This window comes from Malaclemys terrapin, chromosome 6, assembly GCF_027887155.1.
Source record: "Malaclemys terrapin pileata isolate rMalTer1 chromosome 6, rMalTer1.hap1, whole genome shotgun sequence".
In the NCBI taxonomy this organism is placed as follows: Eukaryota; Metazoa; Chordata; order Testudines; family Emydidae; genus Malaclemys; species Malaclemys terrapin.
In genome coordinates this window covers 64,115,026-64,403,383 of record NC_071510.1, presented here as the reverse complement: position 1 = coordinate 64,403,383, position 288,358 = coordinate 64,115,026, and the positions used below count along the sequence as shown (strand labels likewise).

The 288,358-nt window shown below is 42.3% G+C and overlaps 1 protein-coding gene, 1 long non-coding RNA gene and 2 other non-coding genes across 9 annotated transcripts; 3 read left to right on the top strand and 1 right to left on the bottom strand.

Moving 5' to 3' along the window:
• Positions 1 to 35,061: 35,061 nt before the first annotated feature.
• LOC128839281 (uncharacterized) lies at positions 35,062 to 38,713 on the top strand. The gene is made up of 4 exons (XR_008445395.1): positions 35,062 to 35,152; positions 36,426 to 36,510; positions 37,267 to 37,331; positions 38,406 to 38,713. It is a non-coding gene; the product is annotated as an uncharacterized LOC128839281 (long non-coding RNA).
• Positions 36,665 to 36,796, top strand: LOC128839910 (small nucleolar RNA SNORA13). Its single transcript, XR_008445563.1, has one exon. It is a non-coding gene; the product is annotated as a small nucleolar RNA SNORA13 (small nucleolar RNA).
• On the top strand, positions 38,001 to 38,133 carry LOC128839911 (small nucleolar RNA SNORA13). The gene has a single exon (XR_008445564.1). It is a non-coding gene; the product is annotated as a small nucleolar RNA SNORA13 (small nucleolar RNA).
• Positions 38,714 to 46,950: 8,237 nt separating the features above from the next.
• On the bottom strand, positions 46,951 to 258,419 carry EPB41L4A (erythrocyte membrane protein band 4.1 like 4A). Of its 6 annotated transcripts, none has more exons than XM_054031883.1 (24): positions 257,977 to 258,411; positions 256,933 to 257,340; positions 173,310 to 173,414; positions 160,578 to 160,629; positions 158,955 to 159,033; positions 153,164 to 153,261; positions 150,400 to 150,520; positions 139,906 to 139,993; positions 135,116 to 135,204; positions 134,587 to 134,650; positions 121,221 to 121,312; positions 118,495 to 118,572; positions 114,367 to 114,488; positions 96,726 to 96,816; positions 93,244 to 93,327; positions 89,404 to 89,517; positions 86,739 to 86,786; positions 83,561 to 83,638; positions 71,197 to 71,316; positions 63,861 to 63,908; positions 63,023 to 63,091; positions 62,030 to 62,140; positions 56,327 to 56,408; positions 46,951 to 52,998 (listed from the first exon to the last, which is right to left on the bottom strand). In XM_054031883.1, the coding sequence occupies exons 2-24, from the start codon at positions 257,029 to 257,031 to the stop codon at positions 52,870 to 52,872; spliced, it is 2,061 nt and encodes a 686-aa protein (XP_053887858.1). In that variant the 5' UTR covers positions 257,032 to 257,340; positions 257,977 to 258,411; the 3' UTR covers positions 46,951 to 52,869. The 6 variants fall into 6 exon arrangements, with proteins under 6 accessions (XP_053887858.1, XP_053887859.1, XP_053887860.1 ...); XM_054031884.1 differs by lacking the exon at positions 257,977 to 258,411 and adding an exon at positions 257,664 to 257,740; XM_054031885.1 differs by lacking the exons at positions 256,933 to 257,340; positions 257,977 to 258,411 and adding an exon at positions 253,246 to 253,304.
• Positions 258,420 to 288,358: the final 29,939 nt, after the last annotated feature.

The window sequence follows — 288,358 nt, the reverse complement described above, 5'->3', positions numbered from 1 at the left end:
CCTCTACCTACAACTTCGTACATCATTAACATCAAGTAACTTCTTGAGGAAAGCTGGAAACTTTCCCTAAAAGAAAGAGAAGGGAAAAATCCCCCATCTTTTATAACCCCCCTAGGAGAGCCAATAAAATCAAAGGAGCTTTTTAGAAACAGTAGAAATATTTAGTTCCCTTAATTAATCTAAAATTTTCATTGCTATATCTAATTTATAGAAGAGCTATAGCAAATAAATTACCTTCTTTAAAAATAATTATATTCCTCTATATCAGAAAAGTCCTTGGCTCCCCAATCTGTCATGCCTTTCTCCTCCCACAACTGATTAACTATGTTTAGAGCTCATTTTAATGTCTCCCCATCTCCACAGAAGAGAAACAGCATTTCTGTAAAATAAGTGCAGTTAAAGCCACATATTAAACAACCATCAAAAAGGCAAGTGTTATAGATACAGCTTCAAACTGAGTAACTATTGTGCATGGCACATACAGTATAGCAGTCTTATATCTTCCCCTTTAAAATCCATTGTATAATTCATGATAGGCTGTTTGGTATTTTATTCTTCCAGGTTATTTTACCATTTGCCCATTCCAAGGGAGAAGCATAGTAGAAAAATAGAATTGGGATTCATTTTACTGTTTTTTGTGAACACCAATAAGGACATAAGGAAGTTCTATTTTTAGAGCGAGCTAGCTAGCTAATAAAGAAGCTTAATTGTTTATAGCTAATGTTCCAAGATTCAAATGTTACGGTAATTGCAGTACATGGTCTGAAGTGCAAGAGACAGATGCTCTAAACAACAGGACAAGAAATATTACTGGCTAGATTTATGCCAGTGTATTTTATGCTTTACTTTAAAATCTGTTTATAAAAAAAAAAAAATTATTTGAAGCATGCAAATTATGCACATTGAGCTCTGTAACTTTGCATCCCCATTGCAATTACCAGTCTCCTCTGTACCCTATCTATGACTTTCTACACCAACCTGTTGTGTCTTGTTCTAATCGAACTTGAGATATGGACTGTTTATTATACACTGTTTGTAAAGAGCCTAGCCCAATGGGTTCCCAATTCTAGTTGGGTCTCCTGGCTGCTGTCACAATGCAAATATTACACCTATTACAGAAGGAAGAGGACTTCAGACCTTTGAAAGAACCATTCACACAATTTTCATTCTCGCAATTGATGAGGCAGGAGATTTTTCCAAAGCACCTAAGTGAGTTAGGAGCACAAGTCCCATTGAAAATCAATGGAACCTTTACCAATGGGACCTGTGCTCCTAACTCACTTAGGTGGCTTAGAAAATCCCACCTGCAAATTATAAAACTTGTCATGTCTCCTCATCTTGTTCACATTTCTTTAGGCACATAAGGCTCAATCCTGCAATAGTTGTTCATGAATAGTCCTTACTCATGTAAATAACCATGTTGAAATCAAACCATGCAGGATTACTTAAGTTTTTCAAGAGCAGATCTATTATAATGTAGCACAGTGACCCTGCATGGGCAGGAATGTGGAGTGAATCTGGAACCTCTGGATCTAAAACCATGAACCTCTATTGTCTGAGCTGAAAGAGCCAGGGCTACTACCTCAATGTCCGTTTCAGACTCAAGTCAACCTTCTTTGTAATCCAGCCAGGAGAGGGGAACAGAGTCACACTATGCAAGAATAGGTAACACTTACCTAATAGTGAATGACTAGCAATAAGCCAAGGCAAGCCACAGGCTCTTCATGTTTGAAATGCTTTGATGACAACACTATGATCACTAACCTGTACCATTTAAAAACTTTTACTTTTCAAAGTAGCTTCTACAAGATGAAGACTTGTGAGGGAGGGAGGGGTTGTTTGTTTTGTTTTTCTAATTTCTAAATTAGCTTGCTTACAAAAGAAAAGTTAGATGTTGGGAAGCAGTTTGAAAAGTGACAAGCATCAAGCAAATGGTTTCTTTAGTACTGTTCAGATTATTGCACATTTTAGGGTGAGGGTTAATTTTCCTTCATCAAAATGAGTGGATTATCAGTCCTCTGAATGAATTAGAAATTACAACCTTGAATAATATAATTTCTTTAATTTATTTTAAAGAAATATCTTCCTAGGTTTAATGTACTTTTCTATTAAGCAAAAGAGTTTTTTTGTCAGAAATAAGAAAAGAGGAATAGGATTTGCTTACTTTGCTAAGACACATACTTATTTATGAATAATCTAAAATGTTATCAGGCATCAGGATGAGATTGTTTTCATGCAATGGTTTTTCAAAGTCTACCTAGGCACAAGCTGTGTTTTTTAAAAGTTTACCGTAATGTGAGGCCTTAACTAATAATCTGCCAAGCCATGCATCTCAAGGGATTAGTGAGAATCAATAAGTAATTACCTATATACTTCAGAACCCAACTCCAAAAAGAGATGAGGAGGGTTCTTAGAGATGCATGCAGGGATGAGAAAGGAACAACTATAAGATGGAGGACAACCATAAGATGGGGCATTTTGCCTGGCCCCAGGTATGTTTGCCTTATCACCCATTTAGCATCTTCATCTACAAATAAATTCAAAACCTTGTATGGCTAGGTCCACTAGAAACTCTAATAAATTTGTTAGTCTCTAAGGTGCCACTAGTACTCCTGTTCTTTTTGCGGATACAGACTAACACAGCTGCTACTCTGAAACTAGAAACTTTCTGTTTCTAGGTCTACTAGAATCTCAGTTGGGGATATGATTTTCATATTGTCTTTAAACCACCAAAATGCCCTAGTATAGACACAATTGTACTGGCAAAAATGCTTTTGCCAGTAAAGCTTATTTTGTTTGGGGAACAAATTCTTTTGTCAGTGTAAACTGCATCTCCACTATGAGGGACTGTCAGGATAATTAGACCAGTATAGGTACTGTGGCAAACCCTTTCTAATGTAGACTAGCCCTATGTTGGAGGTGTTTTACTTTCTATGCAGCTTTGGTATTATACCTAATAAAATAAATAGGATTAACCCAACTTGCTTAACAGGTTTTAAAATCCTGACAGCATTTGCAGGGTAGTCAAACTGCTGGTGGTCACAGGCAATTTAACCACTATGACCTCTAACTCTCCTTTGAGTCCATTGTGTCTACAATAATGCTTCCACAGTTGCTAATACCTTGGGAGCAACACAGATGGGAAATGGAGGCATAGCTCAGTAGTTTGAGCATTTGCCTGCTAAGCCCAGGGTTGTAAATTCAATCCTTCAGGGGGCCATTTTGGGATTGGCCCTGCTTTGAGCAGCAGGTTGGACTAGGATTTGAACTCCTGAGGTCCCTTCCAACCCTGATATTCTATGATTTGTGTAAAAGTAAAGTGTAGACACTGCCTAGGTATGACACACCCAGAGCAGCAGATCTGAAAAAAAAATCCAGGAAGCAGAACTAGGGGGGGAGGGACACCACACGGCCATATAAAAAATGGAACATGGGGAACTAATCTATTGCACAGCTCAAGGAATGGACACAAGCATTTCCCTCCAAAAAAATCAAAACACACAAAAGAATTATCTGGTTACAAATAATTCAAACCTTAGAAGCATTCATGCAGCCTAGGTTAGAAGTGTAAACACATGGGAAAATTCCATTTCTAGAGCTGGCAATCCAATACATTTGATGATCACTAACAATTATCAAACAACAACAATAACAATAATAATAATAAGCAAGAGGCTAAGGATAGCATGTAGAGGGGGAAAATCTCACTTAAGGGAAAATATTACAGTACAAAACCAAGCTGACTGAATTTTCCACCATTTGATTAATCTTCTAAAAACATCTGTGTGTACTTCAGAGCTGCAGCTTTTATAAAAATAAACCCTTAGAACAACTTTCTGCAACCCACTCTTGACAACTGACCAACAAAAAAAAACTTCTACTTGCTTAGTACTTAGAGTTGCTTGTACATCCTAAATAAGCAATTTAAAAAATTATGTTTATCATTTATTAGAACAGTTCTCACTAATCCACCCTTGACAGAAGTTTACTTCACTAAGTACAGTTCTTATTTTTCAGTATGAATTCTTTACTAACCAACAGCACTGGATAAATATCTAAAAAAATTAGTTAAGATTTGCTCAAATAACAAATTGAATTCACTTTGGCTGTGTTCATGTTTCTTTTGTATTTGCATTGCATAAACATTTCAGCAGTTGAGTTTATTGGCAGGAATGCTTGCAGAGACAGCACATTTTAAAGAAATATAGGGACTATTTCTGGAAAGTGAATTTTGAACCCCAATTCAAATATTCCCCACAAAAAACTAATTGTGAGAGAGAGAGACTCATCCAACTGGGGACCAGACATATATCACATAACCTCTGTGTCCAATCAGAACTAAGCAACATTTCAAATACTGAATACTTGCAAAGAAGTACTCACAAACATGCTACAGACCACGACATAGTCAGAGACATTATTTGGTAATGTGTTTCAAATAACCAATACATGTGAGAAAATCATACAATATTCACAATTAATTAATAGAAAGTGGCTATATACATCAAATAAACTATTTGAGACAAATTCACTCAGCTCCACTAATGAGTTTGTTTCCATGACAACCTTCTTTGCTCATAGACATGAGATAGTGCTATTGTACCAAGAAATCAAAGATTCAAAATATATTATAAATTGTATCTAAATTTATAAAGTGGAAACCCCAGTAAAGGAATATAAAAGGCATAATAAAGTGCAAGCCTTGCATATAATCAAGTGCACACTAAAGAAGACAATGCAACCATCATGACAATTTTTCCCTGTAAATTTTTACTGCAAGCTTTGCTGCCAGATTTTTAAAGGGTAACATTGTTAGGTCAGTATAGGACCATCATTTCTAATCAGCCTTATATTTACAAAATCTAAAATCATAAGAAATGTTCCTAATTTTTTTAAATTCCAATTTAAACAGGTTTTAGTTTGGATTTAAATATTCCTACAGTATCTAGTGAGTCCAATCTTGAGAGGCGCAAAGCTCCCAAAACTCCCATCTCCTTTGATGGCTTAGTGTTTGCAATCAACAAGAACCAGAGAGTACAACGGAATAGTCTATTCCCATTGTCTGAGCTGAATGAAAGGTGAAAAGCAAACAACATTAATGGAGAAAAGTACATTAGACTCTTTAAAGTTCAGCAATGTCATTAATTTAAAATAATACCGGCAAGGAAGACTGTTCTAATCATATTAGTTTTATATCCTTAATGCTGGTAAGCATTTATACATAAACAAAATACAGACTTTTGACAATGAAAGAATTAAAAAGAGGGATGAAGTAAGCTCAGCACAAGTCAAAGTATGAGCATTCTAGCAGGTGTATAATAGATTCTACAGATGCAGGTAAACGGATTGGGTTTCTTCTGAAGATCAATCTTTATCCTCTAGCTCAGGGGTTTTCAACCTTTTTTGCATTTGTGGACTCCTAAAAAAACTCAAATGGAGGTACGGATCCCTTTGGAAATCTTAAACATAGTCTGTGGACCCCCAGGGGTCCGTGGACCAGAGGTTGAAAACAACTGTTCTATGGTAACGACAACAGTGGGATTTCTCATTCTGTTGAGATGCCACCAACACATTATATTAAAAAACATTTGTTCCACCTTTATTTGTAAGTAATATTGGTCTTCCTAACTAAAAGCCAGTGTGTAGAGTGCTGCCTAGGTCCTCCGTGTCTGAGCAGTGCATCTGTTCCCTGCCTCCCAATGCTAATCAATGTTTACTCACAGAAGATTATCACCAACCGCCACCTCAGTGTGTTCCATAGAAATGCTCTTTTTAAGTGGCTCAGAGGGTTTAGCTGGAGCATTGGTTTTGATCAATGCCATTTCATTTACTAGCCAAGGACACACACTTAGCAGCACTTTCAACCAGTCTGATTTTTTTCTTCTTTCTAGATGAGTGTAATGTTAAGGCAATAGAATGAAACACAATAAAGAAAAAAAGAGTTTTATATTTATAATCACACCACACTAGTGTGCATTCTCCCTCTCATCAGATAGATCTGAAATACATGAGAATGTCATATGGTATGAAGGTTTTCTTGGGATACATTTTAGATTACTGATTTACTCAAAAGTGTAAAAGCCACGAGAGAGGTGCAGGACATCACAATTAAATACTGATACAACCTTTATAATAATTGTTGTGTCTAATGATCTTTACACAGCAAAACAAATAAAGCAACCACAGGAATATACTAAATATACACAAACAAGCAAAGCTCAAATATATCTATACTACTACCATACTGCTGCACTGACTGGTTTCTGATGGCTTCTAGAACATAGAACAGTGAGCACTGCTAGAAGGCTAAAAACTATTTAGGAGGATATAACTAATTCCTATACACTATGTCATGATGGATATGTCTCAAATGTTATATAAAAGCTATTTTATTAATGTTTAGAGCTTTAAAACATTTTATTGAGACTATGCTTTTCCCCCCTCTGTTCATATCATGTGCCTTAAATACCATGAGTCAAAATGGGTTATGAGGAAGGAATAAAAACATCTATGTGACCTAAATTAGCTTTTCAAGACATAAAGATTTAGTTTTAAAGTCTGTTTTCTCAGGCCCTTCCAAGACTGGAAGCAAGTGCTGGATTGAATCTAAATTTTGGGGAGAAACTCCCACATTTTGAAATGGATGGAGGAAATATTTGGCATGTGTATTTTATTTTATTTTATTTTTAAACATTGGCTGTTTGAAGTGGCTTGAAGGTTTGGAATGTTAGAATAAATTCAAGGAGTGATAAATTACTGGGCAATGGGCAGGTGACACCGTCCAAGTTGCAGGAACAATAGCAGGACCACATAGTTGTGGTGTACTGAAAATTATTGCAATTGTAGGCTGTCACTTTAAAATCCCAGAGGTTTTCCTGGTCCTGCTTGCAGGCTAGAGGGCTCTGTAGGAAAGCTCACAATCTGGGTCTAGCAGCAGTCTACAGCAAGCCAGCCTAGAACAAGTTGGAGTGAGTTGTCTCTCTCTTTGTTTTAGGAAGCAGCCTGCTTTGTGTTTCTCTGTTTTGCAGTTCTTGTGTGTTTATCATTCTGAATTCTAAGAAATAAAGTAGTGTTACACTGCAACCTTCCACCAAGAAAATTTTGTGTTTGTATCTAACTTCTCTGTGTGCGTGCTGTGAACATAAATGTATTTATTAATGTTATCACATAAATATCCCCTGCACATACGCTTATGCTAAGTCTATACTGCACACCTCTTGTGACGGTACATAGGGTATGTGTAGGTACATGCTTCAATGAAAAGCAGGCTGTGACCACTCTGCGGCATGTAGCTACTCGTGTCATGAAAGGCTCTGGCAGCAGGGGAGGCAGCAGGGAAAGACTTGGCAATAGAGAGCTTTCGGAGCCATTCCCCGCTGAAGTGAAAGGCTCCGGCAGCAGGGAAGCAGTGGGACTCTACACTGCTAAAAATAACAGTGTATATGGGGTGGGCACTGTTTGGGCAAATGGAGAGCCATGCAAGGTACATATCCACAGCATTCATGCATGTCTTCAGTTGCCAAAGCAGCACCTCCCTGTCTACCCTGCTATTTATAACCATGCTAGGGGGCATGTACTGTATGTTCCTTACATGCCACCAAAAGGAGGGTGCAGCATAGATGTACCTATGTACTTACAGGCACATGCAGACACACAGCCTGGGTGAGTCCACCTATTGAGGTTTTATGTGGAATGTAGTTACTATTGCAGCACCATGCAAAACATGTAAGGCCCTACACAAATAATGGCTATCACAATGTGTTTAGTTATTTCTCAGCCCACTGGCTGATTTGAAAAAAAATGAAAGTAAATATTCAGAATCAAGATCCACGTGGGTCATATTTTGGATCTAAACTCTTATTATTGACTTTTTAATCAAATATTTGAAATAAGCTTCTGGTAATTTTTTTCAAATGAAGGCCATATTTTGGTTTATTAGGTTATCTGCATAACAAAGCACACAAATGATCAGTCTGCAGGAGAATGTTGTAAATGATCAGTCAGCTCCATTTACCGATAATAGTTTGACATGTCTCAGACCATAGCAATGAATCAGTGAATATCATTATCAACCCAACACATAATAAATGCCTTGATTATACAATCAGTCCAAAGAATATTTGCATCAACAAATTGTACCTGTTTTCTTCCTACTTTCTGTGTGTGTGAATGCATGGTTGGTATTAATTAAACTCTACGTAGAAGTAAATGTTTGCATTTATAACAAGGCTGAAACAAAGTACAACTCTGATTAATGAATTAAGGGCCTGGTGTAATCTTATTGCCTTTTAATATTGTGTATAAAATCTATACAAATTACCAAGCAGAAAGATTTACTTTAGAAAACATCTCATGGAGCAAATCCTGCTCCCTCTTAGATGGGCCAGCAAAGTCTATAACAACAAAGCTACTATGTTTCACTGTGCAGGCCACCAACACGTTGTGTAGGGAACCTCTGCATCCCTTACTTACAGGAGAGTGGGGCTCCACAGCTCTTGTATCTGCAGCAGCTCTTGGACAGTACAGAAAGAGGGAACATAACTATATGGATTCCTCTGAGGTAATTTTGCTGGTTCTCTACAGCCTGGGGAGATAAAGACAATTCTGCTCTCTGTAAAGATCATCTGTGCAAAGCCTTAGGTGCTATGCCCCTACAGCTTACAGTAAAAATGTGAGTTGCTGGTGTTCTGCACTTCTCAGGATCAGGCCCTAGCTGAGGGGAAAATAGGTGCTTGAGTCTGCAGGACTGAAGTCAATGAGAGCTTTATCACAGACTTCAGTGAGCACAAAATCCAGGCCCTAAGTGGAGAGAACTCCACTGATGGGAAATTGAGGTTAGACATTAGGAAAAACTTTATAATTATGAGGATAGTTAAGCTCTGGTATAGGCTTCCAAGGGAGGTTGTAGCATCCCCATCATTGGGGGGAGGGTTAAGAATGGGTTAGACAAACACCTGTCAGAGATGGTCTAGCCTCAGCACAGAGTGCTGAGCTAAGTGTCCTCTCGAGGTCCCTTCCAGCCCTACATGTCTATGATTCTGTGATGTCCTGTTTGAATCTGCTAGAAAAACAGAACTGCCTGAGTAAAGCTGCCTGAGTATGGCCAACAAGCCTTGGCATCCTGATTGCTTGGAATTCTGCTAGATTTATCAAAACGATGTTATCTTCAAATGGAAGAGTGACAAAAGAATAATCTGAATCCAGACAGACTTTTCATTTTATTTTATTTTATTTTGCTAAGGTCTAGACAAAAAGAGTCTTACTTTTAAAAGTGACCTGTTTCACTGTTTATTTTTAAAATATATTCAAGCCCTTTTGACATTTTGAGCAGAAGCAAATAAACAAAAATTGGGTGAAACCGCAGGGATTCCTCAATAGTTTTTGTAGCTTTATGGATAAATATAGTTTACACGATTAACTGCATTTCCAAAGTGATTTCCTGTGGTTCCCCATGCTTAGAATTGACTCTTTGGAGCCCCATATGTTGCACACCCAGAGTGGACCTTGTTGACCAACATGAGAGTCTCTAGTGCTCCCTAGAGAGTTGTCACCTTTTTCAGTTTGCTTCTCAGGACGAGCTTGCTTTTGTAAAGCTGTGTCATAATTTAGGCCTTGGCTACACTTGCAGATGTACAGTGCTGTGAGTTAAACCTGACTTTGTGCAGCTGAGTAGGGAAAGCGCTGCAGTCTGTCCACACTGACAGCTGCCCAGCGCACTGTCGTGGTCACATTTGAGGCAATTGCAACGCTATTGGGAGCGGTGCATTATGGGCAGCTATCCCACAGAGCACCTTTTCCCATTCTGGTGCCGTGGGTTATGAGAAGGGGGCGTGGGATTCTGGGTCCTGTCCCAATGCCCCGTGATGCATCGCTTCGCATCCCAGAAATCCCTTTGTTTCCGTCCACCTTTGGCGCCATCTTTCAACAGTTTCTGTGCAGCGCGATCCGTCTGTGGGAAATGGAGTCCGAACTGCTGAGGCGTATGCTGACGAGTCTCGCCAGCACATCACGTTTGGCTGTCGAACTATTCCTTAAGATCCAAAGTAACAGTGAGGGTGAGGAGTCCGACGATGCTATTGAGCCACGTAATGCGTACGACACGAAATTGCTTGTGGCATTTACGGACATGCTCAGCACCGTGGAACGCTGCTTTTGGGCTCGGGAAACAAGCACCGAGTGGTGGGATCACATCGTCATGGAAGTCTGGGATGACGAGCAGTGGCTGCAGAACTTTCGGATGAGAAAAGCCATTTTCATGGGACTGTGTGAGGAGCTTGCCCCCTCCCTGCCCACAAGGACACGAGATTGAGAGCTGCCCTGCCAGTGGAGAAGCGGGTGGCTATTGCAGTCTGGAAGCTGGCAACTCCAGACAGCTACCGGTCGGTCGCAAACCAGTTTGGAGTGGGAAAGTCGACCGTTGGAATCGCGTTGATGAAAGTTTGCAAGGACATTAATCGCATCCTACTCAGAAGAACCGTGACTCTGGGTAACGTGCAGGAAATAGTGGATGGCTTTGCACAGTGGAAGATCATGGTAGGGGAAGTTGAAATGCCCATTGTGATCCTTGGAGATCCCGCTTACCCATTAATGCTGTGGCTCATGAAACCCTACACAGGGAGCCTTGACAGCAGCAAGGAATGGTTCAACTACAGGCTAAGCCGGTGCCGAATGACTGTGGAGTGTGCCTTTGGCCGTTTAAAGGCCCGCTGGCACTCTCTGTATGGGAAGCTGGACTTGGCCGAAAACAGCATCCCCGCGGTTATAGCCGCGTGCTGTGCCCTCCATAATATTTGTGAACGGAAGGGTGAAAGCTTCACTCAGGCATGGACCTCTGAGGTTCAACACCTGGAGGCTGAATTTGCACAGCCAGAGAGCAGGGCTATTACAGGGGCCCAGCGCGGGGCTGCAAGAATTAGGGATGCCTTGAGGGAGCAATTTGAGGCTGAAAACCAGCAGTGATATCTGGTGCCCTGTATAGGAGTGAAGTGCAGTAGTTCCAATCTTTAGGAATCAGTGTTTGCTAAGCAGACAAGCAGACTTGCAGTGCCTGTTTATGACCTGGGCTAAGGAGTCTTTTACTTTATGCAATAATAAAGAATGTTTTCAAAGCCAAAAATCCATTTATTGAAAAGAAACAAGGGGGTGGAGTGGGAAACAGTACAATCACAGATTCGGGTATGTCCTGTCTGGTGTGCTGTGCAGTGAGTGCTGCACTTCAGGACAGCTATACTGCATGGTGATGGGGGTTGAGTGCAGAGGGTAAGGGTTGTGGTTTTCAGGGCTGAGTGGTGAAGATACTGGTGTTGGAGGCAGCGGGTAGCGTGAAGAACACAGAAGTTGGGGAAAGTGGGCTGGAGGTGACAGTGGGGCACAACGGAAAGAGTTTGGGGACAAGGGCTGTGGGGGAGCGGTGGCATTTGCGGTACTGCTCCTCTTTTTGCATGGCTACCAGCTCCTGGATAGCGTCTGCTTGGCCTCCAGGATGCTTATGAGCTTATCAGTGCTTTGCTGCCGGTGCGTGGTGCTTTGCCGCTGGTGCGCTGCATTTTCCTGGAGGATCCTGCTTTCTCTCTCCCTCCAGTTCTGTGCTTTCTCATTCTCTTTAATAGATTGCCACATCACTTCTTGCAGCACATCTTCTTTGCTTTTTCGCGGTCTCTTCTTGAGTCTTTGCAGTCTCTGAGCAGGCGATAAGAGGGACGGCTGAGGTCTCAAGGTTGATGCAGCTGTATAGGCAAAATGCAACATTTAACAGAGGCAGCATTGTTTATACCAGACAGAGTAATGATTCCCCCCACACTTAAGGAGTAGAAAACACACAGGCTCTACACAATAGCATAATTTTCCCGTCCGAAACAGAGCACACATATCCCACGGGAGCCTCAAAATGGTGAGTAAGGAGGACTGATTGTTTCAGGGCTGCACTGTCCTCTGGGTTTCTGTGCCTTGGGGAGAGCCAACAGCTTCAGGGGGCACCTACACTGAACACTGTTCCAACATTTTCCACAGGAGTTTGTCCTGGACAATATCTTGCTGCTGAGGGTGACCTGGGAAGCAAGGGAGGGTCTTCTACTGCAATGCGGCTTCTGCCCTGGTCCATATGCAGCTTGCCTGTGTGCAGCAATGGTCCCCCCGCCCCTCACGGCACAGTGGCGCGGACACGTTAGCCTGGCTGGGACAAGGACCACGGTGTCTCTCCCGATAAACCTGCGCAAGCGCATTACCCACGTTCTGGATGAGACATTCGAGGAGATTACCGAGGCCGATTACCCCGATGTGATAAACCACATCAATGCACTATTCCGCATCTAGGCATGCGTGCCTAACCCTCCTCTCCCAAAAAGCCCGCACTGAAAAAATTCCTTCCCGAAAAAAAAAAAAAAAAAAAACCCGCTTACCGGGAGCTTGCTTTTCTGTTTGTCCTCCACCAAGTACCAGCCACTGCGACTGGCTACCTTCCTCCTGGCTTGAGAAGAGCTCCTGGCTGCATGGCTCCAGGGATTCTGGGGTGTCTCTATCCGGCCCACCACCATCACTCCCGTTTTCCTTCTCCTCCTCCCCCCCCGGCTCTGAAGTGTCCATGGTGGTGCTCGGAGTGGAGGTGGAGTTAACCCCAAGTATCGCATCCAGCTCTTTGTAGAATCGGCAGGTCGCAGGGGGAGCACCCGAGCGGCCGTTTGCATCGCGGGCTTTGCGGTAGGCACTCAGCAGCTCCTTCACTTTAATCCTGCACTGCAGGGCGTCCCAGTCATGGCCCCTCTCTATCATGTCCTTTGATACCTTCCCGAAAGTATCGTAATTCCTACGGCTGGAGCACAGCTGGAACTGTACAGCTTCCTCCCCCCAAACACTGATGAGGTCCAGCAACCCGCCATTGCTCCATGTTGGGGCTTGCTTGACACGAGGAAGCATGGTCACCTGGAAAGATTCGCTGATAGCACTCCACACCACACCAGGCTGAGCAAATAGAAAGGGGATTTTTAAAATTCCCAGGGAATGTAAAGGGTGGGTCACATGGTTGGTTACCTGAGGCCAGGGCAGTAGAGTTTGAACTGATGACCAGAGTGGCTAGAACAGGCATTGTGGGATACTGCCGAATAATTCTGGAGGCCATTCACAGCGCATTAGGCGGCCACACTGGCGCCGCAGCGGCAGCGCAATACTCACTATTCCTCTTGGAGAGGTGGAGTACATGCAGCGCTGCAACCACGGAGATACAGCACGGCAAATGCCTTGTCAGTGTGGACACTGAGTGAGTTACAGCGCTGGGGGAGCCTTTACAGTGCTGTAACTCGCAAGTGTAGCCAAGGCCTCAGTGACATTGCATAAAAATGCCACGCAAAGATACTGTGTGGTTGTCATGAAAAAACACCATATCATGATGTAACACCAAACATTTTCTAAGATGATCTTGCAAAATTAGAAGCAAGTAGCAATCCAGCTGCCGTCTCACTGTTACTTTGTCATTTGTTGGCTTCATTTCCTAGTTCATTTTACGGGGAGGATAAAAATGTGGCCAGTTTCTCATTTTATCTGACCCTCTTTCCACATCCCTAATCTCCTCTCCCTTTGCTAATCTCACAGCACTGGAGTTAATCTGACCTTCATTTCTAATACATGCATCCTGTTGTGCCAAGGACTAATATGAGTCACCAAAGCTTTTAGAAATGTAACTGGCCAGTCATCTGCTCTTTGAGTTGAATGAATCCAGCCTTCTACTATACCATACCACAGTGCTCGGAGAACACTTTGAATCTCTCTCCTTTTAAACAAAAGTGTTGATCTTTTTATTGTCCAGGTTAGCAGTACTGACATAAGCTCGTAACAGTGTATCTCAATTGAATTCAGTGGAGATATTTCAGATTTACAGCAGTGTAGTTGAGATCTGAACATGGTTCCATAACTTGAAATATAATGCTTTCTCCAACATAACACTCTGACAGAGGACAGAATTACAGCTTTTTCATTAAATTCCTCTAAATTATAACTCCCAGCCATGCCCTTAATAACATAACAGTATCTTTCCATAAGGTGTACAGATACTGATTGGTTCTCAAAAGGAAAAAACAATTACAAAATTGGTCATGTTTCAGCCCAGTCTGATAAATTCCTATTTGCTTTTGCAGTGATTTTGTCACTATGTAATCTAGAAAGTAGCATGGATAAGTTTGTATATCCATCATGGAGAATGAGGGTATAACGGGAAAAGGCTGGTCTGGCTTTTACAGATTGCACTGCACACCTCACTCAGTTCTTCTTGTTTCTGTTTCATCAACACTAATGTGGTTCATATTTTGCATTTACATCCAGCACCATATGTGCTTTGTCTGCACTCACTCCTCATGAAATCAAACACCCAGGAGTTCCAAATAAGCCAGTGTGAATGGGACTGGGGTTCTCAACCTTTCCAGACTACTGTATCCCTTTCAGGAGTCTGATTTGGCTTGCTTACCCCAAGTTTCACCTCACTTAAAAAATTACTTGGTTACAAAATCAGTAGTGCCCTACCAAATTCAAGGTCCATTTTAGTCAATTTTATGGTCATAGGAGTTTAAAAATTGTAAATTTCATGATTTCAGCTATTTAAATCTGAAATTTCACGGTGTTGTAATTGTAGGGTTCCTGACCCAAAAAGGAGTTGTTTGTGTGTGTGGGGGGGGAGGGTGTTGCAAGGTTATTGTAGGGGAGTTGCAGCATGGCTACCCTTATTTCTGTGCTGCTGCTGGCAGTGGCACTGCCTTCAGAGCTGGGCAGCTGGAGAGTGGTGGTTGCTGGCCAGGAGCCCAGCTCTGAAGGCAAAGCTGCTGCCAGCAGAATTGCAGAAGTAAGGGTGGCATGGCATGGTATTGCTACACTTACTTCTGCGCTGCTGCCTGCAGAGGTGGGCCCTTAGTCAGCAGCCACCACTCTCGGGCCACCCAGCTCTGAAGGCAGCAGCGCAGAAGTAAGGGTGACATGGTATGGTATTGCCAACCTTCTGTGCTGCTGCTGGCGGGGTGCTGCCTTCAGAGCTGAGTACCCAGCCAACAGCCACTGCTATCCAGCTGCCCAGCTCTAAAGACAGCGCAGAAGTAAGGGTGGGCAATACCACAACCCCCCTAAAATAGCCTTGTGACTCCCCTGCAACTCCCTTTTGGTCAGGACCCCCAATTTGAGAAACACTGGTCTCCCCCATGAAATCTGTATAGTATAGGGTAAAAGTACACAAAAGACCAGATTTCACAGGGGGAGACCAGATTTAACAGTCCGTGACGCGTTTTTCATGGCCATGAATTTGGTAGGGCCCTAAAAATCAGACATAAAAACACACAAGTGTCACAGCACACTATTATTGAAACACTATTTACTTTCTCATTTTTACCATATAATTATAAAATCGATTGGACTATAAATATTGTATTTACATTTCAGTGTATAGTAAGTATATAAAGTAGTATAAACAAGTCATTGTATGAAATTTTAGTGTGTACCGACTTCGCTGGTGCTTTTTACGTAGCCTGGTGTAAAACTAGGCAAATATCTAGATGAGTTGATGTATCCCCTGGAAGACCTCTGTGTACATGTACCCCTGGTTGAGAACCATTGGATTAGTTTTGTATCTGTGTTGAAATATTATCCGTGATGTGCTAGTTTGGGCTTGCCTAGGGGCAGCCTCTTATGCTGCATTCCAGATCCTGCCCAGGAAAGGCATCTGACACTTGTTAAAAGACCCCATTGACAACTACCAAGGCTGAAACCTGGGGGTGTTGACTGACTCTCAATTACCCATGTATCTTATTTCATTGTAATTTTTAGTTTTTTAAAAGCTATGTGTCTTTATATAACTTTAAAACTCAGCATCAGTGAGGTGTTCTTACTTTTCCACAAAAACAACAAGGAGTCCAGTGGCACCTTAAAGACTAACAGATTTATTTGGGAATAAGCTTTCATGGGTAAAAAACCCACTTCTTCACATCTGAACTCCTTGTTGTTTTTGTGGAGACAGACTAACACAGCTATCCCGATACTTTACTTTTCCAGCAATAGAAGATCTCTTCTGCCTAAACGACTTCAATTTTGCTTTTTTGAGCAGTACACATAATAATGAAAAGTTTAAATGGGCATGTGTTTGAGTGTACTTTTTAATATACATATTTGATTGTATTGCTAGTCATTTACCTTCGATATGCCACTCAGGTCCCTGTTCTGCTAATGCTCTTGCAAAGCTGTACATGTTTAAATTTAATCATGTAGTTAGATCCATTGAAGTCAGTTACTTCAATAGGGCTCCACAAGGGTGGAGAGGTCCACTGATACAGAGCCTGTTGCAGGATCAGCCCTCTAGACTGTAAATTCTTTGGGCCAGGGACTTTCTAAAAATGTGTTCAACATCTGGCACAACAGGGTCCCATTCTTAACTGGGGACTCTAGTCATTACTGAAAAAAAATCAATATTAAATCAGCAACAATGCTTTGAAACTGGCTATGGTATTTCACACTGTTATACTTTAAAAACAAACAATCATATTTAATAGATGCTTTAGTTTTGACGATCTGGGGTGTTTCTTGGCTTGCATCCTGCAACAAATGATAAAAGGAGAGATGGTATCTCCAAAGAATATAAAAGCATTTATTCAGGAGTAACTTAGAAAGACTTTGGGAAATAGCCAAATATTTCCTCTGGCATTCTGGACATTCTCCAACACAAGTGCTGGAGAACACAACACAAGTGTATAATAACTATATTTCCTGCATATATGCTCACTTTCACATTCCCCTCACAGACAAATAAGCTTAATTTACACAATTATTTAAATAGTCCTAAATAAAGATTTTAAAGAGTTTTATCTTGAGGTAATTTCTCTTTTGAAAATATTTATTTTCTTTTTGTCTAAGCTTGAACATAAAAATAAATAAAACCACCATTTACAATATGACCCTACTGTTTTGCTTGAAAACCATTCCTGCATCTAATGTCCCTATGAAACTTTTTGGGGAGGTGGAGGGAGATGAATGGTTCAACCCCTCACTTGAGCAAAGTGTACTGTAGTTTCCTTTCACAGTGCTTCTAATTGGTGAAACTGCTCTGTGTGGCACAAAGCATATCTGGTAAAGAGACAAATCCAACAAAAATAGTCTGAAATTTCAAACGTCTGTAATATTCACTATGTTTAAGGAAAACACAGTGTTAGAAACAAAACCCACTGAAATTAGAGCTCTCTACCCAGCTGTATCTTCATCAGGTTTTTAACCTTTGCAAACAATGTAGAAAACACCTCATAATTCATCAGTACAGAAAACTGCCATCTACTAATGGGTAGGTAGGTGGCAAGTTGTAATCGCTCCTCCACGCTGGCTAAAAATTAGGCCTATGCTACGATTGTTATTATCCCATCTCCCCCACCATGGCCTGCTTGTTTGTCTCATTCATCTGTTGTATCTTGTGTTCTTTTAGACTGTTAAGCTCTTTGGGCAGGGACTATCATTTACTATATATTTGTACAGTGCCTAGCACAACGGGTCCTTGATTTGGTAGTGCTTTTATGCACTATCAACTATAAATGGTAAATGGTAAATAATAAAAAGGAAACAATGAATGTTGAATTAATGGGTTCTTCGTCCTTTCCACCTATTCAGTTGAAATTCAGTCATTATGCACTATTTCCTTTTATATATTTCCCCCCACATCAGGGCCTTTTCTTGGACACCAACGTGGAGATTTTATGCGCTGTTACTTCCCCTCCTCTGTGAAGAGCCAATCGTGATTCCTCAGACCCCCAAAATCCCGCACTTTACATTTAGTTCAGAAACATTTTGGTGGCTTGTTTTTTTAAGGTAATCCAAGCTCAAGGAATGATGACATACTGCATCCCTCATAACCATATGCCAAGGAAGCTCCAGATGGACAGCTATTGTGAGAGTGCTTCCTGGGAATTAGATCCTCAGCACGTTTGATGCCTGTGTTGAGTTATTCTCTTGGCTACTTACATTCCTGCCTATCTGCTGCAGTGGCAAAGTGCCTACTTGTGAGTTGATATGTCAGTTTCAATAAGGCATAGATACCACTGGAAAAAATCCCAAGCTTACATAACACTTCAAGTACTCTTTTCTGGAAGGAATCCCTCAACTCTCATAGCAATGTCATATAGCTCTTTTGCACATAATATCAAGTCACACTTGTGCCAGACTTCTGGAGTACAGGAAAAGAAGGCAGTGGGTTAATGGCTGCCAAGATGACAGATTGCATAACGGTGGGAAACTGGAAGTACATTATAATATGTTTGGATGCCCCATGTTGTTGTATTAAAGGAGTACAACTGACATGCACAGTGCATAAAGGTAGAGAGGTATTGATCTTAGGCCCCCCCTCAGTGCAGTCCATTAAGGGAAAGTTGCAATGTAAAGTAGGATCTTCCAGTCACAACAACCACAAAGAAAAATATCACCAAAAGTACTTCAAATGTTGTGTGGTTCTTTATTTATATGAAAATAGCTGTAACAGGAAAACAAATTCAGATTACAATACTGTATATATTTTCTTTTTCTAAATGGCAGCCCCAAAACCTCAAACTGGGATTTGAAAGTCAAGCTGAGTTCTTTCCTGCTTGCACGTGGTCACCAGTAATAAAGGTTCTGCCAACCAGATTCTGCCTTAATGATATCTGTGCAACCCACTGTTGCCAGTGGACTTGCAGTGGTGTAAATAATTAAAAATTAGTGAGCAATTTGGCTGACATACAAGAAAAAAGTTCAAATTACTCCTTGTAGATCAGTTGGCTCGAGAGCTAACTGGAGAAAAAAGTAAAAAACTGATTTTTCACCCAAAAGTAAGCAGTTAGGATTATAAATACACACCTGGAGCAGATCTGTTGAGTAGAAGTACCATTATTACATAGTAACTTCAGAGAGCCACTGGCTTTCCCCTCAGTCACCTCCACCAAACAGTCACTAGGTCTGCTGGTGATTCACCTTTTCATGTGAGTCGGTCCTCTGGCTGGATCACATATAGTCCCACCTCTTCCAGAGTAAACCAGACAGCCAACAAACAGTAATCCACTGACATCACATTGGGGCTTCAGCCTGACTGCGCCTTACCAGTCCTTGCCCCTTGTGTCAGAGGGATTTCTGCACCGTCTTCCTCAGTGGGCCAGTAAGGGAACCCAGCCCCTCCCTCCCCTCTAGGTGTCAGTCCAGGGGCCCTTCAGTAAGTAGCCATAGCTTGCCTATGCAGACCTCTTGCTGGTTCCCTGAACCATTTCCTGGGGACCTCCCCTCTCTGGGGACTTTCCCACAGCCTCTTCCTGGGCTCACAGTGTATCAGCATCTCTTGCTAGGCCTCTTCCACAGGCTCACTGCAGAGCTTCTTAGCACTGTCTGCCATGCAGCTGGAGAACCCTGGACCATCTCCCTTCCCCAGCTTTCCTTCACAACCTCATTGTGCTCCTCCCTGCTGAAGGCCTGGCCTACCGTCCTTCCTTCTGGAAGCAAGGTGCTGTGTACCAGCCATCCCACCCAGCTCCCTGGATCCAGCCAGCCTTCTCTCCCTGGCTGAGAGCAAGAGATCTACTCTCCTGCCCCCATCACCAGGGCTGGTGCTACCATTAAGGCAAACTAGGCAGTTGCCTAGGGCGCCAAGATTTGGGGGCGCCAAAAAGTGGTGCCCCCAGCTCACCTCTGCTCCGCCTCCTCCCCGAGCATGCCGCCCCCACTCTAATTCTCCTCCCCTCTCCGGCTTTGAGAGCCAAACAGCTGATTGGCACTGCAAGCCTGGGAGGCGGGAGAAGTGGAGCGGCCACTGCACTGGGAGAGGGAGTCTGAGCCACGGAGGGGGGGGGCGGCGCCTCAGGGCGGGGAGCTGCCGCAGGGCTGGGAGAGGGGGGGCGCAAGGTGGTAGTTTCGCCTAGGGTGTGAAACTTCCTTGCACCGGCCCTGCCCATCACTCTCCAACTGAGTTGGGTTCAGCTCTTTTAGTGCCTCCCTCCAGGCTTGACAGCTACTGCAGGTGTAGTGGGGCAGGGCTGATCGTGCCTACTGGGTCTCATTAATCCCCTCTTGCCCTATGTGGGGTTTGTACACCCCATTGCAGAGTAGAGCCACATTTTAAAGTTGGATTTAAATTTAAGTAAGAGGAAAATGGCATCTTGACATACCAGTCATGTCTGGTGACTATCCAAAGGCACAGACTTTCAAAGTTATTGCAAGATATAATCTAGTTTATAATTGTTTTAAAAATTGTTAGAATGTCTACCTACTACTAAATTAGCACAAGTTTGAAAGACTGTCTGCCTCATACATTCAAATGATGAATTTGAGTCTTAACATACCACAGACTGGACCCTTTGCTGGGAAGTATTAGTGAAGTGGCAGACCCTGATTGTGAATGCTTTACGGGCATAGTAAAATAGTGATGTCTATTTTGGAAACTGTTTTGAAAATTCATGTAAGGAGGCTCTGGTCCTGCTAGTGCAGACTTTTGTGTCCACTTAGAGTCCTGTGGAAGTCAGTGGGATTGTGCAAGGACCTGTGATAGTGGGTCCAACTGCAGAATCAGGGCCCTAGTATGCATGTTCCTAGTGATCTCCCATGGATTTGATACCCTGGATGATTAGGACTAATTGAAATACTCACTGTTTCATAGTTACCTGCTATATTGGTATCGACAGAATCCAGTAATTTTTCCAGTTTATCTATATATGTCAAGAATAGTGTGTATATTTATATTGGAATACAAAGATGAATTCAGTAGTGTATAATTCATAACTGCTCTCTGTGAATGGGACAAAGATTAATACAGACGTTTTTCTTATTGCAGGCTGGAAGGAACTTCTTGTCTATAATTTCTTAATTAAGCTGGATGTGCAATCAGAGTGAAAGAGAAACTCTGATTATCTCTTAGACTAAGACAGGCCAAGGCATTTTCCAGTGGCAATATAATGGTGGTGCTTAATGAGCAGACTTACTATGAAATAATTCAATATAGCATTTTACCACAGCTTCATATCATGATTTTGGCTCTTGCAAGATCCCATGATGGATATTTACTTATCTGAACCATCCACCTTTATTGTTTCAAAAATCTCAAGGGGGGTTTTTACGTATGGTGCAGTACACCCTACTTTAGAGCAGTGTTGTACAATGATCCATGGCATCTAAACACCCAAAAGATCAATGATCAAAAAAGATTATCATGGAGGGGAGGTGGATGAGGAAAAACAGTTGCGATAAGACAAAAATAGACACAAGTCAAACTTTACTGAACTGCAAATAAAGTTAACCTTTTCCTTATTTGTCCATCTTCACTTCCTTTAACAATGCCTGGTCCTCCCTACTGGGACTTGAATTGGAAATGCCAAAACACCATGGAAAAGGAAAGCTGCAAGACTTCCAGCCCAATTTTGCCAATTTAAGAGACAGACATTATTGAGTTCTTCTCCATATACAAGCTTTAAATGTCTGCCCATCACTAGTTATTTTTTAAACAGTTAACTAATGCCATATTCCCCCCCCTTTCCCTCACCACCCACAGATAAATCAAATTACAATATAATATTATTTAGATGTAATACAGTAGCTTTCATAATTGTAACCCTTCTGCCAGGTGCAGCCAGCAGCAACAAGGGCCGGGTTCCGTATCTAGGGGTTCCTTCTCAACAATACAACACAACCGGCTCAAGCCCCCACCCAGTGACCTGGGACAATTACACACCACCCTCTGGGTGCCTCTAAGACACAATACTTCCCCTCTCACAAGCAGAGTCTGAGTGCAGCAAAAAATTTTAATAAAAGGAGGGAATTAACTCAGCATTAATTTGGGAAAACACCGCAGCTAGAGCTCATAAACACAAACCATGAGCAAAAGACCCACCCCACAAGTAAGTTGGGCAGTGTCCTTTCACCCTCATGGTCTTCAGTCCAGCAACCCAAAAGTCCCTTTAATATGCCCCTCCCTTCTCTGTACCCCACTCACAGTTGCTGCCCTTGGCCTGTGCAGCCCCAGAGTTCAGAGTTTCATCCGCAGAGTTCACCTCCCACCCTGGCTAGTGGGGAGGGGTAAGGAGGCACCTTACACGCTGCACTGCTCCGGCACTCACTCATCACCCCAACGGCCGATTGCCACGCTCTGAGGGGCTCTGCTGTGGTCCTCTCTGCCAGCTGCCCTGCTAGCCACTTGCCATGCCTCTCCACCAGCCACCTTGCTGGTTGCACCTCTCCGCCAGCTGCCCTGCTAGCTGCTTGCCACACCTCTCTGCCAGCTGCCCATTCACCAATATGTCTTCAGTCCTCTTTCCCCCCCATACACACACTTAACACAGCTCTCAGTGATCTCAGGTGTTAGTGGGGGAGCCTCACTGCTGGTGCACACTGAGCAGTCTCTTGCAATAGAGACACTGTCCCAAAGTAGATCTAATACTTCAACCCAGTTATCAGTGATTTCAGCTCTTCATCTTATAACAAGACTCTCAATTGAGTCTAAATTAACTCTTATTATACTATGAAGCAAGGAAGAATCAAAGGGTGTCTACAACCCTTAAACATAACACTCCCACACTTCTCCCTACCCTCTCAACTCCTTGGACTTTGCAACCCATGTCCCCCGCCTAGAGAGTGCTGTTCAGTTGAGGGTGAATCCCTACATCAGGGTATGCCAGGTACAGTTCTGCTGCCCTCAGTTCACACAAGGATAGCAACCCTTTATTACTCTGCCCCAATAACAAGGAGACTGGGGATCCAACACCAGCCACAAGTGATCATTTGGGCAAGCAGTCCCATCATGCTGAGCACCTAGGCAGGGTGGGTGTGTCCATGCAAACGAGATCAGCTTCTGAAGTCTTTTTTCACAGCTCACCACTAATGTCAGGGGAGAGCTCATCCAGACTCTGCTTACATAATTATAACAGCCCAAACACACTTTACAAGAAGTTATAAAATCCTGATAGTACAGTGAATGCATAGGAAAATAGGACAACCTTTCAAAGCTGTACTAAACCAACAGATGGAATGCTGATGAGTGCATAAATTGCTCTTCAAGTTGAGTAGGGTCTACTTTTTGACCCAAGAAAGCAAAAAGCAATAATTACTGAGCATATGTCAATTGTCTCCAAGACCCAGTGCAATCTGAGCATCCAGATGCCTTTTCCTGATTACATAGGCAAGAAGAAAACTGCTAAACCCCTTCCCTCTGTGGAAGAAAGGGAAGAATCCCCCGGACTCTATTCCCCCCTCTTCTGGCTTTCATTTGAAAGGGGAAGAATATTAGTGTCAGCTTCCAGCCTTTCCAGGGGACTAAGAGAACAGAACCTCTCCCTGAAGAAAAGTGAAGAACTGTGGGCCACCTCCCTTTAATCCTCCCAACCACCACAAGGCAGGAGGGAGAGCAATTCCTAGTCCAAGTGAAGCAAAAAGAACTCAGTAGGAATCAAGTTAGGACTGATGACCAAACTCCAAATCTGCATAGGTGCCAGATTAGAGTTATCACACGTCCAGGTTTTGCCAGAGAAAGCCTCTTTTTTGAGTGTCTGTCTGGGGGTGATTTTAAAAATAACAGGAAATGTCCTAAGTTTTTGCAGAGCAGACAAGCTGCAGCTCAGAAAGAGCCCTCCCCCAATTGGTCCACTTCTTGGTTGGTCCCTCTCCTGCATCTGCAGTTGATTGGTCCATTCCCCTGCAAGCCACAGCTGCTAGATTGCACCCACCCAGGCACTGGGTTCTCAGCCCTGGGGACGGGATCCCGCAGGGAGGTGCTCTATGATGTCTGTAGCCATGTCTTGGGCTTGTGCCAGCCACTGACAGGGAGCGACACTGCCCCTCACCTCCAATGAGTATCCCCACTGCAGGTACCCCTGCCTGCACCCCCAACTGTACCCCCCTCTCCATCTCTCCCCAGGTTCCCTGTCCCCTCCGGCAGTGTCCTCTTTCTGGGAACCTGAAATATGGTAACCCTATGATGGGCCAAATACCATTCGTAACTGGTAGGGATTGAAAGTAGTTGCCATCTCTTGGTATGTAAAATGAGTTTGGACTTTGATTAATCAGTTTTTAATGGCCCAGTATCCATTTTGAAAAGCCATTACAACAATTGGCATCCTTAACTGGCAATTGTAGCAGAGAGCCCAAGCAACTGAGTAAGCAGGAGATGTGAAATATTGTCATCTCTAGAAGAAGTCTCTATAAAGGGCAAGGCACATTAACAGACTGGAGTTGGGAAACCTGTATTCTTTCTCCCTCTCTGCATTACCCACTCTACAGGCAAAAAGATTATTTCAATCTTAGGGGTCTCTAGTCAGACACTACTTATAAGATTTGCTAAAAATCAACTAGTAATGTTCATCATATACTGTACCAGATCAAGACTGAGAAAGCAAACCAGTAGCAGAGCAAGGCAGAGCTGGGCGGGCCACGAGACATTTTGTTTACATTGACCGTCCGCAGGCATGCCCCCCCCCGCAGCTCCCAGTGACCGCGGTTTGCCATTTCCAGCCAATGGGAGCTTCAGGAAGCGGGGACCAGCCCAGCCGTGTGGTCTGCTGCAGCTCCCTTTGGCTGGGAACAGCAGGCTGCGGCCACTGGGAGCTGCGGGGGGCCATGCCTGTGGATGGTCAATGTAAACAAAATGTCTCATGGCCCGCCAGTGGATTATGCTGATGGGCCACGTGCTGAAGGTTGCTGACCCCTGGCCTACAAGCTAGGCCAGAATAAGCTGACCTATGACCTGGCTAGACCAGTCAGGAATAAGTCTCATTTTCATGAACATTAGAACTCAGTATCTCAAATCATTTCAAGATACAAAAAAGTACTGTTTCATCCATGCCAGCCTTTGTCTGAGTTTGTGTGTAACAACAAACAATGCTTATTGTGTGTGTGTAAACTGGTGTTATGAAAAATGGCACTTCTGCTGTACTTATGTTAATGTAGATGGGCGCTAGAGCAACATTATCCAGACAGAAATATTATATTTTTATATATACGTAATAAAGAGCCATACCATGGACAAAAGTATTGCTCTTGCATAAACCAGCACTCCATATATTATACACACACACTCTCTCTCTCTCTCTCTCAAAACTTAAAATTAGCCACACATTCTAGTTAACAAAAGCTGGGGCAACTTCAGCTGGTTCCCCCACAGAGCAGTTGAACATCAGGAATTCAATCTTAAGCAGAATTGCAGACATTCCAAGCCAGTGACTAACATGCTGTTCATATGCACCAACTTCAATTTTCTAGTTACTTGAGAGCAGCAGGAGATATATGTTAATGGAGAGATTTGTGCACTGAGTAATTCCCACATTGATTTTCTACTGTAATTCTTATCAATATGCTATACAGTGTTACTCAGTATGTTATTTATATTAATAAATACAAGTCTGCCAGGGCCAAAGTATTCAAACGTGGGTTCCTGAAGTTTGTCACTGAAAGCCATTGTCCTACACCAGAATAAATGTGATCTGAGTGTTGCTCATACTCTCTCAAAATCTGGCCACATTTATTAGCATTACTAACAATAGATTCAGTTGCCAAACTTCAGGCACTCATTCTGGCCAACGTGCTTTATTGACAAGACAACAAAGTCCCTGCCCCAAAGATATTAAAAATGAAAGAGCAAATTAGTGGTTCCAAATCTGCAGGAGAAAAAGACTGTTCACGATTCTTTTCTTTGCAAGCTCAACCAGTGACCTAGTCAGTGCAACCAGTGCACAAGTCCACTACCTTGTCTGCAATGAGAGAAAAGGTGGAAGAGTGATAAAACAGGGGGGAAAAAAATCTTAAACCTGAGTAAACAGGCTGAAAATACAGTCCACCAGTTGCAGGCTTGAGCTATGAAGTAGCTGAGGAAAATTCTGAAAGGAGAATCATAGTGCACCGACAGCAGGTAAGCTCTTGACATCAAACAATGACACATTTAACAGTATTTCTCCATGTACAATTCCACTGCTAATTTGCTCTTATAACACAAAGTTATTTAGGTTAGTCAGGAACAGAGAGAACTGTGAGAAACTCAAAGAAACCTAAACAAGATAAGTTTCAGAGTAACAGCCGTGTTAGTCTGTATCCGCAAAAAGAAGAACAGGAGTACTTGTGGCACCTAAACAAGATAGGTGAATGTGCAGTGAAATTCAATATCAATCAATGCAAAGTAATACTCATTAGAGGGAAACATTTAAATTATTCATATACTTTACAGGGTTCTTAATTAACTGTATCACTTCTGAAAAGGGACCTAGGCATCACCTAGACAGTTCAAAGAAGAGCTCTTCCCAATGTACAGTTGTGGTCAAAAAAGCAAATGTGTTAAGATGCATAATGGGGAGACGATGATGAATAATACAGAGAATGTTAGAATGCCTTTATATGAATCAGTGGGGCAGCCACTTCTGGAATATTGTGTGCAGTACTGGGTACCGCATCTCAAAAAGGATATTTCAGAACTAAAAGGGGTTCAGACAAGGGCAATGAGAATGATCTAGGACATGGGAAAATTCACATGCAAGAGAAAGATTGAAAAGATTGGGATAGTTCATCTTAGAAAGGAGAGGGAACATAATAAAAGTGTATACAATAATGAATGGTCTAGACTAGAAGCTAGATCAGGATCGTCTGTTCTCCCTGTCTCATAACACAAGAGCAAGGGACCTCCACTTAAATTAAAAGTTGGGAAATTCAAAACCCATAAAAGGCAATACTTGTTCATACAACATGTGATTAAGCTGTGGAACACAGTAACACAGGAAGTTGTTGAGGCCAAGAACTTACCAATACTCAAAAAAGAGGTTTAACATTTATAAGGATAGCAACACTATTCAGCTTTATTATAGCTGATGCTAATAAGTTTTGGCAGGAATATTAAACTTCATACTTCAGGGTTTAAGTCAACCTCTATCTATTACAGACCAGGATGAAAGCTAATGGGGCGGGGGGGAGGGCGGTGAGGGGAGATTATACCACTTTTGCCTACTGTTGGGTTTGTACATCTCCCTCTGAAACACCTGGTGTTGTCCACTGTTAGAAACAGGATTCTGGACTAGATGGATGTGGGTCTGATCTAGTACTGTATGGTGATTCCTATCCTATGTTCCTAAGAACCATTAATAATTTGGCAGCGTGGACCTTTCCCTATTCCTTGGAATTGGTGGCCTTATACTGACATCTGGTGGGGTTTTAACAAAAATTGAAACAAACTTTGAAATATAGTGGACTAGCAATAATAACCCATTCATTTGGTGCCTGATCTCTTTTCAGAGAAGTCACTACAGGAAGTCTTCACCTTGAAAGAGTTCCAAACCACTCACGACAGCAAAGCTAACAGCAATACTGCACCAATGACTCATTAAGCTTCATTTTCAAAGCAAGTTACAAACATTTCTGTTACTATTCACATTACTCCTGTGAGATATTATCTATCAGTCTGTGTTAAAGTTTCCTATACCACCATCACCATAATACCTAAACACATATGCCCATTTTGCACAAGGAAATGAAAGCAAAGAAGTTACATGGCTGATCCTGCAAGCTGTGTGTGCAAGGAACACCCAGGAGCTGACACAAAGGACCTTGCCTAAAGAAAGAATCTATGCCAAAATCTGGATTAGCACTTTAGCATTCCTGGCTCCCTATTATTACCATTAGGTCTCTCTCTTTTTTTGCTTTAATACATATTCTGGTGCTCAGTGTTACCTGCGGTAGTTAAATTGGCTTGCGATTTATGTCAGTGTTAGAATTCATGGATCCCGCAACTCAGAAGTAGTAAGAAAAACACCCATAAGTAATGGAACAAAACAGGACATTTATTATAAATTAGAAGAGTTTTAACTGATTATAGTTTTACAAAACAATGATTGGAGGGCTTGCTCTTCCTCCTAAATCGGCACTGAGGGGAGTGAAGAATATAAGCTGCTTTTATAGCATTGATAGTCAAGAGGAAGGGTAAAGGCAGAGATGAGGCCACATCATTTCCCTTGGCCACTTGGGTAAATCTATGAGAAAGTAATACAATTTGAAACTATTTTATCTCTCTGGAGAGAACAAACCTGCTGGCAGGGAGATTCATATACTTTGATAATGTAAGTAAAGTAAGAGGGGAAGGGAGCACCATGGACCACTAGGCAGTTCTTTCTAGAACTGACATCTGCATCTGTGGATTCTATAAAGGCTTAAATAGGATTAAGTAGTGTGAAAGGTTTGTTGTGTGTTAGCTAGTAAGAAACTCTCTAGAGATTATCAAAGAGACTTCACTACTAGAGAAAGGACTTTTCCAATGTGCCTATACAGATTCCAAGAATTACAAAAATAAAAACCAGCAGCAGGGGAGAAAAATACCAACATGGAGGAAAAAAGCCAAATTGATCCTCTTCCTCTATTAAGAAACTTTCCCAACTCTCAAGAGAACCTAGATAGCTCTGTTCAAAAATCCTGTCTCTCCTGAATCCTCCCCAGTTGAGAACTAACATTAAAAGCAAACAGCAGCTCAGAAGAACACTTTTTATAGACCAAAGGTATAGTTATACTATCACTAGACCTTAAAGGTACAAACAAGTCCTTTTTAATTAAACAAACAAAACTTTTCTACCCCCATCAGAGGTGTTAGTCTAATTAAAAAGAACCATTTCCCCCTTAAGCAATGGGCACTTTATCAAAAGGCAAAAGATAGAACATGTATTTCCTCCACTCAGCTGAATATATGATCTTATTTAAGAAGGTGCTGTGCCCAAGCATCCACTGTGTGGTCATCTGTATTATCTTCTTTTCCCCAAGGGGCTCAGATTTTCAAAGAGTTCAGGGCCATATTGTCAAGTGTTCAGCTACTACATCTGAAGTCAGATTTTCAATACAGCTCAACTCCTGTGTAGGTATCTAAATAAGGGCCAGATTTTCAAAAGTGCTCAGTGCCTCAACTCCCAGTGTGATGCTTACGGACAGATTTTGAAGAGAACTCAGCACTGAATGTGGTGAAGTCTTAAGGAAATCTAGCCACTTATTTTGGTGCCTAACTAGAAGCTGACCTCTTTAGAAAAAATCTGAAAATTCTCTATCTTACCTCTTGTTCTGCCAAGTAATAACGTTATTTACTCATATTGTTTTATTAGTGAAAAGAAGCAATGTCATTACTCAAGTTTTGTGTGTGTTTATGAGACCCTCCTTCCCTCTCCCCTGAGCTTATGTGTTCCTCTGTCATATCAGATCTAACCTAGGCCTCAAACCTGCAAACTGTTCTGCATTGCCTGACCCAATGCCCACATGGCACCCCATTGACTTTAATCAGGTCCACAGAGTGCCATAGATCCTTGGTACAAGGACCATGTTGTCACTCTCTCCGCACAGCACCATGCATACAAATGATGCTATACAGAAATGTTATATAACAACAATAATTGGATACTCGGGGATTCTATGCAATGGGTCATTGCTTGGACTGGGCATCTGCAAAGTGTATAAGCTCCACAGGAGAGAGACTTCAGAGTAGATTAATTCTGCTGCAGAAAGTCATTCTACAACTAAAGTGATTATACATCCTGGTTTAACTGGGACAGTCCTGGTTTTTCATATGCTGTCCTGTTGTCCCAGTAATGTGTAGGTTTTTTATTTAACCAGTCAAAATGTTTGGGGTTTTTTTTGTTTTTGTTTTTTAATAACTACAAAAGGTATGCTCAAAATGTATTGCTATCCTGAGTGGAAGTTGTTCAGTGTTTACCAGTAACTAATAGTCCAGTGCAGCTTCACTGCAAGGCTAGCTTGAATTAGCTACACTAAGGCCCAGCCTACACTGGCAAGTTTCTGTGCAATAAAGCAGCTTTCTGCACTGTAACTCCTGAGGTGTACACACTGCCAAGCCACTTATCACGCAGAAACTGCACAGTTGTAGTGCTGTAAAAACACCACCCCAATGAGAGGCTGTAACAAGGTTGGGACTCACCACCACAGCGCCTCCTACTGGTTACTTTGGGAATTAGCTCAGTCCAGTGGAGCGTTCCCTCTCGGTGGTATCCCGCCCGTTATCTTTCCCTCAGTTGGCTTCTGAGCCCACGTCGCTCACCAACTGGCGGTGTCCTCTTCAGGACCACTGTCCTCTGGCAGTGCCCCTTAGTCCTGCCACACCCCCTTCTGGGGGTGTGTGTGTCAATCAGTAGTCTCTATGTCCAGCCACCATGGTCAACCACACACCCCAAAGTCTAATCCCTCCTGTGAGGGATCTGGCGTGGTCTATAATGGCCGCTCCCTATGGCCAATGGCTGTGTGTACTGCAGGGTGAGAAGGAGGGGACCTAGGCCCACCCTCTACTCTGGGTCCCGACCCAGGGACCCTCTGGCGGCAGCCTCGCTGTCCTCCTTCTCTCCCCTCTGTCTACCTACTTCCCTGGGCCACTTCCCCTTTGCCCCTTGCACGGGCTAGGCCCTTCCCCTCAGAGCCTGCAGCCTGGCAGACACCAGGCTAGAGTTACCTTCTGCTCCCCCAGGCCTGCCCAACACTGCACTGTCCCAGGTGCTAGTCTCCCACCCCAGAGATAGACCTTCTCCTGTCAAAAGCCTGGGACAGACTGACTCTCTGCTCCTTGTGCAGCCTTTTTATAGGGCTGAGCCTGGCCCTGATTGGCTGCCTCCAATCTGGGCCCTGATTAGCTCCCAATAAGCCCTTCCCCCATTGGCTGTGCGTCTGCGCAGGCCCACTGGCCTGACGCAGCCCATAGTCTCAGGGAGTGGGGCAGCCGCACCACTACAGAGGTGTACAGCTTTCTGCGCCGGGGCCACAGTGTTGCAGTGCTAGTGTAGACACCATGGTCAATTACAGCGCTGCGACTGGCCTCCAGGAGGTGTTCCACAATACTTGTTCTTGTCTCTCTGGTCATTGGTTTGAACTCTTCTGCCCTACCCTCAAGTGACCAACTGTCATCCCCACCCCGTAAATTCCTTGGGAATTTTGAAGGTCCCCTTCCTGTTTGCTCAGTGATGCGTGCAGTGGTCTCAGCACATCTTTCCAGGTGGCCATGCCTGCTTCACATATCAGGCGATCCCCCGCTTGGAGCAATGCTGAGCTGCTGGACCTCATCAGCATTTGGGGAGAGGAGGTTGTGCAGTCCCAGCTGTGCTCCAGCTGTCAGAATTATACCACCTATGGACAGATTTCACAATGCATGACAGAAAGGGGCCATGACCGGGACACATTGCAGTGCAGGATCAAAGTGAAAGAGCTGTGGAACACCTACCACAAGGCACTGGCGGCAAACCGCTGCTTTCGTGCTACACCCACAAGCTGCTGGTTCTACAAAGAGCTGGATGCGATACTCGGCAGCAACCTCACCTCCACTGCGAAGACCACTGTGGATACTTCAGTGGCTTGTGTGCCAGTTGAGAGTGGACTGAGCCAGGAGTGGACGAGGATGTGGAGGGAGAGGGGGACCCAGAGGCAGAGGATGACTCGGAGGTCAGAGATGCATGCAGCCGGGAGCTCTTTTCTACCCCAGAGGAGGCTAGCCAGTCACAGCTGTTAGATGTTGGCGAAGCACAAACAGGAGAGGAGGCCCTGGGTAAGTGGATTTGATTTTGGGAATCGCTGAAGCGAGTTGTTGGGGGAAGGAGGGTTGCAGAAAGCAGGCTTGTCTCCCACCGCACACCTAGTCTGAGCAGTGGAACAGGCTGTTATTTCACTCCCTCACTTCACGGGAATCTCCGTCAGAGATCTCCAGGAAACTCTCATGGAAATACTGGCAATCTGTTGCCGCAGGTTCCTTGGCAGAGCTGCTTTGTTTCTTACCCCATTAACGGTTACTTTCCTGCACCACTGTGCCCCATGGGGAGTTGGGGAGGGACCATTGCTGCACACAGGCTAGCCACACGGGGCCAGGGTGGAAGCCACAGTCTTGGAGAAGACCCTCCCTTGAGTCCCTGCTCACCCTCAGCAGCAAGATATCTTCCATAATGATCACAGCCTGTGGAAAGTGTGGGGACAGGAATGATTATCAGCCCCCCCCCTGCAGTGCTGGCTCTCCCCAAGAGCCACGTGCCCAGTATACAGCAGTGTCCGGGAAGAGTGATTTATCCTGCTCCTGCAGCTACTCACCATTTTGGGGGGTCTTGTGGCTCATGTGTGCTTGCCTGGGTTCAGTACTGAGTGTGAGTACTGACTGTATTTTTAAATCACTGAATCAGTGTTCTCTGTGTTGCAAACAATACTGCTTCTGTAAAATGTTGTATTTAAAGTTCACAGAGATGACTTTGGGAGCCCAGCCTCCCTCTTTGTTATCGGCAGCTGAACAGCTGAGCAGAATTAGAAAACGGCCAAGAAGAACTAAGGAGGACTTTGTGTGTGATGTTATGAAGCACTCGGCCACCGAGAAACAGGAATTGAAGGAGTGGCGGGACAGCAAGAAGAAGGAGTGAAAGGAGAATGTGGCATGCCAGAATGAAGCCACGGAGTGGCTCTTAAAGGTTATGGAGCGCCAAGCAGACACGCTCCAGGCAATACTAGCTCTTCAAACCAAGCGGCTCCACCCCCGCCCACCCCTGCAACTGCTGTCGCAAAACTCTTTCCCATGCTTCCCCCAGACAACACCAACATACTCTTATTAACCTCCTGGCTCCAGTCTATTCCCGCGGCATTCCACTCCTCCCCCTCACAGTCCAGTATGGTGGACTCCCACTACACACTGCACTCAACACCCATCCCTCTGTAGTTTGGCGCTGCTGAAGCACAGTACCAGCTGCATTGTACTCCAAAGGAGAAGGTTGGATATGAACCCTGGACATAATCTCCTCCTAGCATTACAAGCTCTGCACTCCTGAGCATAGCAACAAATATTAGTGGATTTCAGCTTCAAACTGCGGCCTCAAGGCATCCCTGATCCTTATGGCCCCATGCTGTACCCTCTAATAGCCTTGGTCTCTGGCTGTTCAAACTCAGCCTCCAGGCGCTGAGCCGCTGTGGTCCAGCCCTAAGTGAAGCTTTCACCCTTCCCGTCACAAATATTATGGAGCGTACAGCACGCGGCTATAAGCATAGGAATATTATCATCGGCCAGGTCCAGCTCCCAATAAAGGCAGCGCCAGTGGGCTTTTAAATGGCCAAAAGCACACTCAATAGTCATTCTGCACTTGCTTAGCCTGTTGTTGAACCACTCCTTGCTGCTGTCAAGTTGCCCTGTGTATGGCTTCATAAGCCACAGCATTAAGAGGTAGGTGGGGTCTCCCAGGATCACAATGGGCATTTCAACTTCCCCTATGGTGATCTTCTGGTCTGGGAAGAAAGACCCTGCTTGCAGCTTCCTGAACAGGCCAGTGTTCCAAAAGATGTGTGCATCGTGCACCTTTCCGGACCAGCCTGCGTTAATGTCTGTGAAACACCCACGGTGATCCACAAGCGCCTGGAGAACCATTGAGAAATATCCCTTGTGATTAATGTACTTGGTGGCTAGGTGGCCTGGTGCCAGAATTGGAATATGCATGCCATCTATCGCCCCTCCGCAGCTAGGGAAACCCATTTGTGCAAAGCCATCCACAATGTCACACATGGTGCCCAGAGTCATGGTCTTTCAGAGCAGGATGTGATTAATGCTCTGCAGACTTCCGTCAACATGAGTCCAATGGTCGACTTTCCCATTCCGAACTGGTTAGCAACCGATCGGTAGCAGTCTGAAGAAGCCAGTTTCCACAGTGCAATTGCCATGTGCTTCTCAAACGACGTGGCAGCTCTCATTCTTGTGTTCTTGCGCCGCAGGGCTGGGGCGAGCTCATCACACAGTCCCATGAATGTGGCTTTCCTCATCCAGAAGTTCTGCATCCACTGCTCGTCAGCCCAGATGTGCATCACGATGTGATCCCACCACTCAGTGCTTGTTTCCCGAGCCCAAAAGTGGCGTTCCACTGTAGTCAGCACCTCCGTGAATTCCACAAGCAATCTCATGTTGTAGCTCCTACGCATGGTGAGATCAATGTCACACTCCTCTTGCCTTTGTAGTTTAAGGAATAACTCCACTGCCACTTGTGATGTGTTGGTCAGAGCAAGCAGCATACTGGTCAACAGTTCGGGATCGATTCCTGCAGCCCAAAGAGGCAGGGTGCACAGTACACAAACTGTTGAAAGATGGTGCCAAATGCATCTGGAAGCACAGTGATTGCTGGGATGCGAAGCAGTGCATCACGGGGCATTGGGACAGGACCCAGGATGCCCCGCGACACGCTCCGCCTTCCCACAAGTCTTAGCGGCAGAAGAGAAAGAGGTGCTCTGTGGGATAGCTGCCCAGAGTGCAATGCTCCGAATACTGTTGCAAGGGTGAACATGCTATTGCGCGGGAAGCTGACAGTGTGAACACACAACAGCGGTTTCCCTTCAGCGCTCTCTGAGCGGTGCTTTAACTCCCTGCGCTGTAACTCTGCCAGTGTAGACATGCCCTAAGGCAGCGCTTTACTGTGGCTGTGTAGTCGTGGCCCCAGCACTGGAGAGAGCTCTCCCAGCGCTGTAAAAAACCCACCCCCATGAGGGATGCAGCTGCCAGCACTGGTGCACTGTCTACACTGCCACTTTACAGCGCTAAAACTTGCAGCGCTCAGGGGGGTGTTTTTTCACACCCGAGGGAGAAAGTTGCAGCGCTGTAAAATGGCAGTTTAGACAACGCCTAAGATTAACTCCTCTCAAGTTAGTCTAGTTTGAGTGGGAGCCCTCACACTGCAAAACAACACCTGAGCTTTACAGTGTGCTTGGTTTAATAGCACTGATTGAGCGTTTGTATTAGCAGCACATTGGTCTATACCTAAAACGTAGGTCCACCTGGCTACATTGCTCAGGCTGTGACAAATGTCCTGCCTGTAAGACATAGTTAGGTGGCCCTAACCCCCACTGTAGATCCAGCAGCGAGGTCAAGGGAAGAATTCTTTCTTCGACCTACCTCCTGCCCGGCCTTTGCAGGGGGTGGAGTAATGGATTTACAAACCAGCCCCCTCCTTCCCGGTGGAGTTGGTACACTCTCCTCCCCTGTCTGTGTGAGGCGCTGGTACAGTCGGCCCCTCTCCGGCGTTGGTACACGCCGCTCCTCCCTGCAGAGTGGTTTGTCCGGCTTGGGGCATGCTGGGAGCGGGGGGTGGAGTCTCTCTCTCTCTCTCTCTCTCTCAGGCGGGAAGGGACTGGACATGGCGGGTGGTTGCTGCTCGGCCACGGGGCCGGTCGGTTTGGGAGCAGCAGCGGCCTCGTGGTGAGCCGGCCCGGCCAGAGCCGCGGGGCAGGGGCGCGTGGTTCGAGAGCACAGGCGGGGTAGCCGGCTCCGTACTGGGGAGCGGGGCGAGGAGGTGGTTCACTCTCCAGTGCTGCGGCTGGGCCTGGCGGCGCCTAGCTCCGTGCACGAGCCCCCGCGCTCTGTGCGTCCAGCGCGCGCCCGGCCAGGCTTCGCGTCCCGTGGCAGTGGCTGGCCTGGCGCGAGGCCGGCGGGGTCCGCCCATGAGGAAAAGGGAGCGGCCCGGGGCCTCGCGCCTCTCGCAGCCCGGCCGCGCTGTGACCGCTCGGCCCGTCAGGCGGCCGCCCCCTCCCCCCGCAGGCCCAAGCGTGTCCGGGGCCGGACCCCCTGGTTGTCGCCTGGGGGGGGCGGCCTGTTGGCTGGAAGCAGCGTGACCGGCGGGCTGGTGCCGCTGACCCTGCCTCGGGCGGGGCGGGGGGAGCCGCTGCCGTTCGTGTGACTCGGGCGCGGGTCCCAGCGGCAATCCTCGGGCACGTCCGCGTGGAGTTGCCAAGAGCGAGTGAGGATTTTGGTACGTGCTGTCGGCCCAATGGCGGCTCAGCTCCGCGTCCTTTCCCGGGCTTTGGAGTGGTGCACGTGCATGTTTGTAACTAACGCAGGCGATGCCAAGAAAGCCCCAAACCAAAAGGTATTTGGGCTGTGCGTGCTCGTGGTGCATGGGGAACAGCGCCGAGTAGACTGACAATCACACGTGCTCGACCCAGGGTTTGGGTACTTCTTAAAAATGGGACTGACTGGCCATAGCATGGTGATGCTTGGGGCAACATTTCACACACACCCCACTTCTGTGAAAGCCCTGAAAGCTATTGGGCATGTTTTTTGAGTGAGGGAACAATGATACCATTGCTCATCTTCATCTATTCTTGGGTGTCCTGGGAGATCTGTCAAATTTTGTAGAAGACTGGGTTTTCTGCATGCACAACTCACATTCCCTAATGTGCTCAGGTTTTGGACTGGGTTTTTTACTACACAATGCACCCTTAAAATCAGCATGGCCAGCCATGAGCAGATCACACAATTTGGAGGAGGGAGGAATCCTTCCGTTTTGTAGAGCAATCTCCAAAAGGCTAGCATGAAATGTGGCTGGGTCTTCTACATAATCACTGGCTGCCAGAAGAGCCCCATGAAGCCAGTGGCATTGAGAACAAAATTTACTTGTATGCAAAATTAGTTTGACTTTAAATTGATCTGTTTAGATATTTGTTATATTTTCTTTTTTCCTCCTGTTTTTCAGATGTAGGCAGACAATGCCCATTGATGCGCTTTGCCAAGTTGACAAATACCGCTTTACAAGAAGTTGGTATGACAGTTCCTGAATGGTATGATTATTTTTAATGGAATACCTGACATTTGTATATAATTCAAAAATTTACTTATAAATAGGTCTCTTTTGGAGGTGACCATTTGTTTATATGCTGTTAAGCTAGGTTTTGCACTGAGAAATGAAATGATCACTTTACAAATATAAATATTTGCCTTTGTGTTACCCATTCACTATCTCGCACAGTGAATGTGGTGTCAAAAAAGGCATACAAGAACTCTTGCTGAAACAGTTTTGGGAGATGGTTATGTACTTTTTCCCTCCACAATTCTGCAAGGACAGAATCTCTGTAGAAAAGTTGATGTTTGGGTGGTATGCATGAGCAGTCTTTAAGGTCAGAAGAGATGGTTATGATCATTTAGTAGTATGACCTCCTGCACATTGTAGGCCACACAACCTCACCCACCCCCACTATATCTTTCCTTCAGCGTTGTTTTTCTTGACCATTATAATAGACATTGAATTAATCTCTTGGAGCTAGCCAGAATTTTGATAAATTTTGGTGAAATTTAGTTTGCTAATTGCTACTTACTAGTACCTTCAAGGGAAGTTCCTTCCTGTCCAAATATAATTATAGAGCCACAAAATTGATTTTAATTGCAAGACACTTGCTGGCTTGATTTGGTGCTGTACCTAGAAGTGTTTCAGCAGTGTGCAGGGTTGCTCTTAAAACAAAAAATTCTAAGAAAATGGTGATGGGTGGGGTTGGAGCAATACATGTTCATTGTACTAACTTGTATTTGTTTCTGTTCAGTGGAGAAAATTAGTCTGAATGAATAGAAGACTACAGTTTCTGTACATATGGCTTTGTATACTATGGTAAGATAGAAATGTGTTTTTCTTTTGAATTCAGAGTCTACATTGGTTAAAGTGAAAGGTTCCCTTTGTATATGGACAGAACCTTTAGGTCTTATTCTATAAACGTTGATTATTTACTTGCAGTTTGTCATGTTTATTTAAAGTTTGGTGAGAGCTCTTACAAAAGAAATATCAGATTTAGAGTTTTGTAGAGTAACGCTTAATTGGCTACTTTGCTTGTAAGGTCATGCAGAATGCTCCAGTGTCCAAGGTGGGAAAGGATGATCTAACTAATAGAATTTTCACTTGACCAGAGCTCAAAGAGCCTCTTCCAAAACTAAAATTAGTTGCAGAATATTGGTGCAAAACGTCATAAGCTAATCAAACCTCAGGCAGTTGTCTGACCTATTGCCCCAAAGCTAAATTGCAGCAGTCAGAAGTGAATCATAATCGCTTTTTCTAGTTTCCACTGGAAGTGAAATTTTTAGTTCTCTTGTTCTTAATATTTACAAGCATGATAATCTTGCATTAAACCATTTAAATAACACTACAAATAACACGCACAATTTTTTTAAAAAGTACTTCTCTTCCTATAACTTGCAGTATAACATTTTGATATTTTTTGGCTAAGACTGCAGTTTAACTGGCAAACTTTACCATTAAACATTTTTTAAGAATATGTAGCATTCTTGTCTGTGTTGCCCATTCATTTTTGTTATTAATGTTTGTGGTGTCAAGAAAGGCATAAAAAAAAGTTCTTCCACAGCATTCTTTGATGTTGGCAATTAATCTCTCCCATGATTCTGCTGTATAAGGGACAGTTTTGTGACTCAGCTTCTATCATAACTAAATTTAGAATAGTGCTTGTAGTTAAAATAAGAGCAAGGAACTTGGTTTAGGAATTAACCTCTGAAGATGTTCCTATACATGTAGATACTTAGAAAAAATAGCTTCACAAAGTCAGGTTTTGTTTCAGTTTTGAAACAGTTAAGTCTCTGCAAAGACATTTTCAACCACTCTAGAGGATCTTGCAGATTGCTAAAGAATAATTCATAAACATATCTCATCTGATATTCAATATTTTTTTTTTTCCAGTAAAGATTTCTACAGCTCAAGTTTGGCAGCATTTCTTCCACCAGAAGAATGTTCTGGAAGAAATATACAGGTAGATGAGTTTTTAAAAGATGGAATTTGGAAATCTGTAAATCATGGTAACATATTACTAGTATGTTCACAAGAAGACTCAAATCGCTTTTAACTATATGTGGGTAATGGTCTTGGGTACTAAAAAATAAAGACTATATTTATTTTTAATTGCTGCATTTGCTGAATTTTTCTAAGTACCACCTTCTCAGTTAACTAAAATCAGTTGTTATACTGTGGTAATAAAATATTAATCCTGATTTACCAGTACATCTGTATTTGTTTGGGGTGAATGTTAGTCCATTAATATTGAACCAGAATAACTAATAAATGGTGATCGTTATTGCCAAGAGTATATGGGAAACTTTTTAACACTTGAAGTGACTGGAAGTACCTTGATTTTGATAGTGTAAGGAAATATAAATTGTTTATTCAGCTGTTCCTTTTGAAAATCTTCACTTTCCAAGTTGAATTGCCTATAAAGCTTAATTGCACTTATACACATTCAAGCTTTACTTCAATGTAAAGATCAGTGTGTCTTTCAGCATCAGTCATAGGCTGTAAACTATACCTTCATCTATAAAAAGTAGAATCAAATACACAAGGCAGAAGTTAGTGTAGAAATGATATCCAAATATGCCATTTCCTTAACTTTGATCAACAAGGGAACTCTGCACAGAGGCTTAGGCCTTGTCTATGCTACACAGTTTTGTCAACAGAACAGTGACGGTGTACACACTGAAATGCTTCTCCTGCTGATATAACTCCCCTGTTATGCCAACATAATAAAACTACCTTGATGAGCATCATAGAGCTTTTTGCAACGTAGTTAGAACAACTCAGCCTCAGTGGAGATGCCCTAATTGGCCTCCAGGAGGTGTCCCACAATACCCATGACCGCTCTGGTCAGCAGTTTGAACTCTGCAGTCCTGAAGGTACACAGGTATGTACCCTCCCCAAACTCCCCCTCTGCATTCCTCTTGTGTTCCTGGTCCCTCTCAGTACTCCGTGCACTCCACGCCTAGGGACTGGCTTCTCAACGAAAGCTGGAGTTACACCCAGCTGTGAGAGCTCTAACCGTGAGACTGACCGAAAGTTTGAGTTTTATCTGGTTATTAAACTCCAGTCTATTCGTGACATACATACATACATCCTCAGTGCTAACATTGAAACACAGTGGCTATAGGTAGGATTTGCTTAGTACAGTTAATACTCAGGAAGCAAGCACTACAGCAGAAATTCAAGCTGGCATGCAAACATTGCCTGGCTGACTGCATCATATAAAGACACATTACTGGGACTCTGTCAAAATGCTCCTTCAAAGCCTCCTTGACTCAAGTAGCCTCTCACTGTGCCCCTCTAATTGCCCTTCTACCTAGCTGCTCAAACTCAGCTGATTAGCCTCAGCGGTCCACCCCAGGGAAACTTTTCCCCCCTTTGATTTGCAAATATTATGCAGAGTACAGCAGGCCTCAATGACCATTGGAGTCATTTAGGTCTAACCTAACAGGATAGCGCCATTGTTCTTTTAATTGGCCGAAGGCACATTCAGTGGTCATTTGGCACCTGTTGAAACACTTCTTGCTGCAAGGCTTCATGAGCCATAGGAGCAAGGGGAAGGCAGGGTCTCTAAGGATTACTTTGGGCATTTCTGCATCCCCCATTGGAATCTTCAGGTTTGGAAAGAAAGTCCCAGCATGCAGCTTTCTATACAGTCCAGTGTGTTCCTAAAGATGCGTGCATCATGCACCTTTCCTGACCACCCAAAGAGCCCCCATAATCCACTAGCACCTGCAAGACCATGGAGAAGAAGCCCTTTCGGTTGATGTACTCTGCCTCCATGAGGAGTGTGCCAGCTTCCATGAGGGACAGGCACCACATCGCAACCCAGCTCTCCGTCACCAAGGAGAAAGACACATTTTCACATCTCCATATTCCTGGGCAACAGACAGTGTACCTGCCCCACCACAAACCAGAACTATCAGTTCGCAGTATTGCTTTTTGACCTGTCAGTGGCCCCCTTGAGAAAACGAAGAGTACTAGTGTATCCCTGCCTCAACAACTGGCTGGTCAGAGGTCGGTTCAGTACTCAGGTGGAAGAGCATATTCAATTAATACTGTCAACCTTTTTGATGCTAGGCCTGTTGAACACACAAGTTGAACTTTGCCCTATTCAAAGAATAGAATTCATAGGTGCAGTCCTCTATTCAGTCCAGGCCAAAGCCTTCTTACCAGAAGCCAGACACTCTGCTCAATCATAGCCTCAGAAAACATTCCACCACCACTGTGAGAACCTGCGTGAAGCTCCCGGGGCATGTGGCATTGTGTACATGTGAGGCTGTGACTCAGACCACTTCAGGCCTGGCTTGTGACAGTGTACCGACCAGGCTGGGACTGCTTGGACAGAGTGGTCACACTTCTCTCTTCAGTGATCGACTGTCCTATGGTGGTTGGACCCAGGCGTGGTAAGTGTGGGCGTTCCATTCAGGAGACCACAACCATCAATGTCTCTAGTCACTGATGCTTCCACACTGGGATAGGGAGCTCAGCTGGGGACTCTCGAGTCTCAAGGCCCCTGGTCCCAGGAGGAGCTCTTGCTACATATCAATGTGAGAGAACTCAGAGCGGTCTGCCCTGCATGGCAAATGTTCCAGCCCCACCTCTAAGACAAGTGTGTGTTGATGTTTACAGACAACATGACTGATGTACTATATCAGTGGTTCTCAAAATTTGGGTCATGACCCCATTTTAATGGGGTCACCAGGGCCAGCATTAGACTAGCTGGAACCCATGCCTGAAACTGAAGCCTGAGCTCCACCCCCAGCTGGGGCAATGGAGCTGTGGCTGCTGTCCCCCCTCCCTGCAGCTGGGGTGGCAGGGCTTGGCCTGCTGCCCCCTTACCCTGGGTATCTCCTGTCCCCCTCCCCCCCCCCCCCCCGGGTCATGTAGTAACTTTGTCAGAAGAGAGGTCGTGCTGCAATGAAGTTTGAGAACCCCTGTTCTATATCAAGAGCATGCTCCTTTCACTTATGCCAGGAAGCCTGTGGAAGTTCTGCATAACCTACTCAATCCACCTCAAGGCTTCCTACTTTCCAGGGGCCCAGAACGGGTTAGCGCCTTATCTCAGCAGGTCCTTCACCAAACATGAATGGTCCATTCACCCGGATGTTGTGAGGGACATTTTGCAGAGGTGGGGAACTCCCCAGATAGACTTGTTTGCAACAGAACACAACAGGAAGTGTCTACAGTTCTGCTCCTTTCAGAATCCCAGTCTGGCCTTGCTCGCAGATGTGTTCCATCTGCCCTAGAAGGACCATCTTTTCTGTGCATTCCCACCCATTCTGCTCATAGACAAGGTCCTGCTGAGGGTCAAGGGGGGTAGGGAGTGAGCATGATCCTGATAGCACTAGCCTGGCTGTACCAACATTGGTTTTCCAACTGAGAGCTCCAGGAGGGTGGTGGACCAATCACCCTATCACTGCTTCCAGACTAGATCTCCCAGGAACACGGCTGTCTCCTTCATCCGAACCTTGAGTCCTTCCATCTGATGCCCTAGAAGCTGCATGGCTGAACCCTTCAGAATTAGTGTGCTCAAGCCCGGTTCAGGAGGTTCTGTTTGGGAGCAGAAAGCCATCCACCAGGGTGACATACCTGGTAAAATGGAGAAGGTTTTCAATCTGGGTAGGGCAGAAGGGGATCTTACCCACTCGAACATCCATAGCGTGTATTCTGGACTATTTGTTACATCTAAAAGAGCAAGAGCTGTGGGTGTCTTGGATCAGGGTGCACCTGGCAGCTAGTTCTGTGTTCCATCCGGGCGTGAGCAGTAAGTCCTTCTTTGCTAACGCGCATTGTAGCCGTTTTCTGAAAGGACTGGACAGGCTCTACCTGCAGGTGAGACAGTCTATCTCGCCTTGGGCCGTTAACTTGGTTTTCTCAAGACTCACAGGGATACCGTTTGAACCCTTGGTGACATGCTCTTTGCTTTGCTTGTCGTGGAAAGTGGCCTTCCTTGTAGCCATTACCTCAGCGAGGAGGGTCTCAGAAATCAGGGCCCTTACTTCAGAATCACCCTACACCGTCTTCTTCAAGAACAAGGAGCAGCTGCACCCCCACCCAGCTTTCCTCCCAAAGGTGGTGTCGGAGTTCCACAACCATCTATGACATTTTTCTTCCCATCTTGTTCCTAAAGCCATGTGCCAATAGCCAGGAGCAGAGGCTCCACTCATTAGATGTCAGGCAGGCGCTGGCCTTCTACATAGATGGGACCAGATCGTTTAGGAAGATTTCTCAGCTCTTCACGGCAGACAGGATAAAGGGCCTCCCAGTCTTGGCCCAAAGAATTTCTTCATGGATTACTTGTATTCACACGTGCTATGACCTGGCAAGTCCCTGCTCTGGCACTGATGGCACATTTCACGAGGGCCTTCTGCGGCATTCTTGGCAAAGGTTTCCGTCAAGGATATCTGTAGAGCAGTGACATGGTCTTTAGTGCACACGTTCACACCCCCCTACACCATCACATAGCAGGCTAGAGATGATGCTGGTTTTGGCAGAGCAGTGCTACACTCCATTTGTCATTGAACGCTGAACCACCTCCTACATCTGCTTGAGAGTCGCCTACACAGGAATGGAAATCAGCAAGCACTCGAAGAAGAAAAAACCGTTAGTAACCTTTCTGTAACTGTTGTTCTTTGAGATGTGTTGCTCATGTCCATTCCAAAACCTGCCTTCCTACCCCTTTGTCGGAGTTACCGGCAAGAAGGAACTGAGGGGGTGGTGGGTCGGTGGGCTCCTATATAAAGCGCCATGAGGGCATGACTCCAGGGGGCGCCAGAGACAACCTGATGGATACCACTGAGGGAAAAACTTTCTGGCGACGGTGCACGCGGCGCACATATACCTACCTAGGAATGGACATGAGCAACATATCTCGAAGAACAACAATTACGGAAAGGTTAGTAACCATTTTTTCTGGTGTCCTTGTGCCGCAGTGCTGACATCAGCTCTTCACACAGTTCCAGGCAGGTGGATTTGCACATCCAAAAGTTCTGCAGCCACTGCTCGTCATCCCATACATGCATCACGATGTGATCCCACCACTCAGTGCTCATTTCCAGAGCCCAGGACCTATGGTCCACCATGGCTTTTTCGAATAGGGGCCACTAACAGAGTTTTGAGAGGGAGTTCTCCAGGTGAAGGTGGAGCAAATGGGGTAAGTGGCTGTTTGTAGTGTGCGTTTGTGCGTGGGGGTAACGTGCTGTGTGCTGAGCTTGTGTTTGTGTGTTTGTTTGTTTGGACTGTGTGCTGTGGCCAGCAGTTGGAAGCTGTGAACTTGTAAGCAAGGTTTGAAATTTAGAAGCCTCCGTTCATTAGCTTGAGCCTTAGTCAGGGGGCGGGGCTATCAGGAAGGCCAGGGCTTTATAAAGCAGTGAGGAAGCAACCAGGGAGCTTTGTGAATGGGCCGCTAAGAGGGAGTTTGGAAGGGGGTGAAGTACACTTGCCATTCTTTAAAACCTTTAAACTAAACTAGAATCAAAACTTCTTGATTTAAACAAAACCTGTCTCATTAATGTAGGTAGCTGTGGGAGAGAATGCAGGCAGAAGCCCAGCAGCAGAGTGGGGGCTATCTTGTTTACTGTGCTCAGTGCAGCATGTATGATTGCCTGCCCTGTGGGCGGGTGGTGTATGTGTGCATTCCGTGCAAGGAGCGTACGGGCTTTGGAGGCCAGGGTGGTGGAATTGGAGGCGCTAAGGGAGGCAGAGAGGTATGTTGATGAGGCTATCCAGGACACTGTAGATTTGTACCACCCCTGCGCTGTTAAGGAGGATGAAAAGCTCAGGGAAGGAGATCAGCCAACGGGAGCAGAGGGAAACCGTCCCATAGTTGGGACCCTCCTTCCAGATTATGTTTGAGTATCCTCTCATACTGAGGTTACCTCTCCGGGGGAGAGAACTCCAGTCATTAGGAAAAGGCAGGTGTTAGTAATGGGAGATTCGATCATTAGAAACATAGCTGGGTTTGTGATGACCAGGAGAACGTATGGTGACTTGCCTGCCTAGTGTGAAGGTTGCGGATCTCTTGAGGCATTTACATAGACTTATGTATAGTGCTGTGGAGGACCGGTGGTTGTGGTACATGTAGGTACTAATGACATAGGGAAGGGTAGGAGAGACGTCCTGGAGGCCAAATTTAGGCTGCTAGGAAAGAGACCGAAATCCAGGACCTCTATGGTGGCATTCTCAGAAATGCTTCCAGTTCCACGCGCAAGGCCAGGTAGGCAGGCAGAGCTTCAGAGTTTCAATGCATGGATGAAACGATGGTGTAGAGAGGAGGGGTTTAGATTTATTAGGAACTGGGGAAACTTTTGGGATGGGGGAGCCTATACAGGAAGGAGGGACTCCACCTAAACCAAAGTGGATCCAGACTGCTGGCACTTAACATTAAAAAGGTTGCAAAGCAGTTTTTAAACTAAGAGTTAGGGGAAAGCTGCTGCAGAGGAGCACGTGGATCGGACAGAGACGTCTCTTAGAGGAGAGTCTATTCTCTAGGTTTTAGTCAGGAGGAGAGGCTGAAAGAGGATAAAGTATGGGCCAGATCAGACGAGAAACATTCACATAAAAAAAGAATCTGACACATCAGAAAAGGGCGGATAAATAAACAGTGACAAATTTTTAAAGTGCTTGTACACAAATGCTAGAAGTCTAAATAATAAGTTGGGTGAACTAGAGTGCCTCGTGTTAAAGGAGGATATTGATATAATAGGCATCACAGAAACCTGATGGAGTGAGGACAATCAATGGGACACGATCATTCTGGGGTACAAAATATATCAGAAAGATAGAACAGGTCGTGCGAACAGGAGGGTAGGGAGGGAGTGGCACTATATGTGAAAGAAAATGTAGAATCAAATGAAGTAATCTTAAATGAATCCACATGTTCCATAGAATCTCTATGGATAGTAATTCCATGCTCTAATAAGAATATAACAGTAGGGATCTATTATCGACCACCTGGCCAAGACTGTGGTAGTGATGATGAAATGCTAAGGGAGATTAGAGAGGCTATCAAAATAAAGAACTCAATAATAGTGGCGGATTTCAATTATCCCCATATTGAGTGGGTACATGTCACCTCAGGACAAAATGCAGAGACAAAATTTCTCGATACTTTAAATGACTGCTTTTTGGAGCAGCTGGTACAGGAACCCTCAAGGGGAGAGGCAATTCTCGATTTAGTCCTGAGTGGAGCGCAGGATCTGGTCCAAGAGGTAACCGCTCGGAAATAGTGACCATAATAATATACATTTAACATTCCTGTGGTGGGAAAAACACCTCAACAGCCCAACGCTGTGGCATTTAATTTTAGAAAGGGAAACTATGCAAAAATGAGGTTAGTTAAACAGAAATTAAAAGGTACAGTGATTAGAGTGAAATCCCTGCAAGCTGCATGGACACTTTTCAAAGACACCATAATAGAGGCCCAACTTAAATGTATAACCCAACTTAAAAAACAGTAAAAGAACTAAAAAAGAGCCACTGTGGCTTAACAACCATGTAAAAGAAGCAGTGAGAGATAAAAAGTCACTGCTATAAGGGAAATAAAAAAATATGTTTTTGTATTTAGCTATACTTAAAATCATCATTCAGATTGTTACATTGTGAGGACTCAGGTATAAAACCCATTTAGCGAAGTCACTAATTGCTTGTATTGGTGATAATTTCCCTAGTGCCTCTTCACTGTTCTTTAAATTGTGGGAAATCTCTTCCTTTCAATTCTCTAGGGGAAGGCAATTGCCTAATCTGTTCTAAGTGGGTACTTATACGTCCCCACAATAGTGGGTAGGGTTACTACGCAAGAAATAAGGGAGGAAAAAGGAGAACATGCCTGTTGTGTTCAATTACAGCTGGTCTTACGGGGCATCAGTTTTGTGGTCTGCCTTATCGGGAGTTGTTTGAAGTTATTTTACACTGGTTTAATTTTCTGATCCTGCCCCATGATGTCCCAAACTCTTGTGTGATTCTCTAGTGATGACTCGAGCTTCTCTGATAATCCTGAATGTTTAAGTATAGAGGGGAAAGCCTGTGTTTTTCATTAAGGTCAAGCACACAATGAACAGGCAAGTAATTTACATTGAGCAGAATATAGATTGAATTTCTGAAATAGCTTGACTACCAGTCCTGACCAGCCCAAGCATTCTTAGCATAGCTATTGCATGGATTATAGTATTGTTTGGCAGGTTATGTATATGTAGAGTTGAAAAGTGTCACTATTGTACATTAATCTGAGGAGAAGGATACCATACAGTAATCTATCAGATTGCATTATATTTCTTCATATTCTCACAAGAACTGAAGCACATGGAAATGTTTGTGTGGAAGGGAGGTGATTTCCTTTCACTGTATGAGCTATCCAGGAAACAGATGTAGGAAGGAATTAGGGGCCAGAGACTTAAGGAGATGTGTGTCCTTGATTTATAAAAGAAAGCCAGGCAGCTTGATTTATGAAAAATCACATATATTTTAGACCATTCTTTTTGCATTGGGAAGATAGTTTGATGCTTGTCAGTGTTTAAGCAATGGAAACTTCATTCTAAGAGTGTAAGAACACTTATTGGCACCACTTTCAGCTATCGCGGAATACATTTTCTCTGGTGAAGTTATATCCCCAAGTTGATTTTTAGTTGGCATTACACAGATGTTACCATCAAATTAGTCATTGATTTTCTTCTCATGTCGTGCAAATAATATACACAATGTGCAAACACAAAATTTACACTAAAATTTAACAGTTTTACTTGATTTTAAATAACCTGGACATAAGTTTTGACACTGCCACCTTATCAACTCAATTTAAAATAAAGCACACGCTGTTTCATGGATAATTTTTAACTTTGTGTACATACAGTATATACTTCAGCCAGATCTAAGATCTTGCATGTATTTTAAAACAGCCATCTTTATAATTAGCTTTATAGTAAAAGTTATCCTGAAATCATGAGGGAGTTAAAATTCATTCCATCTTGATTTGCATCTGAGTTCAACTGTACAGAGATGGTTGGCTTGTTTGGATATTGAACAAAAAAAATGATGTAATGTTTTTGGGGCCAAGAGCCCAACAATACAAAGATTAGCCTAAATAAGAGTTGCAGATTAAGAATCTGAATAAAAGCTACATGGATATACAGAGGGGCACACTAACAGTAGTTCTCAGTGACAACGCTAGCTACTGAGTTAGACCAACATAGGAAATGCAGCAGAAGTCTACTTAGGGTGAAGAGCACTATTTAGTGGTCAGAACATATGACTTGTTATGTGGCATACTCTGAAGAAGCAAGGTCAGTGTTAAAGTGATGGATGAACATGAGCAATAGATGGTGTATAGGTGGTACAATACCTAGCCCTTATATAGCGCTTTTCATCTGTAGATCTCAAAGCACTTTACATGGGAGGAACATTGTCCTCATCTTACAGATGGGGAAATTGAGGCACAGAGTTGAAGTGATTTGCTCAAGGTCACCCAATAGGCCAATGGCCGAGCCAGGAGTAGAACCCAGGTCTTGAATCCCAGCCAAGTACTCCATTAACTAGGTCTACATATAGAATACATAGGCTTGGAAAGATTAGATTTTTTTATAGAGAAATGTCAATAAATGTCAATTTCTCACACACATACACTCACACTCTCTCTCTCTCTCTCACACACTCTCTCTCTCTGACAAAAAATATGTCCATCAATAATAATCAAAATGTACAGCTAGGCAAAGCAAGAAAAATGCTTCTGAGAACTTATTAGAGTTTGATTTTAGGGTATTTACTTTGTATATTTTGACATGTGAAACTGACAGTTTGTTTCAATGGTTTATAAAATAGCTTTAACTTTTTGAATCTCAATGTCTGCTGTCATTAAATATCCTCACCATCCCCATAATTTTCCATAACTGTGAAAATTTAAAATACAAATAGGGAAAATGCATAAAATAATCAATATTACCTGTTAAAGTTATAAAAAAATAAAATCAAATTCTGCCAAGCTTAAATATACAGCAGCAACACAGTAAGTGGTTCTGGTGATTAGCACCTTTGAAAGGTCCTGTTTGTTAAAGGATGTTATTTAACTAAATGGGCATTTTCTTCAAATGATCTGATGTAAAGCAACTTAAATCCAAGTGACCACAGTTACTCATTAGTATGGAGAATTTTCACTTTGTGTTATATAATAAGAGGATACAGTGCTACTACTATGGTCTCTGTTTGCTTCTGGCAGTCAGAACAAGTGTTTGATTTTTCAGTTTATATGTTTGAATAAATGAATTATTTTCAGTTTAACCATTATTTGTATATAATTCTTATTCTTTTTTCCCCGATATGTAGACAAAATTGCACTGTGTCTAATCATGCTAACTCTAGGAAAAAGTAGTATTTGTCATTAAGAACTGAACCTTCTAATTGGAAATAAGATCAGTAGTTTAAATCCAGGACCTCTACCTTAGCTTTCTCTCTTATTCTATTCACTAAGCTGTTTCAATGTGGAATTAGTTTTTCAATGTGTGAATGAGAATAGAGGTTTGAGAATAGGAGGTTAAGTATATTAGTCCTTGAGGAATGGATGGTTTCCTCTTTAGCCAAAGGGGAAAAGACTGCCAGCACATAAAGTTAGCTAGGTTTTAAAGGATTATTTAAAATAAGCTATGACTAAGATGGCAGCTAATGAGAAGTAAACAAGGTACACATTAAAACCTGCTAGGTACATTAGAAGTACAGTTGAAACAATCTTTAGTCAAAGATGAGGTACATAATAATATGCACACCTTATAAATGAGAATACAGCTACTAAGAAGCATAAATGAAAAAATGGTGAAGCCAGAAAGCCTAGCATTTCTGACACATCGTGGAATAAATGAAATACCACAATTTCTTGCTGTGAGTACTTAGAAACTATACAAAACCCATAAACTACACTAGGCAGGAAAGACAGCTTAGGTCAAATGTGTGGGAATAGCTTTGTACATACAGAATGCCATAGACTGTGAAGAGTGCCAGGATGTGAAATCTGTGCAGATACAAAATTCAGGTCATAAAAGTACAAGTACTGTATAGTAATAGGGATGTTTTACTAGATTATATCTCAGTAAAGAAGCCAGAATGTTGAGAAACATCAGGGAAGTAACAAAATACTAGTAATAATGGACAATGAATAAACATCACTGCAAACACATTGTGGAGAATTGCTCCTCAGAACAGCTTATTCTTGAACAAATGAGGCGGGGTGTATCTTGATTTACAGTACATTCCTGAATCAATTCCTGTGTGTTACTCAGGATTAAGTATGGTTAGTCATAAAATAATTTTGATATCCTTGGGAGCATTCCAAGAGGTGGTACTATGACACAAAACTTCAGTAAGGGGGATTTTTTTTGTAATGTAGCTCTTTAAATTCATCAGAAAAGTAGTATGCTGACAGTGGTATTGGGTCCTGTAGGCCATTAGAGTGTAAAAGAGAACAATGATTGTCTCCATCTGTATTGTCAAAGAAGCAGATTGCAACAGTGAGAGATCAGGTTAAACAGCCCTTAAAAACAGTTTGACCAAACACCATAAACAAAACTGAGCCACATTTAAAAATGTTTTAGCCCAATTCTGAGAGTGCCAGTCTAAATGAGGTTCAAAGAGCAGAAGGAAACTGCAGGGAAACTAAATAGTGCTTTTATATTAGTCTTCACCACAAAGGAAGAGAGAATATTTAGAGCCCTGGGAAATTATTATTTTTATAACTTTGCAGGGTTTGGGGGGAATTTCATTTTACTGTGGGAGGCCTGGAAAGGGGGGGGGGGGGGTTGTAGAGAGAGCCTGCCCTGCATGCAGCTGGCGGCTCCTTTCCTGCTGGAGTGGGCCCAACTCTCTGCTCTGGGCACTGTGCCATGGCACCTAGGGTCACATCACCACTTAGGTTTGGCTGGGCTGCCCCTCTGATGGTGCGGGGGAGAGGGCAGCCACTGAGCCAAATGGCAGAGAGTCAAACCGCAGGTCACAATGCCCGGAGTGGGAGGGCTGGGTCCAGTCCCACAGGACAGTTACCACCGCTGCAGGATTTTCCATTTTTATTTTACAGGCTGTTTTTTTGTTGTTTTTTTTTTTTTTTTTTTTTTTTTCCGCACTTGCAAAAAAATACTGGGCACTGGTAATATTTATCCCAGGATTACTGCACACGGATAGTGAAGGTGAAGCAATGTCAAAAATAGAAATACTGGGGAAAAATTAGTAGCAGATTTGACTGAAATTCTATGGAGGTAGGGATTTAGTTCCTACCACAGAGTGAGTCTGATTCTCATTAGGATGACCACAATACAAACAATACTGTACTAGATGGCATTCATCATTCTAAAGGAACTAAGAATGAAGAATCTACAAATATTAAATCTGGTCAGAAAAGAGAATCTTCTCCTCCCTTCCCCCCTGGCCCCTGAAAGTTTCCACTTTGGGCCAAAATATTTTGCTGAAAGACGATAACATTTCTAATTCAAACTGATGCCACAATGCATTGCAGCAGGAATTGTAGTTTAGGTGTCTTGTACTCCCATTGTCCTCTGGGGCAGGCTTTCTGGCTGGACTATATTTCCCATGATGCATCACTCACTCTCCTCTTGGTGAATGGAGAGGACATACTATGGGAGTCTGTGTACCTCGAAAGCTTGTCTCTTTCACCCACAGAAGTTAGTCCAGTAAAAGATATTACCTCATCCACCTTGTCTCTTGACAAATTAGTCTTTCCCAAGCCTTCTGATGAAGTCCCTCTCAAGAGGTGCTTGAGGAAACTTGGTAAGTGCAGGATAAGAGGTAAATGCCTGTTATAGATTAAAAACTGATTTAAACAATAGCATAGAAAAGTAGGGCTAAAAGAGCCATTTATCAGTATGGAAGAGTAGACTCTGAGCAAACAGTAGTAGAACAAGTAGTGTACAGTGTGGTTAGTCAACTTCTGCCAGACTGTTGTTAGTGGGGTAGCAAATATATACTCAGTACAAAATTACTTACAGGCCTGGGAAGGATTTTGCTTGACTCCATACCAGTCTAGCTGACACAGGAAGCTGGTTAGCACAATAGTAGATGAAATTCAGTGTTGACAAATGCAAGGTAAAGCACATTCAAAGAAGCAATGATGGGTTCTAAATTAGACATAACCTCTCAGCAGAAGATCCAGGCATCAGTGCGAACAGCTCATTGAAGATAATATACTTAACATGTAACAGCAGTCAAAAAAGCAAGTAAGATGTTACACTGTTTTACAAAGTGAATATAGAGTAAAAGATGCCACTAGATAATTCAACGATACTGTCTTCACTTTGCATATTGCATTCAGTTTTGGTCATCTTATCTCAGAAATGAGTGAGCAGAAGAAACGGTCCAGAGAAGGACACTACAAATTATTAGAATTATTGGGGGATTTCATATGAGAAGAGCTTAAAAAGACTAGATCAATGAAGCCTGCACCAAAGAACCAACTGTTAGCCAACCCATCTTAGGAGCCATTTTGAAGCGTTTCCAAGGTTTATAGTACAATTTTGTCCAGCCAGCATTTATAGTCTGTGTGTACTAGTTAGTCTTATTACACTGGCCCCTTGGCCATTCAAGACATTTTTCACTGTAGTTTTCAATGGACAAAATTAAGAGATGTGGTAGGGGTATATAAAATAATCAGTAGTACAGAGAAGGCTAATCAAGTACTGTCACAATACAATAAGATATTTAAAATTAAAAGGCAACACATTTAAAATTGGTGAAAGGAAATCCATTTTTACATGACACTCAATGCCATAAGATACGATTGTGGCAATTATCTAAACATGGATTCAACATTTGTATGAACAAGAACAGTGTTTGCAGTTGCATTAGGCTAAAATAAACATAAGAGCTATTATGCTTCAGAGTATAAGCTGATCATCATATGGAGTCAGGAAGACATTTCCTCACTATTATATAGTATTGCACAATTGGCCAAGTGTATTATGAGGGTTTTACCGCTTCCTCCAAAGCATCCGGTCTTGGCCTCTTGGAAACAGCCAACTGAATGAATTAGACCAAGGTCTGATCTGTCATGACAATTCCTCTGATCCTCTTTGGAAAATACAGTATCTGGCAATTGTTGAATTGTAGTAACACTTTCCCTTCCAACTGTCTAACCAGTCAACTTCTTTGCAATCACGTAAGCAACTGTAACCAGTGATGAAAACAGTGATTGCCCTTCAGAGCAAGCAGGTTGGAGTTTTAAATTTAAGAAAATTACCACCACTCCAGTTTACATTTTTCTTCTTTTCTTATGCCAAAGAAACATTTTCCAGCTAAAGAGTATCTGAACTGTTGTGTAATTCCCAATTTCAAAGGAACAGAATCCATACACCATCCTCAGTTATGGCAATCAAGTCTCTATCTTGAGGCGTGATGCATGTACAGTTTTTATTGTCTTTGCACTGTGTTTTCCATCCAGGCTGTTAGTGGATATCTGAGATTTTTCTTCTATCAGGCTATCTTTGGACCCATTTCGCCTCTGAAGAGAACAAAGACAAATTAAAAATACACCGTTGAAAATATAATAAAGTTAAAATATTACTTCCTTCATCTCTTCCTTTGCTACAAGCTTAGCCTCAATCCTGCACTGGGATCTGCTACTCTAGAGCCGCTCAGAGTCCTGTTGGAGTCAATGGAACTCCTTAAGAGCAGAGGGACCAAGCGCTGGATCCTTATGCAGGACTGGGGCTTAAATATTAAAAACAGAACTAGTTGAATTATTTATAGTGTTCCTTTCAAAAATGCTATGATGTTTCTTTATACAGTGACTCCAGGAAAACAGAGCGAACTGTTACAATAGTGGCAATAATCAGATATAAATGATCCATCAACATTTAGCAGAATGGGATTGGTATTTGCTTACTTTGCAGGTGAAATGTAGGCTAAGGATGTGACAACTCTGATTCACTTACCTATACCAACATTGTGGGAGAATATTTGCATTTGATCACATACCAAAACTACTTTCCTTTTCTCTCCATTGGCCCAGGCCAGGATACTTCTACAACCCCTCCCTGTTACAGACACCCATTACATGCTTGTTCCTGCCAGCCTGACCTCTTCCCTTGCCCCTATCTGTTGTTCCTTGCCATTATTTGGATTCATATTCTATAGTCAGCAAATACCAAGACTAAATTATTTGGTATTTGGCCAATTATTAAAAACATGCATTCGTTGGGCATTAATGGCCTGACAGTGCTTGTTTAGCTGATGTGGGATACCCCAATGCTGCTAACTCCTTCTAGGACAACAGATTCAAACCAATCAGAATGTAAACAAGACAACATACTGAATTCCTGAGTATGCAAAAAATAAATCTGTGAAATTCTCATTATTCCTTAAGGACTCAATCATGCAAGGTTAATATTTACCCTGTGAAGAATTCATACTTATTGCTGAACTGTTCTTAATTCTTATTAAGAAAAAAAATCAACCTTTTAAACATTGTTTAGCCAGACTGAGATGTAAAAAAAAAACCACAAACCCCACTATGATGCTAGCAGGCCAGGTGCCAGCTCATGCCAAGGTCCCCATGCCTCAACTGAACAGACACATAGCTGGAATCTGTTTGGCAATTAGTGTTTGGATCTGTGAATACTTGTAAATTGCTGCATGCATTAATCTGACTTGTAATACCTGTATTCCATATTATAATATTGGAGTGGATGTAGTGTGAGCCTCTGTGATCATATGAATTGCCATACAGGAGAGAGACATTAATTAGTGTGAAGAACTGCTCTTCTCATTTAGCATGACTTTCAGAATCTTGGGGAAAGTCTGAGTATTGCATTTCAACATGCTCTGACTTAGCTTCCTAATAATTTCATTTCCATAACTGACTCCATCCATTTGATTGTGAAGATAATTTATTTTTCTTGCTAAAAATGTCTAAGTTCTAAAAAGTGAAAAGTCAAAAACACTGTTACTGTTCACTGAACATGCTGGGCCAGAGATGCCTTCCTCACCTCTAGCAACAGTAACAAAAGCACCATAAGACACACAAAACTGAAACAAAGTTCAGTAAGAAATGATTTGCCAGGGAAGCAAAAGGCTTAGTAATCCACTAAATAATCAAGCTGACTACACCTGCATGAGTGCACCCCATTTTCCAATATATGCTATCAGAGTAGCAGAGCTTTCCCTTGATTCCTAGAAATCCTGTAGCATTGCTGAAAAAAACTCCCAACAAACTGACGTTGGTACAGACAGTGACTGTTAGTGGCAATCACAGAGGAAGTGGCTCCTACTTTTCTAAGGACTCGTATGTAGGTAGAAACCCACCTAATATTTTTCCCTTGCCACATTAATAAATTATGTACTTTAGTATTCCTTTAACATTAGATTTTCATAAATAAAAATCTAGATGCTTTTTTGGACATCAGCTGCCACTTCTGAAAGGGAACACTGGGATAACATGACACAAAAGAACCTTCCACTTCTTCAGCAAGATCTCAGATCTCAGAATGCTTTACAAAAAAAATCATGAAATAAACCTGAACACATCCAGTAAAGAAGGTAATTAGCCCCATTTTAGATGGGGAAACTGAGGCTGAAAGTCATGCTCCATGTCACATAACAAGCCTTTGGCAGAGAAAAGAAACCACAACTGGTTTTCCTCTGGTATTTTAACCATTAGGCCACACTTCCTCTCATAGTGATCACACTGTTCAGAGTAACACTGATACAACCAACACCTTCAAAGCAAACTGTACTTTGCAGTGAGACACTTAGTGAAATGACTTTTAGAAGTACCAGCATTTTGAAATTGAAATCAAGAAGAAAAACAACTCTGATCTGGTAGGATAGACTGTGCCTCAGTCTCACCTGTTACCATATAAACAGTGTCATCTTTGGGATCCTGAGGGTGCCCTCATCACAGAACTGGGTTGGGGCACATTGGCAGGGAAGCTTTAGTACTTTTGCATGCAGCTTGGGAGAGGACCACAATCATCACTGCCCCAAGTCTGCCAATTCACTTTCACATGAGAGAAAACAGAAAGAAAGAAAAACCCACAAGTTCTTCCTGTGGTAGATAAGAGTTACAAACCTGGGACAGCTGCAAGGCACTGTGGAGTGGAGAGAAAATGTTAGTTCAAAAGTTGATTATCTCAGTGGGTGCCTGGGCACATTTGCTTATTTATAGGAATTGCCCTAGTTGATCTACCTTGTATTGAGGGAGGAACAGGCTCCAGAAAGAGGAAATGTCTTCCAAATAACAGAAAGCAGGTAACTGCAGTATGGTACATTATGAAATTCAATGTATCTACGTTATAAAAATGAAGTTTATCTTTAAGCAGTTACTTCTACATAATGTAAAGCTTCCTGCCAAGTCTGTTTGCTCTACTACAATTGGAAAGCAAAAGATCAAATGTTAGATGTATTTTCCCAATTAAATATTACTCAGATAATTCCACCAGGAGAACACTCTAAGCTCATAGACTTTAAGGTCAGAAGGGACCATCATGATCATCTAGTCTGACCTCCTACATATTGCAGGTCACAGAACCTCACCCACCCACTCCTGTAATAAACCCAATACCTCTGGCTGAGTTACTGAAGTCCTCAAATCGTGGTTTAAAGACTTCAATTTACAGAGAATTCACCATTTACACTAGTTTAAACCTGCAAGTGATCTATGCCCTGTGCTGCAGAGGAAGGCAAAAAACAAACAAACCCCAGGGTCTCTGCCAATCTGCCCTGGGGAAAAATTCCTTCCCAACCCCAAATATGGCCATCGGTTAGACCCTGAGCATGCGAGCAAGACCCACCAGCCAGACATTTGGTAAAGAAGCTGCACAATTACCAACCTGTTGTGAAGCTGGAATGCTGGGACCCTGAGCATCTGAGGAACGAGTCACAGGCAATGGAGGCACAAGGTCCGTTTTTGCACTGGGAAAAAAAAAATTGAGATTATACTAGTTTGATGATTATTGTGAAAGAAAAAAGAATGCACTGAACAAGCTTGCAGTTTTAAAATCCACTTGCATTTTCCCCCATAGGGTAATAACAAAGCTGGTCCTTATGATAACACTTTCATTTTAAGACAATAAACAATTACAGATCCAAAGGAGAAAACATGTTGCTTTTTCTCCTGTATTTTTTAAACATTAAGGGCAAATTCTGAGGTCTGCTAAAGGGCCATAGAAAGTCTCATTACCAGGGGAACTGGCATGGTGCTGCACTACATGCAGGTCCTCACCAGAGAAAGGCCACACAAGCAGACTCCCTTTGTGCACTTCTGGCCTGCGCTCTGTAGTGGCTCTCTGCATGACTGGGAGGTGGGGGGAAGTGTACAGCTAGTAGATCTGTGGCTACACAGATGTGCTTTCTGAGACCCCTGATGAAGCAGGAGCATTACTGAGGCCTTGCACAGGGGATAGGATTTGGCTTACAGTGCTTTGTCTTTTTGGAGATAGCTACCCATATTAGTGCAGAATGTCACAGGAACACCAGATCTGCCAGCACCAAAAGGGTAAATATATTGTCCCATGATTTTTTTCTGACTTGAGAAATGAACGCATTTTTTTCTGTGTGGGCCTATTCATTTACAGTGACATAAAGATAGAAACAAAGTCCATTTAGGTGACCACAAAACTTCAGCCTGGGATTGGAGTGTGATGGAGTTTAGTTAATAAAGTCTCCACTACTATAAAATAGGTAAGAAATCTGCCTACTGAAGTAACACAAAGGAACAAGTATAACAAACCAAACTGTTGTTTGCGGTGTTGTTGATCCCAGGATATGTGAGAGACCAGGTGGGTGAGGTAATATCTTTATTGGACCAACTCCTGCTGGTGGGAAAAACAAGCTTTTGAGCCTCATAGAGCTGACCTGAAAAAGAGCTCATTGTATCTCAAAATCTTGTCTCTTCCACCAACAGTTGGTCCAATAAAAGGTATTACCTCACCCAGCTTGTCTAACTAGATTGCATTCCCTTGAAATGCAATTGGAAAAATCTTGCTTTTTAAGTCTCCAAGTGAAAATGTTTTGGGGAGGCGGGGAACAGGAGAAGAAGAGGGAGGGAATTGCAGAACAGTCCTCTTACAGGCAGAATCGCTCCCAACAGATGTGGGTGAGCAGGGAAGCTCTGCACAACTTCTAGTATTAGCATGTGCCTATAAGGCACAATTGAGCTGCAAACTAGGAAATGGCCCTTAACACAGACCAGGTGGTCATCCTAAATTATTAACCTTTCTGCTCCAAGTGCTGAGGCATTTCTGCATGCCCACCCCCTGTCTTTTATTTAATTTCTAGGTGACATGTAAAACACAGTCTATTTCAGTAACCTAGCACTGAAATATGATATAGGGGCCCTTTATAGGTGATGTTTACCAGTTTCAGACAATGCTATTTTATTTCCCTGAATCTTCCTGTTCTTGAGATCCTAGCCACAGCGTAAGGGCCCCTCTGGAGTGTCCTGAGGAAGAAGCTCCCAAGCTGCTTGCTGCCATGCAGTAGTGCTGGGTGTCTGACAGTTAATTTCCAGCCAGAAGCATGTGGTTTAGAAATGCAGATGAACTACAGGTGAGAAAGTCCAAAAATGTCCCCATGTACACTCACTAGGTGTCCCTCTGTTCAAAGGACAGCTGTGATTTAAGCCTGTTGTCCCTTGCCATCAAGAATGACAAAATCCTTTAAAAAATCCTTTATATCACGCACATCTTTGAGGGTCCAATCCAGCAAAATTAGCCTCTAAAACTGCTGGCCCATGAAATCTCTTCTCCCATAGAGACTGTTCCCCATTCAGGAAGGGAAGGTTTCCCATTCTAATGCACATAGAATGTCTAATTAGTTCTCAATGGTGGTCTCCCTCACAGGGGAGGAGTCTGCTCCTCTGCCCAGCCCAATCAGCAATTAGCCCCTTGAGAATGACACTGGGCACCAAACATGAATGTGGGCTCTTTTCTAGACATCTAGACAGGAGTTTGTGGGGTAGTATTAGTACCGAGTGGAGGCCCAAATTACTGGCTTCTCCTGGCTATTAGCTCTACTGAGGTCCATCAAGTCAAATATGCATTCCTCTCAAACGATAACACTGGTCTACAATTTTTGAGAAGTTGTCTGCTTCAGAGATAAAGTGTGCTATTTATTATGTATTTTGATGTGCTGAATTCAAATATGACAATTAAAACAACTGATTGGCTACTGTTTCTAAGATATTTAAGTTTCTACATTTTATGTCTATGTATATTGTGTAGATAGAGTTTTAATCATAAATTTTAAACCTAGGTCTTTTCATGTGCTTATGGTTGCTTTACATGATAATATTTCACCTGTCCTGTTTATGTAACACTTTAAAAATCAGCAAAAGGGTTATATAGATAAAATTTATTATGAAACAAAAGGCAAAAAACTATTATGTACATAGTTTAGTCCTATTCAGTGTCTATTCGGCACTTCTTGGCTTGTCTCTTGTATTCATTAAATGGAGCATCTCTTGTCACTGTCCAGCAATAGTCTGCAAGCACTGATGGGCTCCATTTGCCCTGATAGCGTTTCTCCATTGTTGCAATGTCCTGGTGAAATCGCTCGCCGTGCTCGTCGCTCACTGCTCCGCAGTTCGGTGGAAAAAAATCTAAATGAGAGTGCAAAAAATATATTTTTAGTGACATGTTGCAACCAAGGCTTTTGTATGCCTTGAGGAGGTTTTCCACCAACAACCCGTAGTTGTCTGCCTTGTTGTTTCCGAGAAAATGTATTGCCACTAACTGGAAGGCTTTCCATGCCGTCTTTTCCTTGCCACGCAGTGCATGGTCAGATGCATCATCTCGAAGAAGTTCATGAATCTGAGGACCAACAAAGACACCTTCCTTTATCTTAGCTTCACTTAACCTTGGAAATTTTCCACGGAGGTACTTGAAAGCTGCTTGTGTTTTGTCAATGGTCTTGACAAAGTTCTTCATCAGATTCAGCTTGATGTGTAAGGGTGGTAACAAAATCTTCCTTGATTCAACAAGTGGTGGATGCTGAACACTTTTCCTCCCAGGCTCCAATGACTGTCAGAGTGGCCAGTCTTTCTTGATGTAGTGGGAATCTCTTGCACGACTATCCCATTTGCAGAGAAAACAGCAGTACTTCGTGTATCCAGTCTGCTGACCAAGCAAGAGAGCAACAACCTTCAAATCGCCACAAAGCTGCCACTGATGTTGGTCATAGTTTATGCACCTCAAAAGTTGTTTCATGTTGTCATAGGTTTCCTCATATGGACTGCATGACCAACTGGAATTGATGGCAAAACATTGCCATTATGCAGTAAAACAGCTTTAAGACTCGTCTTCGATGAATCAATGAACAATCTCCATTCATCTGGATCGTGAACGATGTTGAGGGCTGCCATCACACCATCGATGTTGTTGCAGGCTACAAGATCACCTTCCATGAAGAAGAATGGGACAAGATCCTTTTGACAGTCACGGAACATGGAAACCCTAACATCACCTGCCAGGAGATTCCTCTGCTGTAGTCTGGAGCCCAACAGCTCTGCCTTACTCTTGGGTAGTTCCAAATCCCTGACAAGGTCATTCAGTTCACCTTGTGTTATGAGGTGTGGTTCAGAGGAGGAGGATGGGAGAAAATGTGGGTCCTGTGACATTGATGGTTCAGGACCAGAAGTTTCATCCTCTTCCTCTTCCTCGTCTGACTCAAGTGAGAATGATTCTGGTGCATCAGGAACTGGCAGTCCTTCTCCGTAGGGTACTGGGCCTATAGCTGATGGAATGTTTGGATAATGCACAGTCCACTTTTTCTTCTTTGACACACCTTTCCCAACTGGAGACACCATGCAGAAGTAACAATTGCTGGTATGATCTGTTGGCTCTCTCCAAATCATTGGCACTGCAAAAGGCATAGATTTCCTTTTCCTGTTCAACCACTGGCGAAGATTTGTTGCACAAGTGTGCAGCATATGTGTGGGGCCCACCTCTTGTCCTGATCTCCAATTTTGCAGCCAAAATAAAGGTGATAGGCTTTCTTAACCATAGTGGTTATACTGCGCTTTTGTGATGCAAAAGTCACTTCACCACAAACATAGTAGAAGTTACCTGCACTGTTCACACAAGTACGAGGCATCTCTGCTCACTTTGGCTAAACAGAAATGTGTCCCTTTGCAAAATCAAACACTGACAAATAAGAGAGCACGACACTATGATTTCTAGAGCTGATATAGGGCAATTTGTTCAGCAGAGAGAGGTAAGCTTCGTTATGATTGCATCATCCATGACTTCTAGGAATAACATGATGGAATTCATATCATGTATGATGCACTAACAGCTTCAGATTGCATCATTCATTGTTTTGCCTAAAAAGCAAGTACTGTCCAAACCCAGTCATATAGATTTATTCATAGAGCCAGTCAAAGATGTATTTTAGTCATTTCTGGTTTAAATTGAGATCCCTTCCCTTTATAACTCACTTATCCTCCGCCATTCCCAAGTCAAGGGTCGTATATACTGACCCAATAGCATATCTTGAAAACTAGAGCCAATCAACAATTTTAAGCATCATTTTCGTTCTCAAGTATCAGAGGGGTAGCCGTGTTAGTCTGAATCTGTAAAAAGCAACAGAGGGTCCTGTGGCACCTTTAAGACTAACAGAAGTATTGGGAGCATAAGCTTTCATGGGTAAGAACCTCACTTCTTCAGATGCAAGGCAGAAGCTTCGTTATGCAATCATAACGAAGCTTACCTCCCTTGCATCTGAAGAAATGAGGTTCTTACCCACGAAAGCTTATGCTCCCAATACTTCTGTTAGTCTTAAAGGTGCCACAGGACCCTCTGTTGCTATTTTCGTTCTCAGTGACCCAGAATTAGTAAAGTTTGACTACATTTATTTCAGAAGCATTTTGGCTGTAGAGCAGTGTAATCAGAGGCGGGAGTCATCTCATCCCCCCCAATGGTTAGAGAGTAGGAGACAGCTGCTCTTCTTTGCTCACTTCTAGATACTTTGGGCTGGGAGCATGGCTGGTGTAGAGCCCTTGCACCAGCAAAACACTGTGAATGGGACATTCTCAGGGAGCTGTTTCTGCCCCTTTAAGGCCTTAATGCATCAAGCCCTTTATTTTTTTTTCTCACTTCATAAGTGGTCTCTAGTCAATCTTTGTCAGTCTCTTTCTAGCCACCCACAGATGAGTAGGTGTCTACTGGAACTCTCAAGATCTGCACTGCAGCAAATGGAGAAACTGACTCTATTAAGGCTGTACGTCATTGAAAGCTAATTCACATAAACTCTCCTCTTCTCCCTCATGCATCTTCACAACCGCTGCTGAGGAGCTCAGTGTGTTCATTTTGGTTTCTGCAGCAGATTGCCCTTCCTTCTGAACAGGTCATCATCAAGCAAAGCAAGCATCCAAGGTCAAGAGGCTATAAATGTTTTGTGCTTCACTGAACTCCTTAGCTCTTACAGGATTGCCTGAGCACTATGTCAACACAACAGTCACATATATGCTACTACTAATTTATCTGTGAGCTCAGGGGAGCATCTGCGTCATAGTAAAACCATCACATTCCACATACTTCACTTCAGACAGAACAGATCTCTCGCCATCAGAACACTGGGACCGCCGGTACTGCCGGTAGCTTCGGGGGGAATGTGAATGTCTAATGCGGATTGGGTCACCTTGAGTCCTAAATGAGAAACAAAATTCATAGTAGCAAATTAATACATCTGAGACTTTGCGCTGGAAAAGGAAATTTAATTTTGAATTGTAAAATCCTCCCTTTTCCTATTAAGAATAACATATGGCTTCCTGTGCTCACTGAATTCAAAGGACTGGCCCTTTCGTTATGGGTTTGTACTTCAAACTTTACATTTAAAGTTGCACAGTTCATTCTAAATGATACTGTCATGTGTGTATGTTGGAGAATTAAATTGTTGAATAAAAAAATGGAAATAAAAAAAAAAAATCCATTCTGTGGAATTTTACCATCAATGTGTTTTTTGCTCAAGGGTGAAGCAGAAGCACATTGTAAAGCAAATTGGGATTTCACTCCTGTCAGAAGCAGTTCACCACACCACTATACAGCCTCCCAGATGGCCAGTTGTCAGAGTGAAATGGAGGTCTGCTCTGAAGGGACCTCTGATGCATTGGCAGCTGCCCGTGATAAGCAGGGGAAGAGAGGTCACATAGGTCAAGCAGCAACTTTAAAGAATCAGAACAGAAAGGTAAATTTAAAAAAAAATGGAAAAGTTTCAAAAATAAATTGCGAGTGTAATGTGAAGAACAAATGCTGACAGATGGCAGAGTAGGAGAGGATGTTGATTTTGTTAGCATTTAGGTAAAGGGAAAGTACCTGGTTTAAAAATGATTCAAGTGTCTCTACCCTCCCTATTTGACCTACTCCATTCTGGATCAACATTTTCTAAGGAGTTCAAAAGATCAGAGATTATCGGGAGGCCATTCTAGTCTCAGACAAGCTATTCCACAGTGAGAGCCTCTGATGAAAGGGATATTAGGCTATTAAGCATACATACAGAAAAAATCCATATTTCATAATGAATAAACTCACTCTATTTTGGTGTACGGAATCTCTTTCAGCTGCTCCTCAGACAGCCCAGATGGATCCACAAGTTCCTTCCTGGAAAGGATTATACAAGGAAGATGAAATTCTGGAAGCTACCAAATCCATAACAAACAATTTATTCGACCACAAAGATTTTCTGGAACCAGCTGTGTTCAGCATTAAAGCTTTCTAGATGTCAACATAGGAAACCTATTTAGAAGTGTGCCTAAAATCTTGATCACTTCCCCTGTGTGTTGTACCCTATTTCCCTATCTGTTCTAGTCTTTTTAGACTCTATGATCTGTGGCACAGGCACCATATCTTCATACATGCCCACAACTAGTAGAAGAGGGGCCCTGATCCTAACTGGTGCTGTAGTGAAAAATAAATAATAAAAATAAGAACATTTTGGAGTCTAGAAAAGAACACACCTTCAATGTACTAGACAATAGATAGACATCACAGATGGACAGAAAGGAAAAAAATATAAAGTTTTCTAAAAGGCAGTGGGCTTGATTCTTCTCTGCCCTGAGCAGAGTGGATATAGCACATTACCAAATCAGAATGGTAGTGTTTTATATCCACACTGCATGACATAACTGACTAAACAAGGTGCAGAGCAGTAGTGCATCTGGCCCAATGGCTGTCCTTCCTAAATAGAGGCACCCTATACTGTACCTCCAAGTGTCACTAGTTCCAGCCATGTCCTGTATTACTACTGTGTATTACATCCAAATGCTGAACATTCCTAAAGGCTAATTTCATTCTAGCAAAATGTTTTACCCACATGTTGGTTTTATAATTTATATAAAGGAACTAAAAGTTTCAAAGTAACAATACTTACTGAATATGTTTCCATAACTCTTCCTTTGCTTGTACATCTGGGCTTCTCCTATAAACACCAACACACACACAAAAGAGAGTCAGATCTATGAAAATGTCATATTACCTGATGTGTTGCAGCACAGTGATGACCTTTAATGGCACAAATCAAGGACAGAAATCATGCCAAGTGTAATCTTAATATGGAGATACACCTATCTCAAAGAACTGGAAGGGACCTTGAAAGGTCATCAAGTCCAGTCCCCTGCCTTCACTAGCAGGACCAATTTTTGCCCCAGATCCCTAAATGGCTCCCTTAAGGATTGAACTCATAACCCTTGGTTTAGTAGGCCAATGCTCAAACCACTGAGCTATCCTTCCCTCTAACACTGACTTGAATGTTAAAAATTGTTATCTGCGGGAAAGAATTAAAATTCACTGAAACTGAAAAGTCATTTCTTGAATGAAAGGCTCTGAGTTGAATCACAATTTCTTTTCCTCTTGCCTTCAGCAAAAGTATGTCTAAAACATTCCAAGCAAAAGAGTTCTTCATTACAAGTTGAAGCAAGCTAGAGCCACCTCTGCCTCACCCTATCCCACATGAACTTGGCACAGCTGAGGACTGAGGCCTCTCAGGGTGTCTACACTGCAGCTGGGAACAAGCCTCCCAGTCGTTTAGTAGTCAGACTAGTGCGAGTGCGGCTCACACTAGTGCTCTATGCTGTAAAGGGCTGTCCATAAATTACACAATGCATTAGGTGGTGGGTGGGTTCTAAATTTTGCATGTTTGATTCTGTGTAACAGAGTATTACAAGGGAGTAGGTGGGTCTTGAAAATCACCAAATAATGCGTTACAGGACAACCCACATGGATGTTACGCCACCGTTGACACCGACTCAGGCTAGCCACTTGAACTTGGACTGAAGGGGCAGGGCTGGTCTGGAGCTTGAGTGGCTAGCCTGAGCCTCCACCAGTGCCACAATGTCCACATAGTTATGTTTAGACTGTCAGCATGAGCCCCACTAGCATGAGTCTGTCTACATGGGCTGGAAGGCCTGCTGCCAGATGCAGTATAGACATACCCTATATTTTGGAGTTAAATTCACCCACTTACAGAGAGTCTACACAAACCCTCTTGCCATTTAAGGACAGTGTAGAGGCAGGAAGGAGAAGATAGCGTGATCATGCAGGGGGATATGACATATCCAGTCCTAGTAGTTTATGTGGATCCAACGATGAGACCCCTTGTGCAGTTTTGGTCACTATATCATCCTATAAACTGGAACAAACAGCCAGGGAGGAGATGCACTTTCATTAGAGGAAAAAAGAACAATGAGGATAAAAGTGGATCCCACTTTTGGGTGATGTTTAATTAGGAAGGAAGAGCCAGCATTAACTCCAGTTGTACTTTATTTATCTTGACCATTTAACCATGCCTTTTCTAATGTTTATAATAGTAAATAAATAAGTAGTAACTATTACTGTAGTTGAACCACAAGTTATAGGCTGGATGCTGGAATTACTGAGTGAATTGATATGGCCTGCACTATATAGGGGGTCTCTTTTGGCCTGAAATCTCTGAATAATAGTAAGAATAATTAATTATGTTACATTTACATAGTGCTTTTCTTTCCCAAAGGTCCCATATTTATACAACTAACCTGTTTTCTCACATTTCTAGACATTAACGTTCAATTTTTAAAAGCACTCAGCCCTGGCCTAACTCTGCTCCCTCTGAAATCATTGGGTTTCATTGACTTCAATAGGAGCACAATTAGGCTTTTTTGAAACTCTCTCACTGTGTACTAGCGGATGGCCAGAATATTCTGAAATGAAAGGATACAGAGATCTGAAAGAAGAGTGGGGAGAGGTGGGTATGGCAGAGTTTTGCATTTGTGTTAAATGTAAAGAAGCCTCTGCTGAATTGGTATTAGATGCCTTAATGGCAGAGCCTAATCAAGATAGTTTAAAGCTCCCCAGCACTACAGACTGCCTTTTCTTTCATGGAAAAATTAAAGATGTTTTTGTTTCACCTTTCACATCTTTTACTTATTTGTAGGTCTCAGCCTAGGGGAATAACATTTAGTAACATTTGTTTTGACTTAATATTAAATGTTTTATAGATGATCTAGAAATAAGAACTGTTAACTTTTGAGATTTTACTGGTGTTCAGGTGTTGAAAGATACTATAGTGACTGGCACGACAAACCTGAGAGATCAGAGAGGTGGAAATTACCTTTTGCATTTATGGTTCTCTAATGGCATTCAAAGTAAATCTTTTTACAATATTTTTAGGTTTTGTCATGAAATCTGATGGTGGGGTTTTTTGTGTATGTCAATCTATTTCTTCTTCTCTACCCTCCCACTTCTCCTCCTCTCTCTCTTCTGCCTTCACCTCTTTTTCCTCCTCTTCCTCCTTTCATACCATGGTGCTTTCACCTCCCTGAGGTAGCAGCTAGATATAGGAGTGGGGTTTTTAATGTCATATTTCACCCCTTAATTCTGAACTGATTTTCTCCTTTCATTCAATCCCAGACTCACAAAGCAGCAGCTGTGAACTCTGCACTCACCCTGGGGCTCTTCTGAGTCTGAATAATCAGCCACTAGGGATTGTGAAAGCTCAATGCAAGATGCACCCCAGCTCCTCAAGGGAGGCTAGTACATTGCTTTTATAATGCTCATAAGTGCTAGCTAGCCTGAGGTAGGAGAGCACCCAGATCCCTCCTGAACCCAGTGATCCCACAAGACAATGCTCTGTGCAATCCACCAAACCACTGACCTAGACCACATTTTTACTTTTTTATGCAAATAAAACTATTCACTACTTGGCCCTGGATGTCCTACTATCACCTATCATTGCCAGCAACCTGTTTTGCATTGAGAAATCCTGACTTCTGGTGTAAAATCTTAAGACCAGGCAAGATAAGAAGCTACTTTGACTTCATCATTCTCTAAAAGCCACATATCCTGAACCTGTAAACAATCCACTGCATATTTCTGAGCTTTCATCCTTAATGCGTATCATCATTCAACATCAAGGGACAAGGGGCTTTCCCATTAAATCAAAGGCATCCTTGATCATTAATACCAAACAACGGTATCTCTCTCCCCGCACCCCGTGCCCCTCATTTTATAATCCACAGTTCAGAGAAGAGTTCAGCTACTGTGTTATGCATAATGTATATTCAGACTGTCCTGTTATAAATCTGAACTGAGTTCTGAACAGACAGTACCTTCTGGACCGTTCCTAAGCTAATCAGATTCTCTAATGCTCAAGGAATCTAATGGGAATTTCCATTAAATGCTGTCTCCAAGGTTTTTTTTAAATTTTATTTAAATTTTATTTTTTGTTTGTTTTTTACAAGCTCAAACAGCCCTAGATGCTAATAAGGTCTACATTAATTTTATGCCCGCATCTGTATTCTTATTAACAATTCATTTTGAATTCATGATTTGTAAATAGGCAGCATTTAGTGGATTTAAATAGCCATGGAATTTAAATGGCCAGTCTTCTCAATTAAAAAATCCCCTTTGGCTACACAGATGTTTTACTTGAACTCTTGAAAATAAGCCTGGCAGAACTAGAATTTGGAGCTTTTTACATTTGCTGTTACCATAAAAAGAAACAAGGGTCAAATACTTGTCAAATATTTTTCCAAGAAAAACATGTAGCAAAAAAACTAACACTGAATGTTATTCTTTATCAAAGAAATTAAGGGTGATGAGTCCACATTAAACCAGACACAATTAAAGCTGATTTGTCCCTCTACCTCCAGCTACTAAAGTGAACCAACTTTGTAGTTAAATTCAATGCAGTGCAGATAGTAATTAACACAAAGTCCATGTCTATACTATTAAAATGACAGAGTTCAAAGCATTGTTAAATGTGTGAACTGGAATGAATCGTGTTATGACTGGACTAAAACAAACAAACAAACAAACAAACAACCCCATACTTTGCACTAGGGACCTGATTTTTCTCTGTTTTACATAGGTCAAGCCATGTTATCACACAACTGAGCCACAACCAAGTTTAATAAATGCTGTTACACCCTACTGTAGCTTGAGTCTATCTGTCTTGTTTAATTTTGCATGTAGCGTAGATACACATTCCAGGATATTAAAGAGATAAGGTGGGTGAGGTTGGTAATATCTTTTACTGAACCAACTTCTGTTGGTGAGAGAGACAAGCTGTGTCTCTCACCAACAGAAGCTGGTCCAGTAAAAGGTATTATCTCAGCTACCTTGTCTCTCATGTTTAATTTTGCCATTTAAATAGTTAAAAAGCTTTAATTTGATCATTTTTGTAAGAAACATCTTTAAAGAGCCAATGTTTTCTTTTTCCAGACTATTTTTGTCCATGTCAAATGTTTTTATTGTTAATTTGTTTGGTTCTATTTTGCTTAGAAAGATAAACAGATGATGCAAATATATTAATCCCTATCACAATGAAGAGGAAAAAAAAAACCACATAATACCCTAAGATTTGTCTCCTCACCATCTAGGATCTTGTCTTGTTCTGTAAAGCACTGTGTACATTTATATTGCTATATCAATAATATTTAATGAAAATATAACCTATCAAAGCCTTTTACACCACTGATCTAATTCAGTGTTTCATCATTGCATGAGTTAAACTAGCCACGAGAGGGAGCCTCTGGTGTCTCATTAATGTAATAGAAATTTATCTGGCAAAGAAAAAGTTAGTTACAAATTTTATAAAAGGGCTAGAAATTTGGAGTGCACTTCCTGGTTTAAAACATGCTCTCTATATAGGAGGTAACAAAAAGTAATGGAAATCACACTTTATGTTTTACAGCTTCAACACAAATGAGTTATTATATTGACACTTTTTAGCTATGTATTTTCCTATAATAAGTCTACCTATTAACATTTGATTTTTAAGTGATGGTGAAATAAAACAGATCTGTACAAAGCCTGTAAAACTCTTATTAACATTTGGAATTTTAATGGCACTACCCATTTCTCATAAAGGAAGAAAAACTGTGACATATGGAGTTAGAGATAAAAATGAGTTCTGATGATATTGGTAACCATGAGAACTGAACTCAGGTGGCTTGTAATATCAGAACTGTGAAATGTCAACACAGATATATAGCTTTATATCGTAGTTTGGTTTTGTTCTTTATATTCAATAGATAAGGGTAAAATAGTTGCACATTTGTATGTTGTATGTATTCATCAAATTTCAATGTATTTCCTCTGCACCCCGATGAATAAATCCTTCCAGTCACAAGTTATTCAAGTAATTTTGCACATTTAAAAAAAAATCTTTTAAAGTGTGGTACAACCCTCTTAAAAGAAAGTCTTTTTTTCTCCACAGAGCTTCACTTTAAGGGAAAGCTCTCTAGAATTAGAACTGCAATCTACACAAGGTGATGCATTGAAACAATTCAGGACCTACCCTCAACTTACCTATAAGCAAAGTTTCATTATATCTTTTCACTGGGGGTCAAGATCACCCCTCCTTACACAAAGCATGAGTAATACTCTTTGTGTGGGGAGCTAAACAGAGACAAGAAGCAGCTGTTCCATTCTGTGGGCAAAGTAGATGTTACTGCCCCTTTGCCGTCCATGCCCAGGGGTCTGGTACCACTGGATGTGGCTAAGTATTATTTCTTGGTCCTGCTGTACCAGCATATTTTAAACCAACCTAAAACCCCACTGGTATACAAGAATGCAGAGACCCCCAACATAACCCCACTACCAGGCGTAAGCATGTAGATGATCCTCTACATCTGGATTTGTTGGATGCTATATGTGGGTTCAACTGTATTTATTCCCCCCACCCAACCAAGTTTTTAAAGTATTGGAGCTCTTGGTAGAAAAGTCTGACTCCACCATTTTTATTAGTTTACATTTTGAAATCAATAGTTAATTTTGTGTTAACTATTTCCCAGCCTCTTGGGTGCCAGAGCTTGGACTGCGTCTACTGGTGACATGGAGATGCAATGTCCCAGCGAAGGCCTGGATCTGTATTAGAAACATTTCGTTATTTTTATGGCATAAATCTATAAATCGTTATGAGGGGAAATAAATTCAGCAATTTGATGTTTCACACAGTTCCAATAGTTCTGGCTTAACATGGAAGGTAACTAAACCTTGTATTATGAGACTGTAGCTGTGCAAGTGTTAGAGCACATGACCTTGCTCGCATATTAAGCCACAAGCATCCTGGGATGGACAATTCATCCATTTTAGCCAGGCAACTAGGTTATGGTAGTAGTCACGCTACACTCTTGAGTACTGTCCCGGGCCTCCCAGCTGGTCTCCGGGCACTCTTCAACATGCTTTCCAACCCTTCTGCTCTGCCATGGATCCTCTGGCACTTTCCTTTAGATACCTGGGAGCCCCACCCTGCCTTTGACTTTCTCTAGTCCCAAGTTATGCTGGACATTAATGCTACCAAGAATAATATTCCTGGAATCTCTCTAAACTCTGACTATGCACAGAGTAAAAAATAATCAATACAATGTTTTCATTAGTTCACAAGAAAATTAATTTTAGGAACTGGCAACTTCACTGTTCAGTGGATGGCTGAAGATATGCACGGCATTGCCTAGCAACACCACTGTATCACGGAAATCTTGACAGCAGGTTATAATAAATCCCTGACTGCTGCTTACAAATGGTAATTTGAAGTGAAGCTGTTAGTGGCTGGTCTAATCTGGAACAGTATTTCATAATTTTTTTTTTTGTGTGGCTAAATTAAATTGTGTGAGAATTTCACAAAGAGCAACCCTCACATACTATAGTAAAATAAAATCACTTGTAGATCTTCACTTGCTGTACAAAGGTGGGGAACGTTATTATGCCCATTATAGAATTAGGGCCACAAAAAGGTCTAGTGACTTGCTCAAGCTCACATATTGAGTCAGTGGCAGAGTTTCTAATAGAACTCACATCTTCTTACTTCCAGCCTCATGCTCAAACCACTACACCAATGGAGGGGGACTACAAAGTGGACTATTCCTAGAAATCATGCTAATGCGAGATTAAACCAAGTAAACTTCAATAAAGTTACAGAGAGTCCTGTGGCACCTTTAAGATTAACAGATGTATTGGAGCATAAGCTTTCGTGGGTGAATATCCACTGTATTCACCCACGAAAGCTTATGCTCCAATACTTCTGTTAGTCTTAAAGGTGCCACAGGACTCTCTGTTGCTTTTTACAGATCCAGACTAACACAGCTACCCCTCTGATACTTCAGTAAAGTTGCCATTCCTGAACAGCGTACAAAGAAGTAATAATAATTAGGTCAGAATTATTTTTCCTGGTGCAAAATACATTACAGTGGTCTTTGATTTCATGTCAAAGTGTGGAAATGCTCACTTACGATCGAGATCTGTGCCTGGATCGCCTGTAGTTGGGATCAGCCTGGTTTTTCTCTTTTTGTTGCCTCAGTACTGCTTCCCACTGAGGAGCTGAATCCACCATGTCATTCTCCTGCCGTAACCTGCATAAAGAGCAACACACCTAGAGTAAACATCTGGAGGATCAATGCTTTGGCATTGGGTGTGTTTTGCAGTATTTTCTGAGGGAATCCTGGTGTTATTCAAACTGCTATCTGGGTGGGGCAAGCCAGGGCACTGATCACCCCAATAATCAGCAGGGGCACTGAACTCCTTTGGCCCTGGGGCTGCGGTGGGGGCATAAAATGTGCTCCTCCAAAAGCCGACAAATTTTTATTCCTGCACACACCCCTACTGCTATCTTAAAAAGAGCTGATCAGCAAGCTTGGTTACAACCACATTTACATAAGATTTATAACTTTCCTTTTCCTTTACTTTTTTCCTAAAACCATTACAAAAACAAGAGCTTGTATCAAAGAAAACAAAATTTATTTAGAAATTTAAAAAAAAAATTCAGTTTGTACAAGAGGAAAATCAATCCAAACCAGTAAAACATGGCCTCCAACTTGAATTAGACCACCTTCCTAAACTAAGCCGAAAGCACTCCATAGAGTTGTATGCTGATTTTATTTTGCTTTTCAAATCCACAGACTTTTAGTATAAGTCTGGTATTGCAGTTCACGTTTCTGCAATTGTTTCTAAATACTCGGGGCCAACTTGCTCCCTTCTGTGGCAAAACCACTAACGGGCCTAAGGAGTAGAAAGAGTCCACATGGATCTCCTTGCAGAGTACCTGCTCAAAAACAGTGTGCAGGATCAAACCGTAAAGGCTGAAACTCCCTCAGGATCTGGGTAGATTCCAGGGAAGCGGAGGAGTCCAGGACTATTTTCACCAGCTCCATGAAGCTCATTACAGCTATGGCTGCAGACCTGGCAGTACGGCTCTGTCATAACTATAAAGGGAAGGGTAATAGCTGTCCTGTGTACAGTACTATAAAACCCCTCCTGGCCAGAGACTCCAAAATCCTTTTCCCTGTAAAGGGTTAAGAAGCTCAGGTAACCTGGCTGGCATCTGACCTAAAGGACCAATAAGGGGACAAGATACTTTCAAATCTGGGGGGGGGGAAGGCTGTTGTTTGTGTTCTTTGTTTGGGAAGTGTGTTCGTTCTCGGGACTGAGAGGGACCAGACATCAATCCAGGTTCTCCACATCTTTCTAAACAAGTCTCTCCTATTTCAAACTTGTAAGTAAATAGCCAGGCAAGGCGTGTTAGTTTTTCTTTGTTTTTCTCAACTTGTAAATGTACCTTTTACTAGAGTGTTTATCTTTGTTTGCTGTACTTTGAACCTGAGACTAGAGGGGAGTCCTCTGAGCTCTTTAAGTTTGATTACCCTGTAAGGTTAATTTCCATACTGATTTTACAGAGATGATTTTTACCTTTTTCTTTAATTAAAAGCCTTCTTTTTAAGAACCTGATTGATTTTTCCTTGTTTTAAGATCCAAGGGGTTTGGATCTTGATTCACCAGGAGTTGGTGGGAGGAAGGAGGGGGGATGGTTAATTTCTCCCTGTTGTAGATCCCAGGGGGGTTGGAACTGATTCACCAGGAGTTGGTGGGAGGAAGGAGGGGAATGGTTAATTTCCCCTTGTTTTAAGATCCAAGGGGTTTGGATCTGTTTTCACCAGGGATTTGGTGAAGGTTTTTTCAAGGTTTCCCAGGAATGGAATCCATTGAAATGGTGGCAGCAGAACCAGAGCTAAGCTGGTAGTTAAGCTTAGAAGTTTTCATGCAGGCCCCTACATTTGTACCCTAAAGTTCAAAGTGGGGATCCAGCCTTGACAGGCTCTAATGAAGCCAGGCGACCAGGGCCTCCCTTGCCCACAGCTGTGTTAAGACCTCTCCAACCTACCCATTTCACCCCAAACCTGCCAAGTCCCTGCTGCATCCCCCCTGCAAGGCACTTGGATTCACATGGGACACATTATATGGGATCCAAAAGTGTGAGGGACACTGCCATGGATGCTGCTCAGTCTCCCTTGCATGCAGGAGGCAGATCTATGCACAGAGGGTTACCTACATGTATGAATCCAAGGGACAAAAATGAAAAGAGTCTAGTAAATGTCCTGAGGGTTTCCTAGAGAATGACACTGTGAAGTCAAGTGCCTGTTGTTTGTAAGAACAATGCGTAAGAGGTTCAGAGTGCCTAGTTACTACAGCAACTGATGCTTTAGAGATAGATGGAATGGATTGCTGTAAGTGAGGAGGTAAAAAATAGTCTAGGTACTCGGAAGTATCCAATCTAGAACACGTTCTGAGAAGATATTCTATTTGGAAATTTAAATATCTGTTGTTTAAAATGAACAGTAATAATTCTTTCAAATTGATTTCACTGATCTCTAATGTCTAACCCTTATTCTAATAATGCCCAAAATAGATCAGTGTAAAATGAGATATAATCTAATGTAATAAATGAGAAATGTATCAATGGGAAAGTGCTTAAAGGCAGAAACCCATATACAGTGCACTAGCATAGCTAGTGTTTATCCTTTTTGATAGGGTTTAAAAGCAAATCCCCTGTATCCTTCTATATCCCTAAAAATGTCCAAATTCTCTATGAAGAGGTTCCAGTGCCAATTCAACGCACTTATTTTCAAATGCGATATGTTTTTTAAAAAATGACAGATCCGTTAATCAGTCCATGATTCACAGCTAGTGCAGACTGAAATGAATGTCAGCAATGAATTATACGCTCTGCATCTCTAATAATAAACTGATCGTATTTCACGGTGATCGTAGACTCATAGAATATCAGAGTTGGAAGGGACCTCAGGAGATCATCTAGTCCAACCCCCTGCTCAAAGCAGGACCAATTCCCAACTAAATCATCCCAGCCAGGGCTTTGTCAAGCCTGACCTTAAAAACTTCTAAGGAAAGAGATTCCACCACCTCCCTGGTAACCCATTCCAGTGCTTCACCACCCTCCTAGTGAAAAAGTTTTTCCTAATATCCAACCTAAATCTCCCCCACTGCAACTTGAGACCATTACTCCTTGTTCTGTCCTCAGGTACCACTGAGAACAGTATAGATCCATCCTCTCTGGAACCCCCTTTCAGGTAGTTGAAAGCAGCTATCAAATGCCCCCTCATTCTTCTCTTATGAAGACTAAACAATCCCAGTTCCCTCAGCCTCTCCTCATAAGTCATGTGCTCCAGGCCCCTAATCATTTTGTTGCCCTCCGCTGGACTCTTTCCAATTTTTCCACATCCTTCTTGTAGTGTGGGGTCCAAAACTGGACACAGTACTCCAGATGAGGCCTCACCAATGTCGAATAGAGGGGAATGATCACGTCCCTCGATCTGCTGGCCATGCCCCTACTTATACAGCCCAAAATGCCGTTAGCCTTCTTGGCAACAAGGGAACACTGTTGACTCATATCCAGCTTCTTGTCCACTGTAACCCCTAGGTCCTTTTCTGCAGAACTGCTTCCTAGCCATTCGGTCCCTAGTCTGTAACGGTGCATGGGATTCTTCCGTCCTAAGTGCAGGACTCTGCACTTGTCCTTGCTGAACCTCATCAGGTTTCTTTTGGCCCAATCCTCTAATTTGTCTAGGTCCCTCTGTATCCTATCCCTACCCTCCAGCATATTTACCACTCCTCCCAGCTTAGTGTCATCTGCAAACTTGCTGAGAGTGCAGTCCATGCCATCCTCCAGATCATTAATGAAGATATTGAACAAAACCGGCCCCAGGACGGACCCTTGGGGCACTCTGCTTGATACCAGCTGCCAACTAGACATGGAGCCGTTGATCACTACCTGTTGAGCCCGACGATCTAGCCAGCTTTCTATCCACCTTATAGTCCATTCATCCAGCCCATACTTCTTTAACTTGGTGGCAAGAATACTGTGGGAGACTGTATCAAAAGCTTTGCTAAAGTCAAGGAATAACACATCCACTGCTTTCCCCTCATCCACAGAGTCAGTTATCGCCTCATAGAAGACAATTAGGTTACTCAGGCATGACTTGCCCTTGGTGAATCCATGCTGACTGTTCCTGATCACTTTCCTCTCCTCTTAAGTGCTTCAGAATTGATTCCTTGAGGACCTGCTCCATGATTTTTCCAGGGACTGAGGTGAGGCTGACTGGCCTGTAGTTCCCCGGGATCCTCCTTCTTCCCTTTTTTAAAGATGGGCACTACATTAGCCTTTTTCCAGTCATCCGGGACCTCCCCCGATCGCCATGAGTTTTCTCCAGCCAAGACAATCAACATGTTAAGGCAAGGTCATTCAGGCTTAGCCAAAAGTTAGCCAGTCTTGGAGGTGGATATGTTTATTGGGGGTGATCAGATGCAAAGATGGAACAGGCAAATAGGATATGAAACGGTTTAGTGACAGCACTGAATATAATCCTGCAGGAATTAAGAGACAGACCATGTGAAATACCACTCGGAGGGTGTCTGATATGACTACAAACCAGGCATATTAAAGAAACCTGAAAATAGGACTGGGAAGGAAAACTCGAGAAAAAAGATGCCAGAAAGATATTTCTCTGACAGCCTGGCTGATCAAGAGGGTCAGAAAGGAGATATCACTCCCTTGGAAATATAAGGTATTTTATTCTTGTTGTTGTTGCCAGTAACAAGCTTTATCTAGATGAATTTTTAATTATATCAGGTTAGCGATGTTACATAAACTGTTTCTGTTTCTGTCATCTGATTTTTTTCTATATATGTTTAATGACTCTTGGGCTGGATCCTCAGCTAGTGCAAATCAGCAAAGCTCTGTTGCATGGCACAAAGCAGCCAGAACACACGGGCGCATCAAGTCTTCATCTCTAAATAAGTCACTTTAAACCTGTAATCTGCAGTAGCAAGATTAACATAAATTTATGTATAGAAATGTAATATAGGAACTCACATATCAACAGGTAATTCATTGTGATTTTCATCCAAAAATCAGTCAGTTTGTGGAAAGGGCAGCCATCATACATAGTGTAAATAGTGTCATATGCCTTGATATAGTACAGTCGTTTAAACCTGTGCAAAATGCTACTAAATCAGAATGGCAGTATTTGACACCAATTTTGCTCATTTGTGACTACAAATGTGCCAGGCAATGGAGAACCAGGCTCAGTATCTATTAATAGATGGCATCCAGACTGTTGAGGAGGCATGTGACCTCTGCTGGAGGTAGAATTTCATAAATATTTAGTTGTTTGGCATAAAAAATTAAAAACCAGCTGCAATACACTACAGATTACAGCAGAGCATGATGTATGCACCCACTGGCTACAATGTGAGTGAGATTGTACACCTTGGTGATAGTGTTTAAAATTACACTCCTGCACTGACCATCCACTTTGTCAATAGGCTTCTGATTAATGATCTTTCATAAAATAAACAAGTCCTTTCTTCTGCAGCCAACTCTACTACTGGAAATCCTTGGGGCTAATAGGGAATGAAATTACAACTACAGCAGAAAAGTGCCTTTCTACAGCTGAAAGTCTGACAGTGCTAAAGATAAAGAATGACAAAATAAAAAAGAGAAAAGATTTCGCAGACTGGGTACAGGTTGAAACCATGACTGGTTTCTGAGCTAGCAAAGATTCAAACAACACAGTTCTGCTTTTGCTTAAACAAATACAATGTGATGAACAAGAATAGTTTTCAAAGCTGTTTTCAGCGCTGGTATGACAGTGGTGTGATACAACCATTGTTCTAAGTGTGTCCATGCCAGGATCAGAACTGTGCAAGTAAACATGTCCATATTTCTGATTGTAGCATCCTGAAACAACTTCAATAATTATGAAAAATTCCCAGGGAATCTTCATCCAGTGATTTCCAAGATTTAAATCCAGAATACACGTATAAAATTTGATCAACTTTGGACATTCCCTCCAGCTATGGAAGAAAGTACTTCTCCCCTTGCTCTCTCTCCAGCATGCACTGGTTTCACACTTTTAATTCTTCTTGATTTGAAAATGGATGAGGTACTATAGAATAGCGCCTCACAGTGAGGTGCTGCTCTTTGGCTGAAATATAGAGAAGGAGATAGTAATTCTTTTCCAAATTTGGGACCACTGCTAAAATGAGATATTGCCTTGAAGCTTCCCCCCTTTTTGTCATATAGCAACATTTATCTTTCACATCAGTTTTTGTGAGCTCTGTGTAAAAATTGGAAATTAAACCTGAACCTGAGAATCCAGATATTTCACTTTCTACTCCTTGTAAAAAAATCTCTGGAAACTCTTCATATATTAGATATTAAAAGCATTATGACATAAATGTTAGATACAGGAAAGGAAAGACTTGAACTAGAATTTCTAACAACTTCCTGCTATTGAAATCAAACTTGCAGTTTCCCATCTGGCTCTGTATTTGTCAGTCTTCAGATGCTCTAATTTTTTTATCACATCTCCTCCCCCTGAAAATATATGTCTGTTTTGGGCATTCGTTTGAGAACACAGATGCAAAAAACTCATTTACTTTTTCAGCACCTCTCCATTTTTTTCAGCTTTCTCTGTCCATAAATTACCCTTACGAGCTCTTAGAGGTGGCATTGTCTCCAACAATGATTTCTTGCTTCACATTTACTTGAAAGATGTCTTATTACTCTTCACCTCTTCTGCAATTTCTTCATTCTCCATCTTTGCTTTTTATAATTTTTACATGTTCTTGCCCTCAGTTGGCATTCTGCCAGCCTTCCTCTACTCTGGAGGCTTTCTTCCTTCTATGCTTCTTTGTTAACCTTTAATATTTTTTGCATGTCCTACTTAATATATATTGGCCTTCTAAAAATTCTAATATATGTATTTCTGGATGGTAAGAAAATCCTTGGGCATGCATTCATTTATCTCTGAATACTTTATATTTCTGCTGTCTCCTTTCCTACTATTGCTCTATCACAATTTCACCCAACAATAACCATCATGTTTACTTATCTGTTTAATTTGCAGCAAATATAGTATTGAAAAATTGCAATATATAAAGTACCAAAGCAGCTAACAAAACAAGCAATATCAGCAAACTAAAAACACCAGTCTCTGCAGGATTCGGATTAGATGTGGTTATGAAGCTGTGCCAATCTGGGGAATGTGTCTATGTAAAGTTTATGAATTCTGAATTCTGGTTGATACTGGAGACTCTCTGTGTATCTGTATCAGACTGTCAGCTCCATTTTGAATGTGGAGCTTATTTGCCTTCTCTGCGGTCTTTTGCCTCGATATTGAGCTAAAACCCACAGGAGAAATTCTTCCACCTGGCACAGGGCTAGCAATGGTCATTAAACTGTAATGATCATCCATTCAAATGGAGCACTCGTGGACAAAGAGATAGCTACTGCCCAGGGTAAACCAGTTTTTCAAGTCTGAACTCCAGGGCAGAAGTAACTAGGCAACGGATCACCTGGTGAGAAATCTCTGATGAGGCCAAACCGGGAGTCACCTGACAAAAGTAGCTGGAGGTTAGAAAGAGAGGTTTCAGAATAGCAGCCGTGTTAGTCTGTATCCGCAAAAAGAACAGGAGTACTTGTGGTACCTTAGTCTCTAAGATGCCACAAGTACTCCTGTTCTTTTTTAGAAAGAGAGGGTCTCTCATTGGCCATTTCAGAGAAAGAGAATGGAAGGGCACTGTCTGCATGGGTCAGAGAGAGACAGACAGACAGAATCCAGGATTAGGAAAGGAAGCAATGTGCAGGAAGGGTATCCCAGATACCCCAGAGGACTCTGACCAAGGCCCAAAGAATGCTCCAGAGTAGTGAGGAAACTGAAGCAGGGAAATGCATACAGGTATTTTTATTTTTTTGTCTAAATCTTTTTGTATATTTCTTGTGCTAGCTAAAATAAAGAGTGACTGGTTTGGGGAAAACCTTACGACGTCTGTGTACTTCACTATCACATGTACCTGAAGAGGAGAACTCTAAAGAGACTGGAGCTCCAAGATAAGATGTGTTCAAGCTATCAGGGGGGTAAACACTGGTCCTGGGGACCTAAGGCAGCTGCGTCAGCAGCTGTGAAGCAGTAACAGAAAGTCTGTGCCTAGGAAACGTGCCAGAGACACCAAGGAAAAAGCCAGTGCTGCAGCCTACCCAGACTAAGGGTAGCTTAAGAGTACAGGTCCCACTGTGGTGGGACACAAACACAGCAGCGGGGTGAGTGTTCAGCCAGGGAAGCTCTACCAGGTTGTATGTGACAGGCAGGGCTGGCTCCAGGCACCAGCTTCTCAAGCAGGTGCTTGGGGCGCTCCTGAGAGGGGCGGCACGTCCAGGTATTCGGCGGCAATTTGGCGGACGGTCCCTCACTCCGCCGAATTGCCGCCGCAGATCGCGATCGCAGCTTTTGTGTGTGTGTGTGTGTTTTGGCTGCTTGGGGCGGCCAAAACCCTGGAGCCGGCCCTGTTGACAGGCTGTTGCTCACTTTAACTATGTGGAGGATCACCACGGTAACACCATATGTTGAGAAAATACACAAAAAAGGCACAAGGAACAAATTCCAACTCCCATGAGACACAACTCCCATTTTTGGCTAAAATCTTTTGGTTTTCAGAGAAAACATTTTGACAAAAAATGGAAATTTCCACCAAAAGCAGACACTTTTAATGAAACAATTAATTAAGCCCCAAGTCCAATTTTCCGTCAAAAAACAGTGCTGATGGAAAATTTTTGATCAGTCTACCAATTACTTAGTTCCATTATAGCTTCACTCATTCTTCATTCCTTTCGCTTTTTTTCCCTTGTGGAAGGAATTGATCTGGCCCCCTATCACTAATACTGTAAATCCACTTGAAGTAAATAGCTTCCAGACAGAAAAATTGGGCATTATCTATAAAGAAACTGCACATGGTGATGAAATGGAAAACAACAGGACTGCATTCATTCACATGTTGGCTTTCAGGTTTTTTTCCCATGACAAGTGACTAGAGGTGATATGGCAGCAAGCTATATTTATGCAGATGATATATGCTCTTAGGTGAACATCTTAAGAATATGAAGGCTCATCTGACTGCTGAAGTTCCATTTCAAACATATTTGAGAATGTATCTGCTTAATACTTTTTGTGCTATTCTCTAGAGATGTGATCAGATTTCTATGAATATAACCAACTAGAAGGCAATGGTACTATACATAATACCTCATAACTTAAATAAATTTTCTTTTGACCACAGCATGAAAATACAGGGAATGTATCTTTTATTATTTAAATATATTCAGAACAGTTTTTGCTGTAATTTACTTACGTAATTTTCCCTCGCAATAAAATAAACACAGGCTGTATTTGTTGTTCACTTAATCCTAACCTTCACCATTTTCACTGTTTTTACAACGCCTCACATTTACTCTTGATTTTTCTTTGCCTGACAATGCTAGATTTGCTTTCACCTGATACTAGTGAATATTCTGTTCATTTGTCAAGACCAAAAAGAGTACAATTTAGTGCTCATTTCTGCAATGTGCTTGATCCACAGCACTGGAAAATGAACTCATATTTATCAACAAAACTGATACAGCCTGGGCCGTGGCAGCACAAATTTCCCCATGTCATCCTGCTGCTTTAACACTGATCAGGCTGGATTACCTCTGCTAGTAAGACGATACAGTAAAAAGATTCAGTGTCCATGTCCATTCCATAGTTTTGAATACCTGCTGAAACAGCTTACAAAGGTAGCAATTGACTGAGGCCAGTGTTTTCCCTCTACCTGGCCACAGGGAACAAAACTAAGACCAACAGTACATTTCATATATGTTACCAAGTAGCTGTCAGATTGGTAATGACTTTTGATCTGGGCTGGAATTAAATTGGTGACCTAGAGGTAAAAGACTCTATATCATTAACATTCTTATATGCCATCCAGTCCTGAAATCATAAAATATTACAAAAATACATGTGAGCTATGAAATATTTAGCTCTTTAATCTGAACAGAAGAAGGGCTAGATGAAAGAGCAGATTCTTTTTATTCTTAAGAAAATCATAAACAATAAACAACATCCACACTTTCTTGCAGTTCATTCCTTATATTGCAAGAGTCTCTTACTAAGTGAACTCTAACTTTAAAGATGTTCTAAGAATTTCACAGCACAGACAAAAGACATATCCCCGTAAACTGAAGACGGTTTACAACCCTTCTGCATACACATAAGCAGATAGTAAGTTCATGGGCTGAAAATGCTGCCAAGACCATCCCACAAAGGTGTTGAGCCAATCAAAAGGTGACAGCAGCTATTTGGATGCAGTGAAGCTCCTCACCTTCTGTGAGACTATGGAAAGAGAAGAGTATAAATCTGTCTGAACTTAGATACCAGCTCAGCACACTCATCTCTGCCTGGTCAACCCCTCTGGTCCAAGCAAACAAACAGCTGCAAGACGACAAAGAACAAAGAAGCCACAACACAGCAACCAAAAGTAGTAATCTTCCAGCCCAGCACTCCTTCTGCAAGATGATGACATCACCAATACTTCAGCATCATTGGTGAGACAATCTTTGCAAAATCATTGCCAAGGCCAAAGGACTAGATATAAACTGTTCTTGTAATAACAGTAATGCGATACTGAAATACTACGGTAATTTAAGGCATTAACATCTTCTCCATTAAACACTGGATCATTCATACTGTGTACTCCTAGAGAGAAGACATAAGCTAACCAAACAAAGAGAACCAGTGGGTTTTACTTTGAATTAAAGGTTCTTAATATTCATGAATATGCTTTTCAAGAACATTTCTGCAAATGAATCAGAGAGTTTATAAGAAATATAGTTATTTCAACTGAATAACTCTTGAATGACTTCTTAAGAATCTGAGTTAAATATTTTCTTCATTTTCATAGGTCTTAGTTAATAATACTAACAATCTAGCCCTTACACAGCACTTTTCAATAGTAGATCTCAAAGCACTTTACCAAGCAGGTCACTATCATTAGCCCTATTGTACAGATGAGGAAACTGAGAGGGGACAAAGAGGGGAAGTGACTTGACCAAAGTCACCCAGCAGGCTCGTGGTAGAGCTGGGAACAGAAACCAGGTCTCCTGAGTCTATAGCTAGTGCTCTATCCACTAGACTACACTTCCCCTAGTTAAGCTCACTTACCTCTGCCCATTTATAAACTGTTTATGTTATCCATGATAAACCAAACCAGATTCACCAAACCTGAAACAAAATTCCTTTGTTCATGTATAAACTGTGTTATTTATCTATGGTACACTAAAACAGGACTGGTCTTATCTTACCTAGAGAAGAGTGTCCCCAGCAGGGTGGACCCACTCTCCAATGTATAATATCTCTGTTAAGAGCTCTCCACAGAGCCATACAGAAGAGATTGTGTCTGAAGTAACCATTGCTTACTGCTAGTTTGTGTTCTGGTTTATTTTGTCTTTCTTTTCCTTTCTTTAATAATAAAAGAGTCATAGTTAATAACAGTGATTATTTTGCTTGTCTTCAATCATGGTATCCCCTCAGGTATGGCAAGCAACCCATATAATTAAAATAGTGGAGTTACATCCTTGAAATGGCATTAAGAGAAGCAGATATTAAAATTCAGCTACCATTTCTTGTTTCTCTAGGCTGTATTTTAAAAAAAAAAATGGATAAAAATATTTGACGCCCAACACCTTAAAACATCCCTTTCTACTCCGGACACACCAGCCACAACCAAGTAATCAGTGTTCAATAAGTAAGGAATTTGATTTGACTGGAGCCAACAAATATTCGGGTTCAAGATAGTGATGGGAAAGTTGAACTAAGTTTTCTTTTAGAAGAGATTGCAGTAAGAAGAAATGGAAATGGGGTCATTCAGATCTAAGAACATGATTCCATTCCCTTCCGCAGAGACACTGCTGACAATGTGCTAGAGTAATGACATCCTCTTGACACACTCTTTTCTTTTACAAATAGACTTTGTACTTTGAATGGTAGAGTGGGTTTTTTCCCTTCAATTTTAGTCACATTTTGAGATGCTGACAATTCACAAGTATACGTGAATGTCATACACTGCACTGCCAGACATTTCAGGCATCAATAGTCATTAGAACAGTTCATTTTTTGATCACATGATACATTAAAATCTGTTGTAAACTTCTTCATGTAATTGATTGTATGGTGCATTAATAATGAATTCTTCCAAATGATCAGTATGGGGACTAGAATTGATTGCATAAACATATGTATATGTGCTTCTCTAATTAAATTACCGGTACTTGTATGCAAATTTGAGCTTTAAATTGCCACATTGTGTCTCAGTGAGATTGTATAAAACTAGAGCAAGTTAATATAGTCTATAGAAAGATCAGCAGAGAAGCAGAACTGTTACAGAAATATTAACAATCTATTTGTGTTTTGCACTGCAGTAATTAAAGTTTACCTGTTTCTCTTCTTCCGATGCTCCCGGTTAGAATTTTCAGACTCACTACCACTGCTGGTATTACAACGAGATCGTGACCTGGGGAGTGGAACAGTAAATTAGGAACTAAGAACAAGAATTATCAATATTAACAAGTTCACTCTCAATATTAACTATGCAACATTTTGCAATTAATACTTTATAAAATAAAGAGCTGTGTTCATTTGTTTCCTAGAATGTCCATAATACTGTAAAGTTCTGTACAAGTCTATGAACAATATCCAGCAAGAAGGAAGTAGGAAATAGCAGAGATGCAGAGAGAATGTAAAACTTTGTCTACACTTGAAAGTGATTTCAGAGTATGTTTTTGTGTGTTAATGATCAGAAACAACTGTTTTGAAAGCAGATGTCCACATTGCTGTGTTTTCTGGGCTTTAGCTACTTCCCTTTTGGACCACTGACGCCACACAGTACTGCATTTCTTCAAATTAAGTGCACAGCCTTCAGGATGGGCATCCCACTGTGTAGTCACAGAATCATAGAAATGTAGGGCTGGAGGGGACCTCAAGAGGTCATCTAGTCCAGCCTCCTGTGCTGAGGCAGGACCAAGTAAACCTAGACCATCCCTGATAGGTGTGTGTCTAACCTGATGGGGATTCCACAACCTCCCTTGGTAACCACTTCCAGCGCTTAATTACCTTTACAGTTAGAAGGCTATCTATCCTACATTTCCCTTACTGCAGATTAAGCTTATTTACTTCTTGTCCTACAATCAGTGGACATGGAAAATTCATCACTTCACTCTTTATAGCAGCCCTTAACATATTTGAAGAGTGTTGTCAGGTCCCCCTCCCACCACCCGTCTTCTTTTCTCAAGACTAAACCTGCCCAGTTTTTTTAATCTTTCCTCATAGGTCAGGTTTTCTAAACCTTCTATCATTTTTCTTGCTCTCCCGTGGACTCTCTCCAATTTGTCCACATCTTTCCGAAAGTGTGGTGCCCAGAACTGGACACACTACTCCAGCCGAGGCCTCACCACTGATAAGTAGAGTGGGACAATTACCTCCCATATCTTACATACAACACTCCTTTTAATACATCCCAGAATGATATTAGCCTTTTTTCACAACTGCATCACATTTTTGATTCATATTGAATTGATGATCTGCTATCATTTTTAGCAGTGCTACCACCTAGTCAGTTATTCCCCATTTTGTAGCTGTGCATTTCATTTTTCCTCCATAAGACTCCCTACTTTGCACTAGTCTTTATTGAATTTCATATTGTTGATTTCAGACAAACTCTCTGATTTGTCAAGATCCTTTTGAATTCTAATCCTGTCCTCCAAAGTGCTTGAAACCCCTCCCAGTTTGGTGTCATCAGCAAATTTTATAAGCATATTCTCTACTCCATTACCCAAATCACTAATGAAACTATTGAATGTTCTCCTGCTAGGCTCTAGGCATTCTGAGCTTACTCTCGCTGCATGTTGTGGGACACCTACCAGAACCCCACTACAATTCTGGGACTTGGGGTCAAACCAAAGATTTCCAATGAGTCCTCTCTTTTCAGCCCATCATTCCCCTGGCTTTTTGAGAGTTGCATGATTTTCAAACTGGTATGAAGCAGCATGGACGAAACACTGCTGAGCGTTGTGATTCTGACAGTCAGTATAGAAACAGACTGATCCACATGTATTGGCAGTTTGGCAGCAAGATGGTTTTGCTTGAGACAGACAGGTGTCACGATGATGCAGGCAATATGAGTACATGAGAAGGAAACCGAACAGTCACTTTTGCATGAACTTTTCTTGGAGCGGCTTCTCTCTGTGAGCCACTGCTTCTGGACTCTGTCAATTAGCACCTTCCTCGCTTATCAAGCCTTTCACTGGCCACTTGGATAGGAGAAAGGAGCTGTTTAACTATACCCTGAACTTGCTGCATTTTGTACAACCTCTGAGACAGCAAGCAAGAGAGCCCTCACCACAGGGTGGAAAGAAGAGGTGGAGAGATTTTCTGGATCTTATGAACAGCCAGAGAAATGACCTTTATTGAATGATGCAACTGGTCAAGGACACAGGGTCAAAGATGTGTTGTGCTCCTATTTTGATGCTAGGCTATTATACATTTATGTAAGGATTTCATGCTGCTTTGAAAATTTTCAACCAATTTCATGACATTTTTAAGAATAAAAGTATGGCCAGACTGGGTCAGACCAATGGTCCATCTAGCCCAGTATCCTGTCTTTCAACAGTGGCCAGTGCCAGATGCTTCAGAAGGAATGAACAGAATGGCAATTATCAAGTGATCCCTCTCATCCAGTCCCTCTCATCCAGTCCCAGCATCTGGCAGTCAGAAGTTTAGGGACACCCTGAGCATGGGGTTGCATCCCTGACCATTTTGACTAATAGCCATTGGTGTGTGAATTTACCATGAGCTGGATTGCACAGGGGTGCATCTGGCTCGCATCAGCATTTAAACAGTGAGGTGACAGCCATTCTAGATGACCCCAGAACAGTAGAGGGCACACAGGTAAACAGACAGGCTGACCCAGGTGTGCAGCAAAGTAATGTGGGACTGCAGTGGGAGGTGAAACAGTAGAATTGAAATGGGGATGTGTTCACACCTAACTTCTTGTGAGAAAACTCATCCTGAATGTTGGTAAACTCGCTTCCAACGTGAGTTAATTACAGTCGGTTGAGACACCAGATAATTCTAAACAAAAACGTGTGTGTGGAGGCAATTCAATTTATCCTGAAACCCTCAAGTTGATCCAAAATAACTTTCAAGTGTAGACAAGCCCTTAGTAAACTTTAACCAGGCAGTATAGTACGGTAGGGTAACTTCCAGCGAGTTTTGCCGTGATGAGTCTACAAGCAGTAACTGAGGTCATATTATGAAGCTTTTCAGCAGACAAAGGATACTTATACAATTTTACATGGGTGGGATTCAACACATTTTTAAATGATCCAGTGAAAAAAAATAATACAAAGCTCTAAATGTAGCAATTTAGACAGATGGATAAGTAAAAAATAGACAATTTTGTGCTATTGTAGGTTATTAAAGTATTGTAATTAAAGAACATTGTGTATGCTACCATTTTGTAGTTTGTATTAGAATGTAAATCATCCCTACTGAGACACAAATACAAAAGTCTCCAATATTCTCTTTCTAACCTCTCCTTGTCAAATAATATTTACCTTCTCCTTTGCTTTAGATCTGAATCTTCACCGCTGTTCTGGGCTTTTCTATGACAAAGATAATTAAGGAAGCTTTGAATGAAACATCTATAGGCCACTTGAAGTCTAATATTAATATGCACTCACCTTCTACAACAAAGCCTTCAGATAGAAAATAGTTGATGCTTGTGAAGTGCTTGAAGGATCAAAGTATTCTTATACCATTTTAAAAACTACCATATGCACACGGAACACTGTCAGTTATTTGTGAGATCTGAAATTCATTTTCTAAAGAGTACTGAAGGATTTTAAAAAACTTAGAATGAATTAAGTGGAGTTTGCAAATAAACAGAAGGAAAAAACAGTCTGATCAGGTTGTGATTCTACTGAGTTTAACAGTGTGTTCTTTAAAAGTGGCCCGAAAAAGATTTTTCATTGATCTTGTGCCCACTTTTGCTTCTGTATGATGTATAAAGAAGGGATTAAGGGCTGATATTTTTTTCTCTCTTTGTTTTTTTACATTAGAAATATGAGGAATGTCAAGTTTGGTTCTCTCTGGTTTATTTGGAGGACCGCCTAGGGGAACCAGGAATGTATATTCTGAGTTCTCGCACCTTAACTAATGAGGAGATATGGTGTTCAATCTTCAACAAGGAGGTTTCTTTTCCAAAAGTCACTGAAGTTAATCAGGACAACTGGGGCCAGATCCTCATGTGAATCAGTGAAGTTGATGGAGCTAAGCTGATCTACATCTGCTGAGGATCTAGTCTGAAGGTTATAAGCAACTAATAGAAGATCCTTTCCCCTCCCAATTATTGTGATGTCAGTTTTACTAGTTCTCCTGTCTTCAGAGAATCTTTCAAAGCAGACAAGTCCTGAATTTTTAAGTATTTAGACAATAACAAAAACTTTTAGGTCTTCTTTACACATTAGTATAAAGCAAAATATTGACACACTTTTTCTTTTTTTCCCCTTGAACTTTACAGGTCATCTTTAACTATGCACAGATGGATTGCTACAGTTCCCTATCAAGTCAATGACAAAGCTCTCGCATTGACTTCAGTGGGACCAGGGTAGAGCTCTACAAGTTAGCCAGTAGAGTGCATTCAGTGTAGTAAAGTCTGACTTTTTTCTACTAAGGCTAGTAAACAGCACACAAACACCACAATTATTCTGTTATAAGGCAGATGAAAAAACAAAGAGCACTAATGAAATTCAAGACTCAGCAGGATATAATTGGGTTAGCACCTGTCAGTGTTCACAAGCTCAGGTATGAGATAAGACTTTGAAAAACATTTCTATAATGCTGTAGCCCAAGAGAAAATGTGTTATTGGCATGACCACCTATCAATATTGTAGATATTGCAGATGCCTGTCTCAGGTATACATGCTACACATCTCGAAAAGATCTCTTATTGCATGGCACACAAGTGTTCTACTTTTCATGACATACGGTGTTATACATTGCATATCTAAATTTCTTTTTTTTAACTGACCCCAGTGAGCATTCTGATGGCTAAAATTGAACTGAATCAGAATAATGGTCTCAGGAAAATAAAATACATTCCAAGTAAGACTTACAAGCGCCAGATACCCAGCAGGTGGAAATCAACATAATTCAGTGATTTCAATAGAGCTATGCTAGTTTATACCAGCTGAGGATCTAGGCCACAGGGTCTAGTATGAGGCTATCAAGCAGATTTAATGGGTGAGATCCTCACCACTGCTCACCCATTCATGCAGAATAAAAGGGCTGCAGCAGCATAAATGGCCCTAAAAACCCCATAATCCAGCTGGGAGAGGATTCCCTCACCTGCAGGGCTGGTCTCCAAGGACTCCCTTGCAAGCCCTGATGTCAGAGGCATGCTGAGGACAGTGCTCAGGGTGTCCGGGGCAGGACTGCAACACACAGCACTCTGGAGATTCCAGGAAGTGCTGTGGCTGACATAACTAAGATGACCCTGAGACCTATCGAAAGTATGCTGGGGATCTCCCCAGCACTCGGCGCAGCCCAGGACTGCACCTGCAAAGGGAGGTTGAATTACATTAGCCCCAGTTCTTCCTGGATTGCAAGTTCGGGGCCTTGTCTGTGACTGGCGCAGCACAGAATCTCACCCCATATTGTTTTATTGTATTTGTCTAAGCTACTCAAATGTCTGCATAGTTAAAGGAACATACCAAATAGTTCACAGCTGTTTTTGCAGACATACTGTCCAGTGTTCTGAGAGTCACCAAAGGCCATATTGAGGAGCGTTTCCTTAATGGCTTCACCAGTTTAGCCTTTTTGTTGAAAACAATAGTGCAATACTGATATTCTTTATAAAATCACATTGTCAAACAAGCGGCCTTCCCTCTCTGCTCCACATAGCGGGCAGAAGCAACTGGGACGAGCACATAGGGGCAGATCAACCACAGCAGGCAAAGGGGCTAACTCAAGGCCTTCCAGCCTCCCACCTCTCTCATTGGACTCAGAAGGATTTGCCTGGGTCTCAGGGGCCACACTTTCCTCCTTCCACATAGGGAGCAGTAATTCTGGAATTTTTGTTCACTCATTGATTATTGGTGCAACTTCTCTTCTGTGACACAGCTCTGGATTAAGGAGCCTTTATTGAGCCCAAAGCAAGGAGAATCACCAAAAAAGACTTCTGTTGTAAGCAGAAGCTAATATAACTCTCTACATTCTTACCTTCTTCTAACTTGTTGCCCAGATTCATTTTCACTGCCACCTGATGGGTTCCGTCGTCGAGAGTAAGGAAACTTTGGTGATTTATTGCGGTCACTGGGAGAATTATACAGTCCACTAGAGTTAAACAGCAAGAGTAAACAATTGAGCTCAAAAATATCAGAAGATTTAGATACCCCAGCCTCATTGTACAGAAATACTGCGCAGGCACATACTTAAGATTTTTAAAAACAGCTGTAATGGCCATATTAAGAAGGAGTACATTTCTCTATACTGAATGGAGTGTAGATAACAAGATTTGATCAAGCTGAGGTTGAGGATGTTACTGTTTTTCAAAAATAAATATATTACACTGAATCTTGAAAACAAGGGACAATTACACAGAACCCTTCGGAGAGTGATAATGGGACATTACAGAGCACTGCCACTGATTCAGTAGTTCTGAGCAGCCACAAAGAAGAACAGACCCATCCATTATTTCTGGTATAGGGAGATTTTTGTAATAAAGAACTGTTGTAGCTGACAGCTAAACTTTCAAATACACATTTTATTTATAATGCTAGTGAAAACAGGAGACTAATCCATACTATAATTTACATACGTAGGGACCTTAGCCCCCTCTCCCAATGTCCACATAACTTAAATTAACATAAAACACCCAATTAATGCAAATGGGAGTTACACGCCATAGATGCTCTAAAGAATAGCCCTTGTTTTGAAACTAAAAAGGGTTCCAAAGACTTTGTGCACTGAAATAAAAATGTCAGCAATCGCATCTATGAATATTAAAAACAAATATTCTATGGAACCAAACAACATGAACCTCACAAGATATTTTCTTCATTGCAGTTAACCAAAGCTCTCACTCAGATTTTAGCTCTCCACACTACCATCCACACAGAAAAACCTTTTATCTGTGTCTAGAGATGCTTTGGACATAGCTTGCTTTGAACATAGAGGTATAGGTCAGAGCTCAGCTCTACTTCAACTTGGGCTGGAACATGCTTACTTTGCAGTGTGGTTGCAGACCGTACCCAGGTTACAGAACTCAAGTGCTGAGAGTCCTCCAATGCCTTTCCACAATTCCTCCAGGGTTGTATTTTCCTGCCCTTCTACCTACTCCCTTACTCTACGCCCACCAGAAGTCACCGCACAGTTTATATACACCAGACTGGCATTTATGCCCCACATTCCATGAGACCTGCTCCATTTCTGCACAGCACTCAGACAGCACTAGAACACAGAGGCCATCCAGGAAATCCTCAACCCAGTGTGTTGCTGGCTGGTCAGAGGCTCACACTAATGGTCTGTTGGACCTCTGGTGTGTGGTCAGTAAGGTCCACAGTTTGTCCCCAAAATCAACATATCTGTGAGAACATCTCCAAGAGACCGGCAGAGGTGGGGATTCATCAAATGGGAATACAGCGAGGAAAAGTATCAAAAACTTGAAGAGTGCACACTGCAAGGCAAGAGACTCCAACAGCAAGTCTGGCATCTCACCAACAACCCACCCCAACAACGAGGAATACCGTCAACTTGCTTCTGGACTGATATAGCCTCTTCATCTGCGTGTCCTGGCACTGAAGGGTCAGCACAAGCGCCTCACACAGCTCCACACAGATAGCCTTCCTCATATGTAGGGAAGACCCAATGCTGGTCATCCCAGGTCTGCATGATGATGTAGTCCCACAATTTAGTGCTTGTGGTCTTGCTCCAGAACCATCAGTCATGATAGGGGGGATTCACAGCAACTAAATCTTGAATCAGCTGTACCTACAGCATCATATCTGCATGCAGCCTGCCTGATCTCAGCAAGACACACTTTGCCTTCTCACGGTGACAAGCCACTGCCAAAATGCTCTCCACCACATTTCATGCCCTGCACTGGCCAGCTGTTCCTGAAATAAGAGTTGCATTAATGCCAACAGCTGGAACAGGTCATGGTCCTGAGCTGGACCCATGCCTTGCTACTTGTTGGAATGGAGCAATGTGACGCATACCAAGATGGAAGTGCTTCAGTTTACTGACTTGGTGGGCTAAGACTACTTTCGCAGAGGGGCCTAGGAAGGACAGACAAGTTCTCCCATAATATACTGGGAAATTATTCATATAGCTGCACAACACTAAGAACCATGGAATATGCCCCCAGAAATCCTAGTGCCTAACCTGGGTTAGTGCAGCACCAATGTGGACACAGCTACATAGGTACGACTTGAGCTTGGCTTTGCAGCATGGATGCTCACACTTGGGCTTGGCTAACTCGGGTTCCCAGACCAGGTAAACTGCACTGAAGATGTACCCACAGAGACCACTTCCCCTATCACTGAAATGCAGCTATTTCTGGGTGAAGTACAATAATGTTTCAACTGTGCATCATAACTTTACACAACGTTTTAGTGCTGGAAGTAAAAAAGAATCCAATACCCAACTGATAATGCAGGGGAAACGTAGAATTAATTACCCACATTGGGAATTTGATCAGTGACAGTTAAAGTTCCCACGCTTGTGAAAAGTGCCAAGTGATATTTAATGAAAACATATGCTCAACTCTTCAGTTTAACACCTAGGCTGAAAGGCTGCATCCCGGCAGCCCAGTGCTCATAACCCTATGATGGCGCACACCAATTCAGTTCTAATTCAGGGGTGACAACATCTGAACTGTTGAATTATCAAAACCACTTTGCAGGCCCCCTGAGTTTTCCTTGGAGGTCTCCCATCCAAGCAATGACCCCGTCTGATATTCTGACTGGGTCACAGCACAGGTTAATTAATTTACAATATGGTAATTCCCCACAAATACTCTTTGTATGAAAATATTTAAGGAAAAGGTCATGTATATGACAGCATATGTATACTCTGGCCACAATGTCAGGTAGAAGGCAAAACAAGTGCTTCCAAAACCCCAGTGAGTGTATATTTCATTATGACAGAGTGGTTTATTGCTCTTACAGTAAGTAGCTCCACAATCTTTTTGGATGAGATATGTTAAACTAAGGTCCTAACTTGGTCCATTGAAGATCACTTGGTATTTTTCACAAGAAAAATGATGGTAATACTATGTATTCTGCCCAAAATCCAGTTTGGGTGTTACATTCTGCCTTCCTAAATGCCCTCTGGGGTTTCAGTTATATTCTTCTTCTTCACTCCCTGCCATAAATGGTTGTTCTAGAGCATTACTCTGCTCAGTTGTACTTCATCCCAGAGATGACTGCATTTCAATGGTGGAAATTCTTTACTAAAGACCATGAAAACTGGCATATGCAGCCAAGTGCTTTGGGATAGATGGAGCTATATAATTTCAAGATCATCATTTGGCTGCTAAAATATCAAACTTGCATCTTCCCAAAGGGATCATTTTAACACAAAAGCAGCAACATCGCAGTTGGCTAACATTTCCTCTCTCAAAGGTCACAAAATCATTTTTAATGTCAATTTACCATGAATGTAATAATATACTAAATGTTTCAGCTGGATTAAGCATAATGCTTATTTCTTCTGCAAAAGTGTAATTTGCTACCAGGATATTACTTTTGTACTCTGATTTACCTTACTGAAAAATAAATACATGCGCTTTGCACTTCTAGCAACAGAATACTTATCAATTGTTTCATTCTTTCCCTGAAAGGGCACTGATCAGAACAAGCCATGATGGCATCCAGAATGTACAAATGGAATCCAGGAACTTATGCAGAAATACCAGGTAACATGCTACACATACAGGTCTGGCTCCTGGAATACATGATATATGTTCACTCTGACATTGCACTCATGAATATATTACATCAACCACTCTTACACCATCAACCAAACAAAATCTTTGCCATTGCATGATGTTTACCTTACCTCTGGGGGCCATTTTCCTCCCATGGTGCACTTATTTTACTTCTTTGGGTTTCTGGACTATTTTCACTTTTTGCCTTTTTAAAGCTAAGGGAAAATACATATAAAAATAAAAACCATGACAATGATAATTTAAAAACACTTTTTTTTGCCCATGACCTCATTAATGCTCATTCTAGGGACATGCAGGTCTGAGGGTTTGTCTACACTTACCAGGGGATGGATGCACGACGATTGATGCATCGGTGGTTGATTTAGCAGGTCTAGTGAAGACCCGCTAAATCGACCGCAGATCACTCTCCCGTCAACTCCTGTACTCCACCTGAACGAGAAGCACACGGGGAGTCAATGGGAGAATGTCTCCCGTTGACATAGCATAGTGTAGACCCCACGGTAAGTAGATCTAAAGTATATCGACTTCAGCTACGTTATTCACGTAGCTGAAGTTGCATAACTTAGATCAATCTCCCCCCATAGTGTAGACAAAACCTGACAAAACCCACTTCTCAGGCATAAAGCCGTTGGCCCTCCATCCTAAAGAATTCCTCACAGAAACATCAGCTATGGAAGTTGGAAAGAGCACCAGCGAATTAGCTCTGAAATATTATTTCTGACTAACTCTGGAAAAAAATGTTCCAAGGCAGCCAGGGATAGGACAGTGGACTCACAAGTAGTTAGTATTGAGCATGTGACTGAACTCCTACACTACATGGAGGAGAAGCCATCAGTATGTTCTAAAACAGTGGCTCTCAAACTTTCCAGACTACTGTACCCCTTTCAGAAGTCTAATTTGTCTTGCTTACCCCAAGTTTCACCTCAGTTAAAAACTACTTGCTTACAAAATCAGATATAAAAATACAAAAGTGTCACAGCACATCACTGAAAAATTGCTTATTTTCTCATTTTTACTATATAATTATAAAATAAATCAATTGGAATATAAATACTGTATTTATATTTCAATATATAATATATAGAGCAGTATAAACAAGTCATTGTCTGTATGAAATTGAAGTTTGTACGGACTTTGCTAGTGCATTTTATGTAGCCTGTTGTAAAACTAGACAAATATCTAGATGAGTTGATGTACCCTGTGGAAGACCTCTGTGTACCTCAGGGGTACGTGTCCTCCTGGTTGAGAACCACTGTTCTAAAACATCTGAATCTCTGCAAGATCATCTGTAATATCTCTTCTTTCTTTCAGTTTCTTCTTTTTCCATTGCTGGTTTGTACATCTCTTACTCCAGCCAAGGAAAAATGTCCAAGGCTCCCTGGACAGGCTTTCCAAGAACTGGTTTCTGGTTGGAGAATGCTCTCTCTCTCTACATTGGCTGATCATGCCTTCCCCACAGTGTACCACTGGATAATCACGCTAGCTGTCACTGAGCTCCTCATAACTGGCACAGCATCATAATAATAATTAATGGAGATATCCCATCTCCTAGAACTGGAAGGGACCTTGAAAGGTCATTGAGTCCAGCCCCCTGCCTTCACTAGCAGGACCAAGTACTGATTTTGCCCCAGATCCCCAAGTGGCCCCCTTGAGGACTGAACTCACAACCCTGGGTTTAGCAGGCCAATGCTCAAACCACTGAGCTATCCCTCCCCCCCCAACACTTCCAAAGTACAAACCATCAACAGAGACTTCTAGAGAGGTTTAGAGGGACACAAGCCAGCATTCTTCACTGTAAGGGTAAAGTTTGTCACCTCCCTGACAGACTCAGCTTTATTAAGGAAACTTGGATACTTAATTTGTCAATCTACTTTTAACCTCAGCCTTCTGTTACTCCAGGTCGTTGAGTTAATCTTTTTATTCTCATATAGTGTAAAAATTGCAAAGCTACCAGCAAGGCAGCAAAAAAAGACAGAAATTAAATGAGGTCACTTCAGAAGGTGAATCGTATTTTTCTTAATATTGCACCCATTTGGCTGTCAATTCAGATGTATGCAGAGAATCTATTCCCAACCCCAACTCACTTCAGTTGGTACAAATGAACCTGATAAATAGGCTCTGTCCTGTATTGGGGGAACCTCCCCCGGCCTTTTTTTGCCTAGTATTACAATTACACAATGAGGTGATAATTAGAATGATGACACAATTTTAAATGCATGTCCAACACAGCTTTAAAAAAAAAGAAAGAGGAATAATCCCAGGTGCTGAATTAACAGTATTAGAATTCTAAACCATTTCTCATTCAGAGCAGACATACATTTTACAGCTAGAGTGCTAGAGCATGGCAGCTCTTCAGATACTGGCATTATCTTCAGGAATGCAGTTGCAAAAGGGATTGAGCTCATTCAGTACCTTTGAAAAGGTTAGCATTGGAATTTCATGAGAGATTACTGTTTTTTTCCTGGTTTATCTTGAATTTATATCATTTATGCAGTGAATGAGATGCTAAGCTATGAAGACTCAGCTCAGAGGAGTTGATAAAAGATGCCTTGTAAGCATTCTTAGGGTGTACTACTAGAATGAAGTGGGATGGAGTAACAAACTGTAAATGCCTCACAGAGGAAGTATGCTGTCTGGTCCCCATGATTGGTAGAGGTGGAAAATATTTCTCAAATGCTGATACAGATACAAAGAAAAATCAATTTTGTTATTTAACTCTCATGCTAGAGAAACTTCTCTCTTAATATCTTCTCTAAAAGTGGAACAAGTCTCTATACAGACAAGTGCCTACAATACACAAGATATGCAGTCTGCAAGGAATAGCAGATATACTCTGAAGTTGTTTTAACCAGTTCTTTTAATTTAAAATGATTAACAGTTTAAAAACATACATATTTCAATTTTGTCATGTTCAGGTGTTCAGGTTCAGGTTTTCTTTCCCATCTGTTAACTGGAGAAGTAGATTTCAGTTTTGAAAATGAAAGAGAATGGACCATTATATTCAATGGAGTGTTGCTGATTTACACCAGCTCATGATCTGGCCCAAAAGATTCTTAAACTTTGGTCAATGTTATGCCTGACCTTACCAGTGTCTGCAGCACAGTAGAGTGGGTGGTGGTTGCAAGGACTAACAGCAGTGCCAGATTTCCCAAAGTGGGCAGCTTGAGTGGGATGGGGCCACGCCCACCTTTTCCCTGCCTCACACCGGAAAGAAGAATTGTCCCTGAACAAAGGTGGACAGTAGGAACACATGCTGCGCCCTTTCAAAGGATTTCTCAGACTCCATTCTTCCTCTGCATTCTTGGATGCATTGATCCTGCCAGGCAGTGTCCTTCATGCCATAATATGGTGGAGGTTTTGTTTAAATCAAGACTGGATGTCTTTCTAAACAATACACTCTAGTGCAGCCAGAAGATAAGGCATTGATACAAGAGTTACTGGGTGAAATTCTATGGCATGTGTTAGGCAGAAGGTCCTTCCTGGCCTTAAAAATGTACTAATATTTAATATACTTCTTTTTCTATCTGACATTTTATGGGAGCTCTTCATCAGTAAGCGAAGATTAAACCTTTTTTGGTCTCACTACACTTACCTTTTTACTGGGGAAGGTGCAATAATTTTAGTGGTTCCTTCTTTTTCCCCATTTTCCATATTTGATGTAACCTGATTTATGCTTTTGGATCCTGGGGGAAAAAACAAAACCCCAAACCAATTTTTAGTGGCTCTCCTACATATTTTGGCTACTTTGCAGAACTTTACACAATTCTATTGAATGTACTGCAGTATTGTGTGAAATACAAAAATATACAATTGCTATCTTATTGGTTCCCAGACTGTGGTCCATGAAGCATGTGCTAGCAGTCCCAGGGGAGAAACTGGTCAAAAGATACTAGCTCCTTTATCTTGTTTCCAGCTGCACTGCATTAAAAGAAGGCTAAAAATATATTAAATACTTTCTTAATATTACCTTTCCACATAAGCAATTGCTGCAGTTCCCATAGGGATATTGTGCAGCTGCAAACAGGAGATGGTTTGCCCAACTATGAATAGGAAGGGAGGTGTCTGGGAGACCATATCTTTATTAAGATGTAGTCCATAATACAAAATAAATGGTAATCCATGATGTAATAACTGTGAAAAAAAGCCACTGAAATAATAATACAGCACAATGGATGGATCTTTTTAAAGGAAAATCTCTCAAATTGATAACTTAACATTGTTTGATGCTTGGATAATTTACCTGTATAACATTCATTATTTCTATAGAACTTTGCTAATTTACACTTCTGACCGGAGAACAGCTATAAATTAATGAACTTGTAAATGGACAAACACAATAAACAATCAAAATAATGCTCATGAAACTTTGTCTTTTGTTCATTTATTTTGTCAGTTGTAGTTTAGTTTTAGTGGAGTGTGGATTAGCTAGATTTTTACCGTATTAGTTATTTATTGGTGCTGACAATGCATTCAACATGTAAACTGACACAATCCCTGCCCCCAGGAATTTAGGGCCCAATGTTGATCTGTGGGAGAGTAAGCGATTTAGGGGACTGGGCACTCTGAGTTGCACTCACAGAGTTTGTTTGCTATTTTTCTGTTTGAGGAAGCACAGGCTGTTGGTCCCAAACCCTCCCCCCTGCCCCAATCCCCAATCTTGCGGATCACAGGCAGGGGTAGCTCCAGGCACCAGCGCAGCAAGCGCATGCCTGGGGCAGGAAGCCGCGGGGGGTGGCCTGCTGGTTGCTGTGAGGGCGGCAGGCAGGCGGCTTTCGGCGGCATGCCTGCGGGAGGGCCGCTGGTCCCGCGGCTTCGGTGGCAATTCGGCAGTAGGGACGCTGATGGCGCGGTACCGGTGGAACTCCCGCAGGCATGCCACCGAATCTGCATGACTGCCATGCTTGGGGTGGCAAAAAACATAGAGCTGCCCAGATCACAGAGACATGGGGATCAGCCAGAGACGTGGGGCATATGTATAGAAGACACTTGGCAACAGTTTATTCCCAATAATCTGCCAGGTGCCCTCCCTATTTTGGTTTCATCCACCCCAAATCTGTAGGGTTGGAATCTTCTGTGGAATCTATGTAGAAGCTTCCACAGAATGGGAGGAAAATGCAGCACTCCCTCCTTCCATGCCCCCGCTTCCAGGATCCAAGGAAATAGGTTCATGCATTTATGCTTTGAGAAGCACAGAGACCTTAAACTCAGATTTATTCACACATAACACACTAGGCAAAGACAGTTAAGCTCAAAGTAGTATAAAAATGTTATACTGTATATAAATTTCCACATTTCAAAATCATTAAAGGAAAAACTATTTAACCTAGTACATCCTGCAGGTTTGTTAACACCATCAAGATTTGTTTGTTTTGGTCACACTGCCTTTTTGGCTTCCACATTGTACAATATATATTCACGGTTCTGATGTCTTGTTTCTTCTGTGGAACTACCAAGGAAAAAATTATTTTGAATATTGATTAAATATCTAACAGAGTGAAGTATACGGGTGCCAGTAAAATTATTCCAAGACTTTTTAAAAAATGGATAGCATTTAGATATTGTAATATTACAATGCAAGATATTTGCAACTAGTTAAGAAATTCCTGGACCTCTGGTACACCCTGTAAGATTCATCTTTTTTACCTGAGCCATGGTATTAGCATTGTACTAAAAATAATCTGGGTGAGACTTCTGTCTCTGTCCTCTGTACACAGGCTTTATAAAATAACATTCCCTTCAACTCACACTCTCTCTTTCCATCTCAATGACAGTTTTAGTCACCTCCTACAAAGCTTATCTTCAAAACTGTTCTCAACTCCTGAGATAGAGTATCCAAACCACTTTGTAAATCAGTTCCGGGTAGGGCTCTTGTATTGTACATCGAAGATAATGCAAGATTTCAATTTAAAATTCTTCACACCGCTATAGATTGATTGACATCTATAAAACTACTCATAAGGAAACACTAGGTTTTGTGTTTGGAAGGAACAGCTTTTATAATGTCATGGTATGAAATAATAGCTTTTTCAGGGTTATAATAACTAGAAGTAATGTTTAAAATTTAGTGAGGGCTCATTTGTGCCTTTTAAGCACACCCCACATTAAGGGTCAATGTAGAGAAAAGCCACCACAGAGGTAGCAGTGAAAGGAATTCTGCCTCCCAGAGCTCCTGGATGTGGAAAGGCTAAGCATCCAACCCTTTCTGGGCTGCAGTTTACTATTTTCCATGTGACTTTGCTGCCTGGTGAATACGGGAGATGGAGCCAAGGCCGTTTCTCCTCCCCAGGTCCTCTGTCTCCCCCAGGGAAGTAAAGAGAGAGCAGTCCTTGCATTTCTCTGAGGGCAAAGACTGTGATTATGCCTGCCCTTTACTCTGGTCACACAAGCATAAGGATTAGGCAGACTCATGCCCTAAATAGTGAAATATGGAACAGGTACAATTTACATTTGAAGCCATTTGTAAACACAAAATTTAAGACAGTATTTAGGGATTTTAAGTATGCTCCATTTTATAATCAATTAAAGAGAGAACCGAAACTATAATCTACCTGAAGCAGTGCACATTCATCCATACAGCTAAGTTTCTATTTTCTAGTACAGGTTAATAGCTATGATGCTACAACACCACTTGGATTGTGAAAGAATGGGGGAAGAGAATGGGAGAATAAAGGAGTTAGAAAAACAGAAGACTCTTCCTGATTGAGTCTGAATACAAAAACCACAGAAAAAAACCAAACCCAACCTTATTAAAAGAATAAAGAATACTGCAAACATTCCCTCTTTGGAAGGTGCAGCAAGAGATCAAAATGTTTAAGGTCAAAATAAAAAAGGTGACACATAATAAGAATGGTGAAAGGCAATTTCCCCTCTTTTTTCAGCATATGAGGAGGGAGCAGGTTGGGGCAGTAAGTTATAGGGAGTTAGTGGTGTTTGGCTTGATTAGTTTTGTGGGTAGATGTTATTAGCCTGCCCATGCCACTAGAAGTATGTGAGATAAAAAGGTCACCATTCAAAGCTAGCACACTGTAGTTAATGCTTTTTCTGAGTCCAGGGAAATAACTGCAGTAGCTCAGATACTACTATGTGGTAAATAGAGATATTTACCTGTAACTGGAAGTTTTTCAAGATGTGTGGTCCCTATCAATATTCCATGTGTGGGCATGCATGTGTACCATGCACCTGAGACCGGAAAATCTTGCAAGTAGTGTCTGTGTTAGTCTAGGCCTCCACCCTGGATCTCCTTGTGCTTAGCAACTAGGGTGAAGGGGGGGTGAGGACCGACTACCTCTCCAATTCTTTTTCTACCATTAATCAGTCATGACTTGAAACAGAGGGGAAGGAGGAAGGGTAGTGGAAAACAGATAGAGACCACACATCTTAAAGAACTTCCAGTTAAAGGAAAGTAACCTCCATTTCTTCTTTGAGTGCTGGTCCCTATGTGTATTTCACACCTGAGTGTCTGGCAAGCAGTACTCATATAGGAGGGGGGTGTGAGGATGCAGGTTGTATAGATGTCTGTAAAACTGCAATTCCAAAGGCTGCATCAGCAGAAGGGGCTTGGACCAAAGCATAATGCATCTTAAAAGCGTGCATGGAACTCCAGGTTGCCCCCTTACATATGTCCAACGTAGGCATGTCTCGAAGAAATGCTACTCAGGTTGCCTGTGCTCTAGTGAAATGGGCCCTCGTCCTGTCCAGGGGAGTGAAATGCATCAACTGATAGTAAAGGAGGCTACAGCCAGAAATCCACTTATAGAGTCTCTGAGCAGATATTGTTGGTCTCTGTGCTCACTCCACTATAGCAACAAATAGTCTAGATGATTTTGTAAATGGTTTCGTTCTTTGCAGGTAGATTGCCAATGCTCGTCTGACATTGGGAGAGTGAAGTCTCCTCTTCTTCCTGGAGGTATGAGGTTTTGGGAAGAACACCATTAAGTGGATCAATTAGTTTATGTGGGAATTTGCAAATTACCTTTGGGATGAATTTCAGGTGGAGACAAAGGATACGTTCTCTTTATGAAATGTAGCCTATAGAGTTTAGCCATGACGGCCTCCAGCTCATCCACTCTCCTGACCGACCTAATGTCAACTAGGAAGGTGACCTTCATAGACAGGTGGGACATAAAGCACACGTCCAATGGTTCAAAAGGTGGCCCAGTAAGTGTTGAAAGTAGGAGATTGAGGTCCCACTGTGGTGCCGGCTTCACTACTTCCTAGTCAGACCCTTCAGAATCTAGTTGTTACTGAGTGAGTAAAAATAAAATAGTCACCTACTGGAGGATGGAATGGACTGATTGCGCTAGATGAACCCGCAATAAGCTAATAGACAGACCCAATGTCTTGAGAGTGAGGAGATAGTCTAAAACAGCAGGAATACCTGCAACCCCCGATGATAACTGCTCCTGGTGCACCCAAGTAGAGAAATCCACCTGGCTAGATAACATTTTCTGGTAGAATCTTTCCTGCTGTAATTAAAAATAGATCGAACAGCCTCCAAACAGGAATGCTCTAGGTCTGATGCCCATCCAAATACCAAGCCATGAGGTGAAGAGATTCTGGGCTGGGATGTCTAATCCTGCCATTCTCCTGAGTTAGCAGGTCCAGGAAGGACTGAATGCTGATGGGTTGACAGATTGACATTTGTAGGAGGACTGCAAATTTGAACTGTCTGGGCCAAAAGGGTGAGATGAGAATGACTTGTGCTTTGTTGTGACAAATCTTCCATAGATCCTGGGGTATTAGTGGGATGGGAAGGCATACCTAAAGTGGCCTGTCCAGGACAGTGGGAGGGCATTGCCCCTTGAGTCCTGACCTTGTGCTTCTCTGGAACAATATGTTGAACTTCTTGTTCATAAAATCATAGAAAGGTACGGCCGGATAGGACCCCTTGAGGTCAGCTAATCCAGCCCCCTGCACTGAGGCAGGACCAAGTACACCTGAGAACTGATTGTCTAACCACTTCTTAAAAACCTCCAATGATGAGAATTCCACACTCTCCCTTGGTAACCGATTCCAGTGCTACTAAACTATCCTTATACTTAGAAAGTTTTTCCTAATATCTAACCTAAATCTCCCTTGCTGCACATTAAGCCCAGTACTGCTTGTCCTACCTTCAGTGGACGTGGAGAACAATTGATCACCATCCTCTTTATGACAGACCTTAACATATTTGAAGACTATTATCAGGTAGCCCCCAGTCTTCTTTTCTCAAGACTAAACACGCTCAGATTTTTTTAACGTTTCCTCATAGGTCAGGTTTTCTAGACCTTTTATCATTTTTGTTGCTCTCTTGTGGACTCTCTCCAGTGTATTCACATCTGTGAGTGAGCCAGACTTGTTGAATATGGAGATACAGCCTGGTGAACAACATTGTCGGGGCCAGGCCTTGGACAGCCTGTGTGCATCAGTCAGTTACCAAGTTATGGTCAGGAGACGAATAGTTGGGTCAGGGTCAGGCACCAAGTTGCAGGTGGGAGGCAAGTCGCAGAGTTGGGGTTGAGCTGGGAATTCAGGGTCAGGAACCAGGGGACTGACTGCAGGAAAGTAACAGAGTTGGGAATGAACCAGGGTCAGAAGCTGGAGTCAAGGATTCACAGTGAGGCAAGTTCAGGAACAGAAGCAAGTAGTTGGTCTGCATCATTGTTGAGACAGCTCCCCATGATGTCTTCCTGGTAGCTATACCAACTTGAGGCAATCAGTGGGCTACAGGGGACTGCCACTCAGGCCCCAGTGGGCGGTACTTCCTGAAGTGTCTAGCTTCACAGGGTCCTCCAGCAGAAACATAGGCTGAGCTTCCAATCACAATGTGGAAGTGTTCATGGCCCAGAACCCCCATGGTCCCAGATTCTAGTCCTGCAGGTTCTTACAGGCATTACCTAAATACAGGAGGCCATGTGGCCTAGCAAAGAAAGACAGACACAGACTGTCATTCAGGGTTTGAGAGTGACTCGGTTTATCAGACTGCTCCTGGTATGGAATTTGTCTACAGGGAGGAAGGCCCTTGCTGAGATCAAGTCTAGGTTTGCCCTATAAAGTCTATGAGATGCATGGGAGTCAGAGTAGACTTTTCCATGTTTATGCAGATTCCCAAGCATGCCATAAAGGACAAGGTTGCTGACTGAACTTCCAGATAGGATCTGCCTGTTAGAAGCCAGGTGTTTACATACGGGAAGATGGTGTAGCTGTTTCATCTCATCTCATCTCAGTGTGTTGCCACCACTGAGAAGGCCTTGGCGAAGATTCATAGATTCATAGATTATAGGACTGGAAGGGACCTCGAGAGGTCATCGAGTCCAGTCCCCTGCCCGCATGGCAGGACCAAATACTGTCTAGACCATCCCTGATAGACATTTATCTAACCTACTCTTAAATATCTCCAGAGATGGAGATTCCACAACCTCCCTAGGCAATTTGTTCCAGTGTTTAACCACCCTGACAGTTAGGAACTTTTTCCTAATGTCCAACCTAGACCTCCCTTGCTGCAGTTTAAACCCATTGTTTCTGGTTCTATCCTTAGAGGCTAAGGTGAACAAGTTCTCTCCCTCCTCCTTATGACACCCTTTTAGATACCTGAAAACTGCTATCATGTCCCCTCTCAGTCTTCTCTTTTCCAAACTAAACAAACCCAGTTCTTTCAGCCTTCCTTCATAGGTCATGTTCTCAAGACCTTTAATCATTCTTGTTGCTCTTCTTTGGACCCTTTCCAATTTCTCCACATCTTTTTTAAAATGCGGTGCCCAGAACTGGACACAATACTCCAGCTGAGGCCTAACCAGAGCAGAGTAGAGTGGAAGAATGACTTCTCGTGTCTTGCTCACAACACACCTGTTAATGCATCCCAGAATCATGTTTGCTTTTTTTGCAACAGCATCACACTGTTGACTCATATTTAGCTTGTGGTCCACTATAACCCCTAGATCCCTTTCTGCCGTACTCCTTCCTAGACAGTCTTTTCCCATTCTGTATGTGTGAAATTGATTTTTCCTTCCTAAGTGGAGCACTTTGCATTTGTCTTTGTTAAACTTCATCCTGTTTACCTCAGCCCATTTCTCCAATTTGTCCAGATCATTTTGAATTATGACCCTGTCCTCCAAAGTAGTTGCAATCCCTCCCAGTTTGGTATCATCCGCAAACTTAATAAGCGTACTTTCTATGCCAATATCTAAGTCGTTGATGAAGATATTGAACAGAGCCGGTCCCAAAACAGACCCCTGCGGAACCCCACTCGTTACGCCTTTCCAGCAGGATTGGGAACCATTAATAACAACTCTCTGAGTACGGTTATCCAGCCAGTTATGCACCCACCTTACAGTAGCCCCATCTAATTTGTATTTGCCTAGTTTATCGATAAGAATATCATGCGAGACCGTATCAAATGCCTTACTAAAGTCTAGGTATACCACATCCACCGCTTCACCCTTATCCACAAGGCTCGTTATCCTATCAAAGAAAGCTATCAGATCCTTGATACTGTTGCCAGACCGAACAGGAGCACCCTGAACTAGTAGTGTTCCTGTCCTATCAGAAACCTTCTGTGGGATGGGTGAAAGTCCACATGAAAATAAGCATCTTTCATGACAAGAGCTACAAACCATGTGTCTTTTTCCAAGGAGGGAATTACTGATGCCAATGTAACTATGCAAAATTTTAATTTGTGAATGAAATATTCAGCTGAGATAGGTCAAGAATGGGCCTCCATCCACCCTTTTTCTTAGGTACTATCAACAGCTGGAGTAGAACCTGTTTCCTTGATGCTGAGGTGGCACTTGTTCTATAGCGCCTCGCTCGAGGAGTGTCCAGCTCCTATTGGAGAAGCTCCTCATGAGTGTGGTGCTAAAGAGGGGCCAGGAAGGAGGTTTTGGAAGAGCTGGAGAAAAAATCTCGATGGTGTAACCAAAACGGATGATACCCATTTGTCTGTTGTTATAGCCCTCCAGTTACAGGCAAAGTATGCTAGGCACCACCTAGAAATGGGTGGGGATGGTATTATTGTTACGTCACAACCTTTGAGTGTCCTGTCAAAAGTAACCATTGACTGGTGGATGAAGTCGGGTGGCTGCTGTTGAGGTGGATGGGGCTGCATACTTTGCCCTTTGCATCCTTTGATGCTTCTGTGACAGTTCATATGATCACTGGTGGTAGAAATTATGATATGGTTCTGGATACAGAATGGACTCTTGAAAAATTGTTCTAACACTAATCCTACTGATATGATTTATCTGCCATTATTGGTGCTTAGATACTAAGGTAACAGGTATCTTGGAAACACCTTAGAGATATAGAATCCTTTCATATCTGAATAGCTGCAGTTTTTCCTCACCTTTTGACCAGTAAAATCTGAACTTTTTTTTTGCATTATCTTTCTGACAGGGTAGGTGTACGTGGTTTGATTTGCTTTTACAATAATTCTTATTATGTCAACTTCTGCTATGGAATATAAATAGATTATTCAGTTTTAAGAACCCTAAATTTAAATAACGAGGAGTCTTGCAGAATTGTTAACTCATGTCTGTTTTTTTTTATTAAACTCAGTCCCTTGACATTATCCGAATATAGTGTTTGTATTTAAACCCACTAATGAGGAGAGAGCATAGTGATACCAAAAGGAAAAAAACACTTTCTTGGAAGTTCATGCACTGTGCTGTATGTTATTAACCAGAAATATTGAAACTCGATGGATTTTTATATGTGTATGTTTTAGAAATACCCAAGGTAATTAGAACATAGTCTAGACAACGGGTTGACAAGTTTAATTTTTAAATTGGAACTATCTGTTAAATAAAAACATTAAATATTGTCCTAAACCAATAGTCTCCTGAGTTTACTTTTTCTCTCAACCACATATATATATATATATATATATATATATATATATATATATATATATATATATATAATGTAAAAATAGCCAAATCAACATTTTATCAAAATTTGTACTAAAACAAAAAAGCGAAGTTAGGAAAGAATTTCAGATCTTTTTGAATGTCATTTTACAAAAGGTAAAAACGTTACAGTTTATAGAAGTGTCAATTATAAAATGACCACATTTTCAAAATCAAGAACTAGGACCTTTCTGTGGCAACATTTTTTAGGTTTACAAACTAATCATACAAAACACTTTTTAATGACTTCTGGTACTGCTACTTACTCAACAATAGGATATTCCAGTAGCTAACTTTTCTAAATACAACGCTGAGTAAATTTTGTTAACATTCACTTTGAGCAAAAGAACAGCTTTAATAGTTTTCATCCTCATTAAACTTTTCTCTTTACTCCAACATTGTTCATCACACTGAACACTCAGTCTTGAACAAACATTTTGTAGTTATTAAAAAAACATTTTGACTGATTAAATGAAAAAAACACTTCAGTCATCACAAAAGAAGTTCCCAGGAAACTGGGACATCATATCAAAAAGAGGACTGTCCCAATTTTACCAGGACTGCAACTATAATCAGAGAATTTCCATGGCACAAAATAAGAGTCTGGTAAAACTAGTTCTGCCATTGTAAGACGGAGATATTCTGAATGATTCTGAGTCCCATATCAGTATTACGCCAGCATAACTCCATTGGAGTTTCTCTTCATTTTCACAGGGGTAGGTGAAAAGATAATGAGGCCTTTTCTGCTAAGTACTTATCTGAATTGGGGAAGTGTCTGAAATATGGATCTGGATACAGTGACTACTCAGAGATCATGATCAAAATGTGATTTCCTAAATCACCTATCATCTCAGAATCTCACTCTACATACTACTGAGTACATCCTATGGTAAGAGAACTCAAGTGAAACAAAGTGGCTCCGTCATCTATACCCACTGTTGTCAAATCTCATGATTTCATCATGAGTGTCATGTTATTTGGTATTTTTCTTAAACCCACAGCTTCTGGAGACATGTTCTTCCATGAGAATCTCAGTATTCCTTTAAAAAAATAGTTCTCCCCATACCTGCAGAGAAAAGCTTGAAAATCTGACCTGAGTGTATCCTACAGGCTCAAAAATCAGAAGGCTAATATAAAAAACTCAACACCTATTATATTTGTAAAAAATCTTTATTTTTAAGACAATGTCATGATTTGTTGGAGCCTGACTAATGATTTTGAATGTTTGGGGTTGACAATACTGCATACAAGAAATGAGATGTGCCCTGCAGTATCCCATGATAATATATAGTCCTCTCAGGTGAGGGACTTTGCCTGCATAGGTGTTTGCACAATGCCCTGATCCTGACAAGACAAGGTATGGTACAGCAACATAAATATTAATGGCCTGATCTTCCAGACCGCACCTAACCTAGGCTGCTCCTAAATCAGAATGGTAGCATTTTACACCCACTACTTTGCACAAGTGTAAACATCTGTGCAAGGCACTAGTGAATCAGGTCCTAAAGAAATAATAATAATAATTTACTGGAAACTATGCATTTTCATTATTGAGTAAACCAGAATCTTTGGGTAGCAGTAGATGGGGTCATATAAACATTGTCCCAGGAAGAATACTCCTAAGGAACTCTTATAATTGAACACTTAACAAAAAGGATAAATAACCTTTTCATCAGACAAATGCATCTAGTCTCCAGCATTTTGAACGCTGCACAAAATGCTATTCTGATCACAATAGAATGCTACAGAACAATGAGGGATCCTGAACACTGCTCCACTGGTGGCGTTTATGATTTATAACCAGAGCAAATTTTAACTGTAACCCTTTCCCAACTAAATTAAACCAGAAAGTGAATAAGAGAACAGCACAGTCAGCTATTCATACCGCAGACTTCAGCCTATGAAAGAAACTCTCCAAACCTAACACCAAATTAGAAAATTAACCTTGCCTGTTTGGTGCTAGCAGCCTGGAGTGCCAATTAAGTTTGTATGAGTGTTTAGCGAGGAGAAAACCAGATTTGCAGATTCTAAGGATAAAGAAAAAAAATGTGTTTTTTCTCTCTTTTTTAAATTGAAGTACAGTGATTAATGTTTATATTACACTCTTTGGAATTTTACTAAAGTGTTATGGCTCCAAATTCCAAAGTAGAAAAAAATCTAATAGACAATCTATGTAGTAAATGAACAAACACTGGTTAGTGGTAAACATTAACTACTGTGGTCAAACATGGGCCATTTATTTCTCTAAAAATCCATGACTTAAAGTTTTATAGAAAAAAATATTATATAGAAAATCAACACAAGGCCTTGATTCTGCACTCATTTATACTGGTGAAAATCACAGTAACTCCAGTGGAGACAATGAAGATACATTGGTTTCATCTCAGTGTAATGGGAGATCTAAATAAGGTTTTATCCTTAGCTCATACGTCATAGATTACAAGTATCTAGCATATGTTTAGAGCACCCAAATCTCCTAATGTGTCTTGGCTACTAGCTTTTTATGTGTTGCAGTAAACCAGATAATGAAAAAGCCTCCTGTTATTCACTTTAATGGAACAGATACACATCAAATACATAGAGATTAAAGCTTCCTTGACTGATTTTTCTCTAATACCTGAATGGCTGACATATGTAACATTTTAAGTAAGGGATAATAAGAGGGATGCTTTTGTACAACGTTAATCTTGTTCCTGGGAAGATAATCTGCCAGGCCAAAATCAAACTGTCTATCCCATCAAGAGAACCAGATCATTTCTAATGAATATTTTTAGAAATAAATCTAAAGTTCCCCTCTCTTCACTATGTACACCCCCTCCCCCAGATTTCCATTTTAAGCCCCAAATATATTTAACAAGCACACACAAAAATTAAATGTTTCCATCATTATCCTCTCAGCATCTGCTCCCACTCTTAATACGGGGTTCAGTCACTGGCTGCCATGCTAATGAGTTTAGGCCCATGTGATAATGGGCCAATGTAACAAGGAAGTACTATGAGCTTCTCAGTGTTACATAGGATAGCTAACCCTATCATTACAGTGGTGAGAACAACGGGAGATGGACAATATGTGATAAATTCAATGTTTTTCTATAATCAGCCGTGACAATCAGCACGGGGCCACTAAAGGAACTGGGGGTGGCTGGTGGCAGAAAACATTATTTTTATGAGCTAAGGGAGGGAGTAGGGATTTTAAGGGCTACACTGTGTGATTTACACACAGTCCCAATTTGGAAGGAATGTGGAGCAGACCCCTCCCAAGGGGAACTCCAGAATAGATTGTGGCTCAGGAAACACAGTCCCATCCAGAACTCCCAGGTGTATGGGGGAGTATGCATAGTGCACCATCCCTAGGCCTGGCTCTCCATCCTCGCTCCCCTTAATACTCCCCCAGCACAGGAGCTCTGACTGTGCCTATCCCTTGTACAGGGGGACACAAGCACCAGGCAAAAATCTAGCCCTAAATTCAGCTAATTGAGCTGGCTGCAGAAAGGAAAGGGTTTGGTTTTTTTTAATTAATTTAAATAGATTTTTGTAGTGTTAAAAAGCAGGTGATCTATTGAGCCAGGAGGGAGAAAGAGGGAAATTACAGGAGGTATCTTCTTGTACTGAGTAAGAACTATGTGCAAGAAATGACTTGGAGATCTTTTTGGGAAATATCATTCTGTTTTCTTTGATTTAAAAAAATAAAGCAAAAGTTAAACCATCCCCAGCAGGCTGCTAACATAAACGGTGCTTGGCACAAAACGCTTTAAGGAATGTATAATTCATATGAGGAGACAGGCAAAATCAAGTCAAATAAATCAGTGTAAAATGCTGAGCAATGCATGTTTAATTCTATTACGCCACACCAGAAAATATAATACTATGAATGGTTAGTTATGACAACAACTGGTACAATTCTAACTATCCTAAAAAATTGTATTTATTTTAATAAGCTATGTCATATTACTCTCCCTGATACTTTAAGCATGGGAAGCTTTAAATAGCTCATAACACTACTTCATCCTACCAAGCTCATCTCCTAAATCAGAATTATTCTGTAGGATTTAAAGTCTGCTATGAGCTCATATTTTTATCAAATGATGCATAATATGAATCAAGTGAGGCAGAATTGATTTACTGGGTTAACTGGACTCAACACGATTACATTCAAGAAAGAGTCTATGTGAAAAGTGTAGGTTTTATACCAATGAGATGTAGTAGAGCCTGTCATACTCCAGCATGAAGAGAGAAACATTAACCAGCCCTCAACCTCTGAAAATCTTTTTAAACATAGAAAGCAGGCTAACCTTATTTATCAATGTATATGCCCATATGCAAAATGAGGTTTCAAACAGATACTCATTTATATGCAAGAATGTTACAAGTGTCAGGACAGCCTGTCAGAGGAACATGCATGTCTTTCTTTTGTAATGCTTCTTGCTCTCCATGGAGAACATTCTGGCTCTCTCCCCTTTCCCAAGAGGTTAAGTGACATATGCAACACTTATTCGTTTTTGTGGATAGTCATTTAGAAGTAAGGCATACCCATCAACAGAAAGTGGCTGCACTTCTGGGACTCATTTGGTGACAAATGGCTTACTTAGGGTTACCATATTTTAAGTGTCCAAAAAGAGGATACTCCATGGGCCCCGCCCCTGCCCCAACTCCACCCCTTCCCAGACCTGCCCCAACTCCGCCCCCTCCCCTGGACGCTTTGCCCCCCCTCGCCTCCCCCTCCCCTGCTTCCCGCGAACATTTGATTCGCGGGACGCCTGAAGCAGCAGGCAAGCTGGGGCGGGGGGGCGCGGCCCAGTTTGGCCCCCCCGGCCGAGCGGCTCCCTTTGGCGGCTGGCCGGACGGCCGGCCCAGGCCAAGAGGCTCTGGCCCCGGCGTCTCCCGCCCAGCTTGTCTCGGGCCCTAGCCAAGCTCCGCCGGCCCCCAAACCCGGCCCCGCACCGCCGGCTCCAGCCCCCGGCCCCGGGCCAAGCACCGCTGCCTCCGGGCCGAGCACCACCGGCCCCCGGCTCCGCACCGCCCAGCCCAGCCCACAGCCGAGCACGGCCCCGCCCCCCCGGCCCCGCACCGCCAGCCCCCGGCCCCCGGCTCTGCATTGCTGGCCCCGGCCCCCGGCTCCGCACCACCAGCCGAGCACCGCCGGCCCCCGGCCGAGCACCGCCGGTCCCTCCCTCCCTATTTTCCCGGACATGTCCGGCTTTTGGGGGGATTTCCCCCCGGACAGGGATTTGAGGCCCAAAAAGCCGGATAGGTCCGGGAAAATCCAGACGTATGGTAACCCTAGACCGTTTACTGAGTACACAAGTTAAATTAAAAATAAAATAATCTACACTTCGGTGCATGGGAAAGAGGCTATAGACATATGCATGTATAAGTGGACATGGGGAAAAAGCTTTTTTTATTTAAATTTGTGAGCTACAAAATTTTGTAAGTCAGCAAAAGAACACAGATATGCACTGCTTGTGGAATTTTGCACATCACTACAGGCAAACAAAAACAGACTAGGTTTCAGTTTCCTCACAACCATAGAAAAATGACAGCAACTATCAATGAGCACCTAAATCTGCCGTTGAAACAATAAAGAGTAGTAAAGAATACAAGACACTCAAGTGCTCATACTAAACAGATACTGGAGATTTATGTTACAGCTGACAGGATCACTCACTGAGTAGCCATGCACTTTTCTGCAAAATGAGAGGAGAGAGATAAGGCAGGAAATGAAATCCATTTCAGACTATCAACAGAAATACTGAATAGTGCAACTGAATGGATGTCTATGCCAAATGTTGTATGCAGTGTTATGTAGCCATGTTGGTCCCAGAATATGAGAGAGACAAGATGGGTGAGGTAATATATTTTATTGGAGAAGGTGGGTGAGGTAATATTTATATTGGTCCACCTTGTCTTTCAAAGTTCATCAGCGTCCTAATGCCATTTTCAAAAAGCAAAAATCTGGCTATGTCTATACCATGAGCTAGAGATGCGATTGTCCTGGTCGTGTACACATACTCATGCTAGCTCTCATCAAGCTAGCATGAGTATAAATAGCCATGTACCCACGGTAGCACTCAGAACGGTAAAGTAGTTCCATCCCTTCCTGAGGGCTGCAACTAACAGGCACAGAGGGGGAAGTACTAACTTTTGCTTAAACATCAAACAGGTGAGACCTGTAACCAGCACAAAACATTCCTGGATCCAGGTAACTGCCTTTTGCATTCCATTCCAGGAGGCTGTAAGCTCCTTCATTAGAAGGAAATGATATTGAGAAAAGCCTATGAAGAAAATCTTTCAGGGTTTCCAGTGCAGTTTTCCCCTCTAACTCTTGTTTAATACAGGAGGGGAACATCTGTCCCATGATATGAATAGCTATATAAACAGATTAGGAAATAAATACATAACAATAATGATTATCATTTATATGGCACTACATTGGTAGGATTTTCAAAAGCTCTCCATGTTGGCCTGATTCTGTTCCCAAATCTACCACAGACTTCAATGGGAGCAAAGTAAAACCTATGCTGAGTGCTTTTAAAAATCCCACTCTATATATTTTAAGCATTTAGACATTAACTAATTAATACTCACAACCCCCTCATGCGAGGCAGGTACAATAGTAACCATTATTATCTCAATTCTGACAGTTGGGGCACTTGAGGCAGAGAGATTGATTGATTGATTTGCCCAAGACCACAGAGCCTGGTGGCAGAGCTAGGACTTGACCCCAGTTTCCTAGCTCCCAATCCATGCTCTAACCACTAGATAACTATTTAGGTAGTTAGTAAGATGTAAAAAGTATTCTCATAAAACATTACCATTCTATAAATGCAAACGATACAGGAATAAATTAAGATAATGACTCACTGGCATTTATTCCACGATCAAACTGTTGGATTTCAGAGTTGTTGGGATTCTGGCTTTTTGTTTGTTTTGGGGTTTGAGTTTTTTGTTTTGTTTTTTGTTCTCTTCAATATTTTTTCTTATTTTAGTGTTTCCTATTTTTTTCTATAAAAATCTTGTCAAATGTGAATGTACAAATATCAGAAAATGTAATGGAGAAAAGATGAAAATATTAAAGACAACATTAAGATTAAAAAGTAAAAAAATCTAAAATTTTACAACATTAGTATCAGTATAAGCTAGGTTTAAAAAACTGGGGCTCTTGAATGCCTCTAATATTTCAATTACCTTGTGATGAGAGGAAAACTTGGCTAAATTTTCAAGTATTATGGACTAAATCCTCAATCCTGCAAACACTTGTGCACATGTTTAATTTTATGCACATGGATAATCCTATTTAAATCAATGGAACTACTCATGCATGGAAAGTTAAGTACATGCATAAGTCCTCGTATGGATTGAGGCTTAAAATCTTAAAACCTATTGTTTCTATTACTAAAATTCAGGAACTATTTTTTATGTTGGGGCCCATTCCTATAGTCACCGCTTAGTCTTAAATGTCCCCACCTAGCTGCCAGATCTTCTAGCACCCCCCTGACATTTTGATAATGTAGTTATGAGTTTTCAACACACATAGCTAAAGCACACTGAAAATCCAAAGGAGGGTGGAAACTTAAATTCAATCTAACATCAAAATAAACGCCACAAGTTATGTTGGACTGGTTGGACTGTACTGGAGAGAAACAGTGAAGGGAAGAATCCTTGGGTGAAGCAGTGATGCATAATTCTGGGATCCCAGAGGCATTATGTAGGTCCAATGTTCTGCTTAGGACACAAGACCTTGTTCACGAAGTCTTTGGGCTTATCTACTTGGCCCCACATTTCGGACTACGGGGATATGAACTGCAGCGTACACTAGCATGCTGCACTGTAACTCCCCCATGTGGACACTACAAGCACAAACTAAAAGTTTGGGCTAATAAAGTCCTCTTTAAACAGGCCTTAAGTTAATGAGAACTAGGTATCTTTTCGTTTCCACCTGCAGCATCCACACAGGGGAGTTACAGTACAGCATACTAGGGTGAGCTGCAATTCATGCCCACATAGTCCGAACTGCAGAGTGCTATAAATATCGCAAAGAAAAGAAATTCTTTTTGATTACATGTTTTCAGGCTACTCTACTATACTGGTTATTTGAGTCTACAAAAACATACTTCTATCACTAATCCACACTCCTTTATCACTTTTATTCATAAAGTTGGAATTCTTAGCTCCAGTTAACGTGAGTATGTTTATGTCAGTCTAAAACAAAAATAGAAAACACATTTTAAAGAGAAACTTCAGGATACTGCAGTAATTTCAGCTTGATTTCCTGAAAACAGAGTGACTCATCTTTGGCCAAAGAAAAGGCTTCTCCTTAGACAAAATAAACAGAAGTGTTCAAATAGGGCTTACCAGTCTGTTGCATTTGTGTCTTTCTTTTTGGATAAGTCTTACTACGACTTCTTTCAACATTTTGGTCAGGCCGAGGAAGCTGGACAGAAGGTTCTCTGCTCATCTGCAAAGCTGTCCTGCCACTTGAAAATGCAACAAAATCAATATGATGGATAAATGGAAAATTGAGAAGTGAACCTTAAAGCAATTTAACATTTTTATTTAGAGAAATTATGCTGGGTTGGGACAGCACAGTGAATTAGTTATCAACCTGTTACCCATGGAACCTTGATTCAAGTTCTAATATTCCTGCTCACACAGCAGGTTGTGAAGTATTAACTACAATGCTATTCATTGTGATTTTGTTTCAAATCAAATCTTGGCACAACTGCCAACAGATCATGCCAATCTCTTCTGCTTTTGGTATTTTTCCAACTGAGTGTAAGGAAACAGTTCCAGAATCCACACAAAATGCTACTTTATTGAAAATTAAGACAGTAGCCAACACAGCTTGGCCTTTTTTGTGGCCTCACGATAACCTTTGAGCATGCAATTTTCTTAAGTAATTTGATTGCTGTAATTTTATTTCCTGAATTAATTTTTACAGTCATTTGTCTTACTAAAATATACCTTTAGCATTGCTCTGTTTGAGGCGACAAATGGCTGCCCTAATATTTCACATAATCAGAACGGGAAGGATAAAGTGACACCAAACTTGGTGCAGTGCCAGCCTGCAACAAGCCATTAACACAAAAAAATGATAGGACCTGATTTTCATTTATGCTAAGGCCCCTTTTCATTGCAAAAGGGACCTAACGGTGTGAGAAATTATATTTACACCCATTTTAAAGCTCTGTCACCCATGACTACACAGTGTAAAGCTGCCTTAGCGTAAATGTGAATTAGGCCATAGGTTGTAAATATATGCACTTGTTCCTGAAAAGCATATTGTGTTGTGTACCCAGTGCAGCTCTCAATTTTTCTTTTAGATATTAGGAAAAAAACAAAAATAATTAATTACAACCTAAGCATTCCTGTGTTTACAATAATTGAGAAAGATATTAAACATTTTCAGATTTAAACTGACAAAAAATTAAAATCTATAGTAGAGACAAGATTCATAACACACAATGAACAAATAAGGTAAATCTCCGTATCACAAAAAACTGTGGCTCCAATGTGGACCTATGTTATTGAACTGTTTTCAATAAAATTAAGTTACGCTTCCCCTTTCCCTGTAAAAAAACAAAACAAAACAAAAGCAGATGATAAGACTAAAAATTTATTCTATAATTTCTGGATTTAACCTTAAAGTGATATTAACCATTAATGACAAATGCAGGTTTAAACAAAACATCTGTGAATGAACAAATAAGATCTATTAATCAGATAGCACTACGAATTTTATTTGTTTTCTGCTGTCATACAATAAGATCAATTAAATACTAACATTATTTTACTAATAACACTAATACTATCTAACAGTATTTCAGTTTCAACAAAAATAAAATGCAGAGACTTAATTTTTTTTTATAGATCTCTCTTACATTTATTTTAAATTAAGGTTTTTGGAAATATCATTTCTAGCAATAATTCCCAGTTGCCACATCTGCAGTGCAATGATTTAAAAACACTCAGGCGCATTTCTAATGAGTGAAGAGCAATTATACTGTGTGTTAAACATTGTAATTAGTATTTGAGTTATGTGAACATCCATTTGGATGAACACTTTTTTTTTTTATTTCTTTAAACATCAGAAAATATATTTAAGGGGAAAAAACCATCAGAGTGGATCAAAGTATTACTGGTTTTAAGTTTCAAATTATTTTATTCTGCAGGCTAGCCAGAAAACATTAACAAATGTTATAGCTCTGCAACCATGTTAACCTTTGTAACCCTCCAACAGGAGCCTTCATTAATCCCCTTTGGGCAGCACCTAATCTAAACAACTAATCTGATAATGGGGAGTTGCTTACAAACTATCAGACTCCAAACAAACAAATATCCCAGAGGCTAACAAGAAAAGGTTATGACCCCTTCTCCTCAGGCATGGAATTATAGCTTCTGTTTTGAGCTTATATTATATATGCAGAAGTGCAGTTTTATTGTTGCCCCTCAATGATACAACCCACCCCCACCAACAAAAATCAAATAATAAAAAAGTGGGGTAGTGGGAATCAGATCTACAGTGTAAGCAAACAGCTGATGCTTTAAGCACATGAAGATGCTGTTAATTACAATTACCAGTATGCATTTAATGAAGCAACAGTTACTTAATCTCAAATACCAACCAATTAAATAATGTTCACTATCATACTGGTAACCAATATGCTTCAACTGTGCAGTAGCTGAACTTTAATGGGATAGTCCCAATCTTTTTTTAAATTCCAAATTATTAAAACACTAACCCATGTCTGGGGAAAACCCTTGTAAATCAACACAGCACAAGTAAGAATTCCTTTTTCCCTTCTGGTGATAAGAGAAGATTTTATCTGGAATGTTTAAAAAACATTTTTGCAGTCGACGACGACCCATTCCAAGAGGTGAATTCATTATCATCACCAGGCACCTTGGTAGGAGACTAGAGCACCAGGGGCAGAGATACTTAAGTGTGGCCAATTGCAACAAAAAAATGTTAAATCTCAGGCCATGGGTGTGATGGAGGCAAAGTTTCTTCTCCTACAGCAAAGCATCTGTCACATCACAATCAGCAGAACTGTTCCAGGCGGTGGACAGCCTGGGTCCTCTCTACTCCGGCACAGAATCAAGTATTTCTCATTGTGAGGAGCTTTCACTCCAGATTCATACATAAGATCACTCCAATAAGGAGTAGATTGGAAGCCCCTGTGGAGCCAGATCCTTCTCTACTAAGATTTTGGCCCTCATTTGTTAACTGAGGTTCTGGAGGTGCTTAAGACTTGAGGTTATAGGACTTATGATTTTAGGTTTGTGTTCCTGGGAGGCAGTGATAAGGAGACTGTACCGCATATTGTGACATTCAAACTTGGCCATGGTTTTTCATGAGTATGGTATAGTATAGTACTTAAGATTTGTATTGCACTTTCTGTTCAAATGTTTCTAAGCACCTCACAAAGATGAAAAAGTGTTTTTATCTCCCTTTGACAAATGGGGAAACTGACACTGAGGGTATGGCTACACTATAGGGACTATACTGGCATAGCTCCTTTGCCATAGCTATGCTGACAAAACCCCACACAGCATAGGTACAATCTACATTGATAGAAGGGGTTTTTACGCCAGTGTAGGAACAATAGCTCCCCAAACAATGGTAGCAAGGCTGACGGAAGCATTCTTCCATTGACCTCGCTGCATCTACACTGGGAGTTTGGTCAGCATAGCTACTTTGGTCAGTGGTGTGGATTTTTCACACTCTTGACTGATGTCACCAGGCCTGAGAAAAGTAAGTGGCCTGATTTCCAGAGGTGGTGAATACGTGCAGCTCACACAGAAGTTAATTGGAGCTGCAAGTGTTCGGCACTTCTGAAAATCCCACCATAGCTGATTTATTGAAAGTCACACAGCATATGTGGCAAAACTGGGTCTAAAGCACAGGTCCTCTGGCTCCAAATCTTGTGCCCCAACTATTAGACAAGGAAACCTTAAATTCACCAGGTGGGTTTGAGCTATCCCTAGCTTAAACAAAAAGCACCAGATCCTTAGCCCCACCATGGCTCATTTGTACTGCTCTGGCACCGCTAGGGGCTGTAAAGCTAGTTTAACTGGCCTCCTGAGGAATGTCCATAGTTGGTGGATTTCCCTATTGCTCTGTGCCATCCCTACTGCTAGATCTCTGCATAAGGATCGTGGCCAGGGTTCTTCTGTGCTCTGGTGGTCCACACTTGTTAAAACAGCCCCTTCAGGCCATGGACTGGGTGTAATTTAGAACATTCCTGAGGCTCCTCTATGTTGTGCTATGGGCTGAACCCCAGGGATCAGGGAGCCACAAAGGCAACCTTGGCCCCTGCCTCATTGCCTCCTTCCCAGTTCCTGCTTTGAGCACAGCTAAGTCAGACCAGAAAATCTGGCCCTACATCTCACATTGTTTAACCTGTGAAATGGAATGTTATTAACAGTTTTTCTAAGGGGAAATGATCTGAATGTAAAGATTTTAAGGTGAAATAGATTTACCTGTACCGATGTTTATAGCCTACAGATCCAAACTTGCTGAATTTTCTTGACAGAGAGTTTGACTCATTTTCTGGCATTCTACATTATTTTAAGAATAAAATGACACAGTAAAATTACATACACTCAAATATATAGTAAATAAACTACCGTAATTAATGTACATTTAAAATGGTTTTAGGATGATGCAATGCTATTATAAAAAAAAGTAATCTCCTCCGCTTGTAACAGAAGTTGTGGGCACAAATTTGCAGGTCCAAAAAGGGGAAACATGGCTCTTCTATAAGCTCCTCCTTATCCCCATGTCATGGCAGGCTCTCCCTGGGTGCTCCATGGGGCTCAGAGTTCCATGAATCCATGCAGGTGAGGCTAGATCTAGATGGACAGGTTCTTTCTGTGCCATCACACCCTTACCCAAACCCCACAGAATATCCCTGTGCAGAGTCCTGGGACCCAACAGCTGAGCCAGCATTCTGGTCATTTAAATACCAATTAATTCCCCCCAGGGTGAACCTAATTAATGGATTTGAACGGGCTGGGGGAGGACTAACAAGCAAATTGGTCTATTAACACAGACTGTATAAGAAGGCACAGGAGAGGGAGGCAGGCTAGCAGAGCCTGGAAAGGTCTCTGGGTAGCGAGATCTCTTCCCTCTCCTTGGCAAAGAACTGAGGAGAAACACACTATAAATAATTATTGTGTATGGATCAATAAGGTGGTGGGAAGAGCTAATGTAACTAAACTGCGCTTAGGTGTTTAACAACTGAAAGTCTCAGAGTCTGTGTAGACAGAACAGAAGACAGGAACAGGATGTTGCCCTGTCACAATCCCCATAAAAGTTAATGCTGACTGAGGGCATATCTACACTACACCAATGGGGAGCAGGAAGCCGATAGCCCAGGGGGTGTAGCCGGGCTCCCAGCAGGGAGATCTATGCCCAGAGTCCAGTTGGCTGCTGTGCTCCTGCCGGGGAATGGGGAGCCAAGAGCCTCGAAGGGGGGGCAGCTGGGTTCCCGACGGGGAGATCCGCACACAGAGTCCAGTCAGCTGCCATGCTTCTGATGGGGACCCAAGAGTTCGGGGCAAGCCAGGCTCCCAGCAAGGAGATCTGCACCCTGTGTCCAGTCAGCTGCCCTGTTCCCAGCAGGGAGCCGAGAAGCCGGTGTGACTGCCCCGTTCCTGGCGAAGAGCCCAGGCAGCAGCCCAGATCGGAGCAGGGAGCTGGGAGCCTGGGCAGCAGCCTGGCTGGGAGCCGGGAGCTGGAACACAGGGGGCAGCAGGGCTCCCTGTGAGGAGTGGGGAGCCCAGGCGGCAGCCTGAGCGGGAACCTGGGTGGCAGCCTGGCTTACAGCGGAGACCGGGCAGCAGCCTGGCTGGGGAGCTGGCTTTCTTGTTAATTTCATGGCTCCAGCAGAGCCCCCTGGAACATTCCTCTGCACCCCCCTAGGGTCCTGCCCCACAGTTTGGGGAACACAGGGCTACAGACAGGAACGCTGTGTTGCCCAAACTACACTGACATAAGCCCTATGCCTCTCGTGGAGATGAAGTTCTGATGTCGGCGTAGGATGGCACTTATATCGGCGGGAGCAAGGCTGTAGGGTATACACTGACATAGTTAGGTTTACGTGAGCTGCCTTAGGTCGATCTAATGCTGCAAGGCCTGAGGCACTGTTAACTTGTGCAAGTTCCTCCTTTGTAACGTGGATTACCCTTGAGTCATGCACTGGGATCAGCAGCTGATGGAGGAAGAGGGCCGGCAGCACAGCTCCCATATTAGCTGAGGAACAGGAGGCAGTACAAAGCTACAGGGTCTTGAATAGCCTTTGCCTCCTGTTACTCCCCCAAGTGCCATAGTTTTGGAGGTCCAAAGACCTTGCCACTTCTTTGGTGGTGGGAAAAACCCTGCAAACTTCTATCCCATGAAAGAATGGTGAATACATTCTGAGAGTGTGAAGTCATGGAGCTTCCTCATCTTTACACTGGGAGAACACATCTAAGTGAGCATTGTGCTCATTGTTGAGGGCATGTCAGTGTTGCAATATTATGAGGGCAGGACTTTCACAGGGGTTTGTAACACAACTGAACAAATTTGCTTCCAACTGAAACTTGCTTTGCACAGGGACATGCCCATATAATTTAAAGATGCATGCATAGAACTCAGGATTTGCTGTACGCTGTCATGCAGTACAACAGTGCAGCTTGTCCCTTTGAGGGCCCGGACACCTGGGGCCAACCTGCAATTTATCAGACACAAATGGGGAAGTGGCCAGGGAGCAGGGGTTCAGGTGTGCCTTACAGAGGGGCTGAGAGAGGTCAGTTGAGTGAGAACTACAGGAGGGAGGTGGGCTTCTGCAGTAGGCCCCGAAGCAGGGGGGATTGAAAGGAAGGGGGTTTCCCCTTTCCAGCACTGTGAGAGTCAAAGGGAAAAGCCTCTGGGAGCTACAGCCCAAGGTGAGCAGAGGAAATGCTTTTTGTGTTTGATGTTTTTGCCTACATTCTATAGTAGAAGAATAAAACTATGCCCGGAAAGAGACTTGGGCAGGGCATGTCTCACAGAGGAGCCCAGAATCAGGAGGGCATAAGAGTGGCTTAAGGCCACCGTAACCCCTCATCCCCTGTGCTGTGAGTCTGTGCTATGCTTCTGAGAGGTGCAGCAAGAATCTTAGCCAGCAAGTTTATCTTCTGTTGTCATAACATAGTAAAACCTTAATACCTTTATCTCCACTCACCTGAAGAACATATGGTGCTCTACACAGCATTTCCAAAGATGTTTGCATGTGGTTTTGTTACGTGCTTCAAAAAAGAAGGATGTTTCATTGCACTGAAATAAAAAGAGACAACATTACTATGAAAGATTCTTCCTATGGACTGGATTTTCACTTGCCGAACTACACGTTTGGGGCCTGATTCTCCTCTCCCTTGTGCCAGTATAAATCAGGAGAAACTTCACTGAGGTCAACAATGACATACTGGTGTATGTGAGAGAGAAGCAGGCCCTAGAAATGTATAAAACTTAATTTAAAATAGAATCAGAGAAACTACTTTGTTTGTCACTTCTGGTTTGATGTATTATATTACTAACAAGTATTTTACTAGCAAAAGCCCATATTTTTTCATATATTCTATTAGTGATGTTTTCTCAAACCACACCTTAAAAGGCCAATCAGAAGCACACATTTCACCCCAAAATAATTTTTCATTTTATTACATTAAAATTTGTGTGAGATTACAACACTCAATTTATCTGAAACTTCAGACAGTAAAAGTAAGTAACATTTATAACTTAATACTTATAAACAACCAGGTCCTGGGCAAATGACATTAGTAAAACTGTGTGCAAGTCAGTGACTAGGATCTTGTAAAGGCTTTATTTACTAATGCACAGAGGAAAGGACAACAGGGAGCAGAGAAAAAACATAAATGAAGGTAAGAATAAGGCAGGTGGGGCAGACTAAATCAAAGCAAAAGGACACCAAAAAAGGGGAAAAATTAAACCTGGAAATCAAGAAGACAATTGGAAGAAGTGACACAAAGAAAGAGAGAACAGGAAAAAAATTAACTAATTATAGAATGCAATGTTTTCAAATATGTGGGAAAGGGAGCAGAAGACTGAAAATCTTGGAAGATAGCAACTGTTGGGAAGGCTTCTACAGGCAGAAAGATGAAAAATGAATGCTCAAAACTTAAAAACTAGCTAGAGATAGATGGAAATCAGTCAGATGGGAGATTGCTATCAGCTTCTACTATCACTGCCATACATGGTATAAAGAAGACTGATGATGATGATAATGATGTAGGAGAAGGAGGAGAAGAGAAATTTACAAATCATAAAATACCTCAAATGAAGTGGTGTCAACAGGAAAAGGATGATCAGGTCTGTATTTTTTGATTTTCTTTGCTTACTGAAACATCATTCCTGCGATATATGTTACAATAGGTGGAAGTGTGACCATGCACCTAGTATATATTTTTTAATATTTTGTTTTACAGGAAATCACAAATCTGTGCAGTCTGTGTGTGTTACTGCTAATACCAACCTTCACTACGCATACAATGGAAACTCCATTGTCTAATAAAGTGATTCTAAACTGAGCTATCAATTTCCTTTCTCATAGATTACATTCAAAACCCAGCCTATGAAATAAATTGGTATGTACAGTAGTATGTTCAGCAAATGAAAACTGTGCATATCCGGCACAAAAGGAATTTCAACATTAAGTGGCTAGCTAGCTAGAAGATAGGATTTGGGAAGAAAGGATTCCCCCTTTTTGTAATGCCATCTACCTAGGCCAAGATTTTCAAAATATGCACACCTAAAGCCAAGATCCTAAGCAGCGCTCTATTTGTGCCAGGGCTTGCACGGGCCAAACCCTGGCACCACTAGGCTTGGCAGTTCATAACCCCGGCTCCTCTGGGCTTGCTGCCTGAGTTATGAAAATAAAAGAATTGCTTGAGCCCTGGAACCTAATTGCTTGAGCACCAGGACTTCCTTCATTACAAATTAAGCACTGGTTTCAGAATAGCACTGATTAATTAAGTATCAGGGGGTAGCCGTGTTAGTCTGTATCAACAAAAACAACAAGGAGTCGGGTGGCACCTTAAAGACTAACAGATTTATTTGGGCATAAGCTTCATTAAGCACTGATCCTAAGAACTAAGTCTATATTTAAGCATCTTTGTAAATCAGGCCAAAGTGCCTAAACTCAATTGTTGTATGCAGTGTTGTTACAGCTGTGTTGGTCCCAGGATATTAGAGAGACAAGGTGGGTGATGTAATATCTTTTATTGGACCAACTTCTGTTGGTGAGACAAGCTTTCACACTTACACAGAGCTCTTCTTCAGGTCCTGAAGAAGATCCTTAAGAAGAGCTCTATGTAAACTCAAAAGCTTGTCTCACCAACACACAAGCTGGTCCAATAAAAGATATTACCTCACCCGCCTTGTCTCTCTAAACTCAGAATTAGAAACCTACCTTTAGACACTCATGTTTGAAGATTTTATCTATTGACATTAAAATAAATCTTCCAGGATTATACTAATCTTTTTCAACAAATTATAAAATTCAAGACTCAACATGAATAACCTTAAACTTTATCTGTCATCCAGTTAACTTATTAAGCGCCTAGTTCTGTCACTGTTACACTGAGTTTATAGTACCTTACTACCTGAGTAGTCCCACTGATTTCTGTGGGATTATTCATGTAGTAAATTATCGCTCAGTATGAGTGAGACTCAGGTCCTAAAAGAGTTTCCTCAATAATCTGATAACATATAACAAGTGTTTATAAATGGAATTTTACCATTTTTAGTAGCTGGTTTATAAAATGGATGCCTGCACATACAGCATGATGTGTGGGCACGCATGTAGAGTCCATTCAGGTTTCTCACATTTTCATTTAAACCGCAGCTACGATTTGCAAACAAACCTGCAAATCATGAACTAATCTAGTGCATTCCCCAGAATCCAAAAATCTCACTGCTAACAAATAAATAGATTACATCCCTTATTAAAGGCTGTCGGGCAGTTCATGAAAGTTACAAATTACTTGCTTGAAAGCCTTTCTTCAAACATGAAACAAGCAATAAACAATAATAATAATGGGGGGGTTGCACCGACGATTGGAATAAATAACTAATGTTTCATTCTCTGACAATGACAAAAACATAAGGGATATACCTGAGCCACTTCATTCTTTTAGAGATTTAATGTATATTTTTCCACTACAGAAGATTACACTGATGGCTGGGATATTTAGGTGAAGTTACCAAGGACTGAATATGCCCCCAGATAAGCTGCAGCCTTCACCCAGAGGGACCTTTTTTCCTAAAGACATTACAGCAAAAAGAGGGGCCTGCAATAGGAATCATCACCATTGCAAGTACTGGAAACTGGGAGATGAAACTCTTTCATCTAAAGAGACTGATGTGCTGCAGAGTATAGATGATACTTATATTTGCTTTGCAACAATATATTCCTGCAATTAATAAAAAACATGATCTCAGATATTACTGGTGTCTGGGGGGTAATGAATTCCAAATCTGCCATGCTGGACATACAACAGGAGAATCATACAACATGTGAATCTCTGGCAATCAGGAGCAAAATTCCACCTATTGCAAAATCCAATTCACTCTTATTGTGTGTGACAAATCCAGAGCTAGGATTTTTAATGAAGTGTCAAGTTTTTTTTAAAAAGTGAAACAAGAGAAGCAGATTTTAGGATGTTATGACTGTGTCTACATTAAAATTTATAGACCAGAGTCTCACCTGGTGTAAATGATAGACTGGTCAGACCCTATGGGACTGCGGCAGTCAACATAACATACAGTAACCCTTAGGCTACACTAATTTATGACAGGGACTATTTTGGCCCCCAGCCAGACCACCAGGTTCATAGAAGCAGAAAAGTGATTTACAGTAACTTCTCCTTCTCCCCACTCTTGTCAGATTAATTGAGTGTAAACCCAGTGCAGGTGAAGATCTGGCCGCATATACATTGCCACTCTGCTTCAGTAAGATGAACGATAGCAGAATATACATATTTGGAAGCAGTTGCTTAGAGCGAAACATTATTCTTTGCAAAGTTAGACACATACCTGGAGATTATCATTTGTTTCCTCCAACAGAAAATGTTCTTAAGGGTTTTTTTTTTAATGTATTTACCTAATACATACCAATCCTAGCTTATGCAATCAAGACTGTATTACGGGTTACACAAGGTCACCTCAACTCTACAGTCAAGAAGATAATTATCTTAAAGTACATCATACAACTCAAGTATCAAAATAATAATAAACCTGTGCTATTACTGCATAACCACTTCAAGATTTAAAGTACCTTAGCCTCATAAAGTAACAATACACAAACTTTACTAAACAATAACTCACAAAAGGCTAAAAAATAAACCTGAAAATTAAGCAACCACTTCAGGTTTGCCAAGGAATTTTATTCACTGCACTTTAAACAGAAGGCTGTTTAGTAATGATTCACCTATTGACCACTACACAACTCTTACTGCTACAAGTAGCAGATGGTTGAGTGGGTAAGTGCGGGGGGGGACCAAGTACAAAACTCTCTAGTTAGTGGATCAAATTCTCTGCACTTGCTTACACTCATACCACCCCATTGATTTCAATTTGTGTAAACTGACCCACTGTTTGTAATTTTTAAGTAACATGAACAAATTGCAGGTTTCAGAGTAGCAGCCGTGTTAGTCTGTATCCGCAAAAAGAACAGGAGTACTTGTGGCACCTTAGAGACTAACAAATTTATTAGAGCATAAGCTTTCATGGACTACAGCCCACTTCTTCGGATGCATATAGAATGGAACATATATTGAGGAGATATATATACACACATACAGAGAGCATGAACAGGTGGGAGTTGTCTTACCAACTCTGAGAGGCCAATTAAGTAAGAGAAAAAAAACTTTTGAAGTGATAATCAAGCTAGCCCAGTACAGACAGGTTGATAAGAAGTGTGAGAATACTTACAAGGGGAGATAGATTCTATGTTTGTAATGGCTCAGCCATTCCCAGTCCTTATTCAATCCTTTGTTGATTGTGTCTAGTTTGCGTATCAATTCCAGCTCAGCAGTCTCTCGTTGGAGTCCGTTTTTGAAGTTTTTCTGTTGTAATATAGCCACCCGCAGGTATGTCACTGAATGACCAGACAGGTTAAAGTGTTCTCCCACTGGTTTTTGAGTATTATGATTCCTGATGTCAGATTTGTGTCCATTAATTCTTTTGCGTAGAGACTGTCCGGTTTGGCCAATGTACATGGCAGAGGGGCATTGCTGGCACATGATGGCATATATCACATTGGCAGATGTGCAGGTGAACGAGCCCCTGATGGTATGGCTGATGTGATTAGGTCCTATGATGATGTCACTTGAATAGATATGTGGACAGAGTTGGCATCGGGGTTTGTTACAAGGATAGGTTCCTGGGTTAGTGGTTTTGTTCAGTGATGTGTGGTTGCTGGTGAGTATTTGCTTTAGGTTGGGAGGTTGTCTGTAAGCGAGGACAGGTCTGTCTCCCAAGATCTGTGAGAATAAAGGATCATCTTTCAGGATAGGTTGTAGATCTCTGATGATGCGCTGGAGAGGTTTTAGTTGGGGGCTGAAGGTGACAGCTAGTGGTGTTCTGTTATTTGTAGCTGGGAGTGCTGGTAGCGTAGGGTCTGAGGAGAGAGTCTACATAACCAGACAAGCCTGATGTTAGGGTGCCAATGCCTGAGATGATGGGGCGTCCAGGATATCCAGGTTTATGGATCTTGGGTAGCAAATAGAATTTCCATCCCACCATCAACCTCAGCCTAGATCAATCCACACAAGCGGTCCATTTCCTGGACACTACTGTGCTAATAAGTGATGGTCACATAAATACCACCCTATACCGGAAACCTACTGACCGCATTTGCTCCAATCCCTCAGATAGAGACAAGCACCTACAAGATCTCTATCAAGCATTCTTAAAACTACAATACCCACCTGCTGAAGTGAAAAAACAGATTGACAGAGCCAGACGAGTACCCAGAAGTCACCTCCTACAAGACAGGCCCAACAAAGAAAATAACAGAACACCACTAGCTGTCACCTTCAGCCCCCAACTAAAACCTCTCCAGCGCATCATCAGAGATCTACAACCTATCCTGAAAGATGATCCCTCACTCTCACAGATCTTGGGAGACAGACCTGTCCTCGCTTACAGACAACCCCCAACCTAAAGCAAATACTCACCAGCAACCACACATCACTGAACAAAACCACTAACCCAGGAACCTATCCTTGTAACAAACCCCGATGCCAACTCTGTCCACATATCTATTCAAGTGACATCATCATAGGACCTAATCAAGTACTCCTGTTCTTTTTATGAACAAATTGCTCTATTTTTCTGGATGGGATTTTAAGTTAAATTTGCAACTAGCGTGAGAGGGACAGATCTTCTGCCCTGGTTCTGTCTCTTTTATGCCACAGATGAGGCAGAAAAGAGATGAAGAGCTGCACAACCAGCTCCATGACTCTCCCTCGTGCATCTCTCCCCACCCCAGCACACACAGTGTGGCAGGGCAGGAAGGGGTATGGCTGAACCAGCTTATTAATATATTGATTTAGATTTCTAACAGTAATGAAAAAGGCCTCTATCCAGAGCTGTAGGCATTCCTGACAAAAGTCACACAAATAAAAATAAAACCTTGCACTCAGGACAACCTGGCCAAAGGAATGGCCCCTAGGGTGCCATTAGAGCTGCTGTAGCTCTTTTCTTGACTTGTCTTGATACTGCTCTAACTTCCACAATTGACTAGTTTTGTCTCTGAAGTCCTTGGATTCAGTACTGAGCATAGCCTAGCTGGACTTGTGTATCCAGCCCAGAGAGACTTCTTGAAAGGCCCAGTCTGGCATGTGTGAGCCAAACACTAGTTAAAATGTCCCTTCCCAACTCATTCCTGAGTTTTTCCACTGATCACAACTTATTACAGGCATTTGAACTATGAGTTCTTCAAACACATCTGGCAAATCAGACCTTAATCCCTCAAGCAAACAACCTTTAATTCAATTCAGGATCTACATGAGGTTACTTCCAGGTACAGAAGGTATAGATTTCAAGAAAAGCTGGTCAGAAAACTTTGATAGGGCTATTTTCCTTTGGAAAATGCAACTCCATCAAAATCTCGACACTTCACAAAATTATGCTGATTTTGCCAAAATTTCATATCGGAGAAAACTGAAAAAACCCTGGTTTCTGACGATGTCAAAACATCCTGTTTTAACATTGTCAGTATGAAACATTTTGATTTTTCATTTTGAAATGACTTTGTTTTGTTTGTTTTAAATTTTGGGTTATATTATAATGCAACAAAAAATTAAAATCAAAACAAATGTTTCAATTTTCTCAAAACAAAACATTTTGATTGATCTGAAGCAATGTTTGTTTGTTTTTTCAGAATTTTCCTTTGTGGAGAATTTAGATATTTTCAGGTTTCATTCTGATTAAAAACTAATCAAAATTTAAAAATCCCTTGCAAAATGGAATTTCCATCCTCTGCACAGCTCTAGTTTCAAGAAGGGAAATAGTGAAAGAAGTATAGTAAGATATTCTGCATGTATAAATACTTTTAATGTGCACTATTCATAGAACCTGTCAAAGACCTGATACAGTCAAGATTTAAGGGCATCTTCTCCTGTACGTGGGTTTAATTCACTCTCACATACACAAGACACTCCCACATACAATGCCCAAATAAAAGGGCTTGGAAGAGAGAACAATGCTGGGGTATGTGTGTACAGAATAAACATCCCAACCTGTGACCAGAGCAGATACATATCCTCTTTGCAGTTGCTATACCAGAGCCTGTGATTCCTGCACATTGGTCTAAAAACATTCCTTGCCACGCCCACTGGATACATGTAACCACAGTCTTTTTCCATTCCTTTGCCCATTCCTTCAGCCCCTTTCTGTAGTGGCCTATGCATCGCTAGTCTGGAACCCAGTTCTGTCATATTCAGGAGGTGCATTGTCCTCTGTGCACCCATTGAAGTGTTACCCATTCACATGTAGTGTAATCACAATGATTCTTCTGCACTGGGGGACTTTCTGTGGTCACCTATGTTCCTGGGTGAATTTCAACAAAAGTGTGCACAGCTGACGTTCACTGTAGTGAGGATTGCACACGTCAACAATCAGACCCCATAGTTTTTCCAAGGGGAGCTCAACCAAAATATACTTGTTTATCATGAGAAGTTGTCTTAACTTTATTTGTCTTACCCAGAGACTGTTCCTTTGCAATCTATAAATGGGAAAAGTTCACTCCTTCAGGCTGCTATTTAAAGCTTTCATGGAATGCTTAACACATGCTCTTACTTCTGAATTCAGAGCACCGTTCAAGTTGAGGGACAAAGTTATATTGATCCAGTGACTAATGTCAATGCAAGAAAATTTCTGCCAGCTGATCCAAATAATTGGTCTCTTATACAATGTCAAGTATCAGAAGGGTAGCCATGTTAGTCTGGATCTGTAAAAAGCAACAAAGAGTCCTGTGGCACCTTACAGACTAACAAATGTATTGGAGCATAAGCTTTCGTGGGTGAATATGAAAATACATTTGTTAATCTATAAGGTGCCACAGGACTCTTTGTTGCCTCTTATACAATGGTAAGCCAGGGACAGCAAAATACTATTTTTGCCATTTTTAAAAAGCATGAGAAAAAATAATGTAGACAGTGTAATGGAGAAAAAAATTAAATGATACAGGATATAAATTAGGTGTACATTAAATCCAATTACCATATAGTAATATTAGTACACAGCAGAAATGGGTTTACAGAAATAGAGTAAACAAGTCATAATTATACAAGTTGTTTTCAGGGAAGAGAACTGCTGAAGCATTACAGATCTCAGTACAAGAAACAGAGAAGGTGAAGCTCTTAATTTCATTATAAATGCAGCAACAGTAAATATTTTGTGCTTGTTGAATCACTGAGTTTATGAAAAGCCAAATGATGTAAACAACAGGCTCACTAGCATCAATGATAAATAATTTTCCCTGACACAAAAACTCCATATTGTAATCTTTAACCAGCCTGAGGACAGTGCTCTGTATATTTAGGCTGAAATGCGTAAATCCATCTAGGGATTTGGATGTCCATTTCCATTAATTTTAATGGGAATTGGGCATCCAAATCCTTTAGACAGCTCTGAAAATCTGAACCTTAATTTTCATTTGCCTTAAGGGGAAACTGAAAACAAGCAAGCTTTCCATTAAGTAACTGTTAAGGTGCAGCACCACTGCACAAACACAAAGTACTAAAAGTAACTAAGAGAATATTCACCCTACATTGGTATATCTGTGAGAAGTGGGTTCGATTGCTTTTAATTCACATCTGCCAATAGTTGAAAATATAAATTAAAGCCTAAAATTATAACAATGTTTACAGACTTTCCACTGTGATATTAAAACTATGTTCTACATAAAGCATTTAATATATTCTAGTACCGTTTGTTGTTATTATTAATTATTAATTATTATTATTATAGGGCATTAATTCATTTACTTCATTATGGACCATATCATTAAACAGTAATTGGGACAAAATAGAACATGGTTTTACAAAAGGTAGATTGTGCCAGACCAACCTGATCATCTTTTTGAGAAGATAACTGATTTTTTAGACAAAGGAAATGCAGTAGCTCTAATCTACCTGGATTTCAGTAGGGTATTTGATACAATTTAACATAGGAAATTATTAGTTAAATGGGAGAAGATGGGGATTAATATGAGAATTGAAAAGTGAATAAGGAACTGGTTAAAGGGAGACTACAAGGAGTCATACTGAAAGGTGAACTGTCAGGCTGGAGGAGTTCCTCAGGGATCAGTCTTGGGAACCAATCTTATTTAACATTTTCATTCATGACCTTGGCACAAGAAGTGGGAACATGCTAATAAAATTTGCAGATGACAAAGTTGGGAGTTATTGCCAATACAGAGGAGGACAGGAATATCATACAAGAAGATCAGGAGGACTTTGAAAACTGGAGGAATAGAAATGGGATGAAATTTAATAGTGCAAAGTGCAAGGTCATGCACTTAGCAGACTAACAACAAGAATTTTTGCTATGAACTGAGGACGTATCAGTTGGAAGCAAAAGAGGAGGAGAAAGACCTGGGTGTATTGTTTGATCACAGGATGACTATGAGATGCCAAAATGATTTGGCCATGAAAAAAGGCTAAAGCAATCCTAGGATCCATCAAGCAAGGTATTTCCAGTAGAGATAAGGAAGTGTTATTGCATTCATACAAGGCACTGGTGAGACCTCATCTGGAATAGTGTGTGCAATTCTGGCCTCCCACATTTAAAAAGATGAATTCAAACTGGAAGAGGTGCAGAGAAGGATGATCAGAGGAATGGAAAACCTACTTATGAGAGGAGACTCAAGCTGGTTTGTTTAACCTAACAAAACAAAGGCTGAGGGGAGATATGATTGCTCTCTAGTAATACATCAAAGGGATAAACACCAGGGAGGGAGAGGGGTTATTTAAGTTAAGTGCCAATGATGACACAAACAAATGGATATAAACTAGCCATCAACAAGTTTAGGCTTGAAATAAGATGAAGGTTTCTAACCATCAGAGGAGTGAAGTTCTGGAACAGCCTTCCAAGGGGAACAGCGGGGGCAAAAATACTAACTGGCTTCAAGACTGAGCTTGATACATTTATGGAGGGAATGGCATGATGAGAGTGCCTACAATGCCACGTGGCCCATCTGCAACTGCTACTAGCAAAAATCCCCAACTGCCAGAGATGGAGCACTACATGGGGACGGCTCTGAGTTACTCCAGAGAATTCTTGCCCAGGTGTCTGGCTCGTGGGGCTTCCAATATGCTCAGGGTTCAACTAATCGCCATATTTGGGATGAGGAAGGAATTTTCCCCCACGTCAGACTGGCAGAAACCCTGTTTTTTTTCACCTTCCTCTGCAGCATGGGGCATGGGTCACCTGCTGGTTTAAACTAGTGTAAATGGGGGATTCTCTGTAACTTGAAGTCTTTAATCATGATTTGGGTACTTCAGTAACTGCACAGAGGTTAGGGGTCTATTACAGTAGAGGGTGGGTGACATTCTGTGGGCTGTAGTGTGCAGGAGGTCGGACTAGATGATCACGATGGTCCCTTCTGGCCTTAAAGTCTATGAGAATCCCCCAGGCTGTACAGTCCTACCTAAGAGACAGGAAATTCTGATTTGTAGAATTTCATCATCATTCTGTCGAGAGGAGCTAGGGGAGCTCCATTTTAATTAACATCCAGCTCTCAAAAAAAAAAAAACACTCACAAAATCTAGAGACAAAGCATCAACACCAATTACTTTTAACTCTGTATTTATTTAAAAATTCTGGCTACAATTTACATTTTTTTATTTATTTTTAATAACAAAATTAACACAGTATTTGTGAAAGCTGCAAAACTGGGGGCCCCAAGACTGAACTTCTCTGTTCACAAAATAGATTAAGAGTACAACAGCTTTAAAAAAAAAAAATCCAAGGCAGCCATTGAGCAAGCAAGATATTTAAGCCCATGCCCAATAAAGCATGTGAGAAGCCCCATGAGGTATGCATTCATGATTACAAGTGCTGATAATCACAGTGTTGGGCCTCAATGTATCGTCTGAGAAGTAAACAGACAAAATACTGAACCTAAATAAATCAGGAATATTGTCTATGGTCATTTAGATGTTTAAAGTTAAGCATGTGTTTGTTGTTGAATTGGGGTCTCGGTTCACAAGGGCATGATCCAAAGCCCTTGAAGTCAATGGAGGTCTTTCCATTGCTCAGGTCCTACAATGCACCATTTGCGATGGTGTCGTTTGTACTATCAACATTCTCAGCCCATTCGTTCACTTCAGCAATAATTCATGACTGATAAATTAGAGCCTTATCCTGCAAACCCTTATTAATGTGATGAACCCTCATTTATGTAAGTAGCCACAATGAACTGAACTGATACTCAAGTGAGTAAGAACTAATTGTATGAGTAAGGGGTTTCAGGATTCGACGTTAATGTAGAACTCACCATTATTTCACACACTTCAGCATTTGGCTGTAAAATTTCATCATTTCTTAGACTGAATAAGAGCGTAATAATAGCCAATTATCACCATTCCTTTTTCGCATTTGTGTTTTAGGCACATCACTTCAATTTGTGTTTCAAGGATGCAGTATGAACATCTGCAGACACCACCATGCACATACCCATACATTCTCTAGTCCAAAAAGGAAAAGCAGCTGTCAAGAGAGTACTAACCCAGAGTTCATATGGTTTGTTTGCTTGAACGTTTTAGAAAGGCGGATTGAAATTACAGTATCTATAATGCTAATGCTAATTGTTAATATCTTTCTGGTAATTGAGGTGCCTGGCAATGAATGCAATATTCCAGGTTTGGTCACACTATATCTGTAAGGAGAAGGAATAGTCCCTTCCTCCTCCAGGGTAGGATGTCTCCCAGAATGTAGCACAATGCAGAAATGGTATTTTTTGCACCCATATCATTTTGCAAATTCTTGTCTCAGTTTCCCTGTGAAATGACATGGTGCTGGCATTTATTCCAGGATATAAAGGGAATAAAATCAATTTGGGAATATCCTATAGCATCATGATGTTGGAATTTAGGAGCAGGCAAGCCACACTGGCCACCTATACTTATCTGTGTGTGTAGCTGCATAAATCAGCATTATGATGAAATAGAATCAGAAAGATAAGACAACTGACACAATTATTTATTTCATCGACAATCTCCTTTGTAGTAACAAAAAAAACATATGTATCAAAAACAAGAAGGTTTGGACATTCTGGCATCTCCCTATACTGTCAGAATAGAGTATTGCAATAACACTTCAAAGAAGCATTAGTTGCAGTGCAGATTTTAATGATCTTTCACACCCTTGTTCTTGCTGTTCTCTTAAACAGTTTTTTAAAAATACCTGTCAGGGCTTGAAACTGCTGAATACCATCAGGGAGATGGCCTATTATGAGCACAATGTAAAACTTTCAACAAGTTTATGAGTCAACCACACCGTAAACCTAGGTCTCCTTTCTCAAGCTTCCAGATTTCTCATTCAGTTTGTTAAACATCTGAAGTAATTCCAGGCATTTCACACAAATACTTACTACGTACATGTGCCATCAGACAGTAACTACAGCATTACCTATATGTAATTTACTTTAAAGTAGAACTCAGACTTGTTTGTACATGAATAGACATTCTGCAATATTCTAAAACATGGGCCTTACTGGTGGCATAGAAGAACAAACCTTGATAATATACTATAAAGTCCCATTCTGCTCTGCTTCAGTAGGGCTTTCCTGCCTTCCCTGCAAAGTGAAGAATAGGCCGGGGGGAAAGAGAGAAAACTTAACCCTACCTACAATACCCATCAAGAAAGATTACATTTGGGAATAAATTTAAATATAAGAGGCGTTTTAGTGGTGGTGATTAAAAGCAAAACTGGCAATAATAGTTTCATTTCACTGAACACACCAAACTGTTAACTTGATTAGTTTTACTATTTCTTCTTTCAGACTTGAAATAAAAACTTACATCTTTTCCCAGCACTCTAAGTTCAAACTGCATTTCCTTGAAGTGAACCTTTGTAATTCTAGGCCTAAATGTTGAAAAAAAGATAAAGAGACATGTTATGGTATTTAATTCCAAAGAAAGACACAAAGAAGAAACAAAAAAATTGAAAGGAGAGTTTCAGTAAGCCATTCATATATGATCATTTTTACCAGTGCTCCACATATATTACTCACAAGAAAAAAAGTTTCAGAGTGGTAGCTGTGTTAGTCTGTATCAGCAAAAAAACCGAGGAGTCTTTGTGGCACCTTAGAGACTAACAAATTTATTTAAACACTTTAATGGGAGCAGGGAAAGCTAAACCCATCTCTTGCAAAATTAGAAACAGAACACAGACAATTTAATCTAGACAGAAAGATCAGTGATTCCAACAAGTACATCAGTTTAGTTCTTGTAAAACTAACCAGTCATATCATACGTATATTCAGTATTTTTTATTTTTCCTTATACCCACATTATTTTAATACAGTCTGCAATATTATGTTGTACATACCAGAAATACTTCCCTACTTGTTTTTTATTCTTGTAAACAACAACTCCTACAGGTGTTAATCCTAAAAAATATTCAGACTTGTTTTCACCCTGGAAAATAGAACATATGTCATTTTATTACTTACAACCACAATTTTATTTTTATAGATATCATCTAAGAAGCAGTGTGGCCTGATGAATAGAGCACTGGCGTGGGACTCAGGAGAAATGGGTTCTATTACTGGTTCTGCAGCTAGGTAACTTTGGGCAAGTCACTTTAACCTCTCTTTGCCTCAGTTTCCTCATCTGTAAAATGGGGAGAATGATACTGTGACCTCCTTTGTAAAGCTCTTTGAAATCTGCTGATGAAAACCTCTTTATAAGTGGATATTGTGATCATCATCATCTTAGTAAGCTAGCCACCCAATCCTACAAAATTCTTTCTTCCTTGAGTAACTTTACTCATGGGAGTAATCCTATAATTTTCAGTGGGATTGCTCTCATAAATAAGGATTACTTACATGAATCAGTTAAGAGTGAGAAACAATTCATCAACTAAAATGCCATATTTCTCTTCTTTAAAAATCTAAAGAAAGTAAATACAATATACTTCTGAATGCTAGAATAGATTCATTCTACCATACCCACCAAGACACATGAACCATCAGTCTGCTCAACTAACTTCTGGTCCCTGCAGAACTGAAAAATGTAATGATCATATTGGGAAATCATGGAGGGGTCAAAAACTGTAATCAAAAGGAGTCGCAGAAAATGACACAACCAGTCATCTCTCTGATCTAACCAGCATCCATGTACCACATTAAATAACAGCCATTTTTAAATACTACTAGTTAACCCCACCATGTGGCAAAGTACAAAGAAGGGACTTCCAGCAGAAGAGAGGTCTCTTGAGATATTCTACAGGCTGTTCTTCTGAACCCTCACTTTCTTGGTACTTTCCTTCAGACAAATGTCCAACTAATTTTTGAACGAGCACCATGCCAACCCACCCTTAAAAAAATATTTCCTATCTTAAAATTGTATTTCTGCAAGAGGCTCCACCAATCTGAAATTAATTTGCTGCTCCTTCATCTCCCAAAGACTGATATGCTGACTTAGATTTCTGCCACCTGACATATCCCTGTGTGCAGCCCAGCCACAAAGGCCAAAGTTTTTCACAAATGAACATGAACTTCCCACCATGTCATGGACAAATGAACACACACTTTCAGGAAGATCTGGGCCATGAGGGTCTCCATTTTTCCTTTGGAAAAGAAAGGATTTCATGAGGGCAGATATGAGGCACAAAACCCAGAGAATAAATCCTCTATCAAGACATGACACCCAACAAATGCCGTAACTCTTGAATTAAGGTGTATAATGGTAGTCTGACCTGCTTCCCCGTAACATGATTGAAGAAACCTTCTCCTTATTGAAATACTGTTGCCCTCATGATGCTGGAGAGGGTTCCTAAATAAACCAACTGCAGTGAGGGATTCAGAGCACTTTTCTCACAATGGATAACAAAGCCCATGATAAGGAGGGACCCAGTTCCTTCCCCATATGAAATACTTCTTGAGTTGTTGGGGTCTATATAGCCAATCAACTTGGTACAGGATAACATGAAAATTCTGATGGCAAATTGCAGCTGCCTCAACAATTTATGGTAAATATTCAAAATCACACAGAATGAAATCCTGAAGGGAAGAGATGAGAACTGACAAGGAATAGTCTGTAAGCCAAGCGAAGGTATTTGTGGTGAGACTCTGTGACTGGAATAAGGAGGAAAGCATCCTTTATTAACACTATATAGCCTCCTGGCTCTGCCTGGGCTGTTACTTAGTATTTCAGTTTCAAAGCATTTGTAGGCCATGAAGAATTTGAGTCTTTTGAGGTTTAAAACCCCTTGATATTTTGGGCAGGCCACCAAAGAGAAAGAAAACTCTTTGAAACCTTTGTAGGTTACATTGAGTCACTACTTAGAATCTCATAAACAATGAATTTTCATCATAATTTTCTTGGATCCATCAGTATTGGGCAAGAGTTAAAATGACTGCTGAGAGTGACTCAGTAAAGTTCTATGTGGCATTCAGCTGCGATCATGGATAGAAGCCAGTCGTATGTTCTCTCAGTTTTCAACAACATGTTAACCTTGTGTTCCCTGTGAGTTACAGGGCTCACCTACGTTTCTAGCATCAGAAAGATTCCTTTGTTTCTTCAGGGAATTCCTTTATGTTGCGCTCTGCTTTTGGGAGCATTTGCTAAGGAAAATGTGGTGGAATTTTAACTTGAATCTAAATTTTGCTGCAGAATGATCAAAACTTACTCAATCCCTAGTGACTCCTGCCCCATCCCCAGTTAGCAGTGACTGCAGGTAGCTGTCCTCTTTCCTTCTCACTACCAATGAAATGTCTTTGAAGCTACTGAGCTTGAGGAACAGGGATGGAAACAGGCCTGATGGACTGTTCTGGATGATGTGGATTAACTAGAATTGCTCCCCTTCCCCTCCCTTGTCCACCAGCAGCAGAGAAATTCAGCCAGGACCCACTAGTGGCTCCAATGTTGGCTAAGTTTCCTACTTGTTCCCTTATAGGAGAATATCACGGCAGGTCTCCACTACCACAATGTGAAGGGGACTGGCAACAGGAGACTAAGAACATCCTGCCTCAGTCTGGGAAAGCCCTGTCCCACTACCCAGGCACTTTTGCCCTAACGTTTTGTCTTTATAAATGGTCACTATTATCTTGGTATATTCTAATATACTAAAGGTACTATAAAGACTGGAGATCTTAGAGCATGAGGCTGCTCACAGGGACAGGAAATGCACCAAAAATCCAAGAGAGAAGATTAGTCTATTTACCTGTTTGGGAGAATATGGTGCAGCCTCATTAGTCCAGACCAGCAAAGCCTGGACTATAAAGATGTCAGTCACGAGATCAAATGACTGTAGAAAGTGCGTTTAATTAAGTAAAAATTCTTAATTGAGAACATCCAAATTAATGACCTCCCTCAATTTCTGTATCTACGGTTAACATATGTGCCATTCTCAGTGCTCTTCAGTGAGTTGACTAACTTCCAAAACTATTCATAGAGAGTGTAGGTGCCTTGGGGAAGGAAACATGTTACTGTACATGTCTGAATAGTACTTAGTACAATGGAGTTTTGATCCTGAATGAGGGATTTTGCACTACTGTAATACGGATATTAAATAATAGTAATAATCAATGGCTAGATGAAGAAGGAGCAGTGAACAGATTGCAGAGATACATTACAATGCATTCTCCCTGCCCAGTTATGGATCTCTGTGTACAGCCCAAACAAGACTGGGACAAAACAAACTTTCCAGGCTAGACAAATTTTATATGACTAACTTGGCAGTGGGTAAAAACCTGTTCCATGAAGTCTCCCAGCTTCCTATAAGAGAAGGGGAACATGATACTGCATATGCATGAAGTCCAAAAATAGTAGCACAATCCATGATTTAGTAACAGAGAAATACTTCATCCAGTGGGCTATGCAATTTTCATCAAATTACATAGTTAATCTGTAGGGGCTTTTTTTGATTTTTCTTTTAACAACTTCTCAAAGTACTGAAATTTAAATTAGCTAAATTTAAATTAACAAAATGTTTCCATTAAAGTTCACAATTCAACTTATTTTTGTAGTTTGAGATATTCTTTTGTTTTAAAAAATGCCATACACACAATTATTGAAACAAAATAATTTTTAATTGCTAAGTTGACTGAGCACTGTAGTCTTCAAGTGAGAGCTTGAATACTGTTTTGTAATACAAATTGAGGAATCTTCAATCTGGCATAAAAAAAATGTGAAATGCTGCATGATATTGCAGTGAGATTTTTTTAAACATGCCCTGACTCTTTAGTAACCTTCACAATGAACAGGGCCGGCTCCAGGCCCCAGCCGAGCAAGCTGGTGCTTGGGGCGGCAGATTGAATGAGGCGGCATTCCGCCCAATCCTAGGGCAGCACAGCTGCTTTTTTTTTTGTTCTGCTCTGGCCGCCCTGTAGGGGGCGGCAGCACGGAGGACGGGAGCGGCCTGCAGCAAGCCGGCAGGGCAGTCCTTGTCCTTCCCTCCGCGCCGACCGGAGCGGAGCCCTCCCGACAGGCGGCAGGAGGCGGCGTAGCAGGAGGGGCTACGTAGCAGTGCCCTGCTGTAGCCCTGGCCGCCCCCCTTGTTTCTCTCTCCCACCCGCTCCCTCTCCCTCCCCCCCGCTAGCCAGTCCCCCTGCACCCGCGCTCCAGCCGCGCCGCAGGTTTTTTTTTGTTTTTTTTTGCGCTTGGGGCGGCCAAAATGCCAGAGCCAGCCCTGACAATGAATATTAAAGCAAACCTCTGAAGTCCCATGTACTCTTGCCCCAAATCAGCTATTCGTTACCTATTATTTGCAATGACTCTGAAGCCCTTTCAGCACTCACTCGTTTATTGTATTATTTTCATATTTCCTGTTCTGAACATGACAATTATAACCTCTTTTATCTTGTTCTGACACTTATATTAAAGCTCTTACATTTGTTATCCATATTGTTTGTTCAGCACAGTTAATTGTCTTTCAGAGGGAAACAGAATCACATTCTTTCATCCAAAACCCATTAGGCTTCCTTAGGTATAAACGGAGTTGATCCATGTTCCACAAAAGTACTTTTTCCTTTGGATTTCTTAAACTCAGGTTTTAAAAAAAAGATACCACTTGGTTACTAAGTATCATAATTACAGCTTTCTATTTAAGTTGAAAAGACTTTGTGTAATGCCATCAAATTTAAAATATTTAGCTTCAATTAAAACAGTACTTACATAGACAGGATGGAGATCTACTCCATACATTTCCAGTGATTTGGCCACTCCTAAGTAATTCAGCTCTGCCTCAGCAGGAACCTGACCCCTGTAAACAGTACAATGAATAAGAACGCTGCCTCTCAATTCAATGCTACAACAGTTGTTAAAATAAATCATATTAACAAAGCTTGTTGAATAGGTGTGCAATGCTTCCTTGGTATTTAATCAGACCTTCATTCGCTGCATGGCACTGTGCTCCTACTTGCTCCAGATAAAATGGGTTCCAGCATTCACTGTGTCTGCTACATGCTGTTACCTTATATATTAAATTGATGTTAACTACAGTGGCAAAACCTTTCCTTGTCTACCTGTTGCTAACACCCAAAAATACTCCTGCTGCTGTCCCCAGAATACTTCACAGCATTCATCTTCAGGTCTAAAAGGCAAAAAGGTCTTATTTTAAATAACTGCATCATTACTATAAATCAGCAAGAGAAAGAGAGACCATTTAGGAGATGATTTCCTCATAGCAGTGCTAAAGTTGTCAGAAATCGTGAGGAAGGCATCAAGAATGTCATGAGTTCAGATTTGATATTCCCTTCTCAATAAAGATTTGCCTAAAGAAAGGCAAGCCCTCTGGAAATCTTTACCTTCTACTACAAAATCTCAGTTTCAAGTCTGCTGCAGAATAGTATCACAAATCATCTGTAGCAAACCAGCTCTCCTTCTCCATGCAAGTATCACTGCAACAACCAGCAACTTTCACTAGTTATATACCGTAGAGAAATAATGGAAAAAAACAGAATCCTAGGTATGTATTTGACACTAGTGAGGAGGGATTTATTACTTTGCATAAAAATATGAGTAAATCCAAAGCCTTTAACAATGTACACACAACCTCAGTGTTTAATTTTACTCTTCCCTTAATAACTGCCACAGATGCAACATACTCAATAAGGCTCTCCATTGTAAGGCTGAAATAATACTTCTGCAATCTCATTCCCAACTGGGATTTACCATACTTTTGTTAATTCCTCAGTAGCATTGATAGAATCATAGAATATCAGGGTTGGAAGGGACCTCAGGAGGTCATCTAGTCCAACCCCCTGCTCAAAGCAGGACCAATTCCCAACTAAATCATCCCAGCCAGGGCTTTGTCAAGCCTGACCTTAGAAACCTCTAAGGAAGGAGATTCCACCACCTCCCTAGGTAACTCATTCCAGTGCTTCACCACCCTCCTAGTGAAAAAGTTTTTCCTAATATCCAACCTAAACCTCTCCCACTGCAACTTGAGACCATTACTCCTTGTTCTGTCATCGGGTACCACTGAGAACAGTCTAGATCCATCCTCTTTGGAACCCCCTTGCAGGTAGTTGAAAGCAGCTATCAAATGCCCCCTCATTCTTCTCTTCTGCAGACTAAACAATCCCAGTTCCCTCAGCCTTTCCTCATAGGTCATGTGTTCCAGCCCCCTAATAATTTTTGTTGCCCTCTGCTGGACTCTTTCCAATTTTTCCACATCCTTCTTGTAGTGTGGGGCCCAAAACTGGACACAGTACTCCAGATGAGACCTCACCAATGTCGAACAGAGGGGAATGATCACATCCCTCGATCTGCTGGCCACACCCCTACTTATACAGCCCAAAATGCCGTTAGTCTTCATGGCAACAAGGGCACACTGTCGACTCATATCCAGCTTCTTGTCCACTGTAACCCCTTTTCTGCAGAACTGCTGCCTAGCCATTCGGTCCTTAGTCTGTAGCAGTGCATGGGATTCTTCCGTCCTAAGAATCTGCACTTGTCCTTGTTGAACCTCATCAGGTTTCTTTTGGCCCAATCCTCTAATTTGTCTAGGTCCCTCTGTATCCTATCCCTACCCTCCAGCATATCTACTACTCCTCCCAGTTTAGTGTCATCTGCAAACTTGCTGAGAGTGCAGTCCACACCATCCTGCAGATCATTAATGAAGATATTGAACAAAACCGGCCCCAGGACCGACCCTTGGGGCACTCCGCTTGATACCAGCTGCCAACTAGACATGGAGCCATATAAACGTTATTGAGACTGTAACTTATGAATATACCAGCATCAGTTCAAAAGGATTCATCAATGTGTATTCCAAAGAACTTCACATCTTATGCTTTAGCCTGCAGATGTTGCCTTGGTGAAATGTTTCACTACTAGGTTTAATATCATCCATCTCCAAGATGTGATATGGGTCCCAGGATCTTGTCATAAGATTTCAAAAATCCTGTAATACATGCCGTCTCTCTTTTTCTTATCTCCCCATTCCTTTCTTTTGGCTAAGAGTGGAGATCTAATCAGCTGGTGTCTTCCCAGGCTGGGACTCCCTGCTTTTGCTTTTATGTGTGACAGGAAAGAGATGTGTGCAGTGTAGAGGCAAAAATAGTAGTGAAATGCCAGCCTCCAGCATGAATACAGAAACCTCCTATGGATATATAAATGACTCCATCCTCTCTGTGGATGGAGCAGTAGAGATGATGATTGTAGACTTCTACCTCCTTATCAAAACGTAGGAGTTGAAGCAAGCTGAGGGTGAGCTTCGCCCTCATTTCCAAGGGTTCCTGGGTAAGAAGAGGATCCAAAGCCCACTACAGAGAAACCTCGCAAGGACAAGATTTCTTTCTTGGTGGATTTTTGGTTCACTTCTATATTTACGAATATGCAACAGGGTCATATGTATTTCCCAATTCTGTGGAACCACCTCTTATACATCCCATACTGCAAAATTTTGCTCCAGAATTTGATTTTTCATTTAAAAAAATTATGTTTCTAGCCCTCATAATTTTGAAACAAAACGTTCACTGAAGCACTGTTTTCTTCAGAGTCTGCAGACAATCTGAAACAACAGCACTAAAAGGTGCAAATTGCGCCACTCATCTCAATGAGTTAACTCTCAAATCTATCAATGACAATTTAAATGTCAACACTGCTATTTCATTTCTGATTTTGTTTGCAGAAACATCATGCTAAATAACATGCTTCTACCACAATTCCAAACTGCCTCTCAACCTGTCAAATGCCCCAACTGTCCATTCAGTAACCATATATTTGGAAAAATCTCTAAAGAGGAAAGGCACTGCTCTGTGAAGATGTAAGCTGGGGCTAGTAAAGAATGTGAACAGAGTCTTTCCCAGCATACTCTGAGGACATAGGAAACAAGGTGAGGGGAGAGCTAGCTGTAGAAACTCTTCACTGAAAACATTCTCAAACATTCAATATTTCATCATATCTTCCAAGTTAGAAAAAATGAAGGGATCCAGGTACCAAGAAGTAGCTCCATAATTCAACTCAGAGTTTTAAACTTTCTCTCAGTATACACCATTTTTCAAACTTCACAATGTTACTTAGAATCACAGAAATGTAGGGCTGGTAGGGATCTTGAGAAGCCATCAAGTCCAGCCCTCTGAACTGAGGTAGGGTCAAGTAAATCTAAGCCATCCCTGATATGGTTTTTGTATGACTTGTTCTTAAGAACTTCCAATGATGGCGATTCCACTCCCTTGGAAGCCTGTTCCAGAGCTTAACTGCCCCTATAGTTAGAAAGCTTTTTTCCTAATATTTAACCTAAATCTCCCTTGCTGCAGATTAAGCCCATTACTACTTGTCTTACCTCCAGTGGACATGGAGAACAATTGATCACAGTCCACTTTATAACACACCTTAACATATTTGAAGACTGTTACCAGGTCCCCACTCAGTCTTCTTTTCTCCAGACTAAACATGCCCAGTTTTTAAAATCTTTCCTCATAGGTCAGGTTCTCTAAATCTTTTATCATTTTTCTTGCTCTACTCTGGACTTTCTCCAGTTTGTCCATATCTTTCCTAAAATGTGGCACCCAGAATTGGAAACAATACTCCAGATGATTGGGACAATTACCTCCCATGTCTTACATACAAAACTCCTGTTAATACACCCCACAATGATATAAGACTCATATTCAAGTAGTGATCCACTATAAACCTAGATCCTTTTTCAGCTGTAGCCTATCACTTAGCAAGTTGTGTAATTATGCATTTAGTTTTTCCTTCTCACATGAATACTTTGCACTTATCTTTATTGAATTTCATCTTGTTGAATTCAGACCAGTTCTCAAATTTGTCAAAATCATTTTGAATGCTAATCCTGTCCTCCAAAGTGTTTGCAACCCCTCCCAGCACAGTGTCATCCAGAAGTTTTATAAGCATACTCTCCACTCTATTGTACAAGTCATTAATGAAAATATTAAACAGTCCCTGAACCAGGACTGACCCCTGTGGGACCCCGTAAACACGCCTTCCCAGTTTGACAGTGACCCATTTTGACAGTGATAACTACTCATTGAGTACAGTCTTTCAACCAGTTATAGTAATGACCTTATAGTAATTTCATCTAGACCACTAGTCTAGGCTAGTTTGCTTATGAGAATGCCACGTGGGACTGTGTCAAAAGCCTTACTAAAATCAAGATATGTAACTACCCTAACCACTAGGCCAGGAACCCAGTCAAAAAAGAAAATTTGACAGTTACCAGGATCTGGTGCCCCCTTGCTAGTTTATGTATGCCACTGCAGTGGTATTGTCAGAGAGGAACTGAATGTGTTGGGCTTAGATGAGGGGCAGGAATGCACAGCAGGCTAAGCGGACTGCTCGAAGCTCCAGGATGTTGATGCGCTGCGTCCATGTTCTTTGCGTGGCGTGTCCATGGAGGTGGGCACTCCAACCGGCTAGAGAGGTGTCCGTGGTGATGGTGGCTGTGGGGGGCAGAAGTGGTGAAGGGAATGCCTAGCAACACTTTGGCAGGGTTGGTTCACCACAGTAGGGAGGTCCAGACCAGATGTGGGACAATCAGGAGGACATCCAGGTGGGTCTGCAGACTTAGAGGAGCCACAGTTGTAGACAGCGCATGTGTAGGCAGGCAGGGGGCATCACACGGATACAGGCCACCATGTGACCAAGGAGGCAGAGACAGTGATGCCCTATGGGGTGTGGATTGCAGCGTAGGGCTACCATGGGAGCCATCAGGGTGGTAAAATGGTCCACCGGGAGGAAGGCCCAAGCTGTCAGGAAATCCAGGTGTATCCTGATTAAATGGATTATCTGCGCTGGAACAAGCAAGGACTTCTCCTAGTTGATACAGATGCCAAGAGTGGCATGGAGCAAGTGGAGAGCACAGATGGTCATCGTCGTTTTGGTGAGGGTTGGCACCACTAGTAGTCAGTTGTCTAAGTAAGGGAACGCAGAGTACCCCTGTTGTCACATTTGGGTTGCAATGACCGCAAAGACCCTTGCGGCCATCAAGAAGCTAAAAGGAAGAACTCTGAAATGGTAGTGGTTGTCACCCAGGCCGAAAGGAAGAAACTTGCAATGGGCCATATGGATGTCAATGTGGAAATATACATCTTTCATGTCGAGGGGTGTGAACCACATCCCCAGGGGAAAGGAAGGGATGTTTGATGGAAATATCATCATACGGAACTTGGTTTTCCTGATTAAGGTGTTGAGTAGTCAGAGATCGAGTACAGGGCAGAGACCTCCCTTTTTTGAGATGAAAAAGTACAGGGAGTAGAAGCACTTGCCAACAAAGAGGTCAGGCACTACCTCAGGAGATTGTCTGCCTCACGTAGGAGGCTGTGATGAGAGAGACTCTCAGGAGGTGCTGGGGGGGGCGGTGGGAGGGGAAGGTAAGAAACTTGATAGAGTAACCATGTTGTACAATCTCTAGTACCCAACGTTCCATGGTGATCTCCATCCAGTTGTGGGCAAATAGGTCAAGATGACCCCAAAGGTGGTGCTGGGGGGCCGGAGGTAGCAATGTGGGGAGCTTGTAGCTCTCGATATGCATGTCAAAACTGGGCCTTTGTTTGATGTTGTAGTACAGCTGAGGAGGCGGCAGTAGCTGATGGTCACGGATGCTGTGATCTTGGGAAGCCATCATGCAGGCTCTTGATACTGGCCATAAGCGGGCTGGTAGGGTGCAAGGAGTGTGGTCAGAAAGATGGCTTCTGTTGCTTTCAACAGAGCACTGGAGTGTAAATCCCGAGAGACTGGAATGTCACTCTTAAGTCTTTCAGGGAGTGGAGGGACTCATCCGTCTTCACCAAGAACAACTTGTCCTCATTGAAGGCGAGGTCCTCAATCGTGGTCTGGACCTCCCTGGGGAAGCTGTAGGATTGTAGCCTGGAGTCTCATCGTACGACGATGCCCGTGGCAAGAGAGTGGGAGGATGTATCTGCTGCATGCACCACAGCTTGGAGGCTAACCTTGACTGACAGGCGGCCTTCCTCCATTAGAATCTGGAATGGATGTTGCTTGTCCTGTGGCAAATCCTCCAGGAACTCTGCCAGCTTGGCATAGTTACTAAAGTCATACTTGGCAAGCAGATCTTTGATATGCAGAACTGCAGGGCCGCAGAGGAGTAAACCTTGTGGCCCAAGAGGTCAAGGCACTTTGCTGACCTATCTGGGGGGGAGAGGAGGGGGAGGTATGGGAGTGCTGCCTCACCCATTCAGTCGCCGCGTGTACCACCAGCAAAGCGGGGTGGGAAAAAAGAAAGTCATCCCCCTTGGATAGGATAAAATAGCTGCATTCCACCCTCTTAGGCATGGGGGCACAGGAAGCTGGTATGTGCCAGATTGCTCGGGCAGGTTTATGGGCAGTGCAATATGAGATGGTCCCCTGGTCTGGAGGATGTCCACCAGCTGGTGGTGTTGCTCCAGAACTTCCTCCAAAGGTATGCCCAAGCCCAGGGCTACCCTCTGCAGCAGCTCCTGGTATTGCCCATCATCATCAGGAGGTAAGAGGACTGGGGGAATCAATGCATTGGTGGGAGAGGAGGCGGCAGCTGGCAGTCCTGGCGGAAGCAGTGGGATCAGCTCCCATTCCATGTCTGCCTCTGGGTCTAAGCTGAATGGTTCCAGCACAGGCACTCGGATGGAAGAATCTGAGGCCTGTGATGACAGGTACAGAGGGTGGTATGGGTCCCAGGGTGGCCAGTGTGCCCAAGGTGTTGGGTCCTGGGGGACTACGGACCCTAAAGATATGTGTATCAAGGTGGCAGTGCCAAAGCGCACCCTGCCTGGTGCAGTGATCATGCCCAGGAGTCTGAGCTGCGCCTGGACACTGGGGAGAATGCGGTTCCTCTGCTATCTGTCGCAGTCTGAAGAGATCTCAGATAGAGGCGGAGTCGTCAGTGTGAGCGGTCCTACAATTGCCAGGTGTGGACTCTAGCCCAGGATGACTGGTGCATCCATCGGGGGACTATAGTGCCGAGAGCAGCGGCAAGAGTGGATATGGCAGGTCTAAGTGCACCATTGGGAGCAGTGGTTCGACAGGGGCCATGTGCAGTTAGGAGCGTGGGGACTCTGGTCACACCAGGGGTGCATGCTGCGGAGGGCTGTCCCTTGGTACAGCCGGTACAGTGGCTAGTGATGCCGATACTTCTTTCTTCCTTTTGGCTTTTACCCTCTGCATGGGTAAGCTTAGGAGGTGGCATGATTGGATTTGCACATGACTTCTTGTGCAACCTGGCACAGCTTGGGGAGGAAATGCTGTGCTTCACTGCAGTCCATGACAGGGACTTGCTGTGAGGGCAATGCGAGCACTTATGACCCTCTCGCTTGGCATTGTCCTGTGCCGGTGGTGCTGTTGGATCAGGGCGGGAGTGGTTGGTGTGGCACTCATCACTGGTGAAGGGCGAGGCACCATCGGTTCCTCCAGTCCCAATTGGACTCCACATATGGCCAGAGAGCCTCCTGCTTGAGGAACTTCTGGAGTTGCAGGAGATGAGCCTCACAGGTCTGTAGACAGATTTCACAGCCGCAATGAGATGCACCTTCTCAAGCAGTCCAAGCAGTGGAAGTACTCGTTGCTCACTGAGACTGAGTGAGAGCATGACACTCAGTCCTTGAACCCAGGGATGCAGGGCATAGTTCCCTGACAAGTACCCTTGTAGGCAAACTACGAGTGTGGAGAGAGGATTCTGACCCTGACCATGTGGCAATAAGAGGAAGGAGCATCACCCTCCAGGACCTCTTATAACCTAGGCTGGACCACAAAGCAATGTGTGACGCACATGCAGGTCATTGGACACTTGGACTGAAAATGTCTGGCTCCAGCGCATGGCACACATGCGTACCCGCGTTTGGAATACACATAGGGACCATCACTCAATGAAGAACTTGTTTTTACTAAGCACTGTTCTCTCCATGAACACGTACATTCCCTCTCTGATAACCACCTTCTTGTCTTTAGCACTGTCACCCTGCCCCCGACCTCATCCCCCTGCTTCCTAATCTTTCCATGATTTCCAATACATCTACATCTATGACTTCTTTTCCACCCTTCAGCCCCCCGTTATCTCTCCTCCATTGATTCCTTCCATTCCACTCTCTCCTCCAATCTTGACTCCTTTGCCCTTCTCTCCCATCGGAATGTCTAACCTTTCCCACTCTTACCCCTGGCTTACCTCCAAAATCTGTTTCCTCTGCTCTTGTTCCTGTGCTGCTGAATGTCTTTAATGGAAGTCCCACAGCAATCATACTGATTGTGTATGGTTGCTGTGGGACTTCCATTAAAGACATTCAGCTTTGCAAATTCACTAATTGCAAATTCACTCTTTTTCTTTTTTTTCTACCACTTTCTTAACCAAACAGCTCTATTTCTCCCTCACTGAATTCCACATCCACAAAAACAGCCAACATTTTGCCACCTTTGAGTCCCTCCTTAGACCTGTCTCTCCATCTCCACATAAAAGCTTGTAATTTCTTTTTTAAAAAATCTATATGATCGAGCATGATCTCTCCTCTAATCCACCTTCAGATCCCTCCTTTAGTCTCACCCTTTGCCTTGATGCTACAAACCCATGCAGGCTAATATTGGCTAGGCAGGTGCAAGCTAATACTACAACTACGGATTGGCTTATTAAACCTACACATTGTGCAAAATATATGTAAAAACATTCTCTTATTAACATAACTGTCCTCCATCACCACTCATTTACCCCCATTTGTTTTACACACCCCTGTGTGTTTTGTCTTTAGAACTAAGTTATCTAAAGGCAAGGGTTGTCTTTTATTTTACACACAGCCTAGCACAATGGGTCTAGCACAATGACTGGGAATTCTAGGCACTACTGCAATACAAACAGGGAGGAAATAATGTCCTCAGTTAAGCACTGACCAGGGACTCAGAAGACTTGGAATCAATTCCTGGTTCCGACACAGCTTTCCTGTGTGACACTGGGCAAGTCACTTTCTCTGTGCTTTGGTTTCCCATCTTTAAAATGGGAATAATGGTACTTCTCTGCTGCACTGAGAAGTTATAAGAAGACTGTACTAGTAATATATTAGTGATTATGAGACACTCAGACAATAAGGTGATGAGGGCTACATACATAGATAGAAATAAATAATAATAGCTACCTTCCCCTAAAAGGGGAAGGTTCAAGTCAAGGTGCTGACTGGCAAGCACCCCAATGTCAAGGGATGAATGTTCAGGGAGGGGCATGCCTCTATATATTTGAGGGAAGTTAACATCTCCTCTCATTAAGCAAGACATTGATAATGCCAATCTGCAGAAACTACTAGCTGCAAGGCCCTACCTAGCATTTATCAAAACATATATTTTTAATGTAGCAAAAGCATCAGGGTATCTACACCTACATACAAGAATGTTAGTCTTTTCATATAACCCTTTAATACCTCAAACAAAATTAAGAAGAAGGGGATATAGTGCAACAGTCATAAAAGCAACTTGCTGATCAGTTCTTACTGGGGAGATAAGCGTTGTTTCATGTTCTGTGTATTAGGTAATAACATGAGAGGACAGCATGCTTATAAATATAAAAGAGAACTCTTTATTAAGAGAACTATTTAGCATTCAACTCTTGTGTACACAGACTAACTTCCTGTGCCTTCTCCAAACTCTTCCCTACTGCAAACCTTCCTTTATGTTCCATGAAGATTGCTATATGCGAAGCTCCATTACAGCAGTTAACAATTTAGCAAGGAAAAGGGGGCCCACAGTATTAAGTGCTGTATGTACACATATCGAGAGAAGATGAGGAACTGAGGCACAGAGAGATTAAGTGACTAGCCCAAAATTACACAAGAAGTCTACGGTAAAGCTGAGAACTAAATCCAAATTTCTTGGATCCCAGTCCAGTGCCTTAACCATAGATACTACTTTCATTCCCCTCCACTGCAAAATTCAGAGTGGATAATCTGGACATTTATATGTATTTTTAGAAATGTTTTAACTAAAGGCACCTAAAGTACCATATCTATTCTAGTTATATTTCTAAACAGTTCTTAATATAGCCACTCCCCCTGTATTATCTCTATTTTAGATTTCTGATGAGCATAAAAGGATGTTTCATGTCACTAGCAGATTCTGCAGACCTTCATTCTGTCATAATAAAGATATGTGACAATATATCAGTTCCTTCTTTCTTTCTACTTAGCACACGTAGCACATGATTTCCCAGGCATAGTAACAAAACTGAATTCTTACATCAGAGTTTTGTGTATCCGTTCTATTGCATCTTCCAGTTCTTCCTTCTGGTCTGGAACAAATCGGTATTCTGACACATAACCTGCAGTGTGCTTATATGGGTCATAGTCTCCCAGCTCAGCTATGGGGCACAAGAAAAAAAATTGTCACAAGTTTCAAACATTTTCCCATTACCCAAAAGATGTATTGTCTAACCAATCTGCATGTGCCACTGCACCTCTTCCCAAGTAACTCTATGAGCTCATCACTCAATAGGTAAAAGAAAACTATGTTTTTTTACTGGAGTGGAAAAATGCATGGCAATGTTTTGCCTTTATATTAGTTTATTAACAAAGCAGGGTAGACCAATTCATGCAAGACTGGAGGAGCAATTTCATTAATAACATGATTTTTAGAGAAATGGAAGGTTCAAGGGCTAGGAAATATGGTATGAAGTTTGTCACCTTTGCAGAACTGGAGTTAATTTAGTATAGGTCAGAAATAATTGCTACAATACGCTACTTTGTGGCGCATGTGAAATGAATTGATGTGCTGAGTCAAGTTCTTAGAAGATTTGTGCCCATATAATAAATACGAACATTCAAATGGGCATTGACTGGTATCCTGGTTGGAAGTCCTAGCAGAGAAGTCAAGGACTAAATTAGAATGGAGATGTAACTATCCTGTCAAGCTTAGAGGTAGTCCTTTGAGAAAAAAGCTGAAGTACCTATAGGTAAACGAAAGACTTCAGTCTCCAGTTAATTTCAGTACATTTCTTGAACACTAAATTCACTTTGAAAATCAAAATAATGTATTTAAAAGAAATATGGGGACTTTGTTTTAAAATTTAATCAATGATTATGCATTTTAAAATAATTGTTTTGGGAGTGCCCTGGAATTTGCATATACAAGCAGAAGTGACAAACTATTTGTCTAATGAGCCACAATCATATTTTATATCCTTGCAAACAGCTGTATATTAAATGTATATCTTAATCAGGGCTCAATTCTACAATTCTAATTTACATTGGGTAACATTTATCTGAGTAACCCCACTGAAGTTAATGGGATAATTTGTGTAAGTGCTACTTAACATGAATAAGGCAGTACCAAACTTTGGGCTTCATTGTGCACTTTAATAGTGCACAATAGAGTAGGTGTATCTCCGTGTGCTGTAAGGCTTGCCGAATGTATAGTGCATACTGCACTCTATGTTGTTGCCAAGCCTATGGATGGGATTCCTGTGCTAGTGCTTCTGTCTTATAAATTCAATGTTTCACACAAACATATGCATTACGTGAGGGTCTCTATTTGCATATTTTTTGTCAAATTCAGCCCTGATGTAAGAGGGCATAACTTCTTATGAAGTCAATGGAAGATATGCCTGTTTCTGCCAGGGCTGAATTTAGCCCTTCGTAACTATTGTGTACCTGTTCTAGCTCTCCTATCCAAAATGAACTTTCCTAGCTATTTCCTTGTGGCATTTAAAAGAAAGAAATATTGGTCACTGAGATTAATATCCTACAAACAATCTTTGACTAGAGCTGCAGATTCCCACAGTTTAGCCACTATGCCTATGACCGGGAAATAGAGTATATACTTGTTCCTATTTCTCATAATCTGTTTGAGGCTGATGCAGACACTGCAAAACAATATACCTGACCAATATATATTGCAATATTTCACAGTCAAGGCACAACTGTCATTGAAGTGAAAGGCCTATCACAAACAGCCTTCTGGGCTGGGTCATATCACCTTCCATAGTTGGGGAAATGTCAGTGAAAAAAAACCTCAGAATGTGACATGCTTTAACTTTCCTAAGAGTCATGTCATATGCCATGAAAGTCTCTAATCTCCTTTTCCATTCAATAAGTTATTTCATTCTGTTGTGATCTCTCAAACATGTTGTTCTAAAACTGAAATTAAAGAAAGAATATTTTCGGCTTGTATTAGGTAGCTGCTACTGAATCATATTTGGATTAATGATAAACTGGATAATCTTCACTTAGTACCTGCCACAGATGAAAACTGTAAATTATGAGTTTTCTACGCATAGTTCCCAAGAAAATATCATAAATCCACGATATCCCTGACTGCCAAATTTTGCATTTGGATATCTGATTTTAGCCCAAAGATGAGCAAAATCTTACTTCTTACTAACTTTCCATTAATGTGAAGTAGTTCATGTTTGCTCTATCAAATCCATGGGATATACTAGCACTCATGAAATCTGCTTCTCAAGTGCATGCTAATAAGTGAACTGTACAATTAAAACTCCATGCTTCAAGTCAAAACACATCCCTCCCCTTTATTATCTTCAAGTATTAGTATTGACATAATGTGGTTTTTGCAGGACTGCATCATTTTGGATGATCAACAGATTTGTCTGGAGGCTGCTGCCGGCCCTTCAGATCTATACATTGTTTGATGAAATAGAAAATATGATATAAATAATATTGGGCTATAAACATGCCCTGACTTGTAATGTTATCAAGCACTGATAGAAAGTTCTCTCTGTGGACAGTCTCGGTAACTCAACCATCAATAACTGTCAGATATTTCAGAAAAGAGTCCATAATATCTTCATTTAAAATTCATGTAACTGGTTCTATAGAATCTGTACCGAAATGTCACCTATTTATAATTCTCCTGTTAGTCTCTGTAATTTAATTTTTTTTAAACTAACATATAAAGACTTAGATTAAAGTCTCCATTTGGTGGCAATATTTGGAATAAATCATAACATTAACAAAACAAAAGTGATCAGTTGGTCAGAAGAACTCACACTGAATTGCATATGCTCCCAGCTGAGCTGCAATGTTGATGGGACAGGGCATGCGACCTTGCAAAACATCTTGCTTCACCTGCAAAAAAAATTGATACCTAAAACAAAGAGAGAAAATGAAGTTGTTAGTTCAATATTAAGGATTCTGGTGTACTCAGTAACATTTTACTGCCTTCAGGTTTATTGTGGGGGGGGGGGAAAGGGTCTGTAGCTCATCTTAAAGTGACATGGTCAACTCAAAAATCACGTTTGCATCTTCTGCAACAATTTTTTTACTATTAATGTTCAAGTAACATCACGATTATCATCACTGAAAGACTGGAGGAGGAAAAAGTTCTCTAGTTTTCCAATTTGTTTCCTTTGTGCATTTGACAGCACATTGTGATAGTCAATTTCCCTAGAAAGAGACGGTTCCCCTCGTTTGTGTGGGATTTTCAGACAGCAGCAGGAAAGAGAAAACATTTTTTAAAATCAAACACGAAAATATAATTGTAAACCCACACAGGGACAAATTTTGCCCTGGCTAGTGGAGCAGAACAAGGGAGACACAGGACATAAGGCACTTGCTTACTCGCTTGTGTGGGCTTGTAACAGGGTCTCCAAACCCCATACTGAACACAGACAGAGGCGGGAGGAAAGTCTCTCCCATTTACAAGCAAGCAGCTTGATCACAACCCCAGGCAGCTGCCAGTCATGGAGGCAGGCATCCACAGCTGCAACCAATAACGGAAACAGAGCCTGCAGTAAAGAAAGGAGTGTAGAGAAGGAAAGGGAGGCACTAAGGCCTTGGATAGCAAGGTGGTAAGAGCTTTGCACTAGGCTGCCTCCAAGAAAACAGCCAGGAGACTGAAAGAGATGGGAAGCCCAAAAAATGAGGGTCTGACAGGCTTAACTGAAGGTGAGGATTGAAGAATTTACCTGACTGAGAGCAGACATAGGAGGGTCAGTCAGGAGAAGCTGAGGCCCCTCAAGAAACCACCCCAAAAGGCATTGATGTACCACAGCCAGCAAGTGTGGGAGGAAAAATAGACACCACAGGCAGGGCCGGCTCTGGCTTTTTTGCCGCCCTAGGCAAAAAAGCCACCCGCCGCCCGCTACCCCCCAGCGCAGCCGCGGGCTTGCAATCCCCGACCGGCCGGAGCGCCGGGAGCAGGGCGGAGAACCCGGCCGGGGCTCTCTGCTCTCCCCGGTGGCCAGAGCGCCGGGAACAGGGCGGAGAGCCCGGCCGGGGCTCTCTGCTCTCCCCGGCGGCCAGAGCACCGGGGAGGAGGGCGGAGAGCCCCCGGTGGCCAGAGCGCCGGGAGGAAGGCGGAGAGCCCCCGGGGGCTGGAGTGCCGGGGGGAGGGCGGCGAGCCCGCTGCGGCTCCGCTCTCCCCAGCGGCCGGAGAGCTGCGGGGAGGGCGGCGAGCCCAGTCGCGGCCCTGCTCTCGGGCTGGAGCACCCCGCTGCGCCGCCCCCCTCCAGGCGCCGCCCCAAGCACATGCTTGGTGAGCTGGTGCCTGGAGCTGGCCCTGACCACAGGGCCACTATATTCCATTCCTCCACTTGCAGGTGGGCAGGAAGAGGTGGGGCCATGGCTCTGCCTCCCAGCCAATTGGGCTACATAACTTTGTTAGTGCAGAGTACTTCCCCCTCAGAACTGGAGGAAACCAGAAGAGTAGATTGTGACTCTCAATCTGCTTCCAAATCTGCCCCGGGGCAGCACAATGCACTTCCCCTTACCCAGGGCTCATGGTAAAGCCACAACTGAGCCCAAACTTAGCAAGAGGAGTCAGGGGAAGGGGTAGTAACTGAAGTGACTTCTAAGAATATTTTTAAACTGACATTTTAAGCTGACTGTGTCCCTTTAAGCTCTGATATTGCCACATATTCACAAAATGTATTGCATACAACTTCCTTAATCACAACTGCACACATCAAAAACGTATATGGTAAACAGCTCACACAGGCTGGTATAAATTAAATGAAAGTATTTGATACCCCCTCTTTAGCACATGAACACTGAATTCCTGATAAAACAATATGAACAAGAGAGGATCAGAGTAATAGTAGGTAAGAAAACAAGTTATCTAGTTCAGTTTTTCAGATACTCTAGTACATTTAAAGGAAATATTTTTAAATGCTGTTTATACCAAATGGATATATGTCATACCGTATCACATCATACTGAAAGAATATCAGTGATTTCTTACAAAAACAGTTTTTAAAAGATCTTTTTGTTATACAGGCACAAATTGGTCATACTTACATACTGAACTTCCCTTATTCAGGAACTCATTTATTTTACAGAGCCAAATAACTGCATTATACATTATTATTATTAAGTTTATTTTGTATTTATTATTGCATTATCATTATTACTCTTGTAAATACTTGGTACTTTCTATGTGTTCATAGTAAATTATTGAAATATGTTTGTCTTTTGGCAATCCAGACTGCAAATTATGTGGTAAATAATCTTTGCATTACTTTGTCAAGCTCAAATAAAAATTGTCAGTGTTCAAGGATCTTTCACTGCTATTTAATCTGGGATCCTTCCAGCCCAAATAAGCTTCTTTTGCTGATGGTCTCCACAGACATCATGGGCATTCCAGGATATACAGCTGTGCCATTTGCACCCTATTTCTTATTGGAGAGGAAAAATGCACAGTTATCTAAGCCTCTCTTCTTCCCAGGGCCAAATGCCTTATACAGTGAGAAGGATTCACCACAATGGTATCAGGAAACACAGAGTGCACACTCCTTAGAATTCTAACTCACAGGTAGACTCTTCTTTGAATGAATTATGGTGACAGAGAAGAAATTAAGGGTGTTGTGGAACTCACAATATCTCTCTTGGCTGACAGATTAGAAACGAAGTTCACTTCCAATATATATCTCCTCCCCTCAGCATTTCCATCAGTTGTACAAGACTGAGTATGGCCTTACTATGTGTAGCCTGCTGCACAGCCATTTTCTACAGCTCGCCTGGATATGGATATTTTCCACCAGTTCTTTGGGATTTCCCTAGTAATTACAGAAGTGCAGGGATGCACAGTTTCCTCTGAGTTGTGAACAGTGTCATTTTAACCACCTCACATTTTATTCATACATATCTATTCTCACAGTTAGCATAATCTAAAGTAAGACAAAAACAACTTAACCTGCTTTTAAAAAAATTCTAATTACTCCCCATTTTAGGTACATGTTGGCTCCATTGATTTGCCTCCATCCTTCACTTTAAAATGTTAACTACTTGGCTCTATATACAGTACAAAATACATACAATTTAACACTGCACGTTATTGCCAGAAGCATATGACACCGTTTAATGCAGGGACAGTATTTACAAAGGTGATAGACTGTGGGAATAGATCTGACAACATATGGGACAAATCTTCAGAGAAAAGTTATTTAAAACTAGAAATCATATTCTGCATGAAAGGGAACTTAGAACTAAATATTCTAAAGTAGGTGGGTAATAAATACCAATTCTTTTGCTAAGATGTAATGCTAATGTGGATGGGAAAATAATGCATTTTGAATAATTATTTAGATAATAAACTAATACAAAATGGGCATAAACATTCAAATCAAAGGCTGTCAAATCAGTGTATATACATCTAAACCACCATTTCAGGCACAAAAATGCTGATTTGAGAACAAAATGCAAAACTGGAGGCTTTATCTTAAGTGTCCTTATGTGTGTATTTTCACTGTGGATTTGAGGAAGAAATAGCTTTTAAAAAAACAAAACAAAACAAAACCCCACAATTTGCAGTCAGAAGCATCAGTTCTGCCTCCTGTGAGGTGATGATGCTCCTAACTCCTATTGAAGTCAGTGAACGATGGCGATACTTAGCTTCTTTTAGGATCAGGCCTCTAGTCCAAACTTGTACCTCAAGTGCTCACCATATGCTCTGCCAAATTGCATAGATAATGGTGTCTAAACATTGCTTGGGCAAACACACCCAGGAGATATTGATAACCAGTCAGCATTTATTTTTGCCTACAGAACACATCAATTTCTGGTGTAAAGAGATAGATTTTTACTATTCAAAAATAGAAATCACATAATGTGACAGAAGTATTAACATCAAATACTGTAAGCTCCATACAACTTTACATAAAAAAAGAAAAGTCAGTGACCCATATTCCACAAATAAATATAGATAACAGTGGCAAAACACTGGAATCACATAGCTAAGTTTGAAAATTATCACAATAAAAAAAAGAAAATTGCTTTAATCCGTTCTATGTAGAAGGCGGTGATTCTAGCATAAGTATTCTTTCTGAAAACGTGTCTATTTCCTACAGGGTTTATAGTAAGAGCCCAAAGAGATAAAGGCTCAAATAGTTTGATGGCATTTGATCATGCAGATTCTTAGATATGTATTATTGAAGATTGCAATTATAAGATTAGTACTTTCCTATGCCCCCTCCCCACCTACTTTTAAAAAGCCCAAATTTTGTGTGAGCAAACATATTGCACACACAAACGCAGACTCACTAAAAACGCACTGTGCATGCCAAAATGCTTTTGGCATAGATTTATGCACCTAATAAGCAGTGCAAATCATTAACTGACCTTGTTATAAGCAAAATTAATGCATTTTTTTTAAATTTAGCTCTTAACTGCCATTTCACAGATATGAATCCAACCTGCCTCCAGAGTAGTAATCACAGCAGGTTCTGTTGCCGGAGTTCTCTTCCCAGGGCCATCTTTTTTCCCCTGTGAGCAGGGTTGAAAGTGGTTCTGGAAAAGTACAGGAAAACTATATCAAACTTTCGGGGCAGATGGGGCATTACACTGCAACTAATGCGTGCTTTTTCACTGTACAGAGTCATAGTAGTATTAGTTTTTCCTAGTTCAATATAAATCTTGTCAAACTGGGAGGTTTTGTCACTATGAGGAAAAACTAATGCCAATATGGTAAAAAACGTTCTTATCATAGTAGTACAGGAAAAATATTTTTGCTTATTTTTCACCATTAACCACCTTGAGTTAGGAAATGAAAATTTATGTGTGTATTGTAATAAAGTTTGGCTTGTCATGTTTCACTTGAGCATAAATGTGGACAGCAAGAGAGGAACATTTCCACGTATTTATTACTGCCAATCAGCACGCTACATCAATATGTCACTTGAATATAAAATTTCTTTGTGAATCTGAAATGAACTGCCAGATATCTTTTATACATAAAACACAATAGATAAGCTTGTGTGTGTGTGTGTGTGTGTGTGTTTATGCAAGTGTACTTCTATATTATTAGGGGGCGAACTGTTATTTAAATGAATCATAAACGTTATTTTGCTTTTCCACATCTTTTGCATATTTTTCAAAAGACCAAGAGAAACACTTCTTTAAAAAATAGTTCTGGAATTTAAACCATGGACAATTAAAAGGAAAGCAGGTATTCCCTACAGCCGTATTTGGATACACAAACTGGGAGGAGGTAATCTAAAACCTCTCTCTAGAAGCATATCCATCACAGGACATGTATAAATCCAAATGTGACAATACATGCTTAAAAAAGAAAAATTCCCAACAATCCATACAAAACCCTGACACCTGCCCATGTATCATATAGCACAGGTTCAATCTGATCTTCCAAACAGGTTTTTACTGAACAATGCAAGCTTCGTCTCAGTTTTCTTACAGACACAGGTGTAAAAGCAAAAACAAACAAAAAAGACAGCAGCAGTGTGCACCTGCATATATGTGATTACAATCTTAATTTTATTAATTATGATTTCAGATCAGCACATCATATGCATATCACCAATATTGAAACTATATGCAATACTATACCTGGTTATTTCTTCCTTAAGTTTGCATGGATCTTCTGCATAGAATTTAACACCAAAATATAGAGTATATGGTGGCCCAGCTACAGGAAAGAGAGAACAATTAACTTTTGTAGTGCATATTTATAAAATAAAATCTTTCATTATAGAAGAGCTACTAAGCTGTCTATCTATCCAAGAGGTTTACAGAGCCCGCCGCCGCTCCCCCCCCCCATCACCACAGAGTGAAGTTCCTAATGGACTCCTCATGGAGTCCCTTTTCCCTATACAGAGTATACAAACTTTGTTGGAACAGGATGTTTTTGGTTTTTTTGGTTCTTGTTTCTTATATTTATTTGTGAATACAACACTATGTCCAATGTGAAACATTCCCCATGATAATTAATAACTGAAAGTATAATTATGCGTTATTTACCTAGTAAAATATTTTGAATTTTGTAATTTACTTTTTTTAAAGTTTTAGCTCTCGAATAAAATCCAGTAACTCAATCCTACAATTCCTGTTATGATCATATTTATTCCCATGCATACTTCCACCAACTTCAGCCAATGTGCCATTGATCCAAGTGACTGCAGTAGGACTATGTGTGACATTAAAGATACACATGGTAGTAACAACCTGCAGAGTCGTGCTTAATCCTGCAAATACCTGCCACCAGGAATTGAATTTACTACCATGTATATAGTCCCACAGACCTCACAGGGCCCATGAAATATAAGTGTATTTACATTTTTGTACAAAACAAATTGAAAAGCAGCTTCTTCTGCCAAACCCAGAGTTCAGATGCCTGTTCTTTTTTCCCTATGGCAGCTACAAGACTTTCCTGTCTCGCAGATGACAATTTAAAACTCTGCAGGGAATTCTGTGCTAGGTAGTTATGATGGTATTATCTGTTGCAAGCAAATCCAATGCAGACCAAGGTAGATAAACAAAATTGCTGCTCCAATATTTTGTTTTAAAATATGCATGTAATTGTAATTTGAAATCCTGCACATACAATGCCAGATTTCCAAAAGTAGCCAGCATCCATAACTCAGTGGGAGATGCTTGGTGCCAAGCACTTTTAAAAATCTGGCTGTATTATTTGTGATTTTACTATATTAATTAGCAATATTTTTACAAAATGTTTCCAATTTTCTATTAAAGTAATATTATTAACCTTATTAAATAATATTTTAAATTATGGGATATTTGTCTTTGATATCTAAAGAGTGACACCAATACATAATTCATTAAAAAAACTGAGCAAATTTTTGAATATGGACCTAAGAGGCAATATTTTTTCCACTTGTAGAAGAAAAAAAAGTCATTCATGTTACTTAGCAAGGCAGAGAAATCAAAAGCAGTACAATTCTAAATTATACAAGTAAGAACTATACCATATATCAGTGCTTCTATTATTCTAACCAAAGGTTAATCACAGAAACATCCTTAAGTAAGAGAAAGGAATTACACTCAATCAATGTATGTAATTTTGATATGGCTATTAACTGCAAAATTGATACAGCTCAGGAAACTATGAATCTGTCATGCCTCAAAAATCAAGGCCCACTACTCCGCACATATGGTGTCCTCTGTCTCTTCATCTTCAAGTAACTGTTTATGAGGTTCAAGTGAAATACATACTGTTTATCAATTCCTTATGTTCTGCAAGGGTCTTTGCAGGATCCAGCCAGTACTGTGAGAATAGATATGGAAATTAGTCATTTACCATGGCAAGCTATTAAAGATTAACTTCAAATTATACATTTATATATTACTATTTTCCCCCAAATTCAGTACAAGCGAATTACAAACAATTATGTTAACTATTAGGCACAATGAATTTAGGGCCTAATCCAAAGGAAATTGACTTTTTCTTCTATATTGGTAAAACACAGAAGCCTGAGTAATTTGTTGGTGGTGGTTATATGTATTACTATAAAAATCTGAAGTATTGCAGTCTGCAATCTGTAAATGAGAAAAACATTGTCTTGACAAGTGTGTTCCTACACATCTTCCACGAGGAAGGAGTCATAGTAGAGGAACGACACGGTCACTTTCACATTCAGCAATAGCTGTTGAATACTGCCTCACACTCAGATTTACAAGAGACACTACATCCGTTCAATCAGCTGTATTTTATTACAGATGCTAACTAGGAATCTCAGCTAAAGCTGGCAGTCCTGAGCTTGACTCCTAGAGCCCACAGGGCTTGTCTACCCGGTGCTTTAGTCCACACCAGCTGGGATGGAAACTCTAATGAACACCAGCGTGTCGCACTTACTGGCCCATGTGCATGTTCATGTAGTACTGTTTGAAATAGGATTACAGTAACAAACACTAGGGAACTTTTAGTGCATGCCAGCAGCATCCACGTGGGCCAGTTATTGCACAAAACACTGGTGTGCATTCAAATTTACACCCCAGCTGGTGCAGACTACAGAACCATGTAAACAAGCCCATATCAACCCTATTCAATTAAAACTGATAGCTTCAGAAGAATACAGATAACACATCTGACACTATGACAAAACTTCCGAAACAAAATAAGAAATCTTGCAGTGGCTATTCCTCAATAACCCTCCAAAAATAGAAACCTTCTTAAATTTACAGTGAGAGGGAAGAAAAACAAACAAATCACTTGATAAATTTGTTCAAACATCCTATTGGAGCTCTTGTCAACTTGCATTATAAAGAAGCACCAATCCTACTTAGCAGGACCACTTATAAAATAACAAATAGACTGCAAGTCAATCAGACACAAAAACTAAGCAATAAAGACTGTACAAAATGGAATACAATCCACATTCTGACTTCAGAACTCTTCTCCTACTGAGATTAGTACTCTGCACCATAACACAAAACACATATTGCCCAACTGGTTTGTTCATCATGGATAGCTCTATGCTATGATACAAGAGACAATTGAAACTACAGTTTCAGAAGAATTCAAAATCCAGTCACAGAACAACTATATGACTTCTCTCATTTCAGCAAGCTCTATATTCCTCTATAATCTGAGTCTGGATTCCAGATTAGATAGGGGCATAGGACTAGAAATTACTTCCTCGGCCATTGTGTCCAGTCCCCTGCTATCACAGGCAATCCCATCATATACCGTATTTTCCGGCGTATAAAACAACCTTGTAACCCAGGAAAATCTTCTCAAAAATCGGGGGTCGTCTTATACGCCGGGTGCTGAAACTTCTGAGCTGAATCTGCGGTCACCACATATGTCTCCCGGGCTGCTGCGGCTGCCTCCGCTCCCTCCCGCCCTGACAGGAGCGTGGGAACCAGCTGTGGCTGCCGCGGAGTGCCCGGGCGGGGGGACCCCTACGGGGGAAGGGAGCCACAATCTGCACAGGAGCAGGCCAGGGGCGGATCGGGGCGAACAGCGGGGGGCGGGAGGGCATCTTGCCCCAAGGGGTGACGGCTCCCAGACAGAGCGAGCGAGCGAGCCGGGGCCCCTCGCAGCGGCACTTACTTGATGTCCTCCCAAACCTCCGGGCCGTAATTCCGGATCACCAGCAGCTCCAGGGCGTGATTGATGAATCCGTACTGGGGACAAGGGGCGAAGGGGTGGGGGGAGCTCAAAAACGGCCGCGGCCGCATGAAAGCAGCAAGGGCGGAGCAAGCAAGAGACAGAGCGGTGCTGTGCCCAGAAAAACACGCCTCTTTCACCCGTCTGGCCCGCCCTTGTATCCTATTACCTCCTTCTCTGACTCTCAGATCTCGCTCCTGGCGCGCATGTGCGAGATCTGAGAGGCAGAGAAGGAGGTAATAGGATACAAGGGCGGGCCAGACGGGTGAAAGAGGCGTGTTTGCACTACCGCTCTGATAGTCTTGGAGACAGGGAGGGCTGGGCAGGCAGGGAGAGCTGACCAATCCAAGCAGGCTTTGTATACAACAACCAGCCAATCGCCGGTAAGGTACATCGCTTGCCGTGATTGGCTGGTTGTTGTATACTGGGTACCACATACAGTACAGCACCAGTATCTGTACCTGTTCAAACAGTACAGCACCAGTATCTGTACCTGTTCATACAGTATAGCACCAGTACATACAGTACAGTATACAAATGTCCAACAGTCAAAACCTTATCATGGCTCCACCAGCAAGAAGAAAGAAATATGAAGCCAGTTTCAAACTTAAAGTTGTAAACTTTGCCATGGAACATAATAATTGCGCTGCTGCAAGACAATATGGAGTAACAGAAAAGATGGTTCGGGACTGGAAAGCAAATGAAAAAGCATTAAAGAGTATGCCAAGGGGTAAGTGTGCATTAAGAAGAGGCACCCCACATTGGCCAGAACTCGAAAAACATGTAGCAGACATGGTGAATGAGCATCGCCAAAATGGTTATGTAGTGACACGAAATAAAATACATTTGTTTGCACTTCAGTGGGCCAAATCTAACCCAGATCACAGCAACAGATTTAAGGCCACTGTATCCTGGTGTACTAGATTCATGGAAAGGCATAATATGGTACTGAGGCAAAAGACGAAAATTGCCCAAAAATTACCTGCAGATCTTGATAGCAAAGTAAATAGTTTCCATCGATACATAATAAAACAGCGCACTAAACATGGCTATGCGTTAAGTAGTATTGGAAATATGGATGAAACTCCAATGAATTTTGATATGGTTGGAAATAAAACTGTCCATCAAAAAGGTGAAAAAACAATTTTAATTAAAACAACAGGACATGAGAAGTCCAGTTTTACAGTGGTACTAGGATGCACAGCTGATGGCAGCAAACTGAGACCAATGATTATTTTTAAAAGAAAAACAATGCCGAAACTCAAGTTCCCTGTTGGTTGTTTTGTACATGTGAATGAAAAAGGCTGGATGGATGAAGAAGGGGTAAAGCTATGGCTTGATAATGTATGGAGCAGGCGACCAGGTGGACTTATTCAAAAATGTAGTCTACTGGTGTGGGATATGTTCAGGGCTCATTTAACTCCCAGCACCAAGCAAAGGCTTGCAAGACTAAACACAGATGTGGCAGTTATTCCTGCAGGATTGACATCGTTGGTACAGCCACTGGATGTGTGCCTAAACAAGCCATTTAAAGATCGCATTCGAGAACAGTGGAGTGAATGGATGGTTAGTGGCGAAAAGTCATTCACAAAAGGAGGAAACATGCGTGCTCCACAGTTGGATGTTTTGTGCAAGTTTGTCATAAAAGCCTGGAATGATATTGATGCAGAAACAGTAATCAAGTCTTTCAAGAAGTGTGGCATATCAAATTCATTAGATGGTATGGAGGACGACTACTTGTGGCAAGATGAAGAGGAAGCCGAAGCTGAGACCACACCATCTGATACGGAATTCGATCCATACGATGACTGCCTTACAAATGTATCACAAGATGTCATTGATGTACTTATGATATCAGATGACGAACAGGAGGATTTTGAAGGCTTTTAAAGGGAAACTGTCACACCAGCAAAACCTGTAAAAATACCGTAGCTTGCAGTTATGATGGGCGTTGCTAACTCGCCAGGGACTTGCCCGGCACTTGCTCTCTCTCTATTGTTTGTTATCTTCCTCCTATCATCATCAGTTCCAGTTTGGTTGACAGCTTAGAAAACAAACAGCATGGCAGCTCCCATGGGTTTATTGTCTTATCCTTCCTTTCAGCTTTAGAGTGAATTAGGAAAAGTTTAATCCACTTGCACTGTTTTATGTTTACATGTTTGATGACAAACAGCCTTATGTTTACAAGTGACAGTTTTCCTGCTAAGTACCTGCATGTCATAAGCATTTGAATTAAAATTACCATATTGAAATCAAATCTGATGTTTTTTTAATTTTTATTTGGTGTGCATTGGAAAAGGGGTAGTCTTATACGGCGAGTATATCCCAAACTCTATATTTTAACTGGAAAAGTTGGGAGTCGTCTTATACGCCCAGTCGTCTTATACCCCGGAAAATACGGTAATCCCATTGACAAATTTATCAAACTCCATCTGAAAACTAGTTAGGTTGTTTGCTCCCACTACTTCTCCTGGAACTTTGTTCCAGAACCTCATTGCTCTGATGATTAGAAACCTTCTTCTAATTTGCAGCCTACATTTATTCAAGGCCACTTTATCCGCATTTATCCCTTCCTATTGGGGAGAGGGATAGCTCAGTGGTTTGAGTATTGGCCAGCTAAACCCAGGATTGTGAGTTCAATCCTTGAGGGGGGCCATTTAGGGAACTGGGGTAAAAATCTGTCTGGGGATTGGTCTTGTTTTGAGCAGGGGGTTGGACTAGATGACCTTCTGAGGTCCCTTCCAACCCTGATATTAATTCTGGGGGGAGGGATAGCTCAGTGGTTTGTGCATTGGCCTGCTAAACCCAGCATTGTGAGTTCAATCCTTGAGGGAGCCACTTAGGGATCTGGGGCAAAATCAGTACTTGGTCCTGCTAGTGAAGGCAGGGGGCTGGACTCGATGACCTTACAAGGTCCCTTCCAGCTCTAGGAGATAGGATATCTCCATTAATTATTATTATTTGTTTTTATGCTAAGATTGTCCTTTATCTTAAATAGCTCTACCTTTCTGATGTGTTTATTGAGAACTAGCATATCCCTGCTCTATATTTGATTATTTAAGGTTTTACAGTCCTCACTACTTTTTAGCTTTATAAACATATAGGTACCAATTGTATATAAAAAGATACATAAAAAGAATATCATTTAGGTTGCAAAGTCAAGCATAAGGAAATGCCAGATTTATAGTTGCCTTTGCAATCTTAATTCTGCCCCCTTGGGCATCCATCCTGTGAATTGAATGAGGCAGGGGACCTTGTGGAAAAAAAAACAGTATGTGAACTTGTAATTATCTTGTATCATAATGTATATGCACAAGGCGGTTGAATTAAGGTTGCTAGGCAACCACAAATCTAGCATTTTCTAACTTTTGATTGCTTGATTTTGCAATTTAAATTATGTTCTTTTAATGTAGGGAGGTTTATATATCATTTCCTAGATGGTGTGGCGTTGGTTTTTGTTTGTTTTGTTTTGTTTTTAAGGAAAAGGGCATAAACAAATTTGGTTACATTTGGTATAACAACTCCTCAGCTATGGGCCAACAACAGGAACCTTCAACATTGCAGAATAGATTGCTATCACTTGTGCTATAAAACCATGTTCATTAGTAGCATGCAAAGGCTGTTATCCTCGAGGGCGTGATGGGCTGCTGTGTCCTTGTGATGGGTCAAGAGAGGCGCAAGAGCCTAGCCCAGGCCTGGCTCATTTGCTCTATTCTACCACCCCAAGAGTTGAGGACATCCTGCACCAGGCAGTGATCCCAGAGGGGAATGGGTCACTGGCAGTGCTGGAATTACAGGGATGCTTCGGGGGATGGGGCCCCTTAATACTTTTTTGGTTACCTCACTTCTATCTTATTCCAAGGCACTGAGCGGAGAAACATGTTTTGGCCCTTTACTTCTCACCAACAATTTCTGGAAACCGCGTACATAAGCGGCCTTGCAGCAATCTTCCATATACTGTGCATATCACCAACTGTGCCAGTCACAACTTCCTCTACCTCTGGGGCAGGTGCTGTGATGGCCATACTGGTGATTCGGGCTCCGCAGCTTCTGGGAGTAGAGGTGAGAGCAGGACCTGGAGAGGCTGGAACAGCCACCATGGCACCTGAGATCAGGCTGGAAGCAGATAGGAAGCAGGGTGATCAAGCCAGAGCCAGGAGCAGCTACCCCTGGCAAGAGAGACATGAACTGCTCGGACCTCCCTTCCCAGCCTGGAGCCAACTGCCCTTCTCCCAGTAGCTCCCCTCACTCCCCATGCAGCGCATCCACCCTGACTCCCCTTCCTATTCCTGATACCCTGACCTCACCCCGTTGCCCCTGACTCACCCTGCTCCCCAGGCAGAGAATCCACCGCCACATCCCCCATCTGCTCTCTCCCCAGGCAGAGCGCCCACCCTGACACCCCTTTCCCATCCCAGACATCCAAACTTCCCCTCCCTGCCCCACTGTCCCTGATTCTCCCTTGGGTGCAGGTTCAGCACCGGCAGCATGGTGGCTGTGTCACACACTGGCTCCCTGTGGTGGAAGAGTTTGGCTCTACCTTCCTGTGGTAGCCCCACCCCTGTCTGTGCCCTCCCTCTGTCTGGACTTGGCCAGGCCAGGCTCAAACTGGGTCTGTTGGGAGCAGGGCAGCCAGTGACCCAAACCCAATGACCGCCCCCAGTCTCCATCTCACAGACATCCACAACAACTCTACATCCTGCGAGATGTTTTGCTTCCATGGAGTTAGGGCGTCAATGTAAGGATCTGAGAGTAGGGTCAGAGTTAAATCAGAGGCATAGAGAGGGCCTGATCCTGACCTAAGTACGGTTACTCAAATGATGGAGGAATTTGCACCACGATGGGCCAGATTTTCAAAAAAGATAAAGCAACTAAATAAAATGGACAGACTCCCACTGAATGCTGCTGGGTATTGGGTACAGAGATAATTACCATAAAATTTAAATTCTCATCTGGGCTTTCAATTATGAACAGGGATAGGAGGGAGGGATAGCTCAGTGGTTTGAGCATCGGCCTGCACAAACCCAGGGTTGTGAGCCCAATCCTTAAGGGGGCCACTTAGGGATCTGGGGCAAAATCAGTCCTGCTAGTGAAGGCAGGGGGCTGGACTCGATGACCTTTTGGGGTCCCTTCCAGTTCTATGAGAGAGGTATATCTCCATATATTTAAACACTTAAAGAAGGAGCCATAACGTCTGGGTATATACAGATCCAGATTTCATCTGAATCCATATGTAGTTATAAACAATATGTCAAATCATTTAGGCTTCAGTCACCAAACACCAAAACCCATTCATAGTTGGTTACAAAGGTCCTACTGGCCATCAAGTCTAAGGCTATTCTACACAACAGGAACTATACTGGCATAGCTATTGTGCTGTAGCTATGCTGGCAAAGACCTGTGGAAACACCACCTCCCCACAGGTAGGTCGACGGAAGCATTTGTCCTTTGACATAGCTGCGTCACTCAGGGGTGTGGATTTTTCACAGGGGCCCACGTAGCTATGTCAACCTAACTTTTAAGTGCAGATCAAGCCTAATACAGGACTGCTAATATTCTCAGTTTTAAAAAAACAAACCCCGACACCTTCTTTTGAACCACTGGAGGGTTGGAGCATATGCTACTGATTCTTAACTTGGATTTTAAAATGTGGCTCCATTATGTATATTTAAAGCTATTTCAGGTTAAACACATGCAAAGCAACATGGGGAGTGTGCAGTAAATTCCATCTGTGCAGTGCATATTATTTCCTAACTACCTTTCTTTAAATGAATGTAAAAAGTATTTTGTTAAAGCTTCATGCCAAGTTTCTGTGTAGGGTCAAATCTTGGTCAAAAGCTCAGAACCTGTTTGAAACAAAACATTAACTAGGTTGAAATTTTTTCATTTGCTGCAGTGTCAATCAATGAAGTGACTGGAATCGGTAGACTTGTCCCCTGCCAGTCCACAAAGCATCTGGTGCTCTAGTCATGAAGCTCAGATTACTATGAAATTGTAATCTTTGTCTCACATGGGGTCACTGCAATGCTATAGCACACAATTTTTTGTTCTAATTCAGAGATTCAGAGCTTTTAAAGCCAGAAGGGACCATTCCGATCATCTCGTCTAACTTGTTGCATAACACAAGCCCCAGGTTTTCCTGAATTAAATCCTGCTTCATGTCCCATAGCTGTGATTGAACTAGAGCATATCTTTTAGAAACATAAGCCAATCTTATTTTAAAATGTCCAGTGATGGAGACTCCAGCACAATCCTTCGTAAATTGTTCCAATGGTTAATTACACTCATTGATAAAAACTGCACTTTACTTCTAGTATAAATTTGTCTAGCTTCAACTTTCAGCAATTGGCTCAAGTTATACCTTAGTTTGCTGGATTGAAGAGCCCTTTATTATTGAATTTCTGTTCCCCATGTAGTTATTTATAGACTGTGATCAAATCATTTTTTAACTTTCTCTTTGATAAACTACATAGATTGAGGGTCTCGGAGTTTCACACTTGAAGTGTGGACACCAGAACTCGCTACAGCGTTCCAGGAGCAGTGGCACCAGTGCCAAATACAGAGGTAGTAAAACCTCCCTCCTCTTACTCAATATTCCCCTGTATAAACATCCAAGGATTGCTTTAGCCCTTCTGGCCACAGTGTGACTCCAGGAACTCATGTTCATCAGATTATTCACCATGATATACCCCTCAAAAATACTTTTCAGAGTCACTGCTTCCCAGGATAAGAGTTCCCCATCCAGTAAATACGGCCTACATTCTTTGTTCCTAAATGTACGACTTTATATTTGGCTGTATGCAATTCACATTGTTAGCTTGCACCCAGTTTATCAAGCATTCACAGATCATTCTAATGAAGAGAATGCTTCTCTAATACATTTAACCATTCTCCTAATTTTTGTGTCATCTGCAAACCTTATCAGTAATGATTTTATATCATCTTCCAGGTCCTTGAAAAAAATATTAAATGGCATAGGGCCAAGAGCCAATTCCTGCAGGGCGACACTAGAAACACATCTGCTTGCTGAGGAGTCTCCATTTACAAATACATTTTGAGACCTATCAGTTAGCCAATTTTTAAACCGTTGAATATGTGCCCTTCTGATCATGTATCATTTTAGTTTCTTAATCAAAATGTCATGTGGTACCATGTTAAATGTCTTACAGAAGTCTATTAGACACTATTCCCTCTATTAATCCAACAGGATATTAAGTAGTTTGACAAGATCTATTATCCATAAACCCATTTTGATTGGCACTAATTATATTACTCTCCTTTAATATTTTTATTAATCAAGACCCATATCAGCCTTACTTTGCCCAGAATTGATGTCAGGCTAACAGGCCTATAATTACCTGGATCATCCAGTTTACCCTTATTACGTATTGGCAAACATTAGCAACTTCTAGCCCTCTGGAACTTCTAGGGTTGCCAATTTTGATTGGACGTATTCCTGAAAGTTTCATCACATGACATAATCTTTAATTAAAGATTAATGTTTAATTCCTGGAGATTCCTGGACAATCCTGGAGGGCTGACAATCCTAGGAACTTCCCCAGTGTTACAAGACTTATTAAACATTAACATTAATGGTCCAGAAAGATCCTTGCTCTTTTAAAGCTCTTGAATGCAAGTTATCTGGACCTGCTGATTTTAAAATGTCTAACTTTAGCAGCTACTGTTTAACATCTTCCTTAGTTATTGTTGCAATGGAGAGCATTTCATCATCAACATATGATATAAATAAAACATCTGCCTTTTTCCCAAGTACAAAACAGCAATATTTACTGAGCAATTCTGCTTTTCCTGCATTATTATTGACGCTTCTACCATTTCCACTTGGCAATGGACCAATACCACTGCCAGTATTCCTTTTGTTCCTGGTAGATTTAAAAAAAAACATATTATCTGTAACTCTGCTGGACATAGATTTCACCTAGTGTCCTTTTGCTTGTTCTACAATTCCTAGCTTCTATTTTATATTCATTGCTATCAACTTCCCTTTTCTCCATTTGTGTTATATTGAGTTGTTGTTTTTTAAAGCTGCTTTCACTTCCCTTCTAAGCCAGGCTAGTTCTTTAACCAGCACAGCCTTCTTTTTCAAGGCCGGTCTACACTACTGCTTAAGTTGATATAACTTATGTCACTCAGTGGTGTGAAAAATACACCCCCTAGAGCAATGCAAGTTACATCGATTTAAGCTCTGACCACACCAACGTTATGTTGGTGGAAGACGCTCTGTTGCCAACATAGTTTCCGCCTCTCATGGAGGTGGAGTAATTATGCTGACAGAAGAGCGCTCTCCCATCTGCATAGTGCGTCTTCATCAGACGTGGTGCAGCTGCACTGATGTAGCACTGTAGTGTAAACTTTCCCTCAGTTATGGTTAATTCAGTATACCATGACTCATCAGGCTTCAGCTGCTAGCCCCTAAAGCTTCTAAAACCTGGTGGATTCCCATAAATGCTCCAAGAATGGCTTTCGCCATCATGCTGCTCCAGTGGTCCCCTCCTGATGACCTATGACCCTTCATTGCAGGAAAGAATCAAGCACTCGAAATTTAGGGAATGCCAGATTTACAGTCTGCGCATCCTTAGTTCAACCCTCTTGTGAGTTTGCATTATGATACAGTCTTCAATTACATGACAGCATGCTACTTTTTCCACTGGATGTCTGTCTTACTCAGTTCATAGGATGGATACACAAGGTGACAGTTTAAAGGTTGCATGGGTAACCATAAAGGTGGCATTTCCTAATTTTCAAGTGCTTGACTTTGCAAATTAAATAATATTATTTTAACAGAGTTGGTGATGGTGTGGTGTTTTTGTTTGTTTGTTTATTTTTATATATGTAAAAATAAAAAATAATGCAAGGAAATAGTTAAACATACCTTTTCAAACCTCAGTAAAAAGGTATGTTTCAAGTTTTAAGAAAAAGTGATTTTGTTGCATGTTTTAAAGTGTGTGTGTGGAGGATCTTATTTCATCTGAACTGTTTTGTTCATTAAACTGTTAATTAGAGAATACTCTAAAACTCCATCAGATCAGAAGTTAGAATATTCCTTTCTGATAGTAATGTGTTAACATGAGGCACACATTTTTCTATCAGATATTTATTTTGGAGTCTTTCCCATTAAGTAGAGTTTTCAAATAAATTAGCAAATAGATCTATTTGACATTTGGGGCTCTAAAAATGAGACACTAGAAGACTCAAATCTAGGTCTCTTGCATGACAGTGCAGAACTAATCACCCCCACCACTCACATGCCAGTCCCTAGTGTTATACCTTTAACAGGTCTGTGAAGAATTATAATTTTTTCATTTACTATTTTATGCAAGGTCTCATTTACTTCATGGAGTTTTTCCTTTATATTGGCGATTCACTGAACAGCATTTCACTATGAATCACAAACTAGCAAAGACGTGAGAGCCTGATTTTCCTTCTCACCTACACACGTTTTATACAGGTGTAACCGTAATGAACTCACTGAAGTTACTCCTCATTTACATTAGTGTAAGAGAGAAAAATCTGCCCTGATTGTTCTGAGGAGAGCTGATGGGGTTCTGCAATTGTTCATTTAACAGAGATTTCCCCTGTCCCTGAATCAGTTGAGGTTACCTGCATTTTTAAAATTCTAAATTAACTAGATAGTCATTAACTAGAGAGAAAGGCTGGTCTTGTTATTAAGGCTCTCGACTAGGACTCATGACACTTGGGTTCAATTCCAGGCCCTGTTACAGACTTTCTCTGTCATTTAGGACAAGCCACTTATGCCTCATCTACACTAGAACAACTCCCTTCTACCAGCAATGCCGCTCATACTGGCAAAAATGTACTATTGCTGGTATAATTTATACCAGTTCCCTAAACAAAATAAGCTATACTATCAAAATAACTTTTTTTTTTGCCAGTATAACTGCATCTACACCAGGGCTTTGGCTGGCATGACTATGTCATTTAGGGGTATGATTTTTTTCACACTCCTCATCAATGCAGTTATTCTGGCAAAACTTTTAAATGTAGACCAGGCCTTAATCTCTTTGTAAAATGAAGATAATACAAAGCCTCTCTCTTGACTGATTTATTCAGATTGTAAGCTCTTTGGGGGAAGGGCTGTCTCTACTGTGTGTATGTAGAACACCTATCAAAAAGACCACCCCCCATCCACCTCAAAACCAAGCCAGTTCATGTGGTGTCCAAAAGTCATTATCACACACCTTTCTTCTCAGGGTATAACCAGCTACAATTCAATATATCCTGGCAGCCAAAAGCATCCTCCAAATAAGTAACATCACTCTAAAACAGTGATCCAGGAAGTGGCCCTGAATTAGGAAATTTGTGCCATGCCTGCAAACGCTGCTTCTATTGCCCCCCTCTCCCCTCCCCCAACATTCCCCCCAACTCTAGCCAGTCCAGGAATTAGTCGCAATAGGTTCGCTTCCAAACAGAATTCCTATTCAGGGAAATATCATGGACTAACACTTGTTTGTTTAGTTTAACAGGAAGAATTCAAATAGTACTTTTTATATACAGCATTTTACTACTGGTCATTTGCAACACCTTTTTTAATTTTATTTTCTGTTGTCACATTTCTGCTCCCATTTAAGTCAATAGCTAAAATTCCGCTAACTTCAGTGAGAATAAAAAAAGGCCCTTTCTACAGAAACACAAAAATAGATCCTCTCAATAGGCAAATTAAAGAAACTGCTACTGGAAATCTTATTCTTTCATGAGATATTGAAGGTATGACAGCCAAGCGCACCACTGAGAAAGGTCACCAACAGGGTAAAATTTACAACTGGGAAATCCAATCTGTTGTGTCTTTTACTCACCGTCTGATGACTTCTGTCACAGTAACGCAGTCCAAAGTAATCTATCTCCACAAGGTTTAAGTGACGGAATACGTAGCCCAGGACAACCGACCCTTTCGTTGATTTCTGTGGGAAAGAATTTACAGAGCCTTTTCACAAAAGTGTTCTGTCTTTGTCAGCTATGCACAGTGGTATTCATGCATTCAGTTAGCCTTGTCTAAAAGATGTGGCAGTTTTATTGATTAGAAACAATTCAAGTTGCCTTCAACCAAAGCCTCAGTTACAACTAGAAAAAAATTCAATTTCTTCTTACATACATTTAATCAATTATTTTGTAAACAATATTGAACATTTGGTAATTGTTATAAACATGCTTCCTAAACTATGATTATGTATGTTAATAAACCTATGAGTTTTCTTAGACATCTGTATTCATGGCAAAAATCTGTTCTCTGATCCACATGACAGATTTCAGTTCTAAGATCTTGTACTCCCTTCAAGCATGGATCTCTCAGTCAAGCTCTGCCACTGCATATCTGAAGAAAATGTTGCCCTTAATGTGTAAATTATGAACCATAAGGTGCTCCATTATTCTCTGTGAAGGCTGCTTTTTATTCCTTTTATTTAAAAATGTTTTTAAAAGTAGAGATGGACCCAATCTAACGTTCTGAATCCAAATAACCCCATTGTGTTCTGGAGTGTTGTTGAATCAATTAAGGTCTACACTAATACTTAAACAAAATATTAGGGAGGTGGCTCAAATTGCTGCTTCACTGTTGTGGTGTTGGCGTGGTAGATGCTCATTGCTATTTAAAGGCCTTTTATGTGCACGCTGTCTCATACCTAGTGCGGAAGATCTGAATTACTGATTGGTCAGATGTGCAACATCAGCAGCAATCTGTCCAGAAAGACTGGGGCTAGCTAAATGAGATTCTCTCTCTTTTGAAATATGGTGGGTTTTGGTTTTGAATTAGGAAATTTGGATCTGGGAGACAGGAGGGGACATTTCTGGGATAAGGTGAGACGATGCTAAAACTATTAAAAGAACTGACTGTATATATTTATTATTTCTACATTACCAGGTTTAATATTGTAATAAATTAGGGCTGCCAACCAATTAAAAAAATTAATCGCAATTAATTGCATTATTATACAATAATTTAATACCATTTATTTAAATATTTTGGATGTTTTCTACATTTTCAAATATATTGATTTCAATTACAACACAGAATACAAAGTGTACAGTGTTCACTTTATATTTATTTGTATTACAAATATTTGTGCTGTAAAAAACAAAAGAAATAGTATTTTTCAATTCACTTCATACAAGTACTGTAATGCAATCTCTTTATCATGAAAGTTAAACTTACAAATATAGAATTATGTACAAAAAAAACTTACATTCAAAAATAAAACAGTGTCAAATTTTAGAGCCTACAAGTCCACTCAGTCCTACTTTTTATTCAGCCAGGCACTCAGACAAACAAGTTTGTTTACATTTGCAGGAGATAATGCTGTCTGTTCTTGTTTACAATGTCACCTGAAAGTGAGAACAGGTGTTTGCATGGCACTGTTGTAGCCACCGTTGCAAGATAATTACATGCCAGATGTGCTAAAGATTCATATGTCCCTTCATCTTCAACCACCATTCCAAAGGACATGCGTCCATGCTGATAACAGGTTTTGCTTAATAACGATCAAAAGCAGTGCAGACGGACGCATGTTCATTTTCATCACCTGAGTCAGATGCCACCAGTAGCAGGTTGATTTTCTTTTTTGGTGGCTTTGGTTCTGTAGTTTCTACAGAACAGGGAGGAGGGATAGCTCAGTGGTTTGAGCATTGGCCTGCTAAACCCAGCGTTGTGAGCTCAATCCTTGAGGGGGCCATTTAGGGATCTGGGACAAAAATCTGTCTGGGGATTGGTCCTGTTTTGAGCAGGGGGTTGAACTAGATAACCTCCTGAGGTTCCTTCTAACCCTGATATTCTATGATAAGACTTCGGAAAACACCTCATCCCTCTCAGATTTTGGAAGGCACTTCAGATTCTTAAACGTTGGGTTGAGTGCTGTAGCTATCTTTAGAAATCTTATATTGGTACCCTCTTTGCGTTTTGTCAAATCTGCGTGAAAGTGTTCTTAAAATGAACAACATGTGCTGGGTCATCATCCAAGACTGCTATAATACGAAATATATGGCAGAATGTGGGTAAAACAGAGTAGGAGACATACAATTCTCTCCCAAGGAGTTCACACAAAATGTAATTAACGCTTTTTTTTTGTTTGTTTGTTTGTAAACAAGTGTCATTAGCATGGAAGCATGTCCTCTGTAATGGTGGCCAAAGCATGAAGGGGCATATGAATGTTTAGCATATCTGGCACATAAATACCTTGCAATACCGGCTACAAAAGTGCCATAAAAATGCCTGTTCTTACTTTCAGGTGACATTGTAAATAAGAAGTGGACAGCATTATCTCTTCTAAATGTAAACAAACTTGTCTGTCTTAGTGATTGGCTGAATAAGAAGTAGGACTGAGTGGACTTGTAGGCTCTAAAGTTTTACATTGTTTTGTTTTTGAGTGCAGCTATGTAAAAAAAATCTACATTTGTAAGTTGCACTTTCACGATAAAGAGATTGCATTACAGTACTTGTATGAGATGAATATACTATTTCTTTTGTTCATCATTTTTACAGTGCAATTTGCAATATAAACAATAATATAAAGTGAGCACTGTGCATTTTGTATTCTGTATTGTAATTAAAATCAATATATTTGAGAATCTAGAAAAACTTCCAAAATATTTAATAAATTTCAATCGGTATTCTATTATTTAACAGTGCAATTAAAACTACGATTAATTACAATTAATTTTTTGTAATCGTGATTAATTTTTTTGAGTTAATGGCGTGAGTTAACTGCAATTAATTGACAGCCCTAAATAAAATACATCCAGGAAAATATGACAAATTAGTGAAAACAGGGTTTTAGTCACCTGTTCTATCTAAACATTTTCCCTAAATGATACTTATCCATGGCAAATGCACCATTCTTCTCCTACTTGTGCACAGAAAGCAGTTACTTGCACAACTATTTAAAACACAAACACTAAACACCACACACAATCACGCCTTCAGGTCTGAAATCTTTGAAGCCAATGACCAAGTTATAACTGGACCTCAGGAACTGGTCCTTTCTGCTTTCATCCCAAATATTTCATTATAATGAAAAGTTTGAGAGACATAAAGGAACAACTAAAAAACAAAGTCAGTTTAAAAAAAAACAAAACACCCAATTTCATCCTTACTTGAAATTGCAGATTAATTTGATAATAGCCTGCCTTTTATCAGCTTTGCTTCTGAGTACAGCTGGTAGAATATTGAAGAAACAGTGTTCATAAACATACATTCATTCATTTTCAAGATGGCTTTTCAGTTTGACCATGTTTTGTTCAATATTCATACTATACTATACATTCAGACTATACATTTAGTCATCCAATCAGGGACTAGGGACAATAGAGTGTGACTTGGGTGACTAATCACACACTAGAACTAAAGAATACCAATTAGTAAAAGCAAACACTTCACTAATGACTCATAGGCTTGATTTTTTTTTCAGACTATTTAGCAAATACAAATATAAACTGATTTTGATTTATGAATGAATGAATGAAGATAGATAGATAGATAGATTTGCCTAAACCAAGATCAGTTCTGAAAAATGCACAGTAGGAAAAGGGCAGAATTTATTGGATAATACATTCACAAGGAATAATTATAACCACTCAATTAACTAGACACATGCAGTGTGTCGTACCAGTGTCAGTGCCAGGATATCAGATAGGCAAGGTGGGGGAGGTAATATCTTTGATTGGACGAACTTTTGTTGGTGAAAGGGACAAACTCAAGCTCTGTGTAAGCTTGAAACTTCGTCTCTCACACCAACAGAAGTTGGTCCAACCAAAGATATTACCTCATCCACCTTATCTATCAACTTACTAGAGGCAGGTAAGTAGAATCATATTCTCTCTCAGGATGTACAGTAAAATTCAGTGACTGGCCATTCTGGACAGCTTATTAAAAACTGGCCTATCAATATAACAATTTGTACAGAAAATCATAAAGTATAAAGAATGTTTAAAGGACAAATTATTTAATTAAATTGAAATACATTAAATCCTATTGGCCTTGTCTTGGATAAAGTGCATAAATATAGTTATCCTGATGTCACATTCAGCAGTGTAAAATAGGAGTAACTCCACTATGTAAGTGGAGGAGTTGACAGCTGTAAAACTGATGTGAATTAAGAATCAGACTCAGTGGCTATACTCCTATTGAAATATGGAATGAAGTTCAAGAAGGATTGCAGACAGAAAAATGTAAAAATTAGATTAAATTGCAGGCAGCGAGGAAACAAATTGAAGAAGCAATTATTCTACCTCCTTTTCTTTCTGATATTGTCAGTTCTTATTCAAAGTAGTGGTATAGATGTCAACTAGAAGAGGTAGATGCTATCTCATTATCTGGCTTTCATACCAGACAAAATTATCTTGATAGTTGAAAGTTTGATGGTGATGATGATGATGATTTATTTATACTGTGGTACTGCTTAGGGACCCCAGCAGTAGACTAGAACCCAATTGTGCTAGGCACTGTACAAACATAACAAAAAGACAGACCCTGTTCTGATGATCTTACAAATGATTCAATTTGGAACTGAACCATTGCAAAAGTTCAAACTCGGTACTGAAGTTATAAAGGGTACAGAGCTTCTGTACAGGAGGAAATCCATACAGGCACAATCCCTACAGGAACAGTTTATTGAGCTGGTAAACCAGCTTTTGACTAAAACAGCCTCTTCAACAAGCATGTAGAGAATAGTTCCTTCGTGGATTCTTGGGAGAAACTGGGGGTCCTTGAAAGATGAGCTTAGAGGCTGTCACAGTGCAGCTGGTTCTTTTGAGCCTTACAGATTTATTTCAGTGTTTGCAGGATTTTGACAACTGTTTTGTTTGGCTGTAGTTTGACACATACAGCAAATGGAATCAATGACACCAAAAGAATAAGCCATTGGCAAAGATACAGTTGCCATTTTAGATTCATAACATCGCCTGAAAAAAAATATGGTCAATCTATGGAGCCTGGTCCACACTGGAAGATATTAGTGATTCTGGACTAACTGAGATATGAGTCTACACAGGTCCTGAGAGAGTCTAACATGGTGTAACTTATACCTTCTCCTGCCCTCTTACACCAGTTTGGAGTCCCTGCCTATGATCTCTACTGGAGCTGAGCTGAGTTCAGCACAGGAATGTGGACGGGGCAGCCAAAGGCAGCTTTACACTACCTTTCACCTCCTAGATTCAAGGGCCAATTCAGTTAGGGTTACCATACGTCCTCTTTTTCCCGGACATGTCCGGCTTTTCGGCACTCAAACCCCCGTCCGGGGGGAATTGCCAAAAAGCCGAACATGTCCGGGAAAATGGCGGCTCTGCTCCTCCCCGACTCTTCGGCTCTGTTTAAGAGCCGGGCTGCCCCAGCGCTACTGGCTTCGGGCAGCCCCCGTGCCTCCAAACCCTGCGCCGCTGGAGCCCGGGAGGGGAAGTGCCCGGCTGGGGGCGCAGGGTCTGGAGGCAAGGGGGCTGCCTGAAGCCGGTAGCGCTGGGGCAGCCCAGCTCTTAAACAGAGCCGAAGAGTCGGGGAGGAGCAGAGCCGCGGCGGCTGGAGGCTCTGCTCCTCTTCGGCTCTGTTTAAGAGCCGGGCTGCCCGAGAGCTACCGGCTTCGGGCAGCCCCCGTGCCACCAGACCCTGCACCCCCAGCCGGGCACTTCCCCGCCCGGGCTCCGGTGGCGCAGGGTTCGGAGGCACGGGGGCTGCCCGAGGCCGGTAGCGTTCAGGCAGCCCGGCTCTTAAACAGAGCCGAAGAGGAGCAGAGCCTCCAGCCGCAGCGGCTCTGCTCCTCTTCGGCTCTGTGTAACTGACACTGTGTAAGTTGAGCTGAGCCTCCAGCCGCGGTGGCTCTGCGTCTCTTCGGCTCTGTTTAAGAGCCGGGCTGCCCGAGAGCTACCGGCTTCGGGCAGCCCCCGTGCCTCCGGACCCTGCGCCGCTGGAGCCCGGCAGGGGAAGTGCCGGGCTGGGGGCGCAGGGTCCGGAGGCATAGGGGATGCCCAAAGCCCGAGCGCTACCGGCTTCACGTTTTGCTGGGCAGCCTCCAGACCCTGCGCCCCCAGCTGGGCGCTTCCCCTCCCGGGCTCCAGCTGCACTGGGGAAGCGCCGGCTGGGGGCGCAGGATCTGGGGGCTGCCCGGCAAACCCTGAAGCCGGTAGCACTGGGGCAGCCCTTTCCCCCTGGCTGGGAGTGGAAGGGAGGAGGGGACGGAGTTAGGGTGGGGAAGGGGCGGAGTTGGGGCGAGGCTAGGGGTGGGGAAATGGGCGGGGCCAGGGCCCGTGGAGGGTCCTCTTTTTTTATTTATGAGATATGGTAATCCTAATTCAGTCCCAGGGTTATGTTTAAATGTTCCACACCTGACTTGGCTGAAATGGCAGGCTCCAATACTTTCCATTTTACAGATGAACAGTAATGATATGTAATAATCTATCCACTATATTTGACTTATAATGCTAAGCTGAGGGAGGACATAAATAGCCACTAATTTATACTATCATTACATGGTTCAGTTAACATTCCTCCCCATCACAGTATTTATGTTGACAGGTGGCATGTCATGGCATAACACTGCATAAAGCTGCCCTAGCTTCACTGATTGAGAGTTCTCCTCCCCTATCCACTAGGTGGAGACAGGGAATCATTCCCCAGGATCTGCAGGACAGGGTCTGCATGAAGGCTGCTCACATTTTCTTCTTCCAAGATAAGGTGGGACAGCAGCTTTAGTAGCACTGTCCTGCTGCACCACTTTGGATCCTGCAGCAAACCCTTCGTGTTTTCAAGGATGAGCATATAGGGAGTAGTCAGCAGGGGGACTGGGACTGAACCAGGGCATGTACAGCAACCCATCATCCTGTGCTTGGAGCATCAAGCTAGCTTTTCTCAGTCCCACATATCCTCAACAGTAATAAAGGTTCTGCAGGCCAAATCAGACCTTCAGTGGCACCTGCACAACACCATTTTCTATAAACTATGCCCTCAGTGTAACCTGTCTTCAGTGAGTTGCACAAGTATAAGTGACTGGCTCTGTAGTTGGAATTTAGCAAAGCAATTCTGCTGCTGATGCACTAGCACAAAGAGAGACCAGCTACAGTGATCTTTCAGCTGTGCCAGCACTGCAGAGCTAACAAATGTAAAAACGAGCACAAACACATTTTTGTCATTAGTCGGCAGGTATGGCCCACAATACACCAAGTACCAGCTCTGTTGTGAAAGAAGATGCCACTTTTTTTACATAAACACTTTTCAGAACAAAATCATATTTTAAGTGCACTCTCTTAATTGCAACAAAAATTCAGAGTGAATGAGCTTTTCAAACCTTTGTCTGTCAATCCTCAAAAAGAATAGCACTGAAGACATCTTAATGAAATCACGAAGGCAAAGTCAGGAAGCATATGTAGATTTGTGATTCAGGAGTTGCATATGAATTGTCTTACTAGAAGTTAGCATTACCCACTCTTGTTATTTTATCATGAGTCTCACAATATATTGTGTTTTTCTTAAAACGCCAATTCCTGGTGTCAAGTGATTATGTGAGAATCTCAGTTTTCATTCAAACAAAGTAAGTTTCTAGCCCCCAGGGTTTAAGAGGAAATCTTAAAAATATGAAGTGCTAAAGCCTTAGCAACCAGACGATAATAAAAAGAATCCAAAATGTTTTTTTTTAATTGCATGATATTTTTAAGTCAATTGCATGATATTTTGAGGCCAGACTTGTGTTTTTTTAATGCCTGAGGTTGGCAATATACAGAGTAGCTGAGAGAGGCACATGGCCCTGTGACCTAAACCGAGCAGCCTCTGTAGCAGTATAGCACCTCATGCAAAACTTAGTTTGTAGGGAATGCTACCATGCATGTAGCCCACTTTACAAAATGTGAGGCAATAGCTGTCGCTGATAAAATTGTCAGTGCAACAGTTCTGGAGGACAATACTCTATCAGAGAGTGCCAGAAGGATTACACCCATGGTACGAAACTGCAAAAATTATACAATCTACCTTCCATTATGTCATAGAAATTTCTGTCCGTTCCAGCTGAGGAATAAGGAGAGACGGACACAGCTAGCCAAGCAAGGAGCCCCGGGTGGGGCGATCCGTTTATTTCAATTGCAATTGGGTTCCAGCTCATAAGTCAGCAAGAACAAAGAAAACACTTACACCAAAGCATTATATGCAGTTGCTCATGATAATCTATCGCTCTATGATTGGCCAAAATTTGCCATCATTACCATACATAATTAGCAAGCTACATGTATCTGCCCCTCTTATGACCCCTTATTGTTCATCTATTTGCCCCCTCCTCCTTGCTTATTTTGCAACCCAAGCAGTTAGCTATCTACAGGACGTAGACACAGAAAGGTCCATTGTCTCCAGGTTTGGTGTTTGGCTACATTTCTTCTCGAAGGAACTTCCTGACTACCTATAGCTGACCCTGCATTTTGTCCTTCTTCTTTCTCCCATGTGTACGTGACAAATTTGCCCCCTGGCAGTTAAGTAGAATAATTTTATATCAATTACAATCAGACTTGCTAGAGGCCTGCATTCTTAAAGGGAAACTCACAGTAGCACAAGTTTATTTGAAAATACTATCAGCAATGTTTTCAAGATAGAACAAAGAATTGTTCAAATGAGTCATAACACCTTGCTTTATATTTTAGCAAAATGACTTTATAAACAGAAAGGCAGGTTTCTACTGGCTAAACAAAATGACAAGTGGAACATTCAGAAAAGACCTGATTTTATTTTTTAACGAAAAGGAAATTGCTCCTTTAAAAATGCAATAAAATATTGTATTTTAATATGTTCACATTCCTGCACTTTTGGGAATTCACTACATTTTCACATTGGACATTGTTTATTGGCTCTAGAGAGGTTGTTGTTGCTGGGGGTTTTTGTTTTGTTTTTATTTACTCAGTGGCACTAGCAAAGTCAGACCAAGCATACAAATCAGCAAAACAAGGGACTTATAGTGTGTCTGCCTGTGCAGTGGACTAGGTATCTCTGGGGAACAGAGCAGGGAACAGAAAAGAATCTTTTCTCCCAGGCCAAGCAATAACTACAGAGTCTCTCTACAGAAGCTACTTCAGCCCAGTGGCCACCCTTCTAACTCCATATACAGTATCGCTAACCCCAAGCACTCAAAAATAATAAGTCAGACTCCAAAAGCTCATAATACGGTTTTACGAATTATGAGAGTTAAAATAAATTTTAAAACTTCAATCACTTCTTTTTTGATCAGCCGTCTGATTTTTTCATTGTTGAGCCTGTCAGAAATTCACACCTCCTGCTTAGTTAACCCTCTCATAGAACTCTGTTCACACACTGCTGCACAACAATAGGAAGAAATACAGAGTCACTTTTTTCTGACATTGAACAAGGAACTTTATTAGAATAACAGAACATTTCTCAAAAGCTCTCCCTCTCCGTCCCCCTCTCCCCATGCACTGTGGAGCTTCTGCGTAGAATGTTTCCCTCTTCCCAACCTTAGAAACAATACACATATCCTCACATGAACTCCCTCTACCTGTGCAAAAGTAAGCTAAAGTAGCATAGAATCAAGGCTCTTGATGGTCTTTACCTTTATAGGCAGAGACACTTTTCCCAGAGGCTGATAACCAGCCAAGTCTCAATTTGCACAGTGCATGTTCAAGCAGAGAAGATCTTTAAATTAACACTGTTTAATATTTACAAATATTCACCTAAACAAATAAGTAAGCCTTAATTTGCAGGGTATATGTTCAAAGAGCGAAGAACTTTAATAATGTTTAATATTTACAGACATTCCTCAAAACAATCAAATAGCACAAATAAATACTTATAGAAACTGTGACCAATTTTTGTTACCAATTTTCTTGAGGCGTCAGGTGATCAGACTGAGGCCACAGGATTGTTGGGGAGGAGATGATGAAACACACAAAGTGTCTACGTTTTAAAGCTTTATTAATAAAATAATGAAATAACAGCGGCGAGTGTTGGGAACGCTCCCACGTCACTCAAAGGAAGCAAGAAAGCATTAGTAACCCAGCCCTAACCCACTTTCATACTCACACACGCTTCACCTAAGGCTGGCCAAGCCTGGGTGTAACATAAGAAGAAGAGCAGGAAGGGTGGACAGGAGTTCTGTCCTGGGCCCAGGTTGTCCGAGGTCCGCTGTTGATCTCCGAATTGTTCCAGCTTTTAGGAGGGTTTTTAAGTCCAGGGTTTCTTTGGGTGTGTTTTGTTCCGTGACCTTTGTTCCTAGTGCTCTTTGTACCAGTCCAAACCGGCTTTCTGTGGTCTCCTTAACTTTTTCAAAACACATCGGCTCCAAACACACTGGCAAAACTTTGTTTTCCCCCATGTTGGCCTTCGCTGTCTTGTTTATTTTAAGCTGCCTCCGCAGGTCTAATCAGCTAAATCCTTCTTTTTTACAACTAATCAAAAAACAAAAAACAAAAAAAAACAAACAAAAAAAAAAAAAAACTCCAAGCCCCCCTCTTTCTTAACAAACAACCAAAAATGAAATATATGCTATGGCCTTAAACTGGCTAAAGTTAGCATCTTATTATTAAACTAAGCTAGCTAGCTAGAACGTTAAATTAACCCGTTATCTGCTCTCTTCCTTCTTCTCCCTCTGGCCTCTCACAACCTGCAAAAAAATCTTCCATTCCACACTCACTCACACCTTTAACCCTTCCCAAAATGCCCTACAATGCTTGCAACAACATTAGCAATATACAAAAAAACCTTCCCCAGAAAAACCCTTTAAAAAAAGAGCCATTAAGGTGTTACAAAACTAGAGAGTTTAACATAAGTGAACATAGCATTAGAATCTCCCAAATCCATTTCTCTTTCACTCTTAGTTTCCTGACAACCAACATGCCAACCTGCTTTCAATTTCTCTGTCACTAAGGTCTCTTCAGGAAGAAGTGAGGGTGCATACACCTCTCCATCTTAAACAATTTTTTTCCAAGGGAGAACTTCATGCTCACGTAGCTCTTGCCTGAACCTGGATAAAACTCCAGTAGATAAGGCACTGATTTTAAAAATAAATTTGTAATAGTTTCTGCAATTGCAGGTTAAACACATTCTGCCTGGTCATGGTGGATTAGGCAAAATTATTTTAACAGAGTGTTGGAAAAGGTTACTAAACTGAACTATTTTTGAATAGTTTTGACTGTTTCCCATTTATCTGTATTAGCAAAAAATATTTTAAAAGCCATTTTAAAAGTAATTTCTTAATATAAATAAAACTCTAATAGCAGGGAGTAGGGTTACCATACGTCCGGATTTTCCCGGACATGTCCGGCTTTTTGGGCTCCAAATCCCCGTCCGGGGGGAAATCCCAAAAAGCCGGACATGTCCGGGAAAATCGGACATGCGGTCGGCGGCTCGGGTGCCGGGCCGGGGGCTTGGGGGCTCGGCCGGCGGTGCTCGGGGGGGCCCGGTGCCGGGCCGGAGGCTCGGGGGGCCTGGCCGGCAGTGCCGGGCCGGGGGCTCGGCCAGCGGTGCTCGGGGGGGCCCGGGGCGGAGGCTCGGGGGGCCTGGCCGGCAGTGCCGGGCCGGGGGCTCGGCCGGCGGTGCTCGGGGGGGCCCGGGGCCGGGCCGGGCCGCTCGGCCGGCGGCTCGGGTGCCGGGCCGGGTGCCGGGCCGGGGGCTCGGCCGGCGGTGCTCGGGGGGGCCGGGGGCCGGGCCGGGGGCTCGGGGGCCGGGCCGGGGGCTCGGCCGGCAGTGCTCGGGGGGGCCCGGTGCCGGGCCGGGGGCTCCGGGGGCCTGGCTGGCAGTGCCGGGCCGGGGGCTCGGCCGGCGGTGCTCGGGGGGACCCGGGGCCGGGCCGGGGGCTCGGGGGGGCCCGGGGCCGGGCCGGGGGCTCGGGGGGCCTGGCCGGCAGTGCCGGGCCGGGCCGGGGGCTCGGCCGGCGGTGCTCGGGGGGGCCCGGGGCCGGGCCGGGGGGCTCGGCCGGCGGCTCGGGTGCCGGGCCGGGTGCTGGGCCGGGGGCTCGGCCGGCGGTGCTCGGGGGGGCTGGGTGCCGGGCCGGGGGCTCGGGTGCCGGGCCGGACCGGGGGGCTCGGCCGGCGGTGCTCGGGGGGGCCCGGTGCCGGGCCCAGCCGGGGACTGGGTGCCGGGTCGGGGGCTCGGCCGGCGGTGCCGGGCCGGGCCGGGGGCTCGGGGGACGGGCTGGGGACCTGCGGTGCCGGGGGTGGGCCGCGCCTCCTCCCCCCCCACACACACCCCCCCCTTACCTGCTTCAGGCTTCCCGCGACTCAAATGTTCGCGGGAAGCAGGGGAGGGGGCGGAGACTTTGGGGAGGGGGCAGGGTTGGGGCGGGCGCGGGGGCGGGGCTGGGGGCGGGGCTGGGGCCCCTTTAAAGTGTCCTCCTTTCGGAGGCACTAAATATGGTAACCCTAGCAGGGAGGCCTCTGTGAAAGGCCTCTGTGAAGCTGTTCATTAGCCACCCCTTTCATACCTATTGTCTAGAGATGCTCTTTGAAGCTTGTTCACAGGTAGATGTGAATTGACCTCTCTCTACTCTGAGCATCTCTTGTGATAAGATAAATATTTTACTCTCACTAACGAAACTGCTTTCACAAGGCAATGGGTGTCTTTCCTGGACAGTGATGAGCTTGCTGCACATAAAAATACGCATAATGTGCAAACTCCCTTTAGTATTTTCACATATGAACTATAAAATCTGCCTCTGGTCTGAATGTTCAGAAATCCTATGATTCTTGTTCATCTTATTTTGAATAGTCTTGCACAAGCTTTATAAAGAATAAAGCTAAATGGTTATAGAAGTCAACAGTTTCCTACCTGCATATCTCCCCAGTATTTTTCCCAAATTTGTGACCCAGATGTTCTACCAACTCCTTTTTAGACTTCATAGTTACCATAATCTGGTTCAAATCATTCTTCAGAACAATGTTCCTTTTGTAATTCAGGTTAGTAACATGAGATACATAAACTGAACAGAACACCATTGAACCAGAGTCTCCTATGAATATGTGCAACTAATGATGTGTGTTTCTTTAGTAAATCAGGAGGTTAACACACTTGCATGCATACACACTTGTGTAAGACACCCCCTCCACCTCAAAAAAGAGGAGTGAAAGGCCAATGATGAGAAAACATGCTAATTATATTGTGTGTAAATAATTAAATTAATAGAGTGGAGAAACAACTGGGCTTCAGAAATGTAAATTTTTTTTAAATGCTTTGAAATTGATCTCTAAAAGAGAAACAAACAACATTTTGTAAATTAGATAATATAGTAGAAATTAATTTTATGGACAGGATTTCATGTAATCTGAATTTAATTCAAGAATTTTTTTACTAGGATATTAACTAATACTAACGTTATGCAGCTTGTGAGCTTCAGAGCCAACCAAGGTCTACATCTGTGTGTATGACAGACCAATTAAATTGTCTCATAATGCTATTTGCCTTGATACAAATAACAGCTTCTGTATATAGTGGGAAAATGCCAGCTATCAATTATCGGGGCATTTGTTACATATTTTGGAGGTTACCTTACTGCATGCTGAAATATATTACAGGAAGTTACAGAGGTACAGGATAGAACATGACAGCCTCCCAGTCTGAGAGATAACAGTGGTGTCCATTATTAATTATTCTATTCCTGATAAAGTATCACCTTTAAAAAAAATAAGCAAAAAATTATGTTGCCATGTACAGCAACGAGTTTGGGCTTAGAATTTTTTTTTTTTTTGGTGAGAGTTTTAAAAGAAAACTCTGTAGGCTAAGTAATGTTGTTTGTGCTAAGGCAGAAATGAAGATATTGGCACATTTTACTTTGACAGCAGAATCATCTGTATTTACTATATTAAGTATCAATGTATTAGAGATAAATAAGAAGCTTTTGAGAAAGACAAGCAGTGCTCGAGTTTGAAGGAACTGATGTTTGCTGATTTTTCACAGAGGTATTGGAAATGATTCCACACACTTTTAGTAAAACTATAAAAACTGGATATTCTACAGCAGCAAGAGGCAAAGAGCAGCACTACAGTACACAATAGGGTACAGTAACTCCTTGCTTAACGTTGTAGTTATGTTCCTGAAAAATGGGACTTTAAGTGAAACGATGTTAAGCGAATCCAATTTCCCCATAAGAATTAATGTAAATAGGGGGAGTTAGGTTCCAGGGAAATGTTATATATTATAAACTAGATATAGTAGTATATAGTATATAGATATAGATATATATACACACACACACACACGTACACACACACACACACAGTATAAGTTTTAAACAAACAATTTAATACTATAAACAGCGATGATGATGGTGAAGCTTGGTTGAGGTGGTGAAGTCAGAGGGTGGAATATTTCCCAGGGAATGCCTTACTGCTAAATGATGAACTAGCACTCAGCTGAGCCCTCAAGGGTTAACACATTGTTATTAGTATAGCCTCACACTCTACAAGGCAGCACATATGGAGGGAGGGGAGACAGAGACAGGAACACACACCCTGTGTGTGAGAGAGAGATGCGCATTGTCCCTTTAAGTACACTGACCCCCCTCTAAGTACATTGTCTTTTTAAGTAGGCCAGGAAGTTGACACAGCAGCTGCTGCCAGCACACTCCCTCCTGTCCTGTCTCCCCACCCCCCATGGAAATGGGGTAAGCAGGGGGCAGGGGCAGGGACACTTGATATTAGTCCCCCTCATCCCCCCCCCACACACACACACACACACAGCAAGCAGGAGGCTCCCGGGAGCAGCTCCAAGGCAGAGGGCAGGAGCAGCACACGGCAGTGAGGGGAGGGACAGCTGAACTGCCGGCAATTGATAGCCTGCTGGGCGGCTGCCACACAGGGAACTTAGGGGAGCAGGGAGCTGATAGGGGGGCTGCCAGTCCACCCTGGTTCCAAGACCCCACCAGCTAGCTCCAATGGGCTGCTCTTCCTGCAAGCCGTGGACAAAGCAGGCAGCTGCCAAACGACGTTATAAGGAGCATTGCTCAACTTTAAACAAGCATGTTCCCTAATTGATCAGCAACATACAACGTTAACTGGGACGACTAAGTGAAGAGTTACTGTACATATGTATATGAAAGAATCTGACCTAATTTAATCCCTAACACCCTAGAGCACACAAGAGCTGAAGATGCTATGATATACAGATATACCACAAGTATATTGTAAGGCACAAGGCCAGATGCATGTGAATTTACAAATCATACATTTTAATGTATTCTTAAACACTTCATTAGAGCTGGAGAAGGGGTGGGGTGTCAGCAGGGCTATGACTGGCGACTTGGAGTTGTCACCATTGTGAGTTCTGCAGGCGGAGGCGGCTGGGCCGCCTGCAGCGGGGGGGGTGTCTGGGACGGGACTAGAGGAGATGTGACGCAGGCTCGGGTGAGTAGGGGACAGGAGTGGCTCGGGGTGTGGGGCTCCCCCTGCCTGGCCGCGGGGCAGGGGGACACTGACGGAGGTTGAGGCCCGCAATATCCATCTTGTCTCTGAGCTGTGGCGGCAGCAGTCTCCCCGCGACCCAGCCTCCTTGCCGCTGCCACAGCCTAAGGAGCAGGCCCGGCTGAGCCGGGCCGCGGAGCAGCGGGGTCTCTACCTGGTCCGAAGAGACTCAGACTCTTCGTCCCCTGCTGTCCCACCCACCTTGCAAGGCTTGGGTTGCGGCAAGAACAACCAGCCCCCGCTGCCATCTGCTGTGACTCTTCAACACCCTCTGTCCCCAGCTCACCAGGTATGGATCAGCCCTGCCCGTGCCACCCTCCAAACCGCTTCATCCTTAGGGCCAGCCTCAGCCTGTGCCCCCAACACCAGCCCAGCCCCTGGTTGGGCCTGCTGAGCAGCGCAGACTCCCTCCCTGCTCCTGGCAAGACCCCTCCCCTTTCCCTCCACTGGGTCGAGGGAGTTGCCCTGTTCCCTCTCCTGACAGGGCTGAGGGAGTAGCCCCACCTTCCTGAGTGAGTCTGGGGAGGAAACTTGACCCCAATGGCCTGAGTAGTCTGGGAGAGCTCAGAGTTTATCAATCGTATATCTATACTGACGTCCCAATTATCCCTTCTCCTACCAATTACCACCACTGAGACAGAAGACTTGGGGAGATGGGAATGGCAATTGAAGGGGAATTGATCATTGCCTTGTTGTTGGTCCCACCATGCCAGAACTAGTCACTGGAGATAACTTTAGGAAGGGTCATGTGGGGGCAGCGATAGCTCAGTGGTTTGAGCATTGGCCTGCTAAACCCAGGGTTGTGAGTTCAATCCTTGGGGGGGCTATTTAGGGATCTGGGGCAAAAATCTGTCTGGGGATTAGTCCTACTTTGAGCAGGGGGTTGGACTAGATGACTTCCTGGGGTCCTTCCAATCCTGATATTCTATTAACTTAATTTATTCAAAATGAATATAAAACAGATCTCTTACCATCTTGACAATACTAAATCCCACTGAAATACAGGATCTTACTCTCACAGAATTTCAGAAATTTTAAATACTGTTTGTATTCAGGATTTTTAGGGGTGCTCTGTACGGTCATGTACAGAAAACAGAGTTCATTCTCCAGTCCTGGTCTCTTCACAGTTCACTGGAGCCTGCCTCTGTAAGCTTTCCTCCCTCTTCCCCAATGTAGACTCTCCATTAAATTACCATCCTGACTCAAGACTCAGGCCAGGCAAGATTCAGTCCAGCACCAGCAACAAAGATTCTATACCTAAAATGCTATACATATGAAGTTTGTAATGTCAGAAACAGGAGCTATAGACTATTGGGAAGAGGAGATTCGCAGATGGCCAGAAAAATGACATTTTGATGAAAAACAGAAAAATTTTCAATTTCATTCTTCATTGATATAATGCCTCTCATCAAGAAACCAAGCGAATAGCTTCAGAAAACTGAATTAGTTGAAGGATCTGAGCAGTTTTGTTGAATAATCATGGCAAAACTCAATGAAGTAATGATAAATAAACAGAACTCTTGTGTCTTAATTTAAAAGTTCAAAAGTGGGCTAAGACCAAAACATTATGAGAATGTGCGGGTGAAATCTGGAGTTTGTAGAGACTGTTATTCTCTAGGTAACGCACCCATCGCAATATGAGGAAAATAGAGCTTCATTTTAAAAAGGGAGCATTACAGTATATTTAGTCTGCAAAGGTTAGTACATATTTTTCCACATTATGTGGAAAATTCATTTGTCTTCCAAAAAATTATTGTGCCAAATTTGGAGAATAAATTAAATCATTAAACTTTGAAGCAGAGGGATTTTAGACCTGCCACAAGTGCAAAACAGTGCAGCCTTAACAATAGAGTTGCTACTAACACATCCACGATTCAAATCTATATCTACTAAAGCACAGTTCAAGTCAACCCCAAATCACCTGGTTTCATTTCAGTTAGTAAGTATCTGCAGAGTCTATGCCTCTAAAAGGATACATTTTACATTATTACAGTACAGGACTTGTAATTCTATGGGATACAGAAGAGCTTCAGGATGTTTGTGGTTTGAAAGGCTTGTTTTATTGACAGAATTCCCCTTTTCTTGCCTGCATCGCCAGTTTCACAGAAAGAAAAGGGACCCTTTGTCTCTCAGACAAAATGAACTCTATCTTTGTCATAATCATCTACTCCACAGGAAGGGTTCCACTGTACCACTGTTCTTCTAATTACTTTTCCTTAAGGAATTCCTGTAACATCTCTTGATGTTTAAGGGAATCTTGAATCTTCTTTTAATATCCTTCTCAAACAAATTTGTGATTGTCTTTACTGAAGATCCCAGATTGTTTCTTGTGTGGGAGGACTCCCCAGAAGTCTTGTACTTTTCTCTTATATTTGCACAGATCTGGTTTTGAAGCTTTTCAATTTGCTATTTTAACACCATTTTTTCCCCCCCCGACTGTGGTCCCAAAACCATTTTGCCAGATGTTACTATTACGCCAGTATAAATCCAAAGCAACTCGACTGATGTCAACAAAATTACTCCAAATTTATTGTCCCTTTATATAATTTAATAGTTATTTTGTAACAATTTATCTTCTCCTGCAGTTTCTCAAGTTGAGCGAAGTCTAAACTTTTAGATTTGTTCACTTGGGCTGTGTTCCTAATTTTGTCTTTATCAAAGTATGTGCAGGTTACACACCCTCATATTTATCTCATAACTTGTCCATTAAACTTTTGTTTCTATTTCTGGTTTCCTATGTGGAAAATGCACATTGGGCATATGCATAAGGGAGCTGAACTAACTTTCCTAACTTTCATATGCTTGATTTATCAGCCTGAACACTCTTTTAACATAGCTTTCAGGATGTAAATTATGGAGCACTCTAAGTGTACTGCACATTGTGAACTTAAAACACATGTTAAAGACAAGATCCCTGCCTTCAGGAGCTTGCAATCTAAACATATAATACTTTGGCTAACTAATTTTAAATGCCAGACTGTGAAAGGAGAATGTCAGTAAGGAGATCAACATTGAAAGGCTTTGAGAAAGAAAAGGGTCCTAAGGAAAAAATTGAAAAAGGCAAGAGGAGAAATTGCACTTTGATGAACAAGAAGCAGGGATGGCTCCAGGCACCAGCGCACCAAGCGTGTGCCGGGGGCTGTCTGCCAGTCGCTGTGGGGGCGGCAGTCAGGGAGCCTTCGGCGGCATGCCCGCGGGAAGTCCTCCAGTCCCGTGGATTCGGCGGCAAGGATGCCGAAGGCGCAGCACCAGCGGACCTCCTGCAGGCATGCCGCTGAATCCGCGTTACCAGTGGACTGCCCGCAGGCACGCCGCCGAAAGCCGCCTGACTGTCGTGCTTGGGGCGGCAAAATACATAAAGCCGCCCCTGACAAGAAGTGGAAGACTTTCCACACATAAGGGTACCTGATGAAAGAATAAAGGTGCAATTCCAAGCATGAAAGAAGGCATGAAGCCATGAATGAGAGAAAGCGACAAAGGAAGCAATTAGGAGAGAGGATGGATTGGGTAAGCATGAGAGGAAGTGCAAGTAGCCATATAAGCAGGAAAAGAGTTGTGTAATCTTGAAGGATAAGATGTGGAGCTTGAATTGGGCAGGAAGACAGCATGAAATCAAGGAGTGGTGTGATGCATTTGGAACAGTGACAGAGTAAGATGACTTCATTCATCGTCAGTGTTTTGGATGTACTGGGGGCATGGAGAAGAGGTGAGATATGGGGAAGACTACAGAGGAGTAGAAATGTAGGATTACCAAGGTATGGGTAAGGATTTAGCAGAAAGGATTGATTTAAGCAATGGAAAAAGAAGTAATAAAGCTTAGAGCCTTAACATGAGGGTGGGAGAGGGGAGAAAAAGAGCAAGAAGTTGACAATAACATCCAGGTTGAGAGGTTAGGTGACAAGGAGAGTAAAATGAAACTGAAAACAGTTAGGACCAGGGAGAGTGAGAAGGTTTGTTTTTTGTTCTTGGAGTCTTACTCTTCCATGCAAGCAAGTTTCTGCTTGTATCTTCAGCTGTGACATTACAGCCAATCATCCTAGTACAGAACTATGAAAATGGAGCGTTAGCAAGGTCTAAACAGAGCTAGTGCTCGTTTATTGCTCCCCTTTTTTTCTCCCCTCACACCCCATCCAAACAATAACTCTTTTCTAATCAATAATTGTAGCCAACTTCTGCCTACCTAGAACAGGAAGACATTAAAATTGTTGATACTACGCTAGGGAGATGAAGTATTACTAAAACACCAACCTACACTGATAAAAAGAGTCAACCCTCTACCACTTTATATGATTATACACACAAAAATTATATTAAAATAACATTAAGGTTCAGCATCAAGCACTCAAGAAAGGCCCAAATTCAGCTTGCTTGTGCATGTGTGATCACGTAATTGAACACTTTTTTCTACAAGATCCTTGCCATATTCAGAGCACAGAATGGATGAACAGTTTCACTTAATGAGCAGCTATGCAATATTTTGTTTTCTCCTTGTTGTTCAATATGTGGCCTCATGCCACATTAAGTGTACACTTTCCAATTTCTGCACCAAATAAAAGAGGAGACCTACACTACACAACCCCAATTCTTCTAGGGTTGCCAGGCATCCGGTTTTTGACCGGAATGCCCACTCAAAAAGGGACCCTGGCGACTCCAGTCAGCACCACTGACTGAGCCGCTAAAAGTCTGACTGGCGGCACAGCGGGGCTAAGGCAGGCTCCCTGCCTGCCCTGGTTCTGCGCGGCTCCCGGCAGAGGCAGCCAGGGAGGCTCCACACGCTGCCCCCGCCCCAAGCACCGGCTCTGTCGCTCCCATTAGCCAGAAACCATGGCCAATGAGAACTGCGGGGGCAGCACTTGTGAGCGCGGGCAGTGCGCAGAGCCCCCTGGCCCCTCCACCTAGGAGCCAGACGTGCCAGCCGCTTCTGGGAGCCACCTCAGGTAAGCGTTGCCTGGCTGGAGCCCGCACCCCCCACCTCCTTCTGCACCCCAACCCCCTACCCCAGCCCTGAGCCCCCTCCTGCACCCAAACTCCCTCCCAGAACCTGCACCCCCTCCCGCACTCCAACCTCCTGCCCCTGCCGAGCCCCATCCTTCACCCGAAACCCCTCATCCCTGCCCCCATTCCCAGTGAGAGCCCGCACCCCCTCCCCCACTGCTCCAGCTCTGAGCCTCCTCCTGCACTCGAACCCCTCATCCCTGGCCCCACCCCAGAGCCCTCACCCGCTCCCACCCCAAACCCCATGCCCAGTGAAAGTGGGTGGGGTAGAGCGAGCAATGGGGGGGTAAGAAGGAGAGGGAGCGGAGCAGGGGTGGGGCCTCATGGAAGGGGTGGGGCGGGGCAAGAGTGTTCAGTTTTGTGCGATTAGAAAGTTGCCAACCCTAAATTCTTCCCCAAAGCAGCTCCATGTTGTGCACTGAATGAGGCAGGGGTTCTGTGGAATTTAAGACTTTCACAATACATACATACATACAAACAAGAGGGACAAATTAGTGTTGCACAGGCAACCTTCAATCTGGCATTTCCTAACTTTTGACTGGTAGACTTTGCAATCTTAATATATTTTAATGTAATTTTTGTGTATGTGATTTTCTAGTTTTTTAAAAAGCAAACTGAGAAAACAAATTCCATCATGTTGCATCATAGTGACACCATCAGCAGGGTCAGAACCTTTAGATCCATCATATATAGCTCTGCCACTTGAGCTAATGGAGTCATTGATAGTAGTAGTAGGTTGTCATCTTCTATGTTGACCTGGGGGATAGCAACACTTTACCAGTGAGTTTCACAGATATTTGCTTACAGAAGAACAATGGAGAAACTCAGGCATTGAATTCTATTTCAGACTCTGAAGTATACCGTGCTCTGTTGGGCACAGACTCTTCTGCCCATTCCCCCCAAGTTTGACCTCTTCTGCCCAGTCCATTTCAACTTGTTCCCATCATGTCTCTTCCTTATCCCTCCCTCCCTCCTCATTCTGTCCCATGCTCCTTGCCTATCCAGTCCCAGTCCCCACTCCACAGACTTCACATCCCAGTCCCCACTTCCTTGCCCAGCAAGTCCTACTCTCACCCCTCTGAATTTACTGTCCCAGTCTCCCCTCCCCAGTCCCATTCTCCTTGCCCAGCCAGTCCCAGTTCCCTGATCCTTGTCCTGTCTCCCCCCATGCCCCTGGGTTCCAGTTCCCCTCTTTCCTATCCAAGTTTCCCACTGGTTCCCAATCCCAGTCTCCCTCTCCGGACTCCTTGTCCTATCTCAGTGTCCTCTCTGACCCCCAGTTTCTTGTCCCAGCCCCTTTGCTAATCTCTCTCTCAACCCTGGCACAGCCTGAAGCAGAGCAGAACTCCAGTTGTAGAGAAAGTCCTGCTCAGCCCCTAGCTAGAGCTAGTCCAGTGCAGGCAGAATCTCCAGGGAATTTAGCTGCCAAACTCCAGCAAGTCTCCCCTAAACATGTGAGAACTGTAAGAATGAAAGCTCATAATTAGGGCTACAATTATATCATGGAGGTCGTGGAGGCCACCAGCAGCTCCTAGCCCCTGGGCAGCAGGGGAACCCTGGAAACCCCTGAGGGTCCCCCAGAGCTCCCACTCACCATGGATGGCAGGAGCCCCTCCCCGCCCCACAGCTGCCCAGCCACAGTGGGCGGCAGGGGGAGGGCAGACGGACCTGCAGCAGTTCACCCGCTGTGGGTGGTGGCCCTCCTCCATCCCCATTTTGTCAGGGATATTTTTAGTAAAAATCAGGGACAGGTCACACGCTTCCATGAATTTTTGTTTATTGCCTGTGACCTGTCCGTGATCATTACTAAAAATATCCATGACAAAATCAGCCTTACTCATAATATTGCCAAATCTGGGCAGATTTTCATGGGGATGAAAAAGGCACGTCCCTGACATAAAAACTATCCTCCTGATAAATTTCAGGTCCCTGATCCAAAGCATGAGGGTGTTTGAGCTTCTCAAAGAAAAGGACACCAGAATTTTTTTAAAATGGCAAAACAATGTATTTTTCCCTATCCTCGTTCTCAAATAACTAAATCATTTTGGTTGAAACTTTCCAAAAATATTAGCCTGCGGTAGACACCTAGCATGGAAAATTACAGTCTAAACGTTTAATGTGTGGCAAAGTTATAAGCAATGAAAACCGGGACTTATAATGGGAAATGTCAGGTTTCTGAGATCAATATTTTATGTTGAAGAAGTGTAGCTATTTTTTTAACATTTCAATTTGATCTCAGCTGGAAACAGTTTGAACAAAGAAAGAAAAGTCATATCAACCCTCCAGAGCTTTTTGTTTCTTCACAGAGGGCAAAATTCTGACTCAACTGAAGTCAATGGTGAAAATCCCACTGACTTTAATGGGGCCAGGATTTCATCCTGAGTAGTTGTCAGAAAATGGTTCATTGAAAAAAAAAATGAGCTAATATGAATCCAAACCCACTTGATAGTGTCTACTCCAAATTGTAGCAAAGGATGTAATTCTGGTCCCAGTGAAACCAATGGGAATTTGTCATTGGTTTCAAGAGTATCAGGACTTCACCCATAGAGTTTTAAAGTCATGATTATGTAGCTTGAATGCCTGTGTAACACATGAAAAAGAATTTCACCCAGTAATCCCTGTACTGCAAGGAGTTATTGTTCTCTAATGAAATCTCACGTTGATGTTGACCTATGAGGATTCAGCAAACGCTACATGTAGATGCGAGGTCAGACCAATGAGAAAACTGCAAACACTGTTACATGTGGGACAGACAAGACTGTCCATGACCATTGCAGGCTGTTGTAGCCTAGCTTTGCGCTGTTCACATTTTTCACATAAGGTGTTAATGCACTTGGCTTCAAAGTGGTTAACGGTGACATGACAAATCTGCCGCCACCTTGCACTGTCACAAGCTGTTGCTTCCCAGTTGCTGGGATCAACTTGACGTGCTTTCGAGTTTGACTTTAGTGTGTCTTTACATCATTTATACTGGCCAACATGAGAACAGGAGCCTTGCTTTAACAGACCATAAAATATTGCCTTGGGTAGTCTCGAGTCAGCCATACGAATGAGATGCTTACACCAATGCAGCTGAGCTTTTATGAGCATTCTTTGAATGCCAGACATCCAACAATGATTAAGCATTTAAACATTGTGAATCTTGTCCCATCATTTGACCCTTCAAACACACTGAAGATAGTGCATATGGAACTCATCAAGTTTCCTACCAAGGCAGTGAAATCTTATCCATGGCTCTCAACCCTATAGAAGCACTGTAAGCACAATGGCCCAATAAATGGGCCGATTTATTCTGATGCCCCTATTGTTCCATAGGCAGTGTGACAGCCTTCCAAATGCAAAGCTGTCTTGGCTGTGGGATGGGTAATATCAATTGTGGCACTCTGTGACAATATACTCCCTAGGTAGCAAAATTTCTCCACAGACTTGAGAAGAGTGTTGTTGATCTTGATAATCTGGCAGACGCGCAATCCCTTACACAGGTTGGTATAGTACTTCTATTTTCTCGAGGCTGATTATGAAACCAAAATTATTGACTATATGAGTGAAGGGATCAGTTATAAACTGAATGTCATCAATGGAGTGAGCAACCAGTACACAGTCCTCAGCGAATAAAAGTTCCTTAATGAGTAAATCTGCAGTAATCCCTGTACTGCAGGAAATTATTGTTCCCCCGTGCATAAGTGAAAACTATTGAACCTAACAACTTGGGGAGGAGGAGATTGTTTAAAAAGACATCCAATCTCAATTTAAAGGCCCCAAGTGATGATGAGTTTACCACAACCCTACATAAACTGCTCCAAAGGTTAATTGCCCACATTGTTACAAAGTCATGTCTTATTTCCAGTCTGAATTTTTCTAATTTATGACTTGATGTATCTTGTAAAGAACAATTATTATTCATGCACATAAATTGATTAAATTTATTTAGGAGTCAAAAATTATATATGCAATGCCACGTGGGACACAACAACTTGTCCTAAAGATTCTGTGACACATCCTCACTTTGGCAGTCATCTTTCAGCATTTTTCTTATCAAATCTAATCTGAATCTAAAGAAAATTCCAATTCTCTTTAAAAATTTTCATATGATTTGTCTAGGAGTTTGTTTAAAAATGAAAAATAGATAATACCAAGAGATGTTTTTTTTATTTACAATGACCTTTTCTTATAGGAGTGCTACAAGGATATGAAAAGTCTACAATGTTGGGAGTATTTTTTTCCAAAATAAAATTTGTTGCTACGCTCACATCTGTTCAAGTCACACATATTACACATAAAAAAACTATATTAAAAGAACTTTGAGATTGCAAAGTGAAGGAAGTTAGGAAATATCAGAATCAGCTGGCAAGAGCAAACTGGACAAATGCACAGTTTTGCCAAAAAAAGTGGGGTGCAACCCCTAGTAGGGAGCAGAGGAAAGTGCAAGGGGATAGGGAAGGGTGAGTGGCAACACCAGCCCTGCCCGGGAGGGCTCAGGAGAGTGGCTGGGGCCGGGCCAGCCCCATTCAGTGACCTGTTTTCCCTTTGGGAAAATAGTCATCCTAACTCCACCCACTCCCCACCTCCTGTCCCAATATCACCAGGCTCCTTGTCCCAATCTACTCCCTTCCCTCCCTACACCCAATGCAGCTCTTGTCCCATCTGCAATCAAATAAGGTGATTACCTCTGCCAAGCTGCCTGGCCACCAGCTGGAAGGGCCATTAAGAGCACAGGAGAGAGACACTCTGCTCTCGGTTCCGGGGCCTGACCCAATGAAGCAATTAATGAGTAATCTAGTCACACATAGGGACTGTGAGCAGTTGCTCTCTAGGAATGGCACATACACACCGTGGTCAGCACTAGCAGCTGCGAGAGGCTCAAGAATGCTTAGTGAAGGTGGAATCTTCAAAGATTTTATCTGTGAAACTCTAAGAAGCCTCTACTGACCATGTGTGAACTGAGTTTTTTCAAAGGTTTATAACTTGGCCAAATTTGGGCAGATTTTCAAGAGAACAGCAAAAGGTACATCTCTGACCAAAGACCATCCCCAGCCAAATCTCAAATCCCTAATTCAAAGCACTACACCTTCTCAAAGGAAAGGTCACCAGAATTCTTTAGGTGTGATCTCTTATAAATTAATGGCAAACAACCACCCTGGCAAAGGTAATAAAACTGTCAATGATCTTTTCTTTAAGTTAGATCTTGATATATTAGAAAAATGTATCAAAAACTATACCTAAGTAGTTCTACACCTTATTCTGAAATCTTCTTCTAAAAACTCATCTTTTTGGGCTCAAACCTGCAAGGTGCTGAGCATCTCATCCTTCACTGGGAGATGTAGGTGCTCAGTACATCATAGGATAGAGCCCTTCTTTTTAAAACTGTAGAATTAAGTCTATTCCTCAGCAAGCGTCTCTGTTCACACGGGCTGTTGAATGGTTAACTCTTCAGTGCCCACAATCTATTTTTTTTATTCCCAGTGCTAATAAAAAATGCATTACCCCCCAGCATCCTGAGCACCAGACCCAAGGGATTAATTAATAAAAGGCTCCAGGCACACTACCCTTTACTAAAGCAGCTCAGTGTGTGTTTTATTACATAAATCTGTTTATTTATATTACATTTCCCATCCAAGAGCTTTAGTGGAAAAACAGTTTTAAGAAGAATTTTTTAAAAATGAACATAATACTCAAATCATAATATTTTGCATTAGAAATAAAGGCTAATTAATACCAAAGGGCAAAAACACCTGTTTATATAATTAGAAAAAACTGAGATCCAGACAAATCACACAAAGAGATTTTAATAGAATGAATTGAACAAATATTTCCAGTAAATTCTGTCTAATTTTAGACACTTCAAGGGAAATCTTGACTCCATTAAAGGCATTAACATCAACTTCAATAGGACCAGGATTTCACTCAAACTGGAAATTTAAGATTTCTATATTTCAATGTTATTTTTTTTAAAAGTAACTAGTTTCTTCTAATTGCAGTCTCCATCATGAGATGTATTGTCCTTGATATAGTTGTGAGCCCAAAGTTTTTTGCTTGAGACAGAACTCTAACTCACAACTTGCTTCATGCACAAAGCCTACCATTTTACAATAATTTCACATATAGTAATAGAAATAGCACTGCTGAAAACAGGGAGGTTATAGTGGGAAAAGAACAAATTATAAACCCAGTACATAATACAAACTTGTTCATCACATTCACATTTTCATTTTTTGAGGCTTCTATCTCAAGCTATTACACTATCGATATAGGGAATATCATAGAATCATATGGCTTTTGTTCTCAAACCCAACAAACGGTCTGCAACAAAGTACTAGAAAAGACTCCATTAAATGTGCTTGAAAGTGAGTCATTACCAACTAACTGACAGTGCCCAATACAAATATGTTACGCTAGGTAAATCACAATAGGTATTGTTAACAAGGCTGTTAAATTTCAAACAGGAAAATCACAGATTTTTTGTTTTTATTCCACTTGAAGCGTATTTGGCTGTAATACAGCTAAATATGGTATTGGTGGTACTATCTTTATTTACATTAAATACAGCATACTGTGCAATTAGGGCTTGATCCTGTTCACACTAAAGTCAATAACAAAACTCCCTATGGCTTAAACAGTGAAAGATCTAATCCTTAGACTTTAATCAGATTGGCTGATAATAATATACATGTGGTCTTCTAGCAGTTTGTAGGGACTGGATAAAGTGGCAGCCCTAATCTTTTTTTCTCTGCATTTTAATTAATAAATAGCACTATTGTGAGCCTGAAAATATCAGTTCTATTTTATTCTATATTGGTTTTTATACCACGCTCATCACTGTACCATCTGAATGATTTCCAGTAGTGCATTAAGCAACATGACTATACATCTGTCACGTGTTTGATCTCTCCTCCTCTCCCTGGTGGGAGAAACGCATGCACCAGAGTGTCTTATTTTGGTACTGTACATCTTTTATTTATATTATATACACACACACACACACACACACACACACACACACACCTGTTGCCATCTGTTTATGTTAAAGAAGGCAATGTCAAAGAAATGTGCCTTGCGCTTGGAGTGGAAAGTGACGAGGTTTGTGATGGATCTTAGCTCCTGGGGGAGTTCACTCCACAATTTCCGACCCCCTCAAAAAAATTTGACTCCCACACAGATGATGTTTACCCTTATTGTTGAAAGACCCATTGTGCCAAAGGAGCGTAGCTGTCATTATTCCAGAGCTTTAGACAGTCTTTTAGATACTCTGGGCCTACCTCTGAAGATAAGGACCAAGCTCTTGAACTAAATTTCATGGGGGAGACCAATGTTTCTCAAATTGTGGGTCCTGACCCAAAAGGGAGTTGCAGGGGGGTCACAAGGTTATTTTAAGGGGTCGTAGTATTGTCATCCTTACTTCTGCACTGCCTTCAGAGCTGGGCAGCTGCAGAGAGGCAGCTGCTGGCCAGGCGCCCAGCTCTGAAGGCAGCGCCCTGCCAGCAGCAGCACAGAAGTAAGCGTGGCAATACCATACCAGCCATCCTTATTTCTGCACTACTGCTGGCAGCGGCTTTGCTTTCAGAGCTGGGCTCCTGGCCAGCAGCCACCGCTTTCCAGCTGCCCAGCTCTGAAGGCAGCAGCACAGAAGTAAGGGTAGCAGTACTGCAACACTCCCTACAATAACCTTGTGAACCCCCCACAACTCCTTTTTGGGTCAGGACCCCTACAATTACAACACATTTAAATCTGAAATTTCATGATCTGAAATAATGAAATTTACTATTTTTAAAATCCTATGTCTGTGAAATTGACCAAAATGAACCCTGAATTTGGTAGGGCCCTAAGCATGAATAACTGAGGCCAGGTCATCCTCTGTCAGAATGGGACAGAGTTTCCTAGCCAACCGGAGAAAGCATTACTCATGGATGCTGCTATGTGAGAGCTCATTGTAAGCAAGAAATCCAATACTCCTCCTACAATACAGACAGAATTGACCAATTATGGGTGGTGTGCATCTTCAACCAATGGAGACTGCACATTGTTGTAAATTCTTCCAAGTACTTTCCTCTGCCCACCAGCATCATCTCTGTTTGAACTTCAACCAGCTGCTCTTCATCCATGCACTGCGCCATCTTGGTGGTAATGGTATGGCCATGTGCACTGAAGGATAGGTAGAGGTGTTTGTCATCTGCATATAACTGGCACTTGAGTCCATGTCGTCTGACCAGTTCACCTAGTGGTTGCATGTAGATATTCAAAAAGAGAAATGATCCTTGTGGAACTCCACAAGCAGAGGATCGAGAGGTGGAAGTGCAGTTTCCCATCACCACTCATTAGATGCATCCTTCCATGAAGGACTCAAACCATTTTAGCACGTTATCCTGGACCTCTCTCAGGTGAGACAACAGAATCTCATGATCAACTTTGTCAAATACAGTTCTTGTTGACATGCCCTATATTTCTAGAGCAAAACCTTATAGACAGCATTCCTATAAAGGGATGCCTCCAGATAAGTCCCTTATGTCTGAATGAATTGCCTGGAAGTTTTTTTATTACAAACTTAACAGCACTCCACACAAGTGCAAGGATGGAGCCCGCTGAAGGATCTGAGCCTTTATTTGTAAAAGAGCCAGTCTTAATTTAAAATGTTTACATCATTTTGGATCTGATGCTGCAAACCCTTATTCATGAAACTTCTCATTGACATTAACTGCATAAGGACCATGACAGGTGAGTATCATGCTTTAAACATATTTTAATAGTTCCCTTAAAATGCTAACTTCCATCTCTAATATTTAAAAAAAACTCTAAAAATATCTGAGCATTCCAGCAGATTTCAAGCATGCTTAGAGAGCAGAAACATATTTTGTTTTAGCTGCTGTAATTTAAGATAACTGGCATTATTTATATATATTAAAATAGAGTTATGTTTAAATCAGAATTTTCTGAGGCAAGAGAGATTTCAGTTTCCATTTGGGAAAATTTAAGCCAAATATCTTGTTTAAGACCAAGTCAGCATTAAACTGTGTCCAACCAAGCCACAATGGTGCCTCGTGAGATATGTAGTTCCAGGTCTCTCATTCCCCTTCTATTTCCTATAGGCCCTGCTTTCTGGCTATACTACGTCTCTTATCAGGCAACCTGGAGTTCAGCCACAGGAAGGGACTGCAGCTCCTAATGGGAGATGTAGTCCAGGCAGGAGCAGAGCCTACATGATGAGCGAATGAAGGCAAGAGGGACCTAGAACTCCAATTCCCACAAAGAAAAACAGTGGCTCAGATGGACAAAAATATTTCAGGGTGACAAAGCAAAACAAAATGTTTTGCTTCAGGATCATCTGAAAACTTAATTTTTCTCAACACCAGAAATAAGTTTAGTGCCATTTGTTCAGGAGAAAGAACTGAAGAATTTAGGGGTGTCACACCTGCTACTGGGTTTGTACATACACAGAACCATCGTATGAAGTGCCAATGCTAGGAGACCGAGAAGTAAGGGGGAATACCACCTCTACCCTGCCCATTTTAGATTAATGTGAATCCCCAGGAGAATAGGGATGTATTAGGGACCCCCTACATTTCAGAGCACAAATGGGCTGCAATTCTCCTGGGCTCTTATGTGGGCTGTGCATGCATAAAGTGGATGTTCTTATGCCCCTAATCCACTGCATGCCCAATAAGGGCCAAGAAGAATATGGCCCATGCTAAGTAGTCCCATCAGAAGCTAGCCCTAGGTAGGGAGCAAAAAGTGAGCATAGCCACCAGTGTGTGGGTTAAGGGCAAAGAAAAGGTTTTAATTCTGAAACAGTGCCAGAGGACCCCTTGGAATCTTCCTGAGAACAAGTGGTCCCAACAACCTACGGTTACACAGCATTGGAGTGTAAAGAACTATCTGCAAGGCTGCACCAACCACTAGCCATCAGGTTCAATGATCCAGAGCATTTTAATCAATAAAGAAGTGCTTTGTTTTGTTTTTTAACGATCAGTTCAGCCTCACTGGTTTTTTTTTGCTTACTCCTGCTCCTTGTTGCAAGCGCAATGTACCACCCCTACTTTACTGTACTGCTGCACTGAATGAAATTAATTGTTCTATTGTTTTCTTCACTGTGGCATTAAATCAAAGCAGTAGTGGTGTTTTCAACTTATGCAGGGGGAAATCATCCCTCGGGGGCAAACATTTTCAATCAAGACAGTTTTGTGGGTGAAAAGGGGGGAATTTCTCATTTTAAATGAATATCTCCTCTAATATTAGCCCTTATATATAGCCTCATGGTTTAGGTTTCCATTATTACTTTAAAATCTACATTAGGAAAATGGCTACTGCTTTAGGTGGAGAGTTTAGCGTTTTACAATAAAACATCTATGAAGCATAAAAATTCCTACAGCACACTATTGTGCATCTAACCACACAGGTGAGAAGCAAGTAGTATGCTAATATTCAAAGAGATCTGAGCTGCCTCTGCACTTGTACTGCTTTCCTTTTGATCTTGTGCAGCTTTAGCAAAAAAAGTAGTAGTAGTCACCATATTCTTCATTGTCTGACAAAAAAGCCTTATCTGGATTTTGCCCCTTGATACTTTAAAAAAAATCAAAAGGTTTTCCATTCTTCATCTAAGGATTTACAAGCAAGATCACTAGTCTTCGGTCTAGTGAGAATATGCAACAATCAATACAGCAAAACACTACACACAAAATGTTTATTAGCATATTCGCTGGCATTATAATTTTAGCTACAGTGGCTGGGCTAAATTATTTTTTGGTGTAACTCCAGTGAAGTCAATAGAATTATGCCAGGGGAGAATTTGGCCTATTGTTCCTAAACAGAATTTCATCACATTTTATCAAAATGTGTGCAGTTTGGTTAATTAAACTTACTTCACTAGAAGGGTTCAGATTTTTTAATCTAAACCCATCCCCTTTAGTTTTCATCATGCAACTGCTCACATCAACTACAATTTTATCTTCTTACCACGAAACATAATGTCAGCTTCTTGTTCTCCCCTCCTGGTTGTGAGTGTAATATCTATACTACAGAAATAGGTCGACACAAGTCAGCTTATGTCAACCTAACCATGTAAGTATCTACACTAAAATTTCGCTCCCACCGATGTAACTGCGCTGGTACTCTGACTTAACTCCACCTCCATGAGAGGCACAGAGTCAATGTCAACGTAGTTAGGTCAACACAAGTTCAGTGAAGACGCTGTGTTGCTTACATCAACTGTTACTGGCTTTCAGAAGCCATCCCTCAATGCCCCACACTGACAGTACAATCAATACAAGCGCTCCTGGTGAGGATGCGCACTGCCAACACAAGGAGCAAAGCGTAGACATGCACAAGCAATGTAATTACTGTGGTGGCTGTATGGCAACATAAGTTAAATTGACTTAATTTTGTAGTATAGATATGCCCTTAGGAAAGTCTAGGATTTCTGTTTCAGCCTAACAGGAAAAGGCAGCTTTGCTCCCCAACTCCAAAAGCTGTTCAATTTTGAAAAGGATCTACCAGGAAAGTAGTGAGTAGGGTACATTTCCATTTACAAGTATTTGAAGGGAAAGTTCTTTTCTTCCTGCCTAAGCACCACTCCATAAACACATGCTCTGAAACTGTTCTATGGAAATGTAGAAAATTATCATTTTGAGTCTTGGTGGGTTTCCGGTTTTCTATAAAATGGGGCTATTGCCTATCTTACAGGGGTATTATGAGGCTTAATTAATTAATATTTATTCAGCATCTTAAGATCTTCATTTACAAAGTGGTATAGAACTGCAAATTATTAATTATTATTAACTGCTCTACTTATTGTCACACGACCATAATTATTGCCATGGTATTTCATGTTCAGTTTTAAGTCTCTAAGGCACAAATCCACAAAGGGACTTAGGTGCTTAAATCCCAGGTCTAGGTGCTACCATGATCCACAAAACACTTATTCTGCTACCACCTAACTCTGTAGGTGCCTAAACTCACATGGTGCCTAAATTTCCATTGTAAAAAGTTCCCTAGAAGCCTATTTCATGCCTAAGTCCCAGTGCAATACTCAAACTGGACTGAGAGAGGCATTCCCCATCTACCTTGTCTGCGGCACCCAATCCAGTAGGCATGCTCAAAGCCCACCTAACTCCACACAAAACAGCCAGGGGGAGGAAGTGGTGGCGGCCTCCCTTATAACATTTAGCCCAGTGATTAGGGTACTCATCTGAGATAGGGGAGACCCCAGTTCAATTCCTCCCTGCGCCTAGGGAGAAGGGATTTGAACAGGTTTCTCCCATCTCTCAGCTGAGTGACCTAACCACTGAACTCTGGAATATTCTCATCTGGGTCTGTCTCTCGTTGAAGCCATTCCACTTTGTGTTGGTAGTCCATTGTTGACGATGATGATATTATCGCAGTTCTCATCAATGGTTATGCATATGACTCCGAAGTCCGAACCCTGATGCACAGAGTTAGCTGCACAAAGGGCATGGGAAGTCTGTATTTATGATGTTTGATGATACAGCTTTGTGGCGCCTTTCACATGCAGCCTGGAGATGAATTTGTTGATCCTGCTCAAACCTGTTACATGCTGATCTTGTCAGAGACCAACAGTGAGTCCTGTTCTGAGTCATTTGCTCAAGTTCTTTGGGATTGATGCCAGCCTACTGGAGACTGCTCTTCAGATTATCTTTAAAGTGCTTATATGGACGATCCTTCTTTCTTTTGCCCTGACTCAGCTCCCCATACAAGATCTGTTTTGGGAGATGGTGGTCTTCCATTCTGATGACATGTCCAGTCCACTTAAGTTGTGCTCTCAGTAACATTTCCTCAATACTGGTTGTGTTTGCTCTTCCAACGACCTTAATATTGGTCACACTGTCCTGCCAGTGAATGCTCATTATTGAGCGGAGGGAGCACATGTGAAATTGCTCAAGCTGTTTAATGTGACATCTATAAAGAGTCCACATCTCAGAGCCATACAGGAGAGATGTTAAAACCACTGCACTATAGCTCTTCAATTTGGTGGAGAGATGAATGTTGTGTTGGTTAAGGACTTTTGTTCAGAGTCGCCCAAGGCCTTGGCTGGCTTTACTAATTGTGGAGGAAATTTCCTTATCAAGGGAACCCTCATTTGAGACGCTGCTGCCCAAATACTTGAACTGATCCACATTTTTCAATTGTGTGCCTTGGATGAAGAGGGCTGGCACTGGGGCATTGGAATGAGGTGCTGGTTGGAACAAGACCTCTGTCTTCCCGAGACTGATGGCGAGGCCAATTTTTGGGATGCTTCCTATCAACGATGACCTGAAGGTCGTCATGTCTATGGCCATCAAGGCACAGTCATCTGCAAGAAGTGCCTTGATGAGACGCCTCTCCAGCATCTTGGTCTGAGCATTGAATCTTCGAAGATCAAAGAGAGAGATCGAGTCAGTAGTGGATGTATATCCCCTGATCCAAATCCCTTGTGGCATGGCTGAGGACACAGGCAAAGAACAAGTTGAACAGCACTGGAGCAAGTACGCAGCCTGGCTTCACTCCATTCGAGATTTCGAACGCATCAGAAAAGCATGTGGTGAGCACTTGCACTATCATATAGTCATGGAACAGAAGGATGATTTGTATCAACCTCCTTGGGCAGCCCAGTTTATGCAGAACAGACCATCGACCCTCTCTGTTGACCGTATCAAAAGTCAAATCAATGAAAACTGCATACAGGTCCATGTTCTGCTCTAAACATTTTTCCTAGACCTGCCTTACAACAAAGATTATGTCCATAGTACTACGACCCCGTCTGAAACCACACTGTGCTTCTGGCAGATTCTCCGCAGATATAGTTCCGATGAGTCTGTTCAATAGAATGCAAGCTAGTATTTTCCCTGCTGTACAGAGGAGACCAATGCCTCTGTAGTTTCCGCAGTCAGCTTAGCTGCCTTTATTTTTGAACAGTGATACAATAATAGCATCTTTGAAGTCTTGGGGCATTTCTTCTTCCTCCCAAATGCTATGCAAGATGTCATGAAACACCTCAATGGCCTTGGCTACTTTAAACAATCCTACTGGAATACCATCCTTTCCGGAGCCTTTGCCAGAGTTCAGTTTTTGATGGCTTTCATAACTTCCTCAACTGATGGAGGGAGGTCGAGATCCTCTTTGATGGGTTTCTCGGGTTGATGATCAAGGACACACTGATTGACATGGGTGGTATATTGAGTAGACTATTTAAGTGTTCAGCCCAATTCTATATAATTCCATTGTCTTTGATGAGGGTTGTGCCATCTGCTGACTTCAAGGGGGCTGTGCCAGATTTAGATGGTCTGTAGACTGCTTTGAGAAAATCAAAGAACATCTTTGCATTGTTTGTATCTGCATAATGCTGAAGTTCTGCAGCTTTCTTCTCCCACCACTCATCCTGCATTCTCCTCAGTTCAGACTGGGCCTTGCTCTGTAGGTACTTAAACCTATCTTTCTTGAGATGGAAGTGAGTTCATTCTATCATTCAACAAATGCTTTCTGCTTGTCACTTAGGAGTTTGGAAATGTCCTCATTGTTCTCATCGAACCAATCCTGGTGTACCCTTTTCTTTGGTCCCATCACTGATTTAGCTGTGTCAATAATCACAAGTTTGAACTGGTTCCATTTTTCTCTTGGGTTGCCAGTGATTGGGGAGCATGAAAAAAGCTTGTCATCAAGTGACTGCTGAAACTGCACTTGATAGTTGATGTGCTTGAGCTTTGCAATGTTGAAGGCTGTTCTATTACGTTTGGGGTGCTTGCGCTGTGAAGGGACTGTATGCAGGTTAAGCACTGCTCTTAACAATCTGTGGTCTGTCCAGCATTCTGCACCACGCATGGCTCTGGTAATTCTGACATTAAGGATGCCTCGTTGGAGGATGACAACAGACAATCAGGTGCCATTGATTGGCCCATGAGTGCATACATGTCATTTTATATTTATCATTTTGTCTAAAGATGGAGTTAGTAATGTGTTCTGCACATTTACCCAAGAGGAGGAGTCCATTGCTGTTCATCTTTCCCACTCCATGTCATCCTATCACACCTCTCCAGTCACTGCTGTCTCTACCAATTCTAGCATTAAAGCCTTCCAGCAGGATGAGCTTGTCATACGCAGGGGTTGATCTGATGATGGAGTCCAGGTCAGAGCAGAACTGGTCCTTGCTTTCCTCAGTGCTGGTCAGTGTAGGTGCATAGGCACTGATGATAGTGACATGCCATAAAGAATTCAGGGGAAATCGAAGTTTCATGAGCCGTTCATTCATGCCAACAGGGAGGTCAGGGAGTTGTTTCAGGAGAGGCGTTCTTATTACAAATCCAGCTCCATGGATCCTGTCTTCATCCTCTGCTTTTCCTTTCCAAAAGAGTGTAATCACCTCCTAGCTCACTGATGGAACCATCTCTGGCCAATCTAATCTCATTCAGTGCTGCAATATCAATATTGTAGTAAGCAAGTTCTCTGGAAACAAGAGCTGTTCTTCTCACAGGCCTTTGATACATCACCTCCCTCCATAAGGGTGCAGCTATTCCATGCTCGTAGAATGAGTCTTTTCTTCTTTATTGTTTTTTTGACTGCTGTAGGATGATCTGCCATCCACGGTAGTCTGTCCAGATGTTATGGGACAGGCAATGTATAGGGCACCTTTTCTAGTCCCTTCCCTTAAAAGGGGTGAGCAGTGCTATCCTAAAAAGGGCTGCTCAATCACGTAGGATGCTGCCGAACTTCTCTGCTGCCCGGGGCGTGGAGCTGAACAGCCACTAGTCCCAGGTCACCTACATGCATGATTGTGGCTACGACTGCCACTGGTCATCTCCACCTGTCATTTTGCCATGCTCTCATCACCGCAGGACTTGGATTAATGATATAATGTTAATGATTATGAGATTTGATAAAATGATGTTAATGGGATGAGAATTGTGAGAAAACCTATGCAGGAAATTTTTAAGTGAGAAAGCCGTTGCACAGGGACAGTCTCACTCCCTGAGCCACGGAAGCCAGATTCCAGTGGCATGAAGAATAGTTACGGCTGGGGACTTCCTTAGCTGCAGTGGGTGACCAAGCCATCTTCAGTACCTTGTCATGCTCTCCGGGCCCCACAACGCGCTGCTGAACCACCTTCATGGCTGTTGAATCACAAATTGATTTCCTCTGCCCAGTCCGCCAGAACAGTCTTTGCATGCTAGAGAAAGGTAGTTTCCCGATCTCTCGGAGGGTAAAAGACCCATTGGCTACCTCTACTTTGTATTAAATATTAATTTGGTCAGAGAAAGAGTGAGAAGACTCTATAGCCCTGTGAGTAGAGCAGCCATCTGAGAGATGGAAGATTGTATAGGGAGCCAAGTTCCCTAACTCAGACTTTATGGATTTCAGTGATTTTCAAGGCACCTAAAAGTTAGGTGTTGTGACACTAAGCTACTCAACGCTTAAGTCCCTTTATGGATCCAAGCCTAATATAGCTGTAATTATCAGAGATTATAAGATCTGGTACGTCATACTTATAGTTTATGCTGTAAACTATATAATCATAGGGTAAAATTTTCAAAAGCACTGAAATGATTAAGGCAACAAAGTGACTTAGGTACTTTTACCAATAATGTGAAATGTACACTTACAGTGTAAGTCATACTTACAAACACTATCTACTGAAACAATGAGGAGTCCGGTGGCAGGTTAAAGACTAACAGATTTATTTGGGCATAAGTTTACGTGGTTAAAAAAAACCCACTTCAGATGCATGGAGTGAAAATTACAGATGCAGGCATAAATATACTGACACATGTAGAGAAGGGAGTTACCTTACAAGTGGACAACCAGTGTTGACAGGGCAAATTCAATCAGGGTGGATGTGGTCCACTCCCAGTAATTGATGATGAGGTGTCAATACCAAGAGAGGGAAAATTGCTTTTGTAGCAAGTCAGCCACTCCTAGTCCCTATTCAAGCCCAAATTAATGGTGTTAAATTTGCAAATGAATTGTAGCTTTGCAGTTTGTCTTTAAAGTCTGTTTTTGAAGTTTTTTTGTTGAAGTATGGTTACTTTTAAATCTGTTATAGAATGTCCAGGGAGACTGAAGTGTTCTACTAGCTTTTGTATGTTACCATTCCTGATGTCTGATTTGTGTCCATTTATTCTTTTACATAGAGACTGTCCGGTTTGGCCGATGTACATGGCAGAGAGGCATTGCTGGCACTTGATGGCATATATCACATTAGTAGATGTGCAGGTGAATGAGCTCCTGATGGTGTGTCTCATGTGGTTAGGTCCTCTGATGGTGTGACTAGAGTAGATATGGGGACAGAGTAGGCAACAGGGTTTGTTACAGGGATTGGTTCCTGGGTTAGTGTTTCTGTGGTGTGGTGTGTAGTTGCTGGTGAGTATTTGCTTCAGGTTGGGGGGCTGCCTGTAAGCGAGGCAATTGGCCTGCCTCCCAAGGTCTGTGAGAGAGAGAGGTATCCTTTTCCAGGATAGGTTGTAGATCGTTGATGATGTGCTAGAGAGGTTTTAACTGGGGGGCTGTACATGATGGCCAGTGGTGTTCTGTTATTTTCCTTGTTGGGCCTTTCCTGTAGTAGGTGACTTCTGGATACCCTTCTCGCTCTGTCAATCTGTTTCCTCACTCCCCCAAGTCGGTACTATCTACTGAAAAAGTTACATTTTGAGAGAATACATATCCAGGAAAAAAGTATTTTTATATGAATAGGATAAATTTAGAGTGCACATTATTGAAAATACTATGCTAAAAATACATTACCAAAGCGTGAGTCCAGAAAGTTATTTGAAGCTTTTCAATCAATAATACTTAACCATAGCGAGATATTCTAGTATTAACCAGCAAGCCTGTTTAACCTTACAAAGCAAATACACAATGTTAGATAGTGTTTAAAGTCAATCATAGGTAGCACTGACTTCTGTTTACCTTTAGCAAGGTTTCCACAAATGTTAACATCAAGGATTTTTTTAAAGGGAACGTTTAGAAAGGTATAGGCCAACAACACTCATCTAAAATTCCTTTCACTAATTATTAACAGAAGTGTCTCAACTCAAACTCCCTACCATTCAATAAATTACTCGGCTGTTAACTCCATTTTGAAACAATAATGCAGACAGTGCAATGATTCATACATCAAACCCATTCTTTTAAAAAGCAATGTGATCTGATACCTTGGCATTATGTACAATATACACAATTGATTTTGCAATGCTTACATTTATTTTTGTATTTCATGTTTTTCACTTTAATAATTTATCTGTAGGTGCTACTATGGATTATTATTGTTAAGAAGAGAACTGAACAGACTAAGTTGCTCTGGCTAGAGACACCTCTTTGTATCATAGTGATACTGCAGATTTTCTGTCAAAAACAAGCCAAAAATTAATTTGTTTACACTTACTGTATGTGTCTGAAGAATGAAAGGCAGTCCAACAGAAACTGCATTCAGTCCCTCATTTTTCAGTAAGCATTAATCATAAAACTTGCAAAGATAGATAAAAGGATTGTTCTATTAAAGTTCTTAGCATAAACACGGTACCAAGGCCAGAGTTCAGCATCAACCACCAATGTGCTACAAATGTAGGCTATAGCCATCTGTTTTTACCGAACACTGTGTTGTGCAACGAAAAAACGATTTCTTAAATGCATTACTTCTGTTTACAAGTAAAAATAGATTTCACATATAGATTCTGTGGCTTGAATGTATGGTTGCCAAATGTTCCAATAGGTCAGTATCCTGCCTCATTCATATATGGCAATGAAATTTACAGTATCTCAAAAGAGCATAGGCAGAAGGACTGGAAATGTCCGTCTGCAAACTCGGGTAGACATTATTGTATCAGATTATATCACTTCACATTTTGAACGCTGTCTGCAGAACCAGAAGGACTAGTCACAAAATTGCTTTTTTTTAAATCTTAAGTTTTCAAGGCCTGGCTAGGTGAATTATGTACTATACAGATTCCCCACTTTATGTATATAGCTTAATATATGAAAAGAGGATTTCTTTTGCCCCAGTTTTTGCCCCTAGAACATTACACACACACACACACACATCTGCTGCAGGAAATGTTGGTAATTTTTTTTATCAAATGTTTCATACAGACAAAAATGACAAACTACTTGTTTCAGGAGTTTATAACAATGAAGTCTTCCTGTTTTAATAGTTCATCCAGTAATTAAGGAAACAGCCCTGCCTATGAACAATCAAAGCTTACATTAGATTTTTACATGCTTAATCATCATGTTCCTTCCCCAGCTGGCCAAAAAGAAACACTTATTTATCATTTCCAGCTAGAGAAAGAAGTTACTAGATAGCACAGAATGGAAGACCAAAACAAAAAGTTAGAAAAGTAAAGCATGGTTTTATGGAAATCTCAATTTCACATACAACATAAACTGAATTTTGCATTAAAGATCAAGTTATAAACAAATTTTTTCAATGTTTATCAGCACAAGTTGATATTTTCCTTTTCAAAATGGTGCTTTAAAATGTGAACATGATGATATAATGTAAATTAAAATGTATAAAAATGGTGATTCTACTCTGAAAAGTGAATCTGTACAAAGGGTCTCATAGGATTGGTTCCATGGTTATAATGTCTGAATAATTTCCATAACAAAATGCATCAATTTTTTTTCCTTTACCGCCAGCCTTGCAAATTCAAACTGACCTCTGAGGGTATGTCTACGCTGCAGTTAGACACCCGGGGCTGGCCCATACCAGCTGACCCAGGCTCGTGGGGCTCAGGCTAAGCGGGTGTTTAGTTGCCATGTAGACTTCTGGGTTTGTGCTGGAGCCTGGACTCAAGGCCCCTGTGAGGAGGGAGGGTCCCAGACCTTGGGCTGCAGCCTGAGCCTGCAAGTGTACACTGCAGTGAAACAGCCCCACAGCTCGAGCCCCAGGATCCCGAAGCAGCTGGCACCAGCCAACCACAGGGTTTTATCGGCAGCATAGACATACCCTGAGTGTGAAGCTGGGTTCTTTCCATAACTCTTCATCACCAGTAATCTAGGACTTTGTAGGCCAAATGATGTCTTGTTACACCTGGGTAGTCCCACTGCAGTCACTGGTTTACATAGGTGTAATTGACTGGAATTTAGGAAACATCTGGTGATGATGCACAAGAAGGAATTGAGTCCAGCTCCCTCATATCTCCAAGACCAGTAAAAAGAAAAAGTAAAGTCAAAATTTCAGGCCTTGATCCTGCAACAAGATGCACTAGCACAGATCCCTGCATCCATACAGAGGACCACAGATTTAACTGGATCTCCACACAGATGCAGGAAGCCATGTGAGCAGATCTTAATGTAAAATCATGTAATGGGCTTGATGCAGCTCCCATTAAAAACAATGGGAGTTGGCACATTTAACTGGAGGAGCAGATCTGTTGGATAATATCATTCCAAGTTTACATAGACATTTGCCACACTAGAAACACAATTTAAACACAAGCACAAAGTTTTAAATATTTCAATGCCCAAATTAAAAATGCAAAAACAGGAGTAGGATTGTCAGCATAACTGCGCCACTTATTTGTATGCTATTAGACTTGCAATTATTCTACTGCTAAGCCAGTGTTTGAATTAACTTTTCAATAAAGTTGGAAATTAGAATCTGAGCCAGATCTTCATCTAGTGTAAATGAGCAGCTGAGAATCTGTCCTCCGGTTCAGTATTTAGAATTTCATGGTTTTTAAACTTTAGAAACTGATTTGAACTCTGATGATTGTGTAACATTTAGTGGTTTCGCAAATTCTAACCTGCTGTTTTTAAATCATTACACTATTATTTTTACAGAAACAGGATCTTATTTTTAGATTGTATTTACCATTTTCTATTAGCGCCTGCCGCAGTTCAGGACTCACCCCTGCGGCACCCCCTACTGGTCGTCTCTGGGAATTAGCGTTTCCAGCCTCCAGAGCGCCCTCTTCAGGCTGCCGCTGGCTCCCGTGTCCCTCCCCTTGTCTTTGGAGTGCTGCCCCTGGCAATACCCCCGCAGTCTCAGGGTCTCCCCACCCAGGGGAACCCCCAACCCTCTATCCCCACCTTGCCTCAGTCGTGGGCTACTGCCAGTCACCATCTAGCCCCCACTCACTGGGGCAGACTGCAGTGTAAAAGCCAGTCATCATAGGCAAGGGAGGGTTGGACCTGCTGCCTCTGCCTACCTGTGGGCTGCCCCCTACAACTCCAGTACCTAATTGGCCTTCCACTAGGCTGCAGCCTGGGGGTTTCCAGGCTGGAGCTCCCCAGCTCCCTTGGCCTTCCCCCAGCCCTGCTCCACTCCAGGTACCTTCTCTCAGCTCCCTGCAGCCAGGTCCCTCCCTCTCAAAGCTAGAGAGCATCTGTCTCTGGCTTCTGGCTCCAGCCCTCTTATAAGAGCCAGCTGGGCCCTCATTAAGCCAGCCTCGGCTCAACTGGAGCATGGCCCCCAGCTAAGGCTGCTCTCCCCAATCAGCCCCGCTTTTCCTTCCCTGCCACAGCCCTCTCCCCGGGCCATTCCAAGCCCTTCAAGGCAGGAGCGGGTGACCAACCCGCTACAGCGCCCAAAAGCCACAAACAGGATCAGGCCCCCATTCTGCTAGATACTATACAAGCACATAACCTAATCCCTGGTCTGAAAAGTTTACGTTATAATTTCAGACAAGATACAATTTTCTTTTAAAGGGGAATGAACCACAGAAGGAGGAAAGGTTAAAGAGGAAGGGGTGAAATAAGAGAATCCTAAGAGTGACTCACAATAGATGAGTGTTTTACGCACTGGACTGAAACTTGGAAGGCTGGATTCTGTTCCTGGCTGTACTACAGAATTCCTGTGTGAACTTGAGCAAGTCTATATGCCTGCTATTCCCCATCTGTAAAATGAGGATACAATGAATGTTCAAGGTTGAATTCCAACAGCCTGAATCTCACTTAAACTAGGGCACCGTGACACTGCTTTGGGAGTGTAAAGGAACCTTAACATGGGCAAAAATTACAGTCACACCCATTTTAAGGTCCCTTTACATTGCCGGAAGGCCATAATGTAAACAAGAATCAGGCCCCTAACTTTCATAACTCCCAAAATGGCTAACTCTGGCCTTCCCCCAAAATCATTTCAAGAAATGTAGTGAAAACATGTTCTGATTTTTATTTTATTCATAATTATTTTATGTTATTAGGAGCCAATGCTGTGAGTTGCTCAGTGACACCTGCAAGGTACTGAGCATTTTCAACTTCAAAACATGCATTATCTGACCAGATCCATCTCTTCACTGCCTCAAGACATTTCACATGATCATATTTCAAAATCAATCATAAATAATTTATTGTCATAAGTTAACAATTACTTTACAAGTGTGAGAAGTCTATTAAGACAAGTCCCATGTTCAGTTCCAAAATGCACTGGCTATGAGATAGCAATGAGAAACAATTACAGAAATCAAATAAGCACACTAGCTCTTGTTTCTACTTCTCTGTAATTTTGTAAAATATGTGTTAATTCAGGAATTATATTCAATCATCTGTACAGACATAGGACATAAAAGATTTTACCCCAAATCTATAATGCTACATATGAATATAAAGAACTCAGATGGCCAGAAAATGTCTCAGGTCTTTAACACTGTATACAAATAAGGGATTTTCATTAGAAACTGTATTGAAACCAACACACAAAAGAGAGCAACAGAAGAAAAAGGGACAAATGACTGAAATACTGACTTTCAGCAGCTTTTACAGTTACCTAGTTTGTATTCAAAAGATGTTCAAAATATTTTAAAACTACACAGAATGAAAGAATAAAACAAAAACTTGTTGTTGTGACTTCTCTATGGTACTGTGATAACTGTATGTGCCAGCATGATTTTTGTAATGCATTTCTTGAATTTTTAAAAAATATTTTAATTTGATTTTTATCATATACTCACTAATGTTACACTTCTGAATCTGAAAAGTACTGTACAACTGAATAATGACATTTTTATTCGAGACAATAAAACGCATCTAACATTTTTTTCCTCAAAAGTAATTATTATGTAAGTACATATTGAGTTCAACGTACAGGATTCCTTTTTTTTTTTTAAATAACGGAGTGAGTTGGTGGGAAGGGCTTGGAGGGGTGCTTCATTACGATTCAGCCCAGTGCACCAGACATTTATCTCTCTCCCTCTCTGATTTATCGGAGGTGGTAGATATCAATAACTTGCCTTCCCCAGGCTAAAGGATAGCCTGAGAGGGTCTCTAATTCCTCCTTTGCTTCCCCAAATTGGGAACCTGATTCAATTGAAATGCAGTACACTTGAGAGTTCTTGCCATGAGAAAGAGAGGCTGCTCCTAGTCAAGATTCAAAATTAGCACTATATAAAATCAATGTAGCCAATGGATTAAAAATTGGTTAATTGATAGATCACAAAAATTAATAAAAATAATAATAAGTGGGGAATTGTCATCCAAAGGGGGTATTTCTAGAGGGATACTGCAGGAATCTGTTCTTGGCCTGATGTTATTCAGTATCTTGAGCAATGATCTGGAAAAAGATATAAAACTACTGCTGGAAAAATTTGCAGATGACGCAAAAATTGGTGGAGTGGTAAATAATGATGGGCACAGGTCAATTATACAGTTTGGTAAGGTGGGCTCATTTGAACAATGTATGTTTTAAACTCGGCCAAATGCAAGGTCATACAACTAGGAACAAAGAATGCAGATTATACTTACAAGATAGGGGTTTGTATCCTTGAAAGGAATGGCACTGAAAAGGGCTTAGAGGTCATGGTAGATAACCATTGAATATGAGCTCCCAACATGATACTGTAGCGAAGGGAGTGAACATAATGGAGATAGAAGCAGGAGACTATCAAGTAGAAGAAGGGATATGTATATGATATCAGTTAGCCCACTGCTGAAATAATGTGTCCAGTTCTAGTGTCCATACTTCAAAAAGATGTTGAAAAATTGGAAAAAGTTCAGAAGAGGGCTACAAGAATGATTAGGAGTTTGAAAAACATGCCTTATAGGGAGAGAGTAAAGAAGCTCAATTTATTTAGTTTATCAAAGAAATGGTTAAGAAGTGACTTGATCATGGTCTACAAGTACCTACATGGAGAATAGATTTCTGACAGTAGACAGCTCCTTAATCCATCTTTAAAAAAAGCATATTAGTGGAAGATGAAGCAAGACAAATTCAGACTAGAAATAAAGTATGCATTTTTAATAGTGAGGGTAACTAACCATTGGAAAAATTTACCAACAGATGTGATAGATTCTCCATCACTTGCAATCTTAAAATCAAGACTTGGTATCTTTCTGTTTATATATTCACAAATCCCAGCCAGCTCCCCCCCTTGATTCTGGAGGAAGATGGCAGCCAAGGCTGCCAGCTCTGCCTTCCTTCAGCCTCTCAGCTTCCCCCCTTCCAGGGCTTCCTTCCTCTCCCCATTTATCTGCTCCCAGCTGCTGAGTTTGCTTCCCCCCTCTCGTTAGTCCTTCAGCTGTAGTTCCACTTGTTAATTGATCCTCTAATTAGGTCCCAACTAACCTATATTGGTAGGGATTTGAGTGACAGGGTACTGAGACAGCTCCTCTCCTGAAGCAGAACATTTAGTTCACTTACAGTTAAATGCCAGTCCCTTCAACATTATTTGTAAAAATCTAGGAAATCACCAGTTATGTTCTTCCTCCTCACCAGGTACAATAATGATAATAAATGTGTCAAGTATCAGGGGGTAGCCGTGTTAGTCTGTATCTACAAAAACAACAAGGAGTCTGGTGGCACCTTAAAGACTAACAGATTTATTTGGGCATAAGCTTTCGTGAGTAAAAACCTCACTTCTTCGGATGCATAGAGTGAAAGTTACAGATGCAGGCATTATATACTGACACATGGAGAGCAGGGAGTTACTTCACAAGTGGAGAACCAGTGTTGACAGGGCCAATTCAATCAGGGTGGATGTAGTCCACTCCCAATAATAGATGAGGAGGTGTCAATTCCAGGAGAGGAAAAGCTGCTTCTGTAGTGAGCCAGCCACTCCCAGTCCCTATTCAAGCCCAGATTAATGGTGTTGAATTTGCAAATGAATTTTAGTTCTGCTGTTTCTCTTTGAAGTCTGTTTCTGAAGTTTTTTTGTTCAATGATAGTGACTTTTAAATCTGTAATAGAATGACCAGGGAGATTGAAGTGTTCACTTACTGGCTTATGTATGTTACCATTCCTGATGTCCGATTTGTGTCCATTTATTCTTTTTGCCACACCATCAGGGGCTCATTCACCTGCACATCCACTAATGTCATATATGCCATCATGTGCCAGCAATGCCCCTCTGCCATGTACATTGGCCAAACCGGACAGTCCCTCCGCAAAAGAATAAATGGACACAAATCGGACATCAGGAATGGTAACATACATAAGCCAGTAAGTGAACACTTCAATCTCCCTGGTCATTCTATTACAGATTTAAAAGTCACTATCATTGAACAAAAAAACTTCAGAAACAGACTTCAAAGAGAAACAGCAGAACTAAAATTCATTTGCAAATTCAACACCATTAATCTGGGCTTGAATAGGGACTGGGAGTGGCTGGCTCACTACAGAAGCAGCTTTTCCTCTCCTGGAATTGACACCTCCTCATCTATTATTGGGAGTGGACTACATCCACCCTGATTGAATTGGCCCTGTCAACACTGGTTCTCCACTTGTGAAGTAACTCCCTGCTCTCCATGTGTCAGTATATAATGCCTGCATCTGTAACTTTCACTCTATGCATCCGAAGAAGTGAGGTTTTTACTCACGAAAGCTTATGCCCAAATAAATCTGTTAGTCTTTAAGGTGCCACCAGACTCCTTGTTGTTTTTGATAATAAATGTGAGCTCTGCTTGTTCTATTCACTGACATTATCTATACTCAGCTGCAAAGGTTTTTAGTTTGGGGGGAATTTATCAGAGTATTCTTTAAGTAGTACATAATCAAAGTTGACAGTTATTGAAATGGATGGCTTTCAATATTATGTATTGCCCTCTCTCTGAGTCCTGACTGCCCCCATCCCACACACAGAGTCCCACTCCCTCAGTAACTCTCACATACCTGTACTCCCCCTCACCACCACATTCCCACTCTTGCTCCAGAACCCCACCATCTTGGCCCTCGGTACATGGCCTAGATTGACCCCATGTTCCTAAGCCCCCCACCTTGCATGGCTGTGCTCCACACCATGCTCACAACTCCCCTACCACATTCAGCTTTCAAATGCTTACATGTACCACAACTTATTTACAGTCTGGGGAAGGGATGAGGAGAAATATGTGGAGGGGCAGAACTGTGGAGGATGGTATGGGGAGTGAGTGGGGTTTTGCGGGTAATGAAATATGGGAAAAACAGAATTGAATTGGTAGTAGTCTGGGGAGCAAGGGGAAGAAAAAAATGGAGAGTCACTGTGTCCTGACAATCAATAGATGGCTTGCCAGAGTAGACCCTCCTGTGCTGCAACTTGGGAATCACTCCCAGGTCAAGACCAACTTCTCCCATATATCCCCGTCCCATAACTATGCACTGTTCACTCCCAACGTCCCCTCTCCATGGGGGCTCCTCTTCACCCTTAGCTCCCCATAGTTCCATTGCATGGTGTGCCAGGGAAGCCAATGTGGTGGTATTGCAGAAATGAGTGGGAAAGGAGGGAAGAAAGTTGTGTGCAAAGGGATGAGACTCTAGAGTTTGGGATACTGGAAGTGACTGGGGGAGGGAAGAGAAATCCCAGTGCCTCTGCACCAAGGCATCAGCTTGAAGGGATGCCTCAATACTACTGATTCAATTCCCAGGGCCGGCTCCGGCTTTTTTGCCGCCCCAAACAAAAAAAACAAAAAAAATCGGGGCAGTCAGAATGGCAAAACAAGAAAAAAAAAAAAAAAAAAAAAAAAAAAACCTGCGGCACGGCCAGAGCGGCAAAGCAGGGGAAAAAAAAAAAAAAACCACACACACCTGCGGGGCGGCTGGAGTCAGGGTGCAGGGGGACTCCCTGCGCTGCAGATGTGCCCTGGCTAGTGGGGGTAAGAGAGAAGGGGGGCAGCCAGGGCTTCAGCGGAGTGTTTACCACGTGGCCGCGCCGCCTGCCGGGAGGGCTCCGCGCCGCTCCAGTTGGTGGGGAGGGAAGGACGCGGGCTGCCCTGCCGGGCTTGCTACAGACCTGGCACCAGCTGGGGCAGACGGAGCGCACAGCCCGCTCCCAGCAGGGCACTCCCCTCCTCCGCGCTGCCGCCCCCTACAGGGTGGCCGGATCGGCGAACAAAACAAACCAAACCCTAGAATTGGGCGGAATGCCGCCCCGTAGAATCGGCTGCCCCAAGCACGACCTTGCTCAGCTGGTGCCTGGAGCCAGCCCTGTCAATTCCCTCCAAACACCAGGGAGCAGCAGGGTCTTTTCCTGAAAAATGCATGCTTAATTTTATTTGAAAATATACTAGGCTTGAAAATAATGTAAGATCTTAAATACTTAGTTCATAGGGGTTTATAACATCGCCATGTGACATAATTTAGTGCAATAAATACACTTGATTACTAAATAAGTAGAGCAAGTAATATCTGTTTTTCCTTAGAAATGCAAAGTGAGATATATAATGTAATACAGTAGTTCTCACCCTGAGGCCTGCAGACCCTTACGGGTCCACCAGTATAAATCAGAGGGGCCAGCAAACATGCTAGCAACTAAATAATAATAATGATACGCCATGTTCTGATACTTTCAGTTCGCACATTCCAAATCAATAGCGACTTGGCACTGTCCATATATCACCTAGCAAAACTGTAATTTATCATTTAAAAACACCTTCAATTTGTGAAAATCATTTGTTTGAGAATGACGCACAGGAATACAAGTTTGATGTGTTTAAATTACTGAAGTAAAAGCTGAGGTTCCACTTTTTTATCACGTACCAATCACCTGTTATGCTAATTGCGTTAGATGCATCGGCTCGACATGGACCTTGTAATTTAGTGTGGGAAGAAAAACTCTAGTGATCATTTCAGCTGCTAGTGTGAAATATAACTATTTCATTTAATTTCTACACTGGATAAGTTTATTATTCGTAAAATGACTCAGTCTACTTCGGCAGTTCATGAAGCAGAAAACCTCTCAAATAAGACAGAAGAGAAAAAGTAGCAAAATTGAACCCCCTTCAAAACAACAACTGAGGAAATATGATGACAACTACATTAGACTTGGTTTTATGTGTGTATGTGTCAGTGGAGAATCAAGACCCCAGTGTGTAATTTGTGGAGAAATACTTTCTAATGAAGCACTTCAGCGGGCAAAACTTACAAGACATCTGAGGTCTTTGCATGCAGAAAGTATTGACAAGACAGTGGAGTATTTTGAAAGGAAGCAGAATTGCTTACTAAAATAAAAAAAAGACTATACAAACTGTGTCAACTGTACAAGAGAAGGCTCTCAAAGCATCCTACAAAAGGTTGCAATTAGAATCGATAAAAACAGAAAGCCAGATACAATTGCTGAAACCTTACTGATGCCAGCTGCAATTCATATGCTGTGAAAAGTTAGGGGGTGAAGCTGCTACTAAATTGAAGAATGTGCCAGTATCAAACGACACCATTAAAAGGTGAATTACAGATGTTGCAGCTGATGTGAAAGAACAGTTGTTACGCAGGATTCAAGCAAATGGGAAATGCAGCTTACAACTGGATGACTCTTTGGATGTGTCAGGTGAGGTTCAATTGTTAGTTTATGTGCAATACATCTGTGATGGAGAAATAGAAATACTCTTTTGCAGATCACTACCAACAAAAACAACCAGTGATGAGATTTTTACGTATCTGGATAATGTCATGACAAGCAACAACTTAGACTGTGGGCAGTGTTAAGGTGTGTTCGCAGACAGTGCTGCTTCAATGACGAGGAGGCATAATGGAGTTGCAAAAAAATGACAGATGTTGCACCATTCACAAAAGTAACGCATTGTGTGCTTCAGAGAGAGACCCTAGTCACGAGAAAGATTCCAGATGACCTGAAAGATCTATTTGACAGGACAAAAAAACTTGTTAACTTTATCAAAGCACACCCATTGCGTGCACATCTTTTTCGGCAATGTGTGCAGAAATGGGTGGACTGCATCACAACCTTCTCCTGCAAACTGAGGTCAGATGGCTTTCCACTGGAAAGGTTTTGAATCAAATTTTTGAGCTTTGTGAGTCTCTGAAGATATTTTTGGAAGAGAAAATGCACAAATCTGCAGGTAGATTCTCAGAGGAGCACTGGCTTGCTTATCTTACTGATATGTTTGATCACCTGAATCAACTTAATATTAGCATACCAGTGCGCCAGTCAACTCTTGTCACGCTGTCAAACAAAATGACTGTGTTTGTTGAAAAACTGGATCTACGGCAGAAATGAGTGCACAAAGGGAACGTGAGCATGTTTCCGCTCCATCAGGAATTTTTGAATTTTGACCAAGTCTAGGTGGACTGCCTGACTTTATGTGCTATTATGACAAAACACCTGGATTCCCTTCTTTACAAATTCAGAACGTACTTCAGCAACATGGTAAACAATATTGAAATGATGTGGATCACAAATCCCTTTTTATCTACTGATGTGGAATTGCTTGAGATGATTCCTAAAGAGGAGGATGAGTGTATTGAGCTGAGAAACAATGCTGATATGAAGTGTGCCCATGAAACCATGCCTGTTGCTGAATTCTGGTTGCACATGTCCTGGTGAATTTCCCGAAATGGCTAACTGGGCTCTGCAAGTCCTCCTTCTATTTGCTACCACTTACCTTTGTGAAAATGGATTCTCAGCCTCACCAGCATTAAAAACAAACACCTTTCAAGAATGAATACTGAGGATGACCTTCGCACTTGCCTAACTGAAATTACTTCTCAACTGGATAAGCTGCGTGCTGCCAAACAAGCACAAGGATTGCATTAGTTTCAGGTAAGTTGTCAATATTTTAATTTGCTGTGTTTTTTTGTTGATCTGTTCAAATAATAATTTCTCTATAGTAATATTTGTGATGAAGTAACATGAAAGGAACAAAATAATGAGCAGACTTGGGGGTTCACAGGTCTATTTAAGTTTAGGAGTTCCTGGTTAAAAAAAGATTGAGAACCACTGATAATGTACCTCATTCCACAGTTATTTATAAAAAACAGTTCTGTTTGTAGCAAGAAAGCAATGCTGCATTCAAATGGTGATAGATAAAAAGCTGTCCCTGCTTTCTAATGAGCAAGAAAAAACTTTACGGGGCTGGGGAAGTGACTTTTATATTCACTTGCAACTGTGATGCAAGTAGATACCTGAAGGCCCTTGGCTTCATTATATAAAAAGAAATAAAGAAAGATAAAATAACCAAACCAATGTGACAGCAACAGCAGAAAACAGTAATTTCTAATGACTGAAAAGAGTATTCTAATATAGTTCCCTCTGAAAGTGGATGACTGACAGTTCTTAAGTACTTAGCTTTCCAAAGGTCCTTTTAATAGGCCAGCTGTTCTGTCAAATCTTCCTCTCTAGGTTTATAGAAATGGAATAAGCTAGCAAAAGTCAGCCAGGAGTTGGGCAGATTTATATAATGTACACAGTGGCAGTGACTCCAGCTGGCAATTTAAGGTTGTGTTGAAATTAGCACTCAAAGCAGGAGTAAAACCCTTCACACTTCATGGGACAATTTAATTTTCCTTTCCTCTCCCCCAGAAAAATACTAACTTTTGCAGATGAAAAATAGTCCCATTTTGAAATTTTATCCTCTTTGACTCATATTTCTTTGGATCCATCTAGCTGAAGAACCATAGACCTCACAAACTACACATACACAAACTACACACAGACACTGTCATACCAGGTCAGACGTGGGGTACTTCTGAACTTTTAAAATGGAGTATGAAGAGTTATTCTTGTTTTTTGTCATAAATGATTTGATCTATCCCAAGAGTAGATGATGGATGCTGCAAGTCAATCTGTCGGTTCACCAGCTTCCCTCTTCACAGAAACAAAAGTGATCCAGGCTGAGCAACAAGGAATATGAGGGGTTAGTATTAGGGGAGAAACTGAGTTTTGGTAGATTATGGGTTACTAAGGAACTGGGAGTGGCAAAGAGAGGGAGGGGGGCTGAGGAGCGCTTTGGAAGACATGAGGAGTTGACTGGAGGTGTGCAACGGGGCCTTAGAGCAAAAGAGGTGTGTGAGGATTCTTACATGAGGGGAGTAGAGTTGAGCTGGGATCCTGGAGTAGTGGGGAGCCTAGTGTCTTTGTTCTGAGGCACTGTATCTTGAAGGAATCCCTTGGTGATACTGCCGCAGCTTCCACATGTGCCACTGGTGGCAGCTGCACTGCAAGGACCAAAGTATCTCTGTGTTGAGCATCAATGCATCAAGAGTTTATTAACATTTTAAAAAATGTAAATATGACAAATATCTTTAAGGTGAGTGTGATGGGGTGTACAAACCGCACACTGCGCCTGAAGAGGTTAATGGACAATACTGGGCCCAGGAGCCAGCTGCTGCAGGAGGGGCAAAAGCTTCATCCCCATTTCACTCTCCCTCTGGAAAGAAGAGGGCAAGGACATTGGAAACCTGAGGTGAAGCTAAGCAAAAAAAAAAAAAACAGGTGAAAGGCCTTACCACTGGGAGGCGAGGCTGGAATCTGGGTGCACTACCCAGTAGACAATCTGGCCCTCCAAGGATTCTATCACAGTGAGTTGTTTTTTTTTTTTTTAATCTAAATAAATAAATAAATAAATAATGGAGATAGATTTTACAGTTTCACAACTCCAAATGGATTTATAAAATGTTTTTAAAAGAACAGGAGTACTTGTGGCACCTTAGAGACTAACAAATTTATTAGAGCATAAGCTTTCGTGGACTACAGCCCACTTCTTCGGATCCACAAAAGCTTATGCTCTAATAAATTTGTTAGTCTCTAAGGTGCCACAAGTACTCCTGTTCTTTTTACGGATACAGACTAACACGGCTGCTACTCTGAAATCTTTTAAAAGAAAGTTGGCATCAGTTCTGAATTACTTTCAAACAATTCCAATTCCTAATACAGCAAATTAAATCACCTCTTTTTTACACAGCAAAAATAGATGCAGAGGGTGAGAAGCAGCAGTTCAGACACACATTCATTTATTAGTTCTGCCACAGCTGAACACTATGGGGTGCAAGACTGTGATGCGAAACATTTTTGCGGTTTTCAACCAATTATTTTATACCAATAATTCTTGTTCTAAATAAATTGGTATTGAGAGTGTTGTGAATAACCTAAAATTCAGATTGTCGATAGGGTGCACACAAGAAGCCAAGCCCCACCTCTACCAGTACAGGTGGTAGGACTTATTTCTGCGATGCCAGCTGCTAAAAGGGGAGGGGAAAATAGGCCACAAACGCCTCTTGTCTAGTCCCCCTGTCAGACAGCAAAGACCAAGATGTTCCAAAACATCAGTTCCCCGGTCTGCACAAGGCCCCAAGCAATTGCTTGAACTTATAGCCAGCCCTCCGGTGGCTCTCAGTGGCTGATAAATTACATAATAAATGCACAGTAACTGCTGCTTATTTACAGTGTTACTGAGCCAGCGACAGAAAGGGATTTCTTGTTTATTGCTGCCTCAGACCAGAATGGAATAACACAGTGCTTCAAAACTTGAGGGATGAATCTTCCTGAAGGAGCACAAGCTAGGCAAGGCAGGGAGAACGGCAGAGGAGAGGAACAGCAGAGGTGGAGAAAACAGTAGGACATTGGATTCACTCTGATTCCCCACAGCAAGTAGTGAGTGGCAGCTTCTTGGAACCTATTGTCTCTTACTACAGTACCTAACAGAGCTGGATATAGGGGAAGCTCAGCCTCATGCATACAGATTCAGGAAGCAGCTCACCAGTCCAACCTTTGTGTCTGCCCTTACAGCATTAATTTCAGCTGTGAAATCATAGATCTCCATTCCTACAGAACCACAAACGGATGACTCTGACCTTGAGCAACGTGTACCCTTCCGGAGAGTGAGGTTACGGAGAGAGAGCTACGACGGATTCGGTCACAGAGACCCCCTTAGGACTGTCACCTGATGTGCTGAGACTACCTCTCAGCCCGTTTTCTGTGCCAGTTTGGGCCTTCAGAACCCTGCCTTGTTGAGCTAGACATGCCAATCTGCTCCAACACAGACCCAGGGTCTGACCCATGCCCCCAAACCTGCAGACTTAACTGGAAACGTCTTAGCAAGTGCTCCTGTCTCTAGCACCAAGACACCCAGCTCCCAATGGGATCCAAACCCCAAATGAATCCATTTTACTCTGTATAAAGCTTATACACGGTAAATTCATAAATTGTCCGCCCTCTGTAACACTGATAGAGAGATATGCACTGCTGTTTGCTCCCCCAGGTATGAATTACTTACTCTGGGTTAATTAATAAGCAAAAAGCGACTTTATTAATTATAAAAAGTGGGATTTAAGTGGTTCCAAGTAATAAGACAGAACAAAGTAAAATAAAAGCAAAACAAAACAAAACACGCAAAACTAAGCTTAATACATTAAGAAACGGATTACAGATGAAATCTCACCCCCAGAGATGTTCCAATAAGCTTCTTTCACAGACTGGACTCCTTCCTAGTCTGGGTCCAGCAATCACTCACACCCGCTTAGTTACTGTCCTTTGTTCCAGTTTCTTTCAGGCATCTCTTTGGGGTGGAGAGGCCATCTCTTGAGCCAGCTGAAGACAAAATGGAGAGGCTTCCAGGGCCTTTTATATTCTCTCTCTTGTGGACAGAAACCCCTTTGTTCTACTGTGCAAAGTCACAGCAACAAGATGGAGTTTGTAGCCACCTGGCCAAGTCACATGTCCATGAATGATTCAGCTTTTTGCAGGCCGACGCCATTGTTTACATGTTAGTTTGAACGTTCCTAGGAAAGCTCACGTGGACTGGCGTCTCCCAACGTCCACTGTCTGTTAAGTGTTTCTTGATTGGGCACTTATGAGAATAGTCCTTTCTCAAGAAGCTGACCAAATAGTTCACTGAGGCTACTTAGAATCAAACACACTGAGATACAAGTACATAGCCAATATTCATAACTTCAAATACAAAAATGATACACACATACAAACAGCATAATCATAACCAGCAAACTACAACCTTTGCATAGACACCCTACTTGACCTCCTCTGTACAAGACCTGGTGCAACCATAGGACCCTGGTTGCAACAATGATCTATACAGTCACAGTTCATGTCAATAATGTCACAAGAGCACCCAGGGAGTGGGGCAAAATCACACAAAAAAAGAGAAAAAATAAGACAAGACAAGACGGGAGGTAGGGGGGAAAGAATGAGATGGGGTGGGGGGAAGAGCTAGGCAACTGTACCAGGGCATGATACTAGTAGAAATGGGGAAGAATTTGCCCAGGCACCAATTTACAACACAGGGAGCTCCAACAACAAAAGGTCGACAAGCACTGGAGTAATGGATTAAACATTGTGGATATATTTTCCTCTCGGTATGCACCTAACTCTGATTAAGAATATATTTCCATTAATATTAAATCCAAGTAATGCATACTGGCTTGGCTTTATATCCCCATCATATTCACTCAAATTTCCTGTACCAGGCAACATTCCCCTCAAATCCTATCTTCCTACATACAAGTAGCAAATAGGGAAATGAGAGGATGAACTGGATTGGGATTTTACATCCAGAGGATGGGGCAAAGCAATTTGTAAGAACTGATCTAGGAATGAAGGTTTCTTGGCAGTTCATGTTGCCAAACAAGGGGAGGAAGAAAGAATTTAAACTATTTTACTAGAGAGTTACTGGCATGTCAGTAACTGGAAGCACAGCCTACAGAAACAAGGAACCCTTTGAAACTGAGCTCTAGACATGCTGTTGAGTTTTACTTAAAAATTAGTTTTTGCATTATGGTCTTTTTCACTTTTAAAACTGACAAAACACTTTATTCATTTGTGGCTTCACCAGCAAACTACCTAATTCTACTGAGCCAAGACCAGGCACCCTACAGTCATATCAGGACAGATTATTTCCACGATGATGCTCAACCAAATCTGTCAAGAAGTAGCGGCTATGACAGATTTCATTTTGCTACTTTCTTCACACACCCTTATTATTCTCATAAAACCTGAATACCAGATCTAACACCCACCGCCATCCCCAAGTCCCCTAAACTTTCGGAAAGTTCAGATCTGTATCCAAACTTTGCAGCTCAGGATCTTTCTAGTCAAAATATGTGTGCGCGCGAATGAATGAACACAATGAAACGCAACCTGGTTCCCCTATTCCCTCATGCCATGATTAGGTGGAAACTCTGATCATGAAACCAATGGCAGCAGAATAGGGCTCTCTGTGAGGAGTTTTCAGCCCCCACTCCAGGTCCTTTGTGTAAGTTTATCTGAGGCAGGAAGCAAACCTGGTCCAGTGTCTGAGCTGCCAGAACTCCCGCCTTAGGCCCAGATTTTTAAAGATATGTAGGTGTTGTGGTGCTTAGCATTGTAACTAAATAGGGCATTACAAAACTGAGAGCAACAGTGCCTAAATACCTTTAAAAATCTGGGCTTTATTCCTTTTCATAAAAAGTGGGAATATATGGAATATGTGTTAGTTACTAATACACACTAGGATAACCAGTTCTGTCCCTATGGTAATGTCCAGTATAAAACAAAGACATAAAATACCATTTTTATACCAAAAATCACTAAACAGGAAAATGAAATGTTTAACAAAGACAAAGTATTACTAACGAAAAGAAACTTATAAAACAAACCTTATGAAGACTACTAATTCTGGGCCACTTAAGATCTCCATGGTTTAAGTTACAGTGCAAAAATAGAAAATATGCCATTACAAAAACAGAACACACACTGCCTGGAAAACCTTTATTTATGTTGTCTGATAAAGATGCTAAAATATGTATTTTTTCTTCTCTCTTAAAACCCAATTCTATTTTTTAGGATTTAAACAGCTAACAATGGAACTTTTCTTGACTTAAATACATTCTGAAGTATAACAACCTAACATAGTATTAAATTTTGCTTTTTCCTATGAAATGCAATCTATTACATCTTAATTAGCCTTTTGTACACGATGATTAACATACAGAACAATTTTGGTTTTAGTATATAATCTCCTTTTAATGAACATGCATTATTCCCCTTAAAATTAAAGGGATACTGACAATTTGAAAATTTGGAAACTGACTAATTTTTTTAAAGTTCCAATTTCTGGTAGAGCAACTTTTCCACAGTACAGCCTGAGATTTTTAAATTTCTTTTAAGAATTTGCAACAAAAAGGTTTTTCTCCTCTCTTGTTGGTGCTTTTAAGCATGTTTTGAAAAGGAAGTAATTGACACTGGGCCTGATCCAAAACCTACTGAAGTCAAGGGAAAGATTTCCATTGACTTTGATAGGTTTTGGATCAGGCCCTACCTGATTTGTATATAGGAAAAACAGTAAAGCTGGCTGTACATAAAAATGCTGTCATGCACAAAGTAAAGAAACAGGTAAAAAACACATTTTTTGTTTGCTAATTCTTTCAGTTATTAAAATCTTAGGTGCTATGTGTAACTATAGCAGTCATACGTTTTCAGACCTAAATGCAATTTTTCCAACTTACCCTGTCCCTGTAAATGAAGTCCCTCATGTTAATCTAGATGCAACAACAACCCTTTAAAGGTACAAAAGATAAAACATGCATTTAACTGTTATCCAGTCTCCAGCTAATTTATATTAAAATATAAGGAGCATCAAGTTTGTTTACTTTAATTCAAATACCCTTTTCAAACTATTCACTCAAGCATATAAGAAACAGCATTGGTCCAGCAGTTTTTCTTCAAACTGCATTCCTTTGAATCACTATTCTATTGGAAGAAAGTTCAGACCCTCTAATTACCCTCAAAAATTAAATAGTGATCCATTTGTTTGTCTGTGAGGAGCTGCTGTTTCTAAGATGTCTGATTTGTAGCAGTCTTATTAATGACAAGTGTCTGTCTCACAAGCATGATAATTCCTTAGAATATAAAATGAAAAATAAATGAGTCCATTAAATTTAAGATTAATCACAGATTGCCAAAATACAATTAGTTAGTGTAACTCCACTGTACATTGCAAGATAAACAATTTTTCAGCTGCCCACCACTGAACTTGTCAGATCAAAGAAACAACATTAAAGAAAGTCAGAGACACACAATTTATGCATGACTGTAAAATGCTCACACCTGTTTTGTATGCACTGAATCCTTGTCTAAATTGAGAAAATGTATATGCTAGACATAATTCCAAGAACACAACAGAATCAGGTACACAGCTTCAAAATTAACACTAAAAATGATTTGTACTTTTACTTTACCAAAAACACATCAGCATAATTACTCCATTTTTACTGTATACTATTTACCCACAGTAAATTTACTCAGCAAAAAAGTGACTTTTACTGTGCATGTTTATAATTAACAGATTTATGAATGTTTCCACATTTTCACTGCATCTCCCATCACAGGGAAGAAAGGAAAAGGTTATGAAAGGTATAATTACAGTAGGTCATTTCTGTTCAGTTTCAGGGCAGTGTTTCCAATGAGTAGTCAGTAATGTCAAACCAATTACAAACCTGTGCAGGTAACTTGCAAAGAATATATTCTATGATCAAAAATTCAGAAAATTCATTCTGATAGGCTATGTTTAAACAGAGTTCTACATCTGCAATTATATTGTTTAAAACACCAAACCTCCTAAAATTGGTTGGGAGATTATATAGGTGGTGTCAGTACAATTTTAAACCAGCTCAGTTTCTGGCAACACCTTTTGAGAACCATTTGGATGAAGACCTACATAATCCACAAATTAACTAATATGATTAACTGGATTATAAAATATCTTCTTGCTGACAACAGGCTTCTCTTGTATGAGGCAAGATGAAAAGGACAGATTCAGATGAGGAAAGACCGGGAACCACACCTTCTTCTGTGTGCGAGCTTAACCTAAGGCAATATGAAATTACTCAATATTTTCAAGGGGAAATCATCTAGCGTGAAGAACAAATTCAGAAGGCAAAGAGAAAGCTTTTCTTACTGCATACAAACCAACTATTTTAGACCTAAGACAATGGTGCAAACTCCCTCTGAAATTCCATGCAACAATCTGCATCAGAAACTATGAAACTGCATTCATGTTAGGAAGATACTTTGTTTCCATTGACCTCTGCAGCAATATCGTCATAGCACCTTAAGGCTGTGTCTACTCTAGGATTTTTCAGAACATAATTCCAAAAGGGTACAGCTCCACCAGTGGTATTCTGGTAGAGTCTGAAGTACATACAGGGCTCAGGCATTTTATCAACAGGATTAGAGGACAGATTGCTAAAAACACCTGCGACTGCCTGAGCCTTGTCTCCAATACAGCTTCCACAGGTGCTACCACCAATTGAGCTACATGTGTTAGGAATTACTGCTCTGGAAAAGCATAGACCAGGCTTCAGTTCCTAAACCCTCCACACAAGTATCTGATCTAAGCCTCCAAAAATCAGTGGGTCTGGATGGACACTTTATAGAATTTCATGGAAGCTATTTTGAGAAGAACGAAGGAATGAAATAATTAGCTCTGTTAGTAGACAACAAGCTTCATTGTGACCTGAAACAAAGGAAGAATTTAGAACACAACGCATAAAGTTATATGAATTTAAATCTACTGCTAATATTGGTCCAGTTAAAAGAAAACTAGTGTAATAGAAAAGTTGCCTTAATCACTACATCTTACTAAAGAAAAGTAAATCACACAATAATAGTTTTTAAAAATACAAGATAGAACAAAGAGCTGCCATCCTGGCAATTTGATGACAGAAAGTACCAAAAGACTAAAATAATCCACTTTCCCACTAGACAGAATTGGAATACTGCTACCTTTGTTGTCTGCTATGCCTTGCATTTGATTCTCCACCATGCTATTCAGAGCAGAGATCAGCGAGTATAAAGCAATAGTATATCTCTTACTCACGAAACAGGGCACTCTGTCAGATTTATCCCTGGTGTAACTCTGTTGAGTTAGTGGAGTTACACACTAGGAATGAATCTGTCCTTTACAGTGTGGGCACTACAGTAGTGCACTCATGATTAGTGCATAAAAGAAAATGGAGGTTGGATAGTCTTCAACAGTGGTATCCATGCTGAAAAGGTTGAGAACTTAACATATTATTTCAAGAAGATCAAGGGGCTACAATCAATATTTTGGGAGCAAATGCTCTTTCCTGTTCTGCTCCCTTTGCACTGCTCAAACTGTGTAAAGAGAGTGGAAACCATCCACAAGTCCCCTGCTGGTGAGTCCCCCAGCCCAGAGAAAACCCCTGTAGGCACAGAGCCAGCATAGCTTGCTCTCATGCCTCTCTCCCATCAGCGGTTTTCTAGGGGTGGGGAAAGGGAGTGGCAGGAATGCTGAGTTCTGGCTACAGCCACATGGCATAATGGTTCCTTGGGGATCATAGCAACTAAAGCAAATTAGAGCAGCCCGCTGGCTGCTCTAACCTAGGCTGGGGCCAAATGAGGAGCAAAGTCATAACAAGTTATTGTTTCTCAGCTCCTTTTTAACTCCCCTGAGCTGCCCTAGGTAGCTGTGTTGGGGAACAGAGCCAACATTTGCTGGCACTCCCCTAGGCTCAGGCAGAGCCAGGCGAACTACTATTCTGCTCCCTCTGGGAATCCCACAGCCTGGCAAGGAAGCAGACACTGGAACAACCAGAGCTATTCTCCTCCCTCACTTGCAATGAAGTACACAGCTTTCAAAGGGGCTGCTGAGCAGCTATATTAGGGAAAAGAACAGCAACTTTCTGTGTTGCCAACTCACATGATTGTATTGTGAGTCTCACAATAATTGGTGGGGGGTTTTAAAAGCTTGTGGAGTCATATGATTATGTAAGACTCTCAGTTTTCAGTTAAATTAATAAAAAAAGTTTCCAGGACTCATATTTGCAGATGAAAGCTTGAAACATGAACACTGAAAGATTCAAAAACCAGAAGGCAAATTTAAAAGAAAAAGCACCCCTAATTTTTTTTTTAAATCTAATGAATTTTTGGTGCTGATATTTTATTTGTATAATTATTGGGAATGGCTATATTGAGCTTTGCAGGGCCACTCTGGGGCTGTCTCTGCATGGAAGCAACTGGGGAGGCAGTGACCTTTGTCTCCTTCCAACAATGAGGACCTGATTTAAACACTTTAGTTTCAAATCCTAGGATGCAGCTCAGGGAACACATTTTCTATTCTTAATCAAATACAAATTTCCTTCTTAATGCAGTTGCCACTGAAGGGCAATATTTAGAACTCTGTGATACCTTCCTCTGAAACATCTGGTGCGGGCCACTGTCAGTTAGGATCCTGGACCAAATGGACCCTAGTCTGTTCCAGTCTGGAAATTCCTATGACTTTATAAACTTGTCCACACTATAAAAATTATCTATTGCTCACAAACAGGACATATGCGTTCCTAATCCCAGTGAGGGGGGGAGGGGAGCCTGCACATCTTTCAGGATTAGATGCAGAGGGTGAGACTAGAAGGCCATTGCTTACCACTTGCACTCTCAGCTTTTCCTGGTGCGGACTTCTTTCGAAAAGTAACCTCAAGAGCCTGGGGATTTCCACAGTTCCCATGGGGAGCTCTTCCCAGCTGCTGCTACTGTTCCCGATGCAGAAGAAGGAAGGGAAGCCACTGGGCCCAGTGCCCAAAGTGGTTCCTTCTAGAGGAGGGGTTAGAATAACCTGACTTGCCCCATCACCTTTGGCTGCAACTGGTGTTCACTGCTTTGGGGATTTAATTTAAAAATTATTAATAAATAATAATATTTCCAAAAGAGGATAAAGCCCAAAAAGTTCAGAAGGTTCAGTATTCTGCCTGTTTTGAAGTGGTATCATAAACCTAAGACATTATCTATTCCTTCTTTCACTCGGAAGGTCCAGCAGCAGACTGAATGCTGCAAAATATGTAAATTTTCTTCTCATGTATAACCTTTTGCTTGGCTGAATACAGAACACTTGCTTCAATTTTCTTTTCAACAAAAGCCTTCTTCATAAGGAGCACAGCATGTCTTTTCATCTGTGTCTGAAGGCACAGGTTTGGAAACAAAAGCAGTCAGCCTTTCTTAAAGGTATCACCCTTATTCTGGATCACTGAGTACTCTTTCCTTCTCTTACATAAAAGACCTCAGAGATTATACTGTTTTTATCATCATCTTTATTGACTGGCTTCGAACAGCAGTGCCCATAAGATCTCTCAAATGGAGGAGGGTGTGATATATTACAATACTGTAAAATATTAACCTGCTCCTGCCCTGTCTGTCTATTCCCTTCAGATGTTAATCTCTCTCAAACTCAATCTGAGCTTCATCTCTCCTTGCTATCAGCTGAAAAGGAAACAAAGGTTCAAGAATCCACTCTCCTCTCATTTAGGGCAGGGAGAACTTTTCTGTAGTAATTACCTGAAAGGATAAAGAAGATTCCAGACTCCAGCATGAAGGACAGTGTGCAAACTATCCCAAAACAATCTTTAATAGTTTATCTTTTTAATAGAGATGGCTGGAAAATGGTAAGTAATTTTTTTTCTTTTGATTTCTTTTTTTTTTTTTTTTTTGGCAGAAATGCAGATCTGTTTGGTTTTTCTAAACAATGTTCACAGACATTTTCTGAGTCTTTGATGAAAGAACAAATGTTTTTTCAACAGAAAAATGAAAATTTCAACATGAATAAACATTTTTCACAAACACGGCCATTTTTCACCAAAAAGAATTTCCACCAGCTCTATAGTTTAACCCAGTATACAAAGGTTCCTGGAACGCACAGGAGTCATGCAAGGAGGCAAAGGATGATTTGACTCTCTTCCTCCTCCTCCCTCCCACCTTCCCCCCCCCCCCCCCCAAGAGAAAGGTTGATTTAGGGATTTAAACAAGAAGACTTGTTTACTGAAGGTAAACCAGACAACAGTGTGCTTTTCATTATAGATGAGTTCAACACAGATTAGACTGTCATAGGCTGAGCCAATGGCATTTTGTATTCCCCTTTCATTTTTTCTGTTTGTGGATGGTATCTAGGTCAGAGTTGAAGCACATTGATAGGGCAGGATAAGGCATCCCCTTTGCTGCTGCCCCTCATGTAGCTGTAGTGTGGACAAAGAGGCTTCACGTTCAGAGGCTCTCAGTCTGGGAACTTTCATAAGCAACAATGGTATTTTAATAAATTACAAAATTAAATATATTTAAACATTATTGTGTTTTATTTACGTCCTATACTATGCATTCTGTCACTAACATTCCAAAACAACCAAGTTAAAACTTTACTGCACAGGTGTATAAAGAAGCTGTGAAAGCATTCAAAAGGATGCCATTCTTCCACTCTCTCATTATCTCCAGAGTCTGTCATAAGTATGCCCCCTTCCCAATCCCTCTCAATACCCAAATTATATATTTTGGATCTAATTCACCACTGAAGTAAGTGGATGCAAATCCAATGATTTTAGTGGAATTGCTCTTGCTTATGCCAATAGTGGATTTGCCCCTTGACCTGGTATATATTTCTTCCTGCACAACTTTCAGTATATAGAAAAGAGTAGACTCAGTATTGTTACCAATAAAAAGAAAGACATCTAACAGACTGCAGCCTATTATTCAATTTCTCAAGCTTGCTCTGATTCATAACCCCTTTCTTGCTCACAGGAGGAATGTAGGATAAGCAAATCCAGCCAAATGGTAGCAAAGTGATGTAACTGAATTTGCTGTGGAGATTGGGTACTGTGTGTACAGAAGATTAAGCAAAAATGTACTGGACCAGTAAAATAACAGGAGCCAGCAAATTGTCTGTAAACAGCAGGTATATAATATGAAGTTCAACACGCACCCAAACACAGTTTGGAGTCAGCTTAGATCATTATGAATGGTTACCAGAAATAGGAAACCTGATCTGTCTGACAGGCTTTTTGTGTTCGGTACAGGCTTGCAAAGGATTCATCGTACAGGGAAAATGTATTCTCCTCAACTCTTCTGTCCAACCCTCAGACAGACACTTGCTGTTGTGATTTTCTTTAAAGTGTAAACAAAGGAAGTCTTGTATTCTACCTGTCATGAGCACTAAAGCTATATTTATCAGCAAGAGGGTTCTGAACAGTCATTAAACAATACCTTTGATTTCACAGGTTTGTACTCCCTCAGCCACAATAAGGCATTTGGATTATTTTAAAAATACACAGCAGTTTCCTCCTATACAAAATGAAACAGTAGAGCAAATATTTTCATACAAATCCAGAATGTACATTACACTTCTTATAATTATTGTTTCTATTGTGCTAGTGCCTAAGAATACACATCAGGAATTAGAGCACTGTACAAATAGGCAACACAAAGATAGACCCTGCCCAAGAGAATTGAAAAGCTAGGATTTACACAGTACAAAAGTGAATAAACAAGAAAGAAAGAAAGAAAAGCGGATTATGTCCATTATTTTGATCACATATACAAAATTTATGCAATAGACATTTTTCTTATAAATGATTAGCAATAGATAATATATTTTCCTATAAGAATATACAAAAAGGCACCTAAGTCCTGATCTACATGCAGTTTTTGTACTAGTATAACTATTTTGGTTAGGGGTATGATTTTTTTTTTTTTTAAACCAAAACAGTTATTCTGGTACAACCCCTAGTGTGCACACCTTTATAACAGTATAAAAGTGCTTAAATCATCTGGTTCACAATGAATTAAAACAGGAAAAGTAAACTTGAAAACAAAAAAGATTAAAAGGGAAGGATGCAAAGGACCTAATTCTCTTCCTGCTTCAAAAACACTTAAGTAACTAAACTAAAAATCCAGCACAGGAGCCTGAATTCTCAGTTACAAAGTGAATGTGAATGGACAAATATAATTTACACCCAATTTAAGGCCCATTTACAGTGCCAGAACATGGCTTTAATGCAGTAGTCCCCCAAACTGGGGGACGCAGAGGAACATTCGGTTGGGGGAGCAGCCCCCACAGGGAGTGGGAAGGAGTACCACCCGTCTCTACTCTGCCCCCAGCTCCACCCACAACTCCAACCCCAAACTCCAGTCCCAGCCACACCTCCGGCCCCTGGCTCCAACCATGGCTCACAGCCCCAACCACGGCCCTGCCCCCAGCCTGACCCACGACCCCGCTCCCGGCCACAGCCCTCAGCCCCCAGGGGAGCCCAGACAGATTCCATTACTGGTAAGGGGGTGACAGAAACTGTTTGGAGACCACTGCTTTAATCTAAATGAGAATCAGGCCCATAAACTAATAGCATGAAGCAAGTAGGCATTGTTTTTTATCCAACAATAGAAACAAAAGATCAAGGATTAGATATTGAATAGTGTCTGTGAATCAAAAAAAGAGAAATCAAATAACTAAATGTAAGTGAAAGTGAATTAAAAAGTTTTAAGGAACAGCTGCTCTTGCTGATACAAAGAAATGTCTGACTCTAAGCTATATTATAATACATTACATAGGAACTAATTAAAATATATTTTCAAAAGGAGGATTTGACAATCACAAAGCCATTTGTTGCATTTATGAACTGCTACTGAGTTTATAATGGTCACAGAATTGTAACACTTGTGAACTGTGGGTTATAGACTGAGATACCATGAAGGGGAGTCAGAAAAAAGACTCAGGATCATTAAGATATAGGGGGAAATATATTTTTTTAAATTTTAGGTGTCATAGGAAATGAAATCATATAGGTTATAAAGATTCCCATACAACAAACAGACACAACAAAACAAAACAAAACAAGCCTTTGTCAAGGCTAAACAAAATCTTTTCAGTTATAGCTCTTTTTCTAAAACCAACCTTCTCCTAGGGAATCATTCTGGGCTACAGAAAACCTCTGAGTAGGTTAAACTTCCAGATTTGACTAAGACTCTCATAACTAGAGCAAACCTCTACCCAAGGCTCTTGTTCTACCTATAACAAGACTTCCCAATCGCAGTGTTGTCAGTTCTCACAACTTTAGTACAAGTGTCATTATTTTGGTGTTTCGCAAAGTTATAACCAACTAAAAATGGTGTCCTATAATGCGAAACATCAGGCAATCTTAACTATAGGTGGTGCTACCACTTCTGAAGCAAATCAGCAGGTTACTAGTTTGAAATGTTGATAACATAGAGGGTTATCTTTTTCTTCTTCCTTGCCCATCAGCTCTCTCTTCTCCTTTTTCAGTCTGTACGTTTACACATAATGCTATTCTTCATCACTGTATGCTCTAAATACAGCATACAATGTGGTAAAGCTCAGACTCTGTAGCCTTAAAATATTGCAGAGGTGATATCAAGAACCACCATTATATATCTCCAAGATGCAGTACTTTCAGCTCCAAGTAGTCAAAAATCATGAGACAGGCCCCAAAATCACAAGATTTTTTTAAAAATAATAAATGTATTAGCCTTGTAGTGTTTGAATCTTTGGGATTCACATTTACAAGCTTTTCTCCACTGCCTAAGGGCTACAGGTTTACTTTTTTTAAAATGAAAGCTAAAGTTATCACATAATCCCTGCAGCTGAGGCTTTAAAAAAAAAAAAAAAAAAACACCAAAAATTTTGTGACTCACAATAAAAATCACACAAGTGAGCCAGACTGAGATGTTGTCTTCTATGCTTTTAGGAGAGGAAGCTCTAAAAGGAGGTCAGTGAGTAGACTGGCTACCGGTTAAACTAGTAGAAGGGTAGGAGACAGCTTGAAATTGATTGTATACAAGCTATGGTTACTGTAGCCTTCAACTCAGAGAGCAAAATTTAAAGAAGGGAATTTGTGATCTTTTGCATCCAATACCTCAGCAGAATTCAGCAGGAAGTAAAAACATCTTGGAGAAAGGCTGAGGACTGAGTAATTCCTGGAAAGTTCACATTTCCAAAGGCACATGCATCTACATGTAAGTAATGGATTCTGGAAAAGACAGTTCTGTCATGTGTAATTATTTAGCATTACAGTAAAGTTTGTGTATTTGACTTATTTGATTCATTTTGGTATTTCCTATACATATGTTGCCTGTTCCTTTGTTATGCTTTTTTGGTTTTTTACTCAGAGTGCTGTTTGTTAAATAAAGAGGATAAATAGCCTATTCAGGTGTTCCCTCAAGACACGCTACATTGGAAAGACAAGTACAGAAGAGTAATCAAGGAATTGCACTCTCTTCGGAGAGATTACTACAGAACGGTGGTTATGCATATAAAGAAATCCTCCAAAACCTATTGGTTGCAACCAACAGTAAATTTCCCAAAGACATCAATGACATATATAGGAATTACTTCACCCAGCCTCTGGGTGGAACATGACAGCTATTAAACAGTACACAATACCAGGTAACAGTGCAGAACAAAAATAAAGATTATAGGTGACTGACACTGTAGATAAATTTCTACCCTGTAATTACTTTCTGTCTAACTAGGACACTGGGGTTAAAGTTCCTGCTCTTATGAAATACCATGAACCTTTAATAACTACAACTGGTTGGGTGCTCAATTTTACATTACATCCAATGCCCCTACCAACGTTCTGGAACTGTGATTTAGTACTGACCTAAAGGGAAGAAAGTGCCAGCTACTGAACCGCCAACACCATACCAGGCAACCCCTAGATTTTCCCTTCGTACTCTCCCAAGCACTGGCCAGTGTCTACCTTGCATTATGTGCTTATGAGACCCATGGGAATTCAGCCCAACAAGACCTTTCCTTTCCAGCACATCTGTCTACTGTACTTCCTCTCTCATGTTACCATAGAGACAAGGAGTGCTGAAGAGAAATGCTCTTAGTACAGGGTCAACAACAGAAAATGGATCAGGCAAAGGCCTGTGGAGAGCATGCATCAATACATACTGAGCACACCCCTTTCCAAACAGGATAGGATGAAAGGAGAGATGAGAGGAGAGACCAAAGAAGCAAGAGGAGACTTGAACAACTTTTCACCTGCTGACTCAGTCTGTTGAGGAAGATGAATTAAAATACTACCCAAAGGTCAATGAGTTCTGATTCACAAAATACTTGTATCTGGGGCCATACGATAAAACGATGGTTTAACATCCAGTGGATTGGAGATACCTTTGGCTATATAGTCAAAAGGTCAGAGGGTTATCTGAAACTTTTTGAGCCTCCTACCATGCACACGCGCGCGCACACACACACACACACTCTCTCTCTCTAACCTTGTGACACTCCAACAGGCCTTGGCTTCCTCCCTCTCGACCCACAACACCCACTCCTGATTCCTATCATTAGGCTCAGCCGTTGAAATTACCTATGCCTGGGGCCATTCTCTTCAGCATTACATATTCCAGAACATATCTGAGTTCAGCAAGGCTGGGGCCCAGCAGAAGGTCAGGAAATGTATAGGAGGGGATCTTCAGAAGTGGGTGGGAGGCTGAAAGACAGTAAGAATGGTCTTCTGATTAAGGTATTGGAATGGCACTCAGAAAATCTGGGTCCAATTCCTCGCTCTGACACTCACTTCCTGTGTGACCTTTAGCAAAGGCATTTAACTTCACTGTCCCTCAGTTCCCAATCTACAAAATGAGGATAATCATATTTCGTGTCTCTCAAACTTTCTCTTGTTTATTTAGAGTGTAGATTATACAAGGTATGGACTGACTTCTACTGTGTTGGTACAGGCTCTAGCATAATGGGCCACGATCTCTGTTAGAACCTCTAATTCTACTAGTAAATATAAATCATAATAATACATGGAGGAAAAAATGTATGAGGGAGTATGTCATGTAAGGGGAAAACACTGACTGCTGTCTAAAATCATTCAGAATTGTAAAACTACTTTATAATGTAACTAAATCTCTCTCCTCAAACACAAAATTTCTTAGAAGCCTCAAGAGATGGATGAGAGGTGAGACTTTCAAGATTGTAAATGTGTTCAAACAGAACTCAGGGATTTTGTTTAACCTCAAAGTACATATGAGCCTGTTTGACTCTAAAACAGAAATAAGCAGATTTGTTACTCACTAGGATTGATCTTCAAGTCTATTGTGGGCCTGATTTCACATATTTGCTCTTTGATCAAGTTTCCCCCATATGTCAATATCTCTGTTGCCATGACACTGTCACATCCAACTGCTTTTTCCACATTTCACAGTGCAAAAGGCTCCATCCATTTCTTCAAAGGTAATCTCATCACAAGTTCTTCAATAGTTTGCTGGACAGAGATTTTAGATAAAGGGATACTTATATTTTCAGAAACTCCCCAGTTAGGTCTGTTCAACTATAACATATTCAAATCTACTTATAAAACAGACTTACATTTTGAGGCATTTAGTTTATTGAGTCGTCTTATTAGCCAGTTCACACTTACTACATTAGAAAAGTTCTCCAACAGCTCTCCTGCTATCTTGTTCTTACTTGACCATTACTCGCTGGGCAAAATCTTAACACAGTAATCTAAACCAGTAGTTTAGGGACTAGACACACTGAGTGCCTCTTCACTCTTCTTTTTAGATGGGAAGAGGGAAATGTCTCTTTCTTGAATACACCCAAGAGGTAGGGTGTTCAACTCCTGGGAACACCTGCATAAGAACATAGCTAACTGTGCCTTTGCTTTGGGTCTTGTTAGGGTTACCATATATCAGGTTCCCAAAAAATGGACACTGCTGGGAGGGGTAATTGTGGGGGAGGAGAGCTTGAGGGGGGGGCACAGTTGGGGGGGCGGGCAGGAGTACCTGCAGTGGGGGTACTCACTGGAGGTGGGGGCAGTGTCACTCCCGGTCAGTGGCAGGGCACAGCAACAGCCCCTGCAGGAACCTTCCTGCAGGACCCCCTCCCCCAGGGCTGAGTGTCAGGGCCTGGGTGGGTGGGATCCAGCAGTTGCAGCTGCAGGGGACTAGACTAGACTAATCAGCTGTGGATGCAGGGGAGGGACCAATCGGGAAGCAAACCAATCAGGCCTCTTTCTGAGTTACCGCATCTGCTCTACAAAAATCCAGGACATTTCCTGTTATTTGAAAAATCCACCAGGAGAGAGGACAAAGTCTCAAAAAAGAGGTAATGTCCTGGAAAATCAGGACGTATGGTAACCTGAATCCCCCTGCCCAGTCCCTTTTGTTTTTTTGCCAACTGCTGCCCCAAGACCCATACCATAGAAGAAGAAGTGGTTAAGTTTTATGCTGACCTTTTTAGCATTACACTACCCCAAAGTCCTCTTGGGATGGGGAGAAGGGACATTATTGGAGAGAACTCATGTACTCCAACTCATTGATTCTGGTCTGCCCTTTCTTCCATAGGAGCCCAAACTCCCCCAACCCCTGTGGAGGGGCTTCGGTGGGTGGGACAATGGTGTTAGAAATGACATGATGGATGCAGCATACCCCTCCTTCCATGCCTCCTCCTGCCTAGATTTACTGATATTTTAATCCCTTTGGTTGCAGAAATGGAAGGGACAGTAGCACCCACCATGACATGTTTGAGCATGACCACCATTCCAGAGCTTCACTATTATTATTAATCATTATTATTACTATTATTATTACAGTAGCATCCAAAACATGCTAGATATTGTACAAATAGGTAAGTATACTGAAGTGTTTACAAACTAAGAAATCTATACCTGTTCTAAGATCTATCTTATGAATAAGATTTTCAAAAATGGGTGCCTAATGTGAGGCTCCTAAATCCACGTTTAAGGTCCTAAATAAGTGACCTGATTTTCAAAAGTGCTGAGCACCTTGCATCGCCTATTGATGTCAGTGCTCATGACATTAGCTTATGTCAAACTGATGCAAAACGCAATACTGCGATTCATTACGACAAACCAAAATGTTTAAGTTAAGGTTAACCCAACCCAAAACAAAATATGTTTCAGTTTTCCCAATGGAAATAAATAAAGTCAGTAAATTTGATTTTGTAGAAATTGTATTTTCTGTGAAAAAAACAATAGGAAATACAAAGTTCATTAAAAACAACTTCTGTTGAAATGCTTCACACTGCAGCACTGAGATTGTGAATTAAACTGACTAACCCAGTATGAAATGGATAATTTTCCTTGTCTAAAATGAGAGCAATACAAAAAGTAAATAGCATCAATAGCAAAAAATAAATGGGATCTTTAATATTCTTTCAGTTCTACTAGTCTGTAACAAGGTGATCACGGATAGGGAAACAATTTTGTTTACAATATATGTACCTGATTCTGATCTCACTGGGTATGTCTACATTGCATTGTAAACCTGGTCTCAGTCACAGGTTTGAGCCCACATCCCCTACCCTTCACACACAAATCTGTCTGATTTGGGTCCTGAGTGCTTCCTGACCCAAGTCCTAGGACCCATCTGAGGGGGTGGGTCTGAGACCAAGTCCCAGTGAGACTTGGGTCCGAGCCCTGTCATTTTGCAATGTGGATGCAGCTCAAGCTGCAGACCCAAGTCCCAAGACCTGCATAGTGCAGTAGGGACACGTTACCATGGTTGAGACACCTAGGTCCAGCAATTGTAAACCCAGGTTTATCATGCTGTGTGGATGCTCAAGAAAGCCCACAAGCATGGGTCCCACAGACCCAGGTTTACAATGCAGAGTACACATACATATTTAGATCAATATAAATGAGCAGTAACTGCACTGAAATCAACAGTTACAGTAACGTAAATTGGAATAAGCGAGATCAGAACCTAGATCAATGGATTTTTAATTTGACAGACTCCCTTTTCGCTTAATCCTGCCAGATGCTAAGCATGCTGGCCCCAATCCAGTGAAGCACATAAGACATGTTTAAGCACATTAGTAGTCGCACTGAAGTTTATTACAAGTTACGCACAGATGCTACAGATTTCTGACCTCCAAACGCCTGTATTGCATGCAAAGATATAAAAGACCCTCCTTTGCCATTGCTAAGAGATTCATGCAGCAAAAGAATTCCTCCTTGAGACCTTTTAGTTCTTATTTTCCAGGAATACACTGAGGATAGTAGAGTACTGGGGCATTCATTATTGAACTGTACAACCCAGCCATAAGCCTCCTGCTGATTTTACCCACCCATCTGAGACTTCATAAACAGGAAGACAGATTACTTTCTTGTTTCTGGCTTATAAACAAAGAGTCATTCATCACCTTCTTGAGAAGAGAAGGTAAACGCCATCAGCCAAAAAAACCCTCTTCCTGCCTTTTCTCTGTATTACACTAAACAACACTATCAAACTCAACATGTTATGATCTTGGAATATTATTTAGCTAAACAAGTGTTTTAAAATTTCTCTCAATATGAATGGCCCTGTTATTAAACATATATACTCATTATCGACATCTCATAGGATGGATTACTTGCCATATGTGCACGCACACATATACACATTCTTCAGTACACAGTAAGAGATAAAGACTACGATTTCACAAGGATCAGAAGAAGGAAGTAAAAGATAATAGGAGTCGTCATTCCAAACAATCCAAATTTTAAAAAGTAAGCCATAGAATTTTTTTTTTAAATCTGGGAGCATTTGTTAATGATGCAGTTAACCCAAGATTTCACTGAACAACATTTCACTTGGTTGCATTACAAGGCTAATCTTTGCTAAGGGATGACTCCTCAGTTATGCATTAAACATAAACAGACTTCTCTTCAAAAGAACCAACAGGCTTGTCAAATTTTGTCACTTCTTTTCCATGACAACATATATTACTAATTAAAAAAAAAAAAAAAACTTTCATCGAGATTTTAGTTGCCATTCCTAAAAGAGAACTATCAATGTTCACACTTAACAAGAGGAATTTTCTATTCTGCCCTGTCACCATAGCCCATCTTTTCCTCTCTATTCTGTCTTCTGTATTCAGCTCCTTTTGCCCCCACACCTCCAATTCTACCATTTCTCTTTTCCTTTTCTCCTTTTTGATTACTGATTTTAAATCCACTTGCTATTGTGACCACTGCTACCATTGGTCTCTGTCCATGCCAAGCTGTGCTGTACTGGCCCTTCCTGTCTTACAAACAGGAAGGAAGTATTCTGCCTCCAAAGGCGCCATTTGAGCACAGTAAACTTAAGTCTAGCTGGAGCAGAAGTTAAAAAAATGCCTGGTTTACAGTCAACAGAATTTTTTTTTTAAAAAGATGAGTGACCAAGTTTTATCCAACATTCTGCTAAAAATCAAAATTTGTTTTGAAAAGTGGAGTAATATCACCCTCCCGACCAGGTACAGGAGTATGTTCCACACTTCAGAAAAGTATATAGACTCTCCTTCAATATTGCAATAAAAACCAACAGCATTTAGTAACCTTCTGAATTAGTAGCTCTGTCTTTTGGATACTACTATAGGTTATCCACTTCTATGCGACAATGTGGAATGATCTAGAGCAGTGTTTCTCAATGACCGGTCCATGGACAGGTGCCAGTCCCTGAGATCAAAAAGGTTGAGAAACACAGGTCTAAAGTGTGCCTTTTGGACCCCAATGCCCAGAGGGTTCAGCAGCACCAACAAGAGATGATGTGAAGGCAGCAGCAGAAACATAAGTACAAGCAGACTATATTTAGGCTGTCGCCTTGCCTTAAACTATTAAGTGAACTGTATACTGGATGAAGTACAAAATATGCCATCAGTATTAAGCCTTTGTATCTGGTCCAAAAGGGGAAATCATTTGCAAATATTTGCAACATTCACTGGTAAACAGTCTGCCAAACCCTGCCCAGATGTTGGTGCAAAATTACTCACTTTGGAAGATGTTGTTGACTGTAGCTAATACATATGCCTTACCATTAAAAAAAAAGGGGGGGGGAAGAGGGAGAGAATGAAGAAAACACCCTTAAGGGGGAAAATGGATTCAAATAAAATATTTGAGAATGGGACCAGGAAAGTAAAATTATTGGTAGCTTCTCAACTTTCTAGCAGCTGTTAGTGATTACTGCCTATTTTTTATTTCTGACACAAGTATAATATTGTGCTGGCAATAGAAATTTCACAAAGTGATGTCAGTTGTAGTTTTCATCATTTTCATTAAATTCTCTCTCAGGTATTTCCTGAATGATATGGTCCCCTTAAGAGCTGAAGATTTTCCTCTAACTTCACATGACTACATTTCATAATTTCTGTTAATTCACCAGTTAGTAGTTTTATTAGAGTTAGCAATTTTTAATAGGCTAAACAAAATAAGGTTTATGATTAGATGTCATATCTTGGTATTTTAAATGTATTTAAATTTTGTTTTTACTCAAATAGATGTGACTTTTTAAATCTCAAAACTATAGAAATCCAAAAGATAAAGACTTAATAAAACTACTATCTCTGTTTATATTTTTCCTGACTGTACTAGGAAATCACTGCTCATTAAAACCACCAAACATCTGACAATGTTGTTACTCAAACCTCAGGTTGATTAAGAGGTAACGTCATTTAAAAGTTAATGGGTTTTTGTCTTGCTGTCAGACTGGTTTCATTAATTTAGTTAAGTGCACCTAGGGAAAAAGAAAGTGTCTCAGTATTCATTCATTACATGGTTATTCCTTGGAGGATTCAAAATTGCTGGTCTCATCTGTAAAGACACTGAAGAAATTAGTAATCTATTTCAAATATGTGACAGTAATTTTGAAGAGTGGTTAATTTATGGCAAGGTTTGTGAAGTCCTTTGTTCCTTTTACTCCTTCCTAACTGGATGACAAAAATGTGGAAAGGGCTGATTACATACCCAACTACTTGTATTCTATGAACTCTGATTACTCAGTATTATTTTAAATCAATGTTGTAAAACTTCCCAATGAAATAGAAATTTTTCTTACCGTGTTGTATTAAAATAGATCAATTTAAACTTCTGCCTTTAAATGTTTTCTCTACTATTGTTATAAATAACTCTTAGAAGTACGATTTAAGTGAGATTAAAGAAAAAAATCTATTTTTCCAATTTATTTACATTGCATATTTGACAATATTTTGTGTATGGTCATTTTCCCCTATTGTTTGTGTGGATCTTTCACACAGCAATAGGCAACTGATACTTTGTATTTGTTTGTTGTTTTGGGATGGGGGGGAAGGAAAGTAAAATCACAAAGATTCCAAGAACAACTTAGAGACAGGTGCAGTACTTTTAAGCTAGTTTTTGTTGTTGTTGTTGTTAACTAGATCAAAAATAAATTTCAAGTTGAGGTCCCTTTAACTTGGGTTTACTTTTTTGTTAATCATTCTTTACAAAATAATAATATTCTGAATTTCTAAAGGATTTCTCTATCCAGAACAGGCCTTTTAATACTATACCAGATAGGGTAAGGGAAACAAAAACCAGACTAATTTCCATGTTGAGCAATGACAATAAATTACAATTCTGTAGCTCAGAGACAGAAATTACACTTTCAAGAATTATCACAGGTGGAAAATCTTTGCAGTTTAGTGTTAACAGAATTTGCAGGATTTTTTAAAAGCATACTTCCATAACTAAGTGAATTTCTTATCACAAAAATAATACTTTGGATTTTTTAGAGTTGAGAAATATACCATATAGCAAAAACCAGTATCAACAACGGAGTCCCTGCTTTCCATCTCCATATACCATACTAACACTGTATACGAGAGAGAGAGAGAGAGAGAATACTAACAAACACAATATACTAACGCTCATTTGAGTTTTTAACCCAAGTTTCTTTATCAGGCTTATTACAACAAATGATGTCTTTGTACGCAGTTTTATACCCAACTTCCATACACATCCATTATGTATTTGCCTCAAGGAAAATAGACCTTTTGTAAACAGTCCAGTGAAGTCAATGGAGCTATGCTAATTTATGCCAACAAAAAATTTAACCAACAAGGTGTAGTATTTTGAAAATGTCAAATCTGTGGTATCTGAATTGCCTAAAATTTAAGTTTAGTTAGAAAAATAATGTTAATCTCTACAAACTGACTGAAAATAACCCCAGAAATAATTACAAGAGTTGGTGTCCCAGCTAACTGACGATTGCTGGATATTAATTTAAATCATATAATCGAAACTTTCCAAAGTGTCGTTGCTTTCAGCAAATGCATAATTTTTGGAGACCTGGAAAATGTCTTCATTAAAATCTTTGAATTTGGTTGGCTAAAGCTAAGCACCTAAATAAGTGGTCTGATTTTTAAAGATTCCGAGAGGTATTTTAAAAATTCGGACCTCATTTTATTTGCTTCTCAGTGGGAGATTATTGTGGTACAGGAAAATATGCAACAGATTTGTTCATGTTTTAATTTACAAAATAGACAAGTGCCTTCATAGGGAGTTCTGTTTAAATTAAACATGATTTGGCCAACAATGTAATTTGTAAACATGGGGTGAAATTCACTCCTGTATAGAGGACCACACAAGGTCCAGGCACCACAAGTCCCACATAAGCCCACCACAAGTCCCACATAAGTTTTCAGTGGTACACAGGCCAGAGTATCAGTGGTTTGATGGTTATATCTGATTACAGAGCTGTTGTCTCACACTCAGGATATACAACTGGCAAGCAAGAATTAGAATAACTGTCCTGTACACAACTTTCATAACTGCAGCTCCGGTGTTGGCCTTTTATCCTGTGAATGTTAATTAAATAGGGCAGGGGTTCTCAAACTTCACTGGACCGCAACCCCTTTCTGACAACAAAATTTATACGACCATGGAAAGGGAAACCAAAATCTGAGCCCTGCTGCCCTGTGGGGGGGCCAAAGCCAAAACCCAAGCCCCGCCCTCGGGGGGGGGGGACAAAGGGCTTCAGCCCCTTGCAGGGAGCCTCAAACTTGAGGCCTGCCACCCAAAGCTGAAGCCCTCAGGCTTCAGCTTTGACTCCGAGTGGCAGGGCTCAGGCTTCAGCTTTGGTCCCGGGCCCCAGCAAGTCTTACACCAGCCCTGGCAACCCCATTAAAAAGGACTTGCGACCCACTTTAGGGTCCCGACCCACAGTTTGAGAACCACTGAAATAGGGCTTAAGTGGAACACTGGTCTTGGGCTGGCCTAGTACATAGGGATGAATTTCATACACAGCGAATATTTTAAACGTGTATTTCTTGTTAGCCTCAGACTTAAACCTGTTATTTATTATAACACTGAGATTTCTGTGCTTTAGAGAAGTAGCTAATGTTTTTCTAAAATAGTAATCCTTATTACAAGGAAGACAGAAATACAAAACAGGACAGGGCTGTTTCAGAATAGTTTGATATTATTCTGAACAAATAAACCTGTTTTCTTCTGCAGAACTTCCATTCCATTTCCAAGAAAAATAAATACAGAAGAATTTCTGAGATTCTTGATATCTTGTATTACAAGCTACCAGTTCTTTCTGAAATCTAATGATTGATCTGTACCACCAAGTAAACTCTAAATCAGCATTTTATAATGAGCTACATAACCATAGCCTCTGATTCCTAAACCATGGCAAAACCAGATTTGCAATAAGTAAAGCTGTGCACAGGGAAAATGACTAATTCTTAACAGCAGAATCATATATTAATATGTAATGTTTGGCAACACCTCCGTAAATGATCAAAACATTGATGACATGTTTTGTGACACTAACAAATGGGCTAAGCCTGTTTGAAATAAACTATCTCTACCATAAAACCTGCTTAAATTACCATTTACAACTGTGGAAACTAGTCAAAATAACAGTATTGGGAAACCGGTTATTTCCTTTCGATAAACAACCAATTTCTAACTCATTTATAGTACAAGGCTTTCAACCACCCGTTTCTCAATTCATCTGTTTAATTCTAAGAAGGAAGGAAGGAGTTCTTTTATGTGACAGTAGAGATCCTACCTCTATCTTAGCAGTTTAATATACGAATGGCGCTATATACATAGATATATGTGCCATATTCACAAAGCTTGCCCTTTAAATAACTTGTATTGGATTAAGAATACATTGCTTTATGATCTCACTATATTTATTCTCTGAACTGCATCTCTAGGCACAACATACGACAAGAAAATGAAAATGTGAACAACATGTATAAGGCTGGTTCCATTCCATGACTTCTCCTGGTTATTTTGCCTGCTTGTACATGAAATGGTGGTCCTTAAAGCTAGACAGCCAACCTTTTCATTTTCACATGACTCAACTCTTTTTTTTTAAATGAAGATGCAAGAAAAGAATGATGAGCTATCAGAAACAAAATAAGTTTTGGTGACTACAAGAAATATAACATTACAACGCTTCCAAATTGAGTGTGGTCCACTGGATGGGGCATGGGAGTAGAAGTTGGAGAGTCGGGGTTCTGTTCCTGACTCTGCCATTGACCTGCTGTGCCATCTTGGCCAAGCCACTTCACCTTTCTGTGACTCGGTTTCCCCACCTGTAAAATGGGGATAACGATACATTCCTTTCTTTTTTAAACACTTTGAGGTCTAAACGTGGAAAGCGCTAAATATTATTAAATTGGGACTCAGAGCTGTAATCTTGTGAACCTCTACTCATTTTGTTAGTCTGTAGTACAATCGCAAATCCATTCCTGTAGTGAAATAACATTTATTAATACACCCCTCAGTTGTCATGATCATTATTCTGTATTGCTGATAGTCCTTGTCATACACAGTAAACCTGCAGCCTTTACAGAAATAATGGTATTGCTTGAAACAATAGGTACGAACATAAGAATGACCATACTGGGTCAGATCAATGGTCCATCTAGCTCAATATCCTGTCTTTCGACAGTGGCCAGTGCCAGATGCTTCAGAGGGAAGGAACAAAACAGGGCAATTATCAAGTGATCCATCCCCTGTTGTCCAGTCCTAGCTTCTGTTAGTCAAAGGTTTAGGGACATCCAGAGCATGGGAATGTGTCTCTGGCCATCTTGGCTAAGAGCTGTAGATTGAGCTATCCTTCATGAACTTATCTAAGTAATTCCTTTTTGAACACAGTTATCCTTTTGGCCTTCACAACATCCCCTAGTAACAAGTTCCAAACACTGACTCTGCTTTGTGTGAAGAAGAACTTCCTTATGTTTATTTTAAACCTGATGCCTATTAATTTCATTGGGTGACCTCTAGTTCTTGTGTTATGTAATAACACTTCCTTATTCACTTCTTCTCCACACCACTCATGATTTTATAGACCACTATCATAGCCTCCTTAGCCATCTCTTTTTTTCTAAAATGAACAATCCCAATCTCTATAATCTCTCCTCATATGGAATTTGTTCCATACCCTTACTCATTTTTTTTACTCTTTTCTATACCTTTTCCAATTCTAATATATCTTTTTTGAGATGGGGTGAACAGAACTGCACGCACTATTCAAGGTGTGGGCACATCATGGATAGATATAATAGCATTATGATATTTTTTTCTGTCTTATCTATCCCTTTCCGCATGGTTCCTAACATTCTGTTAGCATTTTTGACAGCTACTGCACATTGAGTAGATGTTTTCAGAGAACTGTCCACAATAACTCCAAGATCTCTTTCTTGACTGGTAATAGCTAATTTAGACCCCAGCATTTTGTACATATAGTTGGACCTTTCCTTTTATCCCATGACTGCTTACTCTGCATAAGCCTTGTCAAAGGCTTTCTGAAAGTCCAAGCACACTACATCAGCTGGATCACCCTTGTCCACATGCTTGTTGACACCTGCAAAGAATTCTAATAGATCTGTGAGGCATGACTTCCCTTTATATATCTGATAGAAACTACAGTAAAGAACAGAATTATCAATTTGTCTAGTACTGAAGTTAGGCTTACTGGTCTGTAATTGCCAAGATTATTTCTGGAGCCTTTTTAAAATTTGGCGTTACATTAGCTATCCTCCAGGCATCTGATACAGAGGCTGACTTAAGCTGTGGGTTACATTCCACACTTAATAGTTCTCCAATTTCATATCTGACCTCTATTCATACTTCAATCTGGGACAGTTCCTCAGGTGTGGAAATGTCTTGAAAAGCTTACATTTACCCTTTGAGATATTTTCAAAAATATACATAAATACTAAATCAAATACCCAGTTCAGATTCATTGGAGACACCACCAAATTGTCTAGGATTAACTATTATTTATAAAAATTAACTATTTTTATTAACACTTAAGAGTTTTCCCTTCTTCTTGGGCAGTTCAAGGTTTGTTAAACAGTACTTGAGACATCCCCCCCACACCCACACATCATTAGACCTAATTAAAAGAATGAGCGCAGAGGAGAGGGTAGATCCATGATGTGAAGCTCCAACAGAAGCTTTGATACAGAGCAAAAAGATAAATAGAAAGACTTACAACCTGTACCTTATGCCAAAACAGAAATACGATCATAAAACAAAGTAAACCAAACTAATCCCTGGATCTCTAAATGTATACATACAAATAAAGTCACTAACCTGAAAAATACTTTAATGATATAGAAGAAAAGTTAATGAGTCAGTTCGAACTTTCAGCTGGTAAAATATTAGTAAAGCTGCTTATTTCAAGGTTAAAATGTCAAATAACGTATTATCAACAAAGACCTGTGTTACAGAGAAATAATTACAAAACTTATTTTGTAAATGGAAATCTATGGTTAGAATAAGTTAAAACAGACCATTCCTTTCACTGAACTCCATATGGCTCCAACCCTGAAAAAGATTTGCATGTGGGCCCTTATTTTCATGTGGAGTCCTGACTTCAACAGGAACTATGTAGGCATACAGACCCACACACATACCAGTGCCTTTTCAGGATTGGGAGGGTCTATGAAATTACTCATAGGAAGTGAGGGAGGTTATTCATAGAGTTCCTCTAGGCTCAGATTGGGCACCAAGATTTAATATTTGCACGAATAACCACGAAACAAAAAGTAGGAGTGTGCTAACTGCTGAAACAGAAATTGGCTGAGGACAGACTATGAGAGGAGACTAAAAAGCTTTGCTTGTTTGGCATAGCAAAATGAAGGCTGAGGAGAGATATGATTGCTCTCTATAAATACCTTGATGGGAGGGAGGGTATAAAATACCAGGAAGAGAAAAATGCTATTTAAACTAAAGGACAATGTTGGCAAAAGAACAAACAAGTGTTAACTGGTCATGAATAAATTTAGGCTGGAAATTAGAAGGGTTCTACATCAGAGGAGTCAGGTATTAGTAGAAGTGTTCTAAGCAAGATCCCAGAAGTAATTCTTCCACTTTACTAAGCACTGATGAGGCCTCAGCTGGAATACTGTGTCAAGTTCTGGGCACCACACTTAGGAAAAGATGTGGACAAACTGGAGAAAGTCCAGAGGAGAGCAACAAAAATGATTAATGGGCTAGAAAATACAAGGAAAGATTTAAAAATTGGGTTTGTTTAGTCTGGAGAAAAGAAGACTGGGGGGGGGGAAGGGGGCCTGATGATAGTCTTCAAGTACATAAAAGGTTGTTATAAAGAAGAGGGTGATAAATTGTTCTCCTTAACCACTGAGAACAGGACAAGTAGTAATGGGCTTAAATTGCAGCAAGAGAGATTTTGTTTAGACATTAGGAAAAACTTCCTACCTAAAAGGGTAGTTAAGAACTGGCACAAATTACCTAGGGAGGTTATGGAATCTCTGTCATTGAAGGTTTTTAAGAAAAGATTAGACAAGCCACTATCAGCAATGGTCTAAATCAATGGTTTTCAACCAGGGGTCCTATAGACTCTATCTACGATTTCCAAAGGAGTTCATACCTTAAAATTTTTTAGGCATCCACAAATGAAAAAAAGGTTGAAAACCACTGGTCTAGATCAGGAGTTCTCAAACTTCATTGCACCACAACCCCTTCTGACAACAGACATTACTTCACGACCCCAGGAGTGGGGACCAAAGCCTGACCCCACCCGAGCCCCACTGCCCCTGGTAGGAGGTCCAAAACCCAAGCCCCACAGCTCTGGGCAGGGGGGCCAAAGCTGAAGCTCAAGAGCTTCAGCCCCAGGTAGGGCGCCTGCAACCTGAGCCCTGCCACACAGTGCTGAAGCCCTCAGGCTTTGACTTCAGCCCTGGGCCCCAACAAGTCTAAGCCAGCCCTGGCAACCCCATTCAAAAGTGGTCACAACCTACTTTGGGGTCCCAACCCACAATTTGAGAATCACTGGTCTAGACAATACTTAGTTCCACTCAGTGCAGGGGACTGGACTAGATGACCTATCAAGGTCCTACATTTCCAGTCCTACATTTCTGTGATTCTGGAACAGCGTTCCGATAGGAGTAATGGGGGGGAAACTACCTAATTAGTTGTAGGGTGGATCTTGATAATTCTATGAATGGGATTATATGATGGGGTTGCCTGTAGTAGTAGGGGACTGGACTTGATGATCCAACAGGTCCCTTCCAGTCCTGTGTTCTATGCCATCTCTCTGTAGGATACTCCTTTTATATCTCTGAGTCTCTGTGTTTATGAGCAACCATATATGTAATTTAACATATATTATAATAAACTATATCAAAATTTTCAAAACTGCATTCCTAAATTTAGATTTCTAAATCCATATTTGAACACTGAAGTCAAATGTCACTGCAAATTGCTTGGTATTCAACTAAATATGGATTTATTAGCCTAATTTCAGGCACCCAGTTTTGAAAATCTTGGTAATACATCTCTATGTAATTATAGGTGGAGCTGGTAGTGCTGCCTTTGCTTAAGGTTGCCCAATACACTTCCTTGCCCTTGTGTCCCACCCTGAGCCAAAGTAGTGGGACCTGCTGCCACCTGAGGAGAGCAACAAACCCCACTGGGCCAGGCTGTACTTCATTCTGATCTCATTGTCCACTAATACCAGTTGGTGGCTCACCAATGGAGCCATGAGCACAGGCGTGTACCTGGTGCAGTTCACAAACTCCCCTGAGACCTGTCCTTTCTGGGGTGAGAGGGAGACCCTGCTGTACATCTATGTAGAGTACATCAGCCTTCTTCTGGCTCCTCCAGAACATCTCACTGAGGTTCTGGCAGTACTTTTCCCTGCACCTCCTCATTTACACACATCCCATCAGTTCCCCACAAAGTCACAGGACCTCCTCGTCAACCTCCTCCTGGCACTGTCCTACATGGCCATCCATCACTCCAGGAGGATGAAGCTGCATCAGGGGCTGAGGGGTGCTCTGAGACTGTGAAGCCTATTTCCATTCCTTTGTTAAGTCATGCCTCCAAGTAAAGTTGCTCTGGGTGGGGTCCACTGACTCCTTAGTTAGGCTTAGAGGGGTCATGGGCTCTGTCAGGGGTTCTCTGCTTGGTGTCCCTCTCCAGTTCCCTGATTTTTAACTTCTTACCTCCATCTCATCCTTGATTTTTTCATTTCTTGTCCCTGGAATTTGCTTGTAGCCTGGGTTTAATGGCAGGGCGGGGCATTTAGCTTTCGGAGGGTTTAGGCTCACCATCTCCCAACAACCACAACAGGCGCACACCTTTCAGCTCACTCTGAATTCCCAATTTTTAACTTTTAACCTTCACTTCCATGTCTGTTTTTTCATGTATTGTCCCCAGTACTCACTTGGCAGCCTGAGTCCAATGGCTCCTCCTGCTTGGTGGAGGGGATGGGCATCTGGCAGGGAATGGGCATCTGCCCTAGTCCCCAAAAATAGCATACACCTTTCAGCTTCTGCAACAACTGAGGCAGGGATCTTACAGACTACAGACTCATTCACCACACAACCCTCATTAATTCCCAGAGCACCAACTATTCTGTACTGTGGAAAAAATAGTATATGGTCATAGTTAAACATTTTATCATAGGGCACATGCACAAGGGGACAAATTAAAGTTGCAAAGGCAGCCTTAATTCTGGTATTTTCTAACTCTTGAGCAAAGGACTTTGAGCTCTTGGTTTTTTATGTAATAAATATCTAATATACAATGTCATGAGTCCTTCAGAACAGCTGGAATCTGTTCAAACAAGTGTATGCCATAAAATAGCCCATTTAGCCTTAAGAAATTAACTCTAGCAAATCTTTTAGAAGGCCCCACATCATTAACACATGTTTTTGTGGTGAATTTCTGTCAATGGAGTAACTGAGAATTAAAGTTATGGAATGATTTTCACCTTTTGGGGCTTTTTAAAAAGTATTCACTATTCAAATTTCTTTTCACTTAACCAAATGTTAATTAAAGTACATAACCCCTCTATTTCACAGTAATTAGCAATGAGCATTGATAACCACTCTGGAACAGCACGTTCCCAAGCAGAATTTACCCCCCTACTGCTGGGCTTTAGACAAAGCATTTCAAACATTATTGACAAGTGCCTGGGTAACCCTAATGAAAGCAACACAGCCTGTGCTTACCTTTATCCCCTGCTGTTGGGTGGTTAGGGTCAACTTGGATTCATCCAGAAGCAAAACCTCACAATAAAATTCCTCGGGGACAGCACAGAAACAACCCATCACTGCTTTGATGTCTGGGGGAAATGGGAACGATAGATAAAGGCGACCCCAAGCTCCAGAAGGGGGAGAAGCAGCGCGTTTAATTAACGCCACCGCTAATGAACAAGAAATGTATTCAGCTCAGCAGTCCCAATGCAACAGAATGATCCCAGGAGATGCAGGCGTGCGGGTACTTCTTGGATGTTGGCAAGCTGAGTATCCAGCTGCTATAAAGATGGTGAACTAAACACTAAGGAACAACTCCTCCGTGGGCATCCTGTAAAAGTCTTCAGCAAGGCCGGGGGGGGATTGGAAGCTCCTTCCGCTGCCCTGTGGGAAAGAAAAATCACATTGCAATGGGCCAGGAGCGCGCAGTCCCTGCCCAGGTCCCATCTGCCAAGGTACAACATAGGGTGTCAGTCTCCTCTCTGTTCTTTAAACCTCTGTGCACATGGGCTGTATTAGCACCCACTGTTCTCCGTACCTGTTCTCACCGTGTCTCCGGGTTAATCATTTGCCACATTCCCACTCCCACCCCATTTCTGAGGCTGCTCTTTTGTGCAGAACGAGAGCACAGCAAGGCAGGGGAGAGCCACAGGCCCACCCCCTCCCCTGCCTTACGGGGGGGGGGCAGAGAAAGGGGGGCGAGTTACCTAGGCGGAAAGGAGAGCCGCTGGCGGGCAGCTCATGTCGCGGGGCCATGTGCAGAAGTACCCCGCTTCGCTTCTCCCCCCGACCCAGCCGGCTCTCGCCTTCCTGCCCCTCCTCCTAGTGAGCAGAGCGGAGAGAGCCCCAGCGCCGCCACCCTACTGCTGCTGCTCCCCCGCGTCCTGTGCGCCGCACGTGCGAGCTGCTGCTAGGAAGAGCGGCTGGGGCTTCGGGGCACCCTTCGCGCAGCGGCTCTGTCCTTAGCGCTCCCTTAGCCCCCCATGCGAACTCCCCAGGGCCAGAGAGCGCCTCACACACCGGGCGGGCGCGGCTCCACCTGCACTCGGATTCTGCAAAGCCCCAATGGCCCAGGATGGGCCGGGGGGGGGCGCCGCGGCCGCCTCTTCTCTGCGCCTGCCGGGGCGGTGACTTGCCCTGCTCTCCTGGGCTCCTGTCCCAGCAGCAGCATGTCCCAGGGGCTGGAGAAGCAGCCGCCCCAGGAGCTCGTCCCTGCCGGCCGGCCCGGGTCTGGAGCAGCCGCCACCGCCTCAGCCCTCCAGCAGCATCACGGTGCCCGCCGGGGCTGGGGGCTGCCGACAGGCAGCAGGGAGCGCGCAGCCACGTTGTGGCCAGACCCGCCGGCAGCCGCCGCTCTCTGCCCCTCTCCCGGGCGGGCTCCTGGCGGCAGCTCAGCTGTGTCTGTCTCCAGGGGCGATGGTGACAGCCGGTGCCGGGAGGGGAGGGGCAGTAGGACGGCTGCTCTAGCCCCTGCGCTACGGGCGCAGCCTCTCCTCCCTCCGCCCGACTGCTCCGGTTGCCCTGCCCGGCCCTAGCAGCGACACGAGCTGAGGCAGCAGTGACCCCTGCTGGGCCAGCGCCTCATGCGCCGCGCTCCCCGGGCTGCAGCCGCCGGCCCGCGTGCAGGTGCAACAGAGCTAGCTCGGCCCCTGCCTGCAGGCAACACGCACCGGGACTGGACTCGGGCTGCGATTGCACAGATGGTCCGCCGCGGCTTTGGAAAACCAGCCTGAGTTATGGTCCTTTGGGGGCGTGAGGAGAGATCCTAGATTGTCTCCGTCCTGGGGAAATCGGTAGTGGGTGGATCAGAGTGGGTTTAACCTCACAAAACTTCCACGAGGTTCAGATCCCACCCAGTGTTGGTGCGGTTGGAGGGGGGTGAATAAAAGCTATCCGTCTGAGCCCATCTTGCCTGGGGATATCATGGAGCTCAGAGGTTTCTACTGATTGATGAGTATGAAATACAAGATAAAAAAATACAGCTCCTGCCACATGGCACTGCCTGAAGGAGTTTTCTCCGGTTTTAAAAGTAGTTTTGTCAGGTAGAAGTGATGGGTATGTACTGTCCTTTAGTGAAAAAGCATTTCATATTGAAGAAACACGAGCTGATAGAAATTAGGAATTGTATTGCAATATTTATTTAGTAGCCAAAATTGAGAGGAAAGTCTAGTGTCTTAATTGTCACACATTTATATTCCCTTCTCCCCTCTGTTCTTTTGTACTCAAGCAGATGGCTATGGCCCTGAGTCTGCAAACAGCTGTACATGTGCTTACCTTTGCACACCCACATAGTTCAATTGAAGTGAAAGGGAGTACTGAGTGGGTAAAAGCATGTAAGTAATCCACACTAGGAGTGTGTGGGTATTTGTCCCCCTGTAGTGACTGGGTCACATGAGGTGATTGTGGCTTTATGGGGGAGGTTTCTCAGTTGACAAACTATACTGGTTAAGATCCAGACCATGCACAGAGGGTGATGGTCCAGTAGTAAGGATGCTAGCCTGGGTTTGGGAGAACTAAGTGCCATTCCCTGCTTTGCCACAAATTTCCTGTGTGACCTTGGGCAGAGCCCATTCTAGGCATAGGCAAGCTTAGGCAGCTGCCAAGGGCAGCAAATTTTGGAACTTTTCCCATCTCTTTCCGTGGTCAGCGGTGGCCCTGGGGGATGAGGCTGACAGGGCTGCCCACGTGAGAGGTTTGCTGCCAGCTGGAGCTCTGAGGAGCAGGAAGCAGCCCTTAGCTAGGCTGCTGGGGAAGCACTCCTGCCCCCAGCATGGGTAAGATCACAGCCATGACTCAGGCACTGAGCAGCTCTGGGCTCCTCCTGGTGGCATGAGTGCTGCCAGGGCTTTGGCCACAAGCAGAGCTGCCCACCTGGCTTCATCTCCACACTCAGCCTGTACCTGCTACTCTGTGCCCAGCCCCCAGGGACCCTGCTGCTGCCCCAGTCACTTGCCACCACTCTAGATTCACATTGTGGCTGTTCCATGCTATGTTCATAACTGCAGGATCATCCAAAAAAAGAGGGGGCATTTGGATTGCAGGAGTTGCTGGGACCAGGCAGGGGGTGCAGATTGTGGGGGGCTGGGCTGAGGCTGTAGAGCACAAGGGGCCAGGCAGAAGAGAAGGGATGGGATGGGAGTGTGGAGTTCCAGGGAATGCCCATGTCCAGTTTTGGTTGAGCTGAGCAGCTGGTTCTAGTGGTGGAGGAAGTTGGGGGAGGTTTCAGGTCTCTGCCCTGAACTTCTAAGGAGATGGGGTGGGGATAGGGGCAACACACTGAAGTTGTGCCTAGGGCGGCAGATTGTCTTGAGCAGCCTCTGCTCTGCTCGGGCAAGTCAGTGAGTATCAGTTCCCTACCTATAAGAAGAATAGTACTTCACGGGAGTGTTGTGGGAATAAAAATTGTGAGAGATCCAGATACTATATTGTTCCACAGGCTATAAGCTAGACAGAGTGCTACATATCAGTGTATCATTTTCAGTTACCAGAAACCTTTTGAATAGGTTACAAACACTGAAGACATGAAAAAGCTGAAACAAACTGAGAACATTCCCAAACTTTGCTGTCCCTGGACTAGACATTCCAAAACATGTAACCTGGATGAGTTATTTTCTTACATTGGTGGGGCAGCAGCAATTTCTTTCAGGTCCATATAAATCACACAGTTCTTGGTATATTCTGGTAATGGACAGTTTTCCAGGACAGGAATATCTGGTTCCTGTCTATTCAGCCTCATCTCCCTGGTATCTGATCACCTAAGGGCTAGTTTTAATTACTATATACGTATTTATTCTCAGATCAGCCATCAATGATTGATGAACAAGCAGGGTGGTTCAGTGAACTAAGTATTAGGTTTGAAACCCTTGAAGTGCAATTCTGATGACTCATTTCCAGGTCACAACCCACCCACTGAGAAGTCCTAAACTCACTAATAACAGGTTCTGCATTGGCTGATATTTTAAAAAGAACCTTAAGTTATCCATCTTCATATTTTCAAAATCACTAGAAAACTGAGCTTTTTATTCCACAAGAAAAAAAATGGTGTAAATTCAGTATTACTACATCATGTGTATTTTTGACTTTTGGTTGCCTTTGGATGGCTGTTAGCATTTCTTTTGCTGTGTATGGTACAAAGAGAAGAGAGGAAAAATTAAATGAGTTTTTGTTTCATACCCATCTTCCCAGCTTCCAGACTGTCTAAAATACTTTATTTTGCAAATTTCAATTTTTGTCCTGGAATTTAAATCTCTTATGAAAGGTTAGAGATGACATCTAAATTCAAATTTGTTTTGAGAAGGTTAGCTGAAAAAATACCATCAAAGAAAATAAAAAAAAACCCAACCCTTAGAGCTTATTCCAAAAACACAGGCTCCTACTACCCCAGGTAAAAAGAATCTCCATTACCTTCCTTAGTTTTATGGGTTACATCCTTGGTAGGTCAGCAGCCAGAGAGTGACTGCCTCGTCTGTGACCAGACAATTACCTGCCAGCTGAGTGTGTTGGAGATCTAATTATAATGATTGATCCAGTTGCAGGGGATCAGAGAGGACTTACTCAGAGCAGTGAGTGCAGCCTAGAAGAGGTGACCCAGGAGAGAGAAGCAAAGGGAGTTCCTTTTCTGGGAAGGACCTAGTGATCTCATGCTGGAAGAACCCCCTAGGGAGCAGGTTAGGCTTCTGTGAGGGAGACTCTGAGATTGGGTCTGTAGGATGTAGGGAGATTCCTGAGGAAAACTGCTGAGGCTACTGGATAAGGGAGGCAGTAGGGGAAAACCTGTTAGGAATAAGCAATGTAGGAGGAACTCTTCAGTGTAGCCCAAGAGGGGCAGAAGAATTATTAGTTTGGCTATTTATTTAGATTTACATTTGGATGTTTGTTACTCTGGAAGGGGATTGAATTTATAAGTGACCTGGCTAGAGGGCCAGGCTACAGAAGACACAGATAGGGACAGGCCAGAATGGGTACCAAGGAAGGGCTCAGAAGGAAGCATGAGGTGTAAAGACCCTTGCAATGTCATGACTTGCTGCCAGGGAGTGTTATGGGAGTTAGAAACTGCTTACAGTAACATAATCAACTACTTAAGTACATCTAATATTCCATCCAGGAGAAGAAAGTATTACACACATACACTATACACTTTCCTCATTCGGGCAAAGCTCTTCCTCAAACAGCTGGGCTTTACAGGAGTTCATGTGTAAGATTTGATCACCAGTTGTAATAACTTAATGATTGCACAGATTTGACACCTACAGTATCAGGTGTTCTGCACTAACCACTGGACCAAACTACTAAAAGAAGTAGTGGATTCTCCATCTCTTGGAGTCTTCAAGTCAAGTCTGGTTGCCTTTCTGGAAGATGCGCTTTAGTCAAACAAGTTATTGGACTCAATACTGGAGTAAGTGGATAAAAAAGTAATAGCCTGTGATATTCAGGAGGTTGGACTAGATGATTAATTGGTCCTTTCTGGTCTTCAAATCTATGAATGTATGCACACCATATAAACTTCATAGTTGTCAGAAGACAGAATTTCTTTTGCACAGACACAGGCCCTAACATTTAAGCTAATCAAGAACCTCCATTACCTGTAGCAGTATTAGGATTTATAGCCTCTTTATGGGTGGTGCACTAGCGGGTGAGGTAATCTCTAGAATTTAAGCAGGAATCCAGGACTGACAATCTCATCAATACAGGGAAATGCAATATGCAATGCATTGCAATATCAAAATCTATTATTATTTTTCAATTCTACCTTTCACAATACTTTCTACTTATCCACACTTTAAGTACATATAGTAAATTTTACTTTTAAGTATTAAGAAACATGTATCTGTAGGAAATTAGGCCTGGTATTTTGTCCCTTTAACCAGTACAAGTGCACGTGTTGTTAGAAATGTTTTGAAAAACTAGTAATAGTGAAAATTTTACCATAACAGAGTTTCAATTATTTGTGACCTGAAAGTATTATAATTATAAATAAAAGGTTCTCCAGTCTAAAAACCCACAAGAAAATCATCAAACTAACAATCTCAGAATTACAGCTCAGAATAGGAGCCAAAGGGAAGACTGAAATAGGAATATATATATATTTCAATGCATCCGAAGAAGTGGGCTGTAGTCCACGAAAGCTTATGCTCTAATAAATTTGTTAGTCTCTAAGGTGCCACAAGTACTCCTGTTCTTCTTTTTGCGGATACAGACTAACACGGCTGCTACTCTGAAACCTGAAATAGGAATGAAAATAAAACATTCTGCAACATTTTACACTATTACAGAAAGTCTTTGGAAAGTTATCTTATGTTACTGCACCAAACCTATGGCTGAAAGGACCACTTTGTGCCTCCATAATAATTTTTATATTGTTGTGGTCAAATTAAATGAATAGTCCATTGTGAATATAGTTCCCCAATCCAAATATGGTATGTTAGTAGAAACACTTCCTCCCAATTAGGGGATCCAAGTTTCACAGGTTTGAAGGTTGCTTTACCCTATGTCCCCTCAGTGAAGGATATCTAAAATGTCTTTTTGCTTCCCTTATATTACACAAAGTCCATTGTCTCTGTGTCAAGAGCCAGAATCAGCTTGCCAACTTTCTAAACACACAAAACTGAACACCCGAGCCCCGCCGCTTCACGAGGCCCCACCCCCTGCTCTCTACATTCCCACTCCCTTGGTGGCTCACTTTCCCCCATCCTCACTCACTTTCACTGTGCTGGGGCAGGGGGTTAGGGTGCGGGATGGGGATGAGGGCTCTGGCTGAGGATATGGGCTCTGGGATGGGGCTAGAGATGAGGGGTTTGGGACTCCAGGTTGGGGGGTGGGGCCAAGGGATTCCGAGTGCAGGAGGGGGCTGCAGGTTGAGGCATGGTGCAGGAGGGGGTATGGGCTCTGGGCTGGGGGTGCAGGCTCTGTGGTGGAGCTGGGAATGAGGAATTTGGAATGCAAGAGGGGAGGTCAGGGTTGGGGCACGGGCTTACCTTGGGCGGCTCCCAGTCAGCGGGGCTAAGACAGGCTCCCTGCCTGTCCTGGCTCTGCACTGCACCCTGAAAGCAGCCAGCAGGTCCAGCTCCTAGGCAGGGGGGCCAGGAGGCTCTGTGTTCTGCTCTCGCCTGCAGGCACCACCACCCCAATTCCCATTGGCCACAGTTCCCAACCAATGGGAGCGTGGAGCCGGTGCTCAGGGCAGGGGCAGCACGCAGAGCCCCGTGGCCTCCCCGCCTTGAAGCTAGACCCGCTGGCCGCATCCGGGGTGCAGCATTGTGCCAGGACAGGTAGGGAGCCTGCATTAGCCCTGCAGCTCTGCTGACTGGACTTTTAACGGCCTGGTCAGCAGTGCTGATCAGAGCCGCCAGGGTCCCTTTTGGACCGGGCATTCTGATCAAAAACTGGACATCTGGCAGCCCTAAGCCAGGAGAACTTCCTGGGAGTGCAGACTTTGTCCCCCAGTGTGCTTACCAAACTGCCACTTGTTAGCTTGATTGTTCTGTTTACCTTATATGTAAACGTATTTTCATTGTCCTCTGTCTTACAGAGCTTGACCCAGACAGGTAAATCCACATTCCTTTGTCCAAGGCAGGCTGGTTTATCAATTCTCTCCACATGTTTTAGAAACATATTTCCAGCACACATACATAACTCTTTATATACCACCCATACATGCATCACACACTGATATTCATGACCAGCGTGTGACAAGCTTTCATAAAATCTTACTCAATTCACTTTTATAGTACAATAATATTGTACAAAATCAATTGCTTATTCTTTGCGGTTCAGACCCTCTTTTGTCCCCCAGGGGTGTCCATACTTTGTCATACACACAAAAGACAAAAATTTTGGCAATTAGAAGACAAGAGGAAGCAGTAAAGATCAAACTCAGACAAAGAACTAGAACAAGTATAAAAATGTGTGCATCTTGGAGGACTAATATTGGAGAATGGGAATTGCGAAGATGACATAAAAAGAACTGGACTTGTTGCTACTGCATTTGGAAAACTCTGCAAGATTTGGAAGGCTAAGAACGTTTTGATAAAAGTGAAAATCAGCATATATGAGACAGCTATCATGCCAATACTGTAAGGGTAAGAATGCTGGAGTATGAGGAAAGCCAGTTAACAAAAGATTTTGACTGCAGAAATGAACTGACCAAAGGGAACACCGAGTTTCAAGACTGCAGAAACAATACTACTGCAGAAAATTTAAGTAAGATGACTACAATGATTTGGATATGTGTCAAGAATGAACCCCGAAAGAATACCATACATGGCGATACATACCAAAGTACAAGAACCTAGAAACATAGCAAGACTGAGGATGCATTGGATAAGCATGGAGAAGAATGAGGTAGAACAAAAAGCTTTAAAGATCATAGAATATCAGGGTTTGGAAGGGACCTCAGGAGGTCATCTAGTCCAACCCCCTGCTCAAAGCAAGAGCTATCCCCAAATTGCCCCCTCAAGGATTGAATTCACAACCCTGGATTTAGCAGGCTAATGCTCAAACCACTAAGCTATCCTTCCCCCCTAAAAAAATAAATGGAGATATACCTCTCTCATAGAGCTGGAAAGGTCATCAAATCCAGCCCCCTGCCTTCACAAGCAGGACCAAGTACTGATTTTGTCCTAGATCCCTAAGTGGCCCCCTCAAGGATTGAACTCACAAACCTGGGGTTAGCAGGCTAATGCTCAAACCACTGAGCTATCCCTCCCATTGATAAATGAAGCCATGAAGCTGGTTCAAGATAGAAAATGGTAGAAAGACATCTTTCAACCCCCTTGTCACTCTTGAGTTGACAGATGGGAATCAAAGAAGTCTATCCTGTTAATTGTTTTCCATACCAATAGAAGATAAATTTACTTCAGAGACAATGGCTTATCAGGCAGAGTTACCTCTAAATTGTTCCATTAGGATTGTCAGGCAGCGAGTTTGAACCTATAAATCATTAGCTATACTTAGAGCAGCAGGATGATCCCAGCTATCATAAGGCTTTCTGTTGCTTCCTGGATAGTATGGATTCCACAACAGCTTTGCTTCCATGTGGTCACCACCTCTGAATGAATGTGCGAAGGGGAATGGTGTGTGAGATACTGTTAATGGGGTTCCATGCTCACCTTCTCCCAATCATCAGAGACCCAACTCTCTGGTGGGCCTGCAGAGGGGCTGCTATGGAATTAATGGAAGGGTCAGAACATACTATGGAACTACCACTTCACTGTCCTCCACATGTGGAGTTCTAGCTCTACTGGATTTGGCTCCCCATTTATACAAGTAGCAGAGGGGAGCATAGGGCTCTATATTTAGAAGCTGTACAGCAAATGCAGTCAAGCAGACAATCTGGAGTACTTTGCATCTTCCACCAAAAGACTTCCAAGAGCCCTTCTTATCAGTTACAGCCCATTAGAGGTTTGACCCTCACAGGGGAAATGAAGTAAGTTTGTTTCTTCAGAATTATGCTGCTCTGCTTCAGCATGCCCCCACTTGCCCATATTCCACTGACGCATGTATCTGCCCCCAGACATTTACAGTCCTTGAAGACAGAATCTCCAGATGACATTTAATAAGCCATTGAGAGGTAGTACACTTATTGTTACCCCACCCATCCCCAAAGAGAACTGAAATGGGCAAGAGAACAAGAATTGCTTCATCACACTGATTTTAGTGTGCAGCGACTGAGGGTAAATATGTGAGAGGTATGCAAGTACTTGTTCTTTTGTTTTTATTAGCAATTATTCCTACTTGAAAACACAATCCACAATCAGTTCATTACATCTCTGGATGAAACCTGCAGCTGTTTAAAATATGAACAAGATAAAGATTTCATCATGATTTTGGACCATACTTTCTGTTACTGCGTAAGAAATGCGTATGCACAGGTTGGGTGTCTTACAGTATTTCATGTGCCTGTGAAATGGCATGCCATGGTGTTTTTTATTACACTTATTAAATGGCCTTTTACTGTATATGTACTTTATAAGAAACTGATCAAAAACGTTTCACATATATGAAAAAACCTGATAGGCAAAGAACAGTTCAGCCATATGAAGCCATGATCATTAGAACAACTGTTAAAGTCCAAGTTAATCATTTAAATGATCAATGGGGATAACTTGGCACCCCTTTGTGGTTTAAAAAAAAACACCTATGGGAGTTCTGAATTGAAATGGGCTCAAGTTAGTTAATTTTCTTTCTGGTTTACATAACCATTTGAGGTCCTGCAAACAAACAAACAAACACACACACACACACACCCTAAATGGCTAATGCTTTTTAAAGTCTATCTCTTTTGCTATATTGCACCTCTTGTTATAGCTCTTAAATAGTTCTTTAAAAAGTAGGTGTGTGAAAAATTTGAGAAAATAGCAGAAAACACACTACCAAAAACCCCTTTAAAACATCCCACTAATTGAAAACTATAAGGTTTAAAAATCAGCCCCTGAAACATCTATTTACTTTTGCATTTAACAACTAATTTTTATATTTACAACAACAAAAAAAACTTTGAGAGTTCACTCAAGCTGTTCTCATACATGTGAAGTGGTTTTACAGTGCCTCTGGTAAATGATTCTGGACATAGTGCAGCATTTCTCAAATGCAGCCACTGTGGCTGCATGTGGCCACCAGTGGCTTTTCTTGTGGCCACAGCCTCCTGGGCGGTGATTGGGGGAGGGGGGTAGCAGCAGCGCCACAAACACCAAAGGAGCAGGCAGCCAGTGAGAGTTCCCCACCTTCCCAGCGGTGGTGGGGTTCAGGCTTCCAGCTTCAGCTCTGGAGTGACAGGCTCTGTCCTCCGGCCACACAGCAGCAAGCTCCATCTTACGGCTTTGGGCTCTGGCCCCAGCCCCGGGCTCTTGACAACATCACTCCTGGACCCTGCTGCCTTCCCTGGCCCTCCACTGCCTCCCTTCCCACCTCCCCATCCAGAGCTTAATTTGTCTTCCTGCATACTAGGGCGGAGTAAGTCTTGTGAAAAGTGGTATTTGTATGTTTGTTAATATCCCTTTTCACTGCCTTCTAGGTATCAAGTCTGCTGCTGTGAAAAAGGATATTAACAAACATACAAATATCACTTTTCACAGAAGCAGACTTACTAGCTAGCAAGTAATAAAAAAGCAACCAAAAAATAAAATAAAAGACAAGAACATGCAAAACACCTTATTTGTGTTTCTATTCTGTTTAGATCCAGTAAAGAATACAAACAAGTGTGCACCATTTTTATTAGGTCTGCAAAAACCCCTACATAAATTACCTATTTAGCTACCTGATTTGGACCTACATATGTGCATATTTATTTATTTTTCTATGGTTAATTAAGAATTTTAGGAAAAATTGTCAGAGTGGCCACCAGCAAGAGGTTTTTTTTGTGTGAGAACCTGACATAGACCATCCCTTATGAAAAAAATTATGAAGAACCAGCTGATCTTGATGTTCAGCTTTTCAGCAAAGAGTATACATATTTTTGGATAGTGATGATAATTAAATGTTAAAATATAGTGAGCCACCTGACACCAAGAGAAAAAGACAGATGCAGATTTGTATTGAAATTACAACTTCTATGGGATTTGAATTAATTGCTTTTGAAATATAAGACAAATATCCTCTCCACTGGAATAAACAGACTTTGCATAAGATCCATGAAAATTTAGAAGTAATACTTTTGGCTTCAGAGGAAGCCCATTTTTTTCCATGCATGCTAAATAAAGGAGCAGATTGTCCCATTTCTGTGGTGACGACGCAGGAAAGGAAACAGAACGCCAGGTCTGTGGTAGCTAGAGAGCTTTACAAGCCTCTTGCAAAAAGCCTCCCAGGAAAACTTTTCCTGGGGTTTTTATTTCTCTCCTTACTTTGTTTACAACTCTTCTTAGTGGTTACATTCTTGCGCATAGAAGAGCCAGGCAGTATACATGCACATAAGATAACGAACCCATCTCTTGAGCGCGTGAACACCAGCTGCGAGGGTACAATCAAATCAGCCAAATAAGTTTCCCAAACACAAACGCTGGATTGAAGGTCACTCCTGCCTCGTAGCCATGGGAGCAGTTTGCCGCGCCTGTGGACTGGCGATTCGGGAGCTATGCATCTCTACATCTCCCCCTGTTTTATTTTATAAATGCGGTGTTTAAACAAAACACTCTCGCAGGGTAGCATACACAATGCCACTAGATTGGGTATACATTAAACAAAGCAGCAAAGTAAAACGTCAAACATCAAAACTAGGACCCCATACTATAAAAGGGTCTTCATCCACTCTAAGGGTGGCTATAACTAAATATAATCCTACCAAGGAAGAAAAAAGTCTTGGCGGATGACTTAAGCATAGCATTTCAGCATATCAATTTGCTATTGCATACAAAACTATTATCAGCAAGCTTAAAACAGCACATTTCTTTCACTGTCTCACACCCCAGATGTTGCTGGGTGGTTTACAGACAGGAACAAGGCAGGTACTTAACAGACCTTGCATTTCCGGGGCAACGGCCAGGCAGAAATCAGATTGATTTAATACTTCTGCCAGGTGGACCCAGGTGTTAAACTGCAGCCGCTGCTCCATCTGGGGTTCGCCTTGGCAGCTAGGGGCCAACAGGAAACTCCCCGATACACACAAAATAAGGAGTGAATTAGCATTAAGGCAAGCTAACAATGTCACAAGGTAATTTTCTGCGGTAGGTTCTAGCTGCTGCTGCACTCGCAGCTGCTCGGCCTGCAATGAAAGGGCTTTAACCTGTCCCCAGGTTATGCGCTGCGGGGGCCCCCGCGGGGGGCACTGGCGAGGACGCTCGGGATCCTGCAGATGTAGGTTGAACTGTGGAATGGGGTTCGATAGTCCCTGGTGCCAGGCCATCGCCGTGCCACGGGCGGACGTTACGCGCCGGGACCCACAACGGACCTGTAGGAAGAGAAACGGCAGCATGCCCTCGTCCCCACGTTATAAGGGGCACTGGGCCATGCCACTGAGGGTCTGGGGCCTTGCGATATTTAACAAAGGGGCGGGGCAAGGCCTGGTAGCTGCGAAAATGACATTCTGCTGCAGAGTAGTTGTCAGTCAAATTCAAATGATTCAGGGTAAAAAGCACTGCAGCCAGCCATTCCTGGCGGGGAGGAAGGCCTACGGGAATCCCCCCTTTCTGTTTTTGGCGGACCAGGGCTTGTTTGAGCGCACGATTGGCTCGTTCCACAATGGCCTGGCCTGTGGGGTTATACGGGATACCAAACGTGTGGACAATGTCCCACGTGGTACAGAAGGAGGCAAAGGCCGAGCTACAGTAGGCAGGGCCGTTGTCGGTCTTAAGATGGGATGGGTGACCCATGATTGCCATAGCGCGAATCATGTGATTAATAACATGACGAGAGGCCTCACCCTTCTGGGGGGTGACCCACACATAATGGGAAAAGGTATCTACACACACGTGAAGATACTGCCAGGGGGCAAAGGGAGGGAAATGTGTAACATCCATTTGCCAGAGCTGGTTGGCCGAGGTTCCACGAGGGTTAACCCCTACCTCCGGGCTATTGGAGAGAGAAGCGCAAAGGTCACACTGGCGAACAATGGCCTGCGCCTGATACAATGGGAGAGTGAACTGCTTGGCAAGGGCCTTGGCGGATTGATGAAAAAAGGCGTGGCTTTCGATTGGGGAGGAAAAAATTGAGGCCACCGATTTGACCGCCTGGTCGGCCACCGTGTTGCCTTCTGTTAATAGGCCCGGTAGTGTGGTGTGACTGCGAATGTGTGCCACAAACAGTGGGCTAGAGCGGGAGGAAAGGAGCTGTTGCAGGGTAAGAAAAAGGGCCAACAAATTGTCATCACAGGAGGGCGACACATAGGAACCTGGAAGAGACTTAAGAACATTAGTAACATAAAGACTGTCAGTAATCAAATTAAAAGGGTCATCCTGGAAGCATCGGCAGGCCAGGATGACAGCAGCCAACTCTGCGCGCTGTGGGGAGCGCTGAGGCAGGGTAAAGCGGACTTGCCAAGTGCCTTGCACCTGCCAGCTGACCGCACCTCGTGTTGGGCCGCCGTCCGTAAAAAGGGTAAGTGCATCCTTAATGGGGACGGTTGACAAGGACGGCCGGAGGTGAAGGCAACGTTGTTGTAGGAATGAAAGACGGGGGTCAGGGGGAATGTGATATTTAACTTCCCCAACATAGTCAGCAAGAGACAATTGGAGGGTGGCACTGCAAGAGACAGTGCGTTCCCAGTCTTTAGCCGGGATGGGGACAATAATGGCAACGGGGTCCCAACCCAAGAGGGTACGGGACCGTTCTCGCACTTTAAAAATCAGCTCTGCGGCCTGTTGAGGGAGTGTCTGAATAGTATGCGGAGGGGAGTGGGTCAAATAAATCCATTCAATTAAACGAAGACGCGCTGCCGCCCCCTCCTGGGCGAGGACAGCTGTCGGTTGTGAGAGTGTGGGAAGCAAAATGGCAAAAAGGGGCTGTTCCCTTTCTCGGCGGTCGACCCACACCTGGGCCAGGGTCTGGTTAATGAGGGTGACCGCTTGGCGCTGTTCCTGGGAAACGGGAATGATATCTCCGGGGAGACGGCCCTGCCGAAGGCCAGAAAAAAGAGGGGACAGCATGGAGGTAGTCAGAGGGCAAAAAGGACGAATCCAATTAAGGGACCCCAATAACTGTTGAAGCTGTACAAACGTAAGAGGGTTGGGCAATACCAACTCGGGACAAACTGGACGGGCATATGACTGGAGCATGCGGTGACCAAGATACAAAAAGGGTGGCTGACGCTGGATCTTGTCCGGTGCCACAACCAGGCCACACGCCGCAAGCTGGTGGCGCAGTTCGTCCAGCCAGTCATCAGGGAGGACGGGGTGAGCCACCAGGATGTCATCCATGTAGTGGTAAATTAAGGCATCTGGGTGTGCTGCGCGGAAGGGCCGTAGGGCCTGCGCAACAAAATGCTGACACAAGGTGGGGCTATTCAACATGCCTTGAGGGAGCACATTCCACTGATAGCGTGGAGTGGGCTGGGAGTGATTCAAAACCGGAACAGTGAAGGCAAAGTGCACCCGGTCCTCAGGGTGCAAGGGGATGGTAAAAAAACAATCCTTTAAATCTATTACAAATAACCGGTAATCACAGGGAATAAGGTTGGGATTAGGGGTACCACACTGCAGGGGACCCATAGGCTGTATAATTTTGTTAATGGCGCGAAGGTCCTGCAGGAGGCGCCACTTGCCAGATTTCTTTTTAATCACAAACACGGGGGTATTAAAGGGGCTAGTGGACTCCTCCAAACGTCCTGCCTTCAGCTGGTCATTAACCAAGTGCTGGAGGGCCTCCAGCTTTTCTAAAGGAAGCGGCCACTGCGCAACCCATACGGGTTCGTCAGTGAGCCAACGGAGGGGGAGGGCCGTATGCCTAATCATTGATATGGATGGTGGCAGTGAACTGTGTCAATAAATCACGGCCCCACAGGTTGAGGTGGACGGGGAGAATGATAGGCCGGATACGGGCGCGGCGGATGCCTTGGGGCGCCCTAACCTCCAACCATCGGGCACTTCGTTGTGAGTCCTGTGCCCCGCCCACACCCCAAACTGCCGGAGCCTGCTCTGTGGGCCAATGGGCGGGCCACTGCGCAGCGGCAATGACGGTAATGTCTGCCCCAGAGTCGATAACACCCTCGAACGGCTGATCGTTGAGGCAGTAAATGCGTTTGGGTTGGGGTGCTCCAATGTCTTTAACAACTGCTGCCACTTGTGGGTGAATAGTGCGCTGGTCGGTGGACCCGAAGCCTCCGGTTCGGGGAACGTTTCTTCCCCCTGCCGGAAGGGAGTAGGGCACAAGTATGAGTTGCGCCCAGGCATCTCCCTGAAACAGCCGTTTCGGGAGATGACTCCACAGTTGAACATGGATAATTCCACCATAGTCCGAATCCACCACCCCAGGCACCACAAACAGGCCCTGCTTGCTGGCGGACGAGCGGGGTAGGACAAGGCCCACCATGCCCTCCGGCAGCGGGCCCTGAATCTGGGACGGCATGAGGAGGACCTCCCCGGGGAGAGTGATATCCATATTTTCCTGATTAACAAGGTCAATCCCCGCACTGCCCCTTGTGGCGGCGGGGGCGTCGTGCACGGAGAGGGGCGCAGCCTTGGGTCTCGGGCTGGTCGCAGGCCCGCCTACTAGTTTCCCGGGGGGTTGTCTCGGTTAGCAGCCAAGACCCGGCTGTCACCCCCGGCCAAGCGACACTGCGCAGCCCAATGGTAGCCCTTTTTGCATTTCGGACACAGCGTGCGGGGCCTCTGGTCTGTCCGGGGCTTGGGTTTGTTTTTACACATGCCCCCCGCAGGGGCCCGACACTCCCGCCAAAAATGTCCGGGCTTCTGGCAGTTAAAGCAGTTCCCCTGAGGCTTCTGCCCCTTGTGCAGGGCAGCTGCCAGCAGGGCCATCTGATGGGTCTGAGTGCCTACGTCAGCACACGCCTGCAGCAATTCTGCCAGGGTATACCCGGGGCGCCCGACCACTGCCTGCATGGCACGGCGGCAGTCTGCATTGGCATTTTCGTAAGCCAATTTTATCATTAGTTCAGTCTGGGCTTGCGGGTTATCAATCTGCCTCTGGACTGCCTCTTGGAGGCGGTCAATAAACTGGTGGAATGGTTCGGTGGCACCCTGCCGAGTAACCGCAAAGGACTTAGAGGACTCGCCTGCAGCGGGGACCCTGCGGAACGCGCGACGGACACACTGGCCAATGATGGGAAAAGCTACCCGGGGCGTGCCCGCCGCCTGCTCGGGGATGCTCGAAAACTGCCCTGTGCCATATAACTGCTCAGCAAGATAAGCCCCCCCCACCTTGCGCTGCTGCTGCAAGCGCCTCTCGCTGGTACTCGCTATCCCACACAACGTATTGCGCGGGAGACAGCACCATGCGACACATGTCTTTCCAATCTTGGGGGAGCAAGAAGTAACCGTTTGACACACCTTCCAAGATCCCCAGGGTGAAAGTGGACCGCACCCCGGTCTCACGAACTGCCTTGCGGAGCTCGCGCAGAACTGAGTAGGGGAGAGCCTCCCAGTCCACTATCTGCCCCCCATTTCCATTATCCCGCCAAGAGACGGGAAACGCCTCGAACCCACACTTGGATTCCTCATCGGTCAAGAGACCGGCCTCACGCGCTTGCCGCACCGCCGCGGCGACAGCGCCCCCCTGCCCGACCGGTAGGCAGGGGGGCGCCGCCACGGGCGGCGGCGCAGGGAGGGTCAGCTGTGGGCAGGAGGGGGGTGGCCCATCACCTGGGGGCAAAAGGGGGACCGGCTTGGGGCTGTTGGGGCCGATCCCCTCCAGTGCCTCCTTACAACGCTGCCAGAGCAGCAGGCACTGAACTGGGGCACGGGGTTTACTATACATGGTGATCCCAATCTGTATCCAATCAAAAAGCTGCAATGACCCGCAGTCTGGATACCAGGGGCACTGGCGATCTATTTCCCTTAGGAGGTCCTCAATATGAGCGACCGGGACAGCGACACATGATCGCTGTCGTATAATCTCTTGTAACTCTCTTGCGTGCTCCTTCTGGGCACTGGAAAGTTTCCCCCCCATACTCACGAATAAGGGGCGGCAAACAGCCGCGGGCGCGCTCGGCGTATCCAGCCGGTGAGTAGAGGGGTATCACGTCGGGGTCACCAGCTGTGGTGACGACGCAGGAAAGGAAACAGAACGCCAGGTCTGTGGTAGCTAGAGAGCTTTACAAGCCTCTTGCAAAAAGCCTCCCAGGAAAACTTTTCCTGGGGTTTTTATTTCTCTCCTTACTTTGTTTACAACTCTTCTTAGTGGTTACATTCTTGCGCATAGAAGAGCCAGGCAGTATACATGCACATAAGATAACGAACCCATCTCTTGAGCGCGTGAACACCAGCTGCGAGGGTACAATCAAATCAGCCAAATAAGTTTCCCAAACACAAACGCTGGATTGAAGGTCACTCCTGCCTCGTAGCCATGGGAGCAGTTTGCCGCGCCTGTGGACTGGCGATTCGGGAGCTATGCATCTCTACACATTTCTGAGAGTGGAAGGGAGCTGGATTGGGTGGGTCCAGGCTAGAAGTCCAGAAAGGGGTGAAGGGGTGTCAATTCCACAGTATCATCCTACTTTCCCTTGTTTAGGAACAGTGTTGTCCTGAAACTTTCATGATCTTGAAGACCTGCTGCTATACCCACTGCTTAATTTGTAATGAAAGAGGTGCCAGGGCTCAAGCAATTTTTTTTACATTCATAACTGATATAGCGAGCCCAGAGGTGCCGTGGATATAAACTGCTAAGCTAGACATGCTGGGGCTCAGCCCTGCAAGCCCTGGCACAAATTAAACACTGGTTTTATCTATCCCAAGAGACTAGACAGTCCATGATAGGAAAAGAATGTCTTGCAATCAGATGGATGGTAGCTGCTCATGGGTACTACTTGCTGAGGATCCCTTTCATCCTGGTGATAGTCCATGCCCTCTTGCGCTGGCTATAAACCGTGAATGACTCCAATCATTGACATGGTAGTATTTTGCATTGTATCCTTTCACTATTCAAGTGCAACACTACTCACAAATAGTATCTGAATGTGGACTTTTTCCTCCCAAGAAGATGAGGGTATCACTACCAAGAGAGATAGACCTAAGCCCTGCTTCTTAGAGGGATGTATGCATTTGAGCATGGGCGGCTGGTAAACCGGCCATTGTGGGATGTTAGCCCTCCCTCTCCCCTTCTGCCCCTCCTCCCCTGCAGGAGCCCAGAGCACCCCCACCGTGGCCATCAGCACCCCCTCCCCCCCCAGTCCCAGGCCATCTGAGCACCCAGAGCACCGGGCACCCGCAGCACCCCCAGCCCCACAGTGCCGGGTGGGCAGAGTGATCCCAGCCCTTTGAGTGCTGGGCGGCATGGTGCAGACCCAGCGCCAGCCACCCGGGGTCCTGGGGACAGCCCCAGACCCAGGACCACAGAAGAACAGGAACTGCAGTAGGGGACCTGGGGGCGGAGCATGGGCAGAGCCATGCCAGGCTGTTTGGGGAGGCTCAGCCTCCCTGGGCCTATGATACTCGCTGCCCATGTGTGTGGGTGTACTGGTCTTTCAGTGGGCCTGAAAAAAGAACCTGTAGCCTGGACACACTACAACTCAGTGAAGAATCTAGGAGGAGACCATGACAAGCCAGATATGGCCTGGGAGAATTTTGGGTTAATTCCCAGCAAGAATTCAGAGTCAGCTCAGGGAAGCACTCATCTGGGAGTTAATTAAATGCAGCTGCTCCAACTAACATCCGCACATTAAAGAGGAGTGGCTTGCACCTGGAAGAGAGGAAAACTGGGTGTGTGCAGATAGGGCAGGAAGCTCTGTGGCAACAGAATTCTTCTGTTTGCATATTTGTTTTAGAGTTTATTAACTCTGTATTTCCAACCCCAACCATTCAAAAATCATGAGTCTGGCTTCCCCAAATCATGATATTGGCTTAAAAATCATGAGATTTAAAAAAAAATAATAAATTTGGGGAGGAGAAGGTTTGCCTTCTGTTTCTTGAACCTGTAGGTAACATTCAAGTCACATTTTCAAGATTTCCTCTGCAATCACAAAGGCTAGAAACATTTTTTTAAATGAAAGTGAGATTCTTATGTAATTACTCGATTCCAAGAGCTGGGACATTAAGAATAACAACATTATTGTGAGATTCATGATTAAATTATCAGAGCTGACAACAATAACTGTTCAGCTATATACTAAAGGATGTAATCTACAGCTATCTTTAGAAGTAATGCAGTCAGTGACTTGTCAAGTTTGTTACCTTGGTTAATCAGAATTCCTGAAATCCCCTACTGAGAATTTTTGCGTTTAAAACTGTCTCCTGTGAACTGTCTCACGCTAGCTATGTCTTGGCCCTATCACAGATGGACAGAAAATGGAAAATAATGTCAAGCAGAAATCTGGGGAATGTCACTAATCAAAGGCCACCATAATGGTATCCATAGAGAAACAGAGGAAGACTGACTTGTCCGCGGTGACCCCAGGTGTATCTGGAGAAAGCCAGTGTTTTGTCCTGGGTTTTGTAGCTGCCTGTAGACCCTGATCACCAGAGGGAGTTGCCATTTAGCAAGTGAGACAATGAAATTGATAACAGGCTGGCTGAACACACATGCACCTCAGGGACCCTCTCCAACAAAGCACATCACACGCTGATTTGTTACCCTCCCTACCATGAGACCTCTCCATGAGTTTGCCTTTCTGCATGATTCCCTGGCCAGCCCTCTCCACCATACATTCAGAGTCAGATCTGACTCAGGGCAGTGCTGCAAGCTGATGGCTGTGGATCTCCCTCTGCCTCTTGTACTGGAGGTAACACCACAATGTGTTTGGTAAGGATGAGAAAAGACAATGGACTGACAGTGCATGAAGGTGGGGAGAAGCTGAGGGACTGGGATGGAGGGATGGACAGGGAGACAGAGAAGGAACCTGCAGAGGAAAAAGTGATGAAAAGGATGACTATTATATAATATATAGAGGAAGAGAGTATAGTGACAAAAGGGAAGCACAAGAAATAAGATAGGACTTGAGCAGGAGAGAAGTTTTATCTTTTCTAAAGGAGCTGGGCCTACCACATTGGGTAGAAAATACAACACTGGGGCTGGGACGTAGACACAACAGTAAAGGGCAGTTAGGGGACCAGAGAGCAAATATTGTTTTCTCTCACCTTGCTCTTGAATAAGCAGAGGGTGGTGCAGCATTATGGTGAAGGAGGAGTAGATACTCTCTTCTCTCCATTGCCTGCTGCCAAAGCCCTCCCATACACACCTCCCTGATTCCCATCAAAATCATCCTCTGCTCCTCTCCTCTCCCACCACAAGCATCCTAGCTTTTTACTTTGAAAATCTGGTTGCTCCCACGCAGCCCAATGTGTGTGGTGCATGTGGGCAGTGCAAATGATGCTTGTGTGGATAGTGCAATCTGCTTCATTCCCACATCAACTGCTAGTCATTATTAATTTAAAATTGTTGGCGAGGCAAATGCCATGTCATATTATCTCTCTCTTGAAACCCCATACAAACTTTTATTCTAAACTAACTATACAAAATGAAATAACTGTGAACAGCAAAACAATGAAGTTATTAAGAAGAATGAAAAAATATGGTTCCTTCATGTCGAGGAAATAGATCTTTATGGAATTTTTACTTTATGGGTGTTTCTATATAATTTTGTCACATTACTTTTTAGAACAATAAATCTTACATTATATGCTGACAGCTAATAGGGATATACAGTGCCTGTAAATAAGAATGTTTACTATAGAAAGTAAATCTGTAGGTTTTATGGGATGTTAAAACCTACCTTTGTCTCGGCTAATATTTTGTACATAAAATAGTGCATTAGCACTGTAATATATCGGTATGCATATTTGCACACTTAGCATTTTGCAGTGTAGAGCAAACTGCCAGTGATTGATTTAGTAGCATTCTGAGGTCATAAGATCTCTTCACAGATGTGCTGAGAATAGTCACCACTGAGATTAAACCATTTTCTTTTTCTACTACTACCTTTAAAGCAAAACCCATTCTGTATTACCTGCCATTTTGCTACATTTATGCTAATGCCAGTTTGACTCCAATACATAAGGTTCCTAATGATACTTACAAAACATTGCAATGAATTCCTGATTTGCTTGTGCATGTATTCTGTATAGTGTATATACAGTATCAATAGGGCTTGGATTTTGAGTATCTTATTTCTTTAGCAGATCTGCACAGTTGAAATACCGTTTTGAAAATGTATAGGGGGGGTTTATTTACATAGTTGAATGTGTTAAACCCTCAAGCTATGTGGATTGGCTCAGAAGCATGAGTATCAACCTCAGGGCAGACTGTTAAGAAGCAGGGCAACACTCCCCAAAATGGTTCAGAGTTCTATACTTAGATTTCACCAACCAAGAATCAAGTGTTAATTCCCCAGACACTATAACAGCCTCAACATGGAGTCACAGACAGTTCCCTTGGGTACTCCAATCTATCATGCAACCCATCTAAGCTTGCTTTTGTGATAGATGGTCCTTTACACCAAAAATCACAAATAATATTCTGGTTACTCCCAATCCCAGATGAGGGCTTTTACCTTGCTGGCAAAGAGTCAGAGTCATTTATTGCATAGGGCATAGCTTAAGTATTTTATCTCAGCACAACCCACCTTACACTTTGTGTTAGGCCTGCTTCCCTTAGAGATTGCAGAATGGCGGTGACGCTCCCGCGATGCTGTTCCCAGGTGCTAGAACAGACAACAATGGCATCGAAATAGGCTGTAGTGTGCTACCAATTTGGGCCATAATGTCCTATCCATTAGACACTGGAAGGTGGCACTCTAATTCTTGCTGGTCTGGGTGAATAAACATGGCATCTTGAGTCTTCCAGGGCTTTAGTAAATTCCATATTGTAGATCTGGGCACCCTGTCTCTTCCCGCCTAACCAAATTTCATCATCTCGCAGAGCCTCTGCCATTTAGCAAGCAGTTTGCTCTTGGACCTAGGTAGTAATATCATGATGAGGTGCCCTGGCTGATAAAGCTTCTGCCTCACACTCCTATTAGACTAGAGGGGCAATGGAAGAATGTTCTGAGGGAGTGGGGCCAGGCCAGCGCCTATGGGAGAAGGGGAGAGCGCACTACCCAGCCCCACTCTGCTCCGCTCCCAACTCTGCTCCAGCCCCAGCGTCAGCCACCGACCACACCCTGGCCGTGCTCTGCACTTGGTCCTGGTTCCACTCCCAACCTCTTTGCCCCCACACCCAGACTGGTCTCCCTTACCCCTGGCTGTGCCCCCCCAGGGAGGCATGGCCCAATTCCAGGCCCTGGCAAGAGAGGGCATGGACAGGAGTAAGGAGCGGGGGATGCAAAGCTGAAAAGTTTGGGGACCACTGTATTAGACTATAGCTCCTGTGAGTGTTGCACAGCCTGTGAATTCTGCTTGACAAAGGTTCCAATCAAGTCCAGCCATTCCTGCAGATTTGGAACATATTACACAGCATTCTCAGCCTTGGTCCTGACAAGCTTCCTGCACCAGGTCCAGAATTCCAGAGGACCATCTTCCATGCAACAACTCAAAATGGGAGAACCCCATGGAAGACCAAGGCACCTCCTTGATGGCAAACAGGTATGGTAGCATTTTGTCCCAGTTGCAGTATTCAGCTGTGACAAACTTAACCAGACACTAAAGGAAAAGCTCTGCAAAATACTTCACTAACCCCTCCATTTGGGATTGGTAGACTGAGGTTCTTATGGACTTTATGTCAAGCAAGGAGCAAATTCCTTGTAGTAATTTTGATATGAAGATTGTGCCCTGATCAGTCAAGCATCACCCTAGGGCAAGGATCGGCAACGTTTGGCATGTGGCCCGCCAGGGTAAGCCCCCTGGCCGGTCGGGCTGGTTTGTTTACTTGTCGCAGCCGCAGGTTCGGCCAATCGCGGCTCCCACTGGCCGCGGATCGCTGCTCCAGGAGCTGCAGGAAGTGACGTGGGGCGAGGGATGTGCTGGCCATGGCTTCCCACAGCCCCCATTGGCCTGCAGCGGCGAACTGCGGCCAGTGGGAGCCACGATCAGCCGAACCTCCAGATGTGGCAGGAAAACAAACTGTCCCGGCTGGCCGGGAGGCTTACCCTGGTGGGCCGGGTGCCAAACGTTGCTGATCCCTGCCCTAGGGGCTGCCTACCTGAGAGAACACTGTAATCATTCATCAGCAACTACCTGGATCGACACTGACCACAGGGAGAATAGCTTGAGAGTACCAGGTGTTGTAATCCACTATGACTAGAATGTAGCAGCACCCACTGACAGTTAGTTCAAGGGGTCCAACTAAATCTATCCCAGTGCATTCAAATAGGTGTCCTTGTCCTCTTAGTATACATCTGGCCAGAAGAAATGAACCAAAACCAGTTCCTAAGTTTTTTCCACCTCTAAGAGGCCAGAGCATGGTATTTCATGAGCCAGACTGAAGACTTTGTGCCTAAAGGACCTGAGAACCAGTAGGTATGACAATCCTATACCTATTTGGGGCTCTTTGACCACCAAAACCAGTACTTCTCCCTCCAGTTCAAAGTGAGGGTTCTGCATGCACCAGGTTCTGTTCAGGCTGGCCAGCTGTCTGTACAAGAAGCTAAACACCCCATTATTTTGCAGCTCTTGAAGAGAGTCACTGGAGCTAGTGAGAGACTGATCATCCGTCCCTGGTGTGTGACTGTCAGGGGTGTCCAAGCAGCACTGGGTGTCAGTGCCCTTCCATGTTCATTTCACCAGTTCTGGTCCAAGGTTTGTAGGGCACCTGAGTGTCCACAGACTGTGGTATCTGGAAGTCTGACCCCTATGGCATTACCTGTGTGGGATCCAAGCCACATTGTGTATCAGTGGATTTATGGGCCTTACATGTCAGCAGAGCTTGATTCCAGGGAAGGCAATGCTCCTTATGTGTTGCCCGGGTAGTAAGGCCAAAGAGCTCAGGATCAGTAAAGGGAAAGATCTTTCCAAGCAATCCCCTCTTACGGCACCTCTTGAGGTCTAGGATCCAGGCATGAATGGTTTGTCTCTTGTAGCAGGCGGAGCAATTTCTCCACATCCTGTCTGTCACTCTTCTCTTATGGGCCTCTTCAACCCCCACCCAGTGTCACCCTTTGGGGACTGTTATCGCAGCAGGGGTATGCTCTCAGGTGGGGGGTTGCCACAGCTCACAGAACAGCCTTCCTGTGACCCCTTCCCAGGTTGTCCCTTCTTCCATGAGTCCAGTGTCTTGCAGGAGAAGGCCAACAGTCTCCTCTCCTGACCCAGGGGAGAGGATGCCAGACAGTGTGGTTCAGCCTCCAAGCAGTTCTTGACCAAACACTCTGCAGTCTCCAGGTTGGCTGCCCGGTGCTGATAAACCCACTCCCAGTGTTTTGGTGGCAAGACCTGCAGAACTGTTCAAGTGCCACTAGCTCCCATAGGGATCAGGATTCTGGCTTCAGCCATCTGCAGTAAAATTCCAAGAGGGAAAATTCCCACCTTGGTTGAGAGACCAGGCTAAATGTTTTGACCCAGAACCATCAGCAGTAACCCTCCTCCATAAGGCCCAAAATAGCCCATAAAGGCATAATCTCCAGCTGAGGTGCAATCTAATGCTCTATATGCTACAATATACCATTAAACAATTCAGTTAAGATAGGGACCAATACTTGCTTTAGAGCTCTACAATACTCCCCAGACAACCCACTGGAACCTGGAGCTTAACTGGATTTTAAATTCTTAATTACAGTTTCAACTTACTCTGCAGCAATTTGCCTACCAAGAACTGCCACTCTGAGAGCTGAAGTAGTTTCACACACACATCTCAAATATCTATTTATAAGGCCAGGACTGGGATGTTCTTAAGAGTACAACGTATGGAAAAAGTTAGCAAATGTTTCAGAGGTCGGTTTATTGCTAATCTCCTTTTTTATATCTCAACAGAGAGGTGTCTGATTTATCCTGTTTCTTGTTTATAACAGGTTAATCTGCCCTCTTATCTCATTTATTTTCTTGTACACTCTTTGGGGCTACCCCAGTTTTAACACAGGCTGCACCCATCTTTTTTATCCTGTGCTTTGCAGAGAAAGGAAGCTGCCATGAAAGTAGTTTGAAACTAGTTAATGGAAGTTACACTTAGTATAGCACCATGGCTGCTTGATGAACCAAAAGAAGAACCAAAAGGATTGAGGCCAGAAGCATTGAAGGCAGCAAGGGAAGGCTTATCAATGGGAAGACCGACTCTGCTACTATGAAACCCTTGCATCTGCTCAGCTACCTAGAAAACTCAGAAGTTATCTCTTCTATTCCCCTCACTTCTGCTTCGCCAGAGAAGCCACTAGGAATGGACGGTGCTCAGCCCTTCCCAGAAAGGGCTCAGTAGTTCAAAGGATCAGGACCTACCTGATGCAATTTACATAAAACATTACATCTGTCCTGAGCATCAGTTCCCCCTCCCCCTCAGCATTAGTAGACTGCAAGGGGGTGAGCTGAAGACAGCCCAGTCATTGAGAGCATGGAAGGGACAAGACATGGGGTATGTCTACACTACGGGATTATTCCGATTTTACAGAAACCGGTTTTTGGCAACAGATTGTATAAAGTCAAATGTATGCAGCCACACTAAGCACATTAATTCAGTGGTGTGTGTCCATGTACCGGAGCTAGTGTCAATTTCTGGAGCATTGCACTGTGGGTAGCTATCCCATAGTTCCCGCAGTCTCCTCCACCCATAGGAATTCTGGGTTGACATCCCAATGCCTGATGGTGGTTCTGGGTACATCCTCCCCCTCCCTCTGGGAAAGCAATGGCAGACAACCATTTTGCGCCTTTTTCCTGCGTGAACAGTGCAGACGCCATACTGCGGCAAGCATGGAGCCCACTCAGCTCAAGACAGCAGTCATGAACATTGTAAACACCTCGCACGTTATCATGCAGTTTATGATAAACCAGAACCTGCAAAACCAGGCAATGAGAGTGATGAGGACATGGACATGGAATTCTCTCAAACCACGGGCCCCGGCGCTTTCGAGATCATGCAGTTAATGGGGCAGGTTCATGCCGTGGAATGCTGATTCTGGGCCCAGGAAACAAGCACAGACTGGTGGGACCATATAGTGTTATAGGTGTGGGACGATTCCCAGTGGTTGCCAAACTTTTGCATGCATAAGGGCACTTTCATGGAACTTTGTGACTTGCTTTCCCCTGCCCTGAAGCGTCAGAATACCAAGATGAGAGCAGCCCTCACAATTGAAAAGCGAGTGGCAATAGCCCTGTGGAAGCTTGCAATGCCAGACAGCTACCAGTCAGTCAGGAATCAATTTGGAGTGGGCAAATCTACTGTGATACAAGTTGCCAAAGCAATCACTGAGCTGCTGCTACCAAAGGTAGTGACTCTGGGAAATGTGCAGGTCATAGTAGATGGCTTTGCTGCAATGGGATTCCCTAACTGTGGTGGGGCGATAGATAGAACCCATATCCCCATCTTGGCACCGGAGCACCAGGGCAGCCAGTACGTAAACCGTGAGGGGTACTTTTCAATGGTGCTGCAAGCACTTGTGGATCACAAGGGACGTTTCACTAACATCAGCGTGGGATGGCCGGGAAGGGTTCATGATGCTCGCGTCTTCAGGAACACTACTCTGTTTAAAGGGCTGCAGCAAAGGACTTACTTCCCAGACCAGAAAATAACAGTTGGGGATGTTGAAATGCCTATAGTTATCCTTAGGGACCCAGCCTACCCCTTAATGCCATGGCTCATGAAGCCATACACAGGCAGCCTGGACAGGAGTAAGGAGCTGTTCAACTACAGGCTGAGCAAGTGCAGAATGGTGGTAGAATGTGCATTTGGACGTTTAAAAGGTCACTGGTGCACTTTACTGACTCACTCAGACCTCAGCCAAACCAATATTCCCATGGTTATTGCTGCTTGCTGTGTGCTCCACAATCTCTGTGAGAGTAAGGGGGAGACCTCTATGGCAGGGTGGGAGGCTGAGGCAAAAAGGCCGCTGATTATGCGCAGCCAGACACCAGGGCATTAGAAGAGCACACCAGGAAGCGCTGCGCATCAGAGAAGCTTTGAAAACCAGTTTCATGACTGGCCAGGCTACCGTGGGAACATTCTGTTTGTTTCTCCTTGATAAAAACCCACCCCCTTGATTGACTTGTTCTCTGTAAGCAACCCACCCTCCCCCTTCAATCCCAGCTTGCTTTCAAAGGAAATAAAGTCACTATAGTTTAAAAATCATGCATTCTTTATTAATTGATTATAAAAAGAGGGAGAGAACTGACAAGGTAGCTCTTCTATACACCTGCTTTGAGGCAACTAAAACTGTAGCTGCATAGTGCACAGAAATAAACAGGGTATAAATACTTATATCATTGGATAAATTGTGCCAGGGAAAATATATAATGCAAAAATTGGTGGAGTTTTACCAAAATTAAAATTCCTTTCAAATACATCAGAAATTCATACTGAAAAAGCTGACTCCAGAAGTCAGATACAGGAGAACAATGAATGGTGAATATTTGTAAACAATATTTTACAATTCCAAGAATGGTTTTCATGCATGTAGCTGTTCTAGTAGCATTTGTTATGTCTAAATGCTAAGGAAACCCTCTGGAATTCCACATCTCATATGCAGCTCCATGTACCTAGGGATGCCATTATAAGAGAAATGAGATTGTTCAGCTTTATTTTATGCAATTAGATTAGAAAATGAAAATGAAAAGAAATAATGCGTTGTCCCTCTTTTTCATAAAAGCCTGTGTGTGTATGTATATATATATATATATATATAAGTCTGTAAATTGTACCCAAATACACAGCTGATATTGCAGCTAAGCTTTTTGGACAACTTTTTTGCCCATTAATTACAAGGTGACTGAGTTCAGTACATTTGCTGTGCACAGCCAGCTCTCTGATTTTTATTCCATATTTGCCTAAGATTCTTATAGGCTTCAGCAACTGCTGCTATTTGTTTTCTGGTAGAAAAAGAGGCATTATTTGTAGGTCGATTAAAACTGGTCATTCCAGCCAAATATCAGGATGAAGTCACAATGATCTGTCTTTGGCAGAGTTCATTGTCAAAAGCAACTGCAAAGGAACCAAAATTCACCCCATCCCACCAGGTAAAAGGACTCTACCAAGATAAAAGAAACAAACCTTTAAAAAAATAAATTTTCCTCACCTGTCATGCAAACACATTAGATCATTGAAATAAATTTTACTCCAAATTGAATTACGTTTAACCATTTATTCTGTTTTAGTTTGCATTTGACACAACTTGATCAATGAAAACAAACTGGTCAGTTTCATGGGCTGTTTATTGGTAGTTTTACTGTCTGGTTCTCTGTACTACCACAAACACCTCTGTTGGTTGAGTTTCCAGTACAGAAGGAAAATGATTTCAAAGACTTTAAAAAAAAATTATGGGCCAAATTTTGATAGCTTTACTCATTCTGGGTATCATCTAATTGCGCAAGTAGTTCCATTGACTTACATAGGATTACTCACAAAAATAAAGTACTATACAATGTGAGTAAATGTATCAAATTCTGACCAATTAGGATCTGTAAAATCCTTTATTTCCCCATATGTAGGACCTAAGTTTAGAGTCTAATTAACTTTTCAAAGGTGGATGGTATATATGAAAGATTTTTTGTTTTAGGAAATGTGGTGTACTACCAAGGCAATATTCAGACATTTGAAATCTGTTGCCAAAAACCTTGCCAAAAACTGCATCCTCACTGACTGTGAAGTGATCTTTCTTGAGGGGTAATTACTGATCAGTCAAAAATGATGCTGGAAAAAACATTAAAACAACATCAGTTCTTCTCCTACAAACACTGAAAGGAAGGAAAGGAAACCAGTATTATAGCAGTTCTCCTCAGAAGCCCTATAAACTGATATAGAGTTATCTTCCATTTGTTCAGCAGTACCTCAGTCTGAAAGCCAATACACCACAGACAGGATAAATACAAAAGGAGGCTCCAGTAAGGAATCTAGGAGCAAATCCAACCCCCCAACCTCAAACTTTCAGAAATTATAGGAAATGAATAAGGAAAGAGAGGCACTTCAAGCCAAATTCACCCTTTGCCTTAATGGATTTACACTAGGAAGAATTTGTCTCACTACATTTGCTGCTAACAACCCACCATTCTTTATTTTTCCTCTTTCCAGAGGGACACAACCACCTTCCTATTAAGGTTGTGTGGTGTGACAAAGTTCCTCCTCTATCTTGGTGGGTCCTGCGCTTATCGGCAGATTTTCTTGCCTCAGACATTCACCAGGTGGGTTGGGGGAACAGCCCAGAGACCTTCCCATCTGGAAGAACCCACAGTCCAGGTCAATTGGGAGGTTTGGGGGGAACCCAGGCTCGCCTTCTACTCCGGGTTCCAGCCCAGGGCCCTGTGGACTGCAGCTGTCTATAGTGCCTCCTGTAACAGCTGCATGACAGCTATAACTCCCTGGACTACTTCCCCATGGCCTCCTCCAAACACTTTCCTTATTCTCACCACAAGACCTTCCTCCTTGTTGGGGTCCACTAGGTATAGCTACCAGGTAACTCGGGAGAGCGGAAGGCCAAAAGTGTCGATGAAACTCTTTTGCTCTGGGCCTACCTGAACCACAGTGACTCCATCTTGGAAACTCTCACCTACTTCTATGCTAACTGTTTACATGCTCTGAAGTAGGCTGAAGCAGAAATGTAATGTCAGCTTTTTAGCAGATGGCTGCAGTTTCATTCACACTAGCAGAAATAATAGAGATAAGAAGCGAGGGAAAGGAGGGGTAATTAGTTTGCAGGCGTCTAATCCAAGGTCGCAAAGACTGAGAAAGCTTTCTCACAAGCTTATGTAGAGTTTATTGTAACAGTTGTCTGGAAGGGAGGAGTAAGGGGGAACAGCCAGACAAAGAGATGTATGTAAACAGTTTGGAGTATAAAAGGTAAAAGTTGTTTGTATTTGTTGCACTGGATTTGAGACATGCTGGTCTCCTAGTGCCATTTCAGAGCTCTGAAATAAACTTGGCTTGCTTTCTCCCCTCGGTGTCTTTATTGGTGCCAAGCACACCAGGCAACGAACCCCCTGTTTGCCATCTCGGGCCCAGTTCTGGGCAGGCAACAGTTTTGGCGCCCAATGTGGGGCTCGAGGCTGAAATTTAGCCTTGCCCGGATCCCTTCTGGTGGCCGACGGATTACGACGACGACCGACGCCCAGAGCGCTCACCGGTGATTTCATCGGGGGCCTCCGCAGAGACGTGGTTTGCTCGACCCCAGAGGGCACAACGGTGCAACGCATAGAGACAGTGGAGAAGCAGCTGCGGGCGACGGTGGGGAACCAGTCCCATGGATAGGGCGACGGTGCAGAACCGGACCCTTGGATAAGGTAGGAACAGTCCAGTGGGAACGCCCAGTGTCTACCTGTTTTGACCTGGGGACGCCCAGAGTCTCCCAAGAATATGGGGCAGGGACAGAGTATAGCCGGCAGGTACAGTGTACACCCTTAGAATGCATTCTGGTGAACTGGAAAGTGTTTGGATCTGATCAGTTGATTAAAAGTAAATTGAAAAGGTTCTGTACAGTTGATTGGCCTCAGTACCAGCTGGAGTGCCAAGAAGATGGCCACCGGAAGGATCACTTAACTACAACACGATCCTTCAGTTGCTTTTGTTTTGTCAGAGAACAGGTAAATGGAATGAATATCTCTATGCGTATACGTTTATGGTGTTAAGAGATAGGACTGATTTTTTGCATAAGTGCCATTTGACTCCGACAGGCTCGGTAGTAACGGCTACTAAACCCCAGAACCGTCCCACTGTTGTAATGCCAGAATCGGTGTCCCCTTCAGCTCCTCCACCCCCACAGGCTTCAGAGAGTACCCCCCCTCCGCCCCCTACGTGGGATTGTATC

Coding starts and splice junctions, on each gene's coding strand:
- EPB41L4A (XM_054031883.1), bottom strand. CDS start 257,031: ATGGGTTGTTTCTGTGCTGTCCCCGAGGAATTTTATTGTGAGGTTTTG. Junction 135,205..139,905: donor TAGATCTCCATCCTGTCTAT/GTAAGTACTGTT, acceptor TCTATTTTCCAG/GGTGAAAACAAGTCTGAATA. Junction 89,518..93,243: donor GAGGAAAATGGCCCCCAGAG/GTAAGGTAAACA, acceptor GTTTAACTCTAG/TGGACTGTATAATTCTCCCA.